Raw genomic sequence first — 228,426 nt, 5'->3', positions numbered from 1 at the left:
TATGTTCTTGTCACAAAGCAAAGAATAGATTTGCTTTAAGGCCATTATTCCTGTGAAACTAACAAAAATTCTAAATTGCTCTATTTCTGTTTTGTTTTGATTTATTGTTCGTGTCCTTAAAGCTGCTCATTCATAGCCGCTGAAAACCTGTTTTGACTTCATTGTGCATGAAATCTGATATTTGATTACTGAAACCATGGAATTCCCCTTCCTCTGACCCAACGCATCGCAACCAAACCCCTACTTTGGACCTGAATTCATGTCTTAACCCCCAGCAGGACGGTGGAAGCACCGAGCACCAGATTACACAGAAACAAAGCTGAGCCCCACATATTAAAATACACACACACACACACACACACACACACACACACACACACACACACACACACACACACCGAGGCCCGTCTCTGCACCAAGATTGTGTTTGCTCTGTGATTATATAGAGAGCATTTCTCTGCTTCTTGGCTTCAGTCTGTGCACTTTATAGACGGCAGAACTCCGAACATTGTTAGTGTAGTGATTTTGATCTTGCAATTTTTCCAGTAATTGTTTGCCCTCAGCGAAACCCTCAAACATAACGAGTATGTTGCAACATGGAAAAAATCCTCCTATTGACACGATCTGACAGCAGCACGCCAGCCTCTCTCCATCTTTCTCGTTCTCTCTCTCTCTCTCTCTCTCTCTCTCTCTCTCTCTCTCTCTCTCTCTCTCTCTCTCTCTCTCTCTCTCTCTCTTTATCAGCCATGCTATGACTAATGCGGAGCCGTAAATATCCCCTGCCCTTTGTGATAGAAGCCCTAAGTGGCCTGCAGTCTAAATGTTGTGACTTTATATCCCTACTGCAGTGAAGTGTGAGTTTTGACTCCAAAGCTAACTGTGTCCAGATGCAGCAGACAGTCATAATTGGACCTGGAGCCAGTTAAATCCCAGGCCCGTTCTGCTCCGCTCAGCTCACAGAGCCGCTTGGCCTGGGCATCGGCCTCGGCCGTACAGTCGGCACGCGGGAGCCGGACGGGGAACGGCCCATCGGAGGGAAAGTCGGACAACGGAGCGGAGCTGCAGGCGCGGGATGGTGTTTCAGAGCCGAGGGCTGAACTAAAGTTGAGGTCGGGGAGGGTAAGCTGCACATCAGACATGGGAGCGAATGCCAGAAGGGAGGAGAAGGCAGCCAAAAACCTGACATGACAGTTTGACATTCCACCTTTTATCATGCACCTGGTTTTGTCGTAAAACCTCTCCCTGCATATGGTTTTATTTGGATCTGTCTCTATCGCTCCCCTCTCCTGGACTCTTTGCTCATACTTTTCCCTCTTTCCTCCCATCATCCATCTTGACTTTCGCTTCTCCTCCCTTATTTTGACTCGCTTTCCCACCCCCCCTCCAAATCGCCCCCCCCCCCCCCCCCCCCCCCGTCCTCCCTATCCCTCATATCATCTATCTACAATTCCTCCCTCTTTCCATCACTCCCTCGCTGACTTCCTGCTCTCTAGCCTGCCAGACGGTCATAATTAAGGGGAAAACGATAGTCCCCCTGGCCCTTGGGAGCCCTCTACACTCACTGCCCTAAGAAAGAGAGGGAGTGTGTGTGTGTGTGTGTGTGTGTGTGTGTGTGTGTGTGTGTGTGTGTGTGTGTGTGTGTGTGTGTGTGTGTGTGTGTGTGTGTGCGTGCAGATCACTGTTTCCTCTGTACCTCCAGACTTGGCCTATAGTCCACGCTCCACTCAATGCGTCTTTATGCTCGGAGTCGGCAGCGGAGGCATGATCTCACCCCACTCCAAATGACTTACAGAGACTCCCCGACACAGGCTGCAAACACAGAACGGCCTCCTCTCCAAGATCAATAAGACACACTCGTATATACCCAGAGCTGTCTGCTGCCAGTAAATCTCATTATGACTAAGTCCGACTACAAAGCTGGAGAAAGTAAAGAAAGAATCAGCTTTGTACTTTGGTTAAATAGAAACTCAACTGTTTCTAATTATTTTTTTGCCCTGTTGTGTCTGACTTACATATGTGGGAGGAAAATATCCAAATAAATAACACAAAACAAAGCAATATGTCAAAACACAACAGAGGTCCATATCTGCCTATATACAGTGTGTGTGTGTGTGTGTGTGTGTGTGTGTGTGTGTGTGTGTGTGTGTGTGTGTGTGTGTGTGTGTGTGTGTGTGTGTGTGTGTGTGTGTGTGCTCTGAGCACAGTCTTGCCTTGGCATGTCCCCCTCCTCGCTTCTCCTCCTCCTCGCTGCAGCGCTGGGAGGCACATCGCAGATCAGAGGCCACGGAGCTGATAAGGAGCTGCACTGATGCTATCTGTCAGTCACAGCTGGAGGGAGGGGCTCGGAGCCAGGAGGTCACAGCTCCCAGGGTCCCTCAGCTCTCCCTCCTTATCTTCACAAACAAATGGGGCTCCTCGATGATAATGTGAGCACATAATAACACGAACGAGCGAAGAAAGTAGGACGTTATTGGCCTGTTGTGCTCCACGGACTTCCATGCATCACGTTGTTGTTTCTTGTTCAGTCTATCACAGCGATGCTAGCTCTGCGTTACATTGTGATGGTGTGAGAGCTCTAATTAGAGACCGATTCCAAATGACAGCGTCAGCCAGTGAGTGGTGCAAAAATAATTTCCGCTGTGGTTGATTACACAATACGTGCAATTATTTTTCCTCGAGGAGAAAATACGCAGACATTGATGCAATACTCCACCAGGAAGCAAGAGCACAACAGGGTGATTCACAAAATGTTTAGCTGTAACGTTAAATAAGCCAAGAAAGTGCAAACGAAACTTCAGAGAACGTCTGTTGTTGAAAAAATGTGATGTGATAAAAAGTGATATTTTTTTAAAATTACTTTTCCCTCCTAACACCTTTTTTTTGGCTTTTTGTCGTCCACATCTGTATGTGTGTGTGTGTGTGTGTGTGTGTGTGTGTGTGTGTCAGTGTAAACATTGTGTTGTGCTCCAGTAGCGGCTCCTGTTCTGCCTCTGCAGTAGCCGGACTCTCTGCTGTTTGTTTTTCCTCCTGATGGACGACTTCTTATCAAATAAGCAGGAGCTGATGCCGATCCGCTGTCCAGCCGCCCTCCCGCTCCCCTCGCAGGTTTCTCCACCGAGCCCCGTGCTCCTTCACTGCGACTGACGTAGTCTGTGTCAGCGTGGATGCGCTCGGCGGCGCGTGACGAGCGCATCCACAGCGACGGGCCCGGATTCGCCCCGTGTCCTCAGATACTCACACACTCGCACACGGAGCAGATGTGACAGATGACGCATTGTTTCCCCCCCGTCGCCACGGAAACCCCCTCCTCCCAGTTATGACAGAGAGATAAGCACCAATGGCGGCTCCTACAATGGCGGCTTTATGACCCAGTCTGGGCCTGGAGAGTCACAGCAGACCCTTGAACTGATGTTCCCAAGTGAATCAATGAATGAACTCTAAATGTACTCCAGCTTTACACACAACACACACATGAATAAATGTCTGCTGGATTTATTGTTCCTTTTTAAGCTCTCAAACTAAAGTTCCCCCAGTGTTCCCATCACATCTCCTCATCGGCAGCTTCAAACAAATTTTCCCTCGAAGCTTCCAAGTTGCTCATAACTTTTTTTCTTGCTGTTAAAAATAATCTCACCTCAAGTCCTTCCGTCATTCTGAAGTGTCTGCATCTGTGAACATCTGCAATCCCATGACATGCATGAAAAACTGCATTACAGTGCAACACACAGAATTCTAAAGTAGCATTTTATGACTTGAATTCATACAGGCTCCTGAATTTCTCCTCCAAATGCTTTTTCAACAAAAAAGAAAGAAAAGCCACCCAAGTGGAATGTCTTGGAGTCATACGTGGCCAAGAAAATGAAATCATCCTGCTGTTCTCTCTGCACAAGCTCTCAGGTAGAGAGCAGAGGAACTGGAACCACCTGGCCATTACCACCCCCCCCCCCCCATGTGTGTGTTAGTCAGAGAGGAGTGAAAAGCCGAGGGCCGCGCATGGTTGTGATTACGTGTTTACGTCCGTGTTTGCATGTCTACTGGAAGGTGTCTGCCTGTGTGTGTGTGTGTGTGTGTGTGTGTGTGTGTGTGTGTGTGTGTGTGTGTGTGTGTGTGTGCTGACGACAGGGTGTGCGTGTGTGTGTGCGAGAGTGAAAGTGTGTACACTGTGAGTTGTGAGAGTAAATAAACTCAGTGCAGCGGGGACTCACGTGGCGTTATTATCAGAGCTCAGAGAAAAGACAAACTGTTTTTTCACTCTGGTTTGATTCATACCACCCTCTGCTGCCTCCTCCCTTTCTCTGCGACCCACCACAGTACACACACACACACACACACACACACACACACACACACACACACACACACACACACACACACACACACACACACACACCTCACCCCCACCGCCCCAAACTCTACACATGGCTCCAATTAGGAAATTATTTTTAGCACGTTTCATGGAGGAATCATAATCAGATGTATTGTGATTGTTTTCTGTTTTCACTCAGCTCCACTACATGAATGAAGCTTTACTCCCGGCTCTACAAACTGACCCCATGTCGGTGCCACACAGCAGCTAGTTTGTGAACGTTTGGGTCGTTTTGGCTGCTTCTTCTTCTTCTCCTCCTTCTTTTTCTGCCTTTTGATTGCAATCGCATCCTGTCAGCCTCCTGATTGGGGAATTCTTTACAGCGGTGCAGATGCAATGCGAACGCCATCTCTATGGAATCACTTACTTTGATGATCTTTGAAAAGATTCCACAAAATAAAGTTTGGTTTGGAAGCCACAGATCAAGCACACACACACAAAAGGGCTCGTACAGTACGCAAACTCACACACTCACAATTTGTGGTACACTGAGGCATTCTTTCTCCCTGCTTCTCTCTCTCTCTCTCTCTCACACACACACACACACACACACACACACACACACTAACTTAGACTCATTAATCTGGGCAGACTCAGGAAACCGCTCCAGTGAGCTGGCTGGAGGCCCTGAGAGGGATAGGAGGGGTAGGATGGGGCGGACGGAGGGGGAAGAGAGGGGATCAAAGCGAGGACGAGAGCAGCAGGCTCGTTGAAAAGAAACAGCAGACGAGGGAAGAAAAGAGAAAAGAGAGTTTTGAGAGAGAGGAGAAGAGAAAGGAAACTTTCCTGTGCTCTCGAGTTCTGAGAATACAGGAAAGAGAGAGGATCTGAAACCCCTCGATTTAATGAACTGGGAGTGAGTGTGTGTGTTCATCCATATCTTCAGGATGTGACACAGATGTGTGTGTGTGTGTGTGTGTGTGTGTGTGTGTGTGTGTGTGTGTGTGTGTGTGTGTGTGTGTGTGTGTGTGTGTGTGTGTGTGTAAAACGTAAAGTATTTTAAAAGTCATCTTCCGCAAAGTTGCTGCACCAAAAGTGGAAAAAATGCAAGGACACACACTTACTGTACACACACACGCACAAGCTGAAACACACGCCGGCGCACACGCACGTCCATTTCCCTCCCCAAAAAGCTCCACAGGGAGGGTCGACGGTCCTTAAGAAAATATTCCCTGAAGCACTAATTACAAAAACGATGGTGCTCGTTAATAGCCGGGCCCCCCCACACACACACACGCACACACCACACAAACCCCACCCTCGCCCCTGCACCTCTCCCTACCACAGCTCTGCAGAAGAAGAAGGAAAAGCACAAAAAAACAAAACAAAAAAGATTCTGGCAAAGGGAGAAGAGAGCGTTCCACTGGCAGGCCTGGGTCACGGCCATATTTACCTACCGCAGCACGGCTCGCTCTCCCTGCAGCACCGAGCGCCTCCCCTCAGCACAGAAACCTGACCTTCTGGCTCCCACCGAAACACACACACATGAATATACATACACACACACAAGCCAACCAGAGAAGTGGCACATGGACTTGGTTAAAAGTCCTGGGCTCCAAATGAAAACCAATCTCTCGTGAAGTTATTACTCTCATTTCTAAACCTAATTTCAGAAAATGTGAAAGAGGAGGACTCTTGTTTTCCTGTACTTCCTTTAATCATTCTTTTACCTTCTCCCCCCTTTTTTACGACTCCTTTCTCTCACCCTGATTAGGTTGCACAGTTAAAAAAAAACAAGACAGAGGATTTCTTGAACCTTTATTATCCATCACTGGAGCCAAAAATGAGGGTGAGGGGAGGAACAATAGCTCAGTAAAGCTGCCTCTGTGAGAAAGCTTCGAACACACACACACACACACACACACACACACACACACACACACACACACACATACACACACACACACACACATACGTTCAGCGTCGATGAGGTGGCAACTCCACAGAATCAATTTGCTTTTCCTCCGTTCTCTAAGCTCTCTATCTGTTGCTGACATTTCCTCCCCGCACCAGAGCCGAGCCCAGCCGCCCATTACCGCACCACACAGGCCCTTATTAAATGTATATATAGTCACGCTTCAGACCAGAAAACACTTTCTCACACAAAAGCCGAAAAGAGCGAACACGGGGTCAGACGACAAACTATGAAAGGGCTGGGAGCGAAACTGAAGCTTGACCGAGATCCAAAATGGCCCCAGTCTGTGTAGGCGTTTCAATACAGTCATTTGCAAAATGCCTGCATCTTGTCTGGCTGCGTCCCTCCCCTGCACCCCCCCCCCCCCCCCCCCCCCCCCCTTCGTCATGCTCCTCTCCAGTCTTCATTAGAAACATCTCACTTTGGGTAACAGTGTTATTTCAAAGTTTGTAACTCGTTATGGGAGTGTTTTTTCTGCGGCGTGGCCCTCGCCGTGACTCTGTGTGTGTTTGTGGCAAGTGAGGGAAAGGGGACTGGGGGGGGGGGGTGTCAGGGAGGGGGGGTGATCTTCTTAAACATGGTGTGAGAGCATAGAGCATAGAGTGTGATTCCAGATGTGTTTTTTACAGCCCTGGCAGGGATGTCAGGGCTGTAAAGAACCTCTCTGGAGTAGCCTGTAGGGAGGGGGGGGGGGGGGGGGTATGATGGGGGGGGGGGTTACATGCTTGGCAGCTTAAGACCCTGGAGGATGAAGCCAGAGATGAGTTAGGGAACAGGAGATGGGCTGGGGGTCTGCCGCTGGTGGACGTGGAGGAGTTAAGTGCGGGGCCCGTTTTAGGGCCTCAGGGACCGAGACGAAGGGAGTTTGGAGATGGAATGAAATAAGTTCTCCTGCTAGAACGTCCCGCTTTATTGGCTCAGGTGTGTGTGGGAAGAGTCCAGACTGAAATAGACTGAAAGCTACAGAAAAGCAAAAGAAGAAACGGGGGAAAAGCTCATTTGCAGAGGTGATGACCCTGCACTTGTGTCTGCCTTATCCGCTCTAACCTCATATTAACAGGTATAAAATGGCTTCTGATGGTTTCTGCTCTAACGCCGAGCCACCAAAACACAAACTAAACCTTAAATGACTCAGTGGTGAAGAGATGGCGCTTTTAAATATTTAGCCTGAGCCATCAGATGGGGCGTATTTTTAGACCGAGTCGAGGCAGTGAGTAGTCAGATCTAGACAATGTAATGTTAGCTGAGCAGCAACCTCCACGGCCACAAGTGACAATAATGGGATGAGACAAAATGCAAAAACACAGACAGATGTGAGACAGACTGTAAATTCATTACGGACTCAGTCCCAGTGTTTGTGTCCAAGAAGCTCAGCAGCGCGTCGAGGTGTTTCGCTGCTTACGAACACAAACTTCTGTGTGTAAAAGTGCGCGTCGTAATTTAATTACTGTGCATAGCTTCGTTTCAAGGCTCTGGAAGCAAACACGTTAAATCCAGTTAATTATGACATGTTTACAACCAGTCTGTTCGCTTGACGTTATTGTTGAGTCTCCCACATTCCAGCTCCTCACAGCAGCGAGTCTCGTGTTGACGGATCACTGAGGAGGAAAACTAGATCCGAGTTGAGTCAAATTTGATCCAACCTGCGACTCGGACTCAGACTCAGACATGAGGCGAACGTATGCGCGTGCAGCACATGCGACGCATCTCTGCAGGTCCTGCAGCTCGTTAGTCATGCTCGTTAATGCGCGCCTTCTTTATGGACCCTGTTCAAAGACCCGAGTGGCGTTTCATCTCAGTCTTACCTTCGCCACAGACAGAGAGACATGTGAGGGTGAGAAAGGGGGAGAAACGAGGGGCTGAGGCTGAGAGCGAATGAGGGGGGTCGTGGGGTATTTTCGCCAAAGATTAGACTGGAAAAGTAAAATAAAGTGATGAATTATACTGTGGGATCAGGAATCTTATAAGTAAACTAACAAATACAGTGAACGGATGAGAGTCCAGGAAATAAAGTGAAGAACAGGCACAGGCTGATGTTTGAATGGAGGAAAGTCAGGAGAGGAGAGCAAGAAAAGGTGATTTTCATCAGCTCCAACTCTTTGTCCGCTAGAAACAGGAATAGAAAGCAGCTGCCGATGTCTCGACTAACAGTGCTGGCGATAAGCGGGGGGCTGCAGGTGCGTGGCTCGGTTCAAACCGTTGCTGTGCAGCCAAATATTGCTCAACCCAGCAGGCCTCATTCGGAACCTCGGGGTCAGTAAAGTGCCGTCAGAATAATTGTTTGCTTTGAAATATTTCACCCCCAGCTTCAAATGAGAGCCGATGATGCGTAATAAAGTGAATCCGTTCATTTGATTAAAAGTAGCTTAGCATAAAAACATGGAAACAGGCGGAACAAAACAAAAAATGCAAAAATGTTAATTGTCCAATTTAAACAAATAGAACAGCATGTTAGTTGTTGACTTTTAGAGATGATAATAAGCTTTGACAAATCCAGCTGTTCCCTGTTTTTACCCATAGACTGTTAATAGAGGCAAAAAGATGCCTATTAGATATTTACCTTGCTCCCAAAAAAGAAAAATGCCCAGAAAGAGGAATGTGCATTTCCTCAACCGCTCCTCTAAGACCTGTTAAATGAAATGGAGGACATAAAATGCTTTGTTTGACTCATGCAAGCACCATTTAGGTCATTTATTTTAGAACCTTTCCTGGAGGACATCCTGAAAATGTAAATTCAAAGGAGGGAGCAGCAGAAGGAAGTGAAGGCGGAGGAGGTGGTAAAACAGGCCACATCGCACCACATCGTAGCCGACACATACTGTGTGCGTGTGACCGCTCACTCGCCCTCGCCTCCCCTCCCTCGCCTCCGCAGGCACGCCAGCACCTCCAGGTCCGGAGAGCAAGGCTTTATGGGGGATCAGAACCAGATGTGCCTCCTTGCCCCTCTTCTCTTAACTCACACACACCCGCACAAAAAAATCACACGCGCCGTCCGGCGCACGCACACATGCATGCATGTGCACGGGCTGGCGGCGGTTCAGAACCGGCACCAGGACCCAGCCGGTGTGACGGGCCAGCGTGACCCCGAGCGTGACCCCAGCCCGCAGCACCTCAGACAGGAAAGGGACGCAATTGGCTTCAGCTGTGACTCCTGGTGCTCTCTCGGCGGCCTGCCTCCTCCTCATTAAGACAAACTGTTTTTAAAGGCAAAGCAGCTTTCACTACTACTAAAGCCAACACCCCGGAGCCGGGAGAGAGGTGGCGAGGTGAGGGGGGGTGAAAGAGTAAAACACAAATAAGAGCTGGAGCAACGGGGGTGCAAAGGAGGCACTTAAAGAACGAACAAAAGATCAAGGTGAAGGAAAAAAGTTACAGAGAAAAAGGGCAGAGTGTAAGAAAATCCAGACTGAGGGGAGATCGGAAAGTCAGGCATATCATTTGCAGCTGTTGCGAGCTCATGTTCCCAGAATCCACTGCAACTTGGCACAGCTTGTCTAATAAGAAAGGGCGGCGTCATAGTAACATTCATATCAAAACATCCACGGCAACAACTGAAGAAAGAGACGCGGAGAGAATGAAAGAGACAATAAGTCATTTAATAATGGAATTAGACAATTAAAGCAGCGTAATTACAAACAGCGGTGAGGAGGCATTTGTCTCGGAGGCGCCCTGCTGAGCACGCAACAACATATTTGTTTGGAGATGCACAGAAAAGACATATGGAAATCATTCGCCTTTTTCACTCCCATTAAAAAAACTCCCACTTAGTTTTTGCTTGCCTCTGCTTTTGTCACCATTCCCACTCCATCAGCCTCCCAAACACACACACACACACCAGTCTCCTCCACACAACACGAGAATTGTACAGACTCAGTGGAAACTGCTTGGAGACTCCGTGTCTGTCAAAACGCCCGTTCCAGGTCGCAGTGGCTGCGAAGCTGCTAAGAAACATTAGCATATTTTCATGTTTGGCAACGTGCAACAGCCAAAACTCTGAGCTGAAGAAAACAAATGTGTGTAGGAGTGAGTGGTAGGGCACGCTGAGGTGGATTATACCGCTGCACAGAGGGGGGAGGGGGGGTCCTCTCCATTCAGGGCTGACTGATGTGCGTCCCAAATTGATTTATGAAAACGGCCCTTAATCAATTATGTGTGGAGAAAGGGGGGGGGGGGAGAAAGTATCAGAGGGGGGGAAAGGGGAAATAAAGGATGAAGAGAGGATGAAGCTGCAGAGAGAAAGTGCTGAGGAATGTGTCAGCTCAGGCCACAGGTGTCCAACATGGTGGATGTGATGGATGCATGTGAAGTGGAGGATGCTGATGATGTCCATCTATAAAGGAAGCGTGTCCATGTAGACAGAGCAGCCCGAGGGGAGAAGGAGGTTACCAGCTCGACCAGTAGCCGCGGCGTAATGTGATTTTTGTTGTAGTTTTCATCCTGGGGGCAGCGAGCTGGACTGAAGCTGCAGTTGTTTAAAAAGCCCTTCCCCTGCCTTAGCCATTGTGCCTGACACAGGGGTGTGTGGGGGAGGTGGGGGGTCACGCTGGGAGCTCGTTTCTCCTGCCTGTCAGAACTCTATCTGGGATCCAGCCGGAACTAATCAACTCCAATAGAACTCCCCATTACCCAGGGTGCAATGGGCCACAGGCCGGGAGCTGGCCGGTGGGAAACAGAGAAGAGGAGAAGGGACCGACTCCCCCCCCCCACACACACACCATTACCACACGACCCATACTCCACCAGCCCGTGCAGCACACACAACACTCCCACTGTTTCACACTGAAGCAATAATAAACACTTGCAATAATATTTTCACAGCAAGCAATAGCCTGCTTCAGATCAGACACTCGCACAGCTGTGGACTACGCTCCTGCGCACATGGGCACCCACTCACATGCCTACACACACACACACACACACACACAGAACATAATTTACTCATCACGTATAAGTTACTCTTTGCTGATGCAAATTTTGAGAAATCGGCAAGAGTTATTTAAGAAAAATGGCTTCCACACATAATGAGAAGCTTCATCACAACAACCTCGCTCAGCGTCACTGATTGACACCAGCAGTGTGCTTGCTGTTGATGTTCCAGTAAACCACTAATGCATCACAAAATCTACCAGAATTCGATCGAATCAAATATTGTTAAGGATTTTCTGTTATTTGTTTTTCATACCTGTTTGAAAGTAGCAGAAATTTGTAATTGCTGCACCGCTGTGCTAACATCTATTCTTTATTTCATCTTTATTTTATTAGATTTTATACTGAAGCCGTCATGTTGTGTTATCTGTGTTTAAAAATCAGGAGAGCGTTTAAACAAGAAAGAAGAAATCAAGATGGGCTAATGGCAAGTGATGCAGCTGTGTTAATGTTGCCCTCTAGTGGCTTCAAAACCACTATGCAATACACACAAAAACACGAGTTATAATGATTGATGAATATTTTTTAAAAAACTTTGATAATTAGTATTTTCTTCATTAATGTAAGGAAAAAATATTTCTATAATAAATGAAACTGTTTTATAGGAAATAACGCCATCTACAATGTCTGTGTCACTTCGGACACTAGTGTGTGCGTGTGCATAAACTTTACTGTGTATGTTTTGCTAAGTGACCTCAGGCTCCTTGTCTGAGGTGAAGTGGGGGCAGATTTAAATGAGTAAAGAAAACTCCCCCCTTTCCCCTGCAGCCCCATGTCATTGTATGTATTGCATGTGTAAACGCTGCCATGCTCTGGTTTCACTAATTTTTTCCATCCAAACCTAAATAGACCTGTGACGTAATATTAATTCCATTTCTACTGGTATAAAATGTGTAAATATAACAGTAGTGGACGTATGTGGACGCTGCTGAAGGCGGCCGTCATATGAGAACCTTCCTTTGGCCCGGTGGTGGAGAGCGGGGCATTGAGAGGCACTGGGGTAGGGTTAATCCCCATTCACCCTGTCCTTCACTCAGTCGGGCCGGACACAATAAACCCCGCCTGCATCCCCCTGCGTCTCCCCTAGGACCTCTGACCCCACATTTACGGCTGCAGCCCCTGGCCCCTTTATGCCTCCATCCTGTTATTATGTGCAATATTTACTCCTTTTGATTTCCCCGCTGGCCATTGTCGATGCTCTCGCAGCTTTCCTCACTGACAGAGAAACTCGAGTGCTGTTCTTCCTACTCGTGTCGACCCTGAGGGACTTGAGGCCAACCACAAACATTACCTGAAGTGGGATTTATTCTATTTACAATGTTTGGACTTAAAAGTTGCACAGAAGATAGTCAGAGCCCAATAGGTGTAGTGGTAGCTCAGTGGTTAAGTGGTTATAATGTGGAACTGCAACACTCTTAGTTCAGGTCCAGCTGTTTCATATTATGGCCCCCTCTCTCTTTATCTGTTTCCTGTGTATGTTGTCATTGTTAACTATTCAGTAAAGACAAAGATAAAACACATCCTGTTACATTAAATCTGTCAGTACAAAACAAACAAATCATGATGAGATTTAATTACACAACATACATTAAATCAGTTAGTGATAGTTAGTGATAAAGATACAAATAGGTTAAATATATAAATATATAGTAAGTTGTGCAAGAACACTTTAAACATACTAAAAAATACCATTAATGGTTGAATACATAATATAGTAAATAAAAATGCACTGTACTACTTGATCATGTGGGAACTGACCATAGCTAAATGAGGAAGACGCATGAACACAGTCTGGACCTCAAGGAGGGTTTGATAAAGCTGAGGTTAGACCAGTTTAGGGGTCAGTGCTTTGCCTTGTGCTGGGCCTTTGGGTGTGAGCACTGTGGATTCACACACACACATGCACTAGATACACAAAGATTGCTGCTCTATGTTGTTAGTAAATAAATTTTTAATAATAAAAAACACAAAACTAGATTTTATTTAAATCCAAATGCTGGGCAGGCACTGTTAAAACAATATACGATTTATCTAAAGCGGCTCAGAATTCTTCATGGAAATGTAGGACATAAGAGAAAGTTAGAGAGTTAATTTAAAAGAAATTAGTTTAATAAGAATCAGCACATTTATTAAAATCCATGGATAAAAACTAAAAACAGGTTTTGTTAAAGTGTCTTGCGGTTTTACAAGTGAATTTTTCTTGTCATCTCACATGATTAGACAAGGCAAACCATCCTTCTTGTACTCTCAGCCTCTTCATCTTCAAGAAAAAAAAATAGGTTTTAAGGTTTAAGAAGTAGTAACAGTGTGGAGAATTCAGTGTACTCTATTTAATCTACAGTGTGTGTGTGTGTGTTTGTGTGTGTATACCTGTGTTTTGCCATCTCTGGTTTCCCCTCTAGAACTAAGAGAAGACACTTCAGGACCAGCAGATCTGCAGCACAGAAGTAGTACTCTTAATTACAGTACTGTATGTTTGGTATATTGCTGTATGTACGTAGAATAATTCAGATCTGCCATCATCTCACCTAGTAGAAACAGACTGTTCATTACAGCCGCCAGAAGGTGAGACAAAAGGCACACCTGGACTTCCTCCTCCACCTATTAATGACATGATATCACAGCTCTTTACGATTACATAAAATACTAGAATGAGACAGAGACAAGTCAGCTGACCCACTGTACCTCCTGCGTGTGGGCTGAAGGTGGGCTGGGGGGTGGGGGAGACAGATGGAGAAACCTTTGATGAAACACTTTGCTTCTGTTGTTCAATTAGCTCCAGCAGTCGACCCCTGGCAGCTGCACTCTGTCGATTAAGCTCCAGGATGCGCTGCTCCACACTGCTCACACTGAGGGTATTAGGAGATGTTGCCTAAACCACAAAACAAACACACAATTATAGAATTACAACCCCAATACCCATTACTGCAGGACCCTGGTCTGCTTTCGTGCATATAATAGGTGAGTAGAGTCCATCTTAACCTGCTGGGCAGGTCTGTCATTGTCAGCATTCTGGATGTTGTGACTCAATCTGTCTGTGCTCTTGGACCCTGACGTCCTTTTGTCTTCAACAGCAAGCGGTGTAATTCTTCCCGAGCTGCAGGGACTCGGCCTTCTCTCCTCGGTGCTACCATTAGGTGATAGTCCAACCCCTGATCCAAGGCCTTTGTCCTGCCTGAGCTGGGCCCTTAGCATGTCGTTCTGTCGGCTCAACTTCGTGATCTCAGCCAGCATGGCCTCTGAAGCTATCTGTGAGCCAAGAGACTCAGAGGAAGAAGTAAGGAGGCTGGCCAGAGGCAGACTGGTGAGACTAGAGGCTGACCTGCGAACACTGACATCCTCACTAAGGTTATCAACAGGAGACAGATGTTGTTGCATCAGGACAGGATGAGCCACTGTGGAAAGAGAAAGGAACATAATTAGAAGATCACACAAGAAAACCGATAAAATCAGAAATATGTGAAAGAATGAGGTGGTTACTAGGAATATGTTGAAAGTTGTTTGTTTGTCGAGGTGGGGAAAGCAGGAAGGCAGCAGACTTTGCAACCTGTGGTCGCTGAGGGAGTTGCTCAGGAACAGATGCAGACTGATAATCTGTAAACCAATGATTGACCACGCCATAAACTAACAATTCACCAATTTCTAAAAAAAATCTTTGAAAATAGAAACACAAACTGTATTGACCTGCAGCTCCGATATCAGAGTCTTGGGGTGCGTCATCTTGCAATCCAAGATCTCCCATCAACAAAACTACTGTGTCAAACTTCTGTTGTAGCTCTGCTGTCTGCCGCTGCAGCACTGCCTAAGAAGAACCGACCACAAATAAAGCGCATTCATCAGTACAGCTGGAGTGAAAAAAATACATTGGTGTCAAACCAGGCAGTAATATCTATATGTAACCTGCAGGGTGACAGCTTCTTCTCTTAGAGTCATGGTCTCAGCAGTAAGAGCGTCAATCAGTCCTCGCTGTTCTTTGAGCTCATCCTCCAGTCTTCTCCTCTCCTGAGCTTCTCTGTGGGCTTCCTCTTCTTTCTAACATAAATGAAGCAACACAAATCAACATGAGACAAAGGACTGAGTCAGGGTCAGATTTATATATTAACTGATGTACCTGTTTGATTAGATGCACTAAACGTCCAAGAGCAGAGACTAAGGCAACTGAGAATCCAGTGAGACCCTGTATTCTGTGTTGTTCTGGTTTCTGAGCAGCTCCTGGCGTTGTGTCAGGACTCATACTATTCAACTCTGCCTCCACCTGAGTCAGCATTGCCTGCAGCATTCCCAGACTGGACTTGTCCCCATTAAGAGACGCAAAAGAGGAGCCATCCAGCTCTGAACTTTGAGAAACACACTTCCTGCTCCTGTTTGGGTGACTACTGAGCTTCTCTGCAAAGCACATATTGTTCACACACAGAATAAATTCAGAACACAAGCTAAGCTTTCCTACTATTTATTAAAAAGATATTTATCAAAGTGTATAAATGATTTCTTCCACGGAGGAACATGCATTATAAATGAGCAAATCCTTTCCTGATATTACCTGAGTGGTTAAAAGGCACATCAGGGTTAAGAACCTGAGACACCAGAACAGAAGCCTCTTCGTTTGTTTCATCTAACTGCTTCTGTCTGGATCGAACACGCTTAATAGCCACTGTAGCATTAAGAGCTGAAACAAAAATATATGAAGATGTGTACTCTCCCATCATATATTCTTTTCATGCAGTATTGACTAACTTCTTGGTGGCGTTTAAATGTTCTTTTTACCTGTCTGGTCTGGTCCTCTGCCTGATGTGCATGGGGTATCTGGGACATTCTCACCATAAGTCTGGTAAAAGTTGGGATGCTGGTTCGGCTGCTGTACCACTCTGTCCAGAGACTGTGTCTTCATTTTCCGTACATTAGCCCTGCAAAAAAAAGCTTGCTTTAATCTGGAGGGACAACGATTGAAAATTAGCCTGGTTAACAGTGTCTCATTTACGGTCATTTTAAGATTAACTGTTATCCTCCTTCCTGTTATCCTACCTTCGAATAACTGAATGCCGTGAATTTCCACAAGAATAGGGATCTTTATCTGAGCACTCTTCGGAAGCTTCTATTTCATTAAGAGCCTTAAGAGAAACAATTTTAAACATGCATACTTGTTTTAAAAATGATAAGTGATAATGATTGTTTTACGCACACACACCTGTTGGTCCATCATAGACTGGCTGAGCAGTGACAGCTGAGTTGGTGGATCTGGTTTCTGGAGCAGGGGCAGTTCTGAGTCAGAATCACAGTTTGGCGCCATTGTCACACTAGGGTGACCTGTGGAAATACACATAAATTTTTGGGATCATTCTTAAAATTATAGCAGACTGTGTTGGGCTCCTGAAGTATCACTGAAAAGACATACAACTATCACAACTATCACACCAATACAATTGCTAAGTATTGGAGTCACAGTCTACAAAAAGGAATACTATCTTAAATGTATCTACAAAATATCTCTACAAAAATATATATAGAAGCAAAAATGTTGCATTTTACCAGTCTGTCTGCGTGGAGCATCTCCGAACAGGTCCTTGACCACAGCCATGGCTCTGTCAGAGCGAGCCAGCACATCCTGCAGTAGCAGCTGGTCAGAGAAAACCTGCAGCAAAACAAAACGTTGATGGGTTTCTCACAGAGAAGTTGGGCTTTTATTTTTAAATGAAATATTTAGTTTCAGTGTAACAACATTACATATTTCCTAAACAAACAACACAGGAGGTGTCTGGACAGAAGACACCATAATGACCACACCTCTCTGATGATGCTGAGGCTGGCCTGGTCCAGCGGTGCTGGACTTCCACCATGTCTAAAACGGCGTTTCAGAGCTTTCTCTCTCAGCTCCCACTGAGCTGCAGCCTTGTTGTGGGACTTATGAATCTCATGCCGATGTCTCTGAAGCAGTAGAGAATAGTTAGGAACATGTATGGCCTGTACAAATCATTTAATTTGAATTAGATGCTTTAAAAAAATAACATGCAACATGCACATAGGCAGATACTTTACCAGCTCTGCAGGCGTAGGCTTGTGCACAGACAGGTCACTGACAGTGCTCTGAAAGCAGCAGACAGTTTATGTTAATGTTCAGTGGTTGTACGAAAACTCAAGATGCGTTCCTTTATAATAACACAAATAGTTTGTGCAGACGTGAAACATTACAGTCATACCAGACTCACAACGATGTTAACTAAGTGTCAACAGGTGGAACAGCTGTGCATACTCACCACCCACTCTCTTTTGGTAACTGCCGCTGTCTTGGGTCGAACGGGCCTTTTTGCTTTGCTGTGTGGCTGTGGACGCCCCACTCTCACAAACGACATCTGTTCACAAGCAAAGTAAAACGTTTGATCACTTATCGTAGACGCGGAGAGACTTCAAGTTTGAATAGCTATGGTTAGCTAGCTAGCTGTGAGTTTCGCCTTATGCTGTTTATCAGCTCGGACACGCAGCTTTACGAAAACATTAGCTTAAATGTGTTAGCGTTGCATTAAAAAACTGCACTTACGTTTTAAGTGAAACCACGGTTTGCTTAATCCCCTGCTAAGTAATTAAGCCACCTGATTTTGAGGTTGACGAAACTGAACAACGAGAAATCCTTCGCTATGTTGTGTTTTTCAACGGTCGCGCGCCACTTCCTGTGCCGTTGCCACGGACACCGCTTCGTGATGAAGCATGATGGGAAATGAAGTACGGGCAAGAACTTTTAGACTGACCATTACACCCAAAATGCGCATTTTGTACTTTTAATACATCTCATAATCTCAGTTTTACCGGACACATTAAGACCTTAACATTAAGAGCTGAGCATTAAAATTACTCCCTGTGGAGCGAAAAAATGAAATCAAGGTCTTTAAAACGATCTTGTCAGCGGCTTAGAAAGCGTCGATCATCTGACATGTCCACTAGGTGGCAGTGTCTCCATGCAAATATCCCGTTGGTGTAGGCAGAGAAGGGATGGACGTACTGTAGAGCTAAACCCTGCACACAGTCAACTGAATTACATTTAGGCAACAATGACAAATTGAATTCATGGAAAAATGCAAATGGCTGGACTTCTAACAAACCATGGATCGTATATAGAACGAACATATTTGACATTTAGTCGTTGTTGACAGTAAAGTTTACTAAATGAGCTTTGACTGATTTTAATGCGGTATAAAAGTAAAATAAATATATTTTTTCGATTTATTTAACTGGAAGCTGTTGGAATAAATATGTTATTGATTATAACTTGGCAACTGACCGTTCAAACTTTTTAACGTGTTGGGGACAAGTGTGCATTTGCATGCATTTGCCTTTTTACACGCCCCTCTCAGTGTAAAGCCGCATAGACTCTATGCGCTTTAGTTCAGTCAGACTAAGCTGACTCAGACTGACCAACCACTGGCGCCCAGTTGTGCGGACCGAGCTGCAAGACTTTCAAAAGTTTTTCTTTACGCACCGGGATCAAACGTGACAACAGCTGTGTGCTCGTGGATCAGACTACAAGTGTTGGTTACACGACAGCCCTGTGGAAATTCATCTGAAGAGCAAGGAGACATACTCAGCCTTATTATTACAACGGAGATTGCTGGATTTAGAGTTCTGCTGGTTTACAGTTGGAATCTATAGTGTCTTTAAACTTCCTGTGACCATTTTACACCCAACAGAACAATTCATTGTTCTTACGGACGTTTGGATAACGAGGAAGCCACTGTTGGGAACGTTGGATCTGATTTACGCACGGGATTCTTCTAACAAATGACAGCCTCTAAGTGGTTTGTAGTTCCCCCACTTCACCCCATCGGTCCCTTAGATCGCACTGATCGACCGTATCTGCCGCCCCACCAGCGGACACGCGAGTGGTGAACCCCTCTGTCTCTTTCAGTGCGCGCGCGCGCGGCGGCGGCTCACCTGGCCGAGGATGTGGCCACGGGGACTCCCGGTGTCCGTCACCGCGATGGTGACGCTACTCGTGGTCGTTGTAGACGTGGAATCTAGCGGGGAGTACTGCCACGGCTGGTTCGACCCCCAGGGCGCGTGGAAAGAGGGCTTCCAGTGTCCGGAGAAGATCGACGCCGAGCACGCGCTGATCTGCTGCGGGAAATGCGAGTTGCGCTACTGCTGTTCCAGCTCGGACGCGCGACTGGATCAGGGGAGCTGCGATAACGACCAGCAGGTTCAGGAGCCCGGGGCAGAGAACAAGGAGAACAAGGACTCCGGCGCAGGTATTATCTCACACCCAAAACGAGTTGTGGCTACTACAGCATCTGCATCAACACACAACGAGCTAATTAAGTAACTGTGAGTTAGAAATCCTAATCTCATTTCACTGTAAATGACCACTAAGAAAGAATGCAAACTAAGTCAAAGACCTTTTCGGGGAAGTGAGTGGCGTGTTTCCACTAACTCAGTTAGTTTCAGGAGAGAACACACAATTTGATTTGTTGTAATATAATAATCAGTTGTTCAGGGGGTCGACTTTAAATGGCTTTTGTGTTGACGCCATATCCACGGCCCATGCACAGGATGTCTTAAATTTGATATGGTTAATTGCAGACCTATTATGAGCTTTGGTTTCCCCTCATAAACCCTGTCACCCACTGGCTGTCCCGCTCGGCAGCGACAGCTGCGCAGGAGACGGCAGCAGACGTCTCCCCGAGCAGTTAAGAGCGCTCACAAATGGCAAACCGTGGCGTGCCTCCGCTCTTTATAAATAGCCGTGTTTGTTCTGGCCTGTAACCGTGCAGGAGGAGCCAGGCTCAGATCACGCTGTCCCCACGGGGATCAAGTTTGGACTTGACCGGATCTTGGACAGTGGCTCGCCAAAAGGCGCTGACAGCCCGGTTCATAAAACACACACGCAGACACAAATCGCGTTATGTATCGTTTCCTCGCAGGCTCGTGGAGTCTCTTTCCCACAGTGGAGTCCCCCACCGCAATGTCTGCGGTTCCTCTGAGCTTTCTAGAGATTCACACTCAAACATGTGCAAAACTTAAACCGAACTTTCCAAGTCACTGAACCAGTTTATGTAGTGGATTAAGTGACACAATCCAAAACCTAATTATCCTCCCTGCCCCCCCCCCCCCCTCCCCCACTCATCATCACTTACATTCCCTTTCTTTAATCTGCCAGCAAGAGGAAGAAAAAAACAAAAACACTCAAAAGCAGTGCAAATGTTAGACATCACAGAAAACAAAGGTTGGCACGCGCTTAAATGCGTGTTTCTCTGGAGGATATTATGCCCCGTTCTGGACCTCCAGCTATAATCTGTCATTTGCTCAGACTGTCATGCCATATCGCTACAGGAAGAGGTGTAGATTTCATTCAGTGGCCTAACGCCAACATATTTTAAAGAAAAGCAGCTTTTTCCTCGCTAAGAATAGATTATGTGGTTTTTTTTTCGTGCAAACGTGTCCAGTTTGCGCATTTCACGTGTCCCTGAAGCGTTCGCAGCCATTTCATCATCTGGGAATGACACATGCTGCTGTGGTGACGGATAACAGGCAGGACATTATTAATGTGCTCATCAAGAGGCAGCGGACGCGTTATGGGAACGGGAGAATGCCCAGGAGATGGGAGAGGGAGATGAGGGAGGGTCCGGACACAAAGGCTGTGCCCAAAACAAGAGCATAGCAGCGCTGCTGCTGCTGCTGCTGCAGCGTGGCTGCCACAGCTCCACTGCTGCAACAGGTGTGGAGGAGTGACAGCGAACAGGAGGGTCTCCATCGGCAACAGGGTCCAAGGGGAAACTAAAGGAATGGAGGTTCAGTGCATGAAGTTCAGCATTTGTTTGTGGCCATATTTAGCTAAGGACATTTTTGAAGTGATCCCGGAATTTTATTACCTTTTTTTACACTTCCACTCTCATCAGAATGATATTGGTTTATCAGCTCCCATCATCCTCTGGAGGACTTCAAACCCCAGACAGAGAACCAGCGAATGATCAGCACACTGTGCGCTATGTATGTGTTGCCGTAGCAACGTAGCGTCTCCGTTACAGCCCGTTTGCTGGAGGTCGTGCGACGGCAGCGGCTCCTGGTCCGTTCCTCGAGGCCACCGAGCCGCGTCTTTTGTCACCCGCGGTGCGTCCTCGCGGGCTCCGTGCAGTAAAATCCCCCGCCAGGCCGCGCCGCGTTTGATGAGCAGCTCGAGAGGGTTCTCAAGGCCGCGTGGATGCATTTCAAAGAGGCCGGAGACAAAGGGAAACTGGAGCCAGCTGCCACCTCGCTCTCTGTGGCGTACGGTTTCGCCTCATAGCGCATGGGCACATTCACGGCAGAAAATAAGTACACCCTGTGGGAACAATAAAACACATCTAATCATTTATGAAGTAACACGGTCATTATTCTGTTTGTGTTGAGTGAGCATGGGAAGCAGAGATTTGGGAAAACACCCAATCTCGTCTGTCGACCTGTTTCTCGCCAAACACATTCATTGTGTTTCTCAAAGCAAATGTTGGACGATCGTCCACAAACAGACTGAACCCAAGACCTCCGCGTGTGAAAATGCTGAATCCTTCTTCTGCGACTCTCGCTCGTGCGAGAGGAGAAGTTAACAGGTCACTCCTCCGACGAGCAATGCCCGCGTAAGCTCTCACTCGGCTGCTGTAAATCAGCCAGCGGCCTTTCTTCAAGCCGGAGCCACGTACACAAGTTCAGCTGCAGCGGCCGATTTTGAAAGGCCCGCTCCATAAACAGGTATCTGCCGGCAGCCGGGCTTGAGAATGTCCTCCATGAAAACACACAGGTCCGCGGGGTGGAGGGGGCCGGGGGAGCCAGCAGGGTGCCAAGGATTAAAACAGATCAAAACAAATGTAATGACCGCTAATGAGGGCCCGAGGCCCCGCGGGGACCCCGGCCCCGAGGGCCCTTCATTCCTCCCCTCTAGATCAAACGCCAGCCGACCTCGGCCGTCGTCCCGGCTCACGCGGCCTGTTCCTCACCCGTGTCTTCTTCCTGTCCTCCCCAGTGCCCATCTACGTGCCCTTCCTGATCGTGGGCTCCGTCTTCGTGGCCTTCGTGCTGATGGGCTCCGTGGTCGCCGTGTGCTGCTGCCGCTGCCTTCGGCCCAAGCAGGAGCTGTCGCCGGGCGGCGCCGCGGGGGCGGCGGCGGCGGCGGGCGGCGGCCGCCTCCTGGAGGCCATCCCCATGATGGCCAGCACCTCCCGGGGCTCGTCGTCCTGCCAGTCCAGCACGGCCACCTCGTCCAGCTCCTCGGCGCCGCCGCCCGCCCCCCGGCCCGCCCCGCCGCCCCTCATACGGGCGCAGGCGTCCTGCTGCCTGACGCCCGACGCCAGCGTCTTCGTCAACATGCCCACCAACTTCTCGGTGCTCAACTGCCAGCAGGCCACGCAGATCATGCCCCACCAGGGCCAGTTCCTCCACCCGCAGTACATCGGCTACGCCCACCCCATGGCGGCCGCCGCCGCCTTCATCGACCCCACCCAGGGGGGCTACCGGCCCCTCCAGTCCCCCTGCCCCCCGCCCCCCGGGGCCTCCAGTGTCACCAGTGACCAGAAGTACCCTCCGGTGACAGTGTGACGCCGGGCCGGCCCGGACCGCTCCACTGCCTTGACCCGCGAAGCGTAACCTGTGTGGGGCCGCGCCAGAGACTTTTAGAGACGCTGCCGAGGAGGAAAAAAGTAGGACATGGAGTCAAACTCACATGAAGGACTCATAAAGCTGGTGCTGGCGGGAAGCTGCCATCGAGTGCGTGTGCTGTGTGTTCTATGTAGTGTGTCAAACGATCTGTCGGTAAAGCATGAGCCAAGCTCTGCCTTTGATGGGGTGCGATGGACGGATGAAATGGATGGGTGCCGGCTGTACGTGTGCACTTGGTGCCAAAACATTAGGAACGCCTTTTAATAAAAGTCATAAAAGTCTTTTCTGAGATTTTCAACAAAAGCTGAGAGATTATAACACCGTAAAAGTATGATTCATGGCAGAGCTGCTATGTTGGATTGCAGTTTATTGTACAGGTGTACCTAATAAAGTGGCAACAAGTGTGAAAGTAACGAGCGAGACGAGTGGTGACTGGATGATTTATGGCTGCGGACTGTATGAAAAGTGGATATTCACAAAGCAAACGACAACTTATGACCACATGCTGAGTTCATGCCACGTGCACATCTGCACTTGTGAATGGTTGTGTGTGTGTGTGTGTGTGTGTGTGTGTGTGTGTGTGTGTGTGTGTTAGTACTGTATGAGGAGACACAGCTTGGGAAAAGATGATTGTGCTGCGTGTGACTGTGAGTGGGAGAGAGAGAGAGTGCGGAGGGATGTGGTCGAGCGAGCGGGCGGGTAATGGGAAAAGCAGGTGGCGGGAATGCGAAAGGCAGTCGCAACGTCCCCGTGGAGCCTTTAAACTCTAATGAAGTGAGCACAGGACGTGGACTGTGACGCTCCACCCCTCCGTCCACCAAAGAAGAAGAAGAAGAAAAAAAGAGCCTCTCAACGGAAGCTTACGTGAACCCAAAAGACGAACGAATTCACGCAAAGCCGGCTTTCAACGCGCCCCAGACGCGTGACTGTGCGGGTGACGGGAGGCGCAGTAGTGAAGCGTGTATTTAGCGCTCCCACGGCTCCGGGGCGGCGCTTAGTCATCGTTTTCCGCTTAAGAACGACCCTCGCCGTCACCGGTAACTCAGTAACACGCCACCCGAGGAATGTGCCGCTCCGCCGCGCGCGAGGCCCGTGCTCGTCCCGCGCGGCAGCGCTGCTGGAGGCGACCGCCGCGTCTGTGCGCCTCGTCTGCGCTCGTGGGATGCGGCCGGCGGCTCGTGCCAGATGAAACAAACGCATCCGGAAGGCGCTCCATGGAATTTGGGCCAATGTGTATGTTAAAATAAAGACCCCTCAAACCAGAAAGACGCTTGACTGACTCTTACTGTTGAGCTATTGGAAGCACTCATTCAGAGTCACCCGTCACATCACTGCACACACTGAGAGAACAATGGGTCACAACAGTAATAATGTGCAGCATTAGAGCAAAAGTGGACCTCTGCTTCCTGCTCGGTGGCGGTTCCGATGGATTCTCCATGCTCGTAGTAGTTTGGGGCTGAACCGCATCCAGGAAGGTGGGTGGGAAATGGATCTCTGGCGTCCAGAGGCCTGGAGGGCGTATTAATCGGATAATGGTCTGTGTGAGCGACAGGAGCAGCGTGGGAGAGGTCCAACTCTGTTTAATGTAGAAAATCATATGTATCCCATGTACACGTCAAGCCTTTGTGTTTATTTAAAAAAACTGCAGCAACAGTTTGACTTCACTTAATTGCATGAGCAGACAGCTTACAGTCAACAAATAGAGACATTTAGCCAGGCCAGGGATTGATTCGATTTAATGATTAGGACCCAGATGGACAACCCCCCTCTCCCAACCAATCAGTCTTGCATTCCTGAGCCAGAGTGTCCTCAACGCAGAGAACACAAACAATGGACCCTACATTCAGACGACATCCCAGACTCAGAAAAACACATGATCCAAGCGAGCGTCTCTATGAGACCCCTCCTGTTTTGGATGCCTAACAGTGCTAGTTCAAGTAAAATGTTCCCTCTAAGACGTTATGAGTACAAAAACAGGCATTAATGAAAAAATAAAATAATAATAATAATAATATAAGCACATACACATTAATGTACACGTCGATCATAAAAAAAAAAATAAAACAGTCTAGTGAAGACCAACAGAAGTGACGGGTTGCAGCTTCTGCATCAGCTGACGATGCAGGGGGGGTCAGAGGAGGAAGAGGAGGAAGAGGAGATGTGGATGGAGCAGAGCAGCCGGGTGACAGAGGTAGTGGGTGGAGGGGGTCCCAGGGGGGTGGGAGCAGGAGGGGCGGGCATGCTGCCTCGCTCGGCCGCTGGAAGCGGTGAGTGAGGCGCCTCTAGCGTGGGGTGAAGTCCTTGGTCTGAGCCCCCCCCTTTTTATATGGAATTCATTAGTACCAGTGTTTTGATGTCCCCTCCTACATGGGCACGTGATGACCGATGAGTTGAATCCACCTCAGGACAGCGAGGTGCGAGGGAACACGCACGCACACACACACACACACACACACAGACGTGGACCGACATACATGCACACAAGCACAGGAGCGCGCAGAGATACATGCACGGGCAGGTACGCACGCACACATATACACAGAACCACACAGCAGCCCGGCCCGAACCCAGTCTGGGGGGGTTACACAGGTAGAGTATGAGGAGCAGTCTCTGAGTTCGACTCGTCGCCGCTGTGTGTGCATATGATTTGCTCATGCCTGTGCAGCTTTCGCGTGAATTATGACAATTGTTAATTCCGCAAATCCGGGCCCCCGGTCCCTTTCAGTCAGGCGTCCCGGCGACGGCCTCCACGCCTCACCGTGACCCCCCCCCCACCGGCGGCGAGGGGGTCCGGTCTTGGTTGCAGTAAGGCCACAGCGGGGGGCGGTCCCCCCCGGCGCGAGGGTGTCACGTGAGTCTGTCTCCGCGGTCGCGTCGGAAGCGGTTGCTACGGCGGGCGGAAGCCGTGGTCGGGGGCGGAGGGGTGGGGGGCGGGGCTAGAGGCTGGGGCGCTGGCGGGTGGTGTCGTAGGAGCGCACCACCTCGGACTGGGACACCACGCCGTGCTCCTCCTGGGAAAAGGCATAGCCATCTGTGGAGAGAGAGGAATTACACGTCCTGTGAGTGAACGAGCGAGCGAGTGAGTGAGTGAGTGAGTGAGTGAGTGAGCGAGTGAGTGCATTTCCCCCGTCACACTCACGTGTCACAGTCTGCTGCACCGAGTTCGAGCGTCCAACACTTGAAGGCGTTTTCCTAAAGACTCTTGTCAGCAGATGGGCCCGTTCGTTTAGACTGCACAGAACGAAAAGATACGGCTCGTGATGACGTCACAGCACCACCGGTCAATAAGCACTGGTGAAACACACCGATGCATTCAGGCGCAACCCACAGTAAGCCATGGAGCGCTTGCAGGGCAACAGGACGTCCACAGTAAAGTATTCTCCGCCGTCCCTCGTCACTTCCCACTCCTCCCCCCTCAGCGTGAAGAAGACTGGGCCCTCTGTTCTCAGACCACACGCCGTCACGGCTCCTCTGCTCCCGTGACCAAAAATAACTAAGGCCTTTCCAGGTTTTGCACACAAACACGCGTCTCCAATCCACACACCTCCTCCGTCCTGTCCAAACATCACCAGCGTGGCCAGCGATAGATAGAGACGTTGGATGGAAACGCGGAAACGCTTAAGTTACCGACGGCCGTGTCACAAAATCAGGTTTGGGCCAATTTTATTTGAAGGGATACATTTTTCTACTTTTTGGCGAACAAACATTTAAATTTGCTCAAAGGGAATTTGCAGTGATGACGATCAGAGCAGTACAGTCAGGCTTTCTCAGACCTGGAACAGCTTTTTAATACCCCATGCGCCTTTTGGGAAGTTTCTACTGCAGTGGACATGAAAAAGGAGGAAAAAAACATTAGCTCGAGGAGACGTCCGTTAGACTGATGACAGTGCTGAGTGAATGATAAAAGACTGAATGGTGATCGGTAAAATTAATGGAAGGATCATGCATCAGTATGACTCAAACTGTCCTTCCTCCTGCTCTCGTGGGTCATTCTGGCTCAGCGGAGCCCGAGCATGCGCCTCCGTTTGAACTCCTCCCCCGAGACGCTCCTGTGCTCTACCTTTCCAGCGTTTTCCCATGTCTACCTCAGGACCTCCCCGGGAACTACAAACACAGATGTGCTCTTTTCCATACTGCTGCATTGCCTCTCTGTCCGGCGGCTGCTTTGCTTCTCGTGCGCTAAATGGAGAGGATTCAGGGACCCGGGGTCCTGAAGCGGGGTCAGTCCAGGATGGGGCCCTGACAGGGGTCAGGAGGAGCAGTGTGGTTACCACACTCATCTCTCCTCAACCTGGAAACATGCCACGGACTTTCAGACCCCAAACCGCTCTGAAAGCAGCTTTTGCTCGGGACTCATTCACGTCTGACCTTCATTTGACAGTAAATCAGAATATAAATCAGTATTAATCAGCTCTTTGGGTTTTTTTTCTCACAAGCTGTAGACGTAAAAGTACTTGGATGGTTTAGTTAAGTGAAAATATGTAAAATCTATCTGTACTAGTATCTATAGGCAGCAAATTACTGTTGCAGCTAACGTGATGCTAATTTTTATTGACGTAAACTAGAAAGTGGTGAAACCTCTATGATCACGTACAGACTTTGAATAAAACTCACACAAATGTCCATCAAACAATCAATGTGTCTCTAACACAACTGCAGGTGACACCACACACGAAGCTACACAGCGAGAGAGCTACAGAACACACCAGGTCTGTACAGCAGTTCAAATCCGTCCACCTGAGAAGAAGTCCAGAGACGGAGGAATGGAAAAATGGACGCAGGGAGAAAATTAAAATAGTGAGAACAAGATTGCAGACACACGTGGATGATGCATGATTTAGACAGAGACAGTTCATCAAGGTGGAAAACAAGCAAAGGGCCACTTCAACACAGTTGTAGAAGAGGACGCGGGTCGTTGGAGGTCACAGTTCACACAGTGGGACAGTTCAAACCCAGACGCTACCTTTGTGAGCGTGTGACCGTCCCGGCTCTACGGGACCTCAGCTTTGGCTTCAGTCATGTGGACAGTGCCACTGGAGCGTCCATTGTTCCCATTGTACAGAAACACATCAAACTTTAATACTAAGCTCTAACGCACGTACATATATATTCATGCTTAGATAAAAGTGAGACTCAAAGACAAAACGCGGACACATCTGTGTCCCCACGATGCTCTGAGGAGATTCCTTCCTGTACCTGCGGCCACTGGCGTCCCGCAGCACAGCTGCCCCCGGGTCCACGGCCCGCGCCTCCAGCTCCTGCACCTCCTCCAGGAGAGTCTTCCTCACGGTGCGGCGGGTGCTGTAAGGCAGAATAAGCTCATGGGGCCTTTGTAGGAGAAGCCACAGACACATGTGATTCATAACACGGAGTGCGTAAGTGTTGACGCGGACTCAACATGGGTTATGTAAATGCTTCAGTGAAGTTAAATAGTCTCCGTATGGATTTCCCACGTATTTATGTTTAATGTGCTCTACTTACGCGGTCCAGGCAAAGTCTTTGAGTAAACAGGCAGTAGGCACCAGGACCAGGCCCAGCCAGAAGTGCCAGCACTGCATCACCCTGCCAGCCTGCAATGACAACACACAGGCCCCATTTACGCCGCTCGTATAGTCACTCAAACGGGGCGTTAAGTCATTTTTCTCTGCGACCGGCAGGGAAACACATGTGGCCGACGGCGGAGAGATGTGAGTCAAGGCGCAGTGAAAGTCATGCAGCGCGTCCGGAATCAAAGCGAGCCAGAGTTGAACCCCCCCCCCCCCGGTGCTCGCCAGAAATATTTAACGGCCCTCTCACACCCCGTGTCACCACCGCAAGCGAGGTTCAACGGGGCTGAATGTTTCTGTGATGATGAAGATAAAAATGCCGGGGAGTAACCACAACCCCCCCCCCATGTCCAGCTGTAGCCAGCCTCATTGACCTTTGACCCTGTTCCTTAGTCTGTCTCCAGGGATTAATCATGCAGCCAACCACTGTCTCAATTCGTCCGTCTCCTTGCTTCTCACTCCCACATGCCTTTTCCCTGTGGTTCCCTCAAATCGCACTCTTTCACAAGCTCCGTTCCTAATTAGCGGATGCATCTTCCCTTGCTTGTCCTCACCTGTTACGATAAATCCCCCCGGTTTTCCTTAGTATTGCCCAACATCTCCCCATTGGTTCCCTGTATTTCTCTGCGGCGCTTCACTAAATCGGCGTTTCCAGGTGTAAACATTTAAGTCGACAGCCAAAAGCACCGGGACTCCGTTAACATTTACTGCTTTATTGCTCATATCATGTGCTTCCTGTGTCCTGTGTTTGAATTCAGACATAGACATGGAATTTGCTTCCCAGAGGGGGATGAAACATGGAGAATTAATGTGAAAACCTTACAGAAATGTGCTGTGCAGCAGCTGGAGCCACAACTGAGGCTCGGACCGTGCGACTGGTCTCGCTCGTCTTTCTGTCTGTGACGAACACCTCCACTCTGGAGGAACAGTTCATTTTTAGACTCACAGTCCATCATCACACGGGCTTCATGAACTGTGAGGACGGAAGCTTTACAGGGTCCTTAGAAACCAACCGCTGGCCTTCAATGCTTTATAGTCACACAAATCACACGCAGTGCAGTAATTCAAACAGACGCTGGATGTTACAGTTGTTCTGAGCAACATTACACAACTTATTTCTGCCTTGCAGAGGAAAATACAGATTAGGGAGCAGGAGGACCTAGAGCTGTAATAGGGTAGTTCGAGCGGATGATGGTGCCTTTGGGGGGATGGTGGTCGAGTGTCTCGGCTCATTCTCGTTTAGACGGAGCAGCTGCAGAGATATTTGACCGCATTCCTGATTTCGGACACAAATTGAATTAATGGGCTGAGGGGAGTTGAGATGGCCCTCTTCCTGTCCCCTACCCACTCAGTGGGGCACCTCAGCTCACCCCTGCTGTTATCCCCGAACCCTACAAGGAGCCTCTCAATCAAGGGGTCCCTGCGTGCACCCTCATCACCGCCGGCATCAGCCCACCCTCTTGAGTCAACACCTCCGCAGAGGGCAGTAAACTGGGGCTCGGGTGACACGTGGCAGGTGCGGGAAGCCTGGTGAGAGGGGGCTGCCGGGGCATAAATCTCCCGGGACTCCAGCAGTGCTGATGAAGAACACCCAAGAGGTTAGCCTTATAGGCGCCATGCGCTGGTAATGGAGAGGGAGGGAGGGAGGGGCAGCGATGCAGAGATGTAAAGGGAAGGGCTATTTTAACCCCCATTACCCTCTGTTACTGAAACGAGCGACATGTGTTTATGGAGAGCAACTTGCCTGGCCCAGCATGTCGGGGGCGATGGGGATGGTGGGCCAAATGGCCGAGTAGACGGCAAAGAAGACCATCCACAGCGCCATGCTTCCCCACACCGCCAGGTGGGAAAACTGCAACGGAGACAAAGAGGGACAGGATGAGGAGGCGCTCAAATAGTTTACATACAGCTCATCCCAATATAGACAACCTTTCCCTCCCTCCACTCCCGGTCTCCTTCCCACTCTCCATGATCCGCTGCAAGGGGACACTGGATTCCAGCGGGACCCTGCTTGATTACAGCCAGGCTGCTGTGTGGACAGCTGAGCACTCGCCTCGCTGTGCATTACCCCTAATCTGTCTCTCCTACATCAGGAGCTGTTACAGGCCACAGCCTGGGCTACTGCAGTAGGTTTTATGTGCTTGCTTTGTTCCCGTCTTCATTATTTTCATCTTCTCCTACGTATAGTTCCTGCACAGCCAATAGGCATCTGACATTCATTTCTGATCTGATAGGGTCTGACAGTAAACAGCAGGACTTTGTTAACATTACTAGTGTAAGAGGAGATCCCATGCTTCACACACACACACACACACACACACACACACACACACACACACACACACACACACACACACACACACACACACACACACACACACACACACACACACACACACACACACACACAGGTCATTTGTCAGACACTGCATGAGCCAACACTGTGTAGTCACTGTTATTACTGTTAGTAGCTGTGAGCTGGCTAGAGCTCACAGATGTTCTACTGTGTAGAAATTAAATTGTGGAAACACATGGACAAGAGCCACATGCAAATTCATCATTAAAAAGTAATTTGTAGTTTCCAGCAAGTCGAGATTTTTTCTTAAAACTGACAAGGCCAGATTGTAAGAGTAACCACGCAGCGTGTGCCTCAAGAGGACATCATTTGAAACAAATGAGCACATTTGGGCTCTGAGTTATTTAATTCAATTGGTTTTCCCGTTGTGTTTGGATTTCACATCCGTCTAACAGATGCTACAGTAATGCAACTGTGTTTGGATCTGCGCACTAATAGCACTCATCGCTTCTCTGCGTGTCTCATCTGCAAATCCCACACTCGTTGCAGCTACAGCTTGTAGGCGACGTGTTCGATTGACAGGAGGGGTCCGGGGGGGGGGGGGGGGGGGGGCGTTGATTAATCAACATTTTTTGCAGCCACATGTGAACTGGTTGGAAAACGGAGTGTGAGGAACCTTAAACCTCGAGGTACGCCACATTTTTCCCATGCGTCCCCTGCCTGTGGAGCCTTTAGTCTGTGCTGTACTGTATGAACAGCTCTGTGGCTCCCACCTCCTCTTCATGTATTAACAGTGGAGTGAAACCCGGGACATGTGCTGTGGTATATTAGGAGTGTTAATGTTCATACCCTGGTCCAAGCGGTGGTCTCCATTCCAGCTTTCAGACACACGGTAACAACCACATACTGCGCGCACGCGGGGGGAGAGAGAGGGCAAATAAAAAAAACAGAGAAACAGGATTAATTTCCTGGCAACTGTGGAGATAATAAACATTTATGTTTTATAGCCAACTCTGCAATCTCTGGTAGAGTTTTCGAGACCCCCGCAGCGTCCTTTCGTCTCCACACGCAAAACACAACAAATAAACCGATAATAAACCACTGACTCATACGAGAGCGTGGCGTAAAATGATAGCGAAAGAAGTGAACGGAGAGGAGATGGACGCGGAGGAGGAGAAGACGGCCTGGACAATAACAGACTGACTGGAGACTGCGTGTACACAAATGCTAGGCAGAAGATATGCAGGATTAAAAACATCTAAACAAAAGAGACGCACAAACACACGAAAGATGCTTACTGTGTAGACCATGTTCCCCACAAACAAGTAGTCATTTCCCTGGCCGTTACTGAACGGAGAGTCTGTGGAGCACACACACACACACACACACACACACACAAACACACACACACACACGCACACACACACACACGCACACACACACACACACACAGACAAAGTGTCAACACGTGGACTTGGCCAGAGGTCGACCTGCGCCGCACTCACTCACCGTGCTCCAGAATTTTGAGCGGAAACCAAAAGAGAATAATTGAATGAATCAGGGCGTTGATGCAGTGTCCCCAGAATACCTGCAAGACAGAACAGGAGACGGGGGTGGAAACCGATGCCAAAGCACACAGACGCCCCCCCCCCAAAGCTCCCACATGCGTGAAAAAAACCCACAAAAACAGACATTTCTCACACGTACACACAACGTCTACTGTGTTCCATCAAATGCACTCTCCTGTACTGTACACACACACACACATGCAGTGGACTGGACTGTACACTGAAAGACTTCCTTATTCTGGACTCTGCATCTCATTAGGGGTTGCCATGGAAACGGCCACATCTCCACGCCGCTCTTGTTTACTCGCAAGTGTCGCGAACAAACAGGAGCCATCCGTCGTCGACCGCGAGGCCGGACGAGCTGAATGCAGGCGAATGTGCGCGCACGTACCTTGGTGTTGAAGCCCTCGGCATTCTGGGTGATTCTGTAGAGCTGCGGGAATCTGAGCATGTTCTGCTGGCTGCACGGCCGGTCGAATATCCCCAGAGTGAAGGGAGGCAGCGCAGTGAATATCTGGATGGCGCACAAGATAAGTGGACGGGCGTTAGAGCACGCGATGGAAAGATGTCACACACGCCTGCGTGACAATCAGTGTTTATATCAGTCTGAGCGCATTAACGGAATCTCTGGCATGCAGATAGAACAGCGATAGGAAGACGTAGAGCGAGGCTGACAGATAAGCAGAAAGTGAAAGAAGGCCCTTGGCTTAAAACAAAAAAGCACTCACCACGTTGTAGAGTCCTATACACCAGCGCTCAAAGAGGATCTGTCCAGAAAAGCCGTTCACAAAGGCGAACCAGAGCTGGGACACAAACAGAGGGATGAGGAGGGATGAGAGGGACAATGGCGGAGCGTAAAGCTGCCTTAGCGAGCCACGGAGGGGCGGACGGACGCAGTCCCACGTTCATCAAAAGTCAAAATATGGAGTTATCTGTAGCAAATATAGTCCTTTAACTGCCTGTAGCTCCATGAAATCACTTAGTACATGGCTTTAAACACATTCCACAAATTGGCTGCGGTTGGCTGTGAAACCACATTGTGACTTTTTAGAAGTTGAATTACCCAAACAGCATCTAAATGGGTTTCTGGCTCAGGGGGGAAAGCTTCATTAACACCTTTACACACACGCATGCAGAGCAGACGGGCCGATCAGAGGACAGATAGTGAAAAACGAATGGGCCTGATTGTGGGGCTTGGGGCATTCCTGGTGCATCCAGCGGCGCTTCCAGCCTAAGGGGTGAGGTCAGATACACACAAAACCATGCACACACCCATCCCCCTCATTCTGCCTTCACAGGGTGGACAGAGACAGCGTCTGACCTTTGGCCTGGAGGGCTCTGCAGGGAGGTGGTCATGTGAGACAATCACAGACACACACGCATGCATAAATCTATATATGAGCTAGACAGTGGCTCCCATGAAGCCCTGCACCTGCTGGCGTCCTTAATGTTGAGATGGAGGGGTGGTGGCACAGCTGACATAGCCGTCATAACAGGCAGGCCTGGGCTGCAGCGTACCCCATCAACACACATACATAAAGCTGTCGACCCTCGGAGCCGAGGTCTCACCACTGCTGGTGTAAACACAGGTTCTCCCTGTGCATGTGTACGTGTGTGTGTATGTGTGTGAAGAGAGACAGAAAGCAGACACCAGGAGGGCACCCCATCTATCACTGTCTGCCATGTCGACAGACAGCTGCAAAATGTCTCTTTTAGTGTGTGTGTGTGTGTGTGTGTGTGTGTGTGTGTGTGTGTGTGTGTGTGTCTGTGTGTTTGTGTGTGTGTATGTGTGTGTCTGTGTACACGGTGCAGCTCGTACCTCTATGATGTAGAGGACCACGTTCTTGTAGAAACAGTAGAGGATGCACTTGGTGACGCGGTTGTAGCTCCACGCCCCGTGGACCAGAAGGAGCTTCTCTAAGTAGGAGAACTGGCACCAGGGAGAAGATTTAAATAAGTGAAAGACAAGAGCAGAAAAGACAAACTGACCATGTGTCATGTCACAGTGAGCAAATTTAATCTCCTCGAAAACTTTAAATCTCAGACTTGGGTTAATCTGGGCCAAGGCTGACCCCTGTAGGCAAGGTCAAAGGTCAGAATCAGGCCCAGCCTCCTGCCTGCATGCATTGTCTGTGTTTATGTCTGCGTAGCCCCGACTGTGCGGAGCTGCCTGTCGCCGCGTCTGCCTCCCACCTGAGCTATGGAGTAGTCGGAGGAGTTGGTGGCCTGCATGCCCTCGTTGCCGCTGATCCCCACGCCGACATGGGCCGTCTGGATCATGCCCACGTCGTTGGCGCCGTCGCCTATGGCCAGCGTGATGGCCTTCACGTGCTTCTTCACCATGTCCACAATCTCAGACTTCTGCAGCGGAGACACTCTGCGGTGAATGAGAGGACACATGCGAAGGGGACAAGTTCAGGGCCGAGGGCAGGAATGAAAGCAAAGCTGCAGTCAGTCCAGGAAGAAGGAAGAAGATTTGAATGGAAAACGGTTAAAGGGAGAGAGAGAGATGGATGAGGAGCTGGAAGGAGCACACAGGGCTCTGTTGACTGCTCCTCACCAGGTATTAGGAAACAATGAATCACTGTTCTGCTAATAGGACTCTGCATAGCTCCTGTTATGTGTTTACATATGGGTGTTTGTGAGTGAGTCCACCTCAGAGTGTGTGTGTTTGTGTTCAGGGAGCTTCCAGTGGTACTCCACCCTCTTGACCCGTATCACTGATCCTGTGTCTATAACCGGTTCGGTCTCTTCGCTGACAATGGAGACAGAGAGGCTGGATTACAGACGCTTCCCCCAGGGGCTGCTGGGATACGATACGGAGGTGTCTCCACCCCACAGGCTCTCCTACGCGGTTACTAAAGAGGTTTTCAATGTGGGGTTTACCATCACATCATCTCACAACTTTTTGATTACGGTACTGACATCCATGCAGTTGTTTCCCAGCTCTTTATTTGTAAAACCCAGTTACTCATTTTAAGATGGTCACACTTTACTGGTTCTGGTTTTAGCAGGAGGCTGTGTGAGAAATAAAAACCCCAACCCCACACACTGTGTTTACATTCTTCAATGCTGCATTCTGGGCCCAGAGACTAAGATTGAGTTTGTCTTCATCTCTGTTTTCACAACACGCTGTTGTATGAGGAGGCGGTGCTGCTGCCTGTCATTCACAGCTTAAGGGAGTCTTGTTCTTATTACTAGCAACCTGTGCAGTGAAAACAAATCCATCTACAAAAGGAGGCCTGGGAGAAAGCCGATCCTGGGACCAGGATTAAATTTGTATAAAAACGTCACTTATATTTCCCACAGTGTAATATATAAATAACTTCAAGATACAATTTTTGTGTTAAAAAGTTGTTTTACCTGATCTTCATTCATATACTTTAAAATCAGCCACTGTAGCTCTAACCATCAGATAGCGGAAAGCACATTTATTTCCAGGTATTAAATATTAACTTTATGTTACTGATTACACTCATTACCTGAGCCTCTGATGGGTGAAGGTAATCTAAGACTCAGCACTGGACTATACACATAAGGTGAGGCTACTACTTCAACCGGTTCCTAGAAAGAGGAGGGGGTCACCATTACACGGACGTTTCTGTGTCTAGTACCCAACCGTGTTTACAAGGGTTCTGGTTTAATTATAATAACAGCTAATGAGTGATGTTGCAGCATTTTGCACACGTAGTGCACTCATGAGAAGCAGATGCTTAAACGTTTTCTCTCTCTCACACACACACACACACACACACACACACACACACACACACACACACACACACACACACACACACACACACACACACACACACACACACCTCTATCCTCCATGAATATGCAGCGAGGACCAAGTTCCGGTCAAGCTGAAATCTCAGAGCATGGTGGTCTGTTCAATATTCATGAATAGGTGTGTGCGTGTGCAACAATACACTCATTTACACACAAATCGTGCCCCAACCCACACGCTGCAGGATGTTTCCTAATGGACGGGATCCGGATCAGGTTTTTTGTCCTGCGTGAATGTGTCTACTTGTGCATCTCTCCCTACTGTATCCTCGTCTCAGTCTCGCTCTACCTTTCCTCCAAACAGTGTCTGGCTGAGCTAAGTGGCACTGAAGAGATGAAAGGCTCTCAGTCGTCTTCATGGTGGAGCTGAGCAGAAAATAAACCGCCGCTAAGTCATATAAACAAACGCGGGGAAGTCAGGAACACATGCATATCAACGCAATAGATGTCTATGTCACTGAGGGACACCATTACCCGAGGCATAAATCCTGATAATTCGCTTGATCATCTGGAGTTTTGTCTTTTGCAGTCTGACCGGAACACGGACATGGGCTGAATAAGCAATGGAGACACACACACACACACGCACGCAGGCACACACGTTACTCAGACATACAGACAAAGGACAAGTGGAAACTCTGGTTTAACATCCCAGCTGGTGCCGAGTGGAACATGCCCAAAAAAGGGAACACAAAGTACACAATCTATGAGGCGAGTGCACTTAGTATCAATAGACGTGTGTAACGGCGATGCTCCGCGTGTGCTGGTGCCCATTTGTGTGTTGCCAGCAGTAAGTGAGTCATGACTCTGACATTTCCACGCGGTGCATTGCAGTACATCACTCCCGGTGTGCAGCACGACGGCCTTTCATTATAGTCACCCATTAGCTGACAACCTTTACACTCACACACACACACACACACACACACACACACACACACACACACACACACACACACACACACACACACACACACACACACACACACACACACTCTCTCTCTCTCTCTCTCTCTCTCTCTCTCTCTCTCTCTCTCTCTCTGTGTGGGAATTAGACTGTTTGCGGTGAACTTCAATGGATCCTTCCCTTAAGTGTTTGGGTGCATTTTTCATTTAACAGGTTCTAGTTGTTAATTTGTTTACTCTGGGAATCAGAGGCAAGTTTACGATTTACGCAGACCAAAGAAAGTGGGGGAAGCTCATGCGTGACCTTTATGATGATTCGCTTTCTAAAACACTTGTTGTGTGAAGCGTCTTTAGAGTAAAAGCCCATCAGTCATTCAACGCTGGCAACAGATTAGAAGAAAAAAGCATTTAAATTTCTGGAACTGCTCTTTTGTTACATTACACCTGGGCAACATCCCAGACAATGTCAGGGCAGATGAATACCTATAAAAAGTTGGCTCTCAGCTGTAATCAAGGAAGTCTGATCAAAAGGGGATTGTTGGGAATAAGCAAACTCTATATGTGAGGTGCCATGACTTGATTTTTTATGCGATTTGTTGATATAAAAATGACACCGACTTGAACTGGATCCTAACGCTTGACCGCTGTGTAAAATATTGGACACCGCAAGTGTCCACAGCATCAACAGAGTAAGTGAACGCCTCACAACGGTCTCATACTTTACGTCCAAATGTTGCATTAAAAAATCGTTTTCAGAGCTTTAATATTTTTAAGTTTCATCACGTTGTCAGCGTTGCCTTCCTCACGGGGGCTTTCCCACCACAACACACTGACTCTGTATCTGCACACGTTGTTCGTTCTCCTGACAGATTAAAATTCCAGACCTCATCTAGATTTCTTGCAGACTGATTTGTTTCTGCTTTTTAGTCACACATAAACTCTGACTGTCGTTTTTATGACATTTGTTCATGCTTTAATAGAATTTCCTACTTCACGCTCCTTTTATTGGCTCCAAGTGCTGATTCAGGAAAATCTGCCGCATTTTGGAGAAATAAATTTAATCACTGGCCATGATAAATTATTACTAATTTTTTTAGCTTTCCTCTTTCTGAAAGAAAGCTGCTGACTGATATCTTGCAGGCGGGAGGAGGCTGAAAGCTGAATTCACATCACAGAGGACAACTGGGCTTGGCATAAATATTGTAAAAAGCATAACTGGGCAGCGTGCGTGCGTGAGACAAATGAGTCCTCCATACCGGCAGCAGATGACGGCCTTGCAGGACAGGGCCAAGTCGAGGAAGGCCTGCCGGAGCTCGAAGGACAGGGCGTATTTCAGCGTCTGGCCATCGATGATCAGCGCCAGCTCGTTCTCCTTCCTCAGGGAGTCGCCGAGGGACGAGCAGTGGGCCGTCAACGTGGCACGTGTGGCCTAAGAGCAGGCAAGAAGACTGGGTCATGACTGCTGTGGTACTTGGACATTTATTAGACAGGAGTCTGTTACACACACAAAGACATTAGTGCTCATACGGATGTACTGCACGATAACACCTCAGACCTGCCAACAATCCTAAATCCTCATCTAATGCCTCCCGTCAGGTTTTCTAAAATGCGGAGAACATACAAATCACACTCATCAAAACATGCGAACCAATTTGTTGAAAGGTCAAAACCACCGGCGGTAAATGGAAGACACATGGTCCGGGCCGCTCGGGCCGCTTTCATCCGCGGAAAGAATTTGCTCCTGTGTAATCAAAATAATTAAAAGAGCCAACGTAAAGTTCAGCCGTTCAGGACGGCACCGCAGCGCGCTGACTGACTGGCCGGTCACTGGCGGCCATCGGACCTGGGAGAATCCAGTGATCCGCAGAGGGATCACACACACACACACACACACACACACACACACACACACACACACACACACACACACACACACACACACACACACACACACACACACACACACACACACACACACAAAAATCACCAGAACAATGCGGCCTCTCTCTCTCTCTCTCTCTCTCTCTCTCTAATTCTCTCTCTCTCTAATTCTCTCTCGTGCCAAATAGCGATGCACACATGCGTTCCCTCCGCACATAAGTGTCCCTCCTTTTCCCAAAAAATTCCCCGCTCTTGTTTTCTCAGCCTGAGGCTGTGTGTTTTTCTTTGTATGCCGGAATTCCTGTTTGCATTCACCTTTTCCCCCCCAAACAGGGGAAAGGAAAACAAAAACATAATGAAAGGATTAAAGGAGATTACAGGTTGTCAGAGGTCTGAAACTCAAAGCATGTGTGCGTTTTAAAAGAGGAGTAAAAAACGTGTGTGTGTCTGTGTGTCATATACAAGTGATGGGAATCAAAGGCTCCTCTTCCCTGTTTGCCGCACAAAAAAACGTCTCTTCAGCATTACACAAAGTAAACAGTGGAAGTGAAATGACTGATGATTGTGTAAAGCAGAGTGCATTACACACATTGTGGGTGGAGGGTGTCCTAATGTACGGCGTCTGATTCTGCGAGGCTGTGATTTGTTAGGCGACAGCTGCACATTTATATAAAGGAAACGTAAACTTGGCGGAGCCGTCGGCTGCGTGTGATCTTCAGCGAGGAGCAAACCGTGAGCTTTTCAGAGCGAGGGTCGCATGAGTTGGTCAACTCCTCAACTCAAACGCACACAACGTGCCAATGCCGCACTGTGACTTGTCGCAGCAGGTTCGTTCAGAGCGCAGACAATCTGGGATAATAACCAGGATTAGTCTGCAGGGAGCTCTGGGGGATTAAAACGCTAACTAATGTGCAAACACCGGTTAACTCTTAAGGCCGACAGGCTGGTGCAGACCCCAGCGTCTCCTCTGAACAGGAACAGGAACACAATCTCATTGTTCCACTGTAATCTGTTAACATTTTCAAACGTGAGATCAAACGGACAAAAAAAAACAAAAAACTAAAAAGTGCATGACTCTGCATTTCCCCTCATTCTCACACTAAATTACCTGCTATTTCTGGAGGAAAGCATGCTTAATTCGTCGATTGCCCTCTGACAGGTCTCATTAGCGCGAACGTTTAAAGGGCCAAAATAAACGGCGTTTTTTCCGCGTGCATCTGAGCCTGAAGACGGTGGAAACTCGCCGGGGAGCGCACACATGTGCTCTTTGTGAAGCGTGCTCGCCGGCCCCTGCGCGCGGAATTTTATCAGGCTTATATTTGGATCGGTATATGAGCAGAGCATGGAGGCGGTTAGAGATATCACAGGTCGCCTTCTCTCACCGCATGCTTTACCATACAATGCATGAGAACGCACACACATATAGTGTGTGTGTGTATAAATGAACACAGTGAGGACGGCAGCACCAGCTGTTGAGCTGTTCCAGGCCACAGAGCTCACCCACTTGTGCCACTATAATAAATGCATCTAGGCAGAGCAGAAAACACAAGCACCAAGCAAGACGAATGGGAAAAGGATGGGGGGAGTGGGTGGGGGTGATGAGAGACAAGGAGTGTGAACGAGACGGGTGGAAAGTCGGCGAGAGAGCGAGCCGCTGAATGAAACGCAGGCAGAGAAAGACGCGCTCCTCTCTGAACTGCAGATTCTGTCACCGGCCAGATTTAATGCGCGTTTAATTATCAGCCCGCGCATCTGTGCAAACACCCACATCCTCCTGATGAGCCAGACACACACACAGACACACACGTGGAGTTTAGCAGCAAGGCCGGAGGGACGGTGCCAGAACAATAGCGCGCTAGCAGTCGGTGCACGACGACGTCCGAGCGTGTGCAAGCATGACGGATGAGCAGAGGAGAGATGCTGTTTGTGTAAGCCGGACGTGGACAGGGGGATTGTGGGAAAGTTGCATGTGATGAACATTCAGACTGGTGTGTGTGTGTGTCTGCCTCACTGAATGAGGCGTTCGAGGGGTTAAATTAAGGTAAAAAGGCTCAAACCAACACATGGCATCAGCGAGCGTCACTTCAAAATAAAAGCGTGAAACAATCACGTGCTGATGTGACCTTCAGTTTTAACAGTGGCCTGTGTGTGTGTGTGTGTGTGTGTGTGTGTGTGTGTGTGTGTGTGTGTGATCTGAAGGTGACAGCTGGCACATGTCACAGCTTCAGCAGTCGCAAACCGTTTACCCAGGAGGCATTGCTCACGTGGTTTGTTTTGATGAGGAGGAGCACCAAAAGGAGATCGAGTTACCCCTCACTCATTGCCACCACATGCCTCAGACAGACCTCCCCCCTTTTCATTCTGTATCCAGACTTTGTCTCGCATGTATGAAGTATAATAAATACGCCCCCTTTTCTTTATTAACAGCCTTTCACTGCGCTGTCAACATGACAGACACACACGTTTTGTGTCTTGTTGCCGCTCTCACACACTCGCTCCGTGTAGTGGCTTCCTGTGGGCACAGAGGGTGCTGACAGATGTGCCACAAGTAGTGTGAAGGAGACATGGTTACGCCGTAAAAGGGGGAGGAGGGGGAGGAGGGGGCGCGGGCGATGCATCTGCTGCCAGAACCGACAACTGCGCTGATCTGATGCCGCCACACGGAGCGGCCCCATCGCTGACACCGGAGGGTGGAACCAACTCAGGGAGAAGACGCAAAGGGTGCAAGACGTTGACCTCCAGGCGGGACTGTGATAAGCAGCTTCTGTCTTCGCTCACGTGCACGTTATAGTGTACAAAAGGAGCTGAGGAGTTATTTTAAGTGCAAGATAAGGCAGAATCTCTTTCATCCACGCCGGCCTCCAGACCCCTCTGAGGTCGCCACGGCAACAGAGGACACATGGACACGCGTATGAGACAGGGTTGGAGGTGAAGACGTCTGGTTTGACGATAAAGCCCAGATTGTAGGATGTTAGTGGAGTATAAACGCATGTGAATGAACTCCCTCCTCCCCCGTTGTTTCAGCGTTTTATTGCAGCGGTTTGTCACAGTGTTTATTCCATTCCATGACGGCCGTGATGCGTTCGCACTACAAACCTCCCACGCTTCGCAGCGTGTTGCATACGAGCGGCAGAAAAAAGCGGCGGCCCGTGTTCGCGTGCGTGTCGGCCAGATATCGCTCCCAGTGTTAGCGCAGCGCTCCACAAGAACCCACTGAACCCACAGCTCCTCGGTTTCAGCGTCTCCAGCAAGAATAACAAAGGAGGAGTTCCTTCATCACAATATGAGACATTTCCTTGTCAATTACAGAGCAGCTGGTGAACCTCTAGAACACATCGACTCAGAAAATGCTCCATCACAGAAATGTATATAAAAATATTACAAATAATAACATAAAAATCTAACATTTGAATTAGATGTAATGATGTGCTCTTCGAGCTACAGACTCAACATCATGGCACAAGCTGCTTCTGCGATGACGTACAGTTAATGAGGGAAGTCTGAATGTAAACATAAATGCCTCAACAAGGTTTTTCACACACACACACACACACACACACACACACACACACACACACACACACACACACACACACACACACACACACACACACACACACACACACACACACACACACACACACACACACACACACACAGTGCCAGCACTGGTTGAAATAAACAAAGTAAAAAAGTGTTTTTGTGTCAGAGGACAAGCAGACGCTTAAGAGTCTGAGGCTGTTTGCGACAGGGCAGAGACACATGACAGTCATTAAGCCACTCAGCTGTCACATTTGGGACCTTGAACGCAAAGAACACATAAATCTAATCTAGACATTAGAGAGCGTCTCCGCTCTCACCCTACATCGCAGTGGGAATGAAAAACTGATGATGATAAAAAAAAAAACAGTGTGAGAATAGTGTTTGACCAGTGAATGACAGCTACTGTAGGTGGATGCTTTTGAAAAGGTAAAGAAAGGGAGAGGGGAGGGAATGACAGTTCAGTTCTACTTTCCATTCAGTCCTTGCTCTAAAAAGGGACACTAGAGACTTTAATTACCAGCACCTGTGAACACACAATGAACCCCACCCACCAAACTGTGTGTGGACCACACCTTAGTTCCCACTGTCACCCTCGGACCCTCTGCCTGCTCCACAAACACAAAGGGCCCCGCTACTGTAAAACTAATCATTAGGAGCAACGAGCGTCTCACTCACGTCCAGAGAGTCCTCGTTGACGACGACCAGAGACATGCCGTGTGTCACCAGGCGACAGGAGTAACCTGAGAAAGGAAAACAGATGAAGAACGAGGGATGGGAAAGAGATTAGGTTCAGCCGAACCCAAAACACAGGTGGTGTCGTGTACAACTGAACGCTGTCCCGTGCGAGCGAGCAGGGAAAATAGCTGTTTGTAGACACGCAGACGCGGTAAATGAGGGTGCTGCGTGTTCGCAGCTTGAAACCAGGAATCATTAGCTCTGCAGCCCACCGGACCTCCACAGCATCCCTCCGCCTCCTCCTCACACCCTACTGTCAAGCTCGTTCCCGTCACCTATGTTGATGGCCGTTTCCTGCTTGTCCCCAGTGAGGACCCAGATCTTGATGTCGGCCCTCATCAGCGTGGCGATGGTCTCGGGCACGCCGGCCTGGAGACGGTCCTCTATGGCCGTGGCCCCCAGCAGCATCAGGTTCTGCCGACGGGGAAACAAAGGCACACAGGCCAACTGTTTGAGATCCAGAGGAGGATGTTAGCTTAAATTAAATCAAATTGCGTCTGCAAACGGTGCCACCAGCCTGCGAGCGAGGTCCAAGCGGGTCCCCAGCAAACATCATGCCTTCCTAATTAGAGGCTGGCAGTCGAAGCGCTCACTTAGTTTGAGTTCCAGCGGCATATTTTAAACCTCTGCACCAACTCTGTGTCTTTGCGCCAAGAAGCCCCCTCCCCCGCATTTTAATTTGTTCAGCATTTAAATGCACGTGTACCCTCATTAGACACACTCACGCACACAGATTAAAACTACTGTTTTGTTGACTCCCCTTTTATGGGGCTCTTTGCAGGCTAGCCGAGGTAATTACCCCTGTGGTCTCCCAGTCTGAGACCCCCTCCTCCTGCTGCTTCCTCTTTATTTTTACTCTTCACCTACTTTTCTCACCTTCGCTCGCTGCTTGTAATCTGGTTTCCCTGCCTGCTGTATAAGATCAAGTCCCTGCTTGGAACTATTTGTAACAGTGTTACCCGACAGTCCACACCTAACCTAAGCTTTCATGAAGGTGAAGTAACCAGTATTTATAAAACTTAATACAAGCTGCTGAGCTTTAGGAGAGTGTGGGGAACGTGGAGCCACTCTGCCACCTGCTGGCACACAGTGTGTTCTGAAAGAAGTCTGAGCCCTAATGAGCTGGGTGGGAGACGTGAGCACAATACATTTCATTATCCTATTTCCAAATGCTACAAAAACGTAACCACGCGATGCCTTTACCTTTTCCAGCTGCTCATAACACTCCTCCAGCTTTTGAGCACGGTCTTTGAGTACGGTGCTGACCCGATTGTATTCCTTCAGCCATTCCTGGTAGGCCTCCTCCTCCAGGTCCACATAGGCAAAACACAGAGTCCTTAGTCCTGAATGCGTCAGAGGAGGGTAAGACAGTCAATCAGTGGTGCCACAGACCAAAAAATACATTTTAACTTGAAGTGTATTGTATATAGTAGAAGCCAATTTTATTCTGGCAAGAGGAACATGTTGGAAACTTAGGGATGATCGCACTCTAATTTGATGCAGAGTGTGTACTGTAACTCTTAAAAAATGCTTTCATCTTTCTCCGTCGCCTTCTTACCTTCAGTAGCAAACTGTTCCAGGTGAGCAATGGTTAAATCTTTGTACTGCGACGCCTCGGTGAGACGCTCGAAAATAACGTTGTCCTGCAGAACGTAAATGGTTCAGAAAGAAAGTAGAGCAGGTTGTGGAAAACAGCTCAGAGGCCTTTTACATAGGCATTTTTTGCGTTGATGAGATAAACATACAGCTCCTTTGCAGTACAGCCGCAGCTTCCCGTTGGGCGTCCTGACCACCACAGACATGCGCTTGCGGTTACTGAAAAGGAAACGGCAGTCTTCGTTGCTAGAATCTGATATCGCACCTTTGTACTGACTGAGTGACTGGACATTTATGGCTGTTACCTGGAAAACTCCAGTACGTTCAGCAGCTCATAGCTCATCTCTTTTCCTCTCTGAAAATCACACAGTATCAGTCTCTGCGGTCCCACACAGCCGATGTCCCGTTTTCACACAAACGCACACACTTACTGCATCGATGATGACTGAATGTGGCGTCCGGGCGGTGAAGACAAAGCCGAGGCCTTTGGCCCCTTTGACCAGCGCCCCCTCATCCGGGGACGAGGCCTGGTAGATGATCTGGTCGTCCTCCCTCTCGGGGACCACCGTGTGGCACACTGCCATCATTGTGAGGAACTCACAGATGTGAGGCGATGTGGGCTAAAACACGCACACAAGCAGAGCAGACACGGTTATGGGTGGTGGACCGGCTAGTTTTTAAGCGTGTGCTGTAGAGACACCTACATGGTTCTTCTCAATGTTTTGGATCAGAGTCGGGTCATCGAACTCTGTGGAGTTGTGGCTGTTGGACGGAAGGTTGCTGCAACACAGATTTTTTTTAAAATACTTTAGAACTTGTGACCATTATTTATTCAGAAGGTGCAGAGCATTAGTTTATAAAATCAATGGTGCAAAGGGAAAGTCAGGTGAAGGCCCAGGCCACTAACCTGAAGTCCTCCATCGAGCGATCACAGTCAAGATCAGGGAAATGGCTGCAGCCATGAAGGCGGTTGTTTCGCGAAAGAAATCAGAATCAGTTCAGAGCTGATTAGTTTATTTGCAAAGACGTGCAAGAGTTCAGTCTACGAAATTAAAAATGGCCCCTGCTTTGTTAGCAGAAAGTTAAAGACATGAATTAGTGTAACAATTAGAGATTCAAGCAAGCATTAACATCCTTGGCTTGATTTGATTTAGTAGGAGGAGAGGAAAGAGCAAATTTTAATAAAAACACGACTCACCCATAGGTGATTCCAGCAATGGTACACTTCTTAAAGTGCATTACGTTACAAGTCAGCGTTCCCGTCTTGTCGGAAAAGAGATATTTCACCTGGAAACGAAGATCAGAAGCCAAGTGTTAGTCATTACTGTTGCTTCCTTAACTAAACCCTCTAACAGAGAACAAGGTGAGGAACCCACCTGGCCTAGTTCCTCGTTGAGGTTAGACGTTCGAGCCATGGCCGGCGTGTCCGTCTCAGAGTAGTACATCTCCACATCCTGAGAATAAGAATCAAGTTCAGGGTTCAGGGATGTTTTAACACTCAAGCTCATTTATTAGACAGCAGAAACAAACATATTGTACCCAGTTGATGAACAGGGCCTGTGTGAATTTGACCACCTCCAGAGTGACCAGCAGGCTGATGGGGATCAGGTTGTTGTACAGGATGATGAACGTCAGCAGGTTGTATGCAAAGTTAGTGGAGATGTCACCTGCACGTGCACATAATATTGCATCATCATTGTACGGAGACCTCGGTTATAGAGTCTGTGACGTGTCCGTGTAGATGCTCTCACCAGCTCGGGACAGGTACCAACAGGCATCTTCAGTGTGTTCCTTATTCCAGATGGCCGCGCCGACAGAGCTGACCAGAGCCATGACCAGCAGGATGCCGAACAGGACCAGGATCTGCATGTTGGTCACCCGCTCCACATTGGAGCGCTTCAGCGGCGCCTTGGTGGAATTCTTGGAAGTGAATGAAAACGGAGCAACCCCCAGTTATTACCGTTTGGAATCACCCTTCACGCCAGCGTTCCACTCATTTCATTAGACTCACCTGCATCAGTTTGGAGTCATGGCCGGTGTAGACAACGATTCCCACAACCCACTGGGTGTTCCTGATCTGGGCGCCACGCAGCAACACCTGGTCTGGACCTAGAGGGGCTGGACTGAGAGGAGAATGACAAGTAAGGACAAAGCCTGATAGACTACATTTAGAGGGATCTGCATATACAACACTGGGTGTCTCACTTCTGGTTCTCCAGTCGCAGCGTGCCAGTGAAGTCATACAGGTGATTGTTGGGACCTTCACACTCCAAACAACCAGACAGCGCCATCAAATCATCAAGAGTCTGGAAACTGGCTGTAAGAGACAGACCCTGGAAAAAAAAACGAGACAGGTCATCGAAAGGTCACAGAAGAAGACAGAACACAAGAACAAGAGACCTGATCAGGTTTTGTTAGACTGGATGTGTGAGGGTTGTGATTAAGTAAGGTTTCATTTGATACAGAGTCCTGAAAGGTGACGCTAACATTTCACATCTTTAATTCATAAGTTTGCTTCGATCCAAAGACTAACAAGTATTAGATAATTAAACGTTTCCACAGCAGCCGGAGTCTGCAGCAATATCTAAATACCAGTGACACAGGTCACAGCATGTGTTAAGGTGGAGAAGTTCATCCACAGTTCTTGTCTGTTTCTAATGTAGTTCCTGTACATGTGACCGTCCTCACTGATGCACCACTGACGAGTCTGAAACTCTGACAAAACGACGTACCTGTCTGATCTTCAGGTTGGTCTCTCCATCCAGGTTGGAGGTCTCGGTGTAACACATGGCCTGAGGTTCACTGAGGAGAGGAGGTAGAGTTGCATCAGGAGAGCAGAAGGAGAGACGCCAGTGCTTAAAGTCATCAGTCGACCGGTAGCGTTGATAATTAATAGTTTGCTGAATACGTTGTAAATTGATTTATTTATTTAATGAAAAAGAATCTGACCTAAATTAAACTAATAAATTAGTAGAAGACACACAAACACTAGAGTCTGACCTGGAGGACACTATAACCATGTCAGCTGGAAGGTGTTGGCCATTGGTCACCTTCACTATGTCGCCTACTGCCACCTTGTGGCCAGGACGCAGAAGTGCAACAACATGGAAGAGAATAAAAGGTGAGGAGAAAGAAGGGCCGGTGGGTGAGGGCAGAGAGGGGGCAACAGCAGAGGTTCATTAGTTATCAGCCAAGAGGCAGCCAATCGACAGAAAGCCACAAGATAACAGAGCAGCTCACAGCTGTTTACGTTGGAACAAGGATTAGAAGCAGGTAGATAAAGGGCAGGGGGAGAGGAGAACTGATGAGTCAACAGTTCAGCTCGGCAGAGTCACACCTTTGGAGAACTGTCATTCCACACATAGTGGGAAGGCGTCATATTATTCTCTAATATTCAGATACAAACACAGTCCATGAACTCAGTACAAATACAAATAATCTAGAGGCGTCAACATACAGTAGTTTTTGTACTCGCAGTCAGACACATCTTCTCACAGGAACAGAGGGAGGATAAGATAAGGAATGCCATAGACCTGGATAAATCCTCTCTTCTGTTCAGAATGCCTGATTAACTAAGTCCAAAGTCTGAATACAAGAAAGATAGCGGAAATAGAAAATTGCTGCAGATGGAAAATGTTGATCATTGATTAGGGAACTAGCTTTACTATCCACCAATTAATCAAACTAGGAAGTGCTGTTCTAATATTATTACACATTTATCCTGCTGACGATTGTCTGGCTATTAGACTTGTCATCCTGACTCGTACAGCGTGAGAGCACAGGATGAGCTGCAGCGTCACGGCGACAGGTGATACCTGTTTCCAGATGATCGTCTGCCAGGCTCCGTTCCGCAGCACTGAAAGACAAGGACAACAGAGCCGTCATCGGACCATAGAGCGCCTCTCATACAGTATTCAGAGCAACAAAACTTTTGTCTCGGCCTGCATGGACTCCACTGTAGTGAGTGACGGACAAGGGCTATTCAGCCAGCCGTGAAAACAACCCCCCCCCCCCGAAAAAAACCCAGACACATGCACACTTGTGCAGAGATTACGCACAACACCAGGCTAACGCTTCCTACCTGTTGTCTTCTTCTTGTTGACCGTGTTGTCTGCTTTGTGTCGTTTCTGTAAACACACACACAGACACACATAGAGATGCATCAGCTAGATAAGACAACTCCTACAAGTCCACACTGTGTGCGGTACTCACATAGTCCTCTATGATCTCCTTGATCCCGGCTACGGTGAGGATGAAGATGAGTGGGACCAGCGTGGTGTAGCGACCGGTGGGCGATACATCAGGGATTTGCTAATGAAAGTCATGAGAGTTCGATGATGGAGAGTAGAGTGAGCTCAAAGCATCTCTAATGGACCATCGCCGTGACGGCAGAAACAAACATTAGCTGGCAATGCATCAGACAAGCGAGGCTTTGTGGAATAACCTTGAACACTCATAATGAGGAATATTGTTTTCAATCTCATTGGCTCTTTACGGCTAAACAAGCAGTAAGTGATGAGCGCAAAACTATTTAATGAGTATCTATCACTCCGATTATGTTCGACTGATAACTGGGCTTTACCTGCATGAGGGCGATGAACAGGAAGAAGGCGTTGGCAGCCCGCCTGATCTGCTCGTAGAGGAACCGGGGCAGAAAGGTGAGAATCCCATACTTAGTGGTGCTGCAGGGAAACCAGGAGAGAAAGGCATGAAGGCGTGGCAAAAAGAAGAACTCGCGCATAAATGATGTACTAATCACATTTTACATAACAGCAATGCCATTAAAGGTTGCAAGCATCGTTTCAGCACCTAAAATCTACGAGAAACACTTGGTTTTCACCTGAGAGGGCAAACAGAGCCACTGCAGGCTGCACACACATCAGAGCTAAACATAGACTGAGTCTTAATCCAGCGATCTAAATTAAGGTCCAGAACCCCAAAATTTTGTGGCGAGAAACCTCTGCAACCTCCACCTGTCTGTCAATCAAGAGTCCTGATCAGACAGCTTCATTGATTAGTCTTATTATAGCCAGGAGCTACTGTAAGAGCTTTTACAGAGGCTAGAAATAAAAAAGGCAACCTTCAAGCCAAGGGAGTAAGTAAGGGAATCTGCAGCGGTGCAACTGTGCAGCGAACAGCAAACACGCCAAAGTTCAGGGACGGACCCACGGCCCCTGTTTTACACAGAGGCAGACACGGAGGTACAAAGAGCAGGGCATCACATGCAAGTCTATCACACACACACACACACACGCGCACACACACACAATGTCATGACCCCGGGGCTCAACGTATTCTGCAGTCACTGATACTACACCTGTGATCCAGCAGATAGAGCTACCTTAATCTAATCAAGGACAAGTAATACTGGACACACACACACACACACACACACACACACACACACACACACACACACACACACACACACACACACACACACACACACACACACACACACACACACACACATGAAGGGGAAAACATCTGGCTGTGTTTTTATACTGTACATCTCCAACTTGTTGTTGGTGTTAACAGCTGTTAGCTGCAGGGTGACGCCCTCCCGCTGCTGGGGCGTCATCGTGTTTTCATGAAGAAATAGAGCCGGCGTTCCCCAGACGTTGAAAGAAAACACAGGCACATAAGTCTGTCCTTTACTAATGAGCAGGTGCATTTGTAAACAGGAAATCAGCACTAATGTACATGTTGAGACTACAACTACATACATTTAAATGTAGATGGGGTAGCCAGAGCATGGAGGCCACATATAAAAGCTACAAAGCTTTAATCTCAGAAAATCAATAAGGCTATTGACCCTTTAAAACATGAACTAAAGAGTTACAGGAACACAGGGAACTCAAAGGGCACACCTCCAGACCCAGAGTGCCTCTGAGCGGCCCATCAGCACGCAGCAGGACCAGGACACCACATATAATCTCATCAGGCCGGCCGGGGAATACGCGCTGTAATTTTATTTGCAGAGCTGAAACCGGCTCCTCTAAAAGTGAAACTGAATCCCCTGAGAATAATGGCAAGAGCAATGAATGCCAGCTGACAGATGAGAAGCCTTCCGCCCACAGAACATGAGCCCAGCGCTCCTATGGCGCCAGTACAAATGGGAATAATAAAAAGCTAATGACAAGAGACAAATTGTACTGGTCTCTGATGGGTCTAGACCACATCTGAACTGGTTCAACAAACATCAGCCATACACACAAGCAGGATATTCACTCAGGTCTTCACTGCTGGACCAAAGGGAAATTACAAAGGAATCACACTTTCATGACGTGACGTCCAACACCCCCTCGTTTAACAGGTCCAGACTTGAGGTCAGACCCGGTTCTCTTCCCGCCACAGCTGCTCGCCCTGCGACGAGCCGCGTCGCTTCTCACACGCGGAGCACAGGGGTGTTCAAAGGTGGCTTTCAGTAAACACGTTCACTTTACCAGCCTTAAACAATCATGCTCATTCATGTATTAAGTGAAGGGACTGGGTGGTAAGTTAGAGTGAGATTCATCTGCGTCAAAGAGTGGGATCAACGCAGGGCTGCAATCACTCACTTAATGGATGAGCTATTAAAAAGTCTTATTGACAGAGTTTTGTTTGTAAAATACCTATGTTTTTAAAGAAAAGCTAATATTTAAAACGGGGGTAAAATGCCAGTGGTCCAAAGTCTGTGACTTAAACAGCATCAACGTTTTATTAATTTGATTTACATAACTAAGTTTATATTCAGCACAGTCAGGATCAACAACGTTCAGTAAACTTTCTACTTTTTAGGCACCGATTAACTTCCGGAAAACGCCATCACAGCCAAAATACAATAATAATAAAAAATAAAAGCCTTCAAGTGCCACGTACCTGACGTGGTTGTCGCAGAACTTGGTGCTCTGTTGCCGATTGAGCAGCACCGTCCGCGCCGTGGCGTCTACGGGTTCCGCCTGGGAAGTGGTCCCGGACATCTCATCATCTGCCTTGCGGTACCCGGTGGACGAGCAAGCAGGTCCTGCACCGTTGGTTTGATGGGAGAGAGGCGAGGCTGAGTGAGCGCGATCGAGAGGCAGAGAGAGGAAGAGGAGCGGGAGGAGGAGGAGGGGGAGGAGGAGGGGGGAGAGAGAGAGACATAGACGGGGAGACGTGGTTTACGGTTCAAAAGCGCAGGCGACCAATTAGTTGGCAGCTGGACGCTACTGTACGCTGATGTGTGCTGAGGCTGCCGGGGCTCGGTTCGGTGACGTTTCCAGCTATAAACAGCCCCTTGTGTCAATGCAAACACGCGCGCTTCGCGACGCCCACGGGACCCCCCGCGTATAATGGATGTGCTGAGGGATGCACAATGGCGAACAAACAAACGCACCGGGCGCGTGCGGCGGAGCAGCGCGTCGCCGTGCGCGCGTCAACTCCGGCCGCGCCGCCGGGGTCATTACCTGCGGCGTCCCCCAAAAAGTGAGAGAGAGGAGCACGCGACGCCGCTCTCCTCCCGCAGACCCCCCCCCACCCCCCCCCCTCCTCTCCCCGCCCGTCCGCCTTTGTCATCTCCAAGCGTCCTAACGAGCGTCGTGATCTGCGCTCGTTCACCCCCGCACGCGCCCCGGGCGCGGGACGTTACTCGCCCTCGACTGCGCACAACGCGAACGTTACTCAGCCGGTACCGTACAACAAGTGCGAACCTGGGCGAGGACCGACGCGGCAGCAGCACGCCCGTCTCTCCGGTCTCGTCCTTCGGCTTCGGCGGAGAGGAGGCTCCCGGCCCCGGCGACAGATACTGGCCCGCCGAGATCCGCCGCGGCGTCATCTGGCCACCTGCAGCCCCGCGGAGATCTTTGTGTTCGCGGCGGTTTTGGACGCTCCCCTCCCTCCTGTTTGGATGCTGGGCTGCGCGCAGGCGACGGGGAGGGAAGCCATGCGGAGCCGCTCCAGCGCTGCGGAGGGGCAGCGCCGGGGCTCCGCTTTTAAAGGGCCAGACGCCCCGTGTGTGAGCGTGGGTCGCTCCACGCGCTTAAAGTTAGAAAGTGTCTGCGCAACAGATACAGGTTTCTTTTACGTCATAATTGACCTTTTAATGATCTTTTAAGTGCGTAATGTTTGGATTATTGCTATGGAACAGGTGAATCAGTTATTGGGGTTTGTCTGCGCCAAGAGTCTGTACGTGAAAACAATAGCAGCCTAATTGCATCAGGAACTTGGAAAACTTTAAAGTTTACCAGATTAAATTTCTGAGAAAATCTATTTCTGCAGCGCTGAAGCCCCCCAGCGGCTCCTCCCTCTCCCCACATTATTAACCAACATTAGGTTCATGCCATTATGGAGCACTCAGGCCTGATGTAGTAGATGAGTACGTGTAAAACGATCTACGCGCGAGCCAGACGCTGTATTTTCCACAGAACGCTGCGTCACGAGTGAAACTGCGCTGTCGGTATCGGAGGATTATTTGAAGGGGACGCGCCCGCGTTACTCACGAGTAAACTCTCAGTTCACAACCGTCGCCGTGATCCAGGAATCATCTGGCATTAGCGCCGTACCCGGCCTGGCCCGCGCTCTGCCTGCGCAGGGAGCAGGGGTCAAAGTCTGCCCGGACGGGAGGATCATGAGCCCCGTATCTCTCATCTCTAGATCTCTGGGCAGGCTGTTACCTCCCAGCAGAGCTGTAAGTCACAATCTCAGCTCAGCACTGTGCAAACAAGGCTGCGCACGCTCAAGATAGAGGGAGAAAAGGATTCAAGATGGCGGGAGGTTAAAGGTAAAGAAGCTCGCTTCCTCCTAGTTATGAGATAATCTCATCTCGTTCCGCGTTACTAAGGAACACGCGCTCCCTGTTTAGATGTAATATCTGCTTTTCCGCCCTTCTCTGCTGGTGCAGCTATTTGCAGACCCTACCTTTCCCAGCTGATCAATAACGGCTCTCTCAGCAGCCCACTTCCACTCTGATTCACTTCGGAGGGGATCAATGCCTCGGTGGAGTCGAGGCGTAGTCGCCTCCGTAACTCATCGCCGGCGGTGATGAGTCAGCGCGAAACCGTTAGCTTGAGCGCGGCCAGGTCAATTACACGTGAAGCGCCCGGGCCGGCCGGACACGTACCACAGGTCTGATAACCTGTAGCCGAGACGCGACGCGACTAGTCTGATGTGGCTTAATAAGGCCCAGACCTCGTCTCCGGTTACCAGGGCTGTAGAAATGAATACCCCTTTCATCATCGCCCTACTATGACGACCTGCGCGGTTGGATGCATCACAAAGGCAGCGCAGCATTAAATCCATCATCTGAGGAAGATGTCACTTTAAAATCGCGAGCGTGCGCTTGTGCTTTGGGGTTGAACTCGGGATGCCCTGGCCCGGCGCCAAAACCTCCACTGTTAAAAAGCAGGCGAGGCCACTGAATAATAGATCGGGACGGGCTGCATAATTCATCTACGTTTTCCAGTATGGCAGAGCATATTTCACCAGACGCTGGCCCGGCCTTCGCTCACAGAACGGCTCCGATGTCGACCGCTTCCACGAGGCCTGTGTCAATTAGCAGGACATCCGTCGTTGTCTTAAATGACACCAATGTAGATTCATCCAGTCACGTTGGTAATATCTCTCAAACACTCCGCTCAGACATGGATGGAGCCAGAAAGGGAACAGCTGATAATTACATAATAATAATAATAATTACTATGCTCTCAGCCTCATGTTCTCTCACTCTTTATTATATGAAAAGCTGTCAAAATATTTTATAACAACTGCACTTGAGTAGCAGATAATAGAATGATAGAGTTTTTTATGTCTGTTTCCTTGTTTTGAAAACACGGAGGCAACGTTTTTGGAGTCATTACTTCTTTGGAACAAGGTCTCAGGTTTTAATCCTCCTACCTGCATAATCCTCCAAAGAGTTCTTGAGCTAAACACTGAAGCGCAAATACGTCACTTATATCAGTAGTTTTAATTGAGTTAATGCACACACATTCATGAAAGTCTTTCCCCTCATTGGCCTCTGCCAGTGCTACTGCTCCGTCCCGTGGCCGCCGTGCTCCTCCAGTCTGACCTCTACGGCCTGTTTGTGGACCCGGGCCGACCTGACGCCGGGCGTTCCCCCCCCACGGATCCCTTTGCACCCGCGGTGGGGAAAGCCTCTTAGGAGGAGGGGGGGGGCGGCCAAGTGAGCGAGCACGATAATCCCCACCGTGTCTGCTCCGCAAGTTCACCTGCTGCTAATCCATAACCTGCTAATCCTACAGGCGGGGCTGCACGCACGCAGATTAGCATCCATCTACTAATGGCAGAAAACATGCAGCATGCTGCTCCACCCTCGTCCCCTCGCTCTCCGGGGTCACGCGCGCATGCAGCAGCGCTCGCGGGCCGCGGGCTGTACATGCACCTGTCGTGTTCCTCATCATGCTCGCGCTACGGGCCCCCAGCGCCCATCGATCTGCCCCCATCAGCCGCCGCTGTCTACAAGCGCATGCAGCCGCTGCCTCTGCAGCCGTTGAGCATTCATTACTCCGGGCCCCGAGGAGCTACAGGTTCTTCTGGGTCCACAGCAGTTGTTGGTTTTGACCTTTTTACCGGACGACTGAATGAGACGGTGTAGCTCTTGAGGGCCGGGGGTTGGGGGTCGGCAGCCCATAGCTGGTTTTCCTCCCCGCACGGCATGGCCACATGCACCTTGGGAGTCTGGACACACACGGGGCTTCATCCAGTCTCATTCAAGCACTCACTTTTGTCCGACCTGTCTGTGAGGCGGGCGCGCATGGCGGCGCCGGCGCCGGCGCCCCGGCCTGGGTCCGGCAGGTCAGAGGCCTCCTGCCTAAGCGTGGTCAACACTAACTGCTCTGTGGGCGTCGGGGAGGCCGCGGCGGGAGAGAACAACACAGGACAACAGGTAAATATACACATAGCACACGCATGCGCACACACAACCCACGTGTTTAACAGTAAGCGCTCTACAAATGTGTCTGCATGCACGCGCACCGGGATGGAGTCGTATCCAGGCCAGGACTGCCCCCTTGTGTCCAGTTCATGTAAATACCTCTTGTGCTGCCATTTATTGGGCCTCTATCTCCCAAATGGCATCGTCAACAGCTCTGCAGCCATGACAACGTCTCATTATCTGCCCAAAACACACATGCTGTTAATAGTAGGTTAAGACTAGACCCGCGGACACACAGCGAGAAAGGACTTTACACTCTGCAACACCCAAAAATAAACTTGTGATTACTTCAATATGCTCCCCCTTCAATAATCTGAAGTGATTAAAGGCGGTACTAGAAATATGATGCTTTAATTCAGAAGTATCTGTGTTTGCAAATGTGTGATTAAACGTGACAGACTGATGGCTGCACACGTCATTCACCAAGGGATGCGGCCGCCTGCTATTTGGAGCAAAGAATCAAGAGGTCAGGCTTCAAGAGATTACAGTGAAGGCAACACGGGGGAATCCACGGGGACGCGTGCGGAGAACAGGATGGCACTCGCACCGGAGGTCTGCCCCATTTAACAGCAACTTCTAGACCCCGATGCATTCATCAGGACAATGTGTGCTGCCTCAGCATCCAAACATCCTGTGGTGTATAATTGTAACAATGAATCCGGGCACCTCTGGCCTGGAGACAGCGTGGCCCAGTTGGCTCATCTCTGCTCACAATGTGGCTTTTTCTACTATTTCTAGAAGCTGCGCAACAGCCGCCCTCCAGCCAAACAACATGTGCCAGCATGTGTCACCACCATAAAGCCTGTGGATGAGCCAGACACATGCTTCACAGCCTCTCTGCCAGGACGATCCAGTCCCACGTCCGGTTGCCATGAATGCAGCCTCTCTTTAAAACAGGCGCGTCTTCGGTCTAACTTCTGGGACAAGGCGAACATTTTATTTAGAAGAAGCGAGGCCGTTGCGCACGTCGCGTGTCTGTCATGGGAGTGTTGGTTCTCACACCGGCGTTAGGGTGAAGTGAGATGGACCGCTCAGAGCGAGGAGTACGCGTTAGACTGTCACGTGGTGTCTTAAGTCGGTGAAGTAATAGGCTGTTCTTGTACTGATCTGCACGAGCCATCGGTCGTTTGAAATAAAAAAAAACATATAATAACGGAATAATATCTGGACCCTAACTGGCGCAATGAAATGGCATAATTATGCGTGCTGAGCTGTAGCAGAACACCCAGGAGGTCACGACACTGACATTATATAAGGAAGCCACGAATATCACAGTACACAGATGTCACACGCAAGACGCGCATTCATCACATGGACAATAAAGGCGCTAATAATCGCCGGTGACAGCGTGAAACCAGCGCCTGTGCTACGCGCGGGCGGCGCTGCCGGGAGCGGCCACCTGCATTCTGCGTGCCCTTGCATCCCCCGAACCGAACCGCACCGCACCGCACATGCATGGCGCAGTCCCGGACGACACCGGCCCGTTATTATGCAAAGCACACAAACACGCGCACGACCGGCCTCACACAGCGCTACTGTCGACGAGCACGGGCCCGCTTTTCCCACACTGACACGAACACGCTGACAGGTCACGAAACAAGCGGCGGGCGGAACCTCGTCGAGTGGGGACCGAATCTTACCTCCCTCGCTGTGGATCTTCTTGGCTCTGCGGTTAAAATACATTTTGCCGGAGGTGAACGAGCGTCGCTGAAGCTGGGAGGAGGAGGCCGCAGCGAGGGCATGCTCACGGCTCACCTACCGAGCGGGGGGACGCTGGTCCGGGCCCGAGCTGCGGCCGCTGCTCCTGCTGCCGCTCGCGGATCATTATTTGTCGGCTGAACGGCGGAGGCAACGTTGTAAAGGCAGCGTCACCCAGCGTCAAAGCGCGGAGTGAAATCCGTATTTCCGGTTGCTCCTTTCAAGATAGATGTCGTAATTTCAGGCACGTATACAAAGATGATTTGTTACTTTAATTTGGAGGCATTGTTAATTATGAGAACGGCCCTGCCCCCGCCCCTTTAAGGTATTTATTTAAGTGAACATTAAGTTGTATTACATTAAGCGAACTTAAAATTCGATTAATCGATGGCGGAAAAATGTGTCCCTAGCAGCATGCATAAACAGGTACTTTGTTTTGAAAGGCAGTCATCGTCCTGCACCGTATCCTCTAGCTTGTCTAATGCCAAAGGTGACGCGCATCGTATGACGCGAAACATATATAAACATTAAAAAAACTATCTTTCACGATTTAAACCCTTTACTAACAAGTAACTTAAATAATGAGATTCTGAGTTTTATAACGTCAATCTTGCCAAACCAACCTAAACCAAGTCTGAGCATAGGTATGTTGGGCAGAAGAAAAGAATCAGATGTCCTCATTTTATTACATAATATCATAATCATGTTTTCTTTACTCCCATCATTTTGTAACACAAGACATATTCATATTCACACACGTATCCTCGCTCACACATTCTTACACATTATACTGCATCAGTCCTACAGTTTTCTTAGCAACTTAGCTTTTGCAGAGATGTATTTAGCTCCTAGCCAATTCAGATGTATGTGATCCTGGAGTTGAAACAGACAGAACAATGTGTGGGAACAAATGATGATTTATCATACGCAGTAACGAGTGAGTTCTGGAAATCATTTTCCAATTGTGCACACTGCAGCATAACATATAGTTGTGACAGTTTGCAGTGTCTGTCCAGGAATTGAGACAGGAACCAAGCAGAAACACTGAGTTTAGGGTTAACAAGTTGTTTTAAGCGGAGATGATAATCAGGCATTACAATGTAAACAACAATGAACAGCAAAACAAACAATACTGTCTTCTCTCTATATATTGCACAAATCATTACTAAATTACAACTCTGAATCCCTGATTATCACACCTTCTGGATTTCATTGCTATTGTGCTGCTCATGGATTATTGGATGACTTTTCTGAATGAATTCTGCACACGATGCAGGTGTATAGAGGGCAGAAACAAATACTATTAGGCTTGCAGAATTAAAAATAAATCTAAATTAAATACATTGCTCATACAAATCCCAATAAATCCTACATTCTTCAACCAAACAAAAAAGGGGACACTTTAAAATAGATGAAGAAGCTTTAAAACAGCAAAGCTTAAAAAATGGTGGGAATCCTGTTTCCATCCTAAACGGATGGCATACGAGAAGCGTAGTTCAAACCCTTTAAATACAAGCAATGGTATTTTATTTACAGCTTCCACTAAGTAAATTAGGTCTAGGTATGATTTGTGTAGGCATTTTGTGACAAAGAAGTCACATGTATCAGACATAGTTGAAGTTAGACTATTTCAGCAGCGACTAACAGAGCTCCTTAAGCATCAATGCCATCCTGTGAATGAGCCTCTAAGGTTTTTTGAAACAGACCAGCAAAACAGGTCACAGGAAGAAGAAAGTACATCAATAACTTACTGAAACAAAATGTCTAAAAAAATAAAGTGTTAATTCTCTGCATTTATAGTTTTGTTTTCCACACTTTTGGTTCAACCTTCTTCAACTTCAACACAATGAATATTTTAAAAGAAAGTAAACCATGAATGTGCTATGTACATGCAAGGCCCACTTGGTTCTGCTCAGTTTAGCCAACCAGCAACATAGTTGTGTTTGCAGGCGAATGGGTCAGTCATGATGCACTGCAAGTATGGGCTGCCTGCAGATGGGGCAGGTGTTGTTTTCAGAGAGCCAGCGGTCAATGCAGTGGATGTGGAATTCATGAGAACAGGGCAGACGGCGCAACTTGTTGCCCTGGGAATACTCATTGATGCAAACACTGCAAGCACGGCCCATCTCCCCCTCCAGGCTGGCCTGACCATAGGTGCGTGTAGACAAATTGTCAATCTGCTCTTTTGTCAGGCCCCTAGGGTGTTCATCATCCTCCTCACCATTGAGCAAGAAAAAGTGTGCCAGCCGCAGGATGGGTAAAGTACCATTTTCTACCAGGTTGTTGGTGTCTCTGCTGGCAGCCCTTGTCTCTGTGGTGCTCACTACACCACCAGCAAGTCTTGCCTGCCCACCCTGGTCCTCCTCACTTCCCGCCACCCTCTCCTGATTTACCCCACCTGTACCAACCTGGCCAGCTGCATTTTCAGTTGTATGCAGATGACTGGTTGGACCGATGTTAGTACTTGTGTCATTAGCATCTGTTTGGCTAGGTGAAACAGTTTCAGAATCAGCCTCCGTCTCCATAAGGGTGCTCAGCTCCCCAAATCCAGTCATAATCTGGCGCAAAATTGAACGCAAGGCAGTAGAGTTGGGTTCCCCCAGTCCTGTCTCACTGATGCGCCTCAGTGGAATTCGAATGGTGCTCACATAAGTACGAATTCCAGCTCGTTCAGAACGGGAGATGGTGCGTCTGAATCCACCGCTGTCACTTTCAAATGTAACAGTGTTCTCAGCAACACGAGCACGAGAACGTGTTCTGCTAGCGATGCTGTCCCGATCACGGTTTTCACCAGGTCGAATCCTTCTTACCTGCAGATCCAACATAATGGTCGGGTGTCGTCGAACAGCCGAACTTCCTGTTCCTATTAGATGAGATTCACTCTCTCGTTCTCCTACCTCTACAGCTGATTCTGTTAAAGCTGCAGGTTCTGTCACAGCCTCCCTTGTCTCCATGGAAACTGAGCTTGCGCCACTGCCTGGCTCAACAGTGTCAATAACAGGACCACTGACAGCACTGTTGGACTGTGGCGTGGTACTGGAAATGGGTAATCTGTGCAATGGGGAGCGACTTTGTCGTGATAGTCGGGATGAAACCCAACCTGTTCCTGCAGCCCTTCGTACACGACCACGCGATCGAGTTCTACTGCCACGTGATTCATGTCCTACTGTTGGGTCCTGAGACCCAGACTGAGGTGACACACGGGGACAGTCTATCGAAGCGGCACCATCAATATGACCCTGATTTACTTCGGTATTAATAGTAAAATGTTGTGAAGGCGTAGTCTGATCTGGGGAAAGGCTGGGAACAGTGGGAGGCGGTACTAAAGAGTGCAAAGGTGAACCTCTCTGAATAGCAGTTGGGAGAGGCACTGGGGCAGGAAGTGCAGGGGGGCTCATTGAAAGTGTTGCTGTACTACTGCGTGTTCGCCGTGTCTGCATCCTTCTACTGAGGGCTGGGCGAGGGGAGGGATATGGGGCGGGCCTTGGCATGGTTGCAGGACGAGAGCTGTTGAAAGAGGAAGCAGTCCGTATAGAAGGTGAAGAAGTGTTTGGTGTAGTCATTGGAAGCTCTGCCGTGTCCACAGTGTCACTATGCTCCCCTGGCTCTGGCTGATCATGGTTGATGTTAATCTCCAGGCTAAAACGGAATTCTCCACTGTTAGGATTGGTCCGGCTGACAGCACGCCACGTCTGGTTGCCACTCTGCCCACTGCGAGTAGCATTACCAGTGCGTCTGAAGGTGTTCAGCCACTCCAGTAGTGAGTCCCCATTAGAAGTTTCCGCTCCAGACTCTGTGGTCCCTGTAAAGAACAAATACAGTCAATAATAAAATCAAATTTGTGCTTCATAAACAAAAAAAGGGAATAAAAACATTATTCCCAGTCTTTTCCTGCACTGTTGTGTCCAGAATTTCACCAGATTAGTTTCATAGCTAGGCAAGAATCACTGTTGAATCAAGTTGCTTGTTAAAACTCGTCATTTAGACCACACAAATAGAACCCCTCCTTCTCCTTACCTGCCCCTCGCCTCCCTCCAGCCCCTCTCTCCTCTCCTTCAATCCTACTGCTCTGTTGTTCTCCAGAATTAGCCCCCTGGGGAAGCTGCTCAGCATGAGGCTGGGATGAAACACGCTCCTTTGCTCCGTCCAGTCGTTGCTGCAGCTCCTCAGCAGTCACCTCTCCTTCAAAACATAAACATGGAGTATGTTGGGTGCAGTCAGCACTATATACTTTATCAACATCCTACACAAAGAATTTATGGGCAGCCCAAGTCTGGATTGACAATTTAAATCATAACAACAACACCTCCTCACCAGGAGTGCCCAGCAGGTTGCTGTCCCTCATTAGGCGGTACTCCTCCTCACTCAGTTCATTGATGAAATGATAATATGCCTCCTCTCGTCGAAGACGCTCTGCCTGTCTCCGCCGTTCGTCTCCCCCACCAGGAGGGTCCATAACCCTGGAAAGTGCTAGCAGACATAAACGTGAGGCTGTCAGTCAAAGGTAAAATGAATCTGAATCTATACACTCCATTCTTATATCAGTCATTCAATAAATAAGGGCTCAATTCACAAGCTGAGCCACACCGACACTGCTACAAAAGGCTTGGTCATTTGTCTCAAATAAGCTAATGGATATTTAATTTTCATTAAGTGGAGGTACTTTACCATTACCAAACTTCCTGGGCTGTATTAGACATTATAGCCAATATGTAACCTATGTTATAAACCCTACAACGAGTAATCTTTAAATCATGGACTACAGTAAAGGCAACGCCATCCATTTTCTATCGAAACACTCCACCGGCAAGAGCCCGAGTGAAGCTACAGTAATCTTGCCAACGTTACGAACGCTTAGCACGAGGATTAAGACATTTGAATTAGCGTGATGGGGTCGCCCACGGTAATGAATGGATAAGAGACGTCCTAATAACACCGTAGCTGTCTCGCGAGCTAATATTAGCCAAGTTACAACAGTAGCTACGGAAGGCCATGTTGAAGGCAGGGGAATAAAACAACAAAACTGGCGTTGTCATCCTGGTTAACCACCAATCACCGACAACATCTTCATGACGGACAGAGTAGGCGTCCAATCGCTGCACTGCATAGGCGGGGCACGACCAACTAAACGGAGGTCTCCATGCAAATGAAGGAATGAAGCTAGTCAGCACTATTTGATAATTTGACAATTGACTCGTTAACGTACGACCGTGATTAACAGAGATGACGTACAAAACACAACGGACAAGTATATGGACATTTAGATAAAATACGTGTTATTTTGCATGCGCAACCCTTTAGTTGCTATCTGGGTGCTAGTAAATTAGCGCTAACGTTAGCAGTTCATCGACATCACTGTTAGCTGGGTTAGTCGACTCACCAGCAAGCGGTAAAGCCGAGTAACTCCTCACATATCAATATGACAAACCCTTGTATAAAGCGATGAATGTGCACAGGAGATAACATTTTACTCAAGCAATGTTTTACAAGAGATTTCAATGGCATTAAACAGAATTTAATACCTGACAAAGCAGCTGTAATATGGACGGTTTGCTTTCCTCTCCCTTCTCTCTTAAACCAAGATGGGACCAATGGTGCTACATTACACTGTCCGGCAAAACATTTTCCCGATAACATTGGTTCCCTAATACATTAGTTCCTCTTTTCCCTTGTTGACATCCGTTTTCTTTACAAGTGCAGCTTCAGTGCCATGGATAAAAGAAGACTACATTACAAAACAATATTGAATAAAAGTATCTGAATTAAACTATGTAAGCGTGTTACTTAATTTGTTACATTTTGAATAATAGACGGTGCTATATTTACATATTTATATATTTATTATCTAAAACACTATTTATTTACTAACTTTATTATACTTCTGATTAGATTTTCTTTCCTTATTTCACATAGTAGTGTGAATAAAGTATGATATTTGTGTTAGCACAGTGAGGGGACTTTGGTTTTTAAAAGCAAAGTGTATGTCTGAAAGCCTTAAAACATAGAAGATATTATTCAAAGATATCAAGTTAAAACAATGATCATAAGACGTTGTTACACAGAACCTACCAAGGAGGTGGCTTAATATTAGCTTATATGACTTTTTACCACCTATATAGTTATAGTGATATAGTTAGCATAGGTAACAGTATATTTTAGTACATGCTTCAACCATCACTATAAAATTAGTTTTTAAAACTTTTTTTCATTATAGCTATTGTTTTTTTTCCTTTACTGTTAATATTCATAACATACTTGCCACAATTTTTGCCATTACTGTTTTTTAAACACCCACCAAACAGGTCACAGCAATAGCAAATACAATGTCTTGAGGCTTTAAAAGTTTGCTGTATTTGCCTAATAAAATTGGGAAGAAAAATATATGATATATGCCTTCTTATGTGCAATACACTAAATAAAAAAATTTTTTCTATTATAATGCAAGCATAGATCAGAACAACGTTTAGGTCACACTATGAAAGAATAGGCTGGACTTTTTTGCTTTATTTTAATAATCTGTTGTCGTTATCAGATCCAAATTTAAAGATACGTTTTTCCACGTGGTGTAACCTATCCAGTTCTTTTCGCAAACTCTTTCTCCGCTGCGGGGCCGTCTTTACGACGTTTTGCGACAGTGCCGTGCGCCAATACGCCGTCGTTACCGAGTGAAGTGCGTCTCTTTGGAGCAGATACCGGCTGAGAGAATCGCAGCAACAAGAGAAAGGGATATATTTCGGGATCGTTTTCCACTCGGACTGTCTCTGAGCACCGCGCACCTCCTCCGGTACATTAAATTCAAGCCGAAAACTGGATGTGTGAGCTGGGCTGAGGAAAGAAAGGGCCACGCTGGGGAAGGCAACTAGCTGATTTAGTAAACCGAGCTCGTCGGAGTAGCCTAGTTGCCTCCCAAGCGACGCTTTAATAAAAAAAAAGGGAAGGAGCGGATACGTTTAGCGCAAACAAAGGTGAAAATGGACTATGATTTTAAAGTGAAGTTGACCGGCGAAAGAGAGCGTGTCGAGGACCTGTTTGAGTACGAAGGATGCAAAGTGGGAAGAGGCACCTACGGTCATGTATACAAGGCGAAGAGAAAAGATGGGTGAGTTCACGACCAGCAAGGCCTCTAGCCGCTGAACCCTGCGCCAGCCCCCTCCCTCTCCCAAATAAATTTTAATTACTCTTCTCGTGTTTTCCCTGCAAGGCCACTGGCAGAGGAGACGTGTTGTCACAGATTTATACAGACAAACAGGAAAACGTTGCGAAGGGCTGTGTTTGGAAATTGCCTGTGCTGTCGGGATGCTGATGACACTTTCTGCCGTGTGGTTTGCCCCGACTGTCACTTTCGTTAGCTCTAGAAGTCAGGGCAACTGTGTTCAAGCTTTTGATGAACAGTAAGCATTATTTTATTTTAGCACAAGGTGTGAACTTGACCATAGGAAGCAAAAGTTAAATGTGTTTACACTGAACGCTTAAATAATTGTAGTGACATTCAGAATATTTTATATGAATTGTGATTTTCTTTTGTGTCTCAACTAAGAAATTGACTATATGTTATAGATTCATTAATATTTGAACGGTTAGATGCAAACTGTGGAATTGTTAGTCAACACTTTAAACCCCAAGACAATCTCAGTGTCAACCTTTTTATTTTTTTGTTGTTTTCTAAATATTTTTGATGAACTTCCTGCAACATTTCTAACCTTATCTGGACCAGAACCGGGGGAGAACTGCAGGCAACTGTTGCTATCAGGCCCGTTGTAACAACCTGGACACACTGGCGGCCAGAACCGCACAGCGGAGCCCCAAAGTGTTTAAAGATGTTTGTGCTTTTAGACTGTTCAGTAGACTGCTGTTTCTGAGATGGTGTGAGCTAATTTGTTGAACTGCGGCAGTGGAACAAGGCCTGTGGAGGCACAAAGCATGGGTTTATGAGATGATTTAGGCCGGGGGGAGGGAGGCGTTGTAGCAGATTCATTCAAGTGAGAGCCAGTCCCAGCGCTCGGTTAGTCCCTCACCAGATGCCAGACAGGGCCTGTTTCCTCTCCCCTTCTATTGTTTTGAGCCTCAGAGGTGAGCTTGATTACACAAATCTGGAGGTAATGCAACTCGGCCTCCTCTTAGTCCTTGTGCCAGCTGCCAAGTGCCCCCTTTATGTTACTGTGCAGACAGCTCTCGGGGGGGACCGGCAGTCTGTTCTGGTGTTGATCTTGTTCTGCCTCGTTCTGTGTTTGTAGGAAGGATGATAAGGACTACGCCCTTAAGCAGATTGAAGGCACTGGCATCTCCATGTCAGCCTGCAGAGAGATTGCAGTAAGACCTTCGTGGTTTTCTTTGTCCATTTTGAATGGTCCCTGTTCAGCACTTTTATGCAACATCTAAATCACTTCATTCACAGTGCAACTTTTCACAAGTCATCAGCAACACATATAAAAAGTAACTGTAAATAATAATGGAATGCATATAGCGAGTAAACAAACTATCTGGCCATCATATTTGCTCATACTACTGTCACACTGCCTCACTCACTTTTCAAAGTTCATGTCTACAGTTAACGGTATAAATAGACTGTTATCATTCATGGTTCCTGCAAAGACAGCATAGTTATGTGTTAATGTGTATATATTTTTCAGCTCTTGCGGGAACTGAAGCACCCCAATGTCATCTCACTGCAGAAGGTTTTCCTGTCACATGCAGACCGTAAAGTATGGCTGCTCTTCGACTATGCTGAACACGATCTCTGGGTAAAGGACTCACAACAAAAACACAGTGCAGCTGCATGTTGATATAGTTATGCATGATAAATCGGTAAAAATAAGTACTTCTCATTCTTGTACAGATACTGCAGGTTTGTACTAGGCTTTGTACAAGCATTGAATATGCATTACACAAAAATGAATGCATACTAATGCACAGTCCAGGAATTAATAAATTGTGCTCATATTTAATAAAGGTTAAGTTTGCATTATCATGATGTACATGACAGATTGGTTAGTATATGTTAAAACGCTACTTTCAGCCTGCCGCTTCATTTGGCTGATGGATAATATATATGCTTTTAATTGTTTTTTCAGCATGTATGAGCATTTTTCTTTTTATAATAAGGAACAAATGCACAGATTATAGGTGTACTTATATTCAGACTTATTATTAGGAGAGAGACACAAAATTGTCATGATTGGGCCTTGGGCTCATAAACAAGGGGTCTTCAATATTTGGTAGTCAAACCTCTTGAGCTTTACAATTGGCAGGGCCCCAGAAATGAATTAACATGCCATATTCTGTCACAGAGCTGCACACTCACATTCCCCTCTTAGGGATGTGGAAAAACATGCCCCAAACATGACCCTTAATCATCTCGCCTGTAGCGTGAACCTACATTTGTGACTAAACCTTGACAGGAACTTTCACACGAACGTAGGATTTCACTTGACGTGTACAGACACACCACCAGTAACAGCCTTGTCTCTGCTTTTCGTAGCACATTATTAAGTTCCACAGAGCATCCAAGGCCAACAAGAAGCCACTTCAGCTGCCCAGAGGAATGGTCAAGTCTTTACTCTACCAGATCCTGGATGGCATTCATTACCTCCACGCCAACTGGGTCCTGCACAGAGACCTTGTAAGAGGATTGGGGAGGGCAAAGAGGGAAGGCGAATGGGACGGGAGGGAGGGAGGGAAAATATAAGATGCAACAGCTGATGAAAGATTGGATTGTTATTGGGAAGAAACCTGTTGACGTCATGAGGCATATTAGTCATTATACCTAACTATGTGTTTTTACAAGTTCGCAAACACAGGTTTGAGTTGTATACTTGTTCCACAGTATTCTATATTTTGAAGACTCGTCATGGATTCCTACAAGCTAGGAATAGCTAGCTCTAAAAGAACATTTTATATTATATATATATTTATATTCTTTGAGATATTAGTTGTAGTACTGCTGTGGAAATGGAAGAGTTGGGTTTCTGGTTTCCACTAGAGGGCAGCAGCTTAGTTTGGCAGAAACAATGCATGTAGGACTGTAGTAATTACAACAGTGCATTCGCATTCAGTTTAGAATAATTTTAATGTTTGTGCTTCCTTTTCTTTCAGAAACCAGCTAACATTTTAGTGATGGGAGAAGGGCCAGAGAGGGGTAGAGTAAAGATTGGTACGTATAATTCTCTTTCTAAACTATCATAGGTCTAGCTTGCTATTACTTGACTGATTATCAAATGTATTTTGCAGCGGACATGGGGTTTGCCCGTCTCTTTAATTCACCACTGAAGCCTTTAGCCGATCTCGACCCTGTGGTGGTCACCTTCTGGTACAGAGCACCTGAACTACTGCTGGGGGCTCGGCACTATACCAAAGCCATAGGTGAGAACCACACCTCCATACAACCATGCAAGTGTCTGTGTGGCTGCCTGTGTGAAGCCGGTCCTCCTGAATGCAGTTGACACTTACGTTGGTACATGCTCTGCTTTCCTTTCAGACATCTGGGCTATTGGCTGCATCTTTGCAGAGCTGCTGACGTCTGAGCCTATATTCCACTGCCGCCAGGAAGACATCAAGACCAGTAACCCTTACCACCACGATCAGCTGGATCGCATCTTTAACGTCATGGGCTTCCCTGCTGGTGAATCTCCACTATAGCCATAGAAATAGTCGTTATTAATTCTTAAATGGTTGTATTGCTTGTAAACTTAAAAGAAATAAGTACTTTTGACTTTTTAAAGAATAATATGTTGTTAATTGCATTTAGGAGCTATTAAAATTTCACAGTTAGCATGTTTCCTTTTCATTAGAAATGTGCTGTGGAAAGTGAAAGCACTTTTCGTTTCTAGCACAAGCAGAATATTTCCTTGGCCGTCCTGCTTCTACTCCTTAGTCGGTGATGTGGTCTGTGGGCTCTGAGCATAAATTCACTGGCGCAATAGGCACAGCTCAGCCACACATTTTTTTTTTACTATCAGGCTTACATTTGGGCCTATATTTTCCAGTTGGCTTGACTTGCCTCTGATCTGTTTTTGCCCCTGCTACCATCTCTGCTCCTCTTGTGCTAGTCACCAGGCTGGGGGTTTTATTTAGACTCCACGGGAAATGAAGCTGTAGAAATTAGCATTTTGGCAAGGGTTTAGCAAATTAGGTGGGTTTTTATTGTATTAAAAACCTTAAAATGAGCACAAAGTATCTTCAATTACATGAAAAATACAGTTTAAATAAGGTCAATATGGTTGTGTGAGAACAGGTTGTGAGCATTTTTGTGCAAAAGGATTATACTCCGTCACTGAATCATCTGTTTTTTGAGGGTGAGGGGTGTGAGGTGGTGTAATCTGTCTTTCCCTCATTTTACAGATAAAGACTGGGAGGACATCAAAAAGATGCCAGAGCACTCCACACTGATGAAAGACTTTAGAAGGAACACGTGAGTTGGCCGAGCAGCAGTGTCCCAGTTTTTTTAAAGAAACAACGTTCTGTCTCTACTGGCCAAAATACTTTTGAACATTGGACACAACCCATACTTAGTCATTTGATACTCTTTTTGTTCTCATATGAAGTAATCACCCTGAAATCATTATAATAATATTATTTGCACTTTCTCTACAACAGGTACACAAACTGCAGCCTTATAAAGTACATGGAAAAACATAAAGTCAAACCGGACAGCAAAGCATTCCACTTGGTGAGTTAAATTGCACATGAAGACAAAGCATAACTCCTCATCATCTTGGCTCTTTAAGTGGTTTCCTGTCAGAGGCTGACATTTTGTGCAATTTAATAAAGCTGCAGAAGTTGTTGACCATGGACCCTATACGTAGAATCACATCTGAACAGGCCATGCAGGACCCTTACTTCTTGGAGGAGCCACTGCCAACATCTGAGTAAGTCAAAGCCATGCACACAGCCTGTGTTCTGTTTATGTAACTAGTTCGACTCCTTGGCTCAAGGACATGTGATGTGTAAAATAGAACTCATAGCTAATTGGCTTCAAGCTGTGGGAATAAATGTTTGATGTTGACCAAGCCTCTTTTTTTGCATTTGTTTCTCCAGTGTGTTTGCAGGCTGCCAAATTCCATACCCCAAGAGAGAGTTTCTTACGGAGGAGGAACCAGAGGACAAAGCAGACAAAGTAAGAAATGCTTGTGCCACATGTGAAGTATTAAATCAAAGCTAGAAACAATTTATCTTATGATCAAACAGAGATAAGTATGGCTTATATTTACATAAGTTTTTGGCTTGCAGAAAAACCAGCAGCAGCAGCAGGGCAACAACCACACAAATGGGGCAGGGCATACTGGCAACCCAGACAACAGCCACGCCCAAGGCCCACCTCTGAAGAAAGTGCGTGTTGTCCCGCCCACCACTACCTCAGGTGGCCTCATCATGACCTCAGACTACCAGGTAGGTCATGGTGTCCATTTTAAAGCTAATCTAGCTGTTTGACGGCTCTTTATTACTGTGCTGTTTACTAATTCTCCATCTTCTCTTTCCCTGCAGCGCTCCAATCCACATGCTGCCTACCAGAACCCTGGACCAAGCACATCACTGCCCCAAAGCAGCATGGGATACTCCTCTACCTCCCAACAGCCTCCCCAGTATTCCCACCAAACCCATCGCTACTGAAACAACCCCCCGGCACACTTAAGTACACACATTTAAGCAAAAACACATCACACACATTAACAGCCGGCACCGCGCCCACCTTGAACGAATGTACAAAGGAAGGTGGGGATGTACACGGCAACCACCCCACCAGCACCACCATCACACCCAGGGCACTTTCTCTACAGCTGTCCGTTAGGCCAGAATGAAAACGATCTTCACTTCAATATAACACATTGTAATCCCAGTATTAGAAACGCATATAGAGTAAAACTGGGTGACGGGTGAAACACAAGGCGGGAGGATGAGAGGAATGGATACTATGTTTAAATCCAATGTGTTTCTGTTAATGAGATATAAGTAAACCAGCAAAGAGGCGGTGGCTTGGTTTAGGGGGGCACCTTATCCTGTCGTTTCCTCCCCTCTTCTCTTGTCTCTGCACCGTTGCGTACATCCTGCCCCAGTGAGTTATCCTTTTCTGTTGAATCATGGATGAGACTGAAGCTGCTATGTGACTGCCAGTGTGGACAGATTCCCTGTCCGTCTGTCCTCCTGTCTGTCTGTTTTATTTCTTGTGAGTGTGGCCCCACGAGGGCCTGTGATAAGGACTGAACTGAGCTGCTGTGAAGCATGCTGGGAGGAGCCCACAGCTTTGGTGTTAAAGGGTTTTGTTCAGAAAGGACAAACAACAACAACGACAAAAATGATTTTAGTAGTTTATAATTTAATATGTTTTTATTTGGTTTCATGGCAAGAGTGGCTAGTAACTAGCGCTAGCTGAGCACTTGGCTCTGCTGTACGCTGTGGGCAAGCCTTACAACATGATTACAAAAACAAACCAATCGCATGGAGGACAACAGATGGAACATGCATTGTACTGTATTATATTGAAATATTTTACATGAAGCAAGTATCCTGACAATAAAAATGAAAACATTTAATATTGTTGTTTGTGTTTTGATTTTTGACCCGGTGGTGTGTCTGGCATACATGCTTTTCATGATTTTTATTTTCAGAAAAAAACCAGTTTGTTGGGGCTGCAATTCGTTTTTCTTTTACTTGATTTAATGTCCACTTCAAACCGCATGTTTTTCTACTGACTGTGACTTCAAAATACATATCAATTTATAATATAAAAAACAATCAAAACCTTGAGCTAAATCATTATAAAAATATTTTAAATATTTACTTGAAAAATTAAAATTTGCCTCGTTTTGTGAATTGACACACACCTGACTCCATTTTAAGTCACTCAGAACATTGAGAAGGGAAAGTTGCTTTTCCTTTCTAATGAACTAACCCGTCTACAGGCTGTGACTATGTTGGGCTGCTTTTCTCTCTGCGTTGGTGATGCTCATCTCCTCATATTGCTTTTGTCTACAGACCCACTGGGACAGTAAAGCACACGGATCTCGGTCCTCTCACTGCTGGCCTGGCTGTGTCAGTCTGTTATACAATACAAACAATACTCATTCTTAGCATCACTGCCGTGTTGCAAACCCAATAGAATCTCTGAGGCCGCTAAAGTCATTTATCCGCTTTTATTGATGGGTATTATTGATTTTTTTTAAAACGAGAACAAAATAATTTAACATCATATTCATTTTGACAGGGAGTTGCGTTTAAAAATCCCCGTTAAGCTCATCATCAACGCCCAACCGTAGTCCCGCCTCTTTATTAGCAATATTGCTTTGGAACAGAGCAGCGTCCCTGGCAGTCATTTCCTTCTGGGATCCTATTGGCTGACGCAAACGTCATTCGTGCGGTAAATTCCCTGCTCTGATGTCTGATTGGTGCGTGTGCCTGGTGGGCATGTCCCCGTCCTCAAAGGACTTGTTTCCCCGGAGTGGCCAGACGGGCTGGGGGACACAGGATGGCAGAGCTAACGGGAGTATCTAACGGGACATGCGGACGGGCTGATCTCTTCTAATAATTGAAGCGCTGGTGAGGGCCTAATGATACTTTTTATAAACACTATTAACACCATGCATCACAAAGCTAAGGCGCGTGTGGTTATTTCGGTTATTTGTAGTGTAATTTACCATAACTAAGAAGTCGAGCAGTGGATGTAAGCTAGCGAACCAAGTGGTCAGCTGGCGCTGCCCCCGTTGGTGGATAATAAACGGACCCTTCGCAACAATGCCGAACATTTTAACGTGAAACCCTGCAGATGCGTCGGCCCCGGTGGCTGCTGTGCGTTGTGTTAGTCAGCGACGGCTGGTTGGATTTCTGATGGAAAGTGGCAGTAATTCACGGGAACCGGGTGTGGGATGAACAGATGTGGGTCAGTCGATCAGTGACGGGAAGCGGCGGTGCGGAACACTGATTGATCGCGGTTGCTATTAATTTACAGCGTGTGTGTGTGTTTGTGCATGTGTGGAGAAAAGGAAAAGCAGCAGAATAACTACTTAGTCTAGCAATTAAAATTAAATTAAATTGAAAATATTTAATTAACTTCGCTTACTACATATACCAAGTGTAATAACAGTGTATGATTGCAACCACTAAGCATTAATTACAACAGTCCAAAAAAGTTCAGTTATTATCAGAAGGTAGCGATTAAGGATGCTTTCCATTAATTTGAGGAAGAATTTGATCATCATGACACCTGCGGTTAAATCCGTATATCAGCCATATGTTTCACATTCAGGATTATGGCGCTTATGTCAGGGCAGAAAAGCAATCTGCTTTGCATCCATTAGGCTGGACGCTGCAGAGGCAGCTTCATTTGATGCATGGCCAAATCACACCATTGATCAAATAAACTGAGAATCTGAGTCAAAGTAGCTGCGATGGTTTACACCATGACCATCACTGGACTTAGTGAAACCTTCGGAGACACTGGACTTTTCTGGTTAAAATCAAGATGCTGCAAAGTTATGGGGAAATGCAGATTTAATCATTCACAACAGTTTATCTCATTGTATGTGTTAACTCATGATGGTCCTTTTTTACTGTTACAAGCGCTACTATTCTGACTACTCCAAATCTGGATGAATTCAATATTCATCAGACTTCAGGCGCAACATCACCCTGAGTAATATTAGAACAAGAAGAGACAGGCACAGTGTCACAGCAGTTTTTTCTTTACGTCATTTTTAGGGCACTGTGATATGACGTAATGGACGATGCATTATTTATAACTTCAGAACAAGCACAACTGCGTGCTACAAAAAGGAGACGGACTCAGCTTATGAATTTGTAATGTCGCCCCTTCCAGGTCTTAATGGAGTTCGCACATCTGTAGTAAAGGTTCTTCTAGTGTTGTGTGTTGGTGTTGGGATGAGGACATTTTGCAAGAGTCACGGGGGAAATGAGTTTTGCTCTGGACACTGGCCATAAAGTCACCCTGAGGATCAAAGACATTTTTGCTGTTGATGGGACTTTTAGGATGTGGTTAATGGGATGCCTGGTGCGTTTGCACATGTCTGTGTAAATAAATGGCTGAGTGTGCAGGTCAGGTTCTAATAATTCCAACATCCAAAAGGAAGAGGAGAAACGCTAATTATAGGCTCGAGGATGTTTAAAATCATAATGAATTCTTTGCTGGTTTCATAGTGGAGAGACTCTGCTTCTCCCAGAGCGATGGATGAGGGAGGAGCGCTCGCTTGCTCTGCTTTCATTGCAAGAGTACAGGGGGGCCTTAAAGAAGGTCGAGGAAGAGGAGGCGGAGGGGGTTGGGGAGGATGCATGGGAGAGCGAGTGTTGTTGCCGTGTGAACGGAGCTCTATTGTCCCGGGAACCTTTCAGTGGCTTCCCCGAGGTCTGTATCCTCCCCTCCCCCACCCATTACACACCATCTTCCTAATACACACACACACACACACACACACACACACACACACACACACACACACACACACACATTTTATCCACTTTTTAATGTTACACACAACCTTCTCTCACTCTCTCTCTCGCTCGCCCTCTCTCTCTCTTTCTGGCTTGCTTTTGTCACACACACTCCTCTCCCACTTGGGGTGTCTCTCGTGCACCCCTCTCTGCACCCACTTTCCCCTCGTTTCTCACCAGCAGACGAGGCCCGTCCCTCCTCCTCGTGCCCGCGCCCCTCCTGTTCCCCTTCGCCTCCTCATTATTTCGCCTCATTGGTGTGATTGTCATGCCATCCGGACAGTAAAAGCAAAAACATGCAATCTTCTCATTTGCCTCACCTCCTTCCTAAGCGACGAGACGTGCAGCGTTTCCAAAATGTTAACGCAAACCACTCAACCAGAGCAGCACTTATTGACTGCGTTCGGTTTAGTCTGTGGTGTCACATGATGGTGTAATCTAAGCTTGTTGTTTTTTCTTATTGGTCTGAGGCTGCTGAGGTTTGCAGGGGTCCACTAGCTGAGGTGACAGGGCCAGACGAGGAGTCAGCTGCCGGGAACGGCTGAAATGTCCTTATTTCTCTCATGGACAGCTGTAATGACACAATCTGTAATTACAGTCGTTTCCTGCTGAGACACTGATAGCACTGCACTGTGTGCGCTTTGTTGTTATTTACTGTCTTGAGGACATGGCCTCACCTCTTTCTTGAATGACACAATGAATAGAAAATAAGCAATTTAAGTCACTTAAAGCGTTTTGTATTTTAAAATAAGTGTAGCCATTTATTAATAAAATGTGTTGTTTCCACTAATGAGTACTTGCCTCAAAACATAGGGTTGTGTTTTTCATACCTGCCAGCTATTTTTAGCCTTTATTCAGACTGCCAGAGCTCCTGGGTCTCTCCAACCTGGTTCTATCTAAATTTGGCAAAGCTGCACAGCACAAATCAACCAACAAACCATAATTAAAATGATTTTTTTAGATGGAGAGGTTGGTTTCTCTTACTGGAAAAGGGTGTGTGCATTTTTCCATCTGCCTTTGAGCTTGTCCTCCCCGTGGCTTCTTGAGACATGGTTGTATTGTTCTCAACAAGTGCCTGGACAGGAAGGAGAGATGTGACACAGGGAGGACCAGGAAACTGGAGGCAGACTGAGACCTCAACAACAGGAAGCAGGAAGAGCTGGTGATAAGACGACTGCGCGGATGAACCCTGACATTACTCCAGTAGTCACTTGCTGTGTTTGTGGCTGTGGGCTTTGTGATGGTGTATTCCGTGGAAGCAGGGATGAAGCAGCTGTCGCCCATTTGAGATGTTTCATATGTGCATTCGGCACGGATTATCTCCTAGGACTCAAGTTTGACTGCGGCCTGATCCATAATTGTCTGTGTTTCTGGTGTTGACCACGTCCATGAGTCTGTTTGTGTCAGGATTCCAGCTGGGCCAGTGACAAGCTGGCCCGGGATTAGCTGGCACACTGTATCTTCCTATCCCTAATGCCTTAATCTCTCTGTTGGTCGCCACAAGTCTTCTGGCTTTGGGGATACTGTTGCTCAGCATTGACAGTGAGCTACATTTAAATGATCATGCAACCTTCAGTATCCTTAATAATCAGTAGAATTCTCACACAGCTTTTAGTTTATTCTCGTGTATTTGTTACATACATAGATCCAGCCCTGTAGAGTAATGTGCATGTCAATAGTGGGGGTCGACCAGCATCTGGTCTGCCAGTTTCTCCATTACACACATTTGCTCTGAGCTGCGTCTGAAACAATGTGTGCTGTATTCTCTTGCAGTCTGTGTCAGTGTGATACCTCGCCATGCCGCTGGTGAAGAGGAACATCGAGCCCCGTCACCTCTGCCGAGGGCAGCTCCCCGAGGGCATCGGCAGCGAGCTGGAGTGTGTGATGAACAACACGCTCTCTGCCATCATTCGTCAGCTCAGCAGCCTGAGTAAGACACACACTCCACCTATGGGCACACACAAACACAGACACGCAGGAGGAACCACAACAAGAAAGCCTTGATTTTCCAAAACACAGAGAGAGAAATTGTGCAGGTTATGAATCCGTTCACTTCAGCGTCACAACAGCATCATGGGTATTGTGCTTTTGCAGCAGGACAGGATCACATGCTTTCATCATTAATCCCGAAGCGGTGATTGATTTGGGCGTTGTCATAGTTACATGGCCTGGGGTCACTTGGCTCGCAGAGGGCTTACAGTGTAACAGCCTAACACTGGAACACGGCGGTTTGAAATGTAATCCTTTTAGATAGCGCAGTAAAAATGGATGTATCTGGTCGACTGTGTGCATGTGTCAGTGCAGATCATACTCTGTGCGTCCGGGAGTTTATGGTGTGTGCTAACTGTGTTTGTGAGGAGGCGTATTTAATATCAATTCTTTTTGTACTCTTTCACTCTCACGTTGTTTCATAATGCACAAACGTAAAGCTGTCTTTTTTGTTATTAACCCATTTGGCCGAGTCATGTCCCTCAGCTGTCTGTCTCGTATTGTGTCAAGTTCCTGTGTTGGGAGTGGGCCTTTCCACAGCAGCTGTGTGGGTTAAATATAAGTGTCTGCACAGGCCTGAAGCAGCGATTCTACAGACTGAAAACACTGCATGCCAGTGCACATGTACGCGTGTCAGTCTGTGAGAGGCCTCAGAGGCCGAGGTCAGAGTGGACAGGGCTCAGCATAGCAGATCTGGGATTTTTTTCCCCTTCCTCTAAATATTTTTCCTGCAGCCCATCCTGTCAGCAGGAGGGACAGAAATAGCCCCCTCGGTGTGTGTTTGTGTGTCGAGGTCAGGATACCTCAGTGTTTTATACCTAAACTACTCTAACTGCCTTTTAACCTGTTGACTTTCAGCAGAGTCTATTCTTTTATTCAGTGTGACCCACATCCCAGCACTCGTCTGCTGCTGTCGCTTGGTTGATTTCTTGTATTATATAATGCTCCTTGTTACAATTGTAACACCGGTGTCCATGACCTTGTGCTGGCACTAGTTTATTTAGAATATTCTCGCTTCAACAAAAGGATAACAAACTAGATTTGGAGCTCATTTTACTGTAAGCTAATAATGAAGAATGTTCCTATAAGGGGTTGGATGAGTCACACATTTCCTGCACATACTCTTAAGGTTCTAGTTTCACATTGTGTTACATTACTGTTGTATTGATTGAGCTTTTTTTGAACAGTTCTGTGGGGATTTGCTTGGTGCCTTCTAAATATTTCTGCTTTCTGTCTTCCGCTCTCATTTCCTGGATATTTCTCCTTTAGGTAAACATGCAGAGGACATATTTGGCGAGCTATTTAATGAGGCCAACACCTTCTATCTGCGTGCCAACTCTCTCCAGGACCGCATAGACCGTTTGGCTGTCAAGGTGACGCAGCTAGACTCCACTGTTGAGGAAGGTGGGCTGATTCAATGCATATTGCTGATTTGTTGGTTTCCTAATGATCCCTTCATTCCAACCGGGCCAGCTGTTTAAATGTCCATTTGTTTCGCTCTTCCTCTTTTTGTGTTCTCAGTTTCCCTGCAGGATATCAACATGAGGAAAGCCTTCAAGAGCTCCACCACTCAAGACCAGCAGGTGGTGTCCAAGAGCAGCGTGCCCACTCCTGTCAGAGAGATGTACAACGTGAGCGACAAACCTCCACCCCTCAACATCCTCTCATCATACAGGTTGGTGCATTTGACACATACACATTATCCAGACACTCAAACTTCAACTTAAAAGAAGAATATGTATCAACTGTAAAAAAATATCTAACAGAGCTTAAATGTAATGACCCAGCAGAAATCCTGCTCTTCAGTCTGGTGTTACTTGTTACTGACCTACATTCACAGTGAAGTAGCAGAGCTCTGACTAGTGTGGAAGCTGCTCTTGTGCAGTGTTTTCCATTACTTGAGGTCCATTACGTATTTAACGTGAGCGGCTCTGATGAGAATCCACCTTGTAAACCGTGACTACCCAGCAGACCTCCTCCAGTCAGCCCGTCTCTTTCCGCTTTTTCATCCTGTCACTTCCACTTATGCTGCCTGTGACACGAGCGCAAGATACTTGCTCATAATTTAATCTTGTTCTTCCATCAGCCTGCTCCACTTTTGTAAAATTCATAGCCTCGCTTGTCTTTTCCTTAACTTTTTCATCTTCCCTCAGAGGAACTGAGCGACCAGGAGCAGTGTGTTTATTAACTGGTTTCAAACTTCACGTCTGTAGGGATGACCACAAGGAAGCACTTAAGTTCTACACCGACCCGTCTTACTTCTTTGACCTGTGGAAAGAAAAGATGCTGCAGGATACAGAGGACAAGAGGAAAGAAAAGAGGAAGCAGAAGGTACAGTTGTGTCCAGGACTACAATTAACCTTGCACAAATTCACCAGCTGGTTTATAAGACTTTACTTTTAGTTTGATGGCCTGAAGAAGAACACATATGTTAGAGCATCCCAAACAATCTTTTATCAATCTTTTCTTTTTCATGTAGGAGCAGCGGCGTTGTGTTGATGGGACGTTACAGAGGGAGGTGAAGAAGGTCCGCAAGGCAAGGAACCGCCGGCAGGAGTGGAACATGATGGCTCTGGATAAAGAGCTGAGGCCAGACCACCGACACACTATACACAGAGACAGGGGGACGTCCTCTGAGGGCTCTATGTCACCAGAGAACAGGCAGGCCATCTTTGTTTTTACCCTAAGACATCATGATGATAATTTGATGGTGTAATGCTCTACATTTGCGTATCATCGTCTCAGGGGTCATGGTCCCGATCAGCACCATTACCCCAATGCCATGAACCACGCTGGCCATGCCCATACCTACTCCGGCCCACCCCCCAGCGTCTTGGCTGCCCAGATGGCTGCAGGACACGCCCCACGGGGGGGCGCTGAACACGACAACCGCAGGAATATGATGGGCTATCAGGGTGGGACGCTGGGCCGTGCCCACCACCATCAAGTGCCGATGTCTCCTCCACCCACCGAGGCCATGAACGGAGGATCCATGTCTCTACCACCAGTGGACTATAGGTATCATGGAATTTACCATATTTTAGCAAACTTACGTTCATGTTTATAATGTTATTTGTTGCAAGGTATCATCTACTTTATTCACCAACAGACAGCAAAGCCCAGCGTTTAGGTGTAAAGTCTGAGCCAATGGCGCCACCTAGTGGATCAGGGCCTTCATCTCTAACTGGATTACAGCTTTGTCATAGGAAGCCTATGTTTGTAATTATTCTCTTATCTCTAATTTTCTTTTATTCAATCTGTCTTGCAGCATGGACGGTTACGCAAACACTGGCCCCCCACCACCTCCCCCCGCCCCTCTCATCCCTTCCTCCCAGACTGCCTTTGCGTTACCACCTGGAGGTCCGATGCCTCCCGGGCCAATGGCTGGCGCTGGCGGCTACGCTCCTCCTCCACCACCTGTATCTGGGGCACATGCAGCTCCACCCCCTCCTGGTCCTCCACCTCCTCCCATTCCAGCTGGTGCCTCCCACTCTACCACTCACAAGATGTCCTCCGCTGCACCCTCCGAAAGCACAGTGGTCAACGATGCCCGCAGTGATCTGCTGGCTGCCATACGTATGGGTAAGAGCTGTGATGTGTATGTTGTGTCACTTAATGCCCATGGTGAATGAGCTGACCAACGTGAAGCAGTGGCTTGATTGAATGGTTCAATCCATATAATCCATATTTTGCTGCAGGCATCCAACTCAAAAAGGTGCAGGAGCAACAGGAGCAGCAGGCAAAGAGGGAGCCGGTTGGAAATGACGTGGCCACCATACTGTCGCGGCGCATTGCTGTGGAATACTCCGACTCCGAGGACGACTCGGAGTTGGAGGAGAACGACTGGTCGGATTAACACAGAGAAATACCCACTGAAGACACACACACATAAGGAACGCTCACTGTCATGTGATGTCACACACGTTTGAGAGAATGCCCACTGAACCACACGCAGGTCATCACTTTGTTGCTGGAAACACACACACACACACACACACACACACACACACACACAATCACATGCTGTATGTTAATATAAGCTGAATGGTCCAAAACTGGAAATCGGGGGGTGCATTAACACTGTAAAGAGGAATAGTTGTATTATACTATAGCGCTGACCACTCTGTGAAACACTAACATTCATGATGATTGCATTTCTAAGCATTGTGAATACACCCCTGTGGATGTTTCTCTGCCTATTATAACACTATAGACACCCTGTGATGGTGCTTATTCTATGTATAGTTACAGCTTGAGAGTTAGAAGAAGTAGCAACTTTCCTCTTGAGCTAACCAATGTACTGTCTTTTTTAAAAAATGTTTTTACTCAAACACTTGCATGGATCATGAGGCAAGTTTTTAACGAGTAGGTGACAGTAACGGGCTGAATGAGCTCAGCGAGAGACTGGTGAATCTTCAGAAAGTCTTATTTGTCACAGATATGATAACTGACTGAGCCGTGTGCGTCTGCATTCGCTCACCACTATATGGGGGGGGGGGGTCTGTATATGCTAGTGTCAGCCCTGTAACCTTTGGGAAAAATAAAGTGATGAATGAAGGTTTGCGGCTGCGCTGCCATGTCTCTTTACTGTTCCACTTTTGTCATAGAGACGACACATACCTGGCTCTAAGACTTCTGTTTCCATGGGAACCGTACAGCAAAGACGGGAGTTGCCAGGGAAACGGAGGAGTGCGAAAAGGGGGGCACGGAGCCAGGGCGAGGATGAACAAATTACTCAAGGCAGGAGTTTAATGCACAGCACATGTTTGTTTTTAATACAAAATTAACAAGATCTCTCAATAGAGTGAACTAACCAAAGCAATAAAAAGTACAACTAACACCTTGGAAAAATAGACACCACGTTCACACACACGTTTTTACAATATCTCAGGTAAGTTAGTGCATGTTGATTATCGTTTATATGTTTCATTTTGCAGATACTTAATTTCTTGTGCCATTATCATCCAAAAAATAAAGTGCATTTCACATTGAAAACTACGCATACGTCTACACAAGATGCTGATACTGTGGCGTCCCCCCACCTTCAACCCCCCACCGTCAAACACACACACACACACACACACACACACACACACCCACACATACACACATTCACAGGCTCTTGAGTGTTTTAATAATTAGCTCTAGATAAGTAAAAACCAGAAAGACACATCAAACCTCCAACAAACCCATGATTGGCTACACGATTTCTCCCAACGGTTGTGTTCGGTTACACTGTGAAGCAGTTCAGCAGGTGTGTGAGTGTATACAGAGAAGTATTACATCCAACATCACAGTCTTTTACTATTCTTAGTTACAAAGCCCTTGTTCACACCTGCTCAAGCATGAAAATCAAACAATACTGGCGGCTGCACAAGAGGAAAATATCCACCAGTCAAGAGAACTGAGTACGGTCGTCCATCTGCGTAGCCAGAGCTGCCGGTCGTTACCCGGCCTGTATAAACGGGTGCATACTGAAGTGAGAAAGGTGAAACAACGAGTCCAACATTAACAGGTGAAGTGGACAAATGCCATTAAAAAACTGGTGCCACCCAACTCACGTGGTTTAAATAGCTTTGGTAGCACCATGCATGCTGTATATACACAGACAGATGAGTCAGAAGGAAGGGGTTCCGATTAAACAACGGGATTACTACATTCAGCAGAAGGCTTTACAGCGCCGTTATTATCATACAGCATGAGAGTCTGAAAGACGTCCGGCCGGACTGAAGTGGAAAAAAATAGAACTTCTCAATTAATATAACAAAATAGATTTTTCTCCAAAGGTAAAGGAATAAGAGTCTGTGGTGGTTTGTGATGTGGCAGTCTGACCTGCTGGTGCTCATCCGATGACTCAGAGTTCAGTCTGACACGGCACAAGTTTACATGCACAGGCAGGGCCTCCAAAGAGCACAAGAGCTCTCCGTGAGCTCTCTTTACTGTCTCTGTCCTATTTTATGCTTTGTACCCAGTCAAAGGTGGGAACGACTGGACCGCGGAGAGGGAGGTCAGCAAGGAAGGCCCGGAGAAGCAGCATCTGTGTGCTTGGAAGCGGCTTTTAGCTCATTTAGAATCATTCAGAGGTCACTTAACGGACACCGGCCTCGGCGAGCACGAGAGTAGGATATTAGTGATACCGAGGCAGAAAACACAGCAGGACCAGAATCCCAGTTCATTCAGTACTTTTCACTTTGGCTTGAAGTGCTGGAGCGCCCACGTCCTATTCTGGTCTCCCTTCAAAAATCTCTGCCGACATGTAACGAGGCCACTATTCTTAAAATTGACAGGAAGACTGGCAGCATTATCCTTTAAGGGCGGGGAGTGAACAGGAGTCTGTGTTCCTCTGACCTGTTTCCACTCCGGCCTCCACAACACGGGAGACAGAATATTATCTGCTCAGCTGCTGGATCACACACACACACACACACACACACACACACACGAAAGGACACACACATGCACACACCCAGAGGCCATGCAACTCATACCATATGCACAGAAACGCGGTCCTGGCCCAAGCGCTGACACATCAGGTTACAACACTAGTGTGTAGAGTCCGTATGCTCACGAGCGGCCGAGGCCGCAGGAAAAAGAAAAGAGTTCTTCCAAGCGCCACGCGAATCATCAGAACCCGAAGAAAAGGTTGCGAAGGAACGAGGCAGTGATGTCACTGCGACGAGGGAGGTGCTCGGCCACGTTTCTCCAGCACAGAGGCGACGGTGAAGCGTCGCCCGCAGCCCGTTCACCACAGCGCCTCGCCCTCCCGAGCGCCCGTTACAGTACTCAACTCTGCAGGAAGAAGTCATGGCAGGACATGGATGTTATTGCTCTCTGGGTATTGCTTCACATGTTAAAAATAACTACCGTTCTTCGGCTAGTTATTGCTGACACACATCTGTATGAATGAGAAATCAGCACGCGTGGCTTTTGGCAGATTGCGGATTTTACACAGCCAGTAGGTGCTGGTATATTAAATGACAGCGAAGCACCTCTGAACTCACAACATTTAACAAACCGCAACACGTTCCATGTCCATGGAAGGTGCACTGTGGTACTCTGTACATTAAAAGTAGTAGTGGGGTGATGATGACACCCGGCTGCTACGACACATGATGTGTCCCGGTCCTGAATCAGGGAATAACGGGGATCTGTGCTTGTTCCATGCAAAGTACACTAAAGCCCAGCATGCAGATCAGGTGCTAAGAGGTTGGACTGAGGCTGTTCAAGAGCCACAAGGTCAAATTATACATCCAGATTTTGCAGCTTTGTAGAGAAAACTCAAATAAAAATTTGGCTTTTATAGTTGGGTTAATTTCCAATAGGATTCCTTAAATTCAGAGATCACCGTCCAGCTGATTCATATCCATTTCTAAAGCAAACATACACTCAATTATATAGTGAATTCCAGACATATCAGGTTGTTACATAATCAAACAGGCCTAAATTCAGTTTGTCTCTATATAAATAAAAAAATGAAGAGTCGGGGTTAATGGTGGGGCTCTCCCGGGACTTTGTCTTGAGATTCCCAGACTCACATTTACGCACGTTCCGGAAAAAAGGGAGAGGCGAGGAGCGGCTCGACGCTTCCTCTCAGCGCCTGTGCAGAGCGCAGGGCGCGGATCACAGAGCGCCCCGTCTATTTATAGCTCCCCGCGTCTGTTTAGCTTTCGACGCACGTCCAGAGTGCAGCAGCAGAGCGGCCGGGATGCCGCTCCAGACGGGCTTTGGCTGCGCGAGCGCTCGCTCAGCCCCTCTCTCTCTCTCCTCTCCTCTGCTCACGCACGCGCAGCTCCGTTAATCTGCCGCGAGTTTTACGCACGCAAACTATAATCCTTCCGCAAGAAAAAAAAAGCAGTGTCAACCAAAGCTCCAGCGCCGTTGAGTGTATGCACACTCTATTTACAGCTGCAGCCCGTAACATGTGATGCACTCAGCGCTTTCTGCAGAACAGAGGAAGGGCGTGGCGCGGGCCGAACAGGAGGGGGCGGGATGCAGCACGCACAATGGACGCCTGTGCTGGGGAAGACGGAGATATACGTTGCCCTAAGGGGTTTCTAACAAAAGAAAAACGCCACCCACCCACCCACCCCTCCATCCTTCCATCCATCCTTCCATCCATCCATGGGGGGTACGGATGGACCTAACCCTCCTCCATCTCCGGCCAGAACCGTATCCACAGCCCTCGGCCACGTCCCCTGACATCTGCTGCTGCTGCTGCTGCTCTCAGTGACACCGGACGCATCCGGTGAGGAGCACAGCTGACCCAGGGTCCCTCTCGCTCTCCGCCTGGGTCTGCTCGGTCAGACGTCGCTGGGGGTGCGCGCGCGCTGGGCCACGCTCGCCGGCACGCAGCCACAGCACACCAGCCACAGCGCCTTCTGGATCTCCTGGTTCCGGAAGGCGTAGATGACCGGGTTGATGACGGAGTTGTAGGTGGCGGGCACCAGCGTGGCGTAGGTGTAGAGCGGGGGGTAGGTGTAGTCGGCAATGAGGGAGTAGACGGTGAACGGCATCCAGCAGGCGGCGAACGTCCCCAGGATGATGGCCAGCGTGGACACGCCCTTCCGCGTGGTGACGTAGTGCGGCGTGGCGGCCAGGAAGTGGTGCTGGAGCGCGATCTGGTGAGCGTGGCGCATCACGATCTTGCAGATCTGCACGTAGAGCTGCAGCATGAGGCCAAAGAGCAGCAGGAAGGAGACGGACAGCACGGCGATGTTGTTCTTGGTCAGCGGCCGCACCACGCTGCACGTGGCCTCCTCCGCCAGGCAGTTGACCCCCGTGACGGGCAGCAGCCCCAGACACAGGGAGAGGCCCCACAGCAGCACCAGCATGGTGTAGGTGAAGGCCGCCGTGCGCTCCGAGTTGTAGGTGAGGGCGTAATACAGCGACAGGTAGCGGTCGATGGTGATGGCCAGCAGGCTGAAGACGGAGGCCGAGAACGAGGCCACCACCAGGCCCACGGTCAGCAGCTGGGCCGAGTCCGAGCGGAGCAGGTAGGCACAGGTGAAGTGAAGCACGAGGCCCAGGCCGGCCAGCAGGTCGGCCAGCGCCAGGCTGCCGATCAGCAGGAACATGGGCGCTCTGAGCGCCGGGTTCTGCCAGATCACCAGCACCACCAGGGCGTTTTCGCAAGCTATCAGAGTCCCCGACGAGCACAGCACGATGTCCCAGGGGTTGACCAGCAGCGGCAGCTCGCCGGGCGGGAGGGGGTCCTCCGGCGGGAACATCCCCGAGCTGGTGCTGTTGTCCGCGGGCCCTCCGCCGCCACTCGGCCACGCCGTGGGCTCAGCGGTCAGCCAGCTGGACGTGGCAGGCGGCTCCTCGCTCATCGTGGCCCCCGTCTGAAAAAGTGACACACAGCGGTGAGCCGAGGGGCCGACACGCAGAGGGGGCGTCAACGTGGTCTAATGCAGCTGAGGCAGAAGAGCGGGGACCGTTTTCACTGGTGTTACTGGTTCCACGCGCACGCGGGGCAGTCGAAGGAGTGTGTTATATACGACAATAAGGTGTGTGTCCTACCAGGATACCTAGAGCTGCATTCTGGTCGTTATAGGATTTGTATCTTATGAATAATAAATTAAAATGCCTTTAATTATTCAGTGTTAACAGGTAGCTAACCTATTTTCCCTGGGGAAACAAGACTGCTGAGCCTATTGCATCACAGGCCTATACATATATTAGTGGCGACCTATTTATTAATGTATTGACAAAGGAAATGCAAGAGAAAACCAGATCAGGCTTTGCAGCTTCGTTCAGGCCACATTTCTACCGGCAGATATCGACGGCACGCAGTCGGCGAGAGCGATCATTCACGCAGGTGTCAAGGACCGAGTGTCGCGCCCCACAATGGGAGACGTCCACCCGCCGTGGAAATGAAGGCAGCCCCCCCACTGTCCACCAGCATTCACGGCCGGGCACATGGCGCGGCGCGCCTGGCAGCGCATAAACGCGGCTGCTCCACGTCAGCAGAAGGATGCGGGAGGAAAGCGTTGTTCCGTGCATGTCAGTGATGCTCCATAATCCCGATCCGCCCAGCGCCCGACCTACCTTGGCTGTGCGAGGTGAGGCTTTCCGTCTAGTTGGAAGAACGACCGCCTTGTGTTTCCATGGTACGGAGAAGGATGGCGAGGGGGCCGGCTGGCAGGGTCACAGCCCGGGGAGGGGAGGGGAGGCGGGGGTGCTGGTGCTCTCCTCCTCCGAGCGAGGATGATGGAAGAAGAAGAAGAAGAACAGAGAGCGTCTGAGCGGCTCTGCCGTTAACGGCGCATCGCCGAAGACTGCGGCTGTGCAGGGAGAAGAGAAGCGGCGCCAGGAGGAGGAGGAGGAGGAGGAGGGAGGTGTGCGTGCGTGCGTGCGTGCGTGCGTGCGTACATGCGTGCGTGCGTGCGTGCGCGCGCACACGAGGACTCGATGGTGAAGGAGTCGCAAATGGACCAGACTCCCTGAGACTATTTGAACTCAGTTAAAACACTCGGTGTCTCGCTTGTACTGTCTCAAGGACGTGCGCGCGCACGAGCATCGCACTGTGTGTATTCTCTTGCGAGTTTACTGTTAACCAAAACGGCCCGTTTTTAACCCATTTATGCTGTAGCCCTTGTCTTCCAGCCCATAAAGTTCAACCTTGCTCACGTGTTGTATGAGAAAACAAAAGCCCAGCGGACTTTGCTCATTTTGATCAGCCGCTCGAGTTTCACCCAAGAAGATGCAGAGCCTCGCTTTCGTCCTGCGCCGCCCCAGCTATTCTGGTCCCGTCTGTGCTATTAACAGCAACCTTGATGTGTGTCACCAATCTCCTCCCCTCCGTCCATCTTCTATGCCTCATCTCTCCACCCTTGCGGCGGTGCTTCAAGACACCTCGGCTGATGGGGAGCAGATGCGGTAGGCGGCTGACGCGCTCACAGCAGACACTCAGCGCGACACGGCGAGCTGACCGAGCATCATGTCGGCTGTGTGCGTGCGCGTCATTGCCAAGCACTTTTTGGATGTGAATGGATGAAAATAGTCCCTGTTGCAGTGGAAAGGCGGAGGTGCCGCGTGACGCCGCTGGGGGGCGACGTCGAGCTCCTATGAGTCATCAGCGTACACCTGTGGGACAAAGAGGAGCGGGCGACGACTCGATTTTACTGGCTTTATTTCTTTTTCTTTAAAACAGAAAATGATCAGTTCACAACAGGCCTTTAAGCAAACCCTCACATTAAACTTGCTAACACCTACAAAACGGTATCAAAAGTGCACCATAGTGTTAATACATGTTCTCAAGGTCTGACATTTTCCAATGATAATATTATCTTCTTGTTATATTTATACAAATACCATTCTGTACACTGTAGAAATACACAACTCAGTGTAGCCCATAAGTGGGCTCCTCACCCCCACCCACCCATCCACACTACTCGCTATGATCAAGAACATGATCTCCTCCTATAAATCCCAGTGCACAGTAGCAAGTGTGTAGGGGGTGAGGACACTGAGCCTATATTACATCATATGAATTATTAAATACCCATTCAACCCCGAACCCAAGGCAAAAAACAAATACGCCACTCATACAACTAACCAACATCTGTACAACCCTCATTCAACGTCTTTTAGAAAACAATCTTGACACAGTTGTCATTCATTATTGTCTCATTGTCTCTGCAGCAGCAGTGTCCAGCCAGAGTGAGTAGGATTGGAGGGGGAAGAGGGGGGGTACATGGAGGCCGGGGGGGGAGGGCAGCTGGTATGTCGAGTGCGTATAAGCACAGGTAGGAGTTACAGCTGTGCGGGCAGGTATGACACCATGCGGACAGCTGAGGTGTGTTTATGGTCCCCTGTTCCTCATAGAGGGAACAGAGCTTTTTATTATCGTTCTGCTGTCTGTGGCGAAGCCTCCTCATTTAGTCTCTGGACTGATAGAAGAGGATGTAGCCTGACTCAGAGTTCTTGGAGATTTCAGAAGTAAGGCCGTAAAATTCTTCTATGGCCTGTGCATCAATTTTCTATAAGAGAACACAGGTTAACATATAAAAAAAGAAAAAAAAGTTAAAAAATAATGCACTCATGAAGACTATCTCAAATAACAGTTCTCACCTCCACAATATCATCATCAAACAGCAACCAGAAATCATGACTTTTCACGATGGCGATGTAGTGCCCCCTGTTCGGACCACTGAAAAGCAAGAAAAGAATCTTGGAACATGAACACAATTTTTCACTTAACCCTGAGAAAAAGCTTGATCAGCCAGAACAAGCAGAAATGTGAGTGTGAAAATGTGCACATAGTCAACTAATACTTGTAATGTAGTACTAGACTCGTTGGATCTGACAGCAGAGGGAAATGGGGAAACACTATAAAACCCTGAGTGCTAAAGAATGCTGGTTCGGCATTTTTAGCTATTGCTCAGATGCACTTGAGATAAAACAATGGGTGTATATAAATCAAACAATACATTGCCATAGTTACTGGATTTCCTCTAGTTTTTCAAGTCAGAAATCATTTAATAAGCAGGGCTAGGAAAGCATTAGGATCTCTTAATGCATCAAACTGGGATTCGGTTTGTCTTATTATTATAGAGAAGACCAGCGACACAAACAGGAAGTGAAGTGACAAAGTGAAAGTTGAATAATTTGCAACAAAGCTCTTTGGCCAGACATGAACCCTAGAATGTTGTGATCACGTCCTCAATAATTTTAAATACGATCCCATCACTGATACAAGATCTTGGCAAAAAACGTACCACTGCCCTCACTGACGCAACTATTTGTCTGAGTTACTTCAAAGGGTGCTGCCTTGCTTAACAAAATTTAACATAATTTTTGGTTTAGATCCTGACGCACTTCTAATTTGGGGCCAATAGGTTTAAAGGACACTTAATATTAGACCAATAATCAGTCTGTTTAGCCTGCAGGATGCAGAGCTATTTATTTCATTCTTCCACAGACCTCCCACAGTGCACCACCACAGCAACCAGGTCGTAAAGCCTCTCAGGATTGGTGGCGTCCCCAGAAGTGTTGAAGAGGCGGAGCTCCAGGGGGAAGACAACACGATAGGACAGCTTGGTGTAACGCTGCAGCTGCTCCATGTACTTAAAGCGCTTCAGGTGCAGCGCCAGAATCATTGGCAGCTTCTTCACACGCATTCTACATCATAAAAGATATATAGTGTTAAACACAGGACCACAATACCTAACCACATATAGAAATGCATCTACAGAAATAAAAGCACTGAAATTTATGTTATGTACATATGGACTGACCTCTTGTGTGCCTCCTGCTTGCTTCTACATTCTTCACAGTAGTATTTATACTCACTGCACAGTGTCTCTGTGTTACTGAAACCTCTAAGAAGAGGCGTACAGGGAAAACTGGTCAATTGAAGTCTTATCTTCAAACGACCTCAATATCAAAAAGGTAACTTCAAAATGCAGAATTCTTCAGATTTTACATGATTTTAAGTTAGTTAGACAGTATTTTACTTATAAGACTAAACCTCAGTGCTGCAGTGCTTATTTACCTGAGACAGTGGGTGATGGAGGTATTCTGTTCTACATCCACGGAAAGGTCCAGAAAGTCTTCATCTTTGCTGCTTATCTGAAGAGAAACGAGGATGTCAGCTTGATCCATTTGTATTATTATACTACTATGCTGTGACCATATGGCAAAACATTTTTCTTAGACCTGCTAAACTACTGCAAAGTATCCAAGCATATGTAACCATCTTACTGTTTCACAGGTTAGGCAGCGTGTCTCATTGGTCAGAGTGCCTTGGAAGATCTCGTGGACCCAAGTGGGAGCAGGTGTGGCATTACTGTTGTTGTTCTGAGAGTCCAAGGTGCCGTTGGCAAGGCGGCCATTGGTCTTTTCCTGCTTCCTCTCTTCCTGAAGCAGATCAGCAATGGTGTTGAGTAGATAGTTTAGGAACTCGTGGGCATCCTGTTGCATGTAGTTGTCAAACAGTTCTGAGGGAGAAAGGAGACAAAAAGAGTTTGAGTCTTTGTGTCAATCCTAGAAATTGCATTGAAGTAATACAAAGAGATGCCATTAAACCGCTGAACACTACTAACTGCTCAGGGGAGGAGTTATTACAAAGGCCCTTAGCTACTGAACTCTAATGCGTTTCCTGATTTTTTTTATTGATGCATTTATTCTCTTCAGTATCAAAATTTGCTTCCTTGTTGTGGCAACCAGCCAAACATAGAGCAATATTCCTCCACATTGCTTTATTCTTCCTGTGTGTCCACAGTTTACAGTAGTTTAATGCCATGTTACTATGACAACCAGCTACACTGAAAGTGGTATTTGCTACAGAAAACAAGGAACCTGAAGCAATGTGTCATTTTCCTGTTCTATGGAATTTACAAAGAATCTCTGTTGGGTTTTGTCTTACCATTCTCCTTGCGTAGCCGTGTGATGAACTTTTTGGGTGGTATGACGCCCACTTTTCTCTTCTGGTTGGCAATACTATGGAACAGGTCAGCCAAACAGGTGAGAAGGTTCTCCTTTCGCCGAGGCTGACTGCGATACGCCAAAATCTTCTCCCGGAAAGGCCGACAAAAATACAGAGCCTGCAGCACCGAGTTGCAATAACAGGTGTTCCCAAACTACGAAACACATAAGAGAGAGAATCAATGTGGGTATGACTCATGTGGAACTGCATTAAAAGCACTGAATCTGCAGAGAGTATCATTTGCTCACATTGACAAGGCCAAAGTAGTGCTCATTGACCGGAAACTGCTCAGATCCAATCTCTTTCTCCAGAGCAGAGGCATTGGCGCCCTGTAGATGAACAAATAATCCAATAGTCTCAAAAAAAATATTAATAATAATAATAATAATAATAATAATAATAATAATAATAATAATAATAATAATAATAATAATAATAATAACAATAATTTATTGAAACTATACTCAACCATTACGATTAAGGGAACAATGACTAGAGGTAGAGACACTGCATGTACATCAGAAAACAACTGCCAAATTAAAAAGTGATAGTTTGGCACATTCAAGGTCATTTATTACCGTTAAAAGATTCTCCAAGACTCTGCACTTTCCCCATACAACTCTGAATCTGAATCCCATTAGAGATAAAAGCTTCTGCCATTTTTTATTCAAGAATAACCCAGACAGACACTCTACGATCAGGGCTTACACTCGTCGTAAAACTGGTTTTAAAAGTAAAAATCAGCTAGAACGACATAATTGTTTATAAAACTAAAATGTTAAATGCAGATGCATTTGAAGTAACACACAGATGGGTTGGCTATTATGGGAGGCTATATATATTTTAAGTATGATTTATAAAGGGTTAACATTGCAAGACGCAATATGCAGAAAGCAACAAACTATGCAGAGTGACTCGAGACTTGGAACGGGTCCACAACTGCGCAGCTAATGTTAGACCATGTCGTCATTGCCTGCGTTAATAATACCTGGGAGTTTGTCACAGGCCAAGAGACCAACTTGGCATTTTCCCTGCACATTCTGTGGAATAATAATCTCTTACTGTGAAGTCATTTATTACCCAGCTGTCTTCCAGTTGTTGGCGAGCTGAAACACTGGTATAGCTTTAGTTACCTCCATGTTAGCTAGTTAGCCGTGAACATTAGCTGCAGCAGGTGCACTGCCGCCGTGGGCAAAGATCCAGTGCTGAATATTAAACAAATAGGTCATCAAGATATGAGCCGACAACAGTTAAGACAGAAGAGTGTCCACGTACTTCCGTTAGGAAAAAGCGGAGCGGTGAAGGCAGTGGGTGGCTGCTCGCGCTGCTATGATCGGAAAACTGCTTGGTTAGCACCCACACCACAATTCACTGCTTTTATTTGTAACCCCGCGGATTTACAAGGCCAATAATAGCACAGTCATTGATTTACTATGACCCTGAAGCCACACTGATGTTAAAACGGCACTGCCGCACACTCACCATGGTACAAAAAGAGGCAAATTTGGAGACTGTCATTAGGATTTCCATTCGGCTAGCGCCATCTTCCACTACACCACCGCGCGCTGACAAAACTGGGCTGGCTCGGCGCGTGAGGGTAGGTACTGCTGAGCTCGCGACAGAACATCCAACCGGACGGGCACTCAGAGCGTTCACCGCACGTCGCTTCCGTCTTCAACTAGTCACGCTAAGTTAAAGCGAATAGTTCGCATCTATGATCGCCACGCGTCCTCGGCGGTCGGCGTATTTGTCGAAGTCAAATTAAATAATGTCAAATCCATGAAAAAAATAAATGAAAGGTTAACCATTTACCTAAGTTTCACGCATGCGTATAGCAGTGGTGTTGAGTCGTAACATTCACTCAGGCACTGTATTTGATTACAATACACCAGTTTCCTAACTGTGTTATTGAAAGTACTGGACTTTTTATACTTCTAATACAAAATACTAAAAAAGTAATTTAATTTATGGATTAACCAGCTACCAAAACAGACCACACCAAATTGCTCTTATAACGCATATCTTTCTTTTTATTCATTACTAGAATATTTTTTAATTATATTTTCAACTACGTATATATTACCATAATTCTGATTGGTACTATTTTTTCTTTCTTTTATTTAAATATTTGCACTTAATTACGTAATTAATGGCAACTGAAAAAGAAACATATCTTTAACCAGTATTGAATATTTGTATTATCTTATTATAGCCATTGTTTTGATATGACACATGAGTTGTTTCATTCGCCAAATTAAGTTAAACTAGATATTTGTACTGTTCTTTTTTTGAACACCTCTCACTTGTTTACGATTATTAATTTGACTCAGGCAACATTCCAGCCAGCCTCATCTGAATTTTACAAGGCGGAGTTTGGGGTCCTTCTGTCTCTCTTTTCGCCGTACCCGCCATCTTGTAGAGACTTGGGGTAAGGAGCTCTCGTGCATAAATCGTGTTTTGTACTTTATTGTGGTATCATTCCTTCCCTTTTTCATTCCAATGCACACCGTAAAGGGTTCCTTACATATCGATGACTTGATATCGCCTCTAAAACCATTCCATATAGTGACATTTTGAGTTAAATGCGACCAGGAGCCGCAGCGTGGCTGTCCATGTGGGCCCGACAGCAAAGACCCTCAGTGTAACAGCTTTGAAGACGAATGATATGTACAAGCCTTCGCTTTTACACAAATTCTGTGTAAATTTACGCATACAATAAAAGAGTATGCGTTTTTTTTGACGACCTCTGGTTTTGTAAGCCTCTTAGCATTAGCTAATCTCTGCTAAATAAGCAGCTAGCCCAACCAGCAGCCATCAACAAATCTATTAAATAATCCACTCAAAACCAAATTGGCGATTTTGTTTCGCATTCATTGAGTTTATTTGTGAATCTATAAGGTTTGGACGTGTTGTCAATTAATCTAGATCAATTTCCCCTGTACAGTATTGTGAATTTGTACACATTAACACCACTCCTCTGAAATGGGCAGTTTCTAGGTCTTTTGTGGAACAAGGAAATTTAAAAGATTCTTTTATTGACATGTGATTTTGTATATTCCGATCACAACAATATGTCCAATTTTCAAAAATTGCTTGTGTCATTGCAGTAACTGAAATTACCTGTATGTTTCAGTAATCAGGCATCATGACGAACACCAGAGGCAAGAGGAGGGGCACCCGCTATATGTTCAGCAGGCCATTCCGCAAACATGGTAAATGCTAAAAACTATAGTTGAACCTTTTTTATTTTCGAACTTGTAAGATATTTGGCCGTGCACAGTCTTAAATATAGCTTCACTTAATTAGTTGCTTTTAAATTACAGGCCCAATCCCCCTGTCTACATACATGCGCATCTACAAGAAGGGTGACATTGTTGATATCAAGGTAAGCAAGTGTTTGCTAATTTTGCATCAACAGTAACTACATCACTAGATCAGGCTTTTGTGTAAACACTTTCAAAAACATTGTCAACCTACCTAATAATTGCCCACTTGTAGTGTAGTTTAGCATAACTGGTGTATTTTCAGATTTCAGACAGTACAAGGTAAAGGAAAAACATGTGAATTTGCTAAATGATATGCCATACTTGTTACTTTTATATTTACAACATTACGTGCGATTCTCTTCAGGGCACAGGTACAATTCAGAAAGGAATGCCTCATAAGTGCTACCATGGCAAAACAGGACGCATCTACAACGTAACCCAGCATGCTGTTGGCATTATTGTCAACAAGCAGGTCAAGTAAGTATTAATTGGTGCTTGTGTGCTTCCAAAACCAAGAATGGCTTAAGACAGTCTTTCCTGCATCTTTGCTTGGGTCTTGGATAGTCTAAGGCCATAACGAAAAAAGTGATTTTAGCCGGATACTGGCATCAATCTTTACTATCTGAATTTGCTCATACACACTACCTGGCCTGACCCCATCTTCACTTTGCCACCAGGATTTTTTTATGTCCTCAGTGGTCATTCATATGGGGAAAAATATTGAATCCTTAAGAACCCCAGTCTAACTCCTGTTTTACTTGGGGTTGTATTGAGGAGACAGATGAAGGAAATGCCTCACATTTGTCTTATTTGTGAATTTGTCTTGGATATGATCTCAGCTTTGCCTTTTTATAGGGGCAGGATCCTGGCCAAGAGGATCAATGTGCGTATTGAGCATGTGAAGCACTCAAAGAGCAGGGATAGTTTCATGCAGCGTGTCAAAGATAATGAGAAGAAGAAGGTTGAGGCCAAGCAGAAAGGCACCTGGGTGGAACTGAAGCGCCAGGTATGACTTTGTTCACTGTTGCTCTATTGTAGATCCAATTTAGCGTTTTTTTTTTTTGTTTGTTTTGTTTTGTTTTTTTTTTTTTAGTAAAAACTAAAGATGACTAAACATGACAATATTTTAAATTATTGATAACAGTAAGCAACATGCTCTAAAAGAAGTCTTGTTGTACATCATACTAAAATCATTCACTACAATGTTTAATCTGTAATTTATGAAAGAGAAAACCAAATCACCACTAGCAAGTTTTATATATTTAAACTAAAGTTCTCTTAGGTTGTTAATTTTATTTTCCTCTGTTTCTTCAGCCTGCTGGTCCCCGTGAGGCTCACTTTGTCAGCACCAAGAAAAATGAGCCCCAGCTGCTGGAACCCATCCCCTACGAGTTCATGGCATAAACTACTCAAAATAAAGATATTTGTACACACATTGCTGTTAAGTTTGTGGTTTGTGAGATTAGGTGTTGCGAACTGTCACTTGATGATTGTCTTGCTTTGACAGCTTAGAATTAATTGTTGAAGCATTTACTGTCACTGCTACAGACATGTCATAAGCCTGTTGGTCATTACTGCTGCATTGTCAGTATTTAGTTTTATGCACACACAGGTTTAACAAACGTGACATAAATTGTGCATATACAGTAAAAATCCTTTAGTTATACCTTGTGGGAATTTATACTTTGTGGGAATTACAATAGAGTACAATAAAATCCAAACTTTTTATTACTCTATAAATCTTAATTTCTATTTAAATGCAGTTGGTGCATTGAGTTTGGGCAAACCAAGGTGCCGAGTAAACTAATAACCAAAAAACGCATGGAATCAGTGGGGTAATGTATTTTTTATTCAGTAGTTTGGGGGTTTGTGCAGTAGGTGGCAGTCTGACACAGTATGTTGAAGAGAATGGAAAGTAGTTCTAAGTTCTATCGTAAACCTTGGAGCTATCAAACAAGCTGTGATCCATCACAAATTTTTTGTCTGAGTAACTATAATGTAAATGTTCTAGTTCACTGAGGTAATGCTAATGCAGAAGATTTAACAAAAGTACACAGCATAGTAAAAGTGTAGTTTATAGGAGCACAAATGCCTTCCAGCACACTGGAGAATACTACATACAAGGAAACTTATTTATTTGAATTAAACCCAAGTGGTTTTACAACTAGATATTATATTTCAGTCTATCTATAATCTGTATCTGAACACGATACAGTAATGTTTTATCTTTGTCTATCCTATGACTGGATGTGCAACAATACAAAGGTTTTACTACGTTTGTAGTCACCTTTTAAATAGCGATAATTTGGTGATTTTGTGTGTGTGTGTATGAACTGAATGTCATGATCTGGCAGCGCTGTGTGTTGGTGTGGAGCACTTGATGAGTGCTGTTTGATCAGTGGAGGCTGAATGGCTGGCTGGTTATGTGACAAATAGGTTATCTCATCCCACCTCAGCACTCTACCCAATATTTACACGAATTAGTACCAGTTTACAGAGATAGGCCTAGCAGAGGACAGGAAGTGTGTGTGTGAGTGGCTCAACAGTCTGGGCATAACTTTAAGGTTTTAATTTAATGATGTACATGCACCACTTCCAATTTATAAGAAGGAATTAAGTGCAACAGACATAGACTAGACTGCAAATGTCTTTTTTTCACCTTCACAACCCTGAAGGCCTGGGGTCAGGGAATTCAGCCACGGGTCTTATCACGACAGACTAATAAGTATCCAACAAGCTGCGGTGATAAACCGAGGAAGAGCAGATGCCAAAATAAAATGCAATCAATCAGCGTGAAGGCTGGCAGCCAAAGCTTTTGGTATTGATTTGGCACGGTTTGGATTTTTCTTGGAGTGTTTAGATAAGAGGAAGAGCCTGTGTGTTTTTGTATATTCCCACATTGTATCACTTGAACTAATTCTGGATTTAAAGCCTTCTGTGTTTTTTCTCCCCATGTATATTTTTAGTTGTTCCTCTTTATGATCCCACACCGTTGGATGCCTCCTTCCTACAGTATGATCCAACATGAAATTCATTGCACCTATACATATACAGTAGGTCCTTTGTACGTGTGTTCTCACAGATACAACACAGTGTCATGTGTGGCACTGACTCATGGAAGTTACTGATTGAAGGAACCAAAAGTAAACAGAGAGGGAGGAGGGCAGAGAGACGAGGCTTGTGGATAAAAGCCGTGGAGCACTATGAACTCCTTAATCACACATGTTTGACACACACAGATTGAGCGTGTCAGCCCAGCCAGCGGCTCAGAGCAGCTGTATCGACCCGTGGCGTTACATATTAACCACACACACACACACACACACACATACACAAACAGTAGATAATTAGATATGGACACACATGGACGCGCACCACTGATGGAGGAGGAGTTGTGTGTGGAAATGTGCATTATGAAATGGAAACAATTATTTCCAACCTCGAAATTTATAGTGAATTCACTCAATCTCTGTTGGTTGTGTTAAGCTAATCAACCAAGTAAGGAAAAAAAAAGTTCATATCAAAAATAGTATTACCATCCTAACTTTATGTAAAGGGGTAAATTTATTAAGATGCCTACATGAAGTATGTGAGATGTTTCTGTAGTTTGTTTGAAGCAACCCCTCAATCTTTATTACGTCCCTCCTAAATCTTACCAAAGTCAAGTACCGCTGTGGTCATGGTGGTAATATTCACAACTGTGTGGGTGGGTGTGACCGTGCACGTCCACACCATGTGTGGGCCCGAGGGGCCTGACGAGGGCAACAGGAAACGGCTCCTGAGGTGCAGCAGCGTGCATGCTGTATCTCTGTGTGCAATGGGTGGGGTGAGGAGTGCGTGGTTATCAGAGATGAAGGGGGGGGTTATGGTCATATATGTGGATATTGGGCCAGCTGTATTGATCCTGGTCCTGACAGCTGAAGAGGGGGGTAAACCGGATGAAGGGGGGGGGGTGGGAGGGCTGATAATGGTGACCCATGCCTGCTCACCTGAAGCGTGGGAGGGCACTGAGGTAACACCCAACACGCTCTCAATAGGCCTTGTTCACAAAAGCCAGTCAAAGGTTCCACATGAGAGCATGGCATGGGCGCCACAGGTGAGCGCTCTGTTTAGACAAGCCGATAGCGTTGCTGGATTGTCAGGGTCTCAAACTCTGGAAAAATTAACCTATTAACTATGTATTAAACAATGTGTCATTCACACATGAATCTTCTCACTTTAAGAATGTAAAAAATAGCTGCATGCTTGTAGGTTACATTGGATCTGACTGAACACTAATTTCTAACATCAATAAATCCCACCTATCAGAAAACTATATTGGAGGAGTGATAAGATTGAGATTAGAACAGTAAATTCTAGTGCGTGTGTGATTATTGGAGACAGACAGTCGCCTCTGTCTGGCTGGTGGACCACACACACACACACACACACACACACACACACACACACACACACACACACACACACACACACACACACACGCACGCACACACATGCACACACTGCACGGAGCCTGAGTGATGAGTATCAGTAGCTTTAGCGGTAATTTCAGGGGCCGCAATCATTTTCCTCAGTTACTTGTGCAGGAATACCTTTACTACAATTCTGCACAACTGACTACAGATGAGCAAAAATAATTTAGCCTTAGAATCCTGGTGAAGTTTGAAAACATTTCCATTTGTTGTAGTAGATATTGCTTGTAATGTTTGTATTTTTCACGTTCACCGAGGTGGGACACCCCCCCTTCTCCCTGCTATTGGTAGCTCCCAATAAAATAAACTGGTCCCAGCTGCACAGGTGGTGGGTTAAGGTCCTGCCCTTACGTTGCACCATTTGCTTTTGACCACAACATCACATCTGCTGTCTGTCATTAAAGATGGGGGAGAGGTTGCAAAGTCAAAAAAGCTATGTTTGCTCATTTTTCGATTGTAAAGCTATATTCAGTAAGTCATGGAAGCTAGAGGCTCATCTTTGCAAACACACTGGATTGGTAAGTGGTTGTGCGCTGACACTGGGAATGATCCTGGGCAGGGAGCTGACTATTAACGACCAGTACCGTTTGTTGGTTCCCTCGCCTCAGAAACCGTTCTCCTGCGAGAACTGCGACAAGAGCTTTTGCACCCGCTATCAGCTCACCAGACATGAGCTCAGTCACAGTGGGGAGAAACCGCACAAGTAAGCCACCGTCACCTTGTTGGAAGTAAACCGTAAATGGTCAGGTTGTTTTCAGGAGGCTGTGACTTTGCTGTGTATTGCTACGCAGGTGTCTGGTCGATGGATGCTCCGAGGCCTTCATCACCAACGCCAGCATGAGGAACCACATGGCCCGCGTGCATCACCACCAGGAGAAGCTATATCAAGTGCAGCCATCATTTCAATTCTTGTCTTTTTTACGAGTATGTTAAGATTCACAGTTTTGCTTTTTTATTTTTTATTTTGTTTTATTTCAACAGTGTGACCATCAGGGCTGTGGAAAGCCTTTCAGGAAGAGGAACCAACTCAAAGCCCATCAGCACGACAAACACCAGCTCCCGTCTTTTCAGTAAGTGTGAAAATAAGTGGAGCTTCAGGCTCTTTTTTTTTTTTTTTTCTCAAACTTTAACCTGTGTCCTTTTCATACAGATGTTCAGTTGGCAACTGTTTGAAGGCATTTCCTTCACGGAGGAAGCTGAAACATCATGAGAAGGTTCATAAAGGTGGGTTATGTTGGATTTATTTTCAGTTTCCTTCGTCATGACGTTCACAGTAAACTGCCTGTTTCTACCTGCTGCAGGATACACTTGTGGGGCTAATGCATGTCCTTTCCTGGGAAAGACATGGACAGAATATCTGAAGCACAGAAAAGAACATAAAGGTGTGAGGAGAAGGCAGCCTGTTGTATATTGTAAGTGGAATGTGCAGCACCTGTGTGTAAATTCATGCCACCGGCTCAATTGTCTGCAGAGAAGCTGCCATGTGAACAGTGCAGAAAGCGGTTCAGCAACTCCTGGTTCCTGCACCTGCACAAGCTGCATGTCCACTCTGGGGAGAGGAGGATGTTTTCGTGCCCCAAGGACGGCTGCGAGAAGAAGTTCACGCGCCGTTTCAATTTGGACAGCCACGTCCTGGGAGACCACGAGGGCAAGAAGCCCTTCAGGTGCGCCCACGCCGGCTGTGGGAGGAGCTTCGCCATGAAGGTAAACCCAGTGTAAAACCAGTTGGAGTAAATGTATGTAGCACAAACGCAATTAAATGGCAGAATGAGGCTTTAAGCTGCACTGCTAATGTAACTGGTCTGATTGTTAACCAGGAGAGCCTGTGGCGTCACGGCGTGGTGCATGACCCCGCCAGGAAGAAACTGACGGTACTGTGTTCACGTGTGAACTGTCTTCGGTCTTGTTCTCGTTTTACGCAAGGTTTTCATTCATATTTGTTTCCACCCTCCAGAAGCTGCACCCTAAAAAGCAGCAGCCACAGCGACGGGCCCGGCAGGTCTCGGCGGTGGCCGTTCAGGTCGACACCAGCCGGCTTGCTGCAAAGCTGGAGAAAACAACTCTAAATTAGAACGATTGAGGCTGCGTTACGTCTAAATCCACTTAAGTGTTCGTTAATGGTGAACAATGCATATTTCAGTTGTCATTTCTTTATGTAAATTTAAAATAAAGCCTCTATAACCGCACCATCCTTTGACTCCTTCTGCCTCTTGCTCATATAATCCATAGAAAAGTACCATTCTTTAACAGAAATGTTTATTATACAAACACATTCACGCACATGTATAAAACTCCAGCTGATTGGGCAGCTGGTTGTCATAGTGATGAGGCCTGAGGGCAGGTGAGCCCCCAGGCTGTGGCAGGGTTTCTAATAAGGCCTGAGGCTTATTCAGCTGGATACAGCGCTGGTGTCTCATCACGGCTCGTTTTCCTAAATGACGCGAGGTCAGACGCTTCCTCTGCCTCTACTGGCAACGGTGCATCCACCTGAATACAGCCTTGGATTCTACAACTGCCTGGTGAGGTGATTACAGCACAGGTCGCCTGTTAACAGTTGCAGTAAAACTCTTCCTGCGGGAGTGAAGACAACATGACCGTATGAGCACAGCAGTGTGTTTGAGTGCAGACTGTCGAGTGACGTGGCACCATCTGGATCCGGTCCCAGCGGGCTGGGACGGGCCCGGTCCTGCTGGGTGGACTACAGCCCTCCGTGCTTTTGGTCCTGGATTAAGCCTGGTATGGAGCGATGTACAGTAGCATGTACCAGTTCACTTTGGCCAAGGTCGTTCCCGATATAGAACATTCTGGGAGGACTCGGTGTGGGTCTGCCTGCGACCCGGTTATACCAGGCTGCCGGGCCAGGAGACCACGGTGAGCGCCACCCGGCTGCGCTGCTCCTTCAGCATGGGCACCAGAGCCGAGTGACTCATTCCTGCCGTCGACAGACCGTTGACCGCTACGATCATGTCGCCACACCTGGAACATAAACAGGAGCTGAAGGCTCGGAGCCACAGAGCAGCGATAGCAGACGCTTTCTGCATTTGCCTCATTTGTTGCCATCATGCGTAATTTTAATAAGAAGAACAACTGCAGCCCCAGATGCGTGGTTACTTCCCAGGTGGATGTTCTCATTTAAACTGAAGAAACAAAACCTTGAACGCTAGTCAGAAAAAACGTGATTTGAATTCTATAAGCGTCTAAAAATAGAGCCTGGCGCTGCAGAGTTAACAAATGTTACTCAAACAGCAGTAAATAATGTATTTGTGTGTGGGGGGTATTTTTAGACATTTGCTACTCTGAATATTTATGGCGTTAGGCAACACACACACACTACTGCGAAATGGAAAAGGTGTATGTAGGACCAGCTGACGATGTATTGTGATAAAATAGCGGCAGCTATGACGTTTGCTATAAAAATGGAGCCATATCATTATAAAACTGAGATATGAATGATTTTATAATTTAACATTAGGTACAAATGGCTGAAACAACTCAATCATTAACTGGAAGTCACCGATTATCTGCCTGTTCATTCGAAGCTCACTTGAGGCGGCCGTCGTAGTACGCAGGCGTGCCGAGGACGATGGTCTTGATGAAGAAGGCCTGGTTTCCGTGGGTCTCCTCGTATCCTCCCACGATGCTGAAGCCCCAGCTGCCAGGGTGGCTCCTCCGCAGTACAATCTCATGGCTGCTGTGCAGGTAGCTGCACAGAGAAAGACACTTAAACGTGTTGAAGTGATTTTACTGTTTGTTGGGACATTGGCTCCAGCTCTGCTCACCTGGGGAGACCCAGCCACATCACCCACGACGGGGACCAGTTGGCGTCAAAGTCGGTGTCGTGCGTGTGAGGCAGCAGCTTGTCGGGGTCGTGCTCCTCCACCATGCTGACCTCCAGGACTCGCAGCTGGACCGAGGGCGAGGCAGCGCTGGTCTTTAAAGTGCCCACAGCTTCGCTGTGACTCAGGTACGTCAGGTCCTGCCCGTTGATACTCAGCAGGACGTCACCTGAGGAAGCAGCGGAGCACGAAGACATGTCTCCCTGAGCTAATGAACTCGTGAACTGCTTCATTGCGGTGAGAAGCACCCACCTCGTTTGATTCTCCCGTCTCTCGACAAGCAGCCGTGCGGCTGGACGCTGGTCACAAAGATGGGCAGCTCCCCGCTCTTACTGCCCCTCCCTCCTGCCACAGTCATGCCCAGCGACTCATGAGGCTCCTTCTTTACAGTTATGTGTTTCTCTTTACAGCTCACACACTGGGAAAGGTCCTGGAAATATTCCCAGAGATGCAACACACTTTACTGTTGGTGCACGAATCACGGGACTCATCAGCTTTATGCCTAATGCAGATCGCAGGCCACAGACACAAACGTGTTGTCCTCACTCTGTGTGTGCTGGTGCGGGACAGGTGGAGGGGAACGGGGCTTGGGGTGGAGCTGTGGTTAGGCAGGAAGTGGTCAAGGCAGTAGAGGTCTCTGGTGGAGCTTGATTTTGGCGGCGCGGGTGGAGTTGGCTTGCTGGGTCGACCGATCAGCAGGTGGACTCGCTCCCCGCTTGCCTGGAAGCCAGAGGCTGCGCTTTAGAGTCCGAACTGGACCGACACACTTACATGAACAGAGGCTGGACCCAACCTGTATGATCTGTGCGGCCTGCTCCGGCGTGCCGTGGCGCAGGTCCTGGTCGTTGACAGCCAAGACGCGGTCGTTTCCCCGCAGCCGGCCGTCCTTGGCTGCCAGGCCCCCCTCCAGCAGGTCCAGCACGAACACCCCCGACTCGTCCGTCCTCCGCACCAGCTTGATGCCCAGCTGCTCCGCGGAGTCCCGCTTGTGCAGCGTGATCCTCAGCGTGGCCGGGCTGGACAGCGTGGCTTCGGGGGTGGAGCAGGGGGCGTGCGGCACGGCGGGCGTGGAGGAGGAGGAGGGGGGCGCCCGGGAGGCGCAGCGCCGCTCGCGGAGCACGGTGAGCTGCAGGGCGGTGCAGGGGCGCGCCAGCGTGGAGCGCGCGAAGCTGTGGGGGACATTGCTGATGTCTACGTTGTTCACCTGGAGAGAAAGACCGGCTCGTTTAGCTGCGCGCTCGGGCGACAAATGTCAGCAAACCTTCCCTGACGTGACGACGATGGTCCTCCTGCCTGCAGTATCTGATCTCCGGCCAGGAGCCGCCCATCCCGCGCGATGACCCCGTCCCGGTACACCTCCTGAATCACGATGTTGATGAGAGGCGTCTCGTTGCCCCCGACGACGCTGATGCCCAGCTCAATGTACGGGTTGGCCCGGTGAACTTCTATGGCAGTTATCTCTCCTTCGGGCAGCGAGGGCAACTTCACACAACCTGACGGAGGCACACGCCGTTAGACAAGCGATCTGCGAATGAATGAACGTGGCGTCTAAGAGGTGACGTCGCACCCTCTTCGGCAGAGAGAGGCGGCGACTCGGGGCAGTCCCAGCCAGACGAGGTGGAGCTGAAGGAGCGCAGGAGGTGGATGCAGGGGTTACTGAGGGGACGCTTCACCCGGGGGACCACGCACTCCAGGCCCACTACACCTGAGGGAAGAGGGACGCAGAAGCATGAGCCTCGCTGCAGGCGCCACTCACTCAGCAGCGCGGCCCCAGCGGAGCCACTCACTGTCTTCCTCCGTGCTCTCCTCGAAGGCGGGGTTATCCAGGCCGGCGTCGTCCGTCCACACGGGCCCGTTGCTGCAGGCGTTGTTGGGCGCGGCGGGGGGCGGGGACGGCGTGCGGTCCCTCAGCTCCGTCTGCGGCGAGCGGGGCGAGCGGGGGGGGCTGGCCACCATCGCCCGCTCCTCCGCGCTCTCGCACCGCGTGCCGTCCGCGTTGGCCTGCTGACACCGCATCCCGGGGCACCTGTCACCAAGCAACGGGCGTTAGTGCACGTGACGTGGGGAGACGACCGAGCTCGGCATCGGTTCAGAGGTTTTCCCTGTGTTTGTCCCCTCTGCAGGGCAGAAAAGTCGTTTTCACAGGAAAGGATGTCCCGGCTGAATCGGTGACACTGATCTGTCACTAAATGGGGAGAAAGTAGCAGAGAACATTGCTGCGTAGCTCTTTCAGGCTCTACTGATGTAGGGCAGCAATAAAGGTTACGTAAGTGCGTGGTTAATATTTGAAGGGCCACCAATGCTTGAGCGTGTGAATGGGATGCATCCATGCCACAGTGGCTTCAGACAGCCATCAACCAGACAAGCTCTGCTAAACAATGTCCCGTCAGGCCTCTCGCCGACCTTCTTTCACCCGTCTTTGGCTGCGTTCTGACGGCCATGATATGCGTCACACGTGCAGATTTCTATGGCTCAGCGGATTCATTAGGACGCCGGGACGAGGGACACGCAGACACACGGTGACTCACGTTACCAACCTGAGGACCTCTCCTACAGTCTGACTCGCTCTGTGGAGCCACTACATTGAGCACGTTTTAGCTCGGCTCGTCTGCAGGTACACGCTCTCGCTCTGAGGGCAGGGATTCGACAGCCTAACACTGAGCGTCGTGTGTGAACAGCTGACTAAGAAAAGCTTTTAACAGCTTGTTAGCGAAAGCTCGTCAGTGTGAGCCTATTAAAGGAAATCTTCTCAACTTAACTGAGATGGTCACTGGATAACGGCTAAAGAAGCAAGTGTCGGAAGGTGCTCTGTCCTAAATGTCTGCTTCTAGAAGGTGGATATTAATGTTTGCACTGGACCAGCGTGATCTTCTTCTCGTGGTCTCTACTATGCAACGTAACTGCATCAAACGGAGCTGCATTATTATGTAACGACCTAGCGTGAAAAACGTTTCCCGCTCCCTCGATGTCATGTCCTGGGGCCCAGACGCATAAAGACACACACCCCCTTGCATTTAAGAAGCAGAGATCAAGAAAAAGGCAGAAACGACTGGGACCAAGTTGCCGTCTCGTCGTCCCGACGTCACACAGCGCCGTGTTTGACTCACCACAGGCCGGGGTTGCCCTTCGCCGTCTCACAGAAGAAGTGGTTGAAAAGATCTCTGGTGTTGAAGTTGCTCAGCATGATCGCAGAATGAGAGCACGGAGCTCCTGGCCAGCCAACCCATGACTGTGGAAGGGAATCTAATCCCCTGTCACATGACCTACAGCCCAATAATCCCTTCAGGGTCTCACAGCACCTGGTCCAAATGGGCCGGAGGCCAAAGAGTGTGGACGGGGGAAAGGTTTAAAGTTAAGGAGGGTGGAGAAATTCTAACAGATCTGGACTGAGATGAATGAAACAGGCCACTGATTGAAGTACAGACTTTCAAATTGCTTAAATTGACTGTATGGTTCAAAACCAGACCCTAAAGCATTATGAGCAACGCTCACGCAGACATCCATGTATTATGTCGCCATGTAACCTCCGTTACCTGTGCTTGAGATGCGCCTCCAGGTCACAGCGCGGCATGCTGAGCGAGCAAACGGGGGTCAGAGGGCAGGACACCGACAGCTTGTCCAGCAGCTTGTGGACCAGGATGCTGGACCTGCGGCACGCCTGCAGCTGCAGCCGCGTCCTGTCCAGCGGGCAGAAGTCTCTCTCCTGCAGGAAGCTGCGCAGGCAGCGCGCGCAGAAGGTGTGTCCGCACGGCGTGTCCAGGGGCTGCACCAGTGGCTGCAGGCAGATGTGGCACACCAGGTCGTCGTCCACTTCCAGGCGATAGTTGTAGAGGTGGTTCTCCCAGCTGCGGTGGATCTGTCCACACTCGGGACACAGCGCCTCCAGCGGCGGCTCCGCCGGCGCGGCCACGCTCACCTCGCAGCCCGGGCTGCCCATCTCGGCGTCTTCCTGAACGCAGCGCGGCTTTGGCACGGACGACTCCAGAGGGGCTGCGGCGGTGGGAAGGGGCAGGCACACTCCTATCCCATGAAGTTCAGAGGATGAAGAGGTTACGGAGAGGACAGACGCCCTCCGGAGGCTGATGGCACATCACCCTGCAGGTCAAGGGACACGAGCGAGGGTTAAACAGCTGTTTCAGAAAAAAACAACAAGTGTCTGATTATGTGCATGCGGCAAATACTTTGTGCACGTGAGCCCACGTGTTTACACGAGGCCGAGAGTGGCACTGTTTGTGTGCGTGTGTGTCAGTGAGTGTGGTGAGATTATGTATTGCTGCTCCTGTCCTCTAATCTGGCAGTATAATCTCTCTTTTGCTCTCGCCTGCTGCAATCTTCCAATTCCACAGAGAGGGAATTATCGGAGATTGAGGCAGAGAGAGGACACAGATCAGGGGAAGTGGGATTGGAAACGCTACAGAGCGGGAAAGTGGTGCCAATGAGAGGGCGAAAGGAGCACGGACGGCGGAAAGGACGGGAAGAAAGCAATAGGAAGTAGGGTGGAAGAGATTAATGAGATGTAAAATCAGAAAGAGGCACTGAGCAAGAAGAAATTAGAGACAATAGAGGAGGATAAAAAGGATTAAAGCTTTTGAAAGACATGAACTGAAGGACACAGGGATTCTTTAAACACTCCCCACAGAGAACGCAATATTTTTGGACTGTCCCATGTCCAGCAGATGCCCTCGATCTCCTCTGCAACAGAAAAGGAACACGCCTAAAGCAAAGTCTTGAAATACAGCAGTGCTCAGAGAGGAGCTGAGCAGAGTGCGTTCCCAGAGCCAATGATCTGTGTGATCATTTCACAGTTTAGCCTCCAATGCCACTCAGACCTCCGGCAGCTCCGTCAGCCCGATCGATGCCGGCAGTGGACAGCAGAGGGCGTGCCTCAGCGCCGGCAGGCCCCGCCAAGCCACAGCGACTACCTGCCTCTGTTCCAGCCAGAGTCTGCTCCTGTCTCCATGACGACCTGGAGCCTGTTCTGTTCATTGGGGCTTGACATTCAGAGTGTAGCCGGAGAAGGATGCAGAGGAGCCACACAACAGATGCACTTCTCTCAGCAGGATGCTCCGCTCCTCCTTGGTACAGCCTGGAAGCTTGTGAGATGGCGCAGACAATTGTTAGAGCCCCCTCCTTTTTGGGAGCTTTTTCCGTCTCGTCTCCATGGCTACGCTCTTCTGTGACAACCTGTCTCTTGTCTCCTTGGCTACCGGACGGATAGTTACTTATTTCTGCCTCCTTTAAGTACGTGCTCCTGTCTGTGTGTGACTGGCTGCGTCTGTCTCTATCCCGCAGCTGGACATGAATTAATCATAAGGACACAAGGCTCCTCTGTTCGTATAACAAAGCTGTGACATCACCACATCACACACTCACACACACAGGCTGATTTTGCAAATAGTGTTTTTCAACAGGTCTTCGGGTTTTCTCTGTGGCAGCAGTTTGCAGCTCTGACTATGAAAAGCACTCAAAATCTATTTTAAACACAGTAGCTACAGATTCCTTTACACAAGTCACATGACTGGTAAATGCTGGTGAAATATCTCTCTTTTAATCCCTCTATGTGTGTCTGTGTGAGAGTCCAAGGCCACGCTGTTATTTCTCATTGCACAGCTTTCTGTATTAATAAATAACAGTGTGGACTCTGCACCTGCCATTTGTCATTTTTTAGAGATGACAGCCTAATCCAAGCCATGGACTGCCCCGATTTTAGGACTGACATTTTACAACAAATAAGATGAGATGATGTTTCAAGCCTCACCCTTCACAATCTCGGGTCCGGAGGGCTTAGCCTACATTTCATTCCTCATATCTCTTAACTTAAAACACAGAGAAAAGCTGTTAGCCACTTGATACGACAGGCCTGCTGCTGGTCTGTCACTGCCACAACAATCAGACAGTCATGAAACAATAACTGACACTGAATTAATTAAAAATGCCGTTTGCACAGTCTCATGATGCCAGCAGTCGTCTTTTAGCATCCCGTAGGCGTCTATTAGAAATAAGCATCTCTGATCATTGCCCCCATCTGTCTGACTCCATCCCACCCTCCACAAGGGGAAAAGCTAGGACACACAACTATGGCAATTTCAATGCAAACCTATGCAGCCACACACTGACACCGTTCCTGCAGACAGTGAATAAATGCATTTGCATTATTACCTTTTCTGGCTGCTCCTTCGCGCCACGCACTCCAGCCCCAAAAGGGGGAAACGATAATTATCTACGAAGCCTCAATCACGCATTGACCGCAAAGGACCGTTCCGCAAACCCGCACGAAAACGCCCCCGTGCCTTTGGCGGAGCTGACCCCGCCCACTGCCGTCCGTCAATGGGGCGAGGCGGGGCCAGTGGCTGTCAATCAGGAGCTGGGGCTAGAGCGGCCTCCTTATAGCCTGATCAAAGATTTTTTTAAACATTTTTAAAAACATTTTTAAATGTTTAAAATTGCTATTGTATAAAATAAAAAACGTTTATAAGATAATGGAGAAATATACTGAAATATCATAACACGATGATTACAGTAAAAATAGTGGATTAAGGAAATGATGTGGTGTGTGTGAGACAAGGTTTGGCTATATCAGCAAACAATGTGTGATTTATTGCAAAAAACAAACAAACTCACGTGTCTGCAAATGCAAAATAGAATTCAATGAATTTCAGCATATTCCGTATGTAATCCGTTTTTTCTGGCGTTTATGTCACGGAGCCTCTCACATAACAATCAGGCATCACTAGGGACAACTAAAATCCCGTGGTCCACCGTTGAGGGACCCCGCAGAGCAGTAAATAAAAACGTTGCTGCCCGAATTTAACCTATATTTACTCCTATTGATTAAATTTATTTTGTAATAGTCTATGGTCTATCAACAACGTGATGGCGGGCGGTGATGATCTGGAAAAGTAAGTAACATCTGCCAAGTTATTTTGTATTTTGAACATCGTCGCAGGCGTCGTCCCAACCCGTGGCTCCCATACACTGGTAGGGGACGTAGGTTTGGTCAGCAGACGCTATTCGTTTGTTTGAGGACGAATCTGTGGTTTGGATTTATGGAAATGTCCCGCGTAAAGACACCATCAGCCCCGGGTGTGGCTAAATCGGTGCTGGTACTGATGATGACGAAGGCAGCTCGGGTCAAACCAGGACACTGCCGCTGTCCCTCGTTCACTCTTTAATGATTCACTTGTCCTCCAGCTCTGTCTATCACATCATTCATGTCTTAATTAAAACACCTTTCACTTGGCTTCCCTTTGAGCGCTTCGCCGCTCTTGTCCTCACGCTGACGTGAATCATCTGATGTTTTTCTTGATTTATCCTTCTAGACGTGCGATTGAGGAGCTCCTCAGAGAGACGGACAGGGCTCGGGTGAGAGCGGAGACCATGGGCCCTGCAGGATGGTGAGCAGTGTGTTTGACACGCCATCTGTGTGATCCTGCACACATCTGTCATCTATGTGCGTCTACGAATTGGTGCACTTAGGAAAATGTTCCATTACATTTATATTTAAGTGGTTATGTGGAATGAGGACAAGTTACTGATTTATGCTTGTGGAAATATGACACAAACTCCATCCAGTCGACTCCAATTTTTTTTCTGTAAGCATTTGAAGTTGACATGTCAATTGACCAAACAAAATAAAAACAATCACTGCGAGTAGCCTTTCAAATTCTTGTTGATTCCTGTTCAGACGTTCTTGATTCGAAGCTCCCATGTGCCTGTTTATTTGTTATGTGAGCAGTGACACATCCATTTGTTTTCTTGTCAGTAAAACAAATCTAATGTGGTCTGACGCGCTGTCCGAGTCACCTGGTCTGTTGACTCCTCTGCCAGGTTGAAGTGCCCCCTGCGGACCACCAACAAGCGCTTCCTTCTCAACACGCTGCGCTCCACGGGCCTGCGGCGCCGCAGCGAGGAGCCCAGACGGGGACACTCCACCACAAGAGGGCGCCTGAGGAGCGAGTCCCCGCACAGAAGCCGCGACCGAAGCAGAACGCCGCACAGGGATCATAGTCCCCGGGACAAGTTAGATCACAAACATCAGCCCCGAGACAGGCACAAAACCAAGGATCAGAAACGGGACAAAGAAAGAGAAAGCAACAGACACCAAGACGTTAGACACCGAAGACGCAGGGAAGATGGACATGCAGACACAAAACCAGACACAGACTAAGTTCATTAAGACCACGGAACAGAGGTGGACCTTCTTAAAACTGTTCTCTGATCAGTTTACGCACCTTAAAGAGCTGCTGTCACTCCGAAAGAGCAAAGAAAATTGTGTGTTAGTTAATCAACTCCTTCCACATGAATTTAAATAATTGATTAAAAGCCTATAGAAGGATAATTACTTAAAAGCATTTTAACCTGCCCTCTCACTCGACTCATCTTTTGAGGTTTGACTAAATATACCGTTCCTTCCATTCTTCTGCCATTATTCACTGCTCCTAATGTTTACATATTGTATGCTGTCGCCACTGGGTAAGCACATTTTATCGCACGTCCAACTTTTTGACATGTATACACCGGCAATCAGAAACACTTGTTTGTCGAGGAAGAAAACGGTTGTTTTATTGACACTCCTATCTCTCTGTCCTGGAATAAGTTAAAAATAATAATAATCAAACTTTTATAGAAGATTACAGAACGTCCACGTGCAGAGTTGGACTTGCTGCAGGTTTATATGACAACAGATGGATATTTGCTCAGGCTTTGAAAGTGTTTTTATAGTTCCCATCCATTTGGTCTGTCTCCGTGCTTTTGAGATTAAAATCTTTTTTTATTGTTGCACACCTACCTATAGCTATATTACAGCAAAAGCAGGGTACACTACTCCCCGCCTAAGCCATTATACTCAAAAAAAAAGCTAAAATGCGTTTAACGCCGTTCATGCTCCATAAATCACAGTGTCCATATCTCTTGTAGTGGAGAATAGCTTCAGTTAACTGTTTCCTTCCTCTTTGAAACAATGATCAAATATAAACACCATTAAGGCCTAGTACAGCGGGTGATTTGTATAGAATTGGTTTACTTGAACTTTATTACATCACTGAGTGCCCCATTAAGATACCATAGAAAGAGCCATAATTGCTTTTGAAGAACTCCGGGCAAATAGTCTGTTGATATACACTATCGAGGTAAAGGCCTTCGTCGTCATGTACGATTTAGAAGAGAAATAGGTAAATTAGTTGCTGCGTTCAGATTCGGGTGAACTTGAGGACAAGCTGGGCGCGGGTTAACCGACCTGCGTGGGTCACTCCAGGCTGATTAGTTTAACCAGGAGAGCTGCTGTTTAATGGGGCAAACACGGAGCCGCTGGCGACTAATGGCCGGCAAACATGGTGAGAGTGCAACAGCTTGTTATCGCCGAGGGCCCTTCGTGTGGAGACGGTGGACCCACGCGCGATAAATGGTGTTAAATGATGCATTTACAGAAGTGTACGGACTTCGTTTTTAAAAGTCAAGACAGATTGTGGGAACGGGTCTGTCGTTTCCAAGACGACTGCCTCTCCCGTCTCAAGCGTCTTATCCTGCAAATCAACCAATATTTGCGCCACTGCATATCGGTTTATCAGCGCCAAGGTGGATATCCGTCGCTGATGGCTGCGTGCGTGAGAACAGCTCCACGAGACTAAAGGTTTGTCATATACCGCCCTCTTCGTGCGGCAGCGGTCCCGCAGAGTCACCTGTCCCCCGCTGCTGCGGGGGGCAAACACAGCTGCGGGTTCCAGGCCTCCCAAACGCTGCGGTATTTGCAAAGTGGCACTGATTTACGCACGGTTGACGGTCGCGCTGATCCGTTGACTGAAGAAGGAAAAAAAAACTCCCACAAGGTGCACAATATCCCGGAGGGGCCTGCGTTGCTTTTGAGCAAACAGTGAAACCAATGCCCTGAGCGCTGCCGTGTCACATGGTGACAGCGTGACACACCTGTGCGGAGCTCTAAGGAGGCTGCCAGTTGCGCCACGGGGAGGTGCGGAGCAGAAGGTCCAAGCCGTAGGTGCATGTGCGCGCAAACGGCCCGCAACCCGGGGTCCTCGGCAGCCATGAACAGGGAAGACCACTACTACGCGTCGCAGGTGTTTAAAGACTCTTGTGCCTACCAGAGGCCGCAGGGGGAGGACTACAGCCACAGCCCGCCGCCCTGCCTCTACATGAGCAGGCAGGTCCACTCCGTCTACACGCCGCCGTCTATGGGAGCCTTGGAGCAGGCCGGCCTTCCTGACATCGCCTCCACCTACGGTCTGCCCTGCATGCGCGAGGATCCAGGTGTGCCCCAGCTCCACCACCCGCAGGGGCTCCAGCAGCAACCCGTCCTCCAGTCCACCGCAAGCTATGGAGACGCGGGGGAACAGAGCAGATACCACCTCCCTTTCCCCTGGATGAAAACCACAAAGTCACACTCTCACAGCTGGAAGGGCCAGTGGACAGGTAACCCCTAAAACCGCTACCAATCACGGCATGTCATTTGTTAAAACCAGCGATCATCAAGGGAATTACTGAGTAGAAACCCAATGGATCGAAATGGTGAAATTCTGAATGATGGCCTCTGCGCTACTGGTCACAAACAGAGCATTGCGTGTGTAGCACCAACGAGTCCATTTCTCTTACTGAAGCCTATAATGACATCATGCTCGCAACAATATGATCCTGGGTGTTGCAGTTTACCTTGTCAGTCAATTTGTAAAAGGTCTAAAAAAGCTCAGCCTTTTATCAGGTGTTACTGTCAAAAATATAGAGTATGCTATTATAATGAGCTTTTGAAATATTCTAGCTTTCTATAAGCTGCATAAACCAAAAAATATTATATAGTTATAGTTCTTGTTCGATGTCTGAGCACACGAATAACACATCCAGTAAAAGTTTACTGCATCTTCACTATAGTGAAATATTTTTATTAACACATTCTGTCGCACGGAAAATGTACTGTAATGTACTATGTAAGCGTAAAGAAATTGTCTACTTAGAGACAAAACAAGTTGTTTGAATAATCACTTTTATTAGAATTGTGACACTTACATTAACGTCAACGGCTCTTAATAATAGAAGTAAAATGACAACAGGCGTATTTATGCTGAATCAGGTCCAATTATTTTACAAATAAACTTTAAGAACCTCACATGAGATTGAAATCATAACAAAAACTATTAGATAAGATATAAACTAATATATATATATATAATATTAAAACTCTAACCTAAACCTGTTTATTTTACAAATAAATAAATAAATAAAAACTTTATTTACAAGAAATATAAAGCTATAAATGCAGCTATACAGATCACTTTTTGGCACAGTTTTATTTTTAACCACGAACTAAATCTAAGGACAGGACTTTTTTAAACGTTACACATAAATTTCTATTTCTGCATCAGTATGTTGCAAAATATTCATTGTGATAAATTGTATCCATAAACTACAGGACGCAATTCCTGAGCTGTCAGTTTACTGTGTTCATTTTGGGGTCAAGGACTCAAGGAAGGAAGAATCAGGCCATGTCAAGGAACACAAAGGGTGGATTCAAACAAATAATGAGTCTCTCTAACTTTGACCTCTACAAGTATCAATATTAATTTAAAGACTTGGTGAAAACTACTTCCAGATCACGTTAGACTTTACAAACTAACAAATGCTATTTTTATTTGTATTTGATTAATTGCATTATTTTAGATAATTATCATGCTCACGTTGCGTGCTAAATAGCTCAACTTGCCCTTTAATCTCGCCACAGTTCCAGCATTCTCGTCTCTAAACTTTGTTCTAATTTGTAATTGTGCTTTTCACTACTCAATAATATGATGATCCTGATTAGGAAACAGGGTTTAAGACCTTTAAATGTCTACGTTTTTAGGACCTTATGTGATGGCTGAGACGGAGGAGAACAAACGCACGAGGACGGCCTACACGCGCGCGCAGCTGCTGGAGCTGGAGAAGGAGTTCCTGTTCAACCGCTACATCTCGAGGCCGCGTCGCGTGGAGCTGGCGCTGACCCTGAGCCTCACCGAGCGCCACATCAAGATCTGGTTTCAAAACCGACGAATGAAGTGGAAGAAGGAGGAGGACCGGCGGAGGGCCCGGGGGACCGACCCGGATCAGGACTCCTCCGTCACCTCTGGAGACCAGGGGGAACACGCAGGGGGCGTCTCCTCCACGAATGGACCTCACACCGGTACGCCGCCGGTCTCCCCTCTACTGGACCCAGAGACCCTGCATAGACCCGTATAATGGATGGACCACACACCCAGATCCTCGCTCTTAGGGTGATCAAACATTTCTTCCTTCGGTCTCCATGCCTGCATTACCCTGTTTGGCCGGCAGATGGCGCACCGAGACAAATTAAAGACGACCAGCTATTTCCCAACGACACAGATCCAGTTGCACAAAAACGTTTTTAATTAAATGTTTAAATTCAGATGACGTCCATTAATGTAAATATGCATAATATGACTTTAATTTTATAATGATTACGCGTATAAAGCTACATGATATAAACTGTAAAACTTTAACGAATGAACCACACATTCATTTTGTGGTATGATGAAGCACGCATAATAAACTGGAATAAAACAGGCACAAGACATTTAGGTTTGAGGTCGATGCTTCAAGTGGACATGTAGTGTAAGTTGAGTGTTTACAGCTTGTTGGGGGGGTCAGCGCGCACCAGACCTTTCAGGCGCAGGTTACAAATCTTCTTCACCTCCTCGATGCCGCGCGTCCTCTCCGCCGCGGCCTCGTTCAGACAACGCTGCGACAGCTGCTGTAAGATTCTCCCCTTGTCGTTCATCCGGGCGCAGATCACGAACGGGAACCCGAAGCGCCGCTTGTACGCGTCGTTGAGCTGCGCCACGCGCGAGGCCTCCGCGGCGTCCAGCGCGTCCAGCCCGGCTCCGGCCTGCTCCTCGCGGGACTCCCTGGTCAGCGTGCCGCCCCTGAGGTCCCTGCCCGCGAGGTCTGGGTGACACCTAAGGATCCCCTCTTTACCTAAACACGCAGACCAGTCCGTTAATTCAGCGGCATTACTAAAACCTAAACCGTGACAGGAAAGTTGCAAAAACAGGCGCACCTGATTCCGGCAGCGCGTCGATGAACTCGCTAATTGCAGCCTCTAAATCAGCCAAGTTCCCAAACGGGCGCCTCGACCACACAGCAGCTGTTATTAGGGGACATTTCTCCACCACATTACCGAAAACATCCACGAAATCCTCATAAGGAAGAGAATTTACTGTGTTGATGTCCATGTTGGCAGTGCGGTGCAAGGAGGGTTAACGTCCTGGTGGACACGCGGCGCAGCCCCAGCCTGGCCTCGTTAATAATTACATTTCAGTCCATTATAGCTGCAATGAGGCACTGAATATTAAAAAAAATTAAATACAAGTTCAAATTTCGATGTATCTTTTAAAGTGGAGAAGTGAAACTGAAATAAAAGTTTGCGCAGCCGAGAAACACTGTGCAAACTTTGACCTCTCGCGTCACCTTGCGCGTAAACGCAGTAACTGCAGCACCGGTATGTGACTAAAAGAAGCACATTGGTCTTTGTAGAGGCCAAAAGTCACCACAATCACCAGTTTTTTTGTTTAATGTAAAATATATCGTCAATACAATGTAAAGAAAATATTTAAATGCATATAAAATCTGAGATGAAACTTTTTTGTTTAATGTAAAATATATTGTCCATACAATGTAAAAAAAATATTTAAATGCATATAAAATCTGAGATGAAACTGCTCGCACATATAAGAATACACCAAAATGCACATCAATACTGTATAAAAAACATTTCAAGGTTAAAAGCTGCCATGCAGCCGAAATAGTGGAAAACAACATGAGTTAGTTAAACATGTAGCTTGATTGTTTCTCTGCCTCTAGCTGCCCTAAAACTAAACATTCAGACATAATGCTTTAAAATATATTTTGCTAATATCTCAGCCATATAATGAAAATGAATGCTTTGCTACATATGTTAAATTATTGCATAATTCAAAGGCATCTAAAATATTTAAACAAAACAAAATGCACACATCGCAACTCTTCATTTCTGTATATTTCCAGAACAATAAACCATGTTTTAAGACTTATATATGAAATGTTAATGCCTTGAACAGTGATCGCGTACTATAGGTGGTTACTCCCCAACAGAAGCTTCTTCTCAGGGACCAGAGCGTCTTAGTCACAGCGTTCTGCTTTTCTTCTTTCAGTGGAACTGGTCTTGACAGTAGTCGTTGGCTGACCGCGCCTTGTTGCCGCCTTGCTCGGTCAAAGCGGAAATGTGTGCAATGGCTTGTGCGTTCTGGTAGTCGCTGCAGGTCTGGTCGAGCACGTTGTGATAAAGCTGAAAGAAGAAGTTATGAAAAGAAACAAGAGGTCACACCCCTCTGCTGCGAAAACCACTAACAGTGGTTTCATTAGGGGGATATCTTTTCTCATTGGACTTTCTCCTCCTGAGTGGACTCACCTTCTCCTCTCTGTCTGTCAGCTGGCTACTCATAAAGGAAACCAGTTTGGAGAATGAAGGGCGGTCGCTGGGATTCAAGTTCCAGCATTCACACATCATCCCGTATCTGTAAAACGGACAGACACAATAAAGTTCATATGTTTGAAATTAGTTAAATTAGAATAAGTCTTTTAGTATTTACATAAAGTAAACAGGCTAATGCTTTTCAGTGCATCTGAATTGTGGGAGATGACTTACACGGCGTCGCTGGCGTAGTAAGGATGCTCCATCTTGAATCCTCTCTCAATCAGTGAATAGAACGTGTGATCCACTTTCATCCCCGGGTACGGAGTGACGCCTAGAGCACATAGGGGGAGAACAATTCACCTTTTGGCTTCACACATGCATGGATTTTAAACGTATAACCGTGTATAGCGTTGATAGTTGGGCCGGCTACCGAGTGAGAAGATCTCCCAGAGCAGAACGCCGTAGGCCCAGACGTCGCTCTGCATCGTGTACATCCCCTGGAAGATGCTCTCCGGCGCCATCCACTTCACGGGCAAACGCACCTGGAGGAACAGCAGAGGCGAGCGTGAGGAGCCGCACGCACCAGGCGCCACCAGGCACCACGCGCGAGCACGTACGTTTCCTCTCACGACGTAGTTGGAGTCGTTGTTGATGTCCCGGGCGAGGCCAAAGTCACCGATTTTCACCATTCGGCCCTTCGTCACCAGCACGTTTCGAGCTGCCAGATCACGGTGGATGCACTGCAGACGGTCAGGACCAATATAATAAACAACGAATAATGACAGCAGTCATTAACGGTTGTTAACTGACAGATGCTAATGTTCTGCAGTGAGCTTACATTCCTGGAGGACAGGAACTCCATGCCTTTGGCCACTTGGAAAGCGAAGCTCAGCAGGTCATCGAAGGTCAGGGCTCTCAGTTCGTCGCTCTGGCCCTCCAGGTTCTCGTACATTTCTGGGGGATCGGTTACAGTCAGAGCGGCTCTGCTTCATTTAGATGCTTCATTTAGTCCAGAGTTGTTGAAGTGATCGCAGCAGGATCTGTGCGATAAGGCGAGAATCTATTTGCGCTGACCTTCATACAGGTCCATGTCGGCGGAGCTGAGGTTGAGGAGCGCGATTTCCTCCTGCCCCCTGGTGGTGGAGTCGTGCATGGGCACATAATTGTCTGCTGCTTCTAGGTCACTGAGAAAACAAACGGTGTGTAACTAATAACTGATTATTTATGTTAGTCCTGATGTCGGGGCCTGTGTTCACCGCCTCACCTCCTTCTGGGTTTCAGGTTTTTGTAGAGGCTGCTGAAGCGGTCGGTGTTGAACGCGTCGGTCACAGACTTGTGGTAGCGCTCGCTGCTGCTTTTCAGGTAGTTCAGCAGGTCTCCATAACAGCAGTACTGGAAAATTAGGTATATTGGTCCTGACGGGGAAACAAATAATGAGCACCTATTAACCAGTCTTCAATATTTTGATCAAAGCGATTCCCTGTACAGCTGCTAGCAGCAGTGCTCCTGCACCTGTCTCTGTGCAGGCACCGAGCAGGTTGACGATGTTGGCGTGGTGACCGATGTGAATCAGCATCTTCAGCTCTGACATCAGCGCCTCCTTCTCGACCGCCTGGTGTTTCTCTGCAGAGGCAGACAACACGCAAACCGCTGTACTCACCTCCTCCATCCATAGGCTGATTCTGCCCCGGAACGAGACACACAGAACACTGACCTTTCAGCATCTTCACGGCCACCTGGTGGGAGACGCCGGGCTTTTTGATTCCAAAGGCCGTAGCCTGGACCACGGTGCCAAACGCTCCAGAGCCCAGTTCTTCACCTACGGAGAAAACACTTGATTTAAATCTGACTGAAACTTGAAGCAATAATGTAGAAGTGTCTGTTAATAATTTAGGCCTTGATGAAGGTCTTGCGTGATAATTCCTACCCAGTTCTAGGTTCTCCCTGGGAAACTCCCACTTCATATCATATTCAAAGTCCTTGAAGTTGATGTAGATATAATCGTTGTCATTGGGGCCGATCATCTGGAGGATCTGGAGCTGAGGCTGATACTGGGGCTTCTACATAAAAAACAATGTATGTTTCTACAGGACTGCATGTGATTGCATGTGGATGCGACGCGTGTGAGTTCATACCTTCTTTTTAACAAAATACACAAGAATCACGACGACAACGGTCAAAACTAGTATCAGAAAAATAATGCTTGTTTTAAGCACTGTTTGGGTGTCGTGATTATTTGGAGCACCTATAAACGGAGACGTACAAACGTCAGTCAGTAAATGTAAAAAATCAAAAGTTAATGCTGTGATGTGACATAGGGCTTGTTACCTTTAACGGCCTGCAGTGTTGGATTAAAGATTAGAGTTTCGCACCAGGAGCCGGCTGAGTTTGTGACACAAAACTTCACCATATTTTCACCGGCCAGCTTTTTGCTCAGCGAGCTAATGATCGTCTTGTTGCAGCGGGCGTCGGAGTCCGTTCGAGAGGAGCCCGGAATCTGCTCCCATAAAGAGTGCGAGTCCTTACACCTGCAACGAGACAGGGAGCAGAGGCTGGAGGAGACGCGCATCGTAACGGGCAGATGGAGATCAGGGCGACGACGAGCTCTGACTTTGGACAGCAACTCTACCTGTGACCAGAGGAGCAGGACAGCCAGGAATAGTTAGCGGGCACGAGCCTCACAGTCTCATAGATGACGTTATCCTCGTCCTCCTTGAACCTGAACACTGCTTCGCCTGTGGCCAAACCAATTAATACTCATTCACACATCATTTAAATGAATCAATAATTAACTGTTTATTAATTAACATTCTCTTACCTTCAACGCACACAGATATGGTCTTTGTTTCCTTGTGACCTCCGGCCTCTAAATGTATCTTATAATCTCCTGAGGTGAGTGGACCACATAGCCTCACAGTACTAAAGAGATTTATATAAGTTTATGTGTATGAAACCCTGAGAACGTCACACTTGTTTAATCCAAAAACCTTGTGAAAAGAGCTTTGTGGGACACTCCAGAAGACCTACCTGTGTTTTGCTACAAATCTGTCCCTGATGCATTGAGTGATGGTTTTATCAGGAGCCTCCCAGGAGCAGTACTGGAGCACAGGGTGGTAGGAAACACGGGCTTGCAGACAGAAATCTGATGCGTCCGAAGCAGGAACAGTTATGTTCTGATCCAACTGCACAGAGACGAAACCTTCCGCTGAAGACACACACACACAGAACCAGTGAAAGAATATCAATTACTTCTAATGATTAAAGCCTAATATTTACACCAGACCAGCTGTACTAACCCTGCACGTGAACGTAGACAGACTTAGACTTAGTTTGAGTTTTCCCACTCCTGCAGGTGTAAGTGCCAGAGTCGTTCACATGAACTGATTTGATGAATAAGTAGAGCATTTGAGTGTCCATATGTGCACTCCTCTTTAAGCAGATCTGAGGGGAAAGTAAAATGTTTATTTTGAATTACTGAGAAGGATTAGTACTGTCTATGTTTGATAATTTGGTACCTTATTTTACATAAATGGAAAGTGTAAAATAACCTAAAATGGTTTAGGAAAAATCTCAGTTGACTATAATCTTGATACCTCTTTCTTCATTGAAGAGGGGGGATTCAGTATTTTGCTGTCCTTCTCCCACAGAGGGTCCGGCTGCTCATCCTCCAGTGGTCTTGTTTCTCGACATCGTAGCAGTAAAGACTGATCAGGTGTCACAGTTACATTGGAAACCTCCTCCGTGGTCATTTCATCTTTTTCTAAGTCTGAAACACAGGGCATCAACTTACAGGTCATATTCCATTGTTTGTTTTTTAAATGTAGTTTTATAAAAGTACATGTAAAGTAGCTAACGACATCCAAAACTAAGCACACTGCACGTTTTTTTTTATTCATAACATTGTCTACAGGATTTACTGAAGTCATTTGATAAACTATTTAATTACCATAGTCATATAGTTGTGAGCACTCTTGTCCCTCTGTGTTTTCAGCACAGCACATTGGCACTTTGTCATTATAGTGAGCACTTTTTATTACACTCTCATTCTTAAAATCTTTACCGTTCCCATCTTTTATGCTGTTAAAAAGGAGGAGAAGAAGAATTATTAAAGAACTCATACTGCGGTAACGTGTTGAGCAATGTTGGCATCGGTAGACAACTCTGTTGTTAGATAACACTCTGATTGTATGTATTGATAACATCTTACGTAAACCATGTAATGTTGGGTGTTGGGCTGCCGTTAGATGTGCACTTGACAGTAGGGGACCTACGGGGATGACCTACGTTCTCCAACATCAGCTGAGGCTTAGTGGGACGTTCTACAAAGAATAAAATTATTTATTCAGTAAAAGAAATAAGTTAGTTTCATGTAATAAGAACAGACAGGTTATTATAAGACTGAGCTGCTACTCACTTATAACAACAAGATGCACAGTCATTGAGGAACTGACTCCACTTGACACGCAATTCAGCGTGTAGTCCCCAGAATCTGCCTCAGAAAGCAATGTCGGGTTCAAGGAATGGCTCCCATTGCTGGTAGTTTAATGAAAAGCTCCAGTTCAGTGATTCTGAAAATATGTTAAAAGGACAAAGCACCTCAACAAATTCAATAGCATTCACCTACATTGACATTATGAGGTCTTTTCCTCTGATCCAGTCACAGACAGGGGATCCACTCAATCCCTCCAGGGAGATGCCGAGTTTCTTACCAACACATAAGGCCAGTTTGACAGAACTTGATGCATTCAGGTAGTCAGCTGGCACAAAATACATCACCTGAAAGCCAGAGATCCCAGTTTAATGACCAGCAAAAGGAAGACTTTGTGTGGTAGCATGAAAATATGCTGAATTTTATGTTTTATCAAAAATATTGATATCTGTAATGACAGCCTTGTTCTGTTCTGTAGTTCAAATTACCTATAAAATTGAAAGTGTATAGAATTAAAAATGGATCATAGAGGTGCTATGATAAAATCGGGTGGTTTACAACATTTGTTCTTTCCTTATGTTTTCCTTTCAACTATGTACACAATACGCTGCTGTCACAACAGACCCAAACCCGCAAATAGCATTACGTTTCGCAAACCTGCAGCCAAAATGTAGGTTACTGTTTATCCAACAGAATAAAATTAGTTGTTGGGTTTGTCAAATTCGAACACCTTTTAGTTTACATTCCTTTATACCCACTTGAAGAGAGAATGTAGTCACGTACAAAGTCAATTCAGTTACTTCTCAAAATAAAATTTGCCAAGTAACATCTTTTCAATTTTAACGTCGCGACAAAGTTATTACCTCGTGTGTGGACTCGCAAGTCTTTTGAGCTGTCACAGCCGCAGCTCGCGTCATCCAGTCAGCGCACAGCAGCAAAACAGCTTAAAAGAAGCACACTCTACGTTTAATCCCCGTGTTTGAACGGTAGCCAACTCAAACTTCACATTTAGAAATTCATTCGGATTCTGCAGAGCCAGCCAGTCAACAACAACTGACTTAAAACGCTGCACAACTCACCCGCAATCATATTTCCCTGACCCCGCATTGACGCGTTCTCTCAGCCTGTGTCACACAGTCATCTCTAGTCTATGATGTGCAAGTTGAAGGTGGGACGCTTTTTTAAACAGAGGAAATTATGACGTTGCTCGAAAAACCTGCAGTGTTTACTGGAGCGCATCTGTTCTTAGGATTGTTATGAACGGTCATACTTCACATAAATAGGGGAAATATGTCATTTGCATATTGCTTTTAGAAATAAAAACGAAATATGATCAGCCACATATTTTATTATCGCCTTCACCGTTTATTCTAATGTTGTTTTAGATACATATAAGCTGCATTGTACATTTATATAAATATTACAATAGTGTGCTGTTGATTCAACAACTTAATTCAATAGAGACAGAGTTTAAAGGTGGAAGAACAGACTGAACATGGAGTAATGCTCCATCTAACTCCTCCAGTCGCGTTAACTCCATTCTCCGTCTCCGAGCGCGTCTACTTCGCTCCGCAACTCGCAGGAGGCAAACTTAAACACTTTACCCACAATGCAAAGCTATGCTAGCCTCCTTAGCGAAGCAGCCTGAAAAACAACAGGCTACTTTGCGAAGAAGGCAGCTGCATGGATAGCAACAACAACCAGCAGGATTTCACGCGTGCAATGATATTTTCCTAAACCATAATGTACCCGACCCTGATAATGTGAGTAAGGTTGTGGCGCACGTTTTCTTCAGCAGCTGAAGTTAGATTTATCCGTTCATTTAAGGGGAAACTGTTTGCAGGCTAGCTGGCTAGCTCGCTAGCTATCTGCGTCTCTCTATGTTTGAGTGTCTTCCGGCAGCAGCGGCGGCGGCGGCAGCAGCGGTGCCATGAACAGTGGACTCCCAGCTTCAGCCGCTCCGCTCGGGGGTGCCGGGATACCCAGTGTCAAGGTGAAGTTCTGCCGATACTACGCGAAAGACAAAACGTGCTTTTATGGAGACGAGTGTCAGTTCCTGCACGAGGATCCGTCCATGGCGAGCCTGCCTCTGCACGGCAGCGGCGGCAGTCCCGTCCCGTTGTCTATGGCCGGGGGTGGCGGGACGCCAGCTGGGTACTCTCTCGGTGGCTCGGCGGCAGCCTGTCCGGGCAGCGGCGGGGCCGGTGTGTCCAAGAAGAGCGAAGCATTAGGGCCTACAGGCACGTCCCTGGAGGGTCAGCTGTTAACTAGTGAGTAATAACCAAACTACGACGAGGGCTTACGCGGGGGAGCTAAGTGTGACTTTACTTTTGGGCCTTGCGGGACTTTGCAAAAATTTAACCCGAGGATTTACCGAGGCCTCATTTACACCAAAACAGCGTCCACCTGCCCCGAGATTTCCAAAGCGAGCGGCATGGAGCTAGCTTTAGCGCGTTTTGTTCTCCCGATACGTTTCGTGAAGAGTTTTGTTACACATGCTTGTTAACGTTAATACACGCTGCTGCAGCTCACATGGCGGAGGCCTGTTGTTGTTGCATGACAGCTGTGAGTGGGCAGAAACCCGCGACTAACTCGTTCACGTCAATGTAAGCGAACGCTGCTAATAGCCAGCTAATTTTAGCTAAACAAATATTAAATAGTCTTATTAAACGCACGCGGACGAGCCTCCCTTTGCTTTACATTATACAGTTTTCTCACTAGCACTAACGCCGGAAGTTAAACTTTAGTTAAATGTTGTTTATGTCAAAAGCGCTGTTGTTTAGTTTTGTTTGCTAATACTAGCCTAGCTATGCTAGCTGCTCACAGGGCATTGTTTTTGCTTTTGTGCTGTCGCGTTTCCGCTATGTAAATAAAGTCTACATAACATTTACACGCAACTTAATGATATATTCACTTTAACCACACACCGTAGAAAACAATAATTGTTTGCCAACTATTTATCAAACTGTGTCTTTGTTGATACCTGTCGTAGTAGCTTACTATGAACTGTTTACATAGTTTGTGATGTGGTTTTTGAATAGCCAAGCAGCCTTCTGCACTACTAATATTAACACCCCAGCTTTGCCTCCAGGCCTCCTAAATTACACAATTGCCACTTGTTCTATCAGGCTGGTGTCTAAACTTTGGTGTCTTTTACAGTCCCAGGGATGGAAGGAGCAACCCTGAGCGATGCCAATCTGACCAACTCTTACTTCAGCAGCAGTTTTATTGGTGTCAATGGGTTTGGCAGCCCAGCAGATTCTAAATACTCAATGATGCAGGTAGGGGAAGCAGCAAAAGATGCATGTCATCGATTTATTCATACAGTTTTACAAAAACAGATTCTATCAGTGTGGTCATACACCTTAAAAAGTAAACTACATTAACCATTGAAGGTTTGAATGAACTTAATCATTCTGTACATATATAAAATCAATATTGGGCCATAATCTGTTTATAAAAATTCAATAACTTTGTTTTTGATACTTCTCTCTGTAGCGAATGACGACCAGCAGCAGCTCTCCCAGTCTACTCAATGATGGTGCCAAGAACTTCAGCCACAGCACTCATGGTAACATTGCTGCAGTAATCGCCTCTCATCCACTGAATATAGAAAGCAAAATTGCTCATGTCCACTGCTGATCCTCCACAGATCCAGTTAACTCCCCAACATCGTCATTATTCAGTGATTTTGGTGCTCTTAGCATTTCCCAAAGGAGAAAGGTGAGCATCACATGCTTCTTGGTCTAGACACAAGACATTTTTAAAAGCTCCCTTAAGTCTAATTTCTTTGGTTTGCATCTTTGTTATTATTGCTTCTAACAAGTGGCATTTGGTATAATAATTGCACTTTTTTCTTGTGACACCAGACTCCTAATCCAGCAGCAAGTGAGTTCATCCCTAAGGGTGCTCCACGCATGGCCACGATGACTCAGTCCAACGTTCAGACCTTCCCCCTGCCACTTTGCCCTCACCCCGGCCTCAGCAGCTCCGCAGCTGCTGGACTTGCTCCAGGTGGGTTTTAAAAACAAGAAATCCCTGTGTTGCTTTTTCGCTTCCTTTTCTGCATAACTGTTTTGCTTTACAGATCTTTAAAATTATATAGTTTAGAAGAGTAGAACATTCCTTCTATGTAACACCATATGCCCAATTTTAGTTTTCAGATACTGTACTCATAATTTTGATAAGTGCATTGTCTTTTTTTTCTGAATTGTCATGTCATTTTGTCTCAAATGTTAGGCATGTCTTTGTCTGCGGGTTCGTCTCCTCTCCACTCTCCAAAAATTACACCTCACACCTCGCCTGCCCCTCGTCGGCGCAGCCACACCCCAAACCCTGCCAACTACATGGTGCCTACCACCGCATCTGACCAGGGCACTCACATTATCCAAAAGGAGACTGTGGGAGGGACCACCTACTTCTACACAGACAACACCCCAGCACCAATGGCTGGGATGGTATGTGATATCTTTTTAGACTCGGGAATAAACTAGAACTTGCAACATTATACAGGAATCATTGTAAAACCCTAAGTTATTACATCAGCCACATTTGATTGCTATTATAAAATACTTAAATCATTTAAAAAGTAATAAATGTAAGATTTAGTTTCAATTTCTTGGTAAATAGGAAGTTGTTTTGGTTTCATTGCAGGTGTTTCCTACTTACCATATTTATCCCCCCACGGCACCACATGTGGCTTACATGCAGCCAAAAGCTAATGCCCCGTCCTTCTTCATGGCTGATGAGCTTCGACAGGTATCACCCACCCTCCCCCACTCTTATCAAATTTATTTTCTCTGTTCATAAAGTCTGATGTGCTGCACTTTTGTTTATATTTCAGGAGTTGATAAACAGACATCTCATAACCATGGCCCAGATTGACCACTCAGAGAACCCAGGTAACTGGAGAGTTGTTTAGTAAATGTTGAGCTTTTGACAAGAGCATTGAAGTTATTTGTTGTTCTTCACGAAAATACAAGCCAATATAGTTTGTAAAACAAATGCAAAGTCTGTTGTGGAGTTGATTTCCTAAATCAGTGTGGTGAAATAGAGATCTTTTTTGGTCTCTTGGGTTTTGCCTGCTTTTGTTTTGATTTTTTTTCTTGTTTATTTTTAGAAAATAATGAACAAATTATACAATATGCAAATCCATGAAAATCATGAACTTTTGATTTGGGTAGAATCTGGTAATGGTTTCAACCTAAACTGTTTCACTGTGTGCGTCTGTCTGTACAGGATGATGTTATTTTAATGTTGAAACTTCTTTGGCTTCTGGCAGATGTACCGTCTGAGGTGGATAGCTACCACAGTCTTTTTCCCCTTGAGCCTCTCCTCCCACCAAACCGCATGCAGAAGACCAGCAACTTTAGCTACATTACCTCTTGCTACAAGGCTGTCAACACCAAGGATGACCTGCCTTACTGCCTGAGGAGAATACATGGTAACAAAAAATTTTTTCACATTAGCAGAACACAATTACAAATTTACAAAAGTATGTTGGATATTATTACTATTCAGATAATGGGGAAAAATAAGGAGCACACTAAGAAATGACTTTTTTTTCTAAAACAGCATATTAAGAGTATATATCTATTTCATTCAACCATTCCAAAATGGTATATTTATTTTTACAGTCATTTTTAAATAATTCCATGTGTAATGTGTATCTTGTGTCCAGCTTTTCGCCTCGTTAACACCAAGTGCATGATGCTGGTTGACATGTGGAAGAAGATCCAGCACTCAAACTGTGTAACACTGAGGGAGGTCTTCACCACTAAGGCCTTTGGAGACCACTGTGAGTGTGCACAGCATGATTAGGATTTTGTTGCTCAGCTGTCTTTCTCAGACTTAATATTATCTTGTCACATCCAAAATGTTGTCCTTAATAACTTCTGAGATCTAACACTTGACATCCTCAATTTGCCTTAGCGTTGGTCTTCTCTTATGACTTCCATGCGGGTGCAGAAACGATGTTCAGCAGACACTTCAATGATCCAGCAGCAGATTCGTATTTTACCAAGAGGAAATGGGGTATGTTACTGTAGTCTTCCTCTTTCTTCTTTTCCTCTGAAAGAGGCCTGGCATTGCTGCGAAACCCCTGCCTTTCTTTGCTTCACACATTTTAAGTTAGATTATTTATTGGTTCATGAGGTCATTAGCCCAGGGTGTACTTGCATTTGCATGTTTCCATTCCGTGTGGTTGTGCTCATGTGTGATGTCTTAGACTGTGTATCAAACCACTTGTTTTTCTTTCTTTTTTTTTTTGGTTCTAATTTTAAAGATCTAATAAATTTCGCTTGGGTGTTTTAAGGCTTCAAAGGGGATTTAAGTGTCTGGAGTTTATAAAGCACCTTAGAGTTGGTCTTTAAATGTCTGTGCAAGGAAGATGCGCAGATTTAAAGGCAATTGTGGCTGAAACTGATCTTAGGACAGGTGTCCTACTTACAAGAATCTAAACAGAGGAAGCAAAACTATTCAGACCATGGGTGTATTTGTATCAGTAACGCTGTTGTACAGTTATAATCCAATGGAACCAGACCATGATTGCAACATGCATTTGTCTCTGAAGTGACCTTTAGGTCAGTTTTAAAATTCTCAGTGTGAGTTCGTGGGTAGCACTCTTTCTCTCAGTCTCATGACATGATTTGACTTTGATGGCAAGTGTTACAGCATGTTGCACATGGTATATAAAGTTTTGCAGAGACTGTAACTGTCAGGGTTACATTTTTTTTTATTGTAAGCTTTTCTTTCTAGAAATAATGTCAATGCTGTTTCACTTCATAGCTTTCAGAGTTGGTTTGTGATAAAGATAAGATGGCTGAGGAAGTTGTTAGTTTAAAATTACTTCAAACCAGTTTTTTGATGAAGCATTTGTGTGTGTGTCCAGGACAACACGAGCCTCCCCCACCAAGGCAGCATGCAGGTCTTCTCCCCGAGTCGCTAATCTGGGCCTACATTGTCCAGCTCAGTTCAGCCCTCCGCACCATTCACACCGCTGGCCTGGCTTGTCGTGTCATGGACCCTAGCAAGATTCTCATTACTGGCAAAACGAGGTATCTATGCAAACGTCTAAATATAAAGCATAATATTTAGTGGGTATATAAAGGGTTTTCATCAGAAAACCAATGCCAAAAACTATAAATGGAGGTGCACATAACTGCATGATTATCAGCTGCCATCTTATAAGATGTATATTAAAAGTGCAAGAGTATCTTCATTACTGACCTCTTATTCAAAGACTGTGGTTATGAACACTCTTCAGAACAGACACTAATGATGGCATCTTCTTTTCTTGTAGGTTACGGGTGAATTGTGTTGGTGTGTTTGACGTCTTAACATTTGATAACAGTCAGACCAATCATCTTGGTCTAATGCCGCAGTACCAGGTACTTTTATATGATGATGCTTGTTTGCGACCCTCTGTGGTCAGACCTTCTTTTTAATTGGTAATGTATTAAACATTTGTGCTTTGGTGGTTTTTTTTCTTTTGTTTTGTCATGTAGCAAGCAGACTTGGTGTCTCTGGGGAAGGTGGTGCTTGCACTGGCGTGTAACTCCCTGGCTGGGATTCAGAGGGAGAACCTGCAGAAGGCCATGGAGCTGGTGTCCATCAACTACTCTTCAGACCTCAAGAACCTCATCCTGTAAGAAAGAGATAGGGTTGTGGCCCAGAGCAGTATGTTCTTTCCATATCAGTCATCAGTAACTGGTTGGACACGTTCTGAATCCTTTGGCACCTGACTTAGGTCTTACACAATGACTTTGTAACGGTATAACAAGGTTTTCTGAACAGTTTCTTGTTCTCCTATTGCAGATTGATTGCTTAATGTTTCCTTTTCTTCAAACCACAGTATGTGGTCCTGTGTTTCCATGGTTCTTGGTTATCAAGAAGTGACATCTAAGATGGATATTTGTTTTCTTCAGTTTATTTGAAGGTAAACACACATTTTTTTTGTCTTGATTCAGGTATCTGCTGACTGAACAGTCACGTCTGCGCAGTGTCAATGACATCATGCCTATGATTGGAGCCCGGTTCTACACGCAACTTGATGCATCACAGATGAGGAATGATGTTATTGAGGAGGACCTGGCTAAGGTATAAATAAAAGGTGTTCTATTCATGTTCAGAAACTGTATTTGTATCAGACAGTGAACATAATGATAATCATGTAAGCCTGGTTTACGTGCGTTCGTTTCATACTTATGGTCAGAAGTAGGGCATTGGTTTATTTGCCAAGAGGGAAGTTTTCTGCACATAGTGTTGTACAATGTTGCATGCTCCTTGCAGTCATGTCTTGAATTTAGTTTTGTCATATTGGTGTCAATGTGTGAAATAGCAGACAGTCAATTTTTCTCTCTCTCTCTCTCTCTCTCTTCTTTGTTCTTGCACTAACATCCACTGTACACACTTACGCTACACATCAGTATAACTAGGTTTGTCTCTTCTGAAATGATAACCAGTAGGTATGAGTTAGATCTATAATGCAAAACAGAATGACAACAACATAGGTTTACACATCAGCTGAAATTAGTGCAATGCTGAAGGAAACGGGGTTGCATGCCATTTTACCTGGCTGTGAATGTGGGGACTGAACTGTTTCCTGTGTGGCAGTATGTACCCAGGTGTGGCTTTTTAGTGGCAACCACTTTTAGCTGTACAATAAAACCTCTTTCTAATAAAAGAAATTGATGCAGCAACATGTTGTTGACTCTTAGAAAGGAGGAAATGTTTTCTGGAACCTGTGAGAAAACGCTTTACAGCACGGGCAGAAAATCCAAAGGCCAGTTTCGTTTTCACACTGGGTTCCTGGCAGAGATGTGGAGTTTTAATATTCTGAAGCGAATGTCTTTCTAAAATGCTGTTATCACAAACATGTTTGTTAGGAAATCCTCTGAATTTGACTTCTTTAACCTCTAGAAGCTGAATTCTTGATATACTTTGTGCCAAGTTCAAAGTTAATTACTCCAAGTCCAATTTGTTAATGAATTAAAAGGCTTCAGTTCTGCTGGTCTATTTATTCGTCCTAGGCATCTACTTATGAATCAGCACAGTTTCCCAAATAGTTTTCTTTCTTGCAGGAGGTACAAAATGGCCGCCTCTTCCGTCTGTTGGCCAAGCTCGGCACCATCAACGAGAGGCCTGAGTGAGTAGAACCTATGAGGTAGGTTTGTGTGGATGTTTTTGGTTTATTTACTAACCTGTGGCTTTGTGTTGTGTGAATCAGATTTCAGAAGGACCCAACATGGTCGGAGACAGGTGACCGCTACCTGTTGAAGCTTTTCCGAGATCACCTGTTTCACCAGGTGACCGAAGCTGGGATGCCCTGGATTGACCTCAGTCACATTGTCTCCTGCCTCAACAAAGTCAGTGATCTTTCCCGTTTCATTTTGGTTATGGCATCTTGACGTAAAGTTACTTGGTAGCAGTTTAAAGTGCATGAAGTTTTGCACCTAGGTAAAAAAAAAAGGTTAAGTCAAAGTTGTCTTGCTTTGCAGAAGTAACCGCTCATCTTATTAATCTATGCTAAACTTAAATACTTATCTCAAGTATTTTTTTTTTGTTTTCTCACTTCTGTTGTTCCTCTTTTCACTATTCATCCTGAAAGCTGGTTGGAACTGGCTTTTTGCTTTTCTTAAGCCTCTGACTGCAGCGTTTAAATGAGCCTTTCACTGTAGCGTTTTAATAACATCCTCAGTGTCACACTTTTTGAAACTAGATTTGCTTAACGCAGAAGTATTAGGTTGTGTCAGTGCTTAATGCATAAGAGAAGCATGAATTGTACTTGCATGCTTACTGTTTCACCAATGAAATAATCTGATGTAATCTAAAATAGATTACAATTGGTCTCCTCCAAGCACCATTCCCTAATTATTACACTATGAATTTTCAAATTGATTTGATTGTGATAAGAGACTTCACATTAATTATGTCCGTCCTGTATGTTCTTCAGTTGGATGCAGGCGTTCCTGAAAAGATCAGCCTTGTCTCCCGAGATGAGAAGAGCGTCCTGGTTGTGACTTACTCGGACCTGAAGCGCTGTTTCGACAGTACCTTCCAGGAGCTGCAGGCGGCAGCCTCTGGGTCTCTGTAGTGGCCTCGTCAGGCTCGGGGTAGGACTGCCCGGACCTGGAGCATATTCTTGCACTACAGCGGAGGACCAGGACCTGACGGATTTACATCAGAGTGGTGAAGACCTCAGTCACATACACTGACCCTGTCCACCAGGAAGACTTTTTCTAAAGTGTATATTTTTTAGTTTTCCTAAACCCCGCAGCTGAAAATCAAAAAAACAAAAGGAAAAAAAAAAGACTAACTGTGACAAATGAGTAAAGTGACATTTTTTTAGATTTGGGGAACAAAACGAAAAACAAACCATGAGGTTTTGAACTTTTTTCCTGCTTTTATGGTTTATTTCTACAGTCGGGGTTTATTTTTCTGAGAAGGATGCACTAAGATTTTAATTTTTTTGTTTATTTTTGTTATTTTTATGAATATGTGTGAGTGGCCTACAGGGTGTACAGAGAGAGCTAAAGTCACACACATGGACATAAACACAAAGCAGACTCAGAATTAATAAAACAGCAACAACAGAAAAAGTCCAGCTTTTCACTGACTGCATTTCTCTTCCGGCTGGAGATCACGCCCCTTTCATTGTGACGCACTAGGAGATGGGACACACCACTTAAAGCTTTTGTCAGGGTGACAAAAGGACCGACCACTTGGACGGATACAGAGGTTCTAACTGGAATAAATCAACAGATCAATGATCTTTTACTTCAGGAGATCAGGCTCATCAGAATGAGGTTGGGTGGGAAAACATACAGGGATTTAATCTGGTTCTGTTTTCACTGAGGAAGGGGTGTCTTCTCCTGATGCCATCTACCAAGTGTTTGTTACATATGCAGAAACCACCTTTTGTGCGACACGAACCACCCGACGACGGGTCATTTTTGGTTCAGCTGTCCAGCACTTGGCTGTAGCTTGAATTGGGGTTTATGTCGAGGTGGTGCCACAGCTGCCTCTTTGTGGAATGTCCTGATTTGTAGCCCACCTGTCCTCCCATGCTCACTGTCCCCTCTTCTGACTCTCTGTTACACTCCCCTCTTCTACCTCCTTTTATCCCAACCTTCACTTCCCCTCAGGGTGTCTGGACCCCTCTAATGTTAACAGTGATGCTTTTTTGTGACTTTTTTTTTCAAGTTGTTTTATCTCTTTGCTCAGCTGTTGTGCAGGAATGCATGATGGGAGGGGAAATGGGAGGGCAGTTTAATTTTTTTGGCTCAGTTTAACTTGTATTATTCTGTGGACCAATTTCAGCAGGGGCAGTAGGTGTGGGGCAATAGGGAATGGGAACAGGGCACCAAAAATGATGTTTTAATTGACTTTTTAAGATCATGGAAAAACAAATGTGCTGGCGAGAGAGCAGTGGCGCTGGCTGTTGCACTCACCCAGAAGGCTTGGAAATCTCTCAGGATGACGCACAGCTGGAGGGACCCAATGACTGAATGTGTTTGGCTGTCATTGGCTAGCCCCAGTCCAGTCTGATAGATGAGCTAGAGTGGAGTGGGCAGGACTTCAGATGGTGGTTTTAGGAAGGTAATGTTGTTTTGGTGATCATTTTGTGAGGGATTTCATGTTTCCCTCAAGCACAGCTTAGTACCCTGTTGCCCATTTGAATCAAAGGTTCTGTCCAATTATTTTGCAAACAGAAAATCGCAATCCAAGTGGGCCCAAGTGTTTTTCTACACAACACTGTAGGACAGCAAGTCATAAATGACTGGAGTGAACTGCATAATTAAGTACAGTGTCTTAGCTGAAGGCAATTTGTTTTCTAGTTTTGTAAACCTTTCAAAGTTGTCAAGAGTCTGTTCTTTCGGGCAACGCACCTGCAGGGAGCTGTCTTTGTTAGATCATGTACTACTTCCTCTGTTATAGTGAGATGAACAGACAAAAACATGTACGGTGGATGTGGTGCTTTTAGAACCCTTACTCAACACACAGACCCCAGTCACTCTGTCAGTGCTCATATCACTCTCTTCCACATCATGATGCACACTCCAGGTAATATTGGTGATAATGTTCTACTCCTGCCCCTACATCAACATAATTACAATCACCATCTTAGTATGTTTTTTGCCCCTCTTGTGTTCATTGTCTCAAATTTTGCAATATTTGTGTGTACAGCAGTATTTTAATAAAGAATACCAGGACTGATGATGTTGTTTACTAGTAGTAACAACCAGTTTATTTACATCTTGGCAGAAGAACATTAATGTTCATGAGTTACATTTTGCTACATATATACATTCTTCTGTCACTGATCACAAAAAGTGAGGTTTAATTTAGATGTGATCCACTTTAGATGTGTGTAGGTGGGTTTGTTCATTTCATATTGAAATGTTCAAACATTAATGGTTTACAAAGTACAAAGTATCTTTCATATAGGAATCAACACACTGATCTGATTACTTGCATCTGTTCAACCTTATGGTCTTGCAGGCTCAAGGACTTATGTTTAGAAGTGTTCGTGATCTTGGTAACACTTCGGCACAATCTGAACTCAGTTTTAATGAATTTAACATTGGAATTCAAGGAAAGAAACTCATTGACCATATAAATAGATCCATTCTGTTTAACACCTCCTATAATTCAGTGAGTATTAACTTTTCTTCCAGCATATAGTGACAGTGAAGGAGGAACAGTTAGTTCATAGCTACAGCAGTGTCCTTCTTTACAAAGCTCAAAGCATGAGGTACCAGTATAATAACCTCCAATAGGTTGGTAAATACATTCTGCATAACTGCATGGAATAAGTACTGTCAGGTAATACTTAGCTGCTCTGTGGAAATGAGATAAACCCTAATAACTGTAGAGAAGCTTTGTTGTAAGTGTTGCATAAGTGTCAACTAAATTCAGTTCTTATATTGAGGTAGGGGATCCAAGCAGCAGTAAAAAAAATAATATATTTTGAATGGTTAAGAAATGCAAGCAGGTAAATACTATTTACCATGTGCGAAGCTGTGATAGAAGGAGAGGAGCAGGTGCTAGAGGGAGGGATAGAGGAAGGCAGAGTTGTAATCTGGAGGAGGCGAGCCCTCGTCAGACTCCCAGTCACAAGGCAGGATGGACGGATCGTCATCCCTGCACACAAGGGGCCCCTGGTTGTCCTGGCACCTAAAAGCAAAGAACCTAAGAGCATCGACATTTATGCATCAGTGGATCTTGCTGCTTGGATTAAACCAGTTTAAGACTTACAAGGGTCAAAAGTTAAAAGGTCACAGATCAAATGCAGCACCTGCTAAGTTTCTTGCTCTTGTTGCCGTTTTTCCAGGCCACGTGTTCCATTTCCTCAGACTGCAGGACCATGCCACTGTCACTCTGCTCATCCTGAAACACACAAACAGTTTTACTGTCAAATGGTTCCCTTACCAATATGTTTGAGAATTGTGTGCATGGAAGCAGAAGTGAAGGTGCTTGCTTACATCACGATTGTCTGCTTCCTCCCAGGCCACTTCCTCAAACGTCTGGAGTGGAGCCATTCCTCTCATGTAACTGTACAATGTAACAATGTAGATTCAGAACAAAAGTTGGGCATTTCTGTAATTTCTTAACCTGATTTGTACGGTTTCTATATTTACTTTCAGGTAGTCACACGACTCTCTAGCTTCACTTTCACATGTGCTACAGAGCCTTCCTTCACCACCACCAGTTGCTGCGGTGCTCAGACCTACATCCTGCGTGCTGTGTTTTCCTTCTCATGCTCACTTACCTGAAGTTTGTGACTGCAAGCGGGTTTTCTTTGAAGGCGTCTCTGCCCAAGAACGATCCCAGAGGAACATAATGTTTCCCATCCTGCAGGTCAAAGAGGGAGCGTGTGATTTTATTGGTGCAACTTGTGCGTTCGTTGGGTTATAGACGTCAAAGACGCCCTAACCTGCTTGACTCTGGCCTGCAGGAGGTCTCCCAGCGTCTCCACCAGGTTGGTGAAGGTGGGCCGGTCCGAGGGGCTGGACTCCCAGCACGCCAGCATTGTGCTGTAACTGCACACACAAACATGGATTACTGCCTTTTGTACTAATTTTACATTTAAATACAATTCACTGTTCTTCACAGCACCGCAGTCTGGGTTAGTAGTGGAGAAGCTGTAACATTCTTGTCCTCTGTTTCTGTGAGGTACAAATTAAAGTGTCATGTTAATAAAACATATCAACCCACATCTCAGGAGTGCTGTAATCTGGTGCTCGCATCCTCGTCCCTCCCTTCAGTCTGTGGCAGAACTCCTCATCTATCTGAAGGCCAGGGTACGGAGAAGCTCCTGTTGGTCAGACACACATTAAATGTCAGAATGTATGACTGTGGATGAAAATGTCCACAATTACGTGGTGGCTTTTACCCAAAGAGAAGATCTCCCACAGCAGAATGCCGTAGGACCACACGTCGCTCTGGGTGGTGAACACCTTGTCAAAGATGGACTCGGGGGACATCCACTTGAGAGGGAGGCGGGCCTGTCAGCCAATCAGAGCACAGGAGCAGGGTTATATGACCAAGTGCCTTCATTTCAGCACGATCCGTCTGTGATCTGTAACTTAATGTGTGGAAGGTGAGGTATGTTTTCATGAGGACACACATCTCCTTTGCGGACGTAATCCGGATCCTTGTAGATGTCTCTGGCCAGGCCGAAGTCACAGATCTTCACCACTTTATTGTCAGATAGCAGAACGTTTCTGGCTGCCAGATCTCTGTGAATACACTGATGCAAACACAGTCAAGCATCTTGCGGGTGCCATAGCAAACCATTGGTTGTCACTTAACTCTATGCTCAGCATCTTCCACTCCTAAACCAGTTAACAATTAATAGCTGCGGAGAACTTTCGTACCTTGCGCGAGGCCAGGAACTCCATTCCTCGTGCCACCTGAAAGCTGAAGGAAATGAGATCCTCCAGGAACAACGTGGGATTAGAAGCAGAGCTGGGATCTAGAAGAGTAAAGACATCAGGAACAGGTGTTTGAGTAGCGGTTTCCAACTGCCTGGGAAACTTTCACTGAGCTGTAGTCTTACGAAGGCCTTTCTCTTTCTCTTCCTTCAGGTTTGCTGTAATGAGGCTCTGGCTATCATGCATGCTCAGGCACTCATGCTTTCCTCTGAATGACTGCAACATGGAGAAATCACTAGTTATTAAATTGATCAAATCAAGTTTATTTACATAGCACTTAAAAAACAACATCTTGTTGACCAAAGTACTTCACATAAAAGGGGTTACATGGTCATGAAGCATATGAGGACGATCAAGTGATGCCTGATTAACTCCAATCTGCAGGGCATTAAAATAGACAAGTCTGGAACTGAGAGAAGCATGAATTGTGATTTCAAGGCATAAAAAATAAAAAGAGAATAAATAAATAAATGTAAGATAAATTATGACGACAGACAGACAGACAATTTCACCTTGGGAGAGTTGTTGATCATTTTGTGCAAACACGTTCTAAACTTGTGAAAAAATTAAGGAAGCAACCCTTCTGCTCAACGTCTGATACAAACTTCAAACCGCAAACAGATTTTATTTTTATAAGTGTGTATTTTGTAACTATGTGAAAAGGCAAGGTCTTTTCTCACTACCAGACAGAACTGTGTTGTTTTAAAGCATGCTTTAAAAGCCATGTCTTCCTAAACCTTTTATTTTGTGTACAAGCTCTGATGCTGCAAAGCTCACCTGGTTGTGCTGAAACGTCCCTCTCTTGCTTTTAAGGAAGTTAGAGAGGTTTCCATAGCGACAGTACTCCACAATTACCATCAATGGTCCTGCACATGCAGAAAACTCAAAACATTTTAGTGTCAGTGCACAAACAAATACAGAACCACCATTTCTGAATACACCTGTAAATGCACACACACCTCCCGGCTTGGTGCAGGCGCCCAGCAGGTTCACCACATTCAGATGGTGACCAATGTGGTTGAGGATCTTCAGCTCAGTCATCAGAGCCTTGTGTTCGCTGACGGTGGCGCCCTCTAGTGGACAAACGGCAGAAGCAGTCGAATTCAATTGAAATGCGATTTCTATCCGAACACCCGAAAGCACATCTCGTACCTTTCAGCATCTTAACAGCCACCGTCTTGCAGCTGGTGGAGTTGCTTATACCGACCGCTGATGCCTGCATGACTTTACCAAAGGCACCGCGGCCGAGGGGTTTACCTGTGAGAAAGCAGCATAGGGTGGTGGGAAAGGGAGTCCGTGAGTCATATCAAACACTTGAACAACTTTATTAATTACTATTATCATTCTTTGTGGAAATGAGATACTGATTAGGGGGGTTTCACATCAACAGCTAATTTAACAGAAACCCACCCTGCTGATAGTGAGAACTGATTACTTCCAGTAAACACAGCTTACACACCCCCTGCTGGAGTTGATTAGCTCTTCCCAGATAAACACAGACACAAAGTCTGATTAATGGAATGAGAGTCCCTCCCAATTATAATCTGATAAACCCTATGAGAAAGTCCTCGTGTCTGTTATGCGCTCCCTTGCCTGTCATCTGTGCTATTAACACATCTGCGTTTTAATTATAAATAAATGCACCTAATTTGAGACGCTCGCGAGGGAACTCCCACTGGCTGGGGTCATAGTGCAGCCTCTCACACTGCTGCCCCACAGGCCCGTCGCCTGTGTCCACAATGATGGACAGGAACTCCGGCTTGGTGCGTGACGTGTTGGACTAAAAGGGAGGAAAAAAGAAATAGGCAAATATTAAATGACTGTTTTATGGGAGAGGGTCCTGGAACAATTGCTCAATTAGAATAGAATCATTTATTAGAAGGAGACCAGAAGCAGCAGATGTCCTCTTTTTCAGAAAAGGATGCCATCAAGCTTGTACAGAAATGAATATGTAAGATTCATGTTCTTTTCATCACAGCAGCGACATTTTCTTCTGTCCTCTCACCTGTTTCAGTTTACGTATCAAGAGCGTGAGCAAAAACCAGAAGAGCGCTGCGACCACACAGGTGCAGGTCAGAGTGGGAACTTCTAGAAACGAAGCCTCTGGAACGCCTGCGGAGGTAAAACAAACGCACATCAGTGCTGGTGCAGGTAAACGCTACTATTCAAGTTTATTCAAGTTCATTTTTTCCTATTTTTTTCTTAATGAAAAGGTGGAGCAGTGCCCAGGTCACTGCAGCACAGAGCCCCTGTGAGATGCGGGCCGGGCTCTTCCGGAGGAAATAAAAACGGCAGACGGCTTCCTTCCGTACTCATCAGAACACAACAACACGCAGAGAACCACTCCTCTTTCTAGAACCGGCCCGGGAAGTGCGTCTGACGGCGCTTGAAGCGGGCAGCAGAGCCGTGTGGGGCCGACGGCCTCTGTCACCACCGGATGCGTGAGTGTGTGTGAATGAGGAGAACTAAACAAAAGCCTGAGTGGGCCCTGCACTGGAGTTATGTTAAGACAGTCAGTGTTTACTCAGATTGCTAAACAAACATGAATCATCTCTCGCCAATAGGATTCCTTCCTGCGCGGACATAATGTGATACACTACAGAGAGTGTCTGTGCAGAAGCATCTATTTACAGCAGTGGGGAACAATGGCCATTCGGACAAACCCACAATCTTCACATCTGAGTGAAACGCAGCCAATGAGCAGCGACGACGCTTCTGGTTGACAAATACTCACCGTTGACCCAGATGTAGGCAGAGCTCTGTGCAGAGCCCTTCTTATTGGCGGCTTTGCACGTGTACAGCCCCTGGTCCTCCGCGGTGATGCGGTTAATATGGAGGCTCCCGGCGTCCGGTAAAATGACGATACCTGGAGAAACGGGGCAGAGTGAGCCTCAGATCGCCGGTTCCAGCGATGACGCTACGGAAACACGTGTGGGACTGTTTTTCACCTGCGCCCGGTGACAGCGCGCGCTCGTCTTTGTACCACGTGACGTTCGGGGCGGGGACGCCGTCGGAGGGACAGCGGAGAGTCACGGAGCTGCTGACGTTGACGGTGGCGTCCGTCAAATTACCGAGCAGCACCGGAGGCCTGAGAACTGCAGGGAGACACGCATGTTTACTAGCAAGAGTCTAAATGCGTATCTGTTTAAATTCAGTCAAATTATTTCTGCGCTGCTTTGCTTAAACATTTCTATATTCGTCATTAGTTTAATAAACAATCTAAAATGCTTCTCCTTTCCCAAAATTGCCTAAAAACATCAGCGCTCAGTTTCCGCAGATTTATTTATAGACTGATTTTCATCTTGACATAAATGAAAGCGGTGCTATTCTTGCCGTGGTTCTCAGGAAGAGGCTCGTGTTTAGACGATAACTCTTGAGCCTGCTAACGCTAGCATTTGCTTGCTCCCAGACGCCATCTTTGAATTGGCTTTGTCATTTTCTCTCCTCTTCTCTCCCGCGGTTGTCTCTCTGTGGTCTCTCTAGTAATTCTCTTGTGGGGTCTCGGGGGAGGAAGTTGACATGTTTGGCCCTGATTGTATGGAGAACCGCAGTAAAACACATGAAGAAATGTCACTTAACCAAGGCGACTGATTGTTGTTTGCCCTATCTTCCTCCTGGACAACAATTGATGATTGTCCACAGGGTTTGGTGCTTGACAATGCCTGATTGGCTGATTGTTCCTCTGGCTCTGTGCAGGGGCCTGTAAATGTGGCATTGTGGGAAATGCCATTGTGTGTTCTTCCCACGTGAAAGAGGTGCTGAGCTGAAGTGCATGAGCAGCGGTGGGGTGGGGCCCCAGGAAGTGAAGGGGGACCCAATTCCCAAGCAGCAGGACCTCAGCTGGAGAGTAAAGGTGTTTGTTTGCATGGATGTATGTGTGTGTACAGATACACGAGGAGGCCGTGGCTCTACACATAAACTATGGTGATTGTGCAGCTAATAAAACAGAAGTGGATAAAATGTATAGACACATTCAAAGGGTTCTTGTTTCCATTTAAATAATTGTTATTTATTGTACCTATACAATAAAATTGAATAATGATGAGAATATACAACAACTACCACTCACCTGTGACCGCCACATGTGTGTACAGGTGTGTCTCCTGCTTGGTGACGAGGTGGTGGGCGGAGCATCGGTAGGCCCCGGAGTCTCCGGTGGTCAGGTTGCTTAGCAACAGCACCAGGGAGTTGGAGAACTCCCCTGCTAGCAGCTGCTGGGCGCTGGGGGCAGGCCACCGGGCCGGGCCGGCCCGCGTGCCGTTCACCCGCTGCCACGACATCTGGCCGTACAGGTGCTTGTTGGCGGCGCAGGTGAGACGGAGGTCCGCGCCCTCGATGGGCTCCTCCCGCTGGCTCACGCTGAAGCCTCCTGGGACGTCTGGCGGGGACCGAACCGTGGGGATAAAACACATAAAAGCTGGGCCTCCTACTTGGATGAATGAGCCCTCTCACTTTCTCCACATTGTTGTGAATCACACATTTTAAGAACGGATTCAGCTCCATTTCATGAGCTTTGATGACGATATCGAGTGGCTATTGTGGGTAAAATGAACTCCAGTGAAAAGTCCTTTTAATTTAGTTTAGCCATTTAAAACTTCCTGTGGAAACGGCCCGAGAGTTTCCTGATGGCAGATAGTGTTTATCTTTCCTGAACACCCCAAGGCCTCCCAAAATAAAGCGGACCTGCCAGTCCAAGGAAGTGCACTGCACGGGGAAGTGGAACGATAAGAGCCCCGGGTTCCTGTTTCGCTCTCGCTCACACACCAACGCGCACGCGTCTAAAGAACACATAGGCGGCAAAAAAACCCTAACCTGTGTGCACACACCCAACCCGGCGCACGCACACACGCAGCAGGATGAATTATGTGCACACCGCTCGGTGCCAAGTATTTCAACCTGCATCACTGTGTGTTCCTCTTTCATTCACATACGACAGACGTGTCACGCACACTCGTTCCTTTCCATCCTATGTAAAGAACCCAGTTCTGTTCTCCAGCTGCTCTGTCCCTGAATGTATCGTCGCATTCACAACCAACCCTTCATTTATGCCACAAAACAGGAGAAGTCTAGTTAAACTTCTCACCCTGAGTCCAAAACACTCTGAAACTAACCTCAGGCCTCATTCGTAGTAACATGAGATTACCAAAGTGAGGGCTTCTTCTTTTTCTTCTTGTTCTTTCCTGATTCTAAAATAAGAATCTCTTACATATCAACTGTGTTACAACAATCAGAGGAATAACAAGAATAATCCACCACAATATTTGTTAAAACGGCCAAAGTAAGACTTTAAACCCGTCACTATGGATAAATGTCTAAATCTTGAAAGTGTCAGTACAAAAATAATCTGACTTCACAGTGGCAAAGCAGAAGTGGACCATCTGATAGAGGTCCAGTTTCATCTAAGAGGAGGCGTACGTTGCGAAAAGCCAGTGGAAAATTAAAAAGAAAACCAGCTATTTAAAGCCCAGTGACTCTGAGGAGGGGATAACGAAATGAAACCTCTTTATAGCATATTATGATTCAGCCTTTTGAAAAAAAAAAATCCCAGACGTAAATATGACGCTGGGTTTATTGGAGAAGACGATTCATCCGCAATCACCTGTGACGTAGAAGTGGACGTCGAGCTGGTCGGTGCCTGCAGAGTTGGAGGCGACGCAGCGATAGACGCCAGACACGCCGGCCTCTGCCACAGTCAGGACCCCCACCGTCTGCAGAAAAACATCCGCATGAGCAAAGCCCCACTCAGCAAACACACATTCACAGGGTTCAGGTTCGTTACCTCTGCCACCGATGGCAGGAACCGCACTTTCCATTGGCCCAGTGAGCGGACAATAGGGGTCCGTGACACAGACCTCCTGCCCACCTCCAACCCGGTGGGCAGCGCAACGTGTGAGCGGGCGATAAGTACCGACGGAGGTGTGAGAAACCTGTGTGTGTGTGTGTGTGTGTGTGTGTGTGGTGCTTCACCTACCTTGTTCTTCCCCTGGAGAACTTCCTGTCGGTGAGTAACACTCAGGATGTGGTTGTGCGTGGATGTGGCTGAGACGCTCACTGTCACCGGGCTCCATAGCGGGGAGGACGGCGGACACGCACACCTTGAAAGGAGGGGGGGGGGGGGGGTGCGACAGGGGCTCAGCTGTGTTGACACAAGTCATCTTACACGTGTGGGCGTGGGCGGGTGGTTTTCTCAGCTGCGCTCGGCGGGAGGACGAGCAGAACGCCAGGCGAAGGCCTTGATCGTCGCCGCTTGATGTTATCCTTTCTGTGATTCTCATAATCATTATCATTTTTCTAATAGCGTCACGTCCGCTCTCCCTGCCTCCCTGACAATAGCAGCTCGTTGGAGGGCTGTGTAACGCCGGATTGTTCACGCGCGGAGGATGGAGAGGTGGGATTCTCACCCCGTTGGATCAGCTTCCTTCCATTCTTAAGAAATCATCCCCCATTTACACGACTGGTTCCTGTCCTTGTCAATGACTCTCGCAAGTCTAAATCAATAGAGGTCACAGGAGGCGAGTCGTGGGAGCTGGAGCTTATGGAAGCAGCGCTGTGGTTAACCTGCACTTGTCCATGTAAAGACCTCAATTACATAGCACCTGCATAGCAACAGCCTTGCAGGCACGCGATGCTCCCTCAGCTTATACACAAAAGACCTTCTGTTCTTGACGCCACTAATCTTTAAAATTATATATTATTTTTACTTTTTCAGTTACTTTTTTTGATTGAGCCAGATGTCTAATTACACCCAAAGATAAATGACATTTAGGTGGGAAAAGGTCAAAGGTCAAGCATTTTGTGATCTCATTTCCTTCCCATCCTATTTGTGGTCATTCTGACACAGGAGCATCAAAACCTGCAGCTCTGCTCCTAAATCCATCTTTGATCTCTTGATACAGTGCTTGTGGTTGTACATATTTATTATATTTAATACAGCCATCGTGCCTCTGGGAACAGTGAACATGAACAATGTAGAGGTCTGCAGGGATTTTAGACTCTTTCGTGAACCACAGTCTGACTATTGGGCTATTATATTTAAAATACAAAGTTACAGTGAGTTTAAACTTCTCATCCTTTCATAACTCAATACTCAAAAGACAATAGTGTCATTTAAAACTGCAATTGAGTGTTTGTGAGGTTTATGGACGTGCGACCCGTCTCCTCTCTCCCTGTGTCCTCGTCCTTCACTATCTGTCCTAATCTCCTCCCCGAGTTGGGTTCCTCTCTGCTCTTGATTGCTCTTCCTACGGGTATCTAGAAAATGTGCAACCCACCCTGTGTATGCTGTAGGCTGCACACACACACACACACACACACACACACACACACACACACACACACACACACACACACACACACACACGCAGATTAAACAACCTCTCACTTGCCAGAACAGACTTCCTCCGTTGATGTGACGCTCGCACAAACACACAATCATGGTTAGTAGGACTGAAGATGAGTGGACGGACACATGGTTAAACCGGAAAAAGAGCACACGTACCTACGCAGTCATACCACAATCACATTCACACAGTGTGTGCCTGCCAACAGGGTGAGCAGCCGCCTGAAACATGAATGAACCTCTCTGAGTGTGTATCAGTGGGGTCATCTCCTGCCTTTTCTTCCTGTCCTGTGTCACTGCCTAAAATACTCTTGTATACTGTCCCTGTCCGTTCCTGTCTCAACCCCAAAATAACCACGGAGCCGTGTAAACCAATACACAAATATAAGGAGGGTTTAATGCAAAAACACAAACAACTGATATAACACTTCAGTACATTTTAACAGATTCATACAAAGTTGGCAAATATTGTCATTTCATCATATGTAAGTTAGTTGTATAAAATTATTAAATATTAGATTTACAGTATATATTACTCATAGAACATCTGTATACAAGGACTAAATCACATTGGGAGAAACCCGTAGAATGGGACACACACACACACACACACACACACACACGCACACACACACACACACACACACACACACACCAATACCACTCACTCTCTTAAAATGGTCTGTAGTATCACACATACATTTACATTTATTTAACTTTCCATACAAAGACACGAAGGCTGTTATACTGACATAGCTTGACATACAAACAGTTTTAACATGGGATGACACTGGACGACATACAGTAGAGCCACTGCAGCCAGTCATAGTCTCTGGTCTGTGGAGACCTCCTACATGGTAGGCGTCTGCTGACCTTCAGTCTTTTAATAGAGAACTGTAGGCATCCCATAGTGAACAACACAAAACTCATCCTCTGTCTAGTTCCGCCTGTCCGTGGTGACCGCTCTTGACCTTCCGATGACAGATAAAATTTACGCAACAGAAACTCACAGCTTTGGTGGATGTCAGAATGAGATCAGGGCTTGGGACACGCACCCATTATAGTACCACTCTAGGACACAAAAACAAGCAAAGCAGCTCCAGAAATTTGGCCGATGGATGGATGGAATTGCACTTCTTCTGGCTCAAAATGTCTGTGAAAAGGCATAAACAGCTACTGGATCGCTGGGTGTGAAGGGAGAACTGATACTGGGAGAAATGAAGGCAATAAATAAATAATGATTAAAGCACTTGTCCTTCTATCCTTAGCGACGTGGCTTGCTTTCCTCCTTGTTTCCTGTGTCTCCTGGTCTTCACTGCTCAGCAGTGTTCTAAATTGCTTTCCACTCCATTTCAGCAAACACATGGTCGTTGCCTAATATCTGGCGATGCCTCTGAGGGGTTGTGGCCAGAGTGCAGGAGCACCCATGAGTGTGTGGAGGCAATGGGGAGGGAACTTCTGCAAAGGTGGAGGATGCTGCGTTGAGGTGGAGGGCAGTGATGGCGAGGAAGAGGTATGTGTGGGGGACGGGGTGTGAGTGTGTGTGTATGTGTGTGTGTGTGGGGGGGGGGGTCTCTCAAGAATAGATCAAGCTCTTGAGGAAGCGAACTGTGCCACGTTTGAAGACGAAGGGACAATCATGCTGCTGGGAAGCGTCTCGCGTCGGAGAGGAAGCCAAACAACAAGAGGAAAAGCGCTCTGATTTTCGCACAGGAAGCCCAGTGCGCCTCCTGCCCGGGCCAGATAAGAGCGCAGCGGTTCCCAGGGCCAGACCCAGGAGTGGACCCAGGACCCAGGCGCGAGGCCCCGTCAGCCCGGCCCATCCTGGTGCACTGTCCCTGGGCCTCCTCCAGCACGGCGTCAGGCTTGCGGTGCAGCCGGGCTGCAAAGAACAAGGGCCTAGTGAGGATCCAGGCAAAAAGTGGTACAGACACCAAAGCAGAACCAGAACAGAGCTTTTCATGGGACTCGTCATTCTAATACACACACCTGTTTAGCTCATGTTATGTTAGTCGCACTTCTACTTTTATTCAGTGCAGGGTTTCAGTCTGTTATTATTTCACTCTCAAATGATCTGGAAGTGCAGATAAGAGGTGACTATCATTAAGACTCTCCGGTCATACACACTGTTTGTCTACACTATAATTCACCACCCACATACAACAGTAACAATAAAGTTACAAAAATTTGCTGTATGACTGTATGCACTGCTTCACTTTCATGTACTTAAACTTGTAAAAGACTGTTATGGCCCAAAACGTGCTAATGTACCTTATGTATATTACGTTTGGCGGAGACAGAAAAATGCGACCAGGCAGGAGGCACCGCGGCATGGCGCCATGCGAGAGCGCCGGGGTTAAGGGTCAAGTACGCTGGTGATGTCAGCGAGTCTCAGAGGGGGAAGAGAATACGGCTCGAAGCTGTTCTGCTCTCAGGTAATACTTAACCTCCCTGACTTGGTCACAAGCAACACAATAAGTGTCTGACCTCCAAGAGCAACTCAATCAACGTGTGTGCCAAGTGCTCGCCTGGCTACGCGTGTGTGTATCCACTGCATGACTGTCCCTCTGCATCACTGGGCCGGGCCATTTCTCATGAGATTGTTATATATAGTGTGTGTGTGTATGTCAGATATAAGAAAAAGCATCACAGGATGCAGTGTGCAATTACAATAATAAACAGGCCTCTCACCCTGTGTCCTGGAGAGGAAATTCATTAAATCATAGCTTTTGATTTGGAAACCAACAAATCGTGACTGAGAGCACGGAACTGGCTTCTATTGAAGTGTGTTTTTTCTCTGTCCTTTCAAGTCTGAGATACACTGTGTACTGTGTCTGTGAATGTACCAGGCACACACACACACACACACACACACACACACACACACACACACACACACACACACACACACACACACACACACACACACACACACACACACACACACACACACTTGCACATATAGAATAGGACAAATGGACGTTAGGACAACAAACATACAGAGAAAGAGTTAGACAGGAACACACACTCATAATGGAACACACACACACATACATACACACACATACACACATATATGACAATATGGTCAAAAATAAACACAAATGCATTTTCACACATTCCTGCACATGAAAGGCCCCTGAGCAGCATCTGTTCTGGTTACAAGGAGGAAATGCTGTCTGAACACACGCTGGAATAGACAAAACATAGTCTGGTTTTCCAAAAACACACACACACACACACACACACACACACACACACACACACACACACACACGCACACAGACAAAGCAACATATTTTCTAAAATATATATTGTTTTAAAATATTTAAAAAACTTTAGCTTTTATTTTCGTGTCTACATTTTTTTGCAGGTCTAATGTTAACGTGTGCTCTGAGCTACTCACAGGCCATTGGATGAGCAGGGATGCCAGCGCCACTGGATGTGTGGAGGAGGGACTCCATGGGACGTGCAGTGCAGGCTTCGTCTGCTCCCCCGTGGAACTGAGCCCGGGTCTTGCAAGGAGGCTGCTTTTTCTCCTATCTGAGGACTCACTGGCAAGAAAAGGTCCACACACACACACACACACACACACACACAGCGGTTAACCACCAGCGAGGACGATCTACTGACGCACTGCTAAACTGGGACAAAGCCTTCTCACCTTTGACTTTAAGTGTGAACGTGAGATTCTGACAGAGGCCGTGCTCCTGGATTCGTACCAGGACCGTGTATTTCCCAGCATCCTCCTCTGCAACATCCCGGATGACTAAGGAGCTGTTCTCCATGCGGTATCGGGAGCATTGCTTCGCTGCATCCTTGCCGTCCTTCAACCTGTTGGAAGAAAAATGATCATTTAGGACAGGAAATGAAATCTACGTGATGCTTTGTGATGGAGTGCCACGTCAGCGGCACAGGGATCAATGTATTCACTCACCAGACGACTTGAGGGACAGGAAATGCTTTTAGTTTAGGGGTGATTTTGTAAGATTTCTCTCCTGCCGTCGCCTCCATCACCAAACCATGCCTGGGCTTCAAACGAATAAACGGGCGGTCTAAGAAAAAAAAAACCACACAGTAACATGATATTATGAGAGGGAATAAAGATTTTGAGGATTATTGTGACGAGACAGACGGATTCACTCACCATAGACGGTAACAGAGACGTTGGCCTGTTTGCTGTTGTCGCCGCTGCAGACTTGGCAGGTGTAGAGGCCTCGGTCCGAACGCTGGAGCCTCGGGAGGCTCAGAATGCTGTAGAACAACAAGTGGGTCGGGTGCCTCACGAGTGTCTTGGAAATAGAGCCAATGTTCTTATTCTGAGGGAAAAAGGCACATTTCATCAACCATGTGTCCCTAAAAACTGGTGAACATCAAATTATACAACATATAATTACATTATATAATATGATTTAATAAAGGTTATAGTAAAGGAGGCATTGGACACTTGTTACATTTTCCGTGTATTCGGTTTAGTTTTCTTTGTCTCAACTGTCAAACTTGAACTAATTTCCATAAAAGAACAAGAGCTTCCTTTAATTACCCTCCGAGCCTGAGGATTCAAATGTCAGCCTGACAATCGATCCTCCTGCTCCACCCAACCCGACCACATCACTGCATGCAAACCAGAACTGCCAGATTGTGCAGGAGCTTCCTCCCCCGGGCGATCAGACCCGTAGCCCCCCCCCCCGGCAGCGGTTGTGCAACACGAACGCTGCTCCAACAGCTCAGCGCATCTGCTGCCCTCCCTGACGACTGTCTGACATCTGTCCTGATGTGGCGCGTGTTGCCGACCGCGTCCAATGGATCAGAACCCCTCAGGCTCGAGTGCAGGTCTGACCTTTTTGGGGTAGTCCCAGGTGATGTTCACTCTGGTGTTCAGCGCCGCCGTGGCCGTGCAGTTCAGCACCAGCCTCTCGCCCTTCAGGGCCCGCACAGATCCGCTGCTGTTCAGGCTGACTTGTTTGATCTCAGTCACTGGAGCGTAAGAAAATATCAACATCAGACGAGCGTGCCGTGCTTGTGTGTGAGCGTGGATGGGCCACACAGAGCACACAGTACTGACCTGTTCTGTGCACATAGTAGTTATGTGAGTTGTGTGTGACAGCATCAATAATGCTCTGGCAGAAGTAGAAGCCAGTGCAGTTGAGGGTGGGAGTCCGGATGGTGAAGCCCTGCTTGCTGTCCCAGAGGATGTTCACGTGGTCCGGCTTCATTCTCTGGTTGGGGAACTGTGGGAGGACAGAGACAACCCTGATGAAGGCCCTGTGCCAAAACGGCTGCTTTGCTCCACCGCTGTTGCCAAGCTTTTTCTTTTTAAAGATTCAGGAAAGAGACAACGCCCTTAAAAACGTTCACCGTATCACAAGAATGACAAAAGCAGAAATAACACACTTTCACTTCAATTCTGGCGTTTGAATCACAAATAAAATGAAAGAGTGAAAGTACCTGGTCACTGTCGTGCAACACACACACCTGCACGCAGGTAAACTTGCAATTATGTAGTTTGTATTGTGTGTTTGAGGCCTGGAGGCAGCCTTGTGCAATAACAGACCGAAAGGAACAATTTAAACTCATCACAACTGGTTTAAAAAAACTAAAAAAATTGTACAGAATACCAGTAGCAATTGAGTTTTCAATTGTTTTTTCTACTTAAAGTGTAGAAAGTGATAATGATTTTAATTCAAGTCAACTAAAATGTAATAAATGTAATTTGAGAGAAGTGAAAAGCTTAGATTCAATTCATATTCTCCCTGTGCTGTTTTTATAATCTCACCAAGAACACTTGTGTAACCTTGTGTTGTTCTCGTGACAACCTGAAGGAAATGTTTACTAGATGTTCTGTGACATGGTGGAAGCCGCCCACCCTCTCTCATGGGAACAGGTAGACACCCCCCTCCCCCCACTGCACCCACAGTGTGAACTAACTCTAAGACTGAGATGACCCCTAAACGCCACTGACCTGTCCTCTCCTCTCCATCACTCACAGTACATTCCACCCCCACCCCCCATCTGTGCTTGTCTACTGCAACATGAAGGGACAGGAGGTGAAGGTGGAGGTGGGGAGAGAGGGGGAGGAGCCAAGGAGTCGGCGTCAGGATGTGAGAAACGTGACTCCAGTCCACCTCCATGCATCCTGTTACTACAGGATATAGACATTTTGACTACAACCCCAGATCGACCCCGTCGTGCCCGACCTCCCAGACCTGATGCTCGCTTTCACGGCTACAGCGAGAGAGCGAGAGAGCGAGAGAGCGAGCGAGAGAGAGAGAGAGAGCAGCCTCCTGGGCATTGTTCCCTTCTGAGGCGGATCATGTCAGCGATCCAGGCAAAGAGCACAGTCCTTCCAGGAAAAAAACACTCCAGAGGCCGTAAGGAGGCCGTGAGTGGGTTCCTGGATCAGACCGGTCAGAGCAGGTTCGGAGGAGGTAGTGGGAGATGAAGGAAGAGGAGGGGAGCTAAATTTACCTTGGACGTTTCAAGCATTTGTGAGCAGATGGAAGCGGGACAAAAACACATGTGTACGTGAACGTCCAGGCACGTCTGCGTTAAGATTAGACTTAGAGTGCGGCGAAGCGGTGCGTGGGACATTCAGGGTCAGTCGTCACTTCCTGGATCTCACAGGGACATTTTCTTTTTGTCAGACTGTACTTCTAAACTCTATATTTAGCATCATCACCCTCTCACCTCAGCTGTTGCTGACGCTGAGGCTAACTTTTAGCTGAGTACAGCCTTAAAAACTACTCACAACCTGCAACAGGAACATCGTACAGATTTTATACATCCGAGTTGATTAAGAGTCAGGATGAGCAATATTTACTCACCATGAGTCACGAATGAGTTTTGCAATGGCTACACTGCGTGACCACTGTAAGTACACAAGTTTCAATATTGCACAAAGGTTATATTTTTACGTCCTAACCTCATCAGGACTAAACTGCACCTACTTCAGTTCAGATTCTTATTTTATACCTTCTCTACTGGAGTGAAAGCACAATAAGCTTCACAGTGACGCACAAAGCGTCATATTAACTATCGGCGGCCCTGATTAGAGAGAACTCGCTGTCCTTTGATGTGACTGAACCAGTAGCTGCCGTCGCTTCCTACAGCAGGCAAAGCAGCTGCTTTGAGCATCAGCCGGGGGAAGCTGGCAGCCAGGCTGCTACTACGACAGGCCGAGGGTGAGGTGTGGGAAGTGGTGCTGGCTGGGTGCCAGGGGGGCACTCCAGACCCCGCGTCCTGTGTTCGGAGCTAAAAACAATGCCCACAGGACGCGGGAGGTGTGATTGATAGGTTTTCTTGAAGACATATACACAAAGACACAATATTTTAACGTACAAACATGCATGAGCTCACACAATACGCTGTGAGCATCTCGTACACACCAGCAACATGTCCACACACTTTCTCCCCCCCACACGCACACACACACACACACACACACACACACACACACACACACACACACACACACACACACACACACACACACACACACACACACACACACACACGCCTCAGAGTAACGGTCGCCAAGATAAAAACAACAATGCGGTGAATGATCTGCAGTGATGACTGATGGAAAAACCTGACTGTGAGTGTGATTGTGTACAACAGGAGGGTTTAGATGAATTTAAAGCAAATAGTGCTTTCATTCATTTCATTCTCACTGACCTTGACCAGTGTGGTGACCACACTGGGGTGGGTGACCCTGCAGGGAATGACCAGTGGCTGCCTCTCCTTCATCCACAGCACATCTGGGCTCCGGCCTGGGCCCACTGCAAAGGGCTGCTGGCTGTCTGAAACCCAAACACTGCGGTCACGGACACATATAGTACAGATAAAAAGCATGTCACATAATGGAAGGATTTAAAAATAAAAAATAATTAAAATGTGCTGTGATGATTCATTTTTTCCAGCTTTAACTCATTTTCTGTGCGTCAACTGCAGCCCTGAGCGGTGCTTGCATGTTTTCCTTCCAGGGTTCACAAAGGTTAAGTGACCTTTGGCCAAGTAGGGCAACCAGTGTGAGGCCTGAAAGGCAGAACCCAGGGTTCAAAGCGACTCCGGTCAGAAAATAAAAGTCAAACAATTAAAGTGGAAAAAAACAACAAGGTTCCCCAGCGAAAATTAGCCCTTGGACCAAAGACAACTCAGTGAGCTCACCATTTAACTTCATGCATACATACAAAGGAAAGAAAACAATTACCTGCCTATATGCACAAACACGCACACTTCCAAGTATCAATCTCAACAATAAACAAAAACAGACACACACTCCTAAACATACACTGTTCTCCACACCCATTCATTGAATACCCATTCAGCAGGTGACTACAAACACACAGATTGTTTAGAAGCAATCAAACAGCGTCTCTGAGCTTTCTCCTCCCAAGCTCGACCAGAGGTTCTGTGCCATTCAAAGGTGTGGGTGTTGCTCGCTGCATTGTTTATTGCAGTAGGGTGTTATTCAAGGAAAGCAAATCTCTGAACATTCGAACAAAAGTACCCCAAGGACTACGGGACTAAGGGTTTCCTTTACTTGCTTTGATTCCTAATAGAAGACTCAGGGAGGAAGGCAAAGTCTGAGCAGAGCCGCAGGCCAAGTCTGACTCTTAATGGACAAGGCGACCTGAGCGATTGATGGCCCCCGGAGGTCCTGTTGGCCAAACAGTAGCATGGCCTGTGGCCCTGGCTTCCAGCCTATAGCCCCACGCCCGCTGCTAGCGACTAGCGTCACCGGCCAGGACGAGGTGGGGGCCCGGGTGGGCAGACATCATGCCTCCTCTGCCCCGATACCACTGAGTCACAAGCTTCAGTGGTCTTATCCTGCTCAGCTCCTCACACACACACACACACACACACACACACACACACACACACACACACACACACACACACACACGTCCACGCACCTCCCTGCCACCACCTTGCAGAGACACAGCAGCATCCCCTCTCAGCACACCCCCTTTGAGCCCTCCACCCCCACCCCCACAAGCACAGGATGCTTTGCGCAAGGCTGAGCAGAGCAGATAAGGCTGATGCCCTGGGAAACTCAGGCCGGGGACTGAGCCTTTCAGCAGCTGGGTTATTCCTGGCTATGAGGTCGCACGTAAATGAAAGTAAAAAAAGGTTTATATATAGACGGCAGGGAGGTAGGTCTGAGCTGTGTGTGTGTGTGTGGGGGGGGGGGGGGGGGTCCGTGCCAGAGCCTTCTACTGTAGAAGGATGTGATCCTGGGACAAAAGGTGTTTAGATAGAACTGGCCCTGTGGCACTGGTCTGCTTTTATCACCCAGCGCATCCAGTTTAACCTGGGGGTGCAAACAACAAGCGGGTCAAGGAGAGGAAGCGACAGGCAGAGACCCAGGGGCTTACCTGCGACGTAGACATAAACCGAGGCGTGTCTGATGGGTCGGTGCCGGTACTGGCAGCGGTACCGTCCTGTGTGCTGAGCCTGGCTGTGGCTCACTGTCACGCGGCTGCAGTACTGCCGCTTTGTCCTCCCACAGCGAAACTCCTCCACCTGCACCTGGTCGCTGGCAAGGCCTGATGGGAACAGCCATGCAACCTCCCACCGGCCCCTGGTCGGCGCACAAAGGGTTAAGTGTTCGCTTTCACGATCGCAGAAGAAGGATGGACAAGAACAGCCTCATCACAGTTGGGCCCAATGATGACTATGGTGCTATCAACTACTTTGGGTTATGGTTTCCCTTTTTCCATATTCTACTTTTTATCTTGAAATAGGATTAAGACCTTACAACACAACCTTAACCCCAAACACCTCTTTGAGGCTGCAGTGACACTGCTCTGATGAAACATACACCAAGTGTAATAGGAAGTGACTCTTATGTGATGAAGAACCACAGATGAACCTCCCGAAACAGTAATCACTTCAGTTATAACACAAATCTTCCAACTGTGAAGCACCTGTGGGAGGTTACAGTAGGTTAGAGTTACTTTCATGACCACAAGTCCAGCTTAATGTGAAGGCATCTCACTAGACAGATGAGTTCATTGTAGAGCGAGCGTCTTTGTGTGTGTTTACTGGTATCAGACCTGCTGTTTCGCTCCCATCTGCAGCCTGTTGCAGTAAGTAGTGGTCTGCGGCTGAAACTCACCTGCAGCTGAGCAGTAGTGAGTCGCTGGCGTTCAGGACCAGCTGCTGAGTCTCCACGTTCAGGACAGGAACGCTGTACTTCCCCTTTTGTTCCTTATCTGCCGAGACAAATGAGAGGATGCGAACGCGACCAACAACCAGACACCGTGACGGGCAAAAATGTGTGGAATGACGTGATCTAACAGGGATTATCACGGCGTGTCCTGTCGAATAAGAAGCTGTAATGGTTCACACTTGGGGTGCATATGTGATCAGAGTTGTCTTATCAACACAATATAAACTGACTCAGATCGCCCCTGAGCACCAGTAAGTACTTCCCCTGGTGAATATAACTAAACTGGACACTTTACTGGTCTCAGAACGGGTCTGGGTGAGACCCGGACACTTCTCACATCTCGGGCCTCTTGACAACTCTTGTGGAAATGCGTAAGCAGCGTCTCGTTTGTTTATCGCATCCAGCCACTTTATGGCGCGGGTTTATTAATGAGGGATGAAGATGGCCGTCTGTCCACCCTTCCTTCCTCTCCGCAACAGTGGAAACATCATTCAGGGAAGCTCGTCCTTCGCTGACTCACAGTATCATTCTAAACACTTTTAACCCACAGCTCAGTGTATATTTAAATCAGGCTGACATTGAGCTTATCATCAGCCCATTATTACTATTCACTGTCAGCATCATTGTTCCCCGATGAGGCCCCATTGAGCCGATCTGGCATTACTCATACTGCTAGCACTTCCTATACGATTTCCTCGGATTTCAGTGTGCGAGACAAAAAAGCCACACACACGCAAGGAAAGGGAAGACGGAGTGGAAATTAGGAATCTCCTCCAGGCCTTTTGGGTCCTTTTCAGCCCGGCTGTAAAGTGGCTCAAAGCCCAACTGTCACGAGTTTGGGCAGTTTTACTGCCACTCCACCTATTCGTGCGTGACAGAATTTCTCATTTATTTGTTCCGACTGCCTCTGACATAAAATAACAAGAAAAACAAAACAGCTAGAATTAATATTCCTTTGGCAGGTTTCCACGGGCGTTTCATTAGTCGGGAAAATCCCGTCACCCCGCGTATGAGGAAGTTACAGAGAAAGGTTTGGCAACCCACTGAAAATTAATATCAATTAAGGAAAACGCAAGAAGTAAGATATTAAGTATACGTGCATTTGAAGACATTTTGGCATCATTTACATGATATTCTCTGGTTTCTTTTTGTGGAATATTGTTTATGATCATTTTAAACTAAATTAAAATACATAAGTTTATCTATGCATCATTCCATATTTCAAAGTAGAGTTTTTGTTGATTCGTAAAGTTTTAGATATTTCGATGAGATCTTCGATGAAAGTGATAAGACATAATTATACTTCAGGTTTTTAAATGATTATTTGAACAGACCGTGCAGCGCGAGGCAGAAAGAGAAATCCTTTCTCTCTCCACTTTTATAACCTAAAATATATAATTACCTTTTCACCTCCAATAATACAGAAACACGCTTAATAAATGTGTTTAATTTCACACTATTGGATATAATACTAGGATTCTTTTACGTTTTAGCAAAAATGAAATAACCGATCTGTTGCCACAGACTCGAGCTCATAGAGACGCGTGGGGCGCGTCAAGCGACGGGCCAACTGTTTTACCAATAAGCACACATTAACCCCTGGTTCCTGCTCGCTGGATATTTTCCTTGAGTCGGTCATGACCTCTTGTTCAATTATTTGTGAGCCTCCATTTGACAAACTCATCAGTCTCAGGAAACAACGCCCTGCGTGCGTCCATTCAGCCGGAGTCGGGGGCACAAGGAGCCGTGGCCACGGGGGTCCGCTTTATCCAAACAAGCGCAAACTGCACCTCCAGCACGAGCGAGCTGCGCCGCCTCGGACACACGACGGCGCACGTTTGACTGGCCACTGAACCAGCGCGCAAAACATGAACACAGGAAAAAATAATTGTTCTTTTCCAAACTCTAAATGTCCTGCTTTCGTGCCTCTATAAGCATTTTTAAGTCAGCTGGAGCATCTGATTGATTGGATATTGCGCATCAACTGTAATACACGTCGGGCGCAATGGGCACTTTCCTACAAGCTACAACTTGTAGAGTTTCGCTCCCGCTTCGCATCCTATTACTAATCCAACACTAGGAAAAACGTTTCAACCCACTCGACAACAGGTTAGAGTTGCAGCAGGTGCCGTGCGCGCGCTGCAGCGGCATTGGGTTCAACCGTAAAGAGACCTGTTACTCACCTCTCGCAAGTACAGCATACAATCCACAAAGCATGCAGATAAGAGTATAGTTCATGATTTCTGGTGACTCCGGTGCAGAAAAGGCTTGAACTATAAAACGAGCGTTAATTCCTGCTGTTTTCCTCGGGCGCGGACTGGAGACGGCGCGGCGCGCGCGGCTGTGGCGCTCAGCGCTGATGGTCAGCAGTCAGTGACGGTGGGATTCCAGAGGAAAGCTGCGGGAGATCACGCAACAGGACACCGCGCTCGGACCCGGCAGCAACTTTTCCCATCCTCTTGAATAGCGGCGCTGATTTATAGAGTTCCCACAGTACGGCCACCGGATAGCGGACTTCCGTTGCGTACATTGACACACCCAAGGCGCGTAACAGCGGCCCCTCTCCCCAGCGACCACCCAAGCCACAAACTAGGTGTTCATGCGGGAATGCTGCAACATCCCACACAACTCACAAAAAAAAAAACTATTTGGCAATTTTGCCAACGTCTGGCGAAAGGAGGGAAGCGACATCTGTGATTTCCCAAATCACAGACGTCTCTTCGTGGGGCAAACCTGTGCTTAAATATTGTTGACTGGAGAGGTAAACGGGATGATCAGCACGTAGGCACCGGGTAAACGGGTGGCGTCAACTCAGCAATCACATTTCTCACATTTCAAACTGGCAATCGCTCTTCACAGAATAAATAAACACCTCTGCTCCCTGCAAGAGCATGCCGCGCATTCCACAAACGGAAAAAATAACGATCCGAGTAATACCTGCCTATGGGTTCATGTTTCCTCATCGACTCTGCGCGAGAACGGATAAAGAAATATAAAAGAATTACAGGAGAGACTCTTCAAACCACGCATGTACTGTGGGTAACAAAGAGATATTACTGCTGTAATTAAAACACACGACAGAAATGAGAAAAACCTGTTTGTTGAGAAACACATGTCTGACCTGCTGCACTGAACTTTGTGTTTTTAATACGAAGGCAAATAAACCGATGTCATTCAGAAACGACACTAAATGCATCTGGGCTCTTGGGTGTGTGGGTGCACGGTACAGTACGTGGTTTCCCCAGGAGAGAGGGGCGACAGCAGCACGCGGCTTTGGCCACTGGGTGGTGGCGTGAGCTGAATGAAAAAGGTCAACGGGAGAAATGGGAAAACGCAGGAAGGACAAAAAGTAAAGAAGATGCACCGGTGTTGATAAATATGAAATTAAATTATATTTCCACCTCCTACTGAGGGATTATTCACTTCACTGCAGAGTATATTGAATATAAATCTATGACTTGGGTGAACACATGATATACAAATGCACGTAAGTACAAATACAGTACAAAAGCAACACGCTCATACAGTACACGGACAAGGAACCCAGTTATAGGTTTGTGGGCAGAGAGAACACTTTTCCACAGTCATGATCGGACGTGTGTTGGCAACACTTGGTCCTTAACTCTGTAGTGAACAATGAAAAAGAGGAAAGGCAGAAACAACAACAGGAAATACTCGGCTACTTTAACATGCACAGGATGAACCGGCTGGCGGGCGGGCGAAACGTGGCGATTTGTGCCGAGGCCTCGGGTTCGGGGATGAAAGCGGGTGGCGGCAGATGCTGCGGACTGGTTTCTGGTGCAGTGTTCATTAGTTAGTGTTTCTGCCGGGACAGCTCTGCCTCGCCGTCACCAGGACGACGGTTTGAGGTTGTTTCCTGTTTCCTTACATCATGGAAATCATATCATCAATCTGTGGTCATGCATGAAGAAAATCCCCTCTGAACCCAGTAATTACAAGTACATACTAACAGGAAACATCCAGCCTAACACATAAACCTAAGGTGGGAATATAACACTACTTCATTATGTTTTGAAAAATACTTTCCCTTCTATACTTTCAATCTATAAGAAGAATGTCTGACAATGTAGTGTCAGATTACATTTGTACTGTCCAAATTCCTTTTAGGAATGAACTTAGCGCACATTTCACGAGACAGACTGGATGAGTCATTTTCATGTGAACTGTGCTGCAACCAGATAGTTTCTTTCTTACATGCTGCGGTTTGACTTTGTTAGTTTTTCCAGATACAGATTGTTCTTCCAAACAAAACCATGGTGTTTCAGTCTCCTGATTTTATTATGGATTGATTATTGTCTCACTAATAGAAATCCGTTCAACCATAGTCTTACTCTTGATTCACCTGAAAGTGGTAACAAAAATCATTATCTTATTTCCTAATGGGTTGTCATCAGTTTTCTCAAAATCAGAAACTTTAGTTCTGCCCGGATGAAGATGAAAGATGTGGCACCTAACAACTTTCCCTCATAAAACCATTACTGACAATAAAGATAACGGATAAACAGGATTCCTCTCTGGGTCATAATCAGCTATTATGTCACATTCTCAGCAAAGAGAGGAATTCATTCGGAGCGTTTCAGATAACTGTAACGTAAGGAAACCTTAAACAAGCTGAAGATGCCGCCCGGATGATGAGGAGACAGAATGTGACGGCGTGCGAGGAGGCGGCTCTGGAGCAGGGGGTGCAACGCCTCAAACGCCAGCTGCCGGACACGCGCATCCAAAAATGAAGGCCGATGACGTCGCCGTGTCAGAGCGAGGAGACGCTCCAGGCCCGAACGCTTCCCTCTGTGCAGGAGGTCTCTTCCCCTCATGTCCCTGTGGTGCTGGGTCACACCTGTCCTTTAGTCTGCTGGTAGATCCAGTCAGTGAACTTCACCACCTGCGTGTAGACGCCGGGGCGGTTCTGCCGCGCGCAGCCCTCCCCCCAGCTCACGATCCCTGCCAGGAACCAGCGCTTACCGCGCTCCAGGCACACCAGCGGACCCCCGGAGTCGCCCTGCGGCAAAACGTGGACACCGGCGTTCAGGCCATGAAATGCACAAGCGCATAGAATTCAACGGCATCCTTTACTGAAGGACGACCAAAAGCCATAAACATCCCGTGACGCGGGGGAGGAGAGCTGGTAGGCGACCGTCATCCACTGTGGGCCTGTGAGCACAAACACCCCTTGACTCATTCACTACTCCCTGTGGAACTCATTCAGCGCGTTACTCCACCGACAGCAGCAAGACACTTATTAATCACCCTGGGTCAACATTTGCTTGACACTAATATTCTCACCAATTAAATGTCTTCTTCCCCCATTTTAGAGGAAGTTTAGAGGCTTAGTTCCTGTTGATGTGCTTTAAGAAACTGGCCGAGCTGTGTTTCAGTGAAGCTGGCTGTGCAACCTGTGGTTATGACTAAAGCCACGTGTGCAATATTACAATACACAGTAAATATAGGGAGTAACAACCGTGTCCAGTATTTCACAATGAAACTCATACCTGTGCACATTTACATGCACTCACCTGACAGGCGTCGACGCCTCCCAGCAGGTTCCCAGCACACAGCATCCTGGGAGTGACGGCGTCGTCGTACAGCTTGTTGCAGGTGTTCCTGCTGATGATCTTCACGGAGGCCTCTTGGAGGCGAGAGGCGAGTTCGCCTGCAATTCACACAGACAAGGAAGCGATTGTGGCCCTGCTCAGCCCACCCAGCGGCCCCTCCCCCGGCGCTCTTACCATCCTCCACGAGGACCCCCCAGCCGGTGACGTAGCAGCTGGTCCCCGTGGGGAAGGCGTGCGAGGAGGCCGGGACGCACACCGGCTGCACCAGCTCGTTGAAGAAGACGGGAGCGCTGAGCTCCAGGAGCGCGATGTCGTAGTCGGAGGTGAACTGGTCGTACTGCGGGTGGAGCACGATGCGGCGGATCGGCCTGGTGGCCGCGCCGCTGTTGCCCGCGGACATCACGCGCATGCCCATGTGGGCCCGCCACGCGCGGGCGTCCGAGTACCTGCGGGCGGACGCGCTCGCCGTTAGCGCCGGGGGCGTGGCGTCGGCGATAAGCGCCGTCGGGTAACGCTCTTACTTGATGGCGTCCGAGTCCTGGAAGCAGTGAGCTGCAGAGATGAGCCAGCGGCTGGAGACCAGCGTGGCGCCGCACACGTGGCCGTAGCGGTCCATCTGGAGGCTGACCTGCCACGGCCACGACCCGGAGCCCGCATCGGAGCCGCCCACGATCTTAGTGCGCTTCCTGGGGCGGGTGCCGCAGCCTTGGAGGAGGGAGAGGAGAGCACCCTGTCACCGTTAGGCGTCTTCAGATGCATTAAAACAGATTTTTATCCATCCATTAGGGAACGGACCGCAACAATGTGAGGCAGCACTTACTACAGCGCAGCTCATCGGAGCCGTCGGAGCAGTCCTTGGCTCCATCACACTCAGGGTTGACCTTGCTCACACACTTTCCATTGGCACACTTGTAGGAGGACACGGAGCAGCCCTTTAGGTCTACACAGACATGAATGACACGCTCAACCCATCAGGACACAAAGAGCACCATTCGGGTGCTGTAGCACGTTCAGTGCAGCTATTAAACTATTAAACACCCACACGCTCTTGTGCAGTTGAGCTCATCGCTGCGGTCTTTGCAGTCGAATGTTCCGTCGCACACGGAAGTTTTTGGCAAACACACCTTGTTGGGGCACACGTGGTGGCATTTGCTTCCTGAAGCGGAGTATAGCACAGAGCACATGACGGGCGACGCCCACAGGCATTATGCGCATTATGAGTGCGGCGGCGGCGGCGGCTCACCACAGGCGCCCTCCTCGCTGCTGTCCGCGCAGCCGCTCTGGCCGACGCACTGGCTGCTCTGAGGTCTGCACTGGCCGTTCGCACACAGCACCTCCCCCGGCCTGCAGGACGCTGCACACGGGGGCGACCGCGGTGAGAGGAGGCAGGGCAACACAGCGTCATGTCTACAGAAACGCAGCGCTTACAGCACTTGGCCTCGTCCCGTCCGTCGGAGCAGTCCCTCACCCCGTCGCACACCTTCCTCAGGGGGATGCAGCGTCCGTCCCCGCAGCGGAACTGGCGAGGGCAAGCTGGAGACGGAGGAAGCAGACGTGGGCGTTTTAATCAGCCCGACACGCGGCGCTGACGGAGGGCATCTGATCGGACTCACTTCCTTCGGGGGAGAAGGCTCTGTAGAGCAAGTAGAAGCCCTTGTGGGTGAGGGATTCGTCGGAGTGGAAGTGCAGCGTGAGGGGAGAGGCGTACACCCGCTTTTTGCTGCTGTCGGACACTGGGTTGCACAGTCTAGACAAAGAGGAGCATGAAAGGCTTATGAAATCATCACTTACTTCCACAAGGAATTCTGTATTATAACACTACAGACAAACACTGCTGGCCGGTGAGAACGCGGCCCGGGGTCACGACTCACTTGACCCCGCCGATGTCCAGCCAGTCTTTCTCGCAGCCGTCTGAGGACGGGGAATCCTGGATGTCCATCGTCACAATCGTCATGGAGATTAGGTATCCTGGCAACGGCGCCTGATGAAGAAACCCAAGATAACCAAGGAAAGTGCGGGCGAGCTGGAATGTGGTCCGGCAGAATAACAAAGGGATGATTCACCCTCTTATCCTTTTGCAGGAAACTTTCTCTTTCACACTCACAAGCGCATGCACTGTACATGCTGTACAGTCAGATGACTCACCTGTAGCGTCCAGCTACAGTCTATATTGGGAGGGTAGTAGGAAGGGTAGTAGGGTGAGGAAATGGAGCCATTCCAGGAAGATATTGACCCTCCACAGCCTGCATGGAGACATAGTAACATCAGGGATGGCAATGAGTCCCGCATGAAGCCAGTTTAATTAGCATAACACAAAGTTACATGGTGTGTAACATTTGTGTCTGTGTTCATGAGAGCACTCCTGCCTGCTTTTGGAATGGCCTGGAAATATGCTTTGAAGATTGCTCCATCCCTCTGTCTGCTGAAGGAGAACGTGACCAGCATCACATTCCCAGAAGATGTCAGCTTCATGACTGGAGATGAGCCGGACACAGGCAGACCGCACCACCTGGATGCACAAGTCAAACACGGCCACTTGAAAGTACATGTGGTTTGTGTTTTTCGTTAAACGTGGACGAACAGCGTTCTGCTTTCACAGTGACTCATGCATGAGTCCAAAGGAAGGTCGCCCACTTCTCCTCACACAGTTACAATACAAGGACAAAGCAGATGTTCTAAAATAACTCCAGAGAAAAACAAATCCACAAAATGATCTTACCTGGCAATTATTTTATTCTGTAAAGGAAGCAGGAAGTCGTAAGCTGAGAGCTTGTGGAAAGTACAGCTTCCTGGCGTGGCGCCATGCAGGGTGAGGATGACGAGTCGGACGACGTGGCCCGACGGCACGCGGAGGCGCCACTGGTAGTAGGGCTTCTTGGGACTGACGAGGCTCAGCGTGCGGTTGTTCCCGTATTTGGCGTATAAGTCGAAAGACATTGCTGCGCGGAGGGAGGGGAGGAAACGTTTGCTCAGACTTAAAGAACAATCTAACACTGAATGAGTTCAAGGCGGGTCAGGAAAGACCTGCAGCCTCCGCCCAGCAGTGAACTCTCCTCACCTTGGAAGCCCAGCTGCCATTTTCCACCCTGAATGCTACTGGGATTCTTGATTTTGTCCGACTTTTCATCGGGTTCATAGTCATCAGGGTCCAAACCTAAACAAATGAGTGTTTGAGTTTGAGTGTTGAATGTTGGATTGATCCATGCAGGAGAAGCTCAGCTCTACCCAGCAGGTGGAGCAGGTCGTCGTCCTGCTCCATGTAGTAGCGCTGCTCGTTGTAGCCGTCCCGCTGCACCTTGTTGCGCCCGGGAAGCCTGCGCTGCAGCCTCTCTGGGGCAGACGTCCGCATCGTCACGGCAACGCGTTCCGGGGCGGAGAACTTGCTCCAGTAGAACACGCTGAGCCCTTTGGATCCTTCACTGTCAGACGAGAGGGTTACAGTGTTGCCGTTCTGCAGGGGACATGCAGCTGAGTGGATTCATGAAGGGGGGGGGGGGGGTGTCTGTGCTGGTGCGGCGTACCTGAAGGCAGCAATTCCTGAGCACAGGTAGTAGTCGCTCCAGGGATTGGAGTCATAGAGTTCGGAGAACTATTTTGAAATAAAAGAGGAGGAAATGAGTGGCACACACACACACACACACACACGCACACGCACACACACACACACACACACACACACACACACACACACACACACACACACACACACAGCTGAACACATCAGCCATGACATCACAGTGGAGTGAGTGAGGTCATGATTCCTGCTCAGGCAGCACATGAACACACCTGGTTGAACGTACATGCTGAGTTCAACAGAAGCATTGTTCCTGCTTTGTGTGTGTGTGTGTGTGTGTGTGCGCGTGCGTGTGTGTAGCCCTGCAGCACAGAAGCACAGAGCTCCATTGTGGCGCAACCTGCGCTGTGTACTATTAGGATCCTGGGTGATATGGGCTGCTGGACTTGAGTTCACCTGCACCCTAATCAACGCATGGCAGTGACGGATCATGTGACCACTTAACAATCCTGCTAACTCACCCCTAGAGCTCATTACGCTGACATTACAGGGTGTCACTGCATTTTTTGGACTTGCCGGTCCCTTCACTTCTGAGCAAGACTGTACAGCAAGTATTTGACCTTTTGCTCGACCCCCCCTCCTCCCCTCGTATCTCGGCCCAGGCCCGGTCCATCTGTCATCCCAGCCTGTCCTACTGCCCTGTCTCTACCGTTCAGCCCCAGAACCAGACTGAGGTCCTCCTCCACACAGAGCGGCTGATTGTGTGAAACCTACACAGACAATGTTTTTATTGAAGGCCTGCTCTTCCTCTCACTCTTGCTGCCTGGATCTAGCTGCACTCACAAACGCCGGGCTTGTCCTCGGCCCTGAAAGGCCCCTCTCCCTGGGGGTCTTAGGATCCCGCACACACACACTGGCCGGCTCCTGTTTCAGCTTTACATTTAACACCACTAGAGGGAGGGACAGAAAAAGGCAAAAGTGTCGTGCGGGGAAAAAAAAATTAAGTCAGAAACGAGGACAAAGAAGGAAAACGTCCAACAAATAAAAATGCAAAGACAGATAATAGCAGGAGAAAGGAGGCAGTGACATTTACACTAGTAGCCGGTAATGAACCATATCAGCTTGAGAATGAGAAGGCTGAGCCGCACTCTACAGTGTCATTCACAGTGAAGGCATTGACGGACAAGTCCACCGTTGCACTTACATAATGGTTCAAAGCCTGAGCCTGCAGGCGGAACTGTGGGGAGGTGGGGTCAGTCAGCTCCGAGGAGAAGCTCAGGTTTGGAAACTCCACACTGCCTCCGAGGAAGAACACTGAGGAGGGAGGTGCTGGAGAGGAGGAGGAGGGGGGGTAGAGATCTGAGACAGGTGCCACCGTGGGTGCAGGTCAAAATAAACACACACACACACACACACACACACACACACACACACACACACACACACACACACACACACACACAGAGGATAAGTCTAATGAAGCTACTGTACTCACGTGTCAGGTAGTGGAGGGTCAGTGCAACAGCAGCAGTGAAGGGAAAGAAAGGCAGGAGCCCCAACATCCACCTCCTCCAGGAGCCACAAGCCGCACCTCGCCCCCCCTCCACCCTCGCCTCCGTCTGATCCTCAGGCTTCCTGCAGTGGCTCACAGTCTGGGTGGGCTCCTTGAACTCCCCCTCTCCCTTCCAAAGACAAGCACATGACTCAAATATCATACTGGCTGATTTAATGCGTGCGCTCAGCTCCCTTACTGTACTGTAATTTACTGTAGCAGAGCCGCAGAAAAATAAGTGAGAGACTGATTCCACGGCTGAGCAAACACTGATTTACTGCAACCAACGGTGAACATCTCGGAGCTGAAAGGAGCTGCTAAAACATTTAAGGAGTTGGCAGGAGTCCCCAGGGAAGCAGACAAAGCGTGGCTGGAGGGGTCTGCTTTCCCACGGCCTGGCTCCGCAGTGTCAGTACTCAATCAAGAGCCACGGGCATTCATGAGAAACACACGTAAAAGCCATAGAAACGGATCAGGCTATTAGCTGAAACCATTGAGGACAATGTTGAATTTCTAATTGATGCGGCTGCGCAAAAACTCCCAAACGTTAATTGCGCCGCGCCATTTTGCCATTTTATTCATTTTTCACATCATAACTGGAAAAAAAGTTGTTGTTTTTTTACACAAGGTGGAACGGGTTGTGCCACTGTCCCCTCGCGCGCAGCCTACCTGTGCAGGAGAGCAGCCGGAGCGTCCGAGCCCCGAGACGCAGAACACTTCGCAAGTTCGGCTTTGGGCGAGAGTCCTCATAGCACAGTCCCGGTTCGCTCCGACGAGATATGCAACAATATCTTAGGCATAGGAACAGCGCAGAGAAAGGAAACCCCCGCGGCCGGTGCTTAATTTGGGGGGAAAAAAAGCGCAGAAACCCGACCTGAGCGGCTCGGATGCGGCGGGCTCTCTCTCCCCGCCTCCGCGCTTCCCCGCGCTGGGCTGCAGGTGTCACCCGGAGCCCCACAATGCAGTGCGGACACAATGGGGGCTCTATGAGCGCGGACAATCCGCACAAGCGTCCGTGTGACAGACATTGTGGGCGAACGTCCTCCCTGTGTATTCGGGGGGCTCTGAAGCCCGCAGGTGTTTGAGCGCAACGTGTCGGAGGTGTTGCGGGGCCGGATCTTGGCCGCTGCGCCCGCGGATGCGCCAAATCAGATTCCTTTCTTTCACCGCTGCGGTTTAACAGTTAACGCGGAGGGAGTGGTGGAAATACCTGGAGAAGATAAGGATCTTTATTATCTCCCTTGTGCTTTATTTAGTGGAGTTCATCAGTAGCACCTTGTAATATCCCAAGGCAGATACATTTATTAACAAAACACACACACACACACACACACAAACACACGCTGTATCTGAAAACTGATGTATTGTATCAACATCTGCTGGCAGTGGACGTGTAGATGCCCATCAGCTGGTATGGCTGTAGATCCATGAGGTGAACTTGTTGACCCGGGTGTAGACTCCGGGCAGGTTTGGTCTGCCACAGCCCGACCCCCAGCTGACGATGCCGATCAGGAACCAGCGGCCCCCTCCCGGTGCCTGACAGGCCAAAGGGCCCCCCGAGTCTCCCTGAGACAAGACAGGAAGGCCGGGCGCTCAATGGCTTCTTATGCGCTGGAAGCAGTAATAGGTTTTTTCCTAATGGACTCAGCTTGGCTCACCCGACAAGCGTCGCGCTCCCCGGAGGGAACACCGGCGCACAGCATGCGCGGCGAGATGAGGCCGTAGCTCCTTTTACACTCCGTCTGGCTCACTATGAAAACCTCTGCCTTCTGCAGCACAGAGGGCAAGACTTTATCTGCGGGAGGGGGGGGGGGGCACAGTGTGAAGCATGAGCGTTTCACAGTATAAAACATGGGTGAGCTGTGCGCGAGGCCCGTCTCACCCTCCTCAGAGCGGTACCCCCACCCGGTGACCCAGCACCGGTGGCTGACGGTGACGGTGTGGGAGGGGGGCGGCAGGCACACGGGCTGCACCAGTGGCGCGAGGGAGGCGGGCCACGGCTCCTTGAGCTGCAGCAGCGCCACGTCGTAGTCAAACGTGTACATGTTGTAATACTCGTGCACCACGATGCGCTGAATCTCCGCCACGTGCCTGGCGCTGCCCTGCGCGAGCACGCCGAGGTGAGCCCTCCAGTAGCGCGGGTCCGACATCCTGCCGGGCCGAGAGAAGGCGCTAAATACCGCGCAAAACGCAGAGTTGGTCTGTCTTTTTTTCCTGCGCTGACCTTTCCTTGCTGAAGCAGTGTGCAGCCGAGATGAGCCAATCAGAGGAGAGGATGGACGCGCCGCAGTACAGGCTTCCGGAGTAGTGGAGGCTCACCTGCCATGGCCACTCCCCCTCCACGGAGTTAGCTCCACCCACGATGCGTTCAAGGCCCGTGGAGGAGACTGGCTTCTTTATGGGGGAGGGACGACCACAGGCTGGGGAGCACAGAGCACAGGATGTTGTAATACTTTGGCCTAATTCGAAGGAGTGCTTGAGTGGCTGGAGGAGCCCATTATCAAATTCAAGACAGGCGAGATTTTTATCATTCCTATTTAATGCACTGTCATTATGTGCACACTGTGGTTTTTTTGTGGAACTGCACTAATCTGAAAAAGCTGAGTCATTATCATGACCTACAAACCTTCAGACAACTTATTAAAATTTGAACAGACAACGCACACACACACACACACACACACACACACACACACACACACACACACACACACACACACACACACACACACACACACACTGTTATTGGTCAGTGATCAAAGACAGCCCTGTTCCACGCTGAGACCCTGTCATGGGAAAAGAACAGCAAACACACAGAGCTATTACAGCGGGGTCACTGCAGGTCAGCAGGTTTGGGGCCGTAATCAAACCATCAAAATGTTCTCCTGAAATCCTTTAGGGTCGAGAACAGGAACATGAACTCTCTGATGAGCTGCTTCATTAGGCTTGAGACTTAATTAAGTACTGGAGGTGGATTAACTAACGCTGTGACATTTTCAAGCTTTATATAAAGCGGATGTTGTTTTTCAACTTTCCTGCAGAATGAGTGCAGCTCACCGCAGTCCTCCTCATCGCTGTGGTCCTGGCAGTCGTAGACGCCGTCGCACCTTGCGTTCTTCTTCAGGAGACAGGAGCCACTGCTGCACTGGTAGCTGACGGCGGAGCAGCTCGTTTCTGACAAAGATGAGACAAAAGCACACGTGGCCACTCTTTAGTGGCTGGACGACCTGCAGCGCTCTACACTGAGACCTGTGACGTTCATACCCTGGCTGCAGTTGAACTCATCTCTTCCATTGGTGCAGTCGCTCTCTCCATTGCACACAAACAGCGGATGCAGAGGACTGTTGCCGCCACAGTTCGCCGTAGGCCCCGCTGTGGAGATACTGTATGCGTGAGTGCCCTCGGGCAGATGCTGGATAATGACGCCACTTGGCTGCAGCCAATTAAAATTGCAATGCGGAAAAGAAAAACACTATTAACTAGAGCGTTACTTAATAACGTACAGCAGAAAACCTCGTCGCTCTCGTCTTGACAGTCATCCAGGCCGTCACAGCGCCGGCTCCGGTCCACGCACAGCCCCGTGGAGCACAGGAAGTGGCTCTCTGGACACGCTGGAGGGAGCACAGGCCGTTACCACAGACAGACATTCTCCTGCTCATGCCCGCCCGCCGCCGCATCCTGGCTGAGTCACGCTGGAACCCTGCTTCCCTTACGTTGGCTGATGTTGTAGCTGCCGCACGACGCCTGGAACGGCGGCGCCGAGTTGCGTGAGCTGCAGCGAAACTCCACCTCCGGGTTGTGGTCAGCGATGCGGAACACGGAGCCGTGGCCCACGTAGGTGCCGCAGAAGCTGTGGGAGGAAGCGGTGAGGAAATCATCAGGGGATGTGCTCTAACGAAGCAAATGCGTAGAAGAATCGGATGTACAAACAACTTAAATTCTTAGAAACGTGTGACTTGTTTCCCTGCTTTGTTCGGGCAAAGACTTTGCGGTGAATCACACTTGAAAAGGTTCTACATTTATTTAGGGAACTTTTTGATTCATCGTATTTGTCGCTGAACACATACATTACTTCATTGACCTTCCACCAGCCACTGTCACAACCTTTCATGTCTTTTGGTTTCAGCTCATAGTTCTGAAACTGCAGAGCAACTCCCAAAGAACTGTGAGGGGTCTGGAATGGAAGAAAAAGCAAAACACAATCAATTAACAGCTATTTCTACTAAGGTCTCCAGCTTCCGGCATGTCGTGTGTGTGTGTGTGTATGTGCGCTACCACAAACGTCCAGGTGCAGGAGCACTGAGGGGGCAGCAGGCTGGGATGGAAGGGGCTGTAGAGCTGATGCGTGATGTCAGGCACCGACGCAGTCTCAATCTGAGACACACACACTGACAGACACCACCAGAGGTTAGAGTCAGAAGGAGGATGACGTATGGAAAGAACAAACAAGCAGCTAATGTGTCACACCTTCTTCAGCCACGGCCTCAAAGTGTCCTCTGAAGCTTTTGTTGCCGTCAGTCATTTGGAAGGACAGCAGCATGACGTTGGAGGTGGAGACAAGAGAGAGGGAGCCGGACACGGGCTCACACAGCCTGCAGACACACACACACACACACACACACACACACACACACACAGACGCGCTGTGCACTCGTACAGTTCACCCACGACAACTCGGGCCCAAACTCACCTGTGCAGAATGCGCCCTCTCATGGGCAGCAGGGCGTCGTACACAATCAGAGCGTCATCCACGCAGTCGCTGGGCTCCACGAGGAAGGCGCTGACGGTGAGGCGGATGATGGAGCCGGGCACGGACGTGAGCTTCACGTGGCAGCTCACGCCGCCCCAGGAGGAGAAGACGTTCAAGGGCACCTTTGCTCCCAGGAGGTTGGCGTACAGCTTATCCACACACTGCGAGCCTGGGGGGAGAGTAGACGGCGCTCAGAACCACACGGGACCTGGGGCGGAACCTTCGTTGGCCACAATGGGCTGACTTCACCCACCTGCTGTGTTTGACGTGTAATCTGAGCGCTGAACAGCTGCGGAAAGACACAGCACTCAGCCTCCACGGCGACACAAGTGGGGACGCCAATGCACACACGCGGACGCACCGTTGATGAAGATGGAGTCGATATCGACGGGCAGGTCCAGGATGTAGCCCACGGACGACCTGTTGCGCGTGAACACCGAGTCCCTGAAGATGGCCGCTATGCACTCCTCACACACGGCCGGGGCCTTCAGGTGGGGGACCACGAACACCATCCAGAAGTGCACCAGCACGCCGCCCTTGTTGTTGGTGCTGCGACACAAACGTACAGAGCCTTGGCATTCAAAGCGTTGAACTGCAGCGGGCCGTAATCACGGGTCAGAGCCGCGCGTCCGCCGCACCTGAGGTCCGAAATAACAGCTTGCTTGTAGAGTCTGGCGACGGGCGACATCTTGTACACGCTGCTCACCTGTGAGACACCGGCGATTAAAGTGCGAGTCTGACCTCAGCGCTGCCCATCGCGTGAACACCAGGGCGACGCGGGCTCCTACCACATGCTGTATGTTGTTGGCCAAGGACACGAACTCATTGGAGTCCGCCTGGCGGTACTCGGGGATGTACTCCACGTTGGCGACTCGGAACATCCCGGCAAAATACACCCCGCTGTTGCTCTCCCTGCGGACTGAACAAAACAAAATCCACCCTGATTTAGCTGGTGTCACAACCAAACCACCACTTACATAGTTGCACACTTACATATGAAGACCCAGAGCAGCGTCCAGATGATCACCACCACCACGAAGACCACGGCTGTGATGATGATGGTGATGTGCGGGATGTTCAACAGGTACGCCCACAGCCGTTCCAGACCCTTCGGCTTCCGCCTGGTCTTTCTGTACTTCCTGCGCAGCGCTCGCAGCGTGTGGTCCACTGTGGCCACCTCCACAGACACGTCAGCGATCTGCCGCCCGGGTGGGGGTGCGTGGATACACTCACACTCATATAAATGTCATTGAGGGAGCAGTAAATATCATTTGCCCTTTAACTTAGTCACCTCAATGTCCTGACTCCTACCAGGATGGGGTTAATGATGCTGAAATGATGTGGAATCAAATGTCTTCCTACTATTACTTGCCTCCTCCACTTTATTACAGCTCACAGGATTCAATATTGGGATAAAGGGAACAACCTTTAAATGAACGATGCCAATAAACATCTGTGGTCACATGCGAAGGCGCAAGTCACACTTAGCTGTCGGTCTAAAGCTGCTATATGACGGTAGCATTGCAGCTTTACTGGTCTCATGTCGTGATGTTAGATGCCTGAAACCAATACTAACTCCATCAGATCAACTCTTGGCCTCATTGAGTTACCCACTGCACATGTATTATTCATTCAGTGCCATCCCATACTGTGTGGTATAGGATCTCAGAAAAATATATGTATTAATAGCTTCACTGATGCTTGTTTAAATGTGAGTCATTTTGAATGTTACTCCGCTCAGTCAAGAAGCTTGTGGGACAGTATTCGTACCGTTAGGGTTTTACTTACACTGGCAGTGTCCGTGTGCGAGTCCTGCTGAGGTGCTTCATCGTCCCCGTTCGTCTGCTCGTTCTCCTCGCCCTCCGTGCCCATGACACAGGCATTGCTTCGAGTCTAGTTCCTCATTCCTGCTTTCTATGACCCCGGTCCCTTTCCTCTTAGAACAAAAACCCTCATAAAAGCAGCAGCGGGCACAGACGCAGTGCAGAACCACACAGCCCAGGGTTGTGCACAGCGCAGGTGTGTGAAACCAGAGCCTTCAGCACAGGTGAGCAGTGGACAAACAAGGCACCTCCTCCACACGGCTAATGTTTCATTCATTTACCAACAACCACAAATTATATTAGCTAAGCTTGTTGTATTTGTTAAGACAAGTTTTAAAGTGAGAACACTCATTTACTGTTTGTACAAGAGGTTTATTTACAGTTACATTTTACAGATTAAATGTGTCAATTTTTCCTCAATAAAACCAAAAAAAAAAAAGGGTCCAGCCTTCGTGAAATGAACTAAACTGTTTGTTAAGATAAAAGCAGAACACACTGTAGATAATTAAAACAAAAAATAAAAAACTTGTTGGATTAATAGGAAATTGGGATAGGATTCATCAGCAGCATTTAACAAACCAACAAAATGGACAGAGTCACAGTTTTAACACTTTTGTTGTGCCCCTTTTTGAAGTGGAGGCACATCAACATGCAACAAAAGTACACACGGAGAAACAGACATGGTGCAAAACTAATTACACTCACAAACAGGACACCAAATTTTCTTTGAGTCTTCAGTACATTTTGGGGGTGCTGAGGTCCTGCCCAGAGGGCAAACGGTGTCATTTCTTGAAGAAGGCATTGCGGGTGATGCTGTACAACACGTGGTAAGGCTTTCGTTTGGGAGGCTCGGCCAGTGTGAAGACCTGCTGCTGAGGCACGCTGGTCGGAATGGTGACGTGACGCTGGTGAAGTGGGTGGAGGTTCTGGTGGTGGGGTGGTACGGAGCCTGAGTAACCGATGGCTGAAAATCGTACAAGCAAAAGAAAAATTATTAAAGACAATAACGAACCAGACAAAAGGACAAAAAGAGGAAGACAGAAAGGACAATAGTTCCCCTACGTTGGATTTTCCCGTGTTTGGCTCTTCTGGCATTAACGATTGCCTGTTTTCTTTGTTCTTCGCTGATTTCCATTCCTGCCAAGAAAACACACACACACACAGCGCAACCTTCAGCCCAAAATATTTCCAGCAGCCCCCATCTTTAACATTTAGTTCACTGAGCACCTTTTATTTGACATCTACCCACAGCAGCTAGTTTTGACACCCAGAGAAAGGAATCCAGCTCAGCTCACCCATCTCTTGGTCTTCTTTGACTCTGTGTCTCTCCTTGGAAAAAGCTTCCAACCACCTCTGTTTGTCCTGGGTCTTCTTGCAGGACAGCACACAAAGAACCTCCAGCGTGGAGGCGTTGCGCAGACACAGAGCATTCCTCAGGGTCAAGCCCAGGTCTGTGTTCCGACCATCGGGCACGTCCACCACCTCCGTCTGATCCGTGTCCACGCGTCCGCGGTAGTGGAGCAGGTCTCTGCGCAGGACGTCTTTCTTGCAGAAGACCAGCTGGTGGTCAAACAGGAAGAAGCTGCGCTGCTGCATTTTCCCCTGTCGGACGATTCGAGTCAGCTCGCCGGAGTGGATCAGCTCCGAGCTGCGCTCCAGTACGTTGGGCCCCTACAATAACACGAAGGAGCACCGACACGGTCAAAACACATCCAGTGTAAAGCATCATCTTTCAGATACTCAGACAAAGTGTGATTTAACGGTCTTCTTCACCTCCCAGTGGAGAATGGCGACTTGCCAGTGAGCGATAGTATCGATGCTCTCCAGCCGTCGCTTCCTCTCATTTATGAGACTGGCCACATTCTTCATCGCCTCATAAGCGCCGCTCACTCCAGAGAAATCACTGATGTAAATTTAAAAAAGGATTCTGTTTAGATTGATAGTCCAGTCATGATTGCTGCTAAAGAGTATCTGATGCTAGGGGATACAGAATCATCATTGTACTCATATAACTTGTAGCTTTTATTGTGAAAAAACATTCTGTCAATGTGTGACAAACATCAGAAATGTACAGTTACCTGTGGTCCTTGGGGGTGTATTTGAGTAGTTCTCCCAGCTGTAGGGGATATTTACAGATCTTCTGGACGGGTGTGAGCAAGAAACCGGCGATGGAGATGTCGATCATCTGCTGGAGGAGCCGACAGGCCTCAAAGAAGTGTTTGTACCTGCCCGACTTCATGAGGCGCTGCAGCTCAGCACAGGCTGCCGGATGAGTGTTGCAGTACTCGGAGTAAATGGAAAAGCCCTCCCCCTGGGAAAACACACATTCATTCGGTTCATTCATAGCAAGCAAGCAGGTGACCCAGTAAACTCATATGAGAAATGAGTGTATGGCTGAAGACTGTGTGTGGCCGATACCTGCATGAGGAAACAAGAGCCGATTTCACTGAGATGCGGTTGATCTTTGTTGTACTTCTTCTCCAGGTCTTTAAGAAACTGTCTGTGGAACCTGTAGATGTCTTCTATGTTGCTGAAGATAGTCTTGAGCTGATGCTCCGTAAACATGTCAGGGTGCTTCCGACACTGGCGAATGTAACCCTGCAGGACACAGCATAGGTTTAGTCCTGAGCAGAACACAGTTCTGCTGCTGGCCAACAGGAGGTGCTGGGTGGTGACGTTCATTACCCAGAAGCTTTTGTACACAGCCCAGTGTACACCTGCTTATTACAAAGAGTGACCCAGCTCCTGACTTTGCACTGTCTGCAAATGTTCTCATAGAGTCATGTTGTGATCCGGCTGAGGAACATACCTCACAGATGTCCTTCAGATGCTTGATGTAAATACGTTCTGTGTTCATGATTTCCTGAATCACGTTGGTTCTCATCTGCTCCCGGTGCTGAGCCGCGTGCGTCTCCCGGGGACTGGGATCTTCCTGGTCGGCAACACTCTCCACGCTCTCCGCACTGGAGTCCTCTTGGTTCACCCGTACCTGAAACACACCCACCGCAAACACAGAGACCCCAGAAGGCTAAGACAAGAACCACTTAAAGAACATAATACCTCATTTACACCACAATAGTAACCACATGCGCATGTTTAACCAGCCCCCGATTAGCAACTTTGATTCCGCTACAGGCAATCACACAGCAAAGGCCCATCTGCCAATCAAATGACCGCACCATGGTTACTGCAGCTGCCTAATAAAGACTGAAGTGTCAGTCAGCACTGGTCACCATGGGAACCAGTCCAACGCTTTTACACACAGTGCTAAGGGGGCTGCTGAGGTTTACTTGGAGCTAAGCCAGTTTGCAAGTCTTTTCTTTGCTGCTGGAGAGCAAACATGCATCAGACGGGCAGGTCAGGAAGTCTACTTACCCTCACAAAGCTGGAGGGGAACCAGGCCTCCTTGTCAGCCCCTCTGCCCCACCACCAGTCCTTATGTGAAGCATCCAGGACACGGATAACATCTCCAGCCTTGAAGGCCAGCTCCTGCTCCTCCATAGTCACGTGGTCCCAGAGAGCCTCAGCATACACTGCGTGGCCTGAGTTTATCCACTGAGTAACACACACACACACACACACACGCACACACGCACACACACACACAGATAAGATGGAATTACAATTACATGCAGGCCAAGCCCATGTTGAACATTAAAGATTATGTGTAGACTTGGTTGTCGTTTGTGTTGAACTGTAGCCAACCACACCACACACATAACAAGATACGAGTTGCATCACAAATTCAAATCACTTTCTCAGCAAAGATGTGCATGTTGCAACGTGAGACATGAGTAAGTCTCCTCAGCCTCACCTCGTTGAGCACGGTGATTTCCACCCCTGGCTGAAGGTAGGGTGTGACATCGGTGAGCTCGTCGAAGCTGCTCTCCTCCTCCTCACTCACACTGTCATCGAGCGTGGCTGCACAGTCAGACACACCATCTACAAAATATATGCAGTGGTTAAAGAACTACAAGAACCCGAGACGCTTCAGATCCAAGTTAGAAACCTGTTTGTTTTCCTGTCTCACCGCTGAGCACTCTGTGAAGCCTCCGTCGTCCCACGCGGTCCAGGCCGATGGGGGTGCTCTGGGAGAGGACGTTGGGGCGAAACCTTGCAGATACTGCTTTGTAGGGGGGCACCTGGTGGGAGGGGATCGGTGGCCGCTGCAGAGAGGACAAAACAAAAACACACGGGGATTTAGAGCTTGCTCTTCTGACGTTCGCTGTACACGCAGCGACTCAATATCCTCAAAAATCCCATTAAATTAATTCATGACAAAGACCTTGACCAATTATTTGGGACTTTCTGTATTTTTCGTATCTGCAGACAGCAAAGAGAAGTAGTAGGAAGAAGCTGTGTATAATAAGAAGTACAAGAATTACTTGTCTTTTTTATCTTTTTGATTCATCTTCTTATATAAGGCGGTCAGAGGAAAGTCTAACATGTTTTTACACGTTCTCCACAAACTAAAACAACAAACACGTCTAAAATTGGTGACGTCGCCAAGTTACTGTATCTACTACTGTAGCCATAGGGCCCAATAACACATTTTTTAAATAGTTTACATCTAGTGAGTCTAATCTGTAAATGCAGGAGCTTACAGAAGGAAGGCAGTCATGCTTCTCCTCAGAGTCTGGGGAAAACAAATTCACGCCTCCGATCACTGAAATGGGTCGCTGCTTCCTGTCTTGAAGGTCACCATTCATGCTGCACATCTGGGGGCTCTCTTCACTTCCGTACGCACCAGTATTACTGCAGTCTTTAAGCAACGTTGTGCTTGCTGTTCTTTCCTCTGCCCGCAGCTCTGCCACTTCCTCAGGAATGGAGTGCTTCCTGGAAATGAGCTGCCCATAGTCAGAGATGGGCCGAGGCCTTGGGCGGCCAGACCTTCGTCTGGGCTTGACAGAGCATGTTTCCTTGGACGTTGCTGCATCTGTGGGTGATGTGGGTGAGTCAGAGAGGCACGTGGGGGAGATAGGAGGTGTGCTGGTGGTTGAAGACAATTCCTCTGAGAGATGTGCCTCTCTCCCTTGTTGTTCTGATGTCCCCTACAAAAACAGGATCAGAACCAGATCAGAGTGATGTGGGCTGATCTTACTTGTACAGAGACGTAGAATACAGTGTCTGCTCAGAAGGACATCTGTTAATCAGAAACTAAGTAAAACGGTTCAAGTCACGTAATGTCCAGCCAGAAAAAACACTCAAGTATTAATACAAAACTATCTCAATGAACGTTATCAAGATTCTTGTGAGACATCTGATTATGACGAGACGTGCACACAGTGAGAGGCTGAACACGATGAACTCTCCATCAAGTTCAAGCAACAGGAATTGCACAAATATTCCACAATACATATCACAAGTATGCATGTACTGTATAACAACAAAAAATGATCACTTGCTGTCCAGAAATTTGTACATTTAAATTATTTCACCAGCGCATTTCGAATCTCACCTCATGCTTCTCTCGATCAGGCTCTGATCCCCGGCATATACACTGCATAGGCATACAGCTGACTAGCATCTTGGTAAAGCTTAACCAGCCACACACAGCTCTCTGTATCACCTAGGTCAATTTCTACAGTAGACAAATCTAATTTTACATATTTATCTTTTAAAAAAGGGAAGAACGCTAACCGACAGTGTTACACGAATTGTGTTTTAGCCCGTCTACCCAGTGGAGCTGTTAGCCGCCTGAGGCCCAGTGTCCATGGTGCTGGACTTTGATCCAGCGGGCTTTAGCTAGAGGCAAGAGGGAGAAGTGAGACGGGGCTGTGTTCACTCACTCGCTTACCCTCCCACAGCAACAGGACTATGGAGCTGTTTTGCGCAAGGGCCACTAATCATAAACAAAGCCTAATCATTAACTGGCCTGCTCCATCAGTGTGCCTGGTGGCACAGAACAGCTGGCTTCAGCATGTGACCCTGCCTGAGAACAAGTCAGCAACTGACAGGAGAGGGAGGGTTAAGCCTATGTCATTATTTATTTGCCCCTTGAGCGGACTTTGATTTTTTTTTTGCAAGCGAACACCTCAATGACAAGTACCACGTAGACACGAGAACTTATCTCGGTCAGGAATAGTGCCAGACTCAAAGCTCTCTTCATAAAACCACGATTGAAGGGAGTGATGTTGGATTTCACGACACAAGGAGCAATGCCAATCAACTTGAAGATGAGCATCCATTATTGATTACGCTGCTTTACTTGATAAGACCTTTTACTGTTACCTAAAGACAAGATAACCCTAAAGATCTGTATGAAGCATTATAAAGGCATATTTTTAAAATGTATATTTTATCTATGTAAGTGGAAAAAAAATAACAAAGATCAGCTGAATAAAAATAACCTAGGAAGAGAGTGGCCTATCATAACTTCTCCTGAGTCAATTTACAGGAAGGAGCTGCTGGATCAGAAGCGGCTGCTAACAACAAATGCCTGTATGAGCCAATAGAATGGAATGGCCTCACGTGAATCTTTTCATCTTTATGTACAAGTCTTGTCAAGTTACTCCCTCACCTCATTTGCTTCCAAATTGACCTCCGTGCGATCTTCTGGTTGTATAGATTCTTTGTCAAATGGTGGAGAGGCATTCAATTCTGTAGCAGTGGCTGGTGAGCAAGTTTGCTCTGTTCCGTCCAGTGGATGTACAGAAGCTGAAACGAGGGGTTCGTGCTGCTGTGAGCTGGCGTGGAATTCCGACTGGTGATGAACCAGAGGCGCGTGTTCCCCAGACATTGCTCGGGCCCTGACGGGCGATGGCCGTCGCCGCCGCTCGCTGGTCTGCAGGCAAGGCACTCGGCGGGAGTAGTCGTCATGGAGACGGGTCAGAGGGGACATGGGAGATGCAGAGATGGGGCTGTGAGAGGGACTGCGCTTGCGTCGAACAGTTAGGTCCGTCATGCTCCCTACTAGCTTTAGCATCGGCGGCTTGGTCCTCACGGGGTTCTTCCCGTTGCTAGTAGCGTGGGATCTGAGGTCCACCGAGGAGGCACTGGCTGTTCTCTGCATGGCCGGTGTGATGGTCGTCTGGGGGTCTGGAGGACTTGGAGAAGCAGCTTTGCGTCTGAAAGGCGCCTTAAATATATGGAGATTTTCTGCACTCTTGCTCAGTCTGTTCATCACATTCACGCCTTCATGCATATTTTGTGTTTGGGCGCTGAGCTTGGATGTGTGAGTGTCTGTAGGTTCGCTCGTGTTCCTTCCTGCGGCTTTTCTATTGGCTGTGTCAAATAAAGAGATGCGTCCGGCTCCGTAAGCTTTTCTAATACTCCTTGAGAATCGTGAGTTTCGTGCGAAATCACTTCCTTCATAATTTTCTTCATCATCATAGTCCTCCAAATCTGAGCTATACTGGTTCATCAAACCCAACATCTGGACTGTAAAACCTCCATTAGACACATGGTGAGCTTCTGCACTTTTTAAATGTTTTTTGTTGGCCATCACAGCCTCGGTGTCGGCTACAGTTGTGCCATTAGCCATTTCCTGGTATGACGACGGGACACGCTCTCCATCTTGGTTCGATAGCTCTCTACTCTGAATGCTGTGAAGAACAGAGGAGCGAAGTTTTTTGAAGGAGTCCAGAACACCCAGTCCAGACCAGGGCTGGGCACTAATGTTGGTGTTGTTGCTTTGGGTGGAGGGGAGCCCATCGGTGGCTGGACTGTGAGAAGGGACGGGGCCCTTTCTTGAGTTGGAAAAAAGCCGCATTATTCTGGAGGGGTGAGGGTTCCCTTCAGGATGACCTATAACAGGGTTGGACCAGGCAGAGGAGTTTATGCTGTTTAACCTACTTTCCTCGGGGCCTACAGTCCTTGGCTGTAGTTGGGCGCTGCATCCAGACAGTAGGTAGGGTACCGCACTTCGCTCACGTTGACTCTGAAGCGGATATATATCACTGAGAGGTCGGCTCCTGATTACTGGGTCTGCTTTAGAGTGGTATCGGCAAGGGAGGGAGTCTTCACTTACGGACAAGACCCTGTCCTTTTGTTCTGCCTGTAAAACAAAGGGGGAAATACAAATTATGTCATGCTACTGCACATAATAATTAATGGTGCTATTCGAAGGAGCATCTATTACTGAATTTTATTGAAACTACTGGTACACAGGAGGACAGACAGGACCAAAAACAGAACGACAAGGTCTAGATTGCACAGACACTAGAAGAGACACCTTTCACTGAAAATACTCCACACATTTGTCCTTGGTGCCTTATTTCAATGTCCAAGGAGAGCTGAGGCCCAGGTTGGGGTAGTGTTGTGCTAAGTTCAGCTTTGTGTGTGTGTGTGTGTGTGTGATTCAGAACAGCTAATGCAGCTGAGCCTTTGAAGTAGGGCCTTGTGAGCGTGACTAAGCAATGAAACTTGCTAATCCATTGTGATTAATGCAGTAAATTGCCCAGTTTTCCCCCGATTACGTTGAAGGTGAGGTGACGGTGAGGGGGACGCTTGTACAGGACTCGACACAGGGACACTGGGCAAGTCTTTATTGTAACACAGAGACTTCCCATTGTTGGGCTGTACAGTATAAAACTGTAACCAATAGGCCTTTGTCACAACAACATGAAAACAAATCACAATTACAACAAAGATCACCAATGACTGTTCTGTTCAAGTAAAGTAATTAATCATGGAAAGAGTGATATTAAGACAACAATGTCCTGCTCACAGTTTTCAAGCTGATGCAATATATAGTTATCATAAATAATAATGCAAAATATCAAAAAGATGTTTCTTCCAAACACAAGGATCATCCCCTGTGATATTATTCTAGACTAAAATGTGTTGTTAATGGCTCTCAACGGTATTGATAGTCATACTACTACGTACTGTATAAATAGCCATGTTATTTCCATATATACCATCTGTGTGTGTTATGGCCAGCAGAGGCAGGTGGTACAGCATGTTTTAGCATTTGAAGGTGCTGTTGGTTATGATAATGCCTGTGTACACATGCTTGAAGTCGCAGGGATCCTGGAACGCTCCCTCATCCTGTCCTCCTGCATGTTCAGCAGCAGACGGGCTTCGTCAGTCAAACGCTCTGTGGAATTTGCTGTCACTTGAACCGGCTCGCTCCATCACACCAAACACTTATGTAAACACTGAGCCACCACTGCCAAGCACCGCTGCTGACAGACAGTAAACACGCCTCACGAACAATGCGTCGCTTTCAGAGCCATGCTGAATTGTCTTCTTGTACGTTCTCCTCCTCTGCTACAGAGGAATCGTCTTGAATAAAAGTTGGGACACAATAAATCATTTTGTCCACTTTCCAAGCAGAGCGATGACAGAATAGATGTAGGTTGGTTGGACTGGATTTGTTTTGAATACTTGCTTCGTGAGCTGCACTCCACCAACTGTGCTAATCCTTCAACACCTTTCTGTCTTTACCCCACTCTCGATGCCAACTGTCACAGGCCAGTTGGTGTCTACAAATACTTGGCAGTGATTTCAGCACCAAACCAAGCTCATACAGGTGGTGACTGCAGTATTTACACAAACAGATTTAAGCCATCGACCATCCTCAACAATTTACATGAAACATAAGTTAATGCTGACAATAGCAGGTTATCTAATTCTGCTGTAAATTGTAAAATTTAAAATAATTGCTAAAAGCATATATAAAGTTCTGTGTGCGATACAAGTACATTGCATTGCACAAAGTATTTTTAATTCTATTCAAATTTTTTTAAGTCAGAAGTTAAAATTTATTTCTAATACCATTCTGAAATTATACAAATGTGAACATAAAGTACATGACATTACGCTAATATGTGAAAAGAGAACTACCAGCTATGCATAACGTAACAGCCGGAAAAATATTACTTACGTCTGCCTTACGATCACGCCCTACTGTCTGTGCATGCAGATCACTTTTACTCTGTTGAGCTTTCCTGTATCGTCTTTGCTCTGCCTTTGCACCAGGATCACTGCTGCTCCTCCCGCTAAGCTGCCGATGGGAGCGGCGCACTGGGGCCCCGGTCCAGAGTTAATTAAGAGCTCAGGGAGGAGCCCCCCCCCCCCACACATGGCAGCCAGCTGGAGCCATACTCAGCTTAGACTTTCACAAACAAGGATGAACTCAGACCAAGATACAAAAACTGGTATGCAAGAGCTAAAAGTATGCACTCCAAAAACATGTGCAATTAGTTGGTGCTTGTTTCACACAGTGCACTGCTCATCCCATGTAGAATAAAGACAGTGGGTGAGTGCACAGTGATGATAGGTGACCTCCTTCCTATTGTATTCTGTAGGTCAGTATACAGGTAGAAAGTATGCTGTGCCTGAGGTTAGGATGAAGCTCATTAGGTCAAAATGAACTGAATGAATGAGTATTAAATTGAACCAGACAGACAGAATCAGAGTAAAGTAAGATTTTCATTAATTTTTCATACGCTGGCTCAACTGCGAGACGGACGTGACTGCCCTGAAGCAGCACTGCCATTTCTTTCCAACCTGTTGCATTACTTCTTGTCTATGTGTCACAACGTAAGCTGTAAAAAGCTGTGAGGAAGTAACAAGTCAAGGTCTACATTCTAACACAAGACCGGTGTTAGACAGATTGGCTGATTAGTGTGAGTGTAATCGGCGTGCGTAACTAGGGTTTTGTGAAACGTAAGCTGAACATATGTACATAAGTAAAAGAAAGAAAGAAAGAAAAAGTTTACTGTATTTTTTCCCAGTAGTTGTATAAGCATCTGTCAAAATTATGTAACACTTGATAATATTTTGTGTTTAATACAGGATTTCAACAATCATATTAAATCTTGATGGCCTAGAGCCAATCCTGCAGTGAGTTTGCCATGCAAAGGTGGAAGGTGAAAATGTACAGTACAGTGTGTGGGAACGCTGCATGGGAGTGTGTATGTTTGTGTGTGTGGCTTATTTCTCTACCATCGCAGCAATAATCTGATTAGCAGAGCTTTACCCGCATGTGTTCAGGACTAGTTTCATCTACATATGATTGCACAATTTTGGAGACAAGGGTATTCACATCTAAATGACAGTAAAAATCAAATGTATGTAAACAGCCCATATGGACTTTTGTGCAGGGGGTGACATAAAAGATATAAGCTTAACAATGTCAGTGGAATACAGTTGAAACAGAAACACAGTTTTCTTTAAGCTTCCAATTCCAATAATGAATTACCACAGTATATTTATTACTGTTTATGGCATTTATTAGCACATAATGTCCTGCGTACATATCTTGCTGGGGGCAGATGAGCACATAAGCGATCCCTCATTACAGTAACACATTTGGCCCTGGCCTTGTTCCTCATTTTTTTGGTTTGTAAGATAAAGAGCAGAACGCTTTATATTGGGCGTGGGAAGTACAGGTAGAGGCCAAACTAGGGAGTGTCCCCCGCTCACACAAGCAGCTACGTACTCACCTGATCTGCTGTCATAGATACAGACAATCAGAAATTTAAAACCACACAGTGTACAAGGCTTTGCGAGGACAACACACTACAAGCTTTGTAGTCCGTATACTAGAGTGTAACCTGACAGTGGTAAAACAATGAGCGCTAGGTTTCTAAAGAGCTCAAATCACCTGGTACAATGAACTGAAGGAGGACTCTAAGAAAACTGATTTAATGTTTGTAATTTTATAAAGTTTGGGTAAAAATGATCTTATCAGAAGGAACACACGATTTCTCTGATCTCTGTGTTGTTGTTAACTTGACTGAATCATCACAGTAAAAATACATTCCTTTACAAATAAGGAAACTAATTCATGATAATAAGTCAAGCCCACATGCACTAGTGTTCAATTTAGAAGCAGGCATAAATGAAAGGTGTATAAAAAAAGAAAACAGCCTACTTTAATGATGTTTGGGTCATTTAGTATTATAAAATAATGAATGAGGCAGAACCTAGAACAGGAGGCCACGAGTGCAACTTAATTAATTGGGAGTAAACTCTACTGGTGACTCCTACAAGACTTGAAGCTGAGTTAGTATCTGCTAGGAAGAAAATGAAAACAAGGAGCTATAAAAGGGATCAGACTGAGCTTATAAGCAACCCGAGGCCAAGCTGCGCATTTATTTCTGCATTAATTAACTTTCGTTGGCCATGAAGCTCTTTGTAGTTGCTGCCCTCCCAGCCCCTCCTGCACAGACTCTGTTAGGCTGGCATCTCCCTCATCACTATAACAACCGCGGCTGTAATACACTACAATAACCCCCTCTGGTCCCATTTAACCAAGAACGCAAGGGGCAAAAATCAGTGCAACTGTAATGTGACTGACGAGAAGAATTAGTCTGATCTCCTCCTATTTTCTATGAAGTAACAGAAAGCGCCGAGGCGTTTACTCACCCTGCTCATAGTGGCTGATGTTGTCCTCCTGACTTTTTCTCTCATCAACACAGCAGATGTTCTAACCGGAGCGCCATAGTGAAGGAGTTTCTCTGGAGTCTAACAGACACTCCTTATTTCCTTCTAGAAAGCATGCCGTGAACAAAAGGCACAAGTGAGCCGCTCACTAGTCACCCCGCAACATTTTTACGAATGGCTGACTGACTTCTTCAGCATACTGGGTTAGCCCGTGAGCTAGCTCAGCGTCTCTCCAATAAACTTCTTCTACATTGCGCAAGGTCCTCGGTCTCTAATTTCCTTTGCGCCAAGTGGCAAAACCTGTTTGTAGCAAAGTATGAGTAAGATATAAATACTGAACCATGAAATATCCTTCGAAGTTAGTGAGAAACGCTGATAATTACGTTGATAATTCCTGTCCCCGAAGTCTTTCTTTGAGGATTGAGCTGGCTAGCATCACATTATTGCACTTGTTGCAGTGTTTGCAGTGGGCGGGGCTTCGAGGGGTTACGTTCGCGGTTACTGGTTGACCGCAGCCTAGCCATTCTGCTGACAGCCAATCATAATTCACAATCGGAGTCCGCGACCACAAAGCCACGCCCACGCCAGAACGCGCTTCATTGAAGAATAAAAAAAAGGGAAGACAATGTTGCTCCTTAACGTCTTGTGTCTCTTTGAAGACAAGAAAGGGTAGTAAACCTTCCGGTCTTTGTTGCGTCGTCAGGCCATTGTCTATGTTCATGCCTATCTTTCATACCAAAGGAAGGAAACAATATGACACAGAGAATGTTGCTCTGGTGCAATAAGGTGAGGCACAAATCCTAAAGTCAAACAATCACTTTTAATGTTTTAATGACTAAACATATGTTTTACTATTCTCTCAATAGAATAAAATGATAAATATTGTGACATAATTTGTAATCGCTAAACTACATAACTCACACACGCAGTGTTTTCCTGTTGTCTAAATAATGCTTATGTTATATAATGTTAATCTATGTTAACTAATTATGTTAATTACGTTTGGACTGAGAATATAAGGTAGGTTATTTTAATTTAAAGTTGCAATATTACCTGAAAGAGATGTAAAACTATCAAAAGGGAAAGAACAAAAACTCATCTAAAGATTTTACAATGATCAAAAAGAGTGATGATTAGGACCCCCAAAACCTGCTTATAACTTCATACAATGCCAATATATCAGTACATTTTCACAAATTTAGCTGCAGATGTGTTGCTCAATATATGCTTACCTATAATTTTTCATTGTTCTAACACAATTCTAATATTAAGCCTCAAAGATTAAGAATCCAGAAAAAGTGGAGTCATCATCTTCATCAGCAAAAAGCCCGTTGAAGAGCTCTCCTCCAGCCACCTGCAGCCAAACCTTATCCCCCACCTCCAGATGCAGCACAGCACCCCCTGCTGCCTGGTCCTCGCTGCTCTGGTACGTATCTGTGGTGTGGATGATTCTTTCGCCGTTTTTCATGAGAACCACTTTGACATTTCTGGAGAAGACGGTGATGTGGTACGTAAAGAAATAGGCTCCCAAAACAGAGCAAGTGAATCGTCCCGTTTGCGGATCGTAGTGGTTCTGTCGATTGTAAATAATCTTGTCAAACCGGATTGGTGCATTGGCTGCTGGGAGTTTCGTTAGCGCTGTGAGTCCAACAGAGAAGGCGCTTTTGGAGATAACTAGTGTTTCTCCCTTCTCACCTCTGTCACCCTTCTCACCTCTGCTTCCCCTGTCCCCACGGTAACCTATGCTGCCTTTGTGACCTGGAACACCAATTTCTCCCTTAGGACCTGGTTTGCCAGGGGGTCCTAGTGGTCCTTGAATGCCTCTGTCACCTTGAAGGCCTATTTCTCCCCTTGGACCCTCCGGTCCTGGTGGCCCTAAATCACCTTTAGTTCCCATGGGTCCAGGCAAGCCAAGCTCTCCCTTATTTCCTTTAAGGCCTATGGGTCCTTGGACTCCTTGGGGCCCCATTTTCCCTGGAAATCCTCGTTCGCCATTATCTCCTCTTTTACCTTTGAGCCCTGCTGGCCCAACAGCACCTGCAAATGACATTCAGATACTTCACTACACCAGATAATGCATACCATTAACACCTATGTTAAGATTTTAAACATGTTCTTGTACATACCATGTTCTCCTTTTTCCCCTTTGTGACCATCATTGCCTGCTGATCCAAAAGGGCCAGGTTCTCCTTTTCAACAATGATCATGGACACATAATAATGTAACAAACTGTGATGTGATATACAGAAAATGTGTATAAAAGAAAGCTCCATAACACAATGTTTCCTTTGCAGACTTACCTCTGTCACCTTTGTCACCCTGAAGTCCATCTCGCCCATCTCTGCCGGGTGTGCCATTGTGCCCAGGGTCCCCTGGTATTCCAGGGTATCCACAAACACAGCCTTTAATTTGGGTTTCTTCCAGGGCAACACACCTGACCGCCAAAAGAAGGAGCAAAAGCGAAATCCTAAACCCCAGCTGGTACATTGTGTCTGCCCAAATCTAAAACTGACGATGAAAAACCCTTTCAGACAAGTTCACAAGACTCATACAGTAGGTACTGTACATGTCCTGTGCACATGCATGCATACAGCAGCTAAGAAGGAAAACACAAGCTGGAGAAGAACTTTGGACAAGCGTGACCCGAGTCATCTCAAAGCTGTTTCATTGGTGGTTATTGAGTGTTTCAGTTATACATCACCTATGTTCCTATTGATGTGTCACCAGCCTGGCTGACACTAATAATCTCACTCAAAGTGTTTGTAAAGAACAGACATAAACTGTCCAATGCAGTAAAGAAAATCAGGATATAGTGTATAGTATTTACATGATTTCTTCCAGGGTGTTTTATTTTAAAGTGCCACCTTAGAACCGTGATCGATGTAAATTCATCTACCTCTTTAAAATTACACCACTTTGATGGGTTTTGTTTGGTCGCTGGATGCCAACAACAAACTAAAATGTTAATGCATGCATGCACTTCTTAAATGCGCATTTCAAAATGCCAAGAGTCAATAACACTTGACCCCATAAAGCAGATTAATGTCACAGAATGTGACCTTTTATGGCCCAAAGCCCAACAGCACTAGAATGCCATCAATAGAGCACTCCAATTACATTATCCTACATGCAAATGAAATGGAGACAAACATTCATTTCAAAAACTAAACTATGAGCAGTGAGTGCAGAAGGAGTGGCCTCAAGGGAGAAGATAGACGATGAAAATGTAGAAGCAAAACAGAACACCTGAGCCCAGGTTTCCAACTCCTGTTACACAGACACCACATATGGTAACATACATACATTTATTTTTTTCAATAATTCTTCTTACAAGCCTCCAGTTAGAAATTTAAATAAAATATGAACATGACAACACATGAAAGTAAACATTCAAGCAATGTTTGTACCTGGCACCAGAAATATTTCCTCATACAGTACATTGGCTACTGCACATTTAATTTTCTTGGGCAACACAAAAAATGCACATGTTAAGATCTAAATAACAAGGACGTGGCTCTGAAGGAATAAAGGTCATTTATACTTTGAGGCCAACAGTTCACTATCAATCTCCGTGCAGTCTCAGAACTAGGCACAACAAGGACTGATGACAGTGTTACAGATGATGCTGCAACACGTTTTCAGACCAGACAGCAGAGACATCAGCCACCGAGCTTCCATCAGGCTTAAGGCTAAACAATTACACAGTAACAGTGCCTTTCATCGATGCTAAATATTAACAACAGAATGCATTCATACAAATAAATAGCATACAACATGCTCTACCCGTTATTTATGTAAGACTCTGTCAGACTGAGGTGACAATGATGAACCTTTAGCTCCACTTTAACTCCACTGTGTATATATTTAATAAAAACTAAAAAAAAAGAAAAAGAATGAACATAGCCAAGAGGGGAACAGCATTAATAAAAGGAGATGATGAGGAAGAGAGCTTAAAGATGGAGACTAACAGCATCTGACATCATTTTTAACACTGTCTGGGAAAAGCAGCTGTTCCAGGGGCAGTGAGGTTAAGCAGGTTCCACAAAGGGTCGCAGGGTTTGGGGGGCTACATGTCTGTGGTACTGTATTAGTAGAAAATAAGGTCTGGAGGTGTGGTTAGAGTAGTACAGCGTTTACATGATCTGACGGTGCATTCCGTAGCCCGTCATACCAGCCTGAGAAGCCCCACGGTTGCTGCCCATTTGCAAGCCGATCAGGCTCTGGCCTTGGCGCAGCTGCTCCTCGGTGAACTCTCGTCGATAGCCCTGGGCTTTCCTACAAACGTACGGAGTTCATGAGTAAGGAGGAGGAAAAACGAGACAAATACAGTGAGGAAGAACAGGACGCTGCCGCTTCCTCCATTTACCTGTGGAACCAGTCGTGGTCTCCTTTGTAATGACCGTCGTCCTTAGTTATGGCTACGCTCCCCAGAGCCATTAGGGTCCTTTGGACTGCTGCCAAGTCCTTCCCTGTTGCCAAAAGAACATCATTATTGTATTAAGACCACTTCTTGTAAAACTAAACATGAATTAACATACCAGTATTTGAATCTAGGCAAAAAACTAAACACTAACAATGAACAATAAGCCCCATCTTGATTTATGAGATACCGTGTTGTTACCTTCCCAGAGGTCCACAGTTTGGAAGATGTCAGTGGTTGTCACCCCATAGGCCTCTGCTGCTTGGAGGAACTGGGAGATCTTTTCCATTTGCTTGAAAGCCATCTGTGTTTCAGGAATTTTCTTGATGGGTTCCTTTCCTCTTGGATAAAGACTGTTGATGAGTCTACAAAGGACCTGGGACAGAGAAGGTCAGAAACACATTTTAAGTTTTTGTAATTTCGTACAATGCTGGTCTTGTCTGATTCCATACTCTATCTGACGCCTTGTTTTTTTACATTAAAGTCAGCATCAGTGTCAAGCAGATCGACATGAGGACACTTTGCAGGGTGCATTTTACAACTCAAGGTTAATTAGGTCTTTCAGTGATAAGCACTGCAAGAAGGAGTAGTTTTCATCAAAAGCTAAAGTGCCTTGTGAGCGATTGTCACCTTCTGACATAATATCTTAATAGGTTATTGATTTTTCATTAATTTTTAAAAGGCTATTTTATTATGGGTTCATTGAAATTTAACTTCTTTATCTGTAGCAATAGAATGTATCACATTCATAAATAACTAATGATATACATTTAATGTCGTTTATACATTGCTTTAAATGTGACAGGGCCAATAAATATGTTATGGTGTGGCTTAAATAATTCATGGGTGACTTCTATTTTCAGTACTGCGGCCACTCACCGTTCCATCCATCAGCCATTTCTGGAAGTTCTGCTTGCCTGGCTGCGGCTTCTCTAGATTTCCTCCACACTGTGCAACTATCCAGTCCACCAGCCTTTGCTCCAGGTCTGGGTCATACTTCTGCTCGATCTTCTCCTGCACCTCTCGGCTTAGTCCGTAGCTGGGCCCTCTGTTCGCCATGGCAGCTCCTGTATCACTCTAGCCTATAGTCTGTGTTGTTAAATAACATTAACAGGAACAAAAATGATACTGAAATAACGTTATTCCTAAACAGCTGCAAAATAATACTTTGATGACTAATTATGATACAGTGGGACTTTCAACCTGACTAGAAAAAGAGGATAGCATTTCCCCTCTCACACAGCGCAGCCAGGCGCTTCTCTGGAGGCTGGAGCAGGATGGGTGTGGTCCATGGCAGCTGTCCTGCACAGGGACCAGCCCCGTTGTCACTATGGTAACAATCAAGCCTGCTTCCGGCACGCTGAGTGCAGAGATGCGCTGTAGAAGACGATGGTCCAAGTATGACCTCCAGGAGGCTGCCATCATGACGCAAACGAAATACCGAGTACTCATTCACCACATGGGCTTCGGCTCCACAGCGCCCTGTCTATATTTAGCCTGCGATATATTTTAATTACGTCAGATTCTTGCCGCAGGTTTGTGTTATTTTTCCAGTCCATTGTCTTCACTGTGCATCTTGCAGGGCGCAATTCTGCAACTTAAATTCACTTAATTCAAATAAAGTCCCGCCATCCAGCGCTTTGACGCCACATTGCCACACACTCTGCAGCTTGTTAACATTTTAAAAACCCCAAAGGCAACTGCGCAAAGCTCGCACTGTAACTGCGACACGGCTTCGGCTGCAGAAACATTATAAGCGAGTTACAAGCCGCATAAAGGCAGTTTTATTCTAAGGGACGAAGCGCACTTACTGAGCAGCAGAGAGCGGTCAGGTCCGTCCCGTGGCACAGTGTTAATTCCGCTGAGCTGGGCTGAGGATGCCGAACTGCTGAAGCATCCATGAAGCGCAGCACCGGGGCGTCGGGCCAGACTGGAGCTCACTTTGTCCGGGAGGGGCGAGTCACTCGCTTTATACGGCAGCTCCCCCGGGAGGGGTACGGGGAGATTTCCTCAACAGGCATGATGGGCAGGGAAAGGAAAGTAGAACCTAAACAGTATCTGACGACTGGTAAAGGTCACTGTACATACAGAAGTGGTATCACAAAACTGGATGTTGTATTAGTAATATACAAATATAACAAGCTGCAAAATAAACAATGAGGTAAAATATTCTGACAATTAGGAAACACCTGAAATCGGTACTTGACACATTTCCTCTCATGCTGTGCAGTGTTTGCCTGTGCTGCTTGTGCGATACCAGTCCTCAACATCTCTGGCCTGACACCAAGATTTATTTGTTCTTACATCATCTGCTTCGTAGCTCAACTAATTAGAACCATTGCGCTCTGCTAAACGAATTAAGAGTTTTTGTGGTGGATAAATGTTCAGAGCAGAGTGCTGTTAGCAGAGTGCTGTGCTGATTAGAGTGGGTACAGTATATTGCCTGATAGTAAACAGCCTGAAGCATTTCCTGGTAAACAGATGATACCTAAAACTAGAAAACGGGGCCCACCCTTCGCAAGGCCTTTCCTCACCATCTCTTCTGCATGCATGGTACTTGTCATACTTTATGCTCCCACAAATCCATCACTCACTTCCACTTTGTGGCCGAAATGCAGGACTGGATAGTTCAAGCATGAGTAAAGGTCACAGCTGCAGTTAAACAGATCTGACAGTGTTAAGTGGTTGGTCTCACTCCATTGGGCATTGTACAGCTAGTAGCCAATTACATGTTAATAATCAACAGTCCAGCGGCTGTGAGAGTATGAGGAAACATAACACAATGCAAAATAAAAAAACATGCTTCTATCACTCAACCCTTAATTACTTGGCAAGTTACTTCTGATTATGTTGTGTTGCTTGTGGTAAGAAACAGAGACCTGCACTCGCGTGTGCAGAGGTTTTATTGGCCAAAAAGGTTAAATATTGAATAAAAAAGGCACAGGAAATCTGACAGACTAAATGAAGAGGGGAAATAACAGTGAGAGAGGCATAAACAGCAGCAGTGGTAGAGCTAATAATGGTTGACCAACGACACTCCATAACAATTTTGGAACACATAAATGCAACCTGAAAATATAAGAGAGCCTCTGGCAGGAGAGCTCTTATTTAGAGCTGTACAGGGACAACATGTTGTGACATGATGCACGGAAAAATGCAGACAGATAAAATATTTGGCAGAGGAACATGCCATTGTTTGGTAATGCTACCGAGGGTTGGCTTTTCAGTAATCACTGTCCACTTCTTACAGCAGCTTCCCACCCCCCGTTCAAACCAAAGTTGTCAACTTGTCTATGAGATCATCAACTGTGTAGACCATGAGCTTGATGTCATCCTTCTCAGACATACGATGCTGGCCATGTCGCCGAAGGATGACATCTACGTCAGGACTGAGGACACGCTCTGCAACCTGCATGGAGATGTGCCAGGGGACGTCCTCATCCTTGAGCCCATGGATGAGCCGTACAGGACAAGTAATGGGGATGGGGCTCTGGAGCACACAGTGATTTTCTGCCTCGTGGAGAAAGTCCATGCTAAACTTGTAAAAACCCTCCTCTGAGTGTTTGGTGGGTATTGTCCACTCCCCCTTGTCCTCAAACTCTTTACGTTCCTAAAATCATAAAAGACAAATTTAGGAAAAAAAAACATCTTAGTTGTGTGATAATATATAAATTAATATTTAATGTTTGAACCTGAAGAGGAAGTGAGTTAAACGATGTGACAAGGTGATCAGCGGCTGTGGAGATGCCCACTAGTGCAGCAGTCTTCTCTGGTCTTGCAATGGCTGCGAGCAGCATGAGCCAGCCACCTATACTAGAGCCAACCAGTATCTAGAAGACAGCAAAATATTATAGACTGTAAATCTATCATTTAGATCTTAAACTGATTAATAAAGCATCCAAAGAAAAAGATTTTTATACATGGTATAAATACATGGTAATGACAACAAGACAAATTAACATTGGAAGCTAAATATGGTAGCATAGCGCCACCTTCTGGAGACAAAGCAGACAGTATTGAATGTCAGAGTAGCTGAATAAAGGCAGAAAGGGGTTTCACCCCAGTTCTGGAATCAAATTATGCATTTTCCACTACAATATTTTATATATCCATTCATGCCGATTGTCAGACCCTCAGAATTTCCCCTGTCTAGCCAGAATCCTTTTGAGTTTTTGCAAAATACTGCACCTCTTGACATTAAGAGTTGGAGTGGTCATTGCTTTGCTTTGCCAGTGTTCTGCAGAATGATCATTGTGTTTAATTGAAACAGAGGGTTTTCATCAGTACAGGAAATGTAACTTTCTTTAAGATAAACCTGTTATACACATGGAATACAGTAACAGGCAAACCTCAGACTTAAACTTTCATCATAGTGGAACATTAGAATTAAAAATAATCCATTTTAATACACTGCAGAATTCTGTATGATTAATTGGTAATATCCTTTAAAAACATAAATGAATAGAAGTTTGTTAAGTAAATTCAATTAATCTGAGTTGTTCACATGTATTTCAACTACAGCCCAAAATGTTCAACTTTTGAATTTAATAAATATTTAAAAAAAAGCTTGCAAAATATAACATTTCAGGACAAATAGACTAACATAATAAAATCTATACATTGTGTTTTTCCTACCCTGTTATTAACTGGATGGTTTACTGAACGCGTGACCTCCAAACTTATTTACCTGTGGACCCTCTGCTAACTCGTCCAACACATAAAGGACATCTTTTTTCCATGTACCAATGGTTCCTTCTGATAACACCCCCTCTGAGGCCCCGTGTCCTGTGTAGTCAAACCTGGAATAACAGAAAAGTCCATGGCCATGAGCGGTAGATACAAGCCATGATAGGGCCACAGAAAAGATTGGATTTAACTCCCTCTTCTAGACAGTTTAAGTACATAATATATTTTGGTGTCCATTTCTTTGTAGAATTTATTTTACTATAACGCAAATAAAGGCTTAGACAGAATACCTGACTGTGTGAGCATTTTTGGGTACCAACACTTGTGTACACTGTGACGGTAATAACTACCGTACCGTTAAGGGGACTTAGAATTCACAGGACTGTGGCTGAGTCAAGACGATTAACCGGTTAATCTCTCACACAAACGGATCTTGTAGCTTGCATCCGGGGGGCAGACAAATATACTCCGCACAATGATCTGACCTCTCAGTGTGGGTTTGTTAAGTAGATCCCTCTGGTTACAGTGAACAGCAAGCGGATTGTGCTTAGTCTGTTCCTGCTGGGAAGCTAAAGCTAAGTAGGCGTCTGTCGATTTCAGCCATGATTGTCAACAAGAGAGCGGAAATATTAGTAAACATATTGGTTTCTTTCCTGCTTTTACTTTGATAAGTACAAATGTCTGCACTTTGTTAATTGCTGATTAATATCCCTAAAATATAGATACTGAACATCATGCTGTAGTTGTTTTGCAGCGTAATAAATACTACATAAACAAAGTGTGGTCTGCTTATCTTACCTGAGGTATGAGTGGCCTAGGGACTTACAGAACTCTTCCAAGGCCTCTGCCTTCTGTCCATTCATGTTAGAGCCATATCCTGGGAGGAAGAGCACACCTGGGCTCTTCCCCTTCACTCTCCTGTAGGCCAGCTTTGGAAGTTCTGGTCGAGAAGCATATTGAACCGTGGACTTGTGTCTTGTCTCTCCTGGTTGAACTAGAAGTCGTGTAAAAGCATTGGGAAAACGTGTCATGCAAATGTGCGCACGCGTTCTGTACATCATTCAAAAGTACAAACAGAAAAAAAATTCGCCAAACTTGTAATGGCCAATGTCGAAATATTAGGAATTGTGTGTTTAATAAACTTATAAATCAAGCTAATTAATGTTTTGATGCGCTGTCTCAGGCGCAAACATTGCACATTTTTAGGACCACAAAGTCTGTGCGTGCCACACCCCCTCCTTCGTTTAAACGCCCCTATGGAAAAGCAATTCTTGCAAAATTAATTATGCCAAGAGCGAAGACAAAAACTGACCTTGTAACCGCTTCGACGACAAAGCTGCGAGCCCTCCATTACTTAAAATCTGGGAAAGTCCTCTGCGACAGGACCTCAGCGCCGCGGCTGCCATACTGCTACGCGACCATCGGGGAAGTCTCGCGAGAGTATAAGGACGCGTTCTCGATTAGCATAACAAGCCTTAAGGTTTATATAACAAGTCAAAGGGAAAACGTGCAATATTAAAATGTAGAACGCATTAGTGTTGGTCTTTTGTCCTTTCTATCCATTTTGTGTTGTTTTGTCCATTTGGTGGTTATGACATATTTTTAGATTTCTTACAACGTTAACTTTTGCCTTTTATGTCAATTATGCAACCCATGAATGCCGGTGAATATTTTTGTACTTTTATTTTTGTGACACCTTTAATAATAAATATAACACGCGCTAGTTACGTTGAATAAATTGCACGCACAATGTACATACAATGAAAAACTAGCAACCGATCTAAATAAAATTATACATATATCTATGATGCATTTTACATAAGTAGATTTATGTAAAATGCATCATAGATCTTGCTTTGATAGCACATATATTTATGTGCCCATTTTGGTGATTAAAAAATGAGTGACACAATCAAAAAATAGAAAATGCACAATATCGGTAGTAGTAGCCTATAACACGTAAGACATTTATTTCATAATATATTTACATTGCGGTATGAGTATAAAAGCGTTCTAACCATTACTATGTTTTAGAGACATTGCAGTGGCTGGTATTCTTTATATTTATTGTTCGCTGAGGTGACGCGAGGTCAGTAAAACAGGAGAAAATCTTTCGTGGATAGAGGCTAAAATGAAAGGAGCGTGGAAGTCATGTTTGTGGCCGTCATGTGAAATGTTAGTTTGTAACATGACTCAGAGCGTCACAGGCGGAAGGTCACGGAGCAGCAGAACGGAACGGAAGCGGGAGTAAAAAGCCTATCCGCCATTGTGGAATATGGTAAGGGATATTCCAGTAAGACGCTAGTCACTTTCAGATTGACTGATAAAAAAACATCTGTGGCAGAATCGCACACAGCCACTGACACCTTCTCCGTAGACACAAAGTCGCCGTTTGTAGCAACCAGAAGGTCCGGATCGTCGTCAAGAAGCGACCGCAGAGGGAAAAACGTCGCCTTGTAACCTTAACAGAGTGATTGGACAACCCGAGAGACGAGCCAGGAAAGCGCCGAAGTGCAGAGAGAGGCAGGGGGGAAGTCGTGGACAGTCTCACAAACAGCGATCAGTGTCGGCTCCTGGAGGATGTCTGCGACCACAGTCGATCAGGTTCGTGTGTTAGGAGCTGAACGGCGCTACAAAATATCCGTGCGGCGACACGAAACTTTGTCGCCAACAGTTAGATTCTGCTCGGCGCGTGCGATCAAACAGGCTAAAACTCTGTGATATGTGATAGCTAGTAGCTGTGATGTAGGCCGCCGGTGTCGCCAACCAACTCTTAGCTGTAGCCGACTGCCGATGCGGCAGCGTTTGCTGGATGTCAGAGCGTTTGACATCCGGTCAATAACGCGAAGCAACGTGTAAATGTTAACATCCGGGCTGAGGGCTTAGCCTGAGGTCACTACTTTACAGTCAGCCTTTAGGTTTAGCTAACCGTGTGGGATCCAGCCTGGTCTGTGTGTCTCTTATTTCCTGTCGTGATATGATCAAAGTCTCATCTCTTTATTTCCTCTGCTGCACATCATTTCAGAGACCCAAAGGACAAGGAAATAAAGGTACGGTTGAGACCACTATACATATATTAAGTGGCGAAGTCTGCTTTTATATAATGTATTTGTGTGTTTTGATCTGAACTGGCTAACATGCTCTGAGATAGTGTTTGGAAACTAGTCTGCATCTTTAAAATTAGCATTGCTGTTTATCCTTATTTTTGATTTGATGGATTTGATTTTCATGTTAAATTACACTGTGATCCTGTCAGGTTTTTACATTTGACTACACCAGTAGTGGGATGAAATATCAATCCCTGACTCGATTTAATGGTCTCTCTCTTTTAGTGCAAAACGGATCAATGCATCAGAAAGATGGCGTGAATGATGATGATTTTGAGCCTTATCTAAGCGGCCAGACAAATCAGGTAATCATATATCCTAAGCTGTTTAGATGGTCTATTATTGTTATGAGCTTATACTATGACTATATGGGTGTATATGAATTTAGTGGAGATTTTTGGGTTAGTTTCTGAATATTTCAGATGCTCTGATTCTGTATAACAGAGTAACTCCTTGTCAATTTGTTTTACAGAGTAACAGCTATCCACCAATGTCTGACCCCTACATGCCCAGCTACTATGCCCCATCTATTGGCTTCCCCTACTCTCTGGGAGAGGCTGCTTGGTCCACAGCAGGAGACCCTCCTATGCCCTATCTAACTACCTACGGACAGATGAGCAATGGCGAGCCACACTTCATCCCTGACGGTGTGTTCAGCCAGCCAGGTGCCCTGGGGAACACCCCCCCTTTCCTCAGCCAACATGGCTTCAACTTTTTCCCTGGTAATGCGGACTTCTCCACCTGGGGCACCAGTGTTTCTCAGGGACAGTCCACACAGAGCTCAGTCTACAGCAACAGCTATGGGTACGCCCCCAGCTCCCTGGGTCGAGCCATCACGGACGGACAAGCAGGTTTTGGAAGCGACACCCAGCTCTCCAAGGTGCCAGTGCTGAACAGTATTGAGCAGGGAATGACAGGGTTAAAACTGGGTACCGATATGGTGGCGGCTGTCACCAAAACTGTAGGCTCACCCTTAGGAGGCACAGGAGCAATGAGCAGTATGGCAGCCAATAACCTTCCTCCATCTGTCAGCTCATCCACACCTAAAACCGCCTCCTGGGCAGCCATTGCCAAGAAGCCAGCCAAGCCACAGCCTAAGGTCAAACCCAAAGCCAACATGGTGATGGGGGTAGGCAATACCATACCCCCACCCCCCATAAAGCACAATATGAACATTGGAACTTGGGACGATAAGGGCCCTCTGAACAAGCCCCCATTAGCTCAGACTATGATGCCCCCACAGCCTCTGGTGCAGCAGCCCCTCCTTGCTCAGCCCCAGCCCTTACTGCAGAACCCTTTGCCTCCACAGCCCCAACACCAACACCAACACCAACACCCGCCCCAGCACCAGCACCAACACCAACACCAACACCAACACCAACCCTTCCAGCTTCAGTCTCTGCAGTCTCCCCAGCACCCTCACCCTCACACTCACCCTCACCCTCAGACTCTGCCCCCGGGCCCCCCGCATCTGCACCTCTCCTCTCAACCCGGCCCCCCACAGCCCCTCCATCAGCAGCCCGGCCCGCCTCCCAACCGTTGGGTGGCTCCCAGGAACCGCGGCGAGGGCTTTGGTCTGGGAGGGGGACTCCCGCTTAGTGCCTCCCCCTGCTCTGGAGAAGTGCACCCAGTTCTGGAGAAACTGCGCGCGCTCAACAACTACAACCCCAAAGACTTTGACTGGAACTTGAAAAATGGACGCGTTTTCATTATCAAGAGCTATTCGGAAGACGACATCCACCGATCGATCAAGTATTCTATCTGGTGCAGCACAGAACATGGCAACAAGCGTCTGGACGGCGCCTACCGCACGCTGGTCAACAAGGGGCCGCTCTACCTGCTGTTCAGCGTCAACGGCAGCGGGCACTTCTGTGGCGTGGCCGAAATGCGCTCACCGGTGGACTACAATGCCTATGCAGGCGTCTGGTCTCAGGACAAGTGGAAGGGCAAGTTTGAGGTGAAGTGGGTTTTCATCAAAGATGTGCCCAACAACCAGCTGCGACACATCCGGCTGGAGAACAATGACAACAAGCCGGTGACCAACTCCAGGGACACTCAGGAAGTGCCTCTGGAGAAGGCCAAACAAGTGCTTAAAATTATCGCCACTTACAAGCATACCACCTCAATCTTTGATGACTTTGCACATTACGAGAAACGTCAGGAAGAGGAGGAGGCTCTGAGGAAGGTGAGACAAATGCATTTAAAGAGCGCCTTCTGTGCTGATGTGCATGACACACTTACATGTTATTAGGGAGGCTAACCTTCGCTGTCTGGGCTGGAGCCAGAGTGTAATCACCCGATCTCGCTCCACCTGCTGTGAGACAGAGGTTTTTTTTTAACATCCTGTCTGGCGAGACGGGCCAGATTGATAGGCCACCATTACTCGAGGCGGTTTCAGGAAGCCCCGGTTCTTCATCAGCCATCTTCTGCCGTCGAGTGTGTGTTGATCTGCCCAAGTGGAGATACATGCATGGAGCTTTCCTGAAATAGCCCACATTCCAGGCATTCCTTCCCTCAGACAAAGGCAGATGTAGTCTCTGATCTCCCTTTGAATGCCAGGCCTCTCTCCTCTCCACAGGCTCCTCATGCTTTATTAGTCTTTAATGTAAGCCCTCGGCGTGCAGACTGGCTGCAGCGTGCCTCAGAGCTGGCACCGTTCGCCTCCAATGGTCTAAATGGTTTATTTCTTAAATGCATCCTGGCAAATGTCAAGATTTAAAAAATAAAAAGGTGAGGATTACATTGTCTGTGCACATATCTCTGAAAAGCCCGTGCCCTCATGAGGTAAACTAAAACATGAGTGTTTGAATGTTGCAGTGGTAATAAGAGCGGTGCTTCACATGTGTTAGTCTAAGTAGTGAAAACTGTTGCTGTGGCAGAATCGCCTCATTTCATCTGTAGCTTTCTGCTGCACCCGTTCTCAGATTCAACCGTATGCTAATCTCGCTGAATGTAGACCCCCCCCCCACGACTCCCTCCTTTTCTCCTGCTCCTCCACTGTCGATGCTCCAATGATGCTATATTGACTCCTCACTGCTGACCTTGTTAATATGCGCTGGATTACTTTCTCATAAATATTTCAAGTCAGTGTTTTCAGGCTTCTGAAAACAACCTGTCAGTTGAAAGCCTGTTTCATCCTGTGCCGCGCAGCCCTCGCGCCGTGTTGTTTTTGTAGCCATGACCCCTTACATGACAGGATCGGCCGGATGGAGGCCTCACCCTCCTTGCCCTGACAAGGTTAATTGTTTTCTGTTGTTTGGCCTGTCCTCACCTAAGTTGGAGAGGTGTCAAAGCAGCGCGGTTGCCTGCACTGTAGCGCCTTGTTTTTAAGATAACCTTGGATCCAAATGTTGATGCAGGATGTTATTAATACAACTAATCATTAATATGGAAAGATTAGCGCCTCACATTGTGTGATGCTTGAGGAACATTGGACGTGTCACTCTGATGTAATGTTTAACCAGATAGGTTTTATTTGTACAAATTAGATAAAATATGAATAAAAATATTGAAGGTACAGTCTTGTCCTGTTTATTTCTGAGTTCCACATCCAGCAGAGACCCAATACCATGCACTGATGATCTCTTTGTGTTTTTTTTTTGTCTTTCAGGAACGTAATAGAAATAAACAGTAGCCTTCAAGTGAGCGCTCTGCTAGAACCGCAACACTAATGATGTAGGACCTTAAATAAAAATTGCCTAACCACAAGGAGGAAAGGCTCTCGCAATCTTTGGCGGAAGATGACAATGTATCTGAACACTTGAACATGACAGTAGACTCATCTGTAACCATCAAACCCTGTGTTCCTGACTCACAAGAAAAGCGACGTAACCCACTTTAAAAACTCTCTAAAGCACTTTCAGTCCCTCCGAGCAACCCCCAACCAACACCCTTAACTCTCTAACTGTTTTCTTCTGTTTTGATTTTGTTTGTGAGCAACTAACTGACTAACCACGGTAGTCAGAAGATTTCACTGGGCTTATTTGTAACTTTTTAATGCCTCAAATGTTTGGGAATTCGCTGAGCCTCATCCGCTCCTGAAGAGAATTAAAGGTGAAATGTACGAATCAGTCTTGTACTTGAATCTGTATTCAGCCATCTGATCCTCTTCAGACAGAGGCTGCAGATGACTGACAGGTAGGAGGAAATAATTGGGAGACAGCCATGCCATCATGCCAATCATTGGATGTATCCTCCCTCTACCTGTTCCCCTTCTTTCTGTGTACCAAAAGATTACAGCTGCAGGAGTCTGGCGAGTGCCCGCTAGTGCACATGTATGTTTTCCTCCTCTCTTGTGGTTCTGTCATTCTGAAGTGCATTTGTTTGGGGAGAAACCTGCTGCTCTGGTAGAACTAGTGGGGGTCTACTTGGATCTTGTGTGTGGTCTTGCTACAGTATGAGGTTGGTACCTCAGGCTCAGTCAGACCCTGTCCTTAGCGCTTTTGGGAGAAGCCCACCCCCCACAACACCCTCTCTGCTTGGCCTGACTGGGATTCCCCCCAAACGGCAAGACATCAACTGCAAGGATGTGACAGTTTTCTCCTCTAAGTAACTCACTAGCTAAATAAAAAATACCCATGTTTAGCTCAAATGTTGTTGAGTTTTTACTTCCTTTAGCATAAGCAGATACTCCTTACTACATATACTATGCAACGCCACATCTGCTTTGCATTCTATCATCTCTCTGTCTGATTATGGAGGCAGGTTTTACAGCCTAAAGCAGCTTGGTTAGTACATTACAAGTGAAGTAAACAGCAGCAACTATAAGCATGAACATATTTATGTTGCTCTAGAGTATAACAGTATAAACAATAACGTGCAAAGTTTACTAAATTGCCAATTGCATTGGCTAAATCAAAAAACAGGATTAAATCAAATAACTGGAATAAACTAATTTATGCACAAAGTAGAGAATTCTGATTACACACTGACACTACTTTGACGATTATAATAATGCATATATATGTAATCAATTTGATACCGCACTTGATGATGACCACATACTCTGAGTGCGATCACGAAATGTGTTTGCATTTCATCACATCAAATTTAAAGGATTCCAATGTCTAAACTAATCTTATGCACATATTTTTTATTACATATTTATTTGAGGGTCTGGCCACCAGAGGGCGCCATCACATCGTGTTCTTCTTAAATGCCCTCAGCTCCACAAGTGAGGTGCAAAATCTGTTCAGTAAGCAGCAATGCCCTCTTTCCGCCCAAGCAGACACAGTTACACCGAGATGAGAAGCGCTCGTTGCCTTCTGCAGCCTCGTCACAGCGTTGAGGGGCAATTAACGCTGGACTGAAAGAGGATGCGAGAAACAATCCCTTCATGCTTGTCACGGTGGAAAAAATACCTCGAATTATAAATATAAGGCTGCAAATAGCAATGTATGTCCTCTCTGCGTTGGTTTTCACTGGCAGCCTGTAACAAGACCAGACTCCCTCCTCCTCCTCCTCCCTATTAGATGATGGTGCTGAGATGTCGACATTCTTAATGATGCAAAGCTTTGATTGAATTAGAGGCCTGTGATATTTGTTAAACCCATGAAATGCAGTACAATAATGTTCAATCTCACGTCGTCTTGCTGTTTCATGAAGTGCGCAAAGGAAAACGCTCACTGCCAAGTCCCGTCTCTCCTTCAGTTTCAATGCCTTGTCATGTTGTTTTTCACGATTTGAGGATCAAACTAACTGGTTAATGTCTTTAGCCAGCCAGTTTCTCTGCCACCCAATCCGCAGTGGTCAAAGCTGTTCCAAGAAAGTGCCAAGCAAAGTTTTTTTCCCCTTCTCAAACCAACAGCATGTCCTTCTCGTGGAGGGATTTGGTTGAGTGAAGATAAGAGAGGACTAGCATCTCCTGCTTAGCGAGCTGAAATGCCTTTGAAGTTTCAGTCACACTGAAGACTCATCAACACATGGCTCAAGGCAAGGTTAGGGCGAGTCTCAGGGTTGGCACTTTCTCCATGTTTTGAAGGTTTTCACACTCTGGGCCACGGCGTGTCACTCAATTAACTCACAGAACATTAGTCCCATTGATGACTGCTTGATTAAAGGGAGATGAAATGATTCTGATGACATCTGCGTATCTCATTAGCGCCGTTTGATGCTGCCGGTGCCAAATGCGAAGGTACGTAAACAAAAACATACGTGACCAAACTGTCAGCTGAGCCCAGACTCAAAGCTAGTTTGAAGTTTCAAGGTGTCATTTGGAATAATTTAAGTTCAAATAAATTTATTCAAACAGCATCAAAATACAATGGACGTAATGAATAAATCTCTGAGGCCCATATGGTTCAGCGTCCGCTTTGACTCTGAACAGAAATTTTGTCTGGTCTCCAGATTCAAGAGGAAGCGTGGCTCTAGAACATAAACTAGGATCTAGCAGAAAATACAAGGATACTGATGCTAAACGCTCAGCCTCCCGTGATCTGGATGCTCCAGGAGCCACAAGTAGACCTGCACGCTGTTGCCATGGTTATTTCTGCGAGCTGGAAGTATGGCTGAGCATATTGTCGAGCACAATGGCACAACACGAACCCGAATGTTTTCACTCAACCTTTATCAGCCTGACCGACCCCGTGAAGTGTAACATGCTTCCACATGATAAGGGCTTCGTCAGGTAACGGCGCACAAACTAGTCGTTCAAGTCAAAAATTTTTAGTTGCTCCAAAACACTCAAGCAAAGTGAGCGTGTATTAAATATACAGAATCATCCTTTAGGTAAAAGTCAACCCGAGCTCAACTAATTCATCTTTAAGATCTGTACATGATTGTTACTGAGAAGCTCAGCACTCACCGAATGTTCTGGTGATTAGTACCCGTCACTCGGGTTAAGGTCCATGTGAATGTGGTTAAGGCCAACGATTACTACAGTTTTAACCGAGGCTGTAAATACACAGCAAATGTTCACTTCCCAAGTCCATTATAGCCATTGATTTATAAAGCTATTCCAGCAGTAGGAAAAACTAATGCAGTGTGTTAGTCAGCAATCTGCAGGAGCACTCATTGCAGCTGTGTATTTGTTGGACAAATGAAATGTTTATGTAACGTATATATGCGCATTCAAACCTGCATATATAATTCAAGAGCCAGGGTCATTAATCTATTCAAAAGTTTCCTGGCAACGAGGAACACGATCAAATCAATGATGATGCAACTGCTTGGATGAGAAAGAATGTTCCCTGTTTATTAGTAATATGAGTGAATAGCTCTTAGAGGAAGTCTGTGTCTCCGGCGGACATTTAAGACATACATGCTAAAAAGTGAAAAAAATGGGTGCTTTGTAACGCACTGGTGTGTGAGTGCACGTTCGTAATGGAGAAAGACGCTGGAGCGGGCAAACAAAAGGAGGCAGATTCCAAAGCTCTGTCCTCTAAGAGCATCTGAGCGCATCGGGGCCATCGTTATTCATACGTGCACCCTCCTGCCTCTGCCCCGAGGTCTCGGGTTATTGTCACTCCGCTCTTTAATTCGCGGATAAGTGAGAACAGTGACCAAAAAGGAGGCAGAGAGAGAGATGATTGTAAAAAAAATGACATCAGAGTGAGGTACAGCAGCGATTCAACGGCTGCTGCCGCTGCACTTTTTATTCAATAATTTCTATCTGTATGTTTATTATGCTGCACCGCCCTTTTAGGACACTCGGCTTCACCCAGCACCAGGCCTCATGAATATGAATTTTTAATATATGGAAAAGATGTGTAAAAAATATGAACTGACGGAATGAGAGAAGCCTCGGTAGCACATCTATGCTTCACAACGGCGACTGCGGCCTCCTTTACCACGGAGGCGATGACTGGAGACACACTACACTGCTGTAGCTGAGGACGGGCTGCTTATTGAATTCAAAGGCTGGAATGTGTCCTGTGCCGGGACCGTGGGCTCCAGCCAAGGTTTCGCGTCGCAGGGGGTGGCTCAGGATGGAAAGGTCTGAAATGTAATGCATTTGAAATGAAATGAAAAGGTGCCGAGGAATGAAATATGACATGGTGGCTGCTGAGCCCTGGAGTCACCAGGTGGGTATATGGTCTGTGTGTGCAAGTGTTACGTGTAGGTTGAGTGTGTAATGCGATGCAGGCTGCCTCTGCTCCTGTGACTTCCTCTTCCAGCCTCCACTTCGGGCCTGATGGAGATTAAGGGCCATTAAAGGCTCTCTGCCGCATGTGCAGTTTCCATTGATCACATCGTAGCCAGTGATCCGATTACAAGTGTTGTACCACCATCCTCCCCCCTCCCCCCCTCGCTTGTCCCGTGTATTCTCGCCCTCGCCCACCTTTCGCGGCTCGAGATGCTCCACCGGGGTTGTGAAGGCTTCTGCTGATGTCAGCATCGGGGCATGCCCAGAAGCGAGGCTCGCCTCCTTCTCCTGCACCCTTTTCTTTTTTTTTTCCATCTTGAGCCTCGGTGTCGGCGTGAGCATCTCGCCCATTCCTCGCTCCTGTGCTCTCATCATTTCCAGCCATCTCCCGACCCAGCGGGGTCCGTGATGAACCTTATTTCTACATGGGAGAGACGGATCGGCCGTGCTCCGAAGAGCTAAATGAGCAGAGACAGTCTGAGAGGCATCAGCTAAAACCCTCCCGACCCCCACCGCTCTGAACATCACCCCCTCCCATCGCCTGCGCGGTCAAACAGCCCTGGGGGAGCTCTTTGCAAGACCACTGTGGTTATTAGCATTGACAGACGCTCATAGAAATCTTCTTAGCTTCTACTGTACAGGAAGTGTCCGACTCGGCCGCTAATTCAGGGGGTTTCCCACATAAATGGCAACTTAATCCCTCTCTCACCCTTATATTAAAGCCATCTGGCACTTTTGTTGCGTGAGGGACGTTTTCATGGTCGGCTGCGCCACCGTGTTTCTTCCGCCTGCCTTCCACAACACAACATTTTTACTAACTAACTAACTAACTAACTAACTAACTAACTAACTAACTAACTAACTAACTAACTAACTAACTAACTAACTAACTCAGACATCAGGGCTGATGTTTCAGTAGAAGTTTTTCTTTTACTGCTCAGAACTGATTTGGGACATGGCTTTATGCAAAAGTAGAGAAAGTTCTGATCAAACATACTGTGAGTGAGTTAAACATGAATTGCTGGTGCACATCAAATCAAGATTTGTCCTGATTGACTGACTGACAATTCAACACGTATTTGATGTTGGATGAAAACGAGATGCCCCAAAGGCAACGGTAAGTACCGTAAGAAATATTGTTCTTATTTTGAGTAGAGTCCTGTGTGGTGACAGAACGGGGTCTGACAGCAGTCGCGGCTGCGATTGGAGTTGTTCTCTGTCCCGGTTCTATCAATCAGCCACAACAGTGAGCGGTTCAGAGGACCCAAACAAGAAGGAAACATTACAGACGGAATAACAGAAAGCCCGTGGATTCACCAAAGGATGAGTCACTCCCTCCAAAGACAAACGCGCCAGGTTTCTCTTACTATGCATATTACAGACTAGAATACAGCAAGTAAACTCCCAAACCCTCAGAAACTTTACTCTGACATACTATACATCTATGAATAACACCACATACTGAAGGCAGGTGGGAGGCGTGATGTGTGTCCAAAGACACAACACGGGAAGGCAACTCTGACGCCGGACACAGGCCCCCGAGAGCACAAAAAGCCCGGCGTTCCTGTTAAAAGCTAATCTTTTATCTATTTACACACTTCTAACAGCACCCCGCCATCTTCAAACTGCGTGGAGATTAGCATAGAGGGGCCTAAGCGGCGCGTGTACATCTGGGCTTTGATATTGTGCTCAGGACGGGCAAAGGCACTGCCCTTCTCGCTACCGCAATTACATCATAGGGCAGCTCCTGCTCTCATACATATTAAACCAGATTCTGGAGGCATCACCCGCACCTTTGATTTCCCGGGATCTGAGCTCGCCGTTGCATGACAAGTGTATCTGGACACAAAGTGCATGTAATGGTTTTCTGCTTTAGGAGACGTATAGACAGATCAAAGGTGGACACACTCTGCTCTGCAGGAGAACGATGCGCATACGGTGAGTCTGTGTGAGAGAAGCAGGAAACATCTGTCCGTCTCTCAAATGGAACAACAAGCCATTTGAAGCAGCCTCCTGGCTGACACACAAGATTAAAACGGAGAAATAATCCAAATCGCCTTTTAATCCCAATTTGTGCTGCTATTACTGTCTTAATGAGGCTGCTATAATTTTACCACAATAGGACATTGTCCTCTGGAGCAGGTATATTAAGACTGAAAGGCGCACGGAGCTGCTAATTACAGGAGTGACCCAGGTGTTTCCCAGTGTCTACTCTCAATTTACCCATCAGCGGTGGATGATCACGAATGGCTCCTGAATGTAGAACTGAATACACTCTGGTGTTTTCTATTACGGCGTCTGAGCCTCAAACAACTGGTTTTCACACTAGAACACGGTGCTGGTGAAGAGGCCCTTGTTGCCAGTAGAGGGCCTCACTGTAACAACATAAAGCTTCGCTTCCATTTTCTAGCGCGCGCACACACACACACACACACACACACACACACACACACACACACACACACACACACACACACACACACACACACACAGATTTGATTCCTGAGTAGAGACAATACAAATTCAATGCCTCTGAATTGATCTAGTAAAAGGCCAATCTGTGTTTTTACGTTACACATTATTATCTAATCTTGCAGTTAATATAATATTTTTCATTTCATTTAAAATGGTAACTCATGACTCAGTAGGTGAAGTCTTGACTGACATAGCAGCTGACTTATTGCATGTACGAATCCAATTTGCCACCATGCTTAAAAAGGCCTGAAGGCTCATTTGCTTTGCTCACCAACGAAGTTTTTCGCTCACCGGGGAATCAACCGGAGACTAACCATAGTATAAATTGGCTCCATTTGCTGCCACTGCACTGATTGCGTCGTTCCTGAGCGTGAAAAATAGATCTGTGTAAAACCTACATACAGCCATTTGCCACTTAAGGAGCTGCAGCAGCGAGTAAAGGAATCTGGACAGAAGCTGACGCACAGCGAACGGCGATACTGGAAATTAGTTACATCTGATCGTTGCTGCATTCGCTCATATTAAATCACCATAATGAGTAAATTAGTGGGCCTCCATCTGTGGCATTGCAAATTTACAGTCACACATGCTGACTATGTTCACAGACTCCTGCTGGGTGTGTTGGCGGATAATAAACATACACATATTTTTTCTCACACATTCCAGCGGCTCCAGCACAATGCACAAAGGGTATAGAGCCTGCATATACGCTGTAATTCACACACTCGCTGCTGAGAAAACGTTGGCCGAGAGAAGGCTTAATTTACAGTGTGAAGTCAGAAATGGACAGGTCTCTCTAGCAGCGCTATTGATCCCCCGCTCACCCACCACAGCCTCTCTCGTCCCCCTCTCTCCCGCGCTCCCCTCTGTGGTTACATTTCTTCCTGTGTCACGGAGTGCACTGCAACATATATCCGTGATCCGCTGCGCATTCATCATCGATTGGCCGCGCCTCCTGTTTCATGCTAAAAAAAAAAGGGAGAACACACACACACACACACACACGACATACGCGCATACGCTTGGCATTGAGCGAGAGCTCCTCTCTGGGAAAAAAAGGAATCTCATCAAGAGGATACGTCAAGCAAAAACAGACTAAAAATGTCTCAGCAGACGTTGGTCGGGATTAAATACGTAGCAAAACACACCACGCTCCATCCTACTGCAGGTACAATATTACACAATGCCCTCAGAGATTCAAAATGTACAGCAGAGGGCTTGAATTTGACAGATAAACAGCTCCGATGCTAAATTTTATGCAGACAGAGTAAACGAGGCAGCGAGTAGTTGCAGAAACGCAGCAACACCTAATTACTGTATAGTCTCAGCTATCAACACATTATATAGGTGGTTTCAAACTGTCCGTATCGCGGCCTAAATTGCAGACACTTTAGCAGAGATCTTTATGCCTCCCTGTGTGTGAGTGTGACTATATGTTTTGAATACGCAAGCATGTGAGATGGATGGATATGTTCCTAATGTGCAAACACACAGACGCACACACACACAGATACACACGCTTTATTCACGTGCATTCACATACACGCACATTCATTTACATATCATCTGCAGCCATCTGCTCAAAATGATAGGTAATTAACTCAGGCCTGCCTTTGTCTTCCTGGCGGCTCGGCTGACATATAGGAGCTCTTCACCCGAGTATATGCGAATCAAGGACTCGGAAAGAATGAGAGGACGGGAGCTGGAGTGAGGAAGGGATGAAGGAAGAGGAGGACCGGGGATGGCGGCGGCGAATGATGCTGCATAAACTCAGAGAGGTGACACGGAGGGCCATTATGACGAGAGGGAGGAAAACAAAGTGGAAATGATGGAAAGAGGACATGCTGGGTCAGAGAGGATGCACACACACACAAGCTCAGTCAGTACAGTGTGTGTGTGTGTATGTGTGTGTGTGTGTGCTGAGCTGGCTGTACCGCTCACCTACACTTTTCTGATCAAAGTCAAGCTATATTAGGAGGAGCTTTGCACTGTGTGGGTTGGATGAGATGAAAATATAGCCAAAACATAGAAATCTCAGGAATCCACCGTACACACTTCACCCCACGTGGTCAGTTACAAGATCAAGGAGATTAAATGTTTGAGTAGGTGAAAATGATAATGAGAATACTTCACAGTATTACAGTAAATTCTGCCAACAGGTATCCAAGCACCACGTATCTACTGCAATAACAGTGAGTGGGAGACATCAGTATAGATTAAACACAAATCATGATCAGACGAGGAAAATGGCGTAAAGAGGAGTTTTCAGAGGATGAAGCTGATATTGTTGAGAACATTTCTGAACGTATGCTAGTATTTACAGTAAAGGGGGCGGCCGGACAGTAAGTGCTAGATGTAAACATACAGTACATAAGCCCAGCGGCTCAATACACTTAAGGGAGCATCTTTGGTGTATAGGGCGTGGTGCAGTATAGAGACACTGACGGATGACCTGATGCAGCAGTTCACCGGTTCGCGTGCTTTATTTTGAGTGAGCGAGGGCGACGAATACAGAGAGAGAGAGAGAGAGAGAGAGAGACATGACTGAGATGATGATGAGGATGGTGGCAGCTCCTCTATCTCCACCCCACATCTGCAGTCAGCATCCCTGCTAACCGCAGTGTCGCTCCCCAGACGCCCCTCTGACACATCTGCACTGGTCAGCGGGATGGAAACACACGGGCGAAACCAGCGAAACCAGCGGCGTCGCGGCGGTAAGGCGCGACGGGCGTCGGGTGGAAACGTCCGCGTGACCTTTTGGCGGGCGGCAGAGCGAGCGCGGCGGCCTGATTCTGGACACGTATGACCAGCGCTGCCCGCACAGCGCAGGTCATGGCTGCATAAAGCGATCGGCCACGTGAGCCTCCACAGGCCCCTCCACAGCAATCACCTTGAGCCTGGCTCTCATAGAGGGTCTCTGTGAGCAGCAGGCTGAACCTGGGCTTCACCACAAATGAGACAGGAGCCAAGAGATGCTTCACAACTTCATACACGACTGCTGGGGCTGCGTTTACAGCATCGGCCGTGTGGGGTCTCTCACGCAACTTGCAGTAATTCACAGAATGTGGAGATGCTCCACAGACACACTGATCCGACCTGATCCGACCTGATCCGACAGACCAAGGCACATCTGAAAAAACGTACAGTACGTTCTATTCAAACCACCACAGTGACTCAACCACCAAACTCCGAGGCCACACAATCAGGAGAAGCCCATTCAGCTCGACGTGGCCTCTGATCTGAAGTGAACCAATGCATCTGCGACGTCTGCAATAATTCTATTCAGGTTCAGAAGGCGCTCAGTGAATAGAGTCACAACGCTGAAATGCTTCTACTTGTTCTGGTTCTCGCAGCAGCGTTACGCTTGGTAAAACTGGTTTAGTCACACACACAGAGCTGATGGTGTTAGGGGCAAAATCAATGTCTGGATTGCAGTGTAAGGTCCTCTGGGTGAGGTAAACACAGCTCGCTATACATTCTGCCCCAGGAAGGTTTCAACAGGCCTCCTATGAAGGAAACGCGCACACACGCAGACGCCTGCTTTGAATGGATCAGGTCACTGCACTTTAGGATACGATTGGTTTAAACATGCCTCGTGTTCAAACCCACATGGCCGCCGTTCCCAAACCCACTGTTCCCTCTACCAAATGTACATCACAGCACCGATCTGAGGGAATCACGCCCCAAATCCTGCCTTTGAATTATTGAAGAGGCCCGTGCCGGCTTGACTCCGGTTATCCTCTGATCAATACGCCCGGCCTCTCCTCCAATGACATCAAATGCCTCCCGCGATCAATGCAGCCAATCAGAGCCGCGGCCGCAGCACATCGTCCCGCATTGTTTGCGTCCACGGCGCTTGGCGTATATAATAGGTGTGTTTATACCTGAGACGGCCATGATTGCTGATTGACTGGAGGCGCTGCCGTGTGCTTTTGCTGTCTGCCGCGTCTCCCAGATAATTCCACCTGTTTGTTTTAGAGGACAAACAAGTTTAGCAGCGCTTTCAGGGAACTCACAGACGTGATTAGAACAGCTTGTGCTCCTCTTACCTCTTCTCTTGTGTTGGTAAAATACGATTTTAAAGGTTAAAGTGCATCATTCACCAGCTTTATCTTTATCTTGAAGGACAGCTGTTTTTATTTATTTATTTTTTTGCATGAGCCGTCGCTGTAAAAACACGCTGTCAGACCGAGACGACCTGGAAGCAGCGCTCCTTCGTCTCCCCACACGCGGCCTCTCTGCAGTGGCGAGGACGTATCGGCTGGGGCCAGATGATGGCACTCTTCTCTCTGTACCACCGCCGCCTGATCCCACTGCATGATGCAGCTGCCTCATTTTAATGATTTAAATCACTTGAGGTCCACCGCCACACATTTTAGAGGCTTGACTGAATTTATCCCGGTTGATAGAGATCAGTGCCCTGAGCCCTGGACGTTGCCAGACTACAGTTAAGGGAGAGACCTCTCCGACTGACATGATTGGATACAGCTCCTCGCTCTGATTTTACTTTTGATCCCGCTGCTCTGACTCTGGCCCTGGGGACAGATGAGTGGAATGGAGCAGCGGAGATAGAGCAGAATGCCACGCTCTCGCTTCTACAGTATCTCGCTGGTCAGCCTTTTATAAAAATGCAGGTCTGGAGTGACTGCTGCTCAAATGTACACTTTATTTCAACTGGAGGCATTCTGATGAAGCAGCCATGCACATGAGGAGTCTGGGTAAATCAGTCGAGCATGAGCAGGAGCTCGTTTGTGTGATGCCAGAAATAACCCGAGTGCAACGTTGCAGGCGGCTTCCTGAAGTTTTGAGTCACCGCGAAGGAAAAAAGGTGGTGATTTTGTTTTTTGTTGCCAAGGTAGGTAGAAACACACACGGGTGTTAAGTGCCCCGGTTCAGCAGAATGTCAGAGCGAGGTGGAGGAGGAGGATGAGATGGTGCGAGTGTAACCTCTATAGAGGAGGTTGAGGAGCCTACGTAGCGCTAACGCTGGGCCAGCGATACATGCGGCGCCATCCAACGGCCCACGTGCCCCAACACAACAGATCATCCTTGAAATATGGCTCTTAGCCCTTGCACTGCGCTCACTACAGCACAACAGGCACACAAAAGCGCACACAGACGCACACGTCGCACCCGCTGCATGTGTGAAGCGTCACAATGCTGCAAAGCCAATGATTTTTCCCAGAGGCCCCCTCCATGGGATTGGGCACACTCAGTTAATTCCCTGTGCTGACCCGCGGCCCGACGCCCTATTGATTATGGAAACGCGTGCATTGGAGTGTGCGTCCGTAATGATGCGCTCGCGAGCCACAGGGGGCACGGCGAGGCCCGCGGTGCGACGACGGGGAGGGCGCCAAGGTCAGATGAAGGACGCCGGCGGGAGCGAGGCCCGGCGCTGCAGAGGGGGAGCAGAAAATAGCAGCGCCGAGGGAGCCGGGGCGTATAAATAACAGGGCTGCGATTCCACCATCGCCTTCGTTCTCCATCACCTCCACTTTACAGGCAGCCACAGATCCGCGTTGCCTAAAAGCCTTTGAGCAGCGGTCTAAGCGACGAGGGATTTGGAGCGCGGCCTGTCACGGCCTACAGCGATTCCAGCGCACACGCACTCAGAGGAAATGCCTTTATATAACAAGCTTTTCATGAGCTGCAGAGCAATATCATATAAAGTTACATTTAGTTGTCACTGATGCTCACTGGAGGAAACTACTACTATTATTTACTTGCTCTTATGTTCAATTTTATACTGTACATGAAACACTAGTAGAAAGATCAGAATGTAATAAATGACACACGGTTACTGTTCTGATTTCATTATATTCAATACAGACATATTGTGTGACGTCAGTCTCCACGCTCCAATCCTTCCATCTATGCCTCACTTGTTATCCGTCATGGGAAATCTGACCCACACTGTGTAATTAACCGATCAATGGGCCTGTGATAGTGAGGGCAGCGTCCAGGCCCAAACTCCAGCTACCGCGACTGATGGAGATCACACGTGGTGCCATTACTTTCACAGAAAGTTGAGGAACAGAAGAGATACTTTTACTTTGTTTTATTTATAACTGCTTCATTGAAAACAGTTGATACTATCATATTTTAATTATTTCAAAACATATAAAGGTTTAGTGACTTTGTTGTCAAGGCTTCACTAATGTACATGAACATTCAAATGTTGACTATTCCCACTTCAACGCTTCTACTAAATTAAATACAACGTTTGTAATGCAGACATTAAATTAGAACAATGTTTAACATACAGTTCTTTAATTAGTCTATCATCGCATCACTGGTGTTTGAAATTAATTATACTGATCTTTGACATAAAAGTTTCACTATAAATTTACATTACATCAAATACAGTTCCCATCTTTGCAGCGGCTGGAAAACCAAGAACCTGCTTCCTCGATAGGTGGGCGTCGGGTGAACAGGACAAAGCTGTGGCCAAACTCCAGTGGAGCTGCTAGAAGCCAGGGGTCCTTTCTCATGTCACATCACCATAATTAATCTGCCTGGGAGGTAAAACAGAATTACAGTAGATGATGGCAAACATTTTAAATGAAATAAAGCAAACAGCTGTTATCTTGACATTAAAAGCAAAATGCTCACCATTTGATATATGTACATTTGTTTTAAAAAATAATAAAGAGATTTTAATTATTAATAATGGACACATGATTATTTGAGTGGAAAATTCCTTGACTATAGGCATTCATTTCGAATCTCAGCAAATATTATACAGTATAAGTGAATGTTAGCATCTCTTACGATGATTTATGATGCTACTCTAAAAGGCACGCTTTCAAACTAATGTCAAAGGTCAACGACAGGGCGTCAAGGAGAGGCGTCACCTGTCACACTCAGCCCGTGGACCCTGACCTCGGGGGTCAGACCCCATCCACAGCAGGGCTTCCCTCCCTCAAGACAGGAAAACATATGCTGCGTAAAGATTAACTTCACGTTTACATCCTGTCACATGCTACACATAAATAAACAGTAGCTGTGAAGCACATATGTACAGGACGCGTACAGGCTTTATCTAAGCTGCTACAGTCTGACAGCTGCTGATGTTCCGGCCTTTTTGTTCCGAACCTTGGCCCCAGATATCAGTCGCCTTCAAGCGCGCCGCTAATAATATTGATCCTCCTTCATCGTTTGAGTCGTCCGATGAGAGAAATGTTAGCGCGCTAACAGCGGAGCAATTGATCTGCGAGGACATAGATTAAAAGGATTTATCATTTCGGAGTACTCCTGATAATTAATAGGTATCGATTGAAGCGGGCCCTGATGTTGTTGATACTAAAGCGGCTTTAAGTGGTGATGATGAGATGTAGAGATGCAGCCTTTACGGTGCGACTGTGTCCACGTTCATCGGAGGCCGGATGCTCCTCTGCACAGCAGCCAAGAAGTAAAGCAGATAGATATGCAGATATCTTGTGTAATTGAAGCCTATTACCATAATGCACTCTGCCCTGTGTATTATTCATATTCAAATGGACAGGTTGGAGCTGAAAATATTTCACAACCCTCAGTCTTGATTGCAGATTGAGAGTGAGAGAATGGCCACCACTGATTTAAATTACACATGAAGAGGTGGAGATGAGAGCTCGTCTGTTGCCTCCTGGAAGTTCATGCGATTTAAACATCGAATTATCAAGTTCAATGTTTGATGTTTCCACTATCGCTGCTAAGTGGCCGGCTGGAGATCCACTTGTGCTTTGTTGTAGAATGGAGGCTCCGAAGTCCTGGCGCTAATAGTCAAGTCATTTCGGTGATGAGTAGGGAGGATTTGCAAGAACGACCATTAGCTTCAATTTAGTGAACAGAATAATGCAGCTCTTAGACTATGAAGTCTTCCTTTTAGCGCGGTTCACGCCGTGACCTGCACAGGTGATAATGACCTCCAGTTCACAGCAAAACCTTTTCCTGCCCATTTTAGCCTGTTTGACAACTCTGCCTCAAAAGTCCCAGCTCACTGCAGCCTCTTTAATTCTCTACAATTCCGGATTCTCGCCCCCCCAGAGTCCAGATCACTTAATCCAGAGACACACAGATCTCAGCCTTTGGACCTGGAGGAGCCTGGTTACGTCTCCTAGTTATATTTATTTTTCTGGGAAATATCAGGAAACTTGAACCTTGCTCCTGTTGACCCCGGCTGTGCCAAAGGGACCAATTACCAGACAAGCAGACAACAGAAACTACAGTAATTAAACCTTAACCACAGACATACCACTGCGTTATTTTACAGCACACTTTGTCACCGCTCAGTGACATTCATTAACCCTGTCCTCGTGCATTTGACTTGCCACTTGGGGGCTGAGATGCAAATTTGTATTGCGGAAGACAGTACAATAATTTTTTCAGTTACATTTTTGAAAAATGCTGAGAAGACAAATATATCACATTTATGGAACAAAATCAAACAAGTGAGATGAAACCCAGTGGATACAGTGATCAGGAGAAATCGTCTGTTTCATTTCACAGTTTGCCTTTTTACAAAAAAACGCCACTGATCCTTTCTCTTGGAAAAACAATGAGAGCTAATGGTGCTGTGTAATTTTGTTATGATGGTACATTGAATAGAGCGTCATCAGTTGAAAGAGCAGAAATCATCGCAACAACCGCATATTAATCTAAAAAGTCGCTCATTAAAAGGCAACGATGCAGCGGGGAACGAGAGCAGCGCTTCCACGTTTCAAACGGGGGTTTGTTGTGTTTTTAAATGACTGTCAAGAGGTTTGAAAAAGCGGCACCTCCACCACATCTGAGGGAAAAAAGAGCTGCTCGCGCTGTTTAGATGCACAAGGTGTTAAGACAATACAGAATGAGAGGAGCGAGGGCAAATGTCAGTGATAAAACTAGAGTCAAAGCCAGTTTATCAAAGAGAAACGAAGAACTTAAGACTGAAACAAAAGGGAGAGAAATTAAGGAGAGAAAAAGAGAGTTTTCTCTGATTTGCTGAAATTCATAATCCTCTCCTTGCTCATTTTGAAAGTCTATTGTTTTCCCATAATCTGCACAGGTGTGGTTTTCGCTTTCAACGGGCGCCGTCCTCTCCGCTCGGATTTGAAGGAGACGCACCGACGACCAGCGTCCCCCGTTTTCTGCGGCTAAATATACACCGTTACACTCATGGCTTGTTATATTTTAATGGCTCGAGTGCACTCGTGCTGCAGAGTCTCTCTCCCGTTCCCCTCTCCTCCACAGCCCTTATCCCTCTCACCTCGGGGCACTTGCAGGCCTGCCAGTAGAAATTACCCCCACATCACTGGAGACGTGCCCCCCGCCCCCCCTTTGCTAACATACACTGCTCACCTTCCTCTTGCAGTGTTTGCCCATCAGTTTTACATTCAGGTGAACAGGCTCATTCTCCTGCGCTTTGAGGTTTCTTCCCCTATGGGTTGTTTAAAATCTGCACAAATTAAAAGGCGGCTTCAAGCTGCGGGGGTCACGTGCGCCTGTAAATCGAGCGCTCGCTTTCTGATTTATGTCGCGACGGATCGGACGCTTTCAGACCCAGAGGAGCGACGGGGGGCCGTAACCTGCACGAGTGGATCTGTCCTCGCCGGTGTCCTGGGCAGAGCTCCTCCATTACACAAAGCTCTACGCAGCTGTTCCAAAATGGCTGCCCCCGTGTTCCCGCGCGCCTGGTGCCGGAGGACGGAGCGCGGGGAGGAAACGCGTGCTGCCGCGCGGCGCATACAGTACGGATTAGGATTAGGCTGTGGGATCCAGCAGCGCCGGGGCCTCTGTCTTTAGCAGCTCTAATCCGGGTCTGTCCCAAGGCTGTGCTGCATCAGAGGCAACACCGTCCTCAGAGAGTGGGGGAGGCAGAGGTGGAGGAAGATGCATGAGGGGGGTGGATATGAATATGAGGGAGACTCCATAGTATGAGTGGGAACAGCGTGAGGATGGGAGCTGCATGTGCGGTGACTATAGGCAAGATGGCCGCTGCGTGCGCTGCCCTCTTCATCACGCGTGCTGCGTGCTATCGATTGTGCCCCAGCCCCGCGTCCGTGCGTTATTTAAACGTTAAGACGTCGCTGTTGGTAATCACCGGCTCCATTAAAAGGCGAGCGGCACAGCCACAGCCACAGACCTGCCGAGCCCAGGCAGGCGGATGAATTATTAAGGAGAGGATGAGGTGGTGGGACATTTCCACCGTCGCCCTGGCGAATGTCATCCCGCTCAGCCGGGAGACACACAGGCACAGGCTGCCTTGACAAAAATCGACAGTGACTTCCTCCTCCCCCCACCCGGAACCGGTTTGATCCTGATTGCAGACACTGCAGCTGGCAATTTTCAGAATAATCTGCAGCTCCAGCCCCGGCTGCCCTGCCCCCCACAGATCTGAGAGCTCTTCCCATCCCCACCCCTGCCTGGTGCCCCAGCATCCTCCGCGGCCCTACAGCAGCATCCATAATACGGACAGGAGGAGAGGCCTTTGATTTGCTGAATCAGAGGATCCCGTCTCACCACGGCCGCGTGCAGGTCTGTGATCATGTGAACATAAGAGAACGGGGTGAATCTAATGATTGCCTAAAAAGTCAACAGAATATTTTTCCATTTATTATAGTTGGACTAATTATAATAGGTGACCTATGGAAGGATGAAAAATAATGAGCATTCAAATTTCTATGGTTGCATCACTGATGCCATTAAAACCTTAAAAATGTCCAAATGATTTACCTCCTGCAGCTCCTCGCTCACGTCTACTATATTTTATTATTTGCTTCTCCAACGTTTACGTTTTAATGTTAATGATCAAAACGTGTTGTCGCAAACAACTGCAGCGTCTTCCAGGCGCTTGTTTGTTTTTATGTCATTCATTTGGAATAGCGCTGAAACCCTCCACGTGTCACCGGCGGCCACACGCACGCGGGAGGTTGATGTAGATTGTGTTTTCAAATATTTAGTGTTTTTGGGAGGAACTCAAACTCGGAATAAAGTCAAAACAGCACGACTCCGAGGTGTCAGGCAGACATCGCTTTCCGTCAGTCATCACAGGCTCCCCTCTCATTTTGATGCATTGTTTTATAGGCGGCACGGGGCAGAGGATCGATTGTGAATGATGGTAAAATACTAGCTGCCATAATAGATAGGCTTTATCACTCACTGCTGGCAAGTTGATATCCAGAGAGGGAGGATGTCCTCCCGGATGAAGGCTGCCTGCAACACAAATAACTGTGCCATCAGTCGAGTTTATTAATGTAGCACTTGATCACAAGAGCATGATTTAAACGCAGAGGCTTGCTTGCTCTGACTTGTCCACAGATATTTTTATTTCACAGCCCAACTGGATAATTATCAGGAAGGACGTGTGTGTGTGTGTGTGTGTGTGTGTGTGTGTGTGTGTGTGTGTGTGTGTGTGTGTGCAGTCAGGTAGGATGAAGTTTAAATGTCTGAAGAGATAAAATAATTGTTTAGGTTAAACGATTTGAAGCTACACGTTTAAAATGGAGCTCGGATTATTCATTTTCATGCTCAACGCAGATATTCAGAGGTGGAGGCAGTAATGACATTAAGTTTTTAATACTGGAGGGAGAATCTGGAGCAATGCCTACGATGCAAGGTCAGGTTTTCTACAATGTCTTCACAGGCGCCTCTGACACAGGGACACAACGCATCAACGCAGAGGTGACTGCAGGGAGACTCTATTTCCCCCAGAAATGGCGAGGTAATTTTCTCTCTATTTGAGGTACTAGCTCTGACTACAGAAAGACATAATAAGATGTAAATTGGCCGAGGGCTGATACAGAGGAGGGGGTGCTTCACTTGGAGTAACACGAACAGCGGTTAACCACGGGGGAGACGGGAGCGCGTCGTCACGGAGGATGTGAGCTGGAGCTGCTTCGCTGACGATAACGTTTTCATCAGAGCAGCCCCACAATTCACTGACACCTATTGGTCGGACTGCTCATAGCACATTCCGTTTTCAGCTGGTTGTTGGGCCTAATGCAAGGTATGGATTTAAATTCGGACTCATTATGTGCTTAAATGAAACGCACATATGTTGCTTTAATGTGTGACTGGCAGTCAACAGGCTTCACATTGTGGCTCTCTGGCTTCCAACCCAAAGCCTGTGATCTTAACAAATGGCCCGCAGACTTAATGGACTTGGAGTCAATTGGCTCTGTGTTAACTATTAGGACCACAAAGAAAAGAAAGAAAGAACGATTTGCGCAAGTGTGTACACGCGACTGAATGCGGAAGTGTTTGTGTGTTGACTTTCCTGTTCTCGCTCTTGTTCTCGGGGTAATTGGCCGCAGGCCTGCTGGCTCCATTGTCGAGCTGTGCAGCCCGCTGCTAACGGTAACGGTCTAGACCAGCTCACCAGAAAAGGAACATTCCTTAAAAAATAATATCTGACAGCAATTAAAAACACAAAGTGTGTAAGTGAGGTGGCCTCTAATTTAAGAAACATCTGTGGTGAATCTGATTCAGTGAGTGAGTCATGTCTGAAGCGCAGTGTCTCTTTAATCCTGGAGGCTGAGAGCAGTGGCACAGTAGGACCGCTGCACCGGTCGATACAGGACTCAAACCGTTCTGGACAGCGAGCGACAAGGATCAGAAGCAACAAAGCCCCAAATGTGGCTGCGCATTTCACCTCGTTCAGGAAAGTTAATATATATATATATATATATATATATATATATATATATATATATATATATATATATATATATATATATATATATTAATATAACTAATATGCTGATCCTGGAAAGCTACAGTGTGAAGGTGGGTTCGTCTGGAATTGCATGCAAAAGTAACAATAACTCAAATCAATACTGCATATATTCAAAGTGAAAGCAATATCAACATCTCTCCACTGGATCAAACAGTCTGTGGATACTATACTTTTTTTATTCACATCATGCACAGAAGCTCCACTACCTGTCCAAAGTTCAAGTTCAGCTGTTTGATGTTGGCCGTCGGCGTGTGTGCGTGTGTGCGTGTGTGTGTGTGTGTGTGTGTGTGTGTGTGTGTGTGTGTGAGAGCAGCACGCAGGCAGGGGGAGATGGAGCGCGTTCGCCTGTGGCCCAGTCTCTGATGTGACAGTATGTGTGTACACTCGCTCTGTGAATTAGTCCTTGTAAATTTATAATTTGGTTAGTCCAACTGCTCTCAGAGTCTGCTGGAATGCAGCCAGCCTCCTGCTGTGCGTGTGTGTGTGTGTGTGTGTGTGTGTGCGCATGCTCCTCTGAGCCTCAAACACCCACTCTTGCATCCTGCTGCATTGCTCCTCACATCGATACTCCGCAACCTTCAAAGCCCAAGGTTGCAGCTACAGTCCCTGCAACAGGACGGCACCGCGGCGGACCCGCCCGCCGCCAGCGAGCCCTCCGGGCCACCGTCCGCGTCCTCCGGCTCCGCCGTAATGTGATTGCGTCTCTCCAAGCCTCTCCGCTGGTGATGGTGCGCCGCCCTGGACGGATGGAGCGCAGCTCGCGGCGCTCGGCTGAGGTAATCAGCTGGAGTGCTGGCACGGGCAGAACAACACCTGCTGCTGGGGGGAGTAGCCAGCACTAATTGCGGCAGAGTGATGGGGGCCTAGCTGCCGCAGACGGCACCGACGGTTCAGCTTAATGCAATTAGCCGACATGTTCTCCTCCAGCAAAATTGCATTATGGTTTTTACATTTAATTTAGCCCGAGCAGAATGAAACGGTATCAGAGAAGAGAGATAATGAGAGCAAACTGATATTGAAATCCACACAGTGTTGGGAGACTATTATTGAGACAATGAAACACTGTGGCTGACAACATGCTATGCTGTGCTAACACACGTTAATAGTGTCATTAGGAGGATGTAGCGATGTGTAATTGCTCCAAGCCTACAAGGTGGCAGGCACAGCTCATAATCTGCTCTTTTCTTTGCCTCCGCTGCCTTTTGTTCATTTTTCCAATATAATTGAATATTGATCACCGTTCATTTATTGACTGACTCTCTGTAGATGGAGCTGATGAGTGTGTATGAGGGTGTTCCATCATTGTTCTGAACTGGTCTCTTCCTCCTTTTGGCAAATGCATTTGCAAACAACAAATACGACCCATGTGGTAAATGCAGATATTTGCCTTTCTGCATAAATGTTCATTGATCTGCAGTTTAACTCAGTGATCTGGTTTGTGCTAAACCGCATTTCAAGGGGAATTCTGTGGTTTACCGCCGCGTGGTCGGCGAGGTGACGGCAGGGTCTCGGCCCCATTAGAGGCAGCTTCTTCTCCAGCAGCTCGGCTGAAGTTGAAGCGGCGCGGAGAGACAAGCTGGTGCAGTGTGACTTCGCTCCCCTCCAATGCTTTGATTCATTATTCAGCAGCCGAGAAGTCGTCCTGCAATCCCACAGCAGCAGAAGAAAACGGGAAGACGCACGCACGCAGGCAGGCCCTTTAGAAAACACAGAAGCATGCACAGATATGAACAATCACACACACACACACACACACACACACACACACACACACACACACACACACACACACACACACACACACACACACACACACACACACACACACTGCCCCCTTCTGCCAGCAGCACTAGTTTGCACGCTGGATCTTAATGACTCTGTAATGACACTGACTTACGTCCTTATCATAGTTGATTTGTTTCCTGGGTTTTAAGAGTAGATTATTTCCATGGTACAGACTTAGCGTAAGCCGTTCAGAAACCACAAGCACTGCACTTCAGCCCCGGTTTGGGATTTTAGCCAGGTCTAATCAGATTAAAACACTGCCCCCCCCTCCTCCTCTTTTGCTTTTTGAAACAACATGCCACACTGCTCTCTCAGTCCCGCTACATGAGCCCGAAGAAGTGGGCCAAAAACAAATTGCTTTTAGTGGAGGCTGACAAGCAGTTGTGTAGAGAAAATAAAAGGTTGTTTGCAGAAGATGAATTCTCTTTCACGGGAGAGTGTCTGCTCTTCCCTCAGTGACGGGGAGAAGATAGCTTCTTTGGGAAATTCTGAGACAGGAGGAGGCCATTGTTACAGACTTAGCTAAAATGGGGGACAGAGAGGCTAAATCAAGGAGCTATTTCCATATCTAACACGCAGCAGACGCATGTTGCTACGCTTAATTCAGGTTGACTCAAGTCGACATTATCCCCGTCGCACAAAGGACGAGCGTGTTCGACAAAACGGCCCAGCGCAGCTTCGGAATCATCCAAACTCTGCTCCTCCAGCACCGGCCCGACTAATAACCATGCTCGATGTTCTCACCCCCTCTCATATCAGCTCGCTGTTCTGCAAAGCCTGTTGAGCAAATATAATTTCAGACACATTCTGTTCTCATTAGTTTCACAGTCATATTACAAATACAAGAGAAACAGCTGTGGAAATATATTTCTAGCGGGTAATAATGCATCGCGCCTGTGGGCCGGGGGCTTTGTTCTCGCCCCTGGTTTATGGCAGAGCAGTCCTGACTTCTAACCTGTGAAGGCTGCTCGCTGGCCTGACCTGAATCTGTAGCATGAATTAAGCGAACAATGGAGGAGCCGGCTGAATGATGGCTCCACGCGCCTTTGTGCCTCTGTTACAAAATCATTCCTAAAAGGGGCGGCCTAGATGACACACTCTCTAGAAATCGATCACATTTACTCAGCCCCTGGGCCTTCCAAAAGATGGATTTAAAGCAAAAAAAAAAGAAAAAAGAAAGGCGAACAATGACAAAAACGGCAAAAGCAGAATGAGGCGAAATCCCCTTTGCATTTAAAAACAGAATGGAACAAACGTGAATGAGCGCGGGGGGGGAAGAGAAATGCCTCGGTGCAGGTCGGGTTCGCAGGATTCAGTGTGCAGTCATGCGGCAAATTTCATCAGCAGCAGCCCTATTGATTTTAACCCTGGAAATATAAGAGCGGGGAAGTTGGGCACAGAGATGTCCATGGATGTTTGGGCCGCTTCGCTCCACTCCTTTCTCGTCTCCGTCTTCTTCCTGGGAGCGTGCGCAAATCCATTCTCTCCCAATTGTCTGACAATGCGGGGCTAAACTTCACAGACGTGAGACCGGACCGGAAAGACAGACCTTGAATCCAATGCTGGGAAGATTCAATATTTTTATTGTATCCATCGACTTTAGTGCAAACACAAATCCGGCAAAGGCTTCACTTTGGCGAAACCGACGGTTTAACCCGCGTCCTGAAGCTTTTCACGTCAAACCCGATCAATGCTCTGGAAAAACAAAATGCGCTTTGGAGCAGCACCGCCCGGGCTTCAACCTTTACCCCCCCGCGCGTTTCCAGGCTGACAGCGAGCGCCTGTGCTCAAAAGCTTCAAGGCCCAGTCTCTGTGACAGGCCCGTCTCCCGCTAATGGCCGCCGCCGTCATTATAGCGGTGCACGGGGACGTTTGTTTAGCTGCGCGGCTCCCGAGGCGGGGTCTGTTCGCCGCGTCAGGAACGAGGTCGGAGGGGGCGACGGGAGCGCTCTTTAGTTGAGGCCGGCACGAAAATGGGTATCGTAAGGGAGTGGAACGCGCCGGAGCGTCGGGCCTGCAGCTTTTGGGAGTGTGGGGATAAAGGAGCGGAGCGGCCGCGCTCGCTCGCTCTCCGTGCTTATTTAAAAATTTAAATCCAAGCGACCTGAAGCGGGTTCAACCGGGGTCAGGATGAAGCCAGGGCGTCCACTTATAGCGCTCCGCTTCCAGACACGCGCCGGTCCATCTGCTCGGGCTCACACTTTGCTCTCCATCACGAACTGCGCGGAGGATGACGCGACCGGGGGGGCGTCTGAGCAATCACCTCCCCCTCCACCCCCGCGCAAATAAAGGAGAGTGATTTCATAACGGTACCTTATCGGGCCAACACGCGTCGGGGTTATCTGCGTGACAAAGCAACTTTCCCGTTCTATGCATTTTCATGAGTCGGCTGCGACGGGGTGAATAAAGAGGCCAGAAGCGGTTGATGACCTTGGGGTCAGGGGGTAGAGGGCTCCAGCTGGTCACGCTACCTCCTCATCCACTCATTCCATATTCAGCCCATTGTGTTCGGCACGTGGCCATTGTTCTGTGGCCGTATTAAAATGCATAGGTTCCCGTCAGCCGTGTCGCTGCTAGTTGACCTTATTAGCTAAAGGTGGATACATAAAACATGAAGTTTAGAGTCATTAGATATATGATTCACTTAAAGAGGTGGTCGTCGGTGGTGAACGCAGCTCCGACGCCTTAAAGGACGCTCAGCGTTCAGTTCATCGTTCATCATCAATAAAACATACAGTCTGTCGTTGCGCTGCTTGATAGCAAACAAACCCTCGGTGCAGGTGAGGCCATATATTCAAACAATAAACCCAGGGATAAACGCCTCTGGAAATTCGCGGTGCTCTATGGAATCTCCAGGCTATTGTAGGCGCGCGCCACCCTGCCCCCACTCTCCCCTCCATCTTTCTTCTCTGCACGCTCCTCGCGGCGGGCGGGGGAAGGGGGGCGGGGGAAGAGAGGCGCTGATACTCGGTAATTGAGGGGCAGCCCTGTCACAGTTGACCCGCGAGAGACCGCCGGTGAAGCGTATTCCATTTTCTCTCGGTTATCCCGGGACCGGCAGCCCGCAGAGCCCCGCGGACCGACGGTGCTCGGCGCGCGAGCGCCGGCGTTCCCGCCCCGCCCGCCTCTCGGAGCAGGTGCCACCCAGGTCTGGCTCGCGTCGCCGCTCGCGTCGCCTCTCGCGTGCGCACGCGGGCAGCGCAAGACATCGTATTCCCATTTAACAATTTGTGGAGCGTGTTTGGCGAAGAAAAAGAAATACACTGGATATGAAATGGATTTAACTGCGCTAATAAGATGAAACCCAATCAGACGTCGGTGGGCTGCGCCTCATTGTTCTGCAGCTGCTCTTCACAGCCCGTAGTTCTGAAGTCACAATAAAGGAGAAGCTATAAACTTATCAGACAAGATGAATTTGTGCCAAATTAGCATCAGTTGGGCAGCTTCTTCTCCCCTTTAACCCTAATCGATACCAATCTGTCACATAATCAGACTGTTTTAGCTTCTTTTGACTTCTTTTTTTCTCCAAACATTTTATAATTGCTATCCTAGCCAATGATTACAAAATACATGTAGAAAGCTCACTGGCCTGAAAGACATTCCACATTCATTGGTGGTGAAAGTCAATGCTCCAGTGACACTACTGGACGGGACCAGAACACATGAATCACAGGACAGGGCCCGATTATCCCCAAACCTGAGCTCTGGTCCGGCTGGCACCTACCATACAGCCAAAAGCCCTGTTACGATGCTTTAAGGCAGGATGACGGCTGCAGCGGTTGAGAATCTCAGAAACAGACGAATCCTCCCAAACTATTACAGCCTTCACGCAGCAACAAACGCCGAACAGCACTGACAAATCCACGGCCGACTTCTGGCCCAAATAATTAAAAGATAAATCTGGTGAAAGGCCGGCACTGATCAAAACATGTGGCACACTGACTTGGGTTTCATCTTTTGCTCAACAACCCTCAGTTTAGCTATTATCTCAACAGAACTTTGAATGTTTTATAGAAACGGAGCGAAATGACAAAACCGCCTATTTTAGAGACACTCGAACGCTTCTGCAGTAAAAACAAAGTGCCAGTACTCATTATCAGAAGCACTTCTCCCAAAGACGAGGCTGATGCAGCGATGGATAAAGAGAATATATTTAGACTCCCAGTCTCTGCCCTTTGTGTCTTCCTGATTTGTTCTAATGTGGGAGCCTAATCCGCTGAAAGCAGATTATACATGTATTAAATTCCTTAAAATTGCAGTAGTTTTAATACCACATTTGCAGAGGAAATGCAGCGGAAGCCGCTTACAGAACGTAAACTATGTTTCTGCCGCAACAAAGACAGGAGCATTTAAACGAGGTTTTGAAAGAGATATTGTTACGTCGATGTGTGTCGGCAAGAGAGTGGAGGTACCGCAACAAAAATCTGGTGAATGCGCAGACTGCTGACGTTTACTTTATGCATGAATGTGTAATCGACTATGTGCTCTGACCTAAATAGTTGCACTAAGACACAAAAGGTTTTCCGACTTCACTTATATTACTTTTCTCAGTCAATACGTAACTTTTTTCACTGCTCACAGATTTCTCCATCTCACAAAAACCCTCAAGTGAATTAGTTCAAAATGAGAACGTCACAATGGACAGAAAGAACAATTTAGCCGAGGTACAGCCCATGGTCTACATCACTCTTTGTTAATACGAAAAATAACCATAACATACTAAATTGGCACTGGTATAAAAAATGCAAGTATAGACATTTTTATGATGATATTTGGGTGATTTGTGCTATGAGAGATTCGTGGAGGTCATGAAAATAAGACGCAACACATACTCAAAAGAAAAGCATCTGCACTCCTGACCCAGCGACTGTCCTCTCAATGACAACATGGCTGCCCCCACGAGCTGCAGCCCGGCTCCCATAATGACACCCATCCGCCCTTCAAACCAGACCAGCAGCATGAGGCCGACCTGCGTGCGTGTGTCCCATCTGCCCTTTCAGCCAGGCAAGCAGCATGACGCTGACCTCCGACCTTTAGGATTACGCTTCCACCATGTGCCAGTGAGCAGGGTGATGAGATTGACCTACGTGGGCTGCTGCTGTGTGTGTGTATATATTACTAATATCGGCCAACACAGGTACGCTTGATGTTCTGTAGATGAGGACGTAATGCTTTTCTCTTAGCCGCACCTCCACAATCAGCACAAACCTGAAGCCTGAAGCCACCTCTCATCCCTGAAACGGCCCTTCAAAGATCTGAGGACAGGTTTTGTCCTCACGGTGATTGGCTTTAACCAAAATCCACACAACTATTTAAAGATACATACTGCTCACTTTCTCCACACATCAATACCTGACTGATGAATTTATTCGTATAAAGACCTGAAACCATCCTGTTTACACGTGTGCACGGCGCTGCATTGACACAAACCCCTCCAATGAGTGATCTAACGCACGCCTGAGGACAGCCGGCCGTCCTGAGCTCTGACACAACCAATCATCACAAAGCCAGCGTGATCGTCCTGGCAACCCCTGTCACCACATAGCTGATCCGAAACATGGACCAATCGGGTTGCGGCACTGCGCCCACGACTCCTCCCACAGGTCTTGTGGAGGATGTGCCAGATCCTGCTGCATGAGCGGATAGTCTAATCTGGATCCAGTGAGGAGAAGATCACTAATCCCAGATTATGGATCTCTGGGATTAAGACATGCTGATGTACAGGTTTGTGCTCTCCTCCAATGCCCCACGCAGGTCTTCCCACCCTGGCTCTCCTCCGTCCACCTCAGGCCTCACCCGGTGAATTCTATTAGACGAAGCCTGAAATGAGATGTTGGCATTTCTGGTCTGAAAAAATCTGAGCTCACCCGCTGTCTGCTTCTATATGTTTCCTAGCAGTTTGATATTGTAGTACAAGTGTACAAGATGAATTGTGGTGTGGGGACGCTCGAAAATTGTCAACGCACCGAAAGCAATGGGTCGGCGGAAATGAAAGTTGCTATCTGACTGAACACAAATGACGGGGACATCAGGGGGAGGTAAACAAAGCGAGGTAGACACTCCACCTCAATGGGATAGCAAATCACCACGCTGAGACCCACCACATGTCATACAGCATTAAAGTGGGGACAGCGGGAACCAGCTCAGGCGAGACAAACGTGGAACTTCATGAAAACGTTTTGCCACTAATAAGAAATTCAATCTGTACTGACAGGATTTTCCAAAAGTGTTCTTCAACAGCAAAAGTGCTGGAGTGAATGCACCAAAAGTATAAATGAGAAAGTCTGTGGCAGCAGTTCAGAGGCACACGTCTGTGTGCAGCGCAGTCGGATTTAGCCGTGACAGTCGCTAAGATTTATCCTCACACTACATGATCTTAACATGGGACAAATTATTTCTGCACACGGAGCGCTATCAGCAGGGAGGTAGGGCCAAAAGAGGGGAAAAGAAAAATGGTGGTGGGCCGAAGGAATAATTGCTCAAATATTGTTCATTACAATAATTCATACATCACACGCTGACGTGTAAATTAGGACCTCGGAGTCAACACGCGCACAAATAATTAGGCTGAAATATTAATGATGAAATGTCCTCACAAGTGTGCGGCTCGTGATCAATTTAGACTTAATGAGTCGTTTATCTCCGTCCAATCCCTGCTCCTCATCCGATCAGTGGCGCCACTGGGGCGATGCGGGGCGGAGTCCTCCACAGGACGGGAAACGAGCAACGGTCGCCTTGAACAACTACTTATGCCCCGTGTTTGAAAACCTACAGACTCCCTGGTTTCCTCTTTAAGGGGCTTTGGACAACAACACCAAGCGCTGGTGTGACTAAAGACAACAATCACATTAGCTGTTGTGTTTTGATTCTCACTGATGGATCATGCGTCTCGCCAGCCCGAGGCTGCGTGAGCCTTAGTGTGTGTTTGCCTGTTTATGCTGGACAGCAGTCACACGGCTCCATCATTTTCTTTTTTTACACATAGGGGACCTTCCCTCTTTCCTGAAGCTGATTAGTCCTGACCTGAGCAACCTAGCGCTGCTATATCCAATCAGCCTAATCACTCAAACCCTTGCCTTCCCCCACCTTCTTTATGCTAATGGGCTTTCCCTGCTCTGGTGACTTCACACTTAAGAGCTTGGGGGGGGTCACTACTTCAGGAAAAACCCTGTTAGAACTTCTTAACGGATCAGCTGCTGTCCTTCACTTTGCATGTCCCTTTTTATTTTGGGGGAAATAAGCAGTGGCATCCTTATCTGATTTAGCTTATTTACTCATATGAATAGATAACCCAGTTCCCAGCATGCCTCTGCACGAATCTGTATCACCTCCCATAGGGCAGGCAAAATTAATGAATATTCACACTTAATCTATAGCCTATGGCGGCCATACATTATTCATCTGTCGCTGTAGCAACATGCATGTCTTGTCAACGCAAACCATAATTTTACCTCCTTGGTGCCGCACGGAATGAGTACGAGTTTTAAACTTGGTAACGAGTAACGACAACAGTCGGAATCGGTCTCTGGTTCTCTGCTCGGCTTTCACGTTAGCGAGGGATGTCTCTAATCTGCAGCAGGCTCAGAGCAGCAGTGGTAAAGACATCAGAAAGACAGGTGCCATCTTGAATCATGGCAGTGTGCTGGGCTAGACTTGGACTGATGCGGTTTGTCCCTATATGCCAGACCCCCTGTGTTTACAATGTGAAAGCACACACACACACACACACACACACACACACACACACACACACACACACACACACACACACACACACACACACACACACACACACACACACACACACACACAAACAAGCAGACGGGTGTTCAAAGACTCCTTCTTCAGTCATTAGACTACAAAATGTCTCTGCAACTAAAATATGAACAGGGGCACAACGTTCACACTCCATTGTCCTAGAGGACACGGGGACCTCTAAAAGGTTTCTGTAGGAAGGAAGGAGAGAATGAGGTGACAGTTTAAAAGCCTTCCTTGACACTCAGCGAAATGGGCCTATACCTTCTTCCACACAATTGCACTGGCAAGTCAAATTGCATTAGTGATGCACAATGTTTTCACAGGGAGGTACAAAAAATACCACAATAGAGCTGAAATATGGAGCATTGTACTGAGTCACTGTCTGGAGGGTGGTTATATTTTATAGGGAAGCAATGCAGGACTCATTCATGACATTGTCTTTCACAACAACATAAAATCTGCTTTAAGCTGCACACGTAACTCTTGGCAGAAATCAGGGGAAACAGTTATGAATCCAGAATATCCAGAATTTAGTATAAATAGATCAAATCACTCAGTCAGGGGTTTATTGTCATTGGTTTACTTGTCCATGCATAAACCCTCTTATTGAGAATGTAATAACAAGCTCTGGACTCTGGGGAGGTAAAACTCATGCATTTGGAAAAAAATGACTCTAAATGCAAGAGAAAAAAATCAGGAAGTGTTTTATCCCATGAACAGCTAAATTAACCGCCCATCTAATGTAGGATGACATGTCCTGAGCCAACCTCAGCTAGGAGGATTTGCTCCATGCATTGAAACATAAAGGGGAGGAAAATACCAACTCAGGGTAAT

The 228,426-nt window shown here is 47.1% G+C and overlaps 23 protein-coding genes across 41 annotated transcripts; 9 read left to right on the top strand and 14 right to left on the bottom strand.

Annotated features, from left to right (window-relative positions):
* Positions 1-9,858: 9,858 nt before the first annotated feature.
* spice1 (spindle and centriole associated protein 1) lies at positions 9,859-19,254 on the bottom strand. Of its 2 annotated transcripts, none has more exons than XM_055508530.1 (18): positions 19,128-19,254; positions 17,459-17,554; positions 17,241-17,288; positions 16,989-17,129; positions 16,734-16,836; positions 16,393-16,511; positions 16,230-16,315; positions 15,972-16,111; positions 15,748-15,873; positions 15,319-15,593; positions 15,108-15,239; positions 14,892-15,009; positions 14,688-14,801; positions 14,190-14,602; positions 13,893-14,079; positions 13,736-13,808; positions 13,578-13,641; positions 9,859-13,467 (listed from the first exon to the last, which is right to left on the bottom strand). In XM_055508530.1, exons 2-18 carry the CDS (start codon positions 17,552-17,554, stop codon positions 13,411-13,413), a joined length of 2,292 nt encoding a protein of 763 aa, XP_055364505.1. In that variant the 5' UTR covers positions 19,128-19,254; the 3' UTR covers positions 9,859-13,410. The 2 variants fall into 2 exon arrangements, with proteins under 2 accessions (XP_055364505.1, XP_029002166.1); XM_029146333.2 differs by lacking the exon at positions 19,128-19,254 and adding an exon at positions 17,740-17,901.
* LOC114853221 (protein shisa-2) lies at positions 19,138-24,083 on the top strand. The gene is made up of 2 exons (XM_029146335.3): positions 19,138-19,441; positions 22,186-24,083. Exons 1-2 carry the CDS (start codon positions 19,138-19,140, stop codon positions 22,755-22,757), a joined length of 876 nt encoding a protein of 291 aa, XP_029002168.1. The 3' UTR covers positions 22,758-24,083.
* Positions 24,084-24,426: 343 nt separating this feature from the next.
* On the bottom strand, positions 24,427-57,457 carry atp8a2 (ATPase phospholipid transporting 8A2). 9 transcript variants are annotated; one of them, XM_029146326.3, is made up of 37 exons: positions 57,227-57,457; positions 55,375-55,488; positions 51,539-51,716; positions 49,260-49,359; positions 48,890-48,988; positions 48,759-48,804; positions 48,493-48,533; positions 47,678-47,751; positions 47,410-47,479; positions 46,883-47,010; positions 46,689-46,800; positions 46,429-46,597; positions 46,217-46,344; positions 46,054-46,131; positions 45,876-45,964; positions 45,585-45,629; positions 45,382-45,457; positions 45,109-45,297; positions 44,983-45,032; positions 44,827-44,896; positions 44,640-44,724; positions 44,285-44,424; positions 43,357-43,495; positions 43,022-43,086; positions 38,179-38,351; positions 34,421-34,604; positions 34,047-34,157; positions 32,956-33,030; positions 32,619-32,741; positions 32,169-32,247; positions 31,958-32,019; positions 31,509-31,565; positions 30,108-30,215; positions 28,299-28,387; positions 28,014-28,118; positions 25,957-26,048; positions 24,427-25,848 (listed from the first exon to the last, which is right to left on the bottom strand). In XM_029146326.3, exons 1-37 carry the CDS (start codon positions 57,267-57,269, stop codon positions 25,754-25,756), a joined length of 3,681 nt encoding a protein of 1,226 aa, XP_029002159.1. In that variant the 5' UTR covers positions 57,270-57,457; the 3' UTR covers positions 24,427-25,753. The 9 variants fall into 9 exon arrangements, with proteins under 9 accessions (XP_029002159.1, XP_029002160.1, XP_029002161.1 ...); XM_029146327.3 differs by having other exon boundaries at positions 51,539-51,683; XM_029146328.3 differs by lacking the exon at positions 45,585-45,629.
* Positions 57,458-57,951: 494 nt separating this feature from the next.
* Positions 57,952-61,740, bottom strand: rnf6 (ring finger protein (C3H2C3 type) 6). Its single transcript, XM_029145744.3, has 3 exons — positions 61,599-61,740; positions 61,302-61,466; positions 57,952-61,086 (listed from the first exon to the last, which is right to left on the bottom strand). Exons 1-3 carry the CDS (start codon positions 61,738-61,740, stop codon positions 59,243-59,245), a joined length of 2,151 nt encoding a protein of 716 aa, XP_029001577.1. The 3' UTR covers positions 57,952-59,242.
* Positions 61,651-70,810, top strand: cdk8 (cyclin-dependent kinase 8). 2 transcript variants are annotated; one of them, XM_055508531.1, is made up of 13 exons: positions 61,651-61,788; positions 65,519-65,594; positions 65,915-66,025; positions 66,763-66,903; positions 67,377-67,434; positions 67,512-67,643; positions 67,759-67,902; positions 68,622-68,691; positions 68,877-68,949; positions 69,051-69,148; positions 69,318-69,396; positions 69,510-69,668; positions 69,765-70,810. In XM_055508531.1, exons 2-13 carry the CDS (start codon positions 65,571-65,573, stop codon positions 69,888-69,890), a joined length of 1,215 nt encoding a protein of 404 aa, XP_055364506.1. In that variant the 5' UTR covers positions 61,651-61,788; positions 65,519-65,570; the 3' UTR covers positions 69,891-70,810. The 2 variants fall into 2 exon arrangements, with proteins under 2 accessions (XP_055364506.1, XP_029001580.1); XM_029145747.3 differs by lacking the exon at positions 61,651-61,788 and adding an exon at positions 63,908-64,383.
* An 882-nt stretch (positions 70,811-71,692) lies between these two features.
* Positions 71,693-80,269, top strand: wasf3b (WASP family member 3b). The gene is made up of 9 exons (XM_029145745.3): positions 71,693-71,813; positions 75,492-75,648; positions 76,977-77,111; positions 77,229-77,382; positions 77,921-78,038; positions 78,187-78,368; positions 78,453-78,725; positions 78,976-79,289; positions 79,406-80,269. Exons 2-9 carry the CDS (start codon positions 75,516-75,518, stop codon positions 79,561-79,563), a joined length of 1,467 nt encoding a protein of 488 aa, XP_029001578.1. The 5' UTR covers positions 71,693-71,813; positions 75,492-75,515; the 3' UTR covers positions 79,564-80,269.
* Positions 80,270-80,454: 185 nt separating this feature from the next.
* gpr12 (G protein-coupled receptor 12) lies at positions 80,455-86,688 on the bottom strand. The gene is made up of 2 exons (XM_029145750.3): positions 85,755-86,688; positions 80,455-85,048 (listed from the first exon to the last, which is right to left on the bottom strand). The coding sequence occupies exon 2, from the start codon at positions 85,034-85,036 to the stop codon at positions 84,008-84,010; it is 1,029 nt and encodes a 342-aa protein (XP_029001583.1). The 5' UTR covers positions 85,037-85,048; positions 85,755-86,688; the 3' UTR covers positions 80,455-84,007.
* Positions 86,689-86,821: 133 nt separating this feature from the next.
* Positions 86,822-91,978, bottom strand: usp12a (ubiquitin specific peptidase 12a). Its single transcript, XM_029145748.3, has 9 exons — positions 91,618-91,978; positions 90,384-90,464; positions 90,076-90,289; positions 89,412-89,647; positions 89,203-89,279; positions 88,946-89,029; positions 88,632-88,829; positions 87,780-87,858; positions 86,822-87,688 (listed from the first exon to the last, which is right to left on the bottom strand). Exons 1-9 carry the CDS (start codon positions 91,663-91,665, stop codon positions 87,587-87,589), a joined length of 1,119 nt encoding a protein of 372 aa, XP_029001581.1. The 5' UTR covers positions 91,666-91,978; the 3' UTR covers positions 86,822-87,586.
* A 481-nt stretch (positions 91,979-92,459) lies between these two features.
* On the top strand, positions 92,460-94,836 carry rpl21 (ribosomal protein L21). Its single transcript, XM_029145751.3, has 6 exons — positions 92,460-92,563; positions 93,269-93,347; positions 93,459-93,520; positions 93,766-93,878; positions 94,257-94,407; positions 94,716-94,836. Exons 2-6 carry the CDS (start codon positions 93,281-93,283, stop codon positions 94,803-94,805), a joined length of 483 nt encoding a protein of 160 aa, XP_029001584.1. The 5' UTR covers positions 92,460-92,563; positions 93,269-93,280; the 3' UTR covers positions 94,806-94,836.
* A 3,359-nt stretch (positions 94,837-98,195) lies between these two features.
* gtf3ab (general transcription factor IIIA, b) lies at positions 98,196-100,064 on the top strand. The gene is made up of 9 exons (XM_029148301.3): positions 98,196-98,391; positions 98,482-98,576; positions 98,665-98,761; positions 98,855-98,943; positions 99,024-99,097; positions 99,175-99,255; positions 99,345-99,577; positions 99,691-99,744; positions 99,828-100,064. The coding sequence occupies exons 1-9, from the start codon at positions 98,278-98,280 to the stop codon at positions 99,942-99,944; spliced, it is 954 nt and encodes a 317-aa protein (XP_029004134.1). The 5' UTR covers positions 98,196-98,277; the 3' UTR covers positions 99,945-100,064.
* A 48-nt stretch (positions 100,065-100,112) lies between these two features.
* On the bottom strand, positions 100,113-108,018 carry lnx2a (ligand of numb-protein X 2a). Its single transcript, XM_029148300.3, has 11 exons — positions 107,869-108,018; positions 105,243-105,804; positions 103,497-103,735; positions 103,277-103,414; positions 103,003-103,202; positions 102,503-102,913; positions 102,256-102,429; positions 101,962-102,139; positions 101,653-101,878; positions 101,418-101,576; positions 100,113-100,849 (listed from the first exon to the last, which is right to left on the bottom strand). Exons 2-11 carry the CDS (start codon positions 105,644-105,646, stop codon positions 100,714-100,716), a joined length of 2,265 nt encoding a protein of 754 aa, XP_029004133.1. The 5' UTR covers positions 105,647-105,804; positions 107,869-108,018; the 3' UTR covers positions 100,113-100,713.
* A 428-nt stretch (positions 108,019-108,446) lies between these two features.
* si:ch211-140b10.6 (protein POLR1D-like) lies at positions 108,447-110,060 on the top strand. Its single transcript, XM_029148706.3, has 3 exons — positions 108,447-108,608; positions 109,029-109,103; positions 109,537-110,060. The coding sequence occupies exons 1-3, from the start codon at positions 108,583-108,585 to the stop codon at positions 109,874-109,876; spliced, it is 441 nt and encodes a 146-aa protein (XP_029004539.1). The 5' UTR covers positions 108,447-108,582; the 3' UTR covers positions 109,877-110,060.
* Positions 110,061-110,639: 579 nt separating this feature from the next.
* pdx1 (pancreatic and duodenal homeobox 1) lies at positions 110,640-114,280 on the top strand. The gene is made up of 2 exons (XM_029148703.3): positions 110,640-112,131; positions 113,552-114,280. The coding sequence occupies exons 1-2, from the start codon at positions 111,705-111,707 to the stop codon at positions 113,923-113,925; spliced, it is 801 nt and encodes a 266-aa protein (XP_029004536.1). The 5' UTR covers positions 110,640-111,704; the 3' UTR covers positions 113,926-114,280.
* Positions 114,281-114,331: 51 nt separating this feature from the next.
* On the bottom strand, positions 114,332-115,134 carry urad (ureidoimidazoline (2-oxo-4-hydroxy-4-carboxy-5-) decarboxylase). The gene is made up of 2 exons (XM_029148705.3): positions 114,764-115,134; positions 114,332-114,681 (listed from the first exon to the last, which is right to left on the bottom strand). Exons 1-2 carry the CDS (start codon positions 114,936-114,938, stop codon positions 114,332-114,334), a joined length of 525 nt encoding a protein of 174 aa, XP_029004538.1. The 5' UTR covers positions 114,939-115,134.
* Positions 115,135-115,258: 124 nt separating this feature from the next.
* On the bottom strand, positions 115,259-121,819 carry flt3 (fms related receptor tyrosine kinase 3). The gene is given in 25 exon segments (XM_029149513.3): positions 115,259-115,905; positions 115,907-116,029; positions 116,153-116,258; positions 116,390-116,489; positions 116,589-116,700; positions 116,776-116,898; positions 116,997-117,112; positions 117,233-117,342; positions 117,423-117,573; positions 117,671-117,781; positions 117,873-117,977; positions 118,086-118,218; positions 118,294-118,403; positions 118,487-118,686; positions 118,788-118,893; positions 118,977-119,077; positions 119,186-119,363; positions 119,455-119,599; positions 119,752-119,924; positions 120,105-120,235; positions 120,366-120,477; positions 120,573-120,691; positions 120,783-120,934; positions 121,451-121,530; positions 121,667-121,819. Coding segments are annotated over 25 exon segments (2,967 nt in total). The 5' UTR covers positions 121,695-121,819; the 3' UTR covers positions 115,259-115,863.
* A 379-nt stretch (positions 121,820-122,198) lies between these two features.
* On the top strand, positions 122,199-132,803 carry pan3 (poly(A) specific ribonuclease subunit PAN3). 3 transcript variants are annotated; one of them, XM_029149518.3, is made up of 19 exons: positions 122,199-122,350; positions 122,431-122,857; positions 123,747-123,868; positions 124,086-124,158; positions 124,240-124,310; positions 124,457-124,601; positions 124,827-125,044; positions 125,241-125,345; positions 125,431-125,488; positions 125,869-126,030; positions 126,268-126,384; positions 126,519-126,620; positions 127,477-127,642; positions 127,888-127,975; positions 128,093-128,232; positions 128,555-128,684; positions 129,668-129,732; positions 129,814-129,952; positions 130,540-132,803. In XM_029149518.3, the coding sequence occupies exons 2-19, from the start codon at positions 122,518-122,520 to the stop codon at positions 130,678-130,680; spliced, it is 2,382 nt and encodes a 793-aa protein (XP_029005351.1). In that variant the 5' UTR covers positions 122,199-122,350; positions 122,431-122,517; the 3' UTR covers positions 130,681-132,803. The 3 variants fall into 3 exon arrangements, with proteins under 3 accessions (XP_029005351.1, XP_029005350.1, XP_029005349.1); XM_029149517.3 differs by having other exon boundaries at positions 122,201-122,350; positions 122,493-122,857; XM_029149516.3 differs by having other exon boundaries at positions 122,202-122,350; positions 122,490-122,857.
* Positions 132,799-155,759, bottom strand: flt1 (fms related receptor tyrosine kinase 1). Of its 2 annotated transcripts, XM_029149507.3 has the most exons (30): positions 155,220-155,759; positions 152,983-153,079; positions 152,240-152,445; positions 150,537-150,661; positions 147,928-148,093; positions 147,703-147,839; positions 147,010-147,181; positions 146,800-146,917; positions 146,527-146,696; positions 146,269-146,416; positions 141,495-141,618; positions 141,123-141,231; positions 139,593-139,901; positions 138,472-138,618; positions 138,258-138,389; positions 137,529-137,635; positions 137,168-137,303; positions 136,676-136,780; positions 136,483-136,596; positions 136,301-136,389; positions 135,649-135,739; positions 135,467-135,564; positions 135,217-135,339; positions 134,983-135,094; positions 134,805-134,904; positions 134,524-134,629; positions 134,359-134,441; positions 134,072-134,141; positions 133,885-133,976; positions 132,799-133,778 (listed from the first exon to the last, which is right to left on the bottom strand). In XM_029149507.3, the coding sequence occupies exons 1-30, from the start codon at positions 155,272-155,274 to the stop codon at positions 133,634-133,636; spliced, it is 3,786 nt and encodes a 1,261-aa protein (XP_029005340.1). In that variant the 5' UTR covers positions 155,275-155,759; the 3' UTR covers positions 132,799-133,633. The 2 variants fall into 2 exon arrangements, with proteins under 2 accessions (XP_029005340.1, XP_029005341.1); XM_029149508.3 differs by lacking the exons at positions 132,799-133,778; positions 133,885-133,976; positions 134,072-134,141; ... (15 more) ...; positions 141,123-141,231; positions 141,495-141,618 and adding an exon at positions 144,578-144,744 and having other exon boundaries at positions 155,220-155,743.
* A 646-nt stretch (positions 155,760-156,405) lies between these two features.
* LOC114854805 (uncharacterized) lies at positions 156,406-170,644 on the bottom strand. Its single transcript, XM_055508674.1, has 36 exons — positions 169,419-170,644; positions 169,214-169,344; positions 169,064-169,131; positions 168,787-168,974; positions 168,679-168,714; positions 168,366-168,594; positions 168,143-168,267; positions 167,951-168,063; positions 167,743-167,849; positions 167,389-167,525; positions 167,179-167,286; positions 166,940-167,047; positions 166,733-166,849; positions 165,900-166,095; positions 165,558-165,826; positions 165,334-165,470; positions 165,085-165,241; positions 164,345-164,854; positions 163,619-163,801; positions 163,328-163,452; positions 162,131-162,198; positions 161,835-162,028; positions 161,668-161,763; positions 161,329-161,548; positions 160,976-161,118; positions 160,755-160,852; positions 160,481-160,590; positions 160,223-160,356; positions 160,038-160,142; positions 159,853-159,963; positions 159,652-159,765; positions 159,430-159,549; positions 159,131-159,314; positions 158,784-159,055; positions 158,571-158,707; positions 156,406-158,056 (listed from the first exon to the last, which is right to left on the bottom strand). The coding sequence occupies exons 2-36, from the start codon at positions 169,304-169,306 to the stop codon at positions 157,889-157,891; spliced, it is 5,280 nt and encodes a 1,759-aa protein (XP_055364649.1). The 5' UTR covers positions 169,307-169,344; positions 169,419-170,644; the 3' UTR covers positions 156,406-157,888.
* A 157-nt stretch (positions 170,645-170,801) lies between these two features.
* spata13 (spermatogenesis associated 13) lies at positions 170,802-183,082 on the bottom strand. Of its 4 annotated transcripts, XM_055508494.1 has the most exons (14): positions 182,968-183,079; positions 182,567-182,884; positions 176,769-178,244; positions 174,853-175,299; positions 174,279-174,414; positions 174,063-174,190; positions 173,624-173,803; positions 173,058-173,237; positions 172,667-172,846; positions 172,327-172,559; positions 172,022-172,151; positions 171,544-171,919; positions 171,311-171,385; positions 170,802-171,212 (listed from the first exon to the last, which is right to left on the bottom strand). In XM_055508494.1, the coding sequence occupies exons 2-14, from the start codon at positions 182,609-182,611 to the stop codon at positions 171,031-171,033; spliced, it is 3,768 nt and encodes a 1,255-aa protein (XP_055364469.1). In that variant the 5' UTR covers positions 182,612-182,884; positions 182,968-183,079; the 3' UTR covers positions 170,802-171,030. The 4 variants fall into 4 exon arrangements, with proteins under 4 accessions (XP_055364469.1, XP_029005342.1, XP_055364470.1 ...); XM_029149509.3 differs by having other exon boundaries at positions 182,567-183,082; XM_055508495.1 differs by lacking the exons at positions 182,567-182,884; positions 182,968-183,079 and adding an exon at positions 180,078-180,199.
* Positions 183,083-183,398: 316 nt separating this feature from the next.
* Positions 183,399-185,724, bottom strand: c1qtnf9 (C1q and TNF related 9). The gene is made up of 3 exons (XM_029147138.3): positions 184,885-185,724; positions 184,711-184,773; positions 183,399-184,621 (listed from the first exon to the last, which is right to left on the bottom strand). The coding sequence occupies exons 1-3, from the start codon at positions 185,069-185,071 to the stop codon at positions 183,852-183,854; spliced, it is 1,020 nt and encodes a 339-aa protein (XP_029002971.1). The 5' UTR covers positions 185,072-185,724; the 3' UTR covers positions 183,399-183,851.
* Positions 185,725-185,870: 146 nt separating this feature from the next.
* On the bottom strand, positions 185,871-188,976 carry tagln3b (transgelin 3b). The gene is made up of 5 exons (XM_029147140.3): positions 188,816-188,976; positions 187,884-188,093; positions 187,206-187,380; positions 186,951-187,053; positions 185,871-186,859 (listed from the first exon to the last, which is right to left on the bottom strand). Exons 2-5 carry the CDS (start codon positions 188,061-188,063, stop codon positions 186,718-186,720), a joined length of 600 nt encoding a protein of 199 aa, XP_029002973.1. The 5' UTR covers positions 188,064-188,093; positions 188,816-188,976; the 3' UTR covers positions 185,871-186,717.
* Positions 188,977-189,889: 913 nt separating this feature from the next.
* Positions 189,890-193,162, bottom strand: abhd10b (abhydrolase domain containing 10, depalmitoylase b). Its single transcript, XM_029147139.2, has 5 exons — positions 193,003-193,162; positions 192,489-192,684; positions 191,692-191,803; positions 190,697-190,834; positions 189,890-190,614 (listed from the first exon to the last, which is right to left on the bottom strand). The coding sequence occupies exons 1-5, from the start codon at positions 193,094-193,096 to the stop codon at positions 190,273-190,275; spliced, it is 882 nt and encodes a 293-aa protein (XP_029002972.1). The 5' UTR covers positions 193,097-193,162; the 3' UTR covers positions 189,890-190,272.
* Positions 193,163-193,707: 545 nt separating this feature from the next.
* ythdf3 (YTH N6-methyladenosine RNA binding protein F3) lies at positions 193,708-199,388 on the top strand. 3 transcript variants are annotated; one of them, XM_029147136.3, is made up of 5 exons: positions 193,708-193,968; positions 194,068-194,294; positions 194,716-194,740; positions 195,023-195,102; positions 195,270-198,314. In XM_029147136.3, the coding sequence occupies exons 2-5, from the start codon at positions 194,271-194,273 to the stop codon at positions 197,046-197,048; spliced, it is 1,908 nt and encodes a 635-aa protein (XP_029002969.1). In that variant the 5' UTR covers positions 193,708-193,968; positions 194,068-194,270; the 3' UTR covers positions 197,049-198,314. The 3 variants fall into 3 exon arrangements, with proteins under 3 accessions (XP_029002969.1, XP_029002968.1, XP_029002970.1); XM_029147137.3 differs by adding an exon at positions 198,408-199,388 and having other exon boundaries at positions 193,710-194,294; positions 195,270-196,982; XM_029147135.3 differs by having other exon boundaries at positions 193,708-194,294.
* Positions 199,389-228,426: the final 29,038 nt, after the last annotated feature.

Source organism: Betta splendens, chromosome 4, assembly GCF_900634795.4.
Source record: "Betta splendens chromosome 4, fBetSpl5.4, whole genome shotgun sequence".
NCBI classification, from domain to species: Eukaryota; Metazoa; Chordata; class Actinopteri; order Anabantiformes; family Osphronemidae; genus Betta; species Betta splendens.
Note: the sequence above shows the minus strand (reverse complement) of the source record. Positions and strands in the feature narration are given on the sequence as shown.

Coding starts and splice junctions, on each gene's coding strand:
- spice1 (XM_055508530.1), bottom strand. CDS start 17,554: ATGTCGTTTGTGAGAGTGGGGCGTCCACAGCCACACAGCAAAGCAAAA. Junction 15,874..15,971: donor CAGAGGACCAGACCAGACAG/GTAAAAAGAACA, acceptor TTTTTGTTTCAG/CTCTTAATGCTACAGTGGCT. Junction 15,594..15,747: donor TGTGCCTTTTAACCACTCAG/GTAATATCAGGA, acceptor TGTGCTTTGCAG/AGAAGCTCAGTAGTCACCCA.
- LOC114853221 (XM_029146335.3), top strand. CDS start 19,138: ATGTGGCCACGGGGACTCCCGGTGTCCGTCACCGCGATGGTGACGCTA. Junction 19,442..22,185: donor GAACAAGGACTCCGGCGCAG/GTATTATCTCAC, acceptor TGTCCTCCCCAG/TGCCCATCTACGTGCCCTTC.
- atp8a2 (XM_029146326.3), bottom strand. CDS start 57,269: ATGTATTTTAACCGCAGAGCCAAGAAGATCCACAGCGAGGGAG. Junction 45,458..45,584: donor CGCTCGATGGAGGACTTCAG/GTTAGTGGCCTG, acceptor TCTGTGTTGCAG/CAACCTTCCGTCCAACAGCC. Junction 45,298..45,381: donor AAAACATTGAGAAGAACCAT/GTAGGTGTCTCT, acceptor TGCGTGTTTTAG/CCCACATCGCCTCACATCTG.
- rnf6 (XM_029145744.3), bottom strand. CDS start 61,740: ATGGACCCTCCTGGTGGGGGAGACGAACGGCGGAGACAGGCAGAGCGT. Junction 61,467..61,598: donor CAACCTGCTGGGCACTCCTG/GTGAGGAGGTGT, acceptor TATGTTTTGAAG/GAGAGGTGACTGCTGAGGAG. Junction 61,087..61,301: donor TGGAGGGAGGCGAGGGGCAG/GTAAGGAGAAGG, acceptor TGTTCTTTACAG/GGACCACAGAGTCTGGAGCG.
- cdk8 (XM_029145747.3), top strand. CDS start 64,256: ATGGACTATGATTTTAAAGTGAAGTTGACCGGCGAAAGAGAGCGTGTC. Junction 66,026..66,762: donor ATGCTGAACACGATCTCTGG/GTAAAGGACTCA, acceptor TGCTTTTCGTAG/CACATTATTAAGTTCCACAG. Junction 69,149..69,317: donor GAGCCACTGCCAACATCTGA/GTAAGTCAAAGC, acceptor TTGTTTCTCCAG/TGTGTTTGCAGGCTGCCAAA.
- wasf3b (XM_029145745.3), top strand. CDS start 75,516: ATGCCGCTGGTGAAGAGGAACATCGAGCCCCGTCACCTCTGCCGAGGG. Junction 78,369..78,452: donor TCTATGTCACCAGAGAACAG/GCAGGCCATCTT, acceptor TCATCGTCTCAG/GGGTCATGGTCCCGATCAGC. Junction 79,290..79,405: donor GCTGGCTGCCATACGTATGG/GTAAGAGCTGTG, acceptor ATTTTGCTGCAG/GCATCCAACTCAAAAAGGTG.
- gpr12 (XM_029145750.3), bottom strand. CDS start 85,036: ATGAGCGAGGAGCCGCCTGCCACGTCCAGCTGGCTGACCGCTGAGCCC.
- usp12a (XM_029145748.3), bottom strand. CDS start 91,665: ATGGAAATCCTAATGACAGTCTCCAAATTTGCCTCTTTTTGTACCATG. Junction 90,290..90,383: donor ACTACTTTGGCCTTGTCAAT/GTGAGCAAATGA, acceptor TGTGTTTCGTAG/TTTGGGAACACCTGTTATTG. Junction 88,830..88,945: donor AAGCAGGAGGCACACAAGAG/GTCAGTCCATAT, acceptor TTTATGATGTAG/AATGCGTGTGAAGAAGCTGC.
- rpl21 (XM_029145751.3), top strand. CDS start 93,281: ATGACGAACACCAGAGGCAAGAGGAGGGGCACCCGCTATATGTTCAGC. Junction 93,521..93,765: donor GTGACATTGTTGATATCAAG/GTAAGCAAGTGT, acceptor GATTCTCTTCAG/GGCACAGGTACAATTCAGAA. Junction 94,408..94,715: donor GGGTGGAACTGAAGCGCCAG/GTATGACTTTGT, acceptor CTGTTTCTTCAG/CCTGCTGGTCCCCGTGAGGC.
- gtf3ab (XM_029148301.3), top strand. CDS start 98,278: ATGGGGGAGAGGTTGCAAAGTCAAAAAAGCTATGTTTGCTCATTTTTC. Junction 98,392..98,481: donor TTTGCAAACACACTGGATTG/GTAAGTGGTTGT, acceptor CCCTCGCCTCAG/AAACCGTTCTCCTGCGAGAA. Junction 99,098..99,174: donor TCATGAGAAGGTTCATAAAG/GTGGGTTATGTT, acceptor TACCTGCTGCAG/GATACACTTGTGGGGCTAAT.
- lnx2a (XM_029148300.3), bottom strand. CDS start 105,646: ATGGGCAGCCCGGGCTGCGAGGTGAGCGTGGCCGCGCCGGCGGAGCCG. Junction 103,415..103,496: donor GGAGAGCACGGAGGAAGACA/GTGAGTGGCTCC, acceptor CTCTTCCCTCAG/GTGTAGTGGGCCTGGAGTGC. Junction 103,203..103,276: donor GCCTCTCTCTGCCGAAGAGG/GTGCGACGTCAC, acceptor TGCCTCCGTCAG/GTTGTGTGAAGTTGCCCTCG.
- si:ch211-140b10.6 (XM_029148706.3), top strand. CDS start 108,583: ATGGCGGGCGGTGATGATCTGGAAAA. Junction 108,609..109,028: donor GGCGGTGATGATCTGGAAAA/GTAAGTAACATC, acceptor TTATCCTTCTAG/ACGTGCGATTGAGGAGCTCC. Junction 109,104..109,536: donor ACCATGGGCCCTGCAGGATG/GTGAGCAGTGTG, acceptor CTCCTCTGCCAG/GTTGAAGTGCCCCCTGCGGA.
- pdx1 (XM_029148703.3), top strand. CDS start 111,705: ATGTGCGCGCAAACGGCCCGCAACCCGGGGTCCTCGGCAGCCATGAAC. Junction 112,132..113,551: donor CTGGAAGGGCCAGTGGACAG/GTAACCCCTAAA, acceptor CTACGTTTTTAG/GACCTTATGTGATGGCTGAG.
- urad (XM_029148705.3), bottom strand. CDS start 114,938: ATGGACATCAACACAGTAAATTCTCTTCCTTATGAGGATTTCGTGGAT. Junction 114,682..114,763: donor CGACGCGCTGCCGGAATCAG/GTGCGCCTGTTT, acceptor CTGCGTGTTTAG/GTAAAGAGGGGATCCTTAGG.
- pan3 (XM_029149516.3), top strand. CDS start 122,331: ATGTACCCGACCCTGATAAT. Junction 126,031..126,267: donor CTGCCTGAGGAGAATACATG/GTAACAAAAAAT, acceptor TCTTGTGTCCAG/CTTTTCGCCTCGTTAACACC. Junction 126,385..126,518: donor TAAGGCCTTTGGAGACCACT/GTGAGTGTGCAC, acceptor AATTTGCCTTAG/CGTTGGTCTTCTCTTATGAC.
- flt1 (XM_029149507.3), bottom strand. CDS start 155,274: ATGAACTATACTCTTATCTGCATGCTTTGTGGATTGTATGCTGTACTT. Junction 141,232..141,494: donor TTCTCCAGGGGAAGAACAAG/GTAGGTGAAGCA, acceptor GTTTTTCTGCAG/ACGGTGGGGGTCCTGACTGT. Junction 137,304..137,528: donor TGATACGTAAACTGAAACAG/GTGAGAGGACAG, acceptor CCTCCCTTTTAG/TCCAACACGTCACGCACCAA.
- LOC114854805 (XM_055508674.1), bottom strand. CDS start 169,306: ATGTTCCGAGTCGCCAACGTGGAGTACATCCCCGAGTACCGCCAGGCG. Junction 168,064..168,142: donor TGAGGCCGTGGCTGAAGAAG/GTGTGACACATT, acceptor GGTGTCTGTCAG/TGTGTGTGTCTCAGATTGAG. Junction 160,853..160,975: donor CCAGGCCATTCCAAAAGCAG/GCAGGAGTGCTC, acceptor GTCTCCATGCAG/GCTGTGGAGGGTCAATATCT.
- spata13 (XM_029149509.3), bottom strand. CDS start 182,611: ATGAGAGAAAAAGTCAGGAGGACAACATCAGCCACTATGAGCAGG. Junction 173,238..173,623: donor TCCCCTCCAGCTTTGTGAGG/GTAAGTAGACTT, acceptor GGTGTGTTTCAG/GTACGGGTGAACCAAGAGGA. Junction 172,560..172,666: donor GCTCTTGTTTCCTCATGCAG/GTATCGGCCACA, acceptor GTGTTTTCCCAG/GGGGAGGGCTTTTCCATTTA.
- c1qtnf9 (XM_029147138.3), bottom strand. CDS start 185,071: ATGTACCAGCTGGGGTTTAGGATTTCGCTTTTGCTCCTTCTTTTGGCG. Junction 184,774..184,884: donor GGGTGACAAAGGTGACAGAG/GTAAGTCTGCAA, acceptor ATTGTTGAAAAG/GAGAACCTGGCCCTTTTGGA. Junction 184,622..184,710: donor AGGGGAAAAAGGAGAACATG/GTATGTACAAGA, acceptor TGTCATTTGCAG/GTGCTGTTGGGCCAGCAGGG.
- tagln3b (XM_029147140.3), bottom strand. CDS start 188,063: ATGGCGAACAGAGGGCCCAGCTACGGACTAAGCCGAGAGGTGCAGGAG. Junction 187,381..187,883: donor AATGGCTGATGGATGGAACG/GTGAGTGGCCGC, acceptor TCTCTGTCCCAG/GTCCTTTGTAGACTCATCAA. Junction 186,860..186,950: donor GACCACGACTGGTTCCACAG/GTAAATGGAGGA, acceptor GTACGTTTGTAG/GAAAGCCCAGGGCTATCGAC.
- abhd10b (XM_029147139.2), bottom strand. CDS start 193,096: ATGGCAGCCGCGGCGCTGAGGTCCTGTCGCAGAGGACTTTCCCAGATT. Junction 190,835..191,691: donor AGTTAGCAGAGGGTCCACAG/GTAAATAAGTTT, acceptor GCTGTCTTCTAG/ATACTGGTTGGCTCTAGTAT. Junction 190,615..190,696: donor TTAACTCACTTCCTCTTCAG/GTTCAAACATTA, acceptor TTATGATTTTAG/GAACGTAAAGAGTTTGAGGA.
- ythdf3 (XM_029147136.3), top strand. CDS start 194,271: ATGTCTGCGACCACAGTCGATCAG. Junction 194,741..195,022: donor CAAAGGACAAGGAAATAAAG/GTACGGTTGAGA, acceptor TCTCTCTTTTAG/TGCAAAACGGATCAATGCAT. Junction 195,103..195,269: donor TAAGCGGCCAGACAAATCAG/GTAATCATATAT, acceptor TTTGTTTTACAG/AGTAACAGCTATCCACCAAT.